Source organism: Thermobia domestica, chromosome 11 (genome assembly GCF_964235325.1).
Source record: "Thermobia domestica chromosome 11, izTheDome1.hap1.1, whole genome shotgun sequence".
In the NCBI taxonomy this organism is placed as follows: Eukaryota; Metazoa; Arthropoda; class Insecta; order Zygentoma; family Lepismatidae; genus Thermobia; species Thermobia domestica.
This window is the reverse complement of record NC_137464.1, coordinates 260,679,200-260,967,557: the sequence shown is the minus strand read 5'-3', so window position 1 is coordinate 260,967,557 and position 288,358 is coordinate 260,679,200. Positions and strand designations below refer to the sequence as shown.

At 36.1% G+C, this 288,358-nt stretch overlaps 5 protein-coding genes across 11 annotated transcripts; 2 read left to right on the top strand and 3 right to left on the bottom strand.

Annotated features, from left to right (window-relative positions):
* Positions 1-53,078: 53,078 nt before the first annotated feature.
* PSMG1 (Proteasome assembly chaperone 1) lies at positions 53,079-74,711 on the top strand. Its single transcript, XM_081732189.1, has 5 exons — positions 53,079-53,260; positions 61,114-61,193; positions 64,039-64,232; positions 68,198-68,387; positions 74,239-74,711. Exons 1-5 carry the CDS (start codon positions 53,169-53,171, stop codon positions 74,478-74,480), a joined length of 798 nt encoding a protein of 265 aa, XP_081588315.1. The 5' UTR covers positions 53,079-53,168; the 3' UTR covers positions 74,481-74,711.
* Positions 74,712-83,104: 8,393 nt separating this feature from the next.
* On the bottom strand, positions 83,105-111,936 carry LOC145665001 (uncharacterized). 3 transcript variants are annotated; one of them, XM_081732185.1, is made up of 8 exons: positions 111,809-111,936; positions 109,778-109,894; positions 106,361-106,474; positions 105,324-105,680; positions 101,354-101,779; positions 94,929-95,360; positions 90,115-90,471; positions 83,105-87,129 (listed from the first exon to the last, which is right to left on the bottom strand). In XM_081732185.1, the coding sequence occupies exons 1-8, from the start codon at positions 111,870-111,872 to the stop codon at positions 86,453-86,455; spliced, it is 2,544 nt and encodes an 847-aa protein (XP_081588311.1). In that variant the 5' UTR covers positions 111,873-111,936; the 3' UTR covers positions 83,105-86,452. The 3 variants fall into 3 exon arrangements, with proteins under 3 accessions (XP_081588311.1, XP_081588312.1, XP_081588314.1); XM_081732186.1 differs by having other exon boundaries at positions 83,105-87,126; XM_081732188.1 differs by lacking the exon at positions 94,929-95,360.
* Positions 111,937-119,440: 7,504 nt separating this feature from the next.
* LOC145664998 (uncharacterized) lies at positions 119,441-212,628 on the bottom strand. Of its 3 annotated transcripts, XM_081732182.1 has the most exons (20): positions 212,472-212,628; positions 200,981-201,094; positions 196,035-196,136; positions 189,129-189,494; positions 183,801-184,262; positions 181,204-181,644; positions 176,685-177,140; positions 173,422-173,826; positions 170,488-170,850; positions 165,127-165,237; positions 161,847-161,951; positions 159,223-159,330; positions 156,172-156,537; positions 150,302-150,760; positions 148,262-148,720; positions 142,436-142,831; positions 138,187-138,618; positions 133,903-134,274; positions 129,627-129,749; positions 119,441-122,315 (listed from the first exon to the last, which is right to left on the bottom strand). In XM_081732182.1, exons 1-20 carry the CDS (start codon positions 212,533-212,535, stop codon positions 121,687-121,689), a joined length of 6,333 nt encoding a protein of 2,110 aa, XP_081588308.1. In that variant the 5' UTR covers positions 212,536-212,628; the 3' UTR covers positions 119,441-121,686. The 3 variants fall into 3 exon arrangements, with proteins under 3 accessions (XP_081588308.1, XP_081588309.1, XP_081588310.1); XM_081732183.1 differs by lacking the exon at positions 133,903-134,274; XM_081732184.1 differs by lacking the exon at positions 150,302-150,760.
* Positions 212,629-220,483: 7,855 nt separating this feature from the next.
* On the top strand, positions 220,484-238,238 carry LOC145664997 (uncharacterized). Its single transcript, XM_081732181.1, has 3 exons — positions 220,484-220,742; positions 223,047-223,179; positions 232,208-238,238. Exons 1-3 carry the CDS (start codon positions 220,693-220,695, stop codon positions 232,532-232,534), a joined length of 510 nt encoding a protein of 169 aa, XP_081588307.1. The 5' UTR covers positions 220,484-220,692; the 3' UTR covers positions 232,535-238,238.
* A 6,686-nt stretch (positions 238,239-244,924) lies between these two features.
* Positions 244,925-284,638, bottom strand: LOC145664996 (uncharacterized). Of its 3 annotated transcripts, none has more exons than XM_081732179.1 (3): positions 284,523-284,638; positions 271,011-271,114; positions 244,925-262,802 (listed from the first exon to the last, which is right to left on the bottom strand). In XM_081732179.1, exon 3 carries the CDS (start codon positions 262,771-262,773, stop codon positions 260,881-260,883), a length of 1,893 nt encoding a protein of 630 aa, XP_081588305.1. In that variant the 5' UTR covers positions 262,774-262,802; positions 271,011-271,114; positions 284,523-284,638; the 3' UTR covers positions 244,925-260,880. The 3 variants fall into 3 exon arrangements, with proteins under 3 accessions (XP_081588305.1, XP_081588304.1, XP_081588306.1); XM_081732178.1 differs by having other exon boundaries at positions 284,449-284,579; XM_081732180.1 differs by lacking the exon at positions 284,523-284,638 and adding an exon at positions 284,155-284,420.
* Positions 284,639-288,358: the final 3,720 nt, after the last annotated feature.

The following is a 288,358-nucleotide window of genomic DNA, read 5'->3' as shown; positions in this document are numbered from 1 at the left end:
AGGGAGTTTAGAGTTGGTAGTTAAGGAAAGCGCAAGAGGTTATCAGTTCCGTAAACGATATTAGGATGCCAGGTTCATGACTTCAATAGAATCACCTTATAGTGTATTTGCTTTAATTGTTTTCTGTTGTAATGTTCGTATTGCTTCTGGTAAGTAATTTGTTTTTTACACCCGCTTCGGGACTTCTTTGGTGTAACCTCGTTGATATTTTATAAATCATCCTTCGAATTTAAGATTTTTATATACCGCATTATTTGTAGCTTAGTTTTGAATTAGCTTATGGGAGACTGTTATTTGTGAATGAGTTTTGTATTACTTGAAATAATTATAAATTTATTTGAGATAGAGAAGGATCCATACTATAAATATAACAAAGAGGATTACTTTGTGAAGTAGATTCTTTATTTGGCATGAAGTTAAAAACGGAAAAAAATAATAATGATAATAGCGAAACTTGATTACTTTATTGTAAGTACAAAGTCTTGAGAGTCAGTTTTACTGACTTTCTCAGATCCCTTATCTAACTTTATAACCTTCTATCAAAAACTACATATGCAGTGCCCTGCCGTAGAAAATCAGCGCCCGGGGCGACAATATACGACGGCGCCTCCATACATATAAGGGAGGTCGACAGACCAGCTGCAAAACGCTCCCATGGTTGGCACGGTACATAAGAAAATTTTCAAAAATAAGCCCTGCTTCTCCTTAATTTTGAGCACTTTTTATAACTTTTTCCCTTCCCTTTTAAATGTGTGCACATGCATTTTCCTAACATGAGTAACATTATAGGACCGCTTCCTAAAGCAGGAAGAGGATTGAAGTACATACTAGTTTGTACTGATATGTTGACAAAACTAGTTAAATGAATACCTTTATGTGAGACCACATGTAAGTCCATCGCTAATGCATTTGTCAAAAAATTACATACCTACGGGTGGGGCGGTTAGGCAAGTGTCTAGGAAAGCAAAAAAGTATAAATCTCTCCCTGGTCAAATTAAATATTTGATTGAAAAGTACTGCTGTTGATCTAAAATATTTCAAGTAATTTTTCCTCTCTTTTTTATTCCCGCCTTTTCTTTTTTTCTCTCCTGAATTTTGCGCTCCCTTCCCACGGCACGGCATTGTACATATGACATTAATTTTCTGACACTTTGCATAGGACATATGTTTGAATAATATTGAAACTTCATAATTTCCTGTTTATATTTTCAGTAGTATTTCATTAAAAATAGAGTAGATGCATGTGCAATCTATATATATAAAAGAGAACGTACAAAATCCTTTGTCCGCTCATCACGCTAATACGGCTGAACCAATTTCTTTCATTTTTGGGGGGTTATTAGGATTTGGACCCTAGATGGTTTTTATCATATCACTTTAATTTTTAATTACCAGTGTCTTGAGATAATTGACCATTCAAGTGTCCATAACGTACAAATCCTTTGTTATTAGTTCATCATAGGTAAAAATAAACGTATTTATATGCAACCCGCATGACCGTGTCACTCGGCGGGTTAACATAAATGACAGGCGATATACAGCGGAAAATAGCTTGAATCTTCTGTTTAAAATTTTTTAATTGATTTGCTTATTTTTACAGACACTTTTACAATATGCCAGCACCGGGATGACCGCAGCGAAGCGGGGCGGGTTAACATAAATGACAGGCGATATAATGTTAAGATTTACTGCAATCTTCTATGGTTTTTATCATATCACTTGAAAGCGAAAAAGTAAAAATTATCTAAGTAACAAAGTTTATTGCGTTCCGGGGTGACCGCAGCGAAGCGGGGTGAACGCTGCTAGTGTATTTTAAATTAAAAATAACTTGTCGATTAGTATTTTAACATTCATTGCTTGAAGCTACTTTTTTTTCTTCAAAAATTTCACTTTAAGTTCAGCATGTGATAAAATTTCAAAATGAGTAAGTGTATCGTCTAGATTCTTTTAAGTCTATGTGACTTGTTGTTACATCATCTGACCAAGCAATTATTTAAATTTGTGTTTATTGTAGTTCCAGTTGTCTGCTTTGTGAAAACAAAGTCAAATATTATAGAACTTTATTTTCTTGTTTGATATTAACATGGAAACATGTGTTAGGATTTAGTTTTGTACATATCGTGTTGAAATGCATGCTAATATTTTTTGCATGTGTTTGGGAATATTAAGCGTGTACAAACGCAAATGCGAAACTATATTAGTAGAAAAATGACTTACATATTAAGAATGGGTTGGAGAAATAATGTCTGAGATAGGTTTTTAGCCAATACGGAACTGTAAAGGGCTGCGAAAGCTCTTTCTCGTGGCTAAATGGTTAGCTTCTTGCCTTTGGTCCTGGAGAACAGGATTCGATTTCCATCAGGATTGTGTATTTTAAATATGATAATTGAGGCTCAGATCTATGTCTCTTGTAGCGTCGATGTTGAGGGAGAGAAAGCATATACATGACATGTTTATGTGATGTCTTGTTTTAAATCATGTTTCTCCAACCTCTTCTTAGCCGCAAAATGTAAAATAAAAATTATAAGATATTTTTATATAAAGTCTTTAAGTCACTGTGTTTGCTATAAGAATTTTGCCGTGTGGAAAAGACACAATGGTGCCATATACTGATGTAAACTGATTATAATTATATGTTATTTGTAGTGTAGAAATGTATAAGTTGCAAATGAGATTTTTTAGAATAATAATTCTAAATGTGTGAATGATTCAATATAGAAGTATTAGTAATATTTAGTGGGATTTTGTATCTAATGTAGAGTGTTGATTTTCTAGTGAATTATGAGAAACAATGAATCAGGTATAAAATACAAGGATTGATCTAGTGAGAATGTGACGAAAGTTCCTGATAATAACATACACATGATACTTTAGAACAGTGATCGTCAAACTTATGAACCGTTTTTAAATCTTACTGAGAGCTTAAAAAAAAAAAAAAAAAAAAAAAAGTTTATTGCCTATAAACTTACATTTCTAGTAAATGTAAATTAAAACTATCGAAGTTAGCAAATGTCTAATATAAACACGAAAAATATAACGTGCACAACCCCACGTATATATAATCAACTGTGAGATGACGCTCACAATGGCAATTGCGCGGGAGAAAAGCAGTTGTCAGCGCCCCCTGTCGTTAGCGTCAGCTCAGTGGAGGAATCAAGGTTAACCAACCGGAACGTTAACGCGATCTACCGAAAATGTTCCCGCGAGCTACTAGCTCGCGACCGACGGTTTGGTGATCACTGCTTTAAAAATACTTAAAACTTCAAGCATGGGTATAGCAATTCTATAGTTATAACAGCTGTTATATGCCTTGAGGGAAGGAGGTCGTGAGAGGGGCCAATTCTCTACAACGGTCCGCAGCTCCGCATGCTATTCAAAACGTCAATCTTTAATATGTTCCTTAAGGGAATTAAACAAGCATTACAAGGTAACAGGTCTGAATTTTATGTCAAATGTTCCGGTATTTCCCGGGAAAATTGGCACAGAAGAAGGATTGCTCTCTGTTTGAGCCATGAAGGAGGATCTTCTCCATACACAGTAACCGTCCTCCTCGGGATGGTGCTTTCTGCGGTTAGGAACCGTATCGTAATTCGTTAGTATTTGCCAGATAAATTGTTCAGTGAACAGTTTAAAGCGCCTTCAGAAATTCACTAGAATCTACCTCTTAACTTGCTTGCTGCATCCTCGTCGCATATTGCAGAAGCTGTTTCTTATCTTACTATGATTTGTTTACAGAGCTCGTCACATTTTCCTTGATAAATCCTTGTAGTGTATCTTAACAAAGGGAGCATAATGTAAGCTGTAAAAGAAGTTGAGCAGTATCAGAGACAAATTGTTACCATAACGTAACATTGCCATATATATTTTAAATAGCATTTCTGCATGATAGTATTCTATTGAATACTTTTAAAATTGAGGAGCAGTATTTCATAATTCTGTTTCAGCCAATTAGTTGGCACAAGTGAGCTTTAAGAGCCTGACCCACTAAAAATAATACAAAATTTGCCGTTTTTCTTTTGCTTGTTTATTTATAAGTGAAAGGAAATAATGAAATGCAACTTAACTCAATCATAGATAATGTTATTCTATAACAGAAAATATGAACCTGAAGAATTTTCAGTGTTGCCAGAATAAACCTTTCCCTCAAACATTATCATTTAGTTTTAATAACTGTATGTTAAAACTATCTTGTTTATTACAAAATACAACTGTTATTTAAAAAGTAGTTCACAAAATGCCAAAAGAACATGATACGTACTCAAATGTAGTTCGTTCCTCTAGTCGCTGCCTTAACTCAGATTTTGGGGGAAATGTTTATTCTGGAAACACTGAAATATCTATGGATGGCAACACTAAAAATTCTTCAGGTTCATATTTTCTGTTGTAGAATAACATTATCTATGATTGCGGTAAGTTGCATTTCATTATCTCCTTTCATTTATGAATAAACAAGCAAAAGGAAAATGATAAATTTTGTATTATTTTTAGTATGATAAGCTCTTAAAATACTGAATCGCCAATCACTATTCCTTCATTTCTATTTTCAATTAAATCCTGGCCTAAAATGAGATTTACATATCCAAACTCCAAGGGTATTATGAATATTGTTTCTTGTAGTTAGTTATCCGAATGATAGAGTAGAATAGGAAAATCGTTTTGTATTTCAGTATATGCATATTTTTGCGAGAAAATCACTTTACTGGTGTTGAAATGAGGTGTGCAGCTATTATTTATTTTGTGAATTGTTGTGAAGAATTTTCAAAGAGATCCGGAAAAATTCTGTATAAACACAATACCATTTACATCCACGTGTAAAGATTAATATCCTTTGATATTTTTTTCCCTCGATAAGTTCAAAATTGGTACATCGATTTATAGACAGTTTCCTATACTTTAGGGCAAATTTGGTTTAAAATAAAATGCCACTTGTAGTTAGTTAATTCATTCATAAGTTAATTTTAAACTGAGGGAATCAGCTTTTGAATGTAACCTTTATTATATCAGCAGTTCAGTCCAGTTTATTATAATGACACAAAAACGATCTTCGCAGATCTATCAGAATATACAGCATGCTAAATGGAATTACTAAGAAAATAGGTAGAGAGTGTATTATACTGATATCTCAACGTTAAAAAGGGCCAAACGTCAAAATGTACAAATTTCATTACAATGAATCTTGTATTAGATTAATAAATGATAGATTATGTGAAGTTTAATAACGTTGCTATGTTCAAAATTGTAGTTAAGGGTTACAGTTTCGACAACTTTCGCTTCTTTCGATAACGGAGGTGTTACTAAGGATTAGTTAGGAAGTTTCAGCTATTAGAAATGAGCTAATAAATAAGTATGAACAGCTGCAATCTTGATATACGGGGTGTTACAAAACTTTTGTCACAAAATTTTGGGAATTATTTCTTACATCAGAATAAGAAAAAAAAGTTCATATGGAACGGTGTGCATAGTTTCGGATGGAAGTGCATGGTTTCGTGCTTGTGGGGTGCCGAAAACATGAAAGAATGAACTTTAAAGGTCCATAGTTCCACTATTATAGAACCGATCATAGTCGGGTCAAGATATCACTGAGGAACTAGTATTTGAACTATCCAAATATCAATCTTTCATATCTCCGGTACTTGCACAATCATTTTTAGAGAGGCTGTTTGGGAGTACTTGGTCACTTTCCACCTACCTCTGTAAAAATTGGTGTGCAAGTACTGGAGCATTCTTAAACATGGATATTTGGATAGTTCACATAACAGTTCCTCAGTGATGTCTTGACCCGACTACAATAGGTCCCATAATACTGGAGCTATGAACTTTTTAAAGTTCACTTGTTTAACGTTTTCCACACCCTATAACTCCGAAACTATTTATTTTTGAACACAGATCCATATGAACTTTGTTTTTCTTTTCTTATCTTGATGCGAGAAATCTGTTCCCAAATTATTGTAACACATTTTTTTTTTGTAATAATAAAGAAAGAAATGCACCTATCGAACTACCAAAAGTTTGGTGTTGAATCTTAAGTATTTTCAGAAGATTTGCGTCAAGCTGAACTGTCCATATTAGAGCATTTATAGTACCTGAAACCACCAAATCCATTCTTAATAATAGCTCTGCAAAAGACAACAGCGAAAGGTGTCGAAATTTAAAAAGTACAGTTATAAATTTTAAACATACCACAGTTAAATAAAATTAAGTTCTAACCTTGTATCTCAAAATATCTTTTGGGATACTAGGTTAGTATTTAATTTTATTTAGAATATGTATCCTATAGCGTCCATTAGTAAATAACATTGTCTTCATTATGAATAGCATGCTTTCTGCATGTTTCAACGCATTTTTTCCATGCAGGAAACACTTGTGTCATTTCATTTCAGTGAAATGGAAGTTGTGTATTGTAATGCTAATTCTGTTTCCATGTAAACGTGTTATCTTTTGATCTATTGACGTGGTTCAAGGAAACGAAAGGCTCAGCGCCGCAGAAACAAATCCTGTTATTCATTCACTACTTTTCCAGTGAATTTGCTGTGATTTAATTCGTATTCTCCTTCATGAGACAATAATTTCTTAGTGATAGTAACATTCCGATAGTTGATTTATTCTTTCCAAAGTATTAGAAATAATAAGATTTTATGTAAAAAGAAAAATAATAAAATATAATAATATAGTGCGTTATTTGTTTTGCCCTTATTGATAATAATAGTGTAAAAATGTAGAAACTAATAAAATTCTTATACATACATGTTATGCATCTGCAAACCATGCTACATATCTAAAATAAAATGATATTATTTCTGTTTTATGTTCTGCGCGGCTCCACATGACGAACTTTAATTCTAGAAGGTATTGAGATAATTTTTTTATTAATTATTTACTAAATCGTGTATCTTTTACTTCTTATTTTCATATACCTGGCACTTCTTTGTTCTAACATCTATATCCGCGCTTAGAATATACAGCGCCATAAACAAAGTATGTATATATTAAGGAAGTTTTCATTGTTTATTAAGCTTACTGCTGTATCCTATATCGTAGAGAAAAATTTAGTTAATTTTATAATGTTAAAAATACATTTGTGTCATTATACAAACAAAACAGCTCAAAATGTTACATAATGTAGAATTCTAAAGCGTCATTAATAGATTTTGGCTTATTTTGTTACAACTGAAAGGCCATTGGTTTGCGTAAGTTACTGTTTACAATTCTAGATGGCTGCTTGGTAGAACGTATAATGTACTTCAGTGGGAAAACCACTGAAAAGGAAGAAAGACAAATTGGTTCAATAATTATTTTTTGAATATTCGCTATTCATATCTGATTTAGTAGTTTATTTGCAAAGTAATATTGCTATAAGCAATATCTTCACACGATAGAAAATATGAAAGAAAGTTAATAATATGTACATCTTGTAAGTTAATACAGTGCAATGTAATGATGAGGTATGTGATTCTGTTTGGAAATTTAAAACCGTATCGTAATTTTTCCCTTAAATTGTATAGGAATATGGTATAAATGCCTACGAACTTGTGTTTATATTACTGGTTGTTCTAAAAGCGGGGAGAGAAAAATATGTCTCGTTGCATTTGGAATATATATATATTGAGAGATGGTTAAAGATTTTTCGTTATATATTGGTGATGATTAATTGTATTATTCAAGTGGGACCATATGTATATTCGTTGATATGTATATATTGCTCAAAGATTATATGCTTTTTCGTTCTTGTTATGCTTTGTTGAAAACCAGATAAATTTTGTTCAAGTAAGAGGGTTTGTTACGTTTTCAAAGCTCTATGTTGACTTCATTTTGTAAAGTGAAAAGTGCTTGAGAAAAACTAAAGAGGGCAAATATTCAGCAGCAGTATATACAGTCTCGTAAATTGGTGGCTATAGCTCGATGAGACGTAACAATTGCTGAAGTTTATAGACTAGCATAACTACTTACAACAGTTGATTGATAATAAATCATTTCTAGCTTTTACCTTCTGTATTTCACAATGTAACGATTCGTTACTGCATATTTACCTAAATTTCCTACTCAGCCAGCGATTAAGTCATTTTTGTCGGGCTGTATATCGCAAATGGATGAGTATATTTATGTGTTCAAATCAAAGTTATTAGTAAGTACTTTGTTGTTATTTATTCGACAATTTAAGTTCAAAATTATTAAGTTGGCAAGAAGAGATATTAAGGTATTTTGTCCCATTATGGAAACTTCGCACGTAAACTAGTAATACAAAAGTCTCCTATGCATACACAGGGTGGTTTATGAAAATCCACACCACTCCTAAGGTGTTCATTTGTTTTCACATTGGGGTCAGAAAGAACGTATTTTACGCGTCATATCAGGTATCCCAAGAGCAGTTCAGGTAATAGATAAATCAGGGTGGTAGGGAAATGAATCTTAAATCCAGTCATGATAGGTTGGCTTTCCAGGGGCATGCTAATGTATACAGTCCTTCCCGACAGAAATGAATCTTATGTATTTAAATGTGCTGATCAATTCCGTCCCTTTTTTTCCAAAACACTGTAGAAATCAAATAATACTGAAACTTTTTTACGCAGTATTGTAGCAAGTAGACAATAGTACTCAGTAAACTAGTCAATTTCTTGAGATGGTCTTCGTCCTCACCGAGTCCGTCGTCTAATACTATGAGACGATATATACTAGAGAAATAACCTCGATTGTCTTTCTTTTTCTTTTTTTTTTTTCCTCAATTATTTCAATTGCTGGAACTGTATATTTCTTCAGGCGATGAGGTAAGAACGATTTAAAGACAAAATGAAGTGAAATTAAATTTGTAGTTTGTCCCACAGTTATGCCCTTTAGGCTAAACTGACAGATTGTTAATGAAAGTGACTGAACATAAAATATTTGGTGAAATGATAAAGTAGGAGGAAATAGGAGAGCCCGTAGAAAACCCACAGATACAGAGTTGTGCACCACAAACTCATATGGTTTGGCAGGGACGCTTCACACCAAAAGTAAGTGTTCTACCACAGAGTCAGCTTACCCTCCGCTTGAAAACTTCTTGTAGTTCCAGCAGTTCAGATAATCGTGAAGAATTTTAAAATTTGGGATACAAAAGTTAAGCATTTCTCTTTTGGATATGTATTCCGTGTTTTCGATTACAAATTACTAATTCATAATGGATTTGGAGATATATTATTGTTTCTTAACATCAATGGAGATTTTATATCTTCAGATGTAAACCTATATCATTTGAGTTTTATTGTAAATAATTGGTTTGTAGTAATTTTAATGTAAACATTTACGAAAATGATAGATGATGGACGATTGCGAATGAATCTCGAGACGTATTCTTTGATAGTGCAGAGTGGCAGCTATCGACAGCAATGTAATAAAAACGTAGGGATTAATAAGCACCTTTAATACAACTGATATATATATATATATATGAGGCGTTCCGGGTAGATGTTGAGTTCACTCGTAGTACCCGGAAAACCTCATACTAAAAATATATATTAATTATTTCTGCCTGCAAGTAATGTAGAACCACCTGTTACATAGGTATATTTAAAAATATACCTTGAACTTTGTTACCATTTATCATTTATACGTATATAATAGGGCAAGGAAAAAAGTTCAAAATTTCTGATGATTTTATTGCTCAACTTGTGATATTATGCTCAATTACCAACTGTTTTTAAATGTACAGATTAAGTCAATTCCATATATTTTTACAAACATGACACATTGCACAGAATGCTTTTTAAGTGTTAGTAATTCAATGCTGTTTGTACACTAATTGTATGTATTATTATGTTTTAGCACTTTGTGTTTTTGCTTTTTACGAGGGTTACTGCAAAGTCATGGCAGCTATTTATTTTACGAAAATGGGAACGAAGTAAGAAATTCTGAAATACTTTACCTATATAAGATCATCAATGGTAAAGTTGATTCTGAATTCTTAATAATAATAATAATAATAATACATTTTATTGCAGAAACATCTGAGGACATCAGATGTATTACAATCGTCAGAAATGGATAGTTAGAAATTGAAAATTTTAGGGTTACATATATAACATACCATAAAATAAACAAAGATCACTGTAAAACAGACGCAAATATTTTAACTATCAATTTTAAGTTCAAAAAATTCTTCAACACTATATATACAATTATTAATAAGTAATTTCTGTACTTGTTTTTTAAAAGCCAGAAATGGAAGTTGTTCTAAAAATATAGGAAGAAAATAATAAAATTTAACTGATATATAGTAAAAGTTTTTTTTTGCCTTACAATATTCTTCTAAATAATCCTAAACGGTTCCTGTTTCTAGTTTGATAAGTATGAGAGTACCCTAATTAATTGTAAATATGATTGTTTTCCTTGATGTAAAGGAAACATTGATATATGAAAATTGCAGTTACTGTCACACTTTCTAATTTAACGAAGCTTGACCTACAACGTGCACGACTAGGGAGACCGAGCATCAATCTTAAACATATCTTTTGTATTTTCAGTAGGCTTTTGATGGAGGACTGATGACCCAAAAGTATCGTACCATAATTTAAATGACTGTGAATTTGCGCATAAGAAACAGTTTTAAGTACCTATAAACTTACGCACAATCTTAATCTACGTATTATATAAACTCCTTTACTAGCTCTAGATTCCAGTTTAAGGATATGATCGTCCCAGTTCAAATGATTATCAATTAAAAACGTAGAAAAGGAGCGGAATATTTTTTAAGTTCTGCATTCGAATTTTTGTTATTGTAGGTAAGCACCAAGTTTTTGATCTTATCAGTTAATACAAAGTAAGTTGGAAGTACACCAGTCTTTAATAATATCTCAGGTGATGTTTAATATAGACTGAACTGAGTCTTTTTGTCGTGAGTTAACACAGATGTTGAGATCATCAGCAAATAAGTAACTATTAACGAAGGATGAAGCGACATTGTATGGGAGGTCATTAATATAAATAATAAAAAGAATCGGACCAAGAATAGATCCCTGAGGCACTCCGTGTCTAACAGGCAGCAGAATAGATTCTTTTCCTTCATAAAACTGATATCCTCCATTTAAATACGAAAGGAAAAGTGACAAAGCTGCATCGTCAAAACTATAGGATTCTAGTTTTTGTAACAAAATGTCATGAGACACAGTATCAAATGCTTTTGACAGATCATATAGTTTTACATGAACAAAGTTTTTACTGTCCAACCCAGAAATACAATTTACCAAAAATGAGATCGCAGCCTTGACTACCTAGTCCCGCTCTATAGCCAAATTGAGAATTACTAAATAAATTATTATGTTCAAAATAGTCAACAATCTGTTTATTCAAAACAATCTCAAAAACTTTAGATATAACTGGAACCAGTGAAATCGGTCTATAGTTATCAAGAGAAGACTTATTTCCTTTTTTCATTATAGGTACTACTTTCACTAATTTAAAGCATTCAGGAAAATAACAGTCTAATATACAAGAGTTTATATGAGTTAAAAGTTCCTTTATGGAATTTATCCCATATTTTAACATAATAGGACTCAGATTATAAATATCCTCACATCTACTGCTACTCATTTTAATAATCGCTTTCTCAATATCTTTTATTTCAACTGGATGGAAATTAAACGTAGTAGTAGGTTTGGATAATTTGTTTAAATAAAAACCTGACTCATTATAATGAGGGTATGATGAAACTTCTCTCAGTATCTCTTCAATTTTGTTAACAAAAAATTTATTAAATTCAGAGGCATTCAGTTGGTTATCAGTGTCTTTTGTTATTGTATATAGGATAACTTTCTTTTTTACAATTTTCCACATTGCTGTAGACTTATTGCCAGAGTTGTTGATGATGATATCATTAACCTTAATTCTAGTTTCTCTCACTAGTTTATATAACTTTTTCTTACTAATTCTATATAAATACTTTATGACACTTGAGCCAGTACTACTATAATAGTCATAATAAAATTCAGATTTTGCTTTGAGTCTAACAATTTCTTTACTCTTAACTCTAGTAGGTTTTGGTTTAGTTGGCTTGCTAGTAACGTATTTCACAGGAAACGCATTTTCAGTTTCCTGTGAAATACGTTATTGGCAAGCCAATTTCAGATTAATCTTCGTGTTCCTCCGCGGCGTACTCACTCTTTAAATTTACTAAAGATGTACCACATTGACTTGACACCTAGTCTTCCCTTCCAAGCGCTGCTGTCAGCTGAAGGAATTCCACTCCCTTTCGCAAAGACTCTCTCGCTTAGCAACAGCTGAACCCTTATTGGCTTAACGCATGGGTGTGTCGAAGGTGTGAGCTTTAGTTCGCATTTTTGCCACGGCTCAAGACATTTTAGCAGCACTATAACTTACATGACTCTAGGTTATCAATTGTTAAGCGCTACTTGTTTTATAGGCTAGCGGAAGATTATATCACAGTTTCAACAGATTTCAACATTTTTACTACTGAATAAGACTAGAAGTCAACTGAAGGAAATATTGTAAATTTAGAGCTAAACATTCTTTTATTTATATTTGTTTTTCTTTTTCATTTTATATTTGTGTTTTCAATGTTGTTGATGTTCAATTTCAGCCAAATGTCCTTGTGCTGTATGAAACTTATTTATTTATTCACTAAACAAATAAATATGCAAATGGAAGGTTCCTACGTATGTAAACGTTACATGTAGTGAGTTGGATGAACATAACGTATCCCTATCAAGATATAGCAAAATGAGTACAACGAATTATTCGCTTCACACATGTATTCCACGTAAAGGCTCCTTCAGTTTTGGTCGAAATCGCAAGGTGACAAGTGTTGCGAATATGGTTGATATTGAAGTACTTTCCAACCTCATCACGCGAGAAGATTCTGCACACACGCTCCCGTATGGGGTGCGACACGTGTACTTATTTTTCTTGTGCTATGTCCTGAGGGGGATATATATGTAACCTAACTCTCCATATGACGTTCTCCAACTTTTATACTTCATTTCTTTCTTCATTCGCATTTTTGTAAACAAACACACAAAAAAGAAAGCTGTCATGACTTTCAGGTAATCCGCCTTATGCATACTCTATATTTTTTGAATAAAGGCTTTCAGTAATACTGAAAATAATTTTTCTTTCTTTTGCACACGCCTTATTATATATAAAAGTCGAAAAACGAGTAGGAGATTCAATTATTTCACAGACTTCTAGGAACAAACAACCACTGTGAAAGTCAAAGTGACATCCAATATAAGAATATAATACCTCTTTCCAGAGGAATGAAAAGTATGAGAGGAATATAATAGTCAATCTTACGTGTCACAAGGAGCAGTGTAATCAACCCAAAATGTTTTCCACCAATACTCATTCGCTTAACAAATAAAAATATGTTTAATTGCAAACTGTATCTACACAAATCATATTGAGAAGAATCAAAGGAAACAAATATTTGTGGCTATAATACTTAATAAGCACATCATCATTTCAACAAGTAAATTAGGCTAATTGTAAAGAGTTTATCTGAAATACCAGAATAATTATTTAGAAATGCTTTTTTTCTTGCTTTAAATGTTAACTGTTCGTTAATAATGTCATTGGTAGCTATCAGACAGAATCGAAATAGCCAAGTATGAAAGCAAATAAACTTACGAAGTCTGTAGAGAGGAATATACAGCTCAATCGGATGAACAAGGTTTTTTAAAAAATAAATCTTGCAGTTAGCGAAATTACCACAGTAAACCTAGCAGGAAGGTTATTAAGATCTGAAGATAATAATACATTTTTGGGATGATAATAAGGAATCATTTATTAAAATATATACAGAGTGGATGGTAACTACGTGGGCAAGCTTCAACAGGTGATTCTGAACACCTGTACGAGCAAAAAGTCTAGAACAGATGCGAACCGATCAATAGTTTGGGCGCTAGTTCTGTACAGGGCGTCAGGGAATATTAACTTGAGAGCCCCATATCTCCACTATCCTGAATGGCAGAGCTAACGTGGCAAGGTCACGTCAAAGAAACTGCATCTGCTCTATCCAAAAATGTTTATGCTGCAAACATTTGTGCGCGAGGGAGTCCACAAAGGAAGTGGGGAATCCCTGGAAACTTTCTGCCGAAATGTGGGTCCCAATTTGCATGGTTTGATGGCTAGACGAACAGCAATGTTATTACATGTCGAAAATGTCATATCGCCAACATTGACATTATGGCGTAGGAATTTACATTTGCTACATGGGGTTACATAACTAACAGCAGGCAGGCGTTATGTAATGATAAGAATATGTTCTTGAGTGACTAGACCTGAAAGGGTGTCTTTTGAAATGAAAAAGTAGCACATTATGTAAACAGCTTCAATACGTAGACATGGGAGTTAGTTAGAATACAAATGAAAATAGGATGCAACAACTTGAAACTATGAAATGTAAAAGACTACTAAATAAGACAAACTTGCACGTGTATGCAACAGGTGGACCAAGTAAACGCAATTGGTAGGTCAGTCTTGTTTCATTGTCACGTCTCGGATTTGAAACGAGACGAGACAGGGCAAAGGTCTCGTTTCGTGGCAACACTAGCACGAACGCGAAAAGTTGTAGTTAATGGGGGACACCGAAACACTGCACTGGTAGGAATGGCCCATGTCATGGGAAAGAATGTAGAAATTGCGAATGGTATCTGTCCATTGCAGTATAGATACCATTCCCGCATAGTCCTGGTGGTACTGAGGAAAATCCTGACAACTGGCATGATGGCCGCACCGGAATGTAGCAATGTTTTTTTGTGTGGCATGTACGTCTCAACTAGCATAACGTCCGGGAAGAGTGGAGATACGGTAACGTCTTAGGCCTTGGGTAGGTACCATTATCACATTCGCGTGGTGTAACAGTTGGAACTGGTTAGAGGGAGACCAAGAGAGGGAAACCACAAAGCAATGCATAAGAATAAGACGAGAAGAACGATTTAGCAAATATTTGTAGTATTATTAGTACTATACGTAGTATGAGTATTAATATTATTATGAACATGTTTTTATTATGAATAATAATAATAATACGTATCATAACAGTAATTATAAGAAATGCGTGGAAAGCCGAGCCGAATGCACAGCAGCAAGACAGTACAGTGTTTCAAACCTGACACCTGCAATGCAGTGAACACAGAAGACAAAAAGGGGAATGGTGTAGACGTAGTAAAGTACATAGATGGCATATACATGTAGCAGCAGTTACGGCACATCCAGCATGTTTGTTGTACGAGTGTGCCTCGTGAGGGAATGTGTACTGTGTGGTGCTAGTAAAATGGTCCTTTATTCCTACCGAGAGCAGGCCGATATGTTGTTCGTGTATGGCCAAGCAGACAGCAGCAGCAGGGAATTTATGCGGAGAAGTATCCTCATCGACCAACCGAATCATCAAATATTTGCTGCAATATTTCGGCGTTGCGTGAAACAGGATTGTTTAGGGGAATGCGTGAACGTGGAGGCCGTGTAGAGTATGTTCATGCACCACACCTCGAAGAACGTGTGCTACGAGAGATTGCGAATAACCCCAGTGCAAGCTTTAGGCAAGTGACCTACCAGTATGATATAAGCCAAGTGACTGTGTTAAGTATTCTGCACGACAACTTCTATCCCTATCACATACAACATGTCCAGGCATTATCACCTGTGGATTTCCCTCCACGAGAAAGGTTTTGTTGGTGGTTATTACATAGGGTCACGATAATTGTCAATCCTCTTCTCAGATGAGGCGACTTTTGGTAGGACTCGCGTCATCAACCTACACAATAGCCATCTATGGGATACAGAGAACCACCATGACATAATTGAATCGTCCCATCATGAACGGTTCATTGTCAATGTTTGTATGGGGATTCTTGGGGACCACCTACTTGGGTTAGTATTTCTGCCACACCACCTCAATGGACAGGCTAATCTGGATTTTCTGCGGAACATTCTGCCTATTGAACTTGAAGATGTGTCACTCCACGTACGATGGGTCATGTGGATGATGCATGATGAAGCTCCAGCCCACTTCCGACGTCCCGTCCGCCAATATCTAAACACCATTTCCCCCGGCAGATGGAATGGAAGTCTACGTTCAATATAGCTATTTTAAATATCTATTCTTTTCTTACCATTGCGGGAATTAGTAGAATTATTACTACCTGTAAGAATAAGGAAATCAAAAAGATGGATTATATAATGAAAAGTTTATCAATTGCAACACACTGTTAGTCGAATGCTATCCAATTTTGTTAAACTCTTTCATCTTGGATGATCTGCTAGTGCAATGTAAAACACCACTATTATTTCAATTTATGAGAGTGAAGATAAATTCACATAACTATAGATTATTTACTAAGATTGGTTTCTAAAGTAATTGAAAAATTTGTACAATCATCTGCAAAAGTTAAGATTAATATTCTTTGCAGAAGTATCACACGGCGAAAACTGGGAACCAGTCATGTGTTGGTGAGAGGCGAAACTCCTGATAGTTAGAATGCACAGGGGCTTGAAAATCTGGAAATGTCCTATGTGGTATTAAAGACTTCGCAATTAAAAGAAAACGAAAAAAAATCAAATATAAAGGCAGTGGAACTATAAAAAAATATAAATTGTATTCCATTTTATTCAAAATTTTAATTCCAATAAATACAATTTTATTTTAAAGTTTATAATTTGAAACATATATATGAAGGAAACAAAGGGCTTAGATCCTTCTTCCCGGTGCCGAAACGCTTCGGTCAGTTCAGTAGCGAGCGTATCCGTATGATGATACAGATGAAGGCAGTATTACAACAAAGGGAGTAAACATGAGAGGCTGTACTCACACACTCTGCCGTTTCGTGTCTATAAGGACACGTTATTCACTCTGATGTACTGTAGAAGATGGTATATGACGGTATGAACGTTTTGAGCAATAAAAAAAAAAAAAAGAAAAAAAAAGAAACTGTAACGGGGCTGGTACATACGATGAAAATGATGAATCAGTGCCAGAAATATTGGTCGGTATGCGGTCGTCAAGTGGCACTGGAATAATTGATGTGATGTGGCCTTCTTCACCACAGTCTTAACACAGAAGTGTAGATCAATAACCTTGTTGATAGAGCCTATATGATATTTGAGCAGTAAACGAAAAACTAATCATAGATGCCTGCTGTACCAATCTGCTGAAGTGATCTATCTTTAAGTCGGTTAGAAAAAAAAAAAGTAGTTTTTACTCTTCCTTAAAAACAGCACCATAATCTATCATCTACTACACCTTCTACTCGATCATCTTGATTTGTGAGTCATCTACAGCGGACCCCGCTATCTTTACCTGCTCGTTATAGATCTCTCATCTGAGCTATCTTAGCCCTTGAACCAGGGGCGGATCCAGGACCGACTTCTGGGGGGGGGGCGGTGGGTTGTCATACTGCTACTTTTAAGGGCTCCAAATTTTGGGATGGGTTTTATTTATATATATAAAATAAGAAAGTTTCTTCTTCTGGGTAGGTGATCATCCTCATCTGGATTCGTCCCTGGCTTGAGCCGTCCCGTATATACCCTTTTTCTCTATACTACCCTTCTTCAAAGGCTTTTGCAGCCAAGATCATAAATGGGGGAGGGTTCCCTTCTCTCCCAGCAGTGAAGGGGAATGAATTAGTATATAAGGGTCTTAAGGCAGTTGCTACCTCTTCGCTGAGTCGACTTTTTCCCTATTCTAATAACATTGGAACTTGTTTTTGAGAATTTCTCAGTAAGCAATGAACATATCCTTACAAAAATTTGTATGGAGTCCGATCGATAATAAACGATTGATTGTATGGGCTTATAATTTTACTACAAGACTTCACTTAAGTTATACATTCTCCCCTTTTTTCATGTGAAGAATTGCAACAGCGCGATCTCTGTTTCTCGCTCCTTGTTTGTGTTAGCAGTGTGCGAGAAATTCGGGCTTGGCGGCTAGCCATTCAAAACAGGTTTTCAAACTCTGTCCATATCACATCTGTGGAATGAAAGTTTCTAACCCTCTCGTCTTTTTAAAGGATCGATTTATAGCACTGAGAAGGAGTGGGTGCTCTTTATTTTCTTTTGCTGAAACCTATTGCTTTTAGTATATTCTCTCAATCTCATTCGGAAGTTTGTGGTTACTTTCAAAACTAGCAAGGGCCTTTTCAATCTCGAGTATTTCAAACTTACGCTTGGTGATTGGTTATACAAATATAAATTAGCAGACAGTTGTGGTACCAGATGAATTTCTTGTGTATAATAATAATAATAATAATAATAATAATAATAATAATAATAATAATAATAATAATAATAATAATAATAATAATAATAATAATAATAATAGGAAATCCGTGGCACAAAAGCATGTAAGGAATAGGACCTATCATTGCGGCTTTGACACCCATAACTTAGGAAAAATGTGTGGTCACCACAATGGGTCCCTCTGCCGACACCAGCTGGGTTTTTACAATGAATCCACTAAGCGCTGTATGATTTCTGTAATCTCACAGAAACCAGTAAACCAGACAGGTAACATTTTAAAATAATAGTAATATTATATAATTTTCACTTTGACAACTTTGAGTGGTATTCTAGAATTTTAATGCTAAAATAGTGATAATAATTGATTTTGAAGGAAATTTAGAAATAAACTTTTTTTTGTTACAAACATGTGTTCCCAGTTAGTGTGCATACTGTCTGATTCTATTTCTAGTGATGGCAGATGTTTCGATATTGATCCAGTATCGTAAACCAATTGGAGAACTGAGGAAATGGCTAAACATTACCCTTCTAACAGCGCATTTGTAAACGGAAGTGAACTGTAGTATCGGGGATTATTTTATTACACAAAAAAGACACAGAATGGAAATAGGTACTTTTAGTGGAGATACAAATATCATTTTCTTATTATAACTTTTCGAACAAGTTTCAGTGGAAACCCTTTGATTAATTTACAGGGTTCAGTAATCAATGATAACTTTATTTTCATTATAATACTTTTTATCGCAAAAAAAAAAAAAACATTAAAAATGTGGTTAAAGATTAATAATTAGTTCGTCTGCACTAACGACCTGTAAAAGGACATTTTACTAACATAATTTTCAATAATAAAGTTTTTTTTTACGTATCAAAAAATCTGACAAGTTCGTAGCATTCTCCAGTTCCCTTTGAATATAGTTTTTAGTTTGATTTAGTTTAACGTCTGACGGTTATGCCTGCCAGGCTAAAGGAGACGCGAACCTACTGATTATAGTGTAATTCGAACCACTTTGGTCGATCAACTGTACCCCCACCGGGAATCGAACCCGGGACCACGCGAACCGAAATCAAGTGTTCTAGCCACTAGACCATCCGTTCTTATATAGTGACAAACTTTCCCTATAAGAACAGTATAAAGTTTCTAATATACGCGGCTATGAAAAGTGCCTAGAATGTCTAGGATGTGTGTTTTGAAATTTCATCATGAAAATTGCAAAATGTGTGCATTTCCTGTTTTTCTCGGTTGATGTTCCCTTTCCCACGATAACTTTAATACGAAAACAAATGCCACCTTTTTGGGGTTATTTTTCTGATCACTACCCTAAAATTATCCAAACATGGCTGCTTATGTCACCGTTGTACTACGTAGCAATATGCATGAGATGAGAATGTCTCGAGTCTAGTGTCATCCCGAAAACTAGACGATACTCAAGAAGCCCCTTTGTGGAATTCAATACATTCGTTCAGAAAAAGCTATCGGTCTTGAAACGAATATCAGCATTTACTACTTTAAAAGCGTAGAGAATGTCTAATGGTAATAGTTAACCTTTCGAAAACGTACGTTAACGTACTCCCATGCGCAAAAAAAATTGCGCGTATACTGTAAATCACGATTTTTCTCAATTATTTCATTTTCCTTATGTTTATGGGTAAAATTCAGTTATTAGTATGTGAAGATAATAGAAAGCAATCCATCTAAGGAGATATTTCCAAAAAATATAATAAAATAATAAAAAAATATAAGCAAAAAACAAAATTATGTTCGGTTTTGTGTATACTGGCAATAATGTTTTCGAGGGAATTTTTGGAGCAGCACAGCACGATTGTAGAGGGAATTACAGAGTTGGTAACAGAACAGGGGGATAGTTGAATCAAGGAACAGGAAAGTGGAGTAAAATATTGCATTTATTGGCCTAAATCTAGGGTGTAAATTGTCTGCCAAATATAAATTAGCTTTTGTAACCAAGATGTTGTACGGAAATATATAAACAAAGAGAAAAACTGTTGTCTTAAGTTTGGAAGTGACATGCTCTATAGCCATGAGCATTTATTTCTTAAGACAAAGATAGGCAACAAAAGAAAGTATGTGTGGTCAAGTGGGGAGTGGGTCGTTACAGACGGTTGAACGGAGCGGACGTGTGGAAGTACAGCTCCGACTACCTGTGTTACTAAGTTTGTTTAAGCAAGTGAATTTGTTTTTCTTACATTTAGTGTGTGCACTCTAATTCAGTGATTTTTGTTTTGTGTTTGAGAAGTACTGTAATCAAGTTCGATACCAGCAATGCAAGAACATAGGAAAAACTCAGTCAAATTTGTTTTTGACAAAACCACGCGCAGTAAACGACCTTCGCCAGCCGATTTATATTCCTGGTTATGTATACATTTCGAGAATATATTCCAGGATATTCAAGCCTTATAATTGCACAATGAGGACTACAGCATGTACATTCAATTCAAAACTAGTGCCTTACATAAACAATTTCTCGAACACGCACCGGACAAAATGTCTTTTACCCATTTCGATCAGACCACCAATGATGTCTACATTCTGGATGATCAAGTACATGTTACCCGTGTAAAGATCATGGACCTCCCTTTCGATTATCCCGATGAGAAAGTTTCGCAAGTGTTAAGTGACTATGGTGACATACTCAAAATTGAGCATGAAGTATGGAATACTATCTTTCCTACACGTATCTATAATGGCAATCGAGTGTTTTCCATGACCTTGAAAAAACACATTCCTACCAGACTCATTATTGATAATGTGAAATGCAGTGTCTCTTACGGAGGTCAACTTCAAACTTGCCATTTTTGTGGTTCCTTACAACATCTTATCTCTTTCTGCCCAAAGCGCCGGCGTCCAGCTCGTCTAATGAACCCAGACATTGAACCAGCAGTGATGACGGATCTTCGGAAAGTGTCCACGTTACATGAAACAAATTCGGGATCTGCCCGAAATCCCATTTCCCTAGTTACCAGTGTGGATGATACGCGGGATTCCGTCCCAGAACCTCCCGCTTTCACGACCACGGAATTTCCACCGCTAATGTTGACATCGCAAACTATGGCTAGTGTACTAAAACCTCGAACCATACTCACGGACGTTAACGACGAAAAGAACCAGAATATGCATAATACCAACAACGACGATCGCACCCACGACATTCGTGATAGAAGCCTATCTCCTACTCCTAACGTGCTTCCAGAACAGACGACCGTGGCACTAACGGATGAGCATGACGTTAACACGGATAAGTCGGCTCGTTCTCTCTCCCCTCCACCTTCTAGTGACACGAGTAGTGCCGTACATAGTGTTTCTCCAATATTATCCGTAAAACACGTTAAAAAACGAAAAACAAAAGAACGTGAGTTTCAAGGTGACCTTCAGGATGTTAACTGTGAGTCTATGGTGTACGGAAGTTGTGTCTAGATAAGCGCTCTACATAACCAGAAGGCATCCAAGGTGTTTGTGATTATAACGTGCTTTTGTTTCTTGTACTGTGGCAGTGTTATTATCATTATTATTATTGGGGTTAGTGTTATGATTGTTACATGGTCCACAGCCTGTACTCCCGAGCAATATTTCTTGCCTTGTTCACACACATAAACAGGTGAGTTACGATTGTGTTCTGTTTACTATTTATCGCCTCCAGTTACGGCGGTTGGACGTTTTGGTGCTATGTCTATACAAGGGTCACTGATTTGGATAGGCGTTTTAAAACATGTTTTTGTTTATATTTTATGTGTTTATAAGATGATAGCCAGTGTTAACGGACGTTCATATATGACCTTGAACATTAACTCTATTAGTAGCATGGCTAATAAACAGGTCTTAGCCCAGTTTTTATTCGAGCAAGATTGTGACATATATTGCCTTCAAGAACTGACCTTTAGTGATCTATCATTTGTTTACAATTATACAGCAATAACGAATGTGGCTCCCAACGTGTTAGGTACAGCAATTTTATTAAAACGAGGACTAGTAGCTTCACACATACAACTCTCCTCGTCTTGTAGAGCGATTAGTTGTGTCGTAGACAAGTTGTGTATCCTCTGTGTTTATGGGCCTTCTGGAACAGCTCAACGTGTGGCCCGCGAGCGCTTTTATGCGGAAGAGGTTGTCTCACTGTTACCCACCACACGTTACCCACTCCTTATTCTCGGGGACACAAACTGTATTATGTCCCCCCAGGACACAACTGGTATTTTTAATCCATGTTTAGCTTTCCAAAAGTTCGTCACTCAACTAGGTCTCGCTGATATTTGGTTACATACTCATCATACTCACCAAGCCACATATAAGTCGGCGCGAGTTCAGTCTCGATTAGATATAAAAGAATATCTTACTAGCGTGTTTGACATTCAAAATTTACCTTTGAGCTTTTCGGATCACTCATCATTAAAGCTCATATTGAGATTTCCTCAGAACATTCCCCGGTTGTATGGTCGTCCTTTTTGGAAATTAAATAGTCAGCTTTTAACTGATGACGTAATACAACAACTCTTTGCTGATAGATGGGAACAGTGGACACGTGCTCAGACAGTTTATCCGAATATAAATATGTGGTGGTGTCATTTTGTCAAACCCCAAATTCGTTTGTTTTTTTAAGGAATGGGCAAACAAAAACGTCAGAGATATAGAGAAACTTTTGAATTCTTATATGCCACTTTATGCGATCTCTGGAAACAACCAAGCAGTATTTCAAATATGGCCGCCATCATGCGAGTGAAACATCACTTAAAACAGCTACAGTTGGAACATTTTCTTAGTGTCTGCGTAAACGAAGGGACACCAGGCAGAATGGTTGCGGAACCTATCTCCTTATACCATTACATACATAAGTTACGACGCCAAAACTTACAATGTATCACAGAGGTGACGTCCACGACTGGCACAAACTTTACGACAGCTGATGGACTCTACGCCCATTTTCAGGAATTTTATACCCAACTGTACTCACTTCAGCAATGCGATACCTCGTTGTCAGATCCCTTTGTTGCCAGCATTCCACACAGCCTTTCCGATGAAGAACGCCAACTTATCACACCTGTCACGGTTCAAGAAATACATGACGTTCTCCGCACGGTCAAGCGACGCACGGCGCCTGGAAGAGATGGTTTGATCTACCAGCTTTATGTGTCATTTTTTCCTTTACTAGGTCCGACTCTATGCAATATATATAACTTTTTGTTGCAAGGTGGTCCAATGTATCAGCACGAAGGAATCATTATTTTAATACCCAAAGGAGGAAACCAAACTGGAGTTGCTGACTATCGACCTATCACTGCTCAATACAGACTATAAAATCTTCACTGCTCTCCTGACTCGACGTATCAAGAAGATTGTCCAACCTTACATCAGTTCAGCTCAAACGGCGCTTCATTCTGAACGAAACATCCATACAGCTCTTGCAACTATTCGAGATATTCTAGCCTATTTCAAATTTAAAAGACTCCCTGTAGGTTTATTAGCTTGCGATTTCCACAAAGCTTTCGACACCGTGTCACACGATTATTTATACAGGGTCTTGCAAGGATACAACTTTCCTGCCCAAATTATATCTGTAATACGTCACCTATACGCAGGAGCGACCTCGCAGCTACAAATAAATGGGCATCTTCTTCCACCTTTTGAAATCCTTCGAGGAGTTCGTCAAGTATGTTCGCTTTCAGGTCTTCTGTTTTGTCTTGCCCTTGAGCCTTTACTCCATCGATTGTCGACGCCTAATGCGGGCGACACTCATCCCTTTCGGCAATTAACAGCCATTGCCTTCATGGATGATCTAACTATTTCTTGCTCAACCTCTCAATAACTCATGTGTGCGTCACAGCAAGTGGAGCTGTTCTCCCGCGCAAGCGGCCTTCATCTCAACATGCGGAAAACCACCATCATTTCTGTAAACAACTTTCATACTTTGTTACCAGAACATTTGTCACAAGCATTTGATCACACAACTAATAAGATTATTTTAGGTGTTCCTTTCACAGCTGACCTGACTCCTTCCTATGATCACGTCTGGAGCCCATTAATTAGAACTTTGCGTATGCATCTGGCAGACACTCGCCTGCGCTCTCTTACGCTTGCTCAGAAAATGTGTATGTCAGCTCAAAGTTATGGTTCACTGCACGAATTTTTCCATTGCCAGAAAAATATGCGCGCCAAATTGGTTCACTTTATGGATGGTTCATTTGGAAAACTTACATGTTTCGTGTGAATAGGCAGGTGCTCTATCTTCAACGTAATCAAGGAGGTTTCGATCTTTTTAGTGTCCGACACAAATGCCTAGCATTATATATGGCCACAGCCAAGATGCATATGGACAATGAACTATTGGCACCACAGACAGCGCAGTGGCTTCATTGTTGGGTGCCTCATCTCTGGCCTAACAACAATACCGCATATGTTCGCTTTCCAAATGTGTGTCCTTCGTATATTTTAGTTAGCACTCGCATGGTCCACAGTGCCTTTTGAGGATATGTCGGAACATTGGACCCCAAAACTCCTCTATACTGTGTTACTTGCGCCGACTATTCAAAGTGTCATACCCCTATGCCAGCACCGAACACCAGATCGTAATTGGATGAGTATTTGGAAAACAATTCATGCACCATGCCTCAGAGACGAGCCACGGACGTTTGGTATGGCATTTTGAATAATCTAGTAGTTACCAACGTACGACTTGCTAAAATAGGCCGCAGTACATCCGAACTTTGTGACTTGTGTTCGCTCATAGATACTCTGGAGCATCGCTATACTTCTTGTGTTGACACTCAACCTGTGTGGCAGAGGCTATGCGGCTTTCTCGGACTTATTTGCCGCTGTCCAGCGGCCGCCTTTACATCTACTATTCTCTTCTTCCCTGACTTTCAGTGGTATCCTCCTATGAAACGACGGGCAGTAGTTTGGTTAATTGGTACTACTATTCTTTTTATAGACCAATACAGACTTTATTGTGATCCTCGCCTCTATGTAGAGTATCTTAACAGAGTAAGGAAAAAGACTTTCACTCAATCTCAAGAACAACAACTCTTCGCTCGCTTTTTACAGGTAATATTTGACAATTGATTTTTTTATTATTGTACCTTTCAATTTCTTTGTAAATTGACATTGTTCAGTGACAATTTCACGTCTACCAAGCATCAATGTGATATGCTAAATAGCTTGGTCATGTAACTTGTTTTCCGGAAATAAAAAAAAAAAAGGTGGGTAGAGTGACGGATTAGTAATTCTTATACTGTTTTGACCCCAGATCGAATCCCATCCGATCCTGTTCAATTTTTTTTCTTTACAAAACATTTTAGAAAGTGTATAATTTTTATGTTAATAAGAACCGAAACAATATAATAATGAAATAACTTTTTGTTTTTCTGATGACGTATTTATTCAGAATTAGCTTACTATTTATTACTAATAGCGATTGTTTTTAGTTTATGGTATGGTATGCTTAATCATTCTCTCTCCGTTTTTTTTAACACAGCAGAAGTAACTTCAAACTTCAACTCACTGTGAGTGTGTCTGTAAAAAACAAAACAAGCGCGACCTGCAGCTTTACACACAACGTGACGAACACAATCACAGCCATAGCTCGTTGTCTGTTCTAGGGTTTCTGTGTGTGTGTGTGTTCCTTTTTAGAGTATTGACTCTCTCTCTCTCTCTCTGTCTGTCTGTCTGTCTCTCTCTCTCTCTGTCTCTCTCTCCTTTTGTTTCATATCAACAAGTGCAACAAATGCAAGTCTGTGTAAAAAAAATCAAGAATGCTTGCTTTAAACGAAACTAAATTTTATAGCTCTCTTTGTGAATAACACGAATGCTTCCGACGAATTATACAGTAGCGTGAAAAACTGATAATAAAATGATCTAACATAGATAAGCTTCTTTTTCTAGCGTGACAACACATTAAACATAACAAATTAAATTTTGGGGATTACAAATTATCACATTACGTGTCGGTGTGGGCGTATTCGTTTTCACATTCGAGCGACGAAAGAAGAAAGTGTGGTTATAGTTAAAAAACCGAATACCAGATTTCAATGAATTCAAGCTACATGGCTCCTACATATCGAAAAAAATGATTTTTCGATGTCTGTCCATCTATTCGTCTCTCGGTTCGTCACGCTTTTACACGCACTCAAATAGAGGCCATACTGTTCAACGTATCTGGACCGAATTCTAGACATAACGTTTTAATAACATACTATCTTTCGAATTTTATGTCCTTCGACATCTAAAAGGGTAATTTTCTGAATTAAAATTTAAAACAATTCAATTTTCTCAAGTAAAAAAGCTGTGACGATTTTATTTACTTTTTACACCGTATAAATATATATTTTATTAACGAATCTCCACCGCATATGAATAATTTTTCTGAAAAAAATATATATGGTGTAATTTACTGTATGGTATGCGTTCTTTTTGCAGAATTTTCTGAACCACATTTCATAAATAAACGTATCATTAATAACCTAACAAACAACTCGTTCGAAGGAGTAGCTTAATCTTAGGGTGAGCTTTACCCCGACAGTTTTCCCATTAACGCCTCAGGCAATTTTGTTCATATTTCGTAAAGAAATGTTTCATTAATAAACTAACATACAGCATAAATCGTTTATTCCGATAACATACAGAAGAAGTGGTTTTCTCAAGGGTTGAATTTTTTTGGACAATTTTCTCAGTAATAACTGAGACAGATTTGTTCTAATTTCAGTAAAATATTTCCTGTAATAATCTTACAATATGGTATAACTCGCTTGTTCCGAAAAGAAAAATCCAAAAGAGATACTTTGACAGTGAATTTTTTCCCGACGATTTGCTTAAAAATTACTCGATATACTGTCAAAATTACAGATAGAAGAGTTTACCTTTGGGGGTAAGCTTTTCCCGATGACCTTCCTAAAAAACACTCAGGAGATGTTTGTTGTTCATATTTTATAAATACATGTGACAAATAACCTAGCTATATGGTATAATTCCCTCATCCGGAAAAACTAGAAATTATATATTACTTTCGACAGTAAGTTTTACCCTGCGATTTTCTCAAGAACGACTCAGGCGATTGTGTTCGTATTTCATAAATAAATGTTTTACGAAAACACTAACAATATAGCATAGCTCGTTTGTCCTGAAAAGATCCACAAGGGATAATTTATTCTTGGGGGTGACTTTTTTCATGATTTTCTCAGAAATTACTCAGACGCTTTTGCTTATAGTTCACATACAATTATATCCTTAATAATTCTAATATATGGATCGAGTTATTTCTAACGAAAATATGACCAATGGGTACTTTACTTTTGGGCCTGAAGTTTCTTCTAGCAAAGTTTTCCAAAACATTATTTTATTCGCAATTTACCAAATAAATGTTTCAATAATAGTTACAGCCTAACATAAGTCAGTGTAAAAAATTCAAGCGAGAAAGTACAGTGCGTTTGCTCCGTATCCTTTCTTAAATATATTTTTTAATGTTACACCTAATCACAATTTTCCGAACAAATTCGAAACTTCTTTTTAAATCTGCCTTGAGGTCAAATGGTTCAAGTGCATTGGTTCTGGATTTGATTTCCAGTGGGAGCTAGTGTATTTTCATCCAAGAGATGTGACGCGTCGGTGCAAAGAAAAAAGTGTTTAAATAAGCCTAACCAAGCTAATCAACAAAAGAAATAATACAATGTAACGAAATTATCGTAGAAACGTTGTTAATATTAGGTAGGTGCGACTGAAATGTCCAAACGATTATTGTCAATTCGAAAGGCCTTTGTTTTCGTCCGGCGGGAGCTCATGTGGTTCGAATTCTACGTTAATCAGTAGGTCCACGTCTCATATAGCCTCGCTGCTGAAAGGGACGTTAAACTCAAAATCACATCACACATCTTTGTTTTCGCCTTTGTTTTAAATGTCTCTGTTCATGAGCTCCTTAGTGGCTAAGCGGTTAGCGTACGCGCCTTTGGCGTGGAAGACCCGGCTTCGATTCCCGGCGAGAGCTCACGTGCTTCGGAGTCCACGTTAATCAGTAGGCCGACGTCTCATATAGCTTCGTTGCTGAGCGAGACGTTAAACTCAATGTCTTTGTGTATGGTTTTGCATATACGTGGCATGGACATTAAATTTTGATTTCTACGCCATATGTATCTAATTACATACACAGCTATAGAACGAACACAACAAACTTGGAATATCTACATTGTTTGCGTATGGAAAATAATTACGCTCTACTGCACAGGAGAGCCGTGTGTATGGAATTCCATACACATGGCAATCAACGTAATAAGAAATGTATAATAATAATTAATAATAATAATAACAAACAGAAAATGATACGATTACTTACATAATTTATAAATATAAGTTAACATTTAATAAGCATATAACTGCAATTGAATTAAGTTGTTTCTCTCTCTCGCTAAACGCAACAGCCCTTATTGTGCTAAGGCGTAGAAGGGAACTTGTGGCACTCACGATTTGGGGCGGTGTGTGGTCACAACTTCGGATCCCTTTGTTGTTAGTCCTAGCTTTCTAGACGGATGCAGTTATTCCTCCAAGAGATGTGACGTAGAATATACAAGCAAATATATTTTGTATTACTATTAAAGTAAATAATTATACTCATTCCCTCAATGTGATACTTGTGGTTGCTTAACCGTATACAGACAGCTGATCCATGGAAGTATCGTTGATAATAATAATAATAATAATAAATAACAGAAGCTCGACAAATATTCTTGCAACTAATAGGAAAAAGTTTGCGTCACACTGTTCCCTTTGCTGGACACACCAGTGTGCCGCGTTATACCGATTGTGGCACACTGGAATATAGGGTATGTTTTTTTTTTATTTTTTTCCAACTATTCCAACTGCTTCAATTGAAATGGATCTATAATAATAAGAGAGTGAATTTAGTCTTCTTACCCTTCGATTTAGAAATAAGGTTCGCGAGAATTTCATAAAAGAATAATATACTCAGAATTGTATATAGTAGTTTGTTTTATTCGAAATTACATACTTCCTGCAACTGTTTTTTGATTGAAATGATTTGAAATGAAATCTTTAAGTTTTACGTCCCACGATTATGCCGGATAGGCTAAAGGAGACAGTGATGATAAGAAATGAATGAAATGATCGAGTGAAGAAAGTGGGATAAAACGGGAGAACCTCGAGAAAACCCACGCACAATGTTTGTCCAGCACAAGGTTCACTTGGCGCGAGCATAGATTGAACCAAGGACTCCATGCACCAGAGGTGAACGCTCTACCACTGAAACACCGTGGGCTATGAAATTACTTAAAGGAGAAAGGGACTACTTTATGAAAACTTGATGACAAACACATTTGTTAAAAAATACCAGCTTTTCGTGAAATATTGCTTATAGACAGGGGCGGATTAAGGCTTTTGGGGACCTAGAACCGACTGTTTTAAGGGGGCCCTATGTTAAGAATAGTTCCAGTGCATAAATTTTCTTTTCTGCCTTCCACAGCCTCATAGGCTTATGGAACTACCGAGAACTATGCTGTAATATTTGAATGTGCTCCAAGTTTAGAATAATTAGTTGAGTTAAATTCATTATTAACAATTAAATAATTGCATTCATTATTAACAGGTAAATGCTACTGATAGAAAGACTTAAATCTAGCGATACCGCGAGCGTAACGAGCGGGAAAAAAATAGCATCGGTCTGAAGCCTATAATATAATAAGTTGATTACTATATTTTAATATTAAACAGAGGGATTTTAAAGGGCCCCCTGAGCTTGGGACCCCGAAGCCTGGGCTCCATTGGCTCCGCCCTTAATCCGCTAATGCCTATAGATTATAAATTAAAGGGGACCGGCCGGGTCCGTTCTAAAAATTCCGCCCCGTGCAGACCTCTAGCCCCTGTGTATATGCTATCTTTGAAAATACAGTAGAGTTTCGCTTATCCGACATGAAACAGGCAGGCAGAACACCGGATAATATGGATGTATTAAGGAAAGACCTATTAAAAGTCAAACTATGATATAATTTTACATATTACGCATCTAATTATCATGTTTTGCAAGAAACAAATACAATGCATTGACTCAGTGACGTATCCAGAGTGAGGTCCTGGAAGCTGTCCCTTACCAAACCTCAAGCACTTTTTAATAAACTTACTTTTTCCCTTTTGAGGTTCTTTTATGTCAGATTACTTTGAGTCAGTATCCAAACTGTGGACAATGCGTTGTTGTTATAATTCTAACAAGTAACACTTCCCAAGTGTAACACTCCGATTTTGATAAAATTTGGCAGGTAGATACTACACATAAAATAAACAAATAAGTGCTTCTTTGTTTTTTGCTGAAAAACGGTTTTAGGGGGCAAAAGCCCTCACCCAAAATTTTGAAAGTTGACGCCCGAAAGACAAAAACAAGTGGACCAAAGTGAATGAAATTGTGAACAGATATTGCGGGTATAAAATTAGGAAATACGTGTTTTGTATTTTCCTGGAAAAAAACGGTTAGGTGGGGCACAGACCCCTCCAAACCTTTGATCATGAAATATCAAAAGTGCTAATAACAGTATGCCAGAAGTGCCTAAATTTACAGGAAGAATTGGAACAAAACTTTGTGTTAGTACAATAAGCAAAAAATAAACAAATACGGCTTTTTTATTTCATGCGAAAAAACGGTTTTAGGGGGCAAAAGGTCCCACCCAGAATTTTGAAATTGGACGCAAGAAAGGCAAGAAGAAATGGACCGAACTGAATGAAATTGTTCACAAATGTTGTACAGGTAAGATGAGGGAATACGTGCTTCGTATTTTCCTGAAAAGAAAAAAAAAACTGTTGAGTGGACCGAGGCGTTGAGTGTCGGAAGGAGAGGACCGAAGCGAATGAAATTGTCTGTAGATATTGGATATGAAAAATAAAGCCTCTCGTGTTTCACAAGCGTCTCCATCAGATTTCTTCAAATTTGGCAGATCAACAACAAGCACAAACAGTTAGCGTATTTTGTAGTATATCACGAGGCAACTTTAACCCTTATAATGTTTTTCCGCATAAACAAAAACACGTGCCGATTAATTCCCTGTTTGTTGTTGATGTGCCAAAATTGATAGGGACATCTTAAAAACACGAAAGTCCTTATTTTACATACAGTTTATACAATATCTACACACATTTTCATTTGCTTCGGTCCATTCCTTCCTGCACTTTTACGGTAATATTTACTTTTTTTTTGGAGGGGCTCTAGGCCCCAACACTGTTTTGTCGTACAAATTAAAACGCATTTCATTTATTGTTTTGCAAATTGTCCCTATACGAAGTTTCGTTGCAATTCTCCATACTCTTTAGGAACTTCTGACGTATACTTATTTGCACTTTTAATATTTCGTAATCAACAGCTTAGAAGGTCCGTTCCCCACTCAACCGCTTTTTTTTTTCAGGAAAATACGAAACACAATTACCTCAATTTACGTCTAGAATATCTATGCACGATTTCAAAATTTTGGGTAGGGAATTCTGCCCCCTAAAACAATTTTTTCGCAGAAAATAAACCCGTATTCGTTTGTTTTTTGCGTATTGTCCCTACACAATGTGTCGTTCAAATTCTTCATGCCCTTTAAGCACTTTTGACATACTATTATTAGCACTTTTGATATTTCACGATCAAAGTTTTGGAGGGGTCTGTGTCCCACCCAAACGTTTTTTTTTTTTTTTTTTTTTTTTTGCAGGAAAATACGGAACCCGTATTCCCTCATTTTTCGTCTGCAATATCTTTGCACAATTTCATTCATTTCGGTTCACTTCTTCTTGCCTTTCGGGCGTCAACTTTCAAAATTTTGGATGGGGGCTTTTGTCCCCTAAAACCATTTTTCCGCTGAAAATAAAAAAAGCAGGTATTCGTTTAGTTTTTGCGTATTGTCCATACACAAAGTGTCGTTGGAATTCTTCGTCCTTTACACACATCAGACATATTGTTACTAGCACTTTTGATATTTCATGATCAAAGGTTTGGAGGGGTCTGTGCCCCACCTAACCATTTTTCCAGGAAAATACAAAACACGTATTCCTTCGTTTTACGTCTGCCATATCTGTGCACAATTTCGTTCACTTTGGTCCACTTTTTTTTGTCTTTCGGGCGTTAACTTTCAAAATTTTGGGTCGGGCTTTTGCCCCCTAAAACCGTTTTTCCGCAGAAAATAAAAAAAACATGTATTCGTTTATTTTATGTGTAGTATCTGCCTGTCAAATTTTATCAAAATCGGAGTGTTACACTTGGGAAGTTTACTTGTAAGAATATACCGTAATGCCATTGATACCAGGTGGAATTAAAGAACACTTATAACGAGATACTTTGTATCTCGTTTCATAATTGTCGGGCAGAAAGTGCTTTTACATAAGCACTATACATGTTATAACGTTAATTAAAATAATAGAAGAATTTTTTTTATAAGAAATATATATTATTGTTTTGTTGGTTGCTATGTCGTTGTTTATATATACTTAGCATGTTTGATTGCAAGACAATTTGTGTGAATATACGTTAAAAGGGTAATCCAAGAATAAATTATTTAATATTTATCATGAACTTGTAATTTCGTTAAAAAGGTGATCATCTTAGTGACTATAACATCAGAAGATATTTTAAGGTATAAAATGAGTATTGCCACTAGAGTTATACTTATATTAACTGGACCAGGGTTGACGGCTACCTTTGGTGAGTCGTCGTACACTTTTAAATGGGATTACAATTTCGTTTCCGTTCTGTTTATAACATTACTGTATTAGAACGATACACTCATTGCCATTTGCTATTTTTGTTATGTGATATACGTAGCAGACATTTTTCCTTACATGTCTCTAGAAAATATTTTTTTTGATTTCATTTGTGTTAGAATGCAGTTTGGCCGGTTCATAAATGAAAAGTAAGAAATGTTTAAGAGAAATACAGAACTGTTGCATTATTATTATTATTATTGACATTTTTGAAACATTAGAATTACGTGCTTACGAGCTTTCGTGTCGGACACCCTCCGAAAAGTAAAGCTGGATATGTGCCTGCACTGAATGATAGACGTATGAGTCAAGGTATAGACGGGCGTGCTAGGCGATCGAGTCCGGAGCATCAAAAACAGACTAAGACCACAACTTGCAGTTTTTCTTGCCGACTGATGCTGCTTTTTACCTGCTATGATATGTCGGATAATAATGTGAAATAAACGAAGGTCAAGACCATGGCGTATTGGTGTTTCATGCACCTAGACCTGGAAAATATTTGTGCCGAAAACATCTTTCATCCACTAGCTAAATTTGTGGGTATGATCGCACATCTTGCCTTGTATAGTCTTATAAAGAATATATATAGCATGCTAAAAACCTAAAGACCAAATTCAATGATTTTCTACAGTTTTCTTTTTTAATAACGGGAAACTTGTTTATTTAAACACGATAAATCACGTTTGATACTAAGATGTCTGTTTCTGTCTATATATATTTTTTATACTTTATTGGAGACAAATTTGTTTTTTTGTTTTTTTTTCAAGAAAAGAGGATGATAAAAGAAGCTATATAACAGCATAAACTGAAAGCAATGGCTATTACTAATAGTACACTAATTCTAAATAAATACGTCATCAGAAGAAACAAAGTTATTTCTTTATTGATTGTTTCAGTTTTTATTAACATTATACACTTCTATAATGTTTCGTAAAAAAAAAAAACTTGAACAGGATCGGATGAGATTTGATCTGGGGTCAAAACAGTATAAGAATTACTAGTCCGTCACTCTACCCACTTGACCACACAGACTTTCTTTGTGGCTTTTCTTTTTCTTAAGAAATAAATGATTATGGCTATAGAGCATGTCACTTCCAAACTTAAGACAACAGTTTTTCTCTTTGTTTATATATTTCCGTACAACATCTTGGTTACAAAAGCTAATTTATATTTGGCAGAGAATTTACACCCTAGATTTAAGCCAATAAAAGCAATATTTTACTTCACTTTCCTGTTCCTTGATTCAACTGTCCCCCGTTCTGTTACCAACTCTGTAATTCCCTCTACAATCGTGCTGTGCTGCTCCAAAAATTCCCTCGAAAACATTATTGCCAGTATACACAAAACCGAACATAATTTTGTTTTTTGCTTATATTTTTATTATTTTATTATATTTTTTGGAAATATCTCCTTAGATGGATTGCTTTCTATTATCTCCACATACTAATAACTGAATTTTACCCATAAACATAAGGAAAATGAAATAATTGAGAAAAATCGTGATTTACAGTATACGCGCAATTTTTTTTGCGCATGGGAGTACATTATACCAGATATTTGAATAATAATAATAATAATAATACACATTTAACTTATATTATTATTGTTTAAACTACAAGCGATATGACCGTGGGTGTTTGAACACACCCTTGGTAAAATCCTATTATGACACTTGTATACAGTATATTATAACAGTATGTGGTTCGTGTCCTGCGGTCGCAAGGTGGACTTGTACATTTACTATAGTCCGGAATTCGATCCTTTATCCTTTGGGTGTCTCCTGTAGACTGATAACAGGTTGGATCGTCCATCAAAGCTGACCATATAGCCGCTGGACAACACGGTTCAGAGTTCGGGTCAGAACGTGGTGGGAAATCGACACAAAAGCAGATTCCAACTGTATTCTGAATTCCGATGTAATTTAATTGTAATGCTACGTAAATTGTAATTTGGAAAACGCTTCGCAATATTCTGTTTTTGCGTTGTCTTTTATTATTTATAAACGTACTAGCCCAGACATAAAATACTACTTATATTTTTAGCATGGGTCGCCACTTCTTATATAAAAAAAGAAAAAACTTATCAAAGAACTAATTTTTACTTCACGTATTTAGGTTCGTTGCTTCAAGACTTGTGCTATTATAATTTCGTTGCCACATGACACTTTATATTAAATCTGAACCATAGTCATTGAAAAAAATACTAGCGGTCATTCCTGAAGGACAATAAAATATCAGTTATTTAACACTTACTGTACAGGTTATACTGTACGCCGAAAATCTTACCGTAATAAGTTTACACCTATAATACTTTGCAGCTGTGCTGCAATACTTAAAGAATGCAGATGAGTCTTTAGTATTTTCCGATTTTTTAAATAATACTATTATTTATAAGTGCAAAAACCACATGCTAGCAGCACTATAATGATATCAATACCCGTTTGCTCTTTTTCACTTTGATTTTCCGTTAGTTTTTATTCATAACTTTGAAGATTAAAATTCACAAGGAATGTTGTATTTTAAATGTTCTATTTCCTTTAAATTTATACTTATCCTGTTAATGCATTATGAGTTTTAAGACTAATTATTAGATAAGTAACACGCTCCAATCTCTCTGCCTTACTTGCCGCACAATTCTGGACGGTGAACAGTTTAACTTACCCTCTTTCTTTACGGAAATACTTTTCAAAAGCACAGTATACAAATTATAAAAACTAATTTTGACAATTGTAAAGACACTAGTTAAACAATCTCAAAAACACACCAAACCAAAAGGGTGAACAATAATAATTACATAAACAAATGAAAACATACAAAACCATTATGAACAGAATACTCAAAATATTGTCGGGGAAAAACTGAACGCTACATCCTCCCCTGCCACACAAAAAAATATGAGTAAAAAAATTAGCAGTTTTTAAATCGTCCTTTTTTTGCTTATATTATTTAACCTCACTTAAATATTTCACTAAAAATACTTAGTTTTCAATATATAAAAGTTTGTTGAAGAATAATGGAAAATAATTCACTATTTCAGTGTCCAGTAGATACACAAATGCTATCAAAGAATATCTATACAACGAAGACGAAAACAAACTATAAATTTACTAAATATTGATATATATAAAAAGTGCACAAAACAAACTAACTTCATGTAACTACAACATAGTCCTTTAACAGTTCTTCTCGTTTCTCTCGGGAACAATCAAATATTTTTAAATTTGAAAAATTCTGAATGCCAGCAGCATTTCCTTTAAGATCATGCAACATAGCACTATTCTTCATAAGTTTAGCCACTACATACGGTCCTGTGTAAGTACTCATGTATTTGTGTATTCTCTTCTTACAGGATGAGGAAAGCGCATGTGTTTTCACCAAAACCAAATCCCTTTCTTTGATTAGTACTTCCCTTCCTGATGACTTCACCGTCTTTTTGTCCTTTTTAGAATTTATTTCTGACACAACTTCTAGGAAACGATCCTTGATATCCACATTCTCCATTTCCTTAGGCCAGGGATAGTTAGATTTAAAACGTTCTGATGCTGAATACGGAAGAAATAGTTCAGATGGAGTATACCCTGTGCTGCTACAAAACGAATTATTTATTAGATCCTGTGCTCTTTTCAATACTTTACTCCAGTGTGTGTGATTATCATGACAATACACTCTGATGATAGTATTTAAGTCTCTATGTTTCCTTTCCACTAAACCATTACACTTTGGATTATAAGGGGATGTCATGATATGCCGCATTTTATATTTTGTACAAAATTCCTTCCACACTTTCGAATTGAACTGAGCTCCTTGATCAGTAATACAACATGCTGGAATAGGATAATGATGGAAATATCTCTTTTGTAATATTGCAACAATTTCTTTCGTTTTCGCTAATTTTAGTGGGTAAAAACAAATGAACCTTGAAAAAACATCCAAAACGGAAAGTATAAAATAGTATCCGGAACTGCCTGGAAGTTTACCAACAATATCAACACAAATCTTCTCGTGTGGTTTCTCACCAGTAATGTGATAGGTTTCTCTAGCTATTTTTGTATTAGCGAACTTAGACGTAGCACAATCAAGGCAGTCCTTTATGCATTTCGCGAAGGCAGACTTCATACCTTTACAATAAAACACTGATTTAGCGAACGCTAAACACTTTCTTAATCCCAAATGTCCGTTAACATGTATCTTTTGTGCCAAATCGGAAATCATCTTACTGGGGATCACTAACAACCAATTTTGAGTTTCAGGATTTCTTTGATAAATTACGCCATCCAAAATTTTAACTTTACCTTGAAACTGTAAATCTGTGGCCAAAGATCTTAGCTTTACACAATAATCATCTGAAGCTTGACCTTTTATTTCATCAAAATTTAGAAGTGAGTCATCTTCTTGAGACATGAAGTTTACTCGGTATATTTGAGGTTCCTTTTCTTTGACATCAGGTGGGTACCTGCTCAAAATGTCCGCAAATCTGTTTTCTACTCCTGGCAAATGTACAAACTCCAAGTCAAACCTCTGCAGTTTTAGAATCATGCGGGTCGTGCGCGGATCCAAGTTCTTTAGCCAACGTATGCTTTACACCGGCATTATCACAATGTATAATAGCTTTTCTTCCTAATAGATAATATGAAAACTGCTCGCACAAAAATAACACTGCCAGTAGTTCTAACTGAAATATTGATAATGACATCTCATGGGCTTTAACACGTCTGCTAGCGTAACCAATTACATTCATTTCTTCTTCTTCAGGATCTTGTGCTATATAACCAGCGAGATTTTGTGCAGTTGCATCTGTATAGATATGGAATGTTAGATTAAAATCTGGCTGAGATAACGCAGGAGGTGAACTCAATATGACTCTCAATTTATCGAAAGATTCTAAAGCTTCAGGTGTCCATTCAAATTTATTCACTTTCTTTAATAGGTCGTACAAAGGTGATGTTAACTCAGAAAAATTACTGACGAAACGTCTTCTCCATCCAACAAGCCCTAAAAATGCCTTCAAGTGCTTCTTGTTTTTGGGAATTGGAAAATTTCGAATGGACTCGTTATGTTTAGGATTCACCTGTATGGAATTTCCACTTATTACATGTCCTAAGAACAAAATTTCGGATTTCAAAAATTGACATTTCTTAAAGTTCAATGAAAAGTTTCCTGTTCGAAAAATTTCTAATACTCTTTCCAAGTGAGAAAAATGATCCTCGTACGAAGGTGGGAAGCACATCACATCATCTAAATAACATATGACAAAATCCTTAGTACTAATATCAAAATAATGATTCATAACACTTTGAAAAACTGATCCTGAAGATTTTAATCCCATTGGCATTCGTAAAAAGATGAACTGTCTTCCTAAATAAAGGAAACTAGTACAAAGAGATGACTCTGGGTGAAGTGCAATACCATAGTATGAATCCGTAGAATCCAATGAAGAAAAAATAGTAGACCCTGACATACGATTTAAAATGTCTGTTATTGGTTCCACCCGTACCCTTGGTGATATAACTTTAGTATTCAATTGTCTCAAATCTAATACAGGCCTCACGCTTCCTGATGACTTGCGAACCCAATGTATTGGATTTTTATAAGGACACATTCTTTCACTACACCAATACGTATCCATTTACTCAAGGTTTTCTCGAACTCGCCCTGCATGTGTTGAGGAATTGGGTAAGATTTACCTCTACGGGCTCGTTATCCTTTAACTGAATTTTATACGGCTCTGTCTTAATTTTTCTCGGATACTCACAAAACAACGTACGATATTTCAGCAACAATGATAATTTTGACTTCGTCTCGTTATCCAAGTCATTTCTTTCAGGAACGTAATTCTCGATTTCTTCTTTGGATATTACACCGTCTTCTTCTTCTTGGATCGGATTATGCACTTCTAACTTTGCCAAAAAGATATTATATTCATCTAAGTTTACAGTAACTTTTGTTTCATTAGAATCCTCGAAGGACAGGATTTTGTTTTTCCAATCTAACACAGCATTATATCTTTTAATGAATGGGACACCTAGTATCATATCAGTCTTCAGGTTTTTCACCACATACACTGGCGTCTCGAATATCTTGCCCTGGATATCTAGATTCAAAAGTTGGTAACCTTTCACTAAGTATTTCTCGTTTCCAGCAAAGCCACACAAAACAATATTAGGATCTGGGCGTAATTTGGCGGAAGGATATTTATTCTTTATTTTATTCCAAACAGATAAACTGAGTAAATTTAACTCTGAGCCACTATCAATTATGCACTTTATAGGAAGTCCAGCTACTTCGCAATCCACAGTAGGAGGATGACACTTTGTAATTTCTACCCTAGAATTACTTAACTCACTCTCTTCATCGATAACAAAACGTATTTGCAATGGCACGTTTCGGCTTCGCGGTACAAGTGGATAATTATCCTGCCAAGGTTTGAAAATCAATTCCGAGGACGATTCTGAAATTTTACTTGATGCACAACCGCTATCCACTGAAATTTTATTAACTCGAACTTCTTCACCCTCTTCTTGGATACTGTTAACACAAACAATAGATTTATCACCATGCAAAGTGTTCGTTAAATCGAAACGTCTATTACCAAAAGTATTTTCGGAATTTGAGTACTGCCGGGGACTCAAACTGCAGTCGAAATCGCCCCCTTCTAATGTCGACTGCACGGGAAGTTTTCCTCGCGCGAGTGATGAACAACAGCATCTGTCACTACCGTATTTCTGTTAGGATTTCTCTGAATGGAATCAGCTCCCATACGATAATTTACATTCCTTTCACCTTCGTCATTCTCTGATGAATATTGTACTCTTGGCGACTCATTAGGATACGAATTAAACTCGGGGTCGTCACGTCTCCAATTTGAATTATAATCCCTATTATTATCATTATTATACATCCTTTTCCTACCACGACCATTTCTTCTGAACTTATTATTCCGTTGGTAGCGGTATGGCTTGTAAGAATACTGATAACCTTCACGGTCAGAAGTTTCACTGTTTCTATTACCAAAAAACTGCTCTGTTTGCACCGAAGAATCAATTTTCGTCTTTTTACTCTCTTGAACATTAACATTTCTAACTAAAGCTCTTTTTGTTTGCTTCACACTAGAGGATGACACTCTGCAACGTCCGTCTGTGCTTCTAATTCCATCAAATGAGCAATTAGGGATTCCGTATCCTGACAACCTACTAGTCTTAACAATTTTGACTCCCCTTCTGGTAAACACTCGAGTATCAGATCTACTAGTTCTGTTTCATTTACCGTATCGCAAATACTGTAATACTGATTTACAATGTACCATACAAAATCTACCATTCGCGGGAACTTCACTTTGTCGTAACGAAGAGCTTGCAACTGTCTTTTCTGTGCACGTTCCAGGCGCGCTGAGAAATACTGCTTTCTAAACTGATATATAAAATCATTGAATGAATTTATTTCTCCTGAAACTGACTTTAGCCACGCTGACGCCGAATGTGTCAACAATCTCTGAACTACTAACAATTTCTCCCTTTCTGACATCTTATACAATTCCATGCACTGAACTAACTCTCTTAACCCTTTCCGGCCCAGTGGTTTCAGTGTGAAACCACAGTTTTAACTCTTTTCTCCGTGCAGCCTAGTGGATTTAGAATTAAACCATCTCTCAGTATGAACTTTGCAAGCCATCTAAGGACAGGGGCTTAAATTATTTCCAGGATTTTCATTCGCGATAAAACTGTACAGCCAATTGACGTTGAAAGTTAGTTGTTTTCTTTCTCTTCATAAATTCATTCTTTGGGAAACAAAGGGTTAAAAAGTTTCGAGCGGCACCTTGCGTAGGATTACCATCATATTTTGGAAACGCATTTAAATCTCTTAAGGAAAAGCTTGTATTGTTACCATTTTCTCGTTTACTAGACTCTTGAGTTGAATATGGGAACATACTTACGCTTCGACTCAACCCAGTATCACTTTGATTCATTGGTCGAAAGTAGAAAGGATTGTTAACACTATTAGCACTAAAAGTATTTGTATTTGGTTGAAAACAACTTAAACCAGACCATGCAACAGCAGTTGAACAACCTACGTGGCCTTTAGTAGTGTTAAAAGGATAAAAACTATTAGCGTTATTATGAGCGTTTGTCGCTTCAGTACCATATACTGTATTTGCCGTAAGTGGGTCAAGAGGCAAACTAAAAGGCGATGTAACATTAATTCGTTGATTGCACGGAGTAGTACTAGCTATTGTAGTAACAATACTTGTAGTAGTACAATCCCGGTAACTACTTGCGATTGGAATTCCTCGCACCTCAACAACAGAATTTCTAGAACCTACAGTATATTGCAGTTGTTTTCGATTATCAATGCAATTACTTTCTGATGTAGCTTTATTTTCACCTGAACTAAAGATTTCCACCTTCGTTTCTAATTCTCTCAAACGTTGGTCTAGGTGTTGACTCTTTAGGCTACACAAATGGACATTTCTTTCAATGCTTTTCTCTATTTCGTTATTGATAACACTATTTCCTTCTTCTAATGAACTTACACGTGCATTTAACTGACAAATACTAGATTCGTGTCTCTTCTTATCATTTTTTAAAGTCACTAAACGGTCATTCAGTTCTTCTACTTGTGAATCTACTTCTTCACACTTGTTCTTCAAAGTTTCAACATCGTCCTGTACAAGTTCTAAGTCCCTACGAATTTCAATGCAAGTCTCTAACTGAAAAGCCTTTAATTCACCCTGTAACCTGTAACGGATGAACGATACACATATAATCTTTAAATAGCCCCCACTACCCACAGTCCTGCGAGAACGGACGTCACCCCACTTCCCCCTTTAGAATACAAGAATTTTAAAACGAGAGAGAAAGGAGAATTCCACTCCCCCACGGCTGAGAATAATGACGACGCGAAGAGTGAGGTTCAATACTGGAAAAGGCTTATACTGTATGCAAAAGTATCACTATTAAGATAATCAGGAATTTGTCTACAACTACTTGAAAAATGTAAAAAGTTTTCTAACAAAATGGAAAATTTTATTATAACAAATCCGAAACGTGTTATATAAATAGTAATATGGAAAACATTCAACAATTTTAACAAGTAATAATATCATTAATCGAAATCGCCGTTAGCAAGTAACTTTTTTCCCAAAAGGATTTTTTTTTTCAAGTAACAAATTTTCTGAAGTATTATTATAACCAATCGTAAATCCAAAATATAGAATTTAGAAACCTATATAACAATATAATCAAAAATGTATGGAACTCGAAGTTACTGCAAAGTGGCTTTCTTTGGAATGAAAATGTGGGAGGAAAAGATTTCTTAAATATGGGTCAATATGCATGAATTACGAGCAACAGCTCAACTGTAATTCCATAGAATCCTTTTTTTTCTTTCCTTTTCAAAACGGACCTAAGACATAAATCATTCATTTGAAGTCTCCACTAGCCTTATTATTTTCCGTAATTTCAATATATTAAACTTCCTGACTAGCGACTTTAGTTTTGACAAAGAAAACAAGAATCAACATGTTTTAACTCAAGGCATAATTCTGCCTACACAAAACCAGTAACATGAACTATTCAATTAACTATTTTTACTTTCTTACTTTTCCTTTCGCAATATTTTTAGAAATATGTGCTTCCAAAATAAATTGAATAATAATAATAATGCTTCTAAATAATAACCATAGTCAGGAATTGTTATAAATTTCAAAAGAAAGTAACTAAACCATACGATTATACGGAAAGAATATTAATTTTTAACGACCCATTTTTTTCTTTCATTCAGAGGACCTATCACTCTTACCTCATTTTATACACTGCGAAGCGCTTCAGTCTTAAAGCCAGAACCTCGGCTGCAACGTGACGTCATCCCGATCGACGACTCACGCAATCTAACCGAAGGTTAAGCAGTGCTTCCAACTCCAAGAGAAATAACCGACTTAACAGTAAACTGGAGTTTCATCTCACAAAATTTTCCTTTTACAAAATTCCATTTTATTATGAAACTTGGGTAGGTTACATAATATCCGAGGGTCGGTCAAAAAAAAAATTCCTATCCATAACAAATCCCAAGTTGAATAATAAAATAATTTCAATACATTACCAAATCTTCCATAAATATTCAAATGCTAACGCCTTCTTTACAAACTTCTACAGTAATTTTCCAATTCCTTACACAACATACACAAAGGATGATGATGAGGTATTTACAAAATGAAAAGGGTTGACCTCTCACTTTCTCGGACGAGGCATTCCTGCAGGAATAAAAAAAAATATACAAAACACAAAATTTGTTCGAACAAACATCCTAAAATATATAAATATATATATAAGTACAATATTAATAATTTAGTTAACCTCAATTCTCACATCAAATCATTTTTTTTCCGTGTTACCTTATGGGTTAGGTTGATTAACTTGTCTCGATGGAAAATATTTCTTACAAAAACGAACATGGCGTTTTATATGTACATATGGTCTTTCAATATTTTCTAGCCAAACTGTATTTGGTGTAGGTTTAGAAATAAGGCGGTATGGGCCTTCCCACTGAGGGGCGATTTTTGGATTGAAATGTTTCTCTGCTGAAATTTTCATGAACCTTTTAACCAATACTAAATCATCAATATTTAAATTAACAGGACTATGTTTTTGAGTATAAACTTTCGCACTATGTTTCCAAGCGCGTTCAATATTATTATTTATATTAACTAATTTTTGCTCTTTATCCTGGTCATCGTCTAAAAGATCTAAATCCATCAACCATTTAATATCTAATGGATGGTAAAATTTCCGTCCCATATAAAGTTCACATGGACTGGTCCCAGTAGTTTCATTCATACTTATGTTAATAGTAAAAGCAATTTTAGATAGTAATTGGGCCCAATTCTGTTGAGACTTATCAACATAAATACGAATTAAATTTTTAACCGATCTCACCGTGCGTTCGGCTCTGTTCGATTGTGGGTTATATGGGGAGAATTTTACACTCTGTATACCATAGCTATACAAGAATTTCAAGAAGTAATCACTCACGAAATAAGAAGCGCCATCACTTAGGACTTTACCAGGAAAGCCGTATCGAAGAAATAATTCCTGTAACTTATTGCAGATGATTTTTGAGGTTAGTCGTCTTAAAGGTTCTAAAAAGACAAAGCGACTATAGGCGTCAGTGACAATTAAAATATATTCAAATCCAGAACTACTAGGCAATTTCCCCGCAATATCAATAAACCAAGTATAATTTGGGTGCAGTTCCTTTTTTGTAAAATATTGACCCATAGGTTTTCGATTGGAATCTTTACAGGTTTGGCACAAATGACAAGATTGTATAAAATTCTTAATGTCAGAATATAAAGTAGGCCAGGTATACTTTTCAGCGACCTTAGCAATGGTTTTTCGATATCCCATATGCCCACCATGAATTATTGGACAATGAGAATACTCAATAATCGACTGAATTAAAGAATTAGGTATTACAATTCTAAATCCATTATTCCCTTTACCTTTTGTCTTTTTAAACAAGATCTTATTTCTTAATACATACGGAGGAACTTCTTCCTTTCGCTCTAACCTATTGATAATCTCTCTTAATTCAGGATCCTTCCTCTGGTGATCTGTAAGAGGCACATTAAACACAGGATTTTGCCAAAAATTAATGAAAGACAAATTTACTGTTTTACTATGATCTTTTACGACTTCCATTGTATTATCGTCTTTTGTATAAAATTCTAGATGGTTTCCAACCCTTGAAAGGAAATCGGCTATACTATTTATTTTTGATCTTACATGGACTATACGAAATTTAAACCTCGAGATTTTCTCTAACATAGTTCCATATCTCCTTTGTCTTTTATGGTTATTAAGTAACCAAGTTAAACTTTTACTATCAGTATATACTACAAAGGGATTTGCCAAGTAATACTCGAATTTTTCCAAAGATAAAGAAAGAGCCTTAAGTTCTAATTCGTATATATTTTTACTCCAATCGGATTGTGGAATTGCCCGACTAAACATTGATACAGGTCTAAGATTCCCTTCCGAATCATATTGGCTGAGAACCCCAGAAAAATGACGCAAAGAGCTATCACAATGTATTACGAAGTTGGAATTCATATCTGGGACTCAAAATGACCTGACTACAAAAGGCATCTTTTAATTTTTGTAGGGCTTCATCATGAACTTTAGTCCATTTAAAAGGCTTTTTTACAGATCTTAATTCTTGAAGGGGAGCAATTAACTCTGAATACCCATAAATAAATTTTGAATAGAACGAGAAAAATGAACATATTCTGTTCACTCCTTTTCTGTTCTTTGGTTTTGGTATCTCCTGGATAGCTTTAATTCTCTCAGGGTCTATTGACATGTTGCCATTTTCAAAACGAAACCCTAAATATTTAATACTAGTTTGAAATAGACAGGACTTCTTTTCTGATATAGTAATTCCCCAATTTCTTAGTCGAGATAATACCTCCTCTAATAGAGCTTTATGACTCTCAATATCTTTGCTAAATAAAATTATGTCATCAAAATATATCTCTAAATTCTTACCAATTAACCCTTCAAAGACTTTTGACATCAAATTACTTAAAACAAAAGGTGATAACACTAATCCCATTGGTACCGATTTATATCGATAGATTTTATTTTTTGTCACAAAAGCAGTAATATTTCTACTCTCTTCAGACAGAGGAATTTGATGAAAACAGGATTTACAATCAAGTTTTGAAAAGATATTATTGTCCGAAATACTAGATATTACATTCTCCATGTTAGGAGAAGGATAGCTGTTTACCATAACCTTTTTGTTCACCTCTCCGTATGAAATTACAAGCCGCCTGCTTCCATCTGAATTTGTTACTAGAAAGCAGGGTGATGTGTAGGGAGAATAATCTATTTCCTCTATAATATCGTCTTTTAAAAGCTGGGCAATAAAAGAATCTAATTCCTTTTGCTTATGCGTTGGAAGTTGATAAGGTTGCAATCGAATGGGAGTTTTATCGGCAAGTTCAATTTTGTAAGTGAAATTTTTTACTCTACCAATTTTGTTTCCAATAACATCAGAATATGAAGTTAATAAGTTATTAACATATTCCTGTAAATTAGAATCACATTTTAATAATTGATCAGGAACCGTATAATTACCTTGAGATTCCTCCGGTTTAGTCTCCAGTGGATGCAATATGGACTGATCAAAAACGAATTCCACTCCTGGGTTAAACGTGGTATTAACTCCGCTGTCTCTGGTTACTGATGTCGATGGAGTCAAAATCTGATGAGAATTACCAAAAGATCTAGGTTGAGGTGTAGCTTTCGGACAACCAAGGTCGCATGGCGGCTGCTTTCCACTCACCCCTTTCCTAGAAGTATATGCAGAAGCGAGAGAAGTCTGGACACACAAAAGTTCATCAGCTCGGATCATAGGAACCACTAACTTCCGAGCTTTTATATTATATAAATTACCAGCAATGTCTATTATGGCGTCGTATTTTGTATGAAAGTCATTTCCAAGCAGAAGATCAAACTCATTAGAGTCCACGATAAAGAAAATTTCACTAAATTGATGTCTTCCAATTTTAAAATATAGTCTTACTCTCATATCCACTGTAACTTGTACATTTCCTAAGCCGATAGTCTGAACATTCACCTTTTCTGCCTTTATTTTACATTTTTTTCTAAGTTCATCATAAAGATGTCGAGCCAAATAACAGTTCGTACTCCCAGTATCAATTAAACACTTAAAACGCATACCCGTAATATAAACAGGAATCGCTAACAATTTTTTCAATTCACTATCATTTTGATTTACATCTGAGTTATTTTGAGTTAAGTACTGAGATTCTAAATTATGGTTATGAGAAAATTCCGCCTTATCAAGATTTTTATAGTTAGATGGTAAAGAATTCATAGCTGGAGAAACTAAATTTTTATGCAAATTTATTGGTTCACGAGATTGCAACACTACTTGCTGTTTTGTGTTCTTCGCTCCGATAAAGGAAGATGATTTACGGGATGGTACCAAGTCCCGTACGCTACTACCTTGATTACTTAATTTATAATAATCCTTCCTATACCTATGCAAAGCATCATAGTGTTCTGAAGCTAAATACAATTGATTTAAATCGATAGGCATACCTCTTTCAGCTAGAAATTGATGGGCAGAAGGCGTTACCATATTAGTGATTAAACTACAAATGGTGGCTTCATCAAAGGACATATCAAGTACGTGAATAATCGATAATTTATTATCTACGAACTCATATAATGAATGATCCTCCCGCATGGGAACGTAGAAAAATAATCGCATGAATTGTGTTCTACCAATAGTGGAAATAAATCGCACCACTAAATGTCTACAAACTGTTTGCCAAGGGGAAGCGTCCCCAATAAACGATTGTATAACTTCTTGCATTTCTCCTTTTGTACGAGAAAGACAAGCTACCAACACAAGATCTAAAGGCAAACCCTTACCTCTGACAATACTATCAAGTTTTAATAAAAACTGAAATGTAGACTCAGTATTGGTACCATCTATTATAGGTAGACTATTAATATCATGCAACAAAGATTTATAGATTCCTTCCGAAGCAAATTTCTCAAAATTTAAATTTAATGAAGCTGCCATATTAAATGGTCGATCTCTATATTTATTTTGAAAGCTCTGACTCCCTCCTGCTCTTAAATTAGGCGAGGAATTCGCAAACCGTGTACTGTGTCCCACATTACTTTGTGGATCCACGTTATAATTTTGATCCTGAAATGGTCTACTTTGACCACCAAGTAAAGGTTCGTGAGGATTCACTTGAATATGGGCTGAAGGCCTTAAATGTTCAAACATAGGATTACTAAATTCATAAGAATATCCAAGAAATTCATCCCCACTAGAACTTGAAGAATCCGAAAATCTAGACTTTACATGCGTCTCCTTTGACTGTGCCATCCTTACAAGCACACCACAAAATATTAAGCTCAAAGAAACCAAAAGGATAATTACTATTAATTTTACAACCTTATCAATAATTATTTGCTTATTACACAATGACCTACTAAACCATAAATTTTGTATCCGACCCCGGCAACACTGTATTAAGTATTTTACGTTAACATTCATATACAACATTTATATTACTCAACAAGAAAGGCATAGTATAATGAAAATATGTTATTTAATTTAGAGGTTAATTTCACCAAAGAAATACACATAAATTTTTTAAATATAAAGGGGAACACTTTTGCTGGACCTCCCCGAACCGGACCTCGACGCCAGCATAAATTTGCCTTTCCAGGGCAGTGTATAAAATTTTATTTTTATTTAAAAATTATATATGTAACGGATGAACGATACACATATAATCTTTAAATAGCCCCCACTACCCACAGTCCTGCGAGAACGGACGTCACCCCACTTCCCCCTTTAGAATACAAGAATTTTAAAAGGAGAGAGAAAGGAGAATTCCACTCCCCCACGGCTGAGAATAATGACGACGCGAAGAGTGAGGTTCAATACTGGAAAAGGCTTATACTGTATGCAAAAGTATCACTATTAAGATAATCAGGAATTTGTCTACAACTACTGAAAAATGTAAAAAGTTTTCTAACAAAATGGAAAATTTTATTATAACAAATCCGAAACGTGTTATATAAATAGTAATATGGAAAACATTCAACAATTTTAACAAGTAATAATATCATTAATCGAAATCGCCGTTAGCAAGTAACTTTTTTCCCAAAAGGATTTTTTTTTTCAAGTAACAAATTTTCTGAAGTATTATTATAACCAATCGTAAATCCAAAATATAGAATTTAGAAACCTATATAACAATATAATCAAAAATGTATGGAACTCGAAGTTACTGCAAAGTGGCTTTCTTTGGAATGAAAATGTGGGAGGAAAAGATTTCTTAAATATGGGTCAATATGCATGAATTACGAGCAACAGCTCAACTGTAATTCCATAGAATCCTTTTTTTTCTTTCCTTTTCAAAACGGACCTAAGACATAAATCATTCATTTGAAGTCTCCACTAGCCTTATTATTTTCCGTAATTTCAATATATTAAACTTCCTGACTAGCGACTTTAGTTTTGACAAAGAAAACAAGAATCAACATGTTTTAACTCAAGGCATAATTCTGCCTACACAAAACCAGTAACATGAACTATTCAATTAACTATTTTTACTTTCTTACTTTTCCTTTCGCAATATTTTTAGAAATATGTGCTTCCAAAATAAATTGAATAATAATAATAATGCTTCTAAATAATAACCATAGTCAGGAATTGTTATAAATTTCAAAAGAAAGTAACTAAACCATACGATTATACGGAAAGAATATTAATTTTTAACGACCCATTTTTTTCTTTCATTCAGAGGACCTATCACTCTTACCTCATTTTATACACTGCGAAGCGCTTCAGTCTTAAAGCCAGAACCTCGGCTGCAACGTGACGTCATCCCGATCGACGACTCACGCAATCTAACCGAAGGTTAAGCAGTGCTTCCAACTCCAAGAGAAATAACCGACTTAACAGTAAACTGGAGTTTCATCTCACAAAATTTTCCTTTTACAAAATTCCATTTTATTATGAAACTTGGGTAGGTTACAAACCCAATTATCTTTCTTTCAAAATTATCGCTTATTGCTTTAACCTGGTTTTCTAACCTTTCACTAAATTCCCTTGCCTAATAGTCTAATCTTTCAGTTAACACTTTTGACTGATTATCCTGCTTTATCGACATTTCGTTTAATTTCTCTAACAGCATTACAAACTCGACGTTTGAACTGGTTTGATTACTAGCGTTAACAAGATCTTCCGTTTCATTTACTAAGTCATTGCTTACTTTTTGTGTGGTAACGTTTAACCTTTATTTTCCCGACTTGTCAGTACACTGCCAGAATAGTAAATCCGTTCTTTCCCGCGTGTCACTGCACTGACACAGGCCAAAGGTCTACTTTGACCCGCGAGCACACCGGTTGAGAACCAGCGTTTTTCTTTCCTTTCACTATGGACTCTCTTCATACAATAAGGCACCTCATTTAAAAAAAAAATGTGTTACTTACTTACCGCACAATTCTGGACGGTGAACAGTTTAACTTACCCTCTTTCTTTACGGAAATACTTTTCAAAAGCACAGTATACAAATTATAAAAACTAATTTTGACAATTGTAAAGACACTAGTTAAACAATCTCAAAAACACACCAAACCAAAAGGGTGAACAATAATAATTACATAAACAAATGAAAACATACAAAACCATTATGAACAGAATACTCAAAATATTGTAGGGGAAAAACTGAACGCTACATAATAATGTGAAAATTATTACGTTACATAGGCATTAGTTGTTTATGCTGAAAGAAAAGTATATTAGCTTATTTCTTATAACTAGCAAATGTGAATTTAGATCATGATAATTATTTTGGTAAAGGATACTCAAGATTTCACTTTTCACTTTAATTAACAACACTAAAACTTCACGAACACATATTACGTTACAATTAGGCACTTTGATTTGAAAGAGTGAATAAGATAATAGAATTGTAACACTTGGCCCATTAATTGTTGTTGTAAGCACGGTAGACGCGGCTGATCGGTGTGTTTTGTTACATGGTTGGTTTCCACAATTTCACTATCACTGTTCATTCACTTTGGCGCTAAGGGAAACTCATTTTTGGTGATTCTAGGGGGAATCTCCTGAAGGTTGCGGGTTGATTCCCTTTCATCTTCTTTGCGATGAACAGGTTGCTTTTCACTGCTTTGCTGATCCTCGTCGTTAGGACGATTTTGAATTTAACAATCATGTATAAGTGATTTGAGACTTCGAGTTTTCTTCTTACAACAACATTTTTGATTTTATCGGAGCACCTTTGAAATGTACTATGGTATTGCACTTACAACGTACAAGATGTTGAATACTATATGCATTATTGCGTATTTACTTGTCTAGAACAGCCTCCATCGTAATTGTTAGCTGTTGTTATATTCGTTGCACCAGTCAGACTAACTTAACTTTTCTCTCCGTCTCCTCGCGTTGCTACGCAACGGATCGGCTCGCGATGCAGTCTGGTGATGTCAAAGTTAAAAATAGCTATGACAACTCATAGGCAGGAATTTTAGAGACAACGTTTTGCTTCCTGCGCTGAATTTTAGCACCTTATTTGGTGAGACGAGAGGATCACCGAGATCTTCGTCGCAGACGCGACGCACACACACATATACATATTCGTCTGTTAACTGAGAGAAAAATTCTTGAGAGCGCTTTTATAGAGGTTTATTTAAAAATTAATTTTTTCCTTCATTAATATTCACTGAGCTAAACCATATGGTTACAATATTAAGTCTGTAACATTTTCGTTTACATGGGGCAATTAAATGACGAGATCGATTAATTGGTAAGTTTGCAGTTTAACGTTTCTCTCAGCACTAATGTTTTATAAACGAGGAGTTGGCCTAAATCTTAACGGGGAATCCCCATAGTATGGTAAGCATATAGTCATGAGGTAGTTGTACGTCGACATCGAGTGTATATATGCCAGATGTATTGATTATGTGCATGGTAATACAAAAGACACCTAGTCGCGACATAATAAGTGTAGTCACATCCAACTTATTTCTAGAAAGCAGCCTTATATTAGCGTCTTAGTAGCAACCTACGGATTGTATATTCGAATCTTAGGTGTGAATCTCCACCTTCATTTTTTCCAAAATAGTTAAGAAATAGAAGGGAACGTTGCTGATTGGCTGCATGCTGTCTTTCGAAATCTTTTGTCTCGTTGAGTTTGAAGGAACCTTAGCTAATAATCCACTCGTTAAATGCTGAAAGCTGTTAAGACAGAATAAAATTTTGAGTTTCGGTAAGTCAGCTCATACAAACAAATGCAAACTGTTTTGTGCAATATAAATGGACGTTGCCGTTCATTACTGTGTTTGATCTAAATTTAAACTTTACTGCTAACAGCTTTTATTTTGAACTATTTTGAGCATCATTTGTTGTTATTATTATTAATACAAACTATTCCATTTGCAGTGGTGCCCACAAAGGGGGGCTATGGCACAAACTGCGTCATTGAAATATTTGGGGGGGTTAAAAATCTATATAAATATGTTTGAGGGGGTGTAAAAATTAATTGATCGAAAAGATTTTTTTTTCATGGAAGAATACCTATGGATAGACAATTTGGGGGGTGCGTCATGGACATAAGGGGTGGGTGGGCACCACTGCAATTTGTCTTGGATTGAATTTTAATAAATAAATAAAGAAAGAAAATTCCAATGATTTTTTTTAGCAAGATACATTTTCACAGAAGTAATTTTTCATTTAGAAGTTTAGAAGTTTACTAATAAATACCTCGTACATAGAATGGCCAAATTAGAAAATTTGAACTGGCTTTTTATTACTTGGAATCAAGGGAGTTATGTCTATTATGTTTCGAAAAAAATGCTTTTATAATAATCAGGTGACATTCGCTTTCATGGAAACTAATCGTATCTTTATTCAATACAGACATTTTCTTCTAATTGTTTACAACTGTACGCACCTGACAGGAGGAAGAAAGCTAATATAATAAAAGAAGAACGGATTTGTTCTCCCTGTTTTTATTTTTATTTTTTCTGCTTTCAGCAAAGAAAACGTACCCCAAAACGTCCTCAGAGAAAGTTATAAATATGTCATTGTTGAAAAGAGTCGACTCATGCTGTGGGCAAGGTTCAAAGTTAAATCCTAATCCGAACTTACTCACCGCAAACTGCTACAAGAGAGAGTAAGGTGTCGTCAATACGTTGTTGCAATTCTTCACATAAAAAAAGGGAGAGAATGAATAACTTAATTGAAGGCTTGTAGTAAAATTATAATCCCGTATAATCAATCCTTTATTATTGACTTGACTCCATGCAAATTTTCGTAGGGTACTGAGAAATTAAAAAAAAAAAGTTCTATGTTATTAGATAGAGGAAAACAATTCATAGAAGAGGTAGCAACCGCCTTATACCAGCTCTGGTGACTATTCCAAAAGTTTTGTATATTCAAACCGTTAGGATATGTTGATCTATGATTAAAACTGCTAACGAATGAAGCTGCTGTATCTTGAGTACCTGAAATGCATATCTATTATACCAGTCATACGAACTTGACAGATTTGCAATATTGGTGTTAAGGTCTGGTAACACTGAATAAACAAAACAAACAGCAGATATATTGACGGAATTTCGAACGTTTGAAAAAATATATAAAATAAAATGGTTTTTGGTGAATTAGAGATACCTTCTTCACGTGCATTCTTCTTTGATGACGATGAAGATCTCAGTGATGATGAAAATACAAATTCAAGGTAAGAATTCTACCAAGGAAAAGATGAAAGCATACTGGTTTACTTTTCGCACACTAATAGAAAGAATTGTTGAAAAATCAGAAATCTTTCACTATTTTCATTTTATTGTCACGTAAAAGATTTACGCCGGGCGACATGAAAATATCTTACTTGGTATAGATAAAATTCAATGGGGCCAAATCAAGTAATTGATGAAAATTTACAATTCTTTTACGATTTGTGTATAAATACGGTTTCCGGATATGTGGAATAAGAACTAAAGTGCAAAAACATGAGCCAAACTGTTAGGTGGCAATTAAAAAGCACCAATATTATTTAACCGAGTCAGAGGAGGTCGAAGCTGGCGAACCCGTGTTACTCTACCGAGTGTGGGTAGGCCCGAAGGGAGCAGGCGCATGAGCGATGGTGAGTAGGCACGTAATCGAGCGTAGTGCAAAGAAGTGGGCTTTGGCAATGATACGAGCTTCAGTAGCACTTGTCATGCTTTCATACTAATAGCGCTCCACTTGTAATCAAAAAATACAGGTTCTAAATACTGTGCAGAAATGTACCGCCGGTGAAAGATAGCATCTAATAGTCATCTTTGGCAAGGTTCTAGATTACTGGTCCCCCTTGCCATTGAGCAGTAATAAAGGCAGAAAACAACGTGCCCTGCGGGGCTCTAACCCGTCTTCACTCGCTAACGCTCGCTCGGCAATACTGTGGGGTTAAGTTCCAAAGTTGGGCGTCCGTTTTCAGCAAAATTTTTAAAATTTACAAGAAAGATATGGATAATTCGATCGTTTGTGTGCTTGATAATGTATAAGAGTCGAAAAATCTGTTTATTTGTTATATATAAGCGGTTATAAACATGGGACTATACGGCGAGCGGAGGGAACTACTTGGCGCAAGGTGACCGAACAGTTGCATTGTGGGAAAGAAACGAGCATTTATGTTATCAACATGTCGAATGTACAAGGGCAATGAACTAACAGTTTTAACATTTGTGAAGCAATACGTTGATAACGAGCAAAATCTTTTAAAAGTTTGTGAAGAGCACGGATTAATGAACCTAATAACAAATTCCAGAAAGTGTGGAAAGGAGATAACAGCGAAAAACCGTGGCGAAAGCGGACGCCCAACTTCGGAATAAATGCCATACTGTGTAAATTAAATGTATAAACTTTAGTACAGAAAGAAACCAACCCAGCTACTAACCTACATGAGGGACCAGTAACCTAGAACCTTCCCGTCATCTTTCATATGCACTGACTTATTTCATCCGTCGTAAAGCACTTGCAATGGTTTTGTACTAGTAACCCTACACTTGCAAACCTAAAATATAGCTGTATTACTTTGTATTTAATTCTGTCGCGTGCAGAAATTTGTTCCGTATAAACATGTCTTTTCATGTAAAGTAGTGAATTTTTTACCTGTAAATCTTCCAAAATGGGGTGCCCCAAAACTGCAACAGCACCGTCGAAGGTATTTATTTTCCAGGGAAAAAAAGTTAATTTTATTATGATAATAAATAATGAAATGGTACTCACTACCGGTACTCTAAGTTACAAAGTTTCATTGTCATTCAATACGGTGTTCTTTTATCTTGGCCCGCCAAGTGAACTTTGTTGTGGACAAACAGCGTGTGCGTGGGTTACCTCGGGGTTCTCCCGTTTCCTCCCACTTTCATTCCACCATTTCATTTGTTTCTCATCATCATCGTCTCCTCTAGCCTAGTCGGCTTAACCGTGGGACGTAAAACCCTAAAATTTCAATTTCTTTTATCTTGAGTACAGCACAAGGTGAAGATTTCAACTATAAATTCATTGCATATGTACTTTTTTTTTTCATTAAATCTATCTTTAGTACTGTTTAATTTTTTTTTCAAACTTATTTCTTTTATTTTATTATGAGTGGCGTTGGATTCCACGCTGTAGTTCAGCTTTAGGAACACTGCAACGTTTTTCACTAAAATTTGACGTAAATGATGAAATTTTAACAAGTAACCTTCCCGGTCGGGTATGGACTTTTAGGTTTCGGGTAGAAGAGCGATGAGTTTCGAAAACGAGAATTTATTATTACTACGCAAAAGTAGGTGAATATCCCAAAGGGTTCAAGGGTACCATGGGGTACCTAATTTATGCATTTTTATACTAAGTATATTTTGAAATATTCATTTCTAAATATTCATTTCATTTCCGGTTGTTTACCAAATACCGGAACTCTGGTTACCGAAATGGGGTAAAATAAAGAGCGACATCATAATGGTGTGCCGTTTGCTTACTAGATGGTACAGTTTCGAAAAATTAGCTACTGAGTCCTAATAACAAACTCTAAAGTTGTTTCAATCCAAAACAGATCAAGCAGTATGGGGGTTTGAGATTACTTTAAGGTTCGCAGAACTTCCATTTTTAAACATCTCCAAATATGTCTTAAGAAAGATCTAAAGAACATTAAGTGGCCCATACACGCAGACACATGCATGAAGAAACCTTCCAACTTGCATGAACAAGTATAAAACCACAGGCAAGTTGAACGTGTATGGCCTCGTTCATGCATGTTGAAAGTTTTCAAAATCTTCTGTAAATATGCATGATGGTTTTGCCGTTCTTCATGCATATTTACCGTGTATGTGTTCGTTCATGCAAGTTGGTTGTTTTATATTTAGGTCTGCCAATCACGACAGCGGAAGAATTCACATGACTCTCCCCCGTAATGCTAAGATCGTTAAGTTGGACAGCAAATTGTTACGTGAATGGGCAAATGAAACAAATCGTTGATGCATGTTGGTCATGCAAGTGTGTGCATCCATGAGTCCCTTTACAGGTGTGTGGTTACCGAAAATCACAAGTTGATACTTGTAACGTTTACCGAAATATGGTAAAATAAAGAGCTACACGATAGGTATGTGGTTTGCGTACTAGACGGTACAATTTCAAACAATTAACTCTGAGGCCTAACAACAACTTACAGAACAGTTCAAATCCAAAACAAATGTGGCCCCCTGTGGTGTTTTTATTATCAGATTCGTACAAATACTGATTAATACAATTTCCAAAATTTGTCTTAACAAAGTTTTGAAGAACTTTGTAGACATGTGTCCAACGAAAACTCGATCTCAATTTGTCTATTTGTTTATCAAGATATCAAATAAAAAGAGACACTCATACAGTTATGGGATTTTTGTGTTTGATGGTAAAATGGCAAGTTTTTACTTTGGTCATTTTATTGAATTAATCGATTCGTAAGGAACTGGTTCTTCAGAACAGTTCGGTAAATACACTTGCAACCAGTTCCTCGCGAATCGAATCGGATAGAAATTGTGATTTAGACTGTAATGTTTCTACAATTATTTTAAACATTGCCAGATTCAAATACTGATAGATTTAGAGCCGTGCTAACTTCTCATTGTAACGCAGTTCAAAATTTATCAAAACTTGAAATATGCAATGTATAAAATAATGAGAAAAAACTACAGCAAGAACCACATATTTCTCGTTTGCTGTAAAGGGCACACAACTGACAATAGAAGCCTGAAAGGTACATATTAGATTATTATATGAGGGGGCAAGTCTCCTAATCCCCCGAACAACAATTATAATATAAAAATACTTGAACTAATATAAACAAAATTATATACTTACAAGAAAACATGGCCTCGAACCCAACCGATCAGAACCAAGTATGTATATTAATAATAATAAAAAAGAAAAATAGAAATAAATACCTGAAATTTTAGTGTCGTAAATATAGTTCAGCTACTTGATTCGTAAATAAATATTTCTCCTCTCCCCAATAATAACAAGAACAAAATTTTCTGCTCCATAAATAATTCCATTGCCTGATTCAAATGCTGCATAAATAATAACCGAACTGCACCACCATTCCTTTTTAACCACGTGTACAACTTTAAACTCCTTTCGAAACGTTATTAATATTTTTTGTATATGCGCCACTAATAGTATTGACGAAATTAGAGGAGTGTTTTACAGTTAAATGTCTCCACTGAGCATTAACTACGAATAACCACTGAAAAGGAGTGTTCATTTCATTGACACATACTAATGTTGACATCCAATATAAAGGAACATCCACCACCCTAGACATGTGTCACCAGAAAAACAGTTTAACACTCACAAGAAAGTAGCACAACAACAGGCGCGAAATGTGCCTCTAACAACGAAGCAAAGCACACGGTCAAATCAAGTCGACATGAAGAAGAACGCTATCATGGCGTCAAGTATATTCACAGTACCGCACACAAACAGAAAACTGACAGTAAGTTACCACGTGACTCGATACCAGTAACCAACCTAGAAGAACAAATACGTTCTCAAAACCGGAGCCAAAAGATCCGAATCACTGAATCAAAGAATCGAATGAAATGACCAATGTAAAAACTTGCCGGTAAAATTTCCGAAACCGGTCATGGAAGAATAATAAGCACTAGAAGCAATTTCGGCCTAAAGTAATTAGGTATCTCCATGGGGTTCTAGAATATCGTGGGTTCTGCCAAGATTAAATTTTTAAAAGCTTTTGACATTTTAAAAGAGTGTACAAATATGTTTACCCAAAACTTCCAGTCGGTACATCTAACCGCAAGAGAAACACGTAAAATAAAAGCGTATTAGATGTTAGAATTTCGGAAACAATTATTAATACCCAACAAAAATTAAATATGATTGTACCCTTTGGGTTAAGTGAGTACCTTAATACAATTTCTATGGAAAGACTAGTTCAGTTCTACGTTTCCTTCAAGCAGTTTGAAGAGTACATCGAGTCGTGTAAAACAGGGAAAATTCTATGTCAATATCTAATATAGCAACCGAGATATGAGGAATTATATTTTTTTATGACGTCATAAATATAGAGACCCTTATGCGTGTGGGTTTTTGAGAATATGCTATTAAGAGGAGAAATTTCAGAAAATTAATATAGGGTAGGTAGCTTAATTGATAGTCTGGTAAGAGTTCTGCAGTGGATTATGATCGTACTCCTGTGGGTTAAGTGAGTATCCCAGTGTAATTTTTACAAAAAGGTTACTTCAGAATCGAATCTTCTTCATGACACTTTAAGGTTGGTTTAGAGGGGCAAGTTTTGCCGATAGATGACACTACAATCTTCGTATCTCTCCCATCTATTTTTTCCCTTTCACGAAAATTTACGATTTCTCTCATAAAAGAACTTCATAGTCTATTGAAGCCAATAATCCGTGCCGATATTTTTATTTAGAATTTTCTTCATTGTTGAAATAGATATCCAAACCTTTAACAATGGAACTGTTTCAACAATGAAGAAAGTTCTAAATGAAATATCGGCACAGATTGTTCCCTTGGATAGACTATGAAGTTCCTTTTTGGAAAACAAAATGGCCGCCGACACATTGTGGGTATCAATGACTTGTACGAAAATATTTACTCTGCATGAAGTTATAAAAAATAAAATTTCAAACAAGAAATAGTTGAACTTAAGACACTTTGACAGGTATATTTACAGTTTCAAATTTCTTAAAAGTATAGTAATTACCAGTAACTCAGATCTGCAAACTTCACAATGCTTGTTAGGATATTTGACGCTGCAATATCACTGATACTTGCATTATACTTAATTTGAAAGCTCACATAGAAAACACTTGATCCAACAAACAAACAAAATCCGACGCAAATAATTATTATCACACATATGAATACAAGGGTAAAAGTGAAATAAGATAGTAACTTCTGTATAATTACGTTAGTAATATAAGAACGTTTACTTCGAGGCAATTTTCCATGTCTCCAGTAGTTTCATAGTTATCCACCAAAAAGTAGTATAATGAAACAAACAAACAAAACTGAATTTTATAGATAACTGGCGCCATATTTAAAGTTGGCGACACTATATAAGATGTATACTAACTTAAAATACTTGCGGTATTCATTATTTTTTAATTTGACATCAGAGTAAAGTTTAATCTTAATTCTGTGACGAGCTATAATTGTTTAAGCATAAGTAGACGCGCGCGACCACTATATTGGTGACGTCATTTGTAGTGCAAGTAGACGTTTACAGGATGATAACATGCAAATTTAAAATTGTGGTGTTTTTTTCCTTTCCTTTTCTTTTTTTTTTCCATAAAAATCAGTCATAAAACCCAATTGACGAACAAGTGCAACCTATTCTTCTCTTGCCCTGAACAGGCATTTCAGCAGGTTGTTAATAATGTAAGTACGAAGAAAAATCTATAAAAGTGAAAGTGATTATGTTTGTAATTTATTAACTCTTGAACCACCCGACCGATCTCGATCAAACTTTTCAACATAGATGAGGTTCGGGACCTGAAATGGTTTTATCATTTCACTTTGACACTACAACGAAGGGGCGGGGCGGGGGAATGTATAAAAATGATCGAAAATGATTGATATTAGTGTCGAATCCATAGTTTTCGGGGTCGCTGAGACAAGCAGTGACACTTCCGATGCCGTTTAAATCCAAATTCAGCCCCCTAAGAGGGGATGGTGATATGTAAAAATAATTGAAAATGACTGATATTGGTGTCGAATTCATGGTTTCTGGGGTCTCTAAGTTGATTGGTGACAGTTTTGCGGCCCTTTATGTACAAAATGAAAATTATTCTATCTGTGCGAAAAACGGTCTGCTACTGAAAAATATTTGAAAAGAAAATGCCGTTCTTGGGTAGACATTTCTTACTACTAAAAGATTATACATGTTATGGTATTATTTTTATCATGCTGAGTGCAGATAACCTGAAATCAAACATTTATATTCATACAAAATTCATACTGATATGCGAGTTTGCCTTCAATAATTTAAAATTTAAAGCAGTTACTGATATTCGTTATGAGAAAGTTATGATTAAAAAAAAAAAAAAAAATCCGAAGAGGACTTGTGCAACGCACTTCTTGTTAATTGAAATCCCTTGTACTCGAACGACTCTTCTGTTGAATGATCTATTGCTGCAAATACTTTGAACTAGGAATCCTTTTGTGACTACCTATGTTATATAGAACTAGGTTTGTAGAACTGTGTCCACCATTGAAAATCATACGTAAAGTTACTGTTATGGTTATAAACTTACAAAATTACATGCTTTCTCAATTTACGACTCACTTTAAATTTCTGTTAAGTAATGGCTATGCACCGATATGTATTTTCTTAGGGTTTCTAGTTCGAAACCATGTTTTTTCAATAACATTTTGCTCTGCACTAGCATTAAGTGTTGTAGAAATTTCGAATAAACTGTTGTCTCGTAGTTAGCTATTATAGTGGTCCTTATTTTTGTGTCACCAAATCTCTGTATGCTTATTGAATGTTCGGTTAGTACAGATCTGGAGAATTTTTATTATTTTTTCGAGATTTTATTTCATTCTGCGGGCTATATTCTATTCTTAAATTGATCAGTAAAATTGATTTTGTTTAAGGTGAACGTGATTAATTAATTATGGAATAAATAAATAAATAAATAAAGGCTGATTTTTGATTCTTAAAGGTGTTACAAAATATGTAATCTCATTGCCTATCAAAGCTCCCTTTATCCAGATTGAAACTTAGTTTTGTTCTGATTAAAAATAACTCAAATACGTTTCTTCCAATGAAAGTCGTTGGTCTATGTAAAAAACCTTTTGAATAACAAAATGTTATTAACCGTAACATACCTCTTTTGACATCTGTGAACATAAGAAAATAGGTAGTTGTTTTCATTAATTAAAGAAATCTTACTATTTAAACGAAATGTAACATTCCAGTACATGAATTGATCGTATTCAGAAATAGTGACGTATTTTCCGCTGGCCTCAAGGAATTAAGTTCAAATCCATGAAGATTTTTTTTTTAAATCATGTAACACGTCTCTTCAACTGATTCGAATATTTCAGATGCAGCAAAGAATATTTAGCAGAAGGAACTCCAGGATCGTGTGATACGCTGATTGTGTGTTGTGGAGTTATACCCCTTGGTACGTATTGAATACCCTATTATTTAGAATAATGGAAAAAGATCTTATTAGATAATACTGTTCTTAACTTGCATCTTGGACACGGAATTCAGAACGAATTGTTTCAAGATTTTTTTTTTCTGGTCATTTAGAAAGAATGAATTGAACTAACTTACATTCAATTGTCAACCGTTTTCTTTTCAAGCATGGTTTTTTATGAATGGACAGAGCTTATAGGCATGTTTTAGTACGTATCGTACGGCAGGAAGATACATTGATAAAGGGGCCAGAGAAGTATTAAAACTGTATTAATTTTTGTGCGCAGGATGCGAGTTTTTTTAATATTAAATATACCAGTACATTCTACAGAATACAAAGTAAATATAACTCTTTGCTTATGGAAACTATTGGATGTATATTTACTTTTATTTATCTACTTTTTTTTTTCCTGGATTTTCCGGCCCGTTTTCCAATGTATCTTTTGCTGCTATACTGCCGACTGAAATATGGCTATAGGTTGTGTCCATCCGTAAAATCCATTCTTTAATATAAAACTTTTTAAAAAAGGGAGAAAAGTTAATGATCTGCTTTTTGACATTTCGATTTCATTATTGCAACTTCAGAAGAGAACACCTACTTCCAGATGTCAGCATTTTTTCCCTTATAACTTGCGTGTGATCCGGTTATAACTAAAAAATATTTACATCAGATCTGGATAGAACAACATTTTCCATAACGTACAAAGAGTGAATAAGTGACTGACTGGACTGATACTCGAACCCAGGACCTCCGGCATACCGTGCTGATGCGTTAAGCACTACGCCAGCCAGTTCGCTTCCCAGAACAGCCACTCACACTCACTCTCGAGGTCGGTGCTCTTCACTGGGAATCGGACTGTTTGGCGTAGTGGTTAACGCATCCGCATTATATGTTGGAGACCTCGGGTTCGAGTCTAGGTCCAGTCAGTCACTTTTTCTCTCTTTGTACGTTATTGAATTCCATCTATAGAGTACATGGTGTGTTAAAAGATCGGTTGTTTCCTTTCTCATTAATATCTATAACCTTTTCCATTTTTACCTCAGTCTCCACTAGTCCAAGAAAGTTTCAATCATATAAAAACAGATTCTTTGCTCTTTGTGAAGGCCACCTTCTGTTGTTCTCCAATTTATAGATGGAACGTGAAAAGGCAAATCCTTGTCAATTTTATACTCTTCACATATTTCATTTCATGGGTTTAAATTCTTAATTTCCTCTTCAACAGACAAACTAGTGAATTAATGCTATCAGGATAATTACACCAGGTTTTTTGTACGTACAGGAAGACTATATTCAACTCTCAAATAAAAGAAAGTTTATCAGTTTTGTAACGTATTTTGTCAAAAAGCCAAGTTCATCACAAAACTTTTTTCTATCAGAAGCGTTTCACAAGATGGGAGGAACTTAGCCATATGTTAAGAGTTTAGCAGTCAATAGATATCATTGATAAAGATGTCAGCAAGTATCGAAACTGTTTGAAAAGCAATTGTAATTCTCCGCATACAAGGAAAGCTCATTGTATATATTTGAGTTAAGGTAAAACGATTGTTCTCTGCATCTATCGTTTGCAAGAAAAGTGATGTATCTCAAAATTAAAATTTGTGAGCTATCGACAGAAACATTATAAGCTGTTTCTTTTAAATAATTAGAGCACATTTGTTCGCTTAAAACATAAATCAAATTGACAATCGAGGAAGATGAGAGAAGTCACCGAAGATAATCGAAAATTGGTTTTCACTTGGAGCAGAAAGATAAGGGATAATGTGCTTTGCATATCATATAAGTTATTTTTATATTGGAGTAATAAGATAATAGAGTGACATACTTTAGCTCATTTAGATTTTATTAAAAGATCTATAACTTGGATCAGAAAGGACTTGACAAGTTTGAAAACTGATATTAATTTATTCATTTATCTCACAGACATGATTTTGGTGTCATTTTGTAGCAAAATACATCGTTTTGACTCACGTAGTACGCTAGTTCAGAAACAAGCCACCGCAAGCGCTAGCGGCAGTTGGAGCAAAGATGGCTGCCTTTATTGGTCCCGAGCGTGCTAATTGTTTGTTTTGGTTTGAAGAATCCAAGTCTGCGACAACTGTGCAACATAATTTTCGTACAAAGTATGCTTAAGATCCTCCCAGTAGGCCTACTATTTTTCAGTGGCGTAAGTGTTTTATTGAAACTGGATGTTCTGTAAGACACAACAAGGTCTTCAGGTTGTCCCCGTAGTCTAAAGACGTTATACAGCAAGTGAAGGAATTCAGATTGGATGTGTGCTGCATGCAAGCCACAATGAACCTGTTTAGGTATAAGGTAAAAACATGATGTCTTTTGCTATAAAATGACAACAAAACCATGTCTGTAAGTCAAATAAATGAATCAATACGAGTTTTCAAAGATGTAAAGCCCTTTTTAGTACACCCTGTATTATTTCGATGTCTTGAAAATCACTGGCATCTTTGTCGAGACTAACAGTACCTTTGAAGTTATAAACTGAGTTACCAAATTTTACATATTAGGGCTGTGAATTTCTTTGTCAAAAGTTATGGACTTGACTCCGCTAATGCATGTTACTTTATTTTCGTATTATTTTACATAACTGTGTATTATAAGAGAAATGAAAGCCTTAAGTTATATATTGGATTGTTTTTGCGGAAAGGACGACATAATGTCGTTTTTAAAGATAACAGTTTAGAAGCCACCATGTATATTTTTTTTTCCATAAAATAAAAGTAAAATCCGCAAAAGTGCATTCATTTTTAAGATAACCTGTAATCGGTAATTTTGAGTTTTATATATATATATATATTTAATATTTCATGTTTAGGGCTGGCAACAAGATGTCTGTTGAAGGAAGCTAATCGTGTTGGTACGATTAAATGTGTCGAGTCAGAAGGACAAGAGTCAGAAAGAAGACGCAGTACAGAAGTTGGAATTATTTATCAGTTGCCTAATAATGTATTGCTATGTGCTTGCAGTCCTGATGTCACGATTCTTGATGCTTACTTTTTTGTGGAAGAGGTAAGATCAGTTTCAGTTTGATTTAAGTGTTGTTTTCAATCCATCTCAAATAGAGTGCTTCATAAAAATAAAATAACGTTTCGTTTTTTAATTATTTTTAATATCATGTCTAATATATATTTCAATTGATTGAGCTTTTCGTTCCTATCCATGGGTGAGTTGTAAAGGATGAACCCAGAGGCGTCTCTGTCTCAAAGTGTTTCAGCATAAACCATCTTCTTCATCCATCATAAACCCATCGGTGCCTCCTTTCTGAAACACACACATTTTGTCCCCTATCACCATTCCAGACAGTAGTTTTAATTTAATTTTTCTTCATTATACTTATCAAATCAGAAGGAAAGACCAATAAGGAAAGTAATGCAGTAATCATAATAAAATTAATGTTCAGTTTGTGGTCCACACTAATTGTTTATTATTTTGTGAATGAGTTATTACCTGCTTTTAAAAGATTTCCACAAGAAGCATTTTTTAAAGAAGTTAAATTATTAAATATTATTATTAAGCTCAGCATACAGTAAACCTTATGCTTTCTTAGTGCAGTTTTCAAATTCAGTATATTTATGTCTGGCGATTGTGTCGTACCCAAAGGAGACGGGCAATTAATAAACTAAATAATCATGCAAGAATTAGTGGGAATATAATGTGGAAGGAATAGGCCTATGTCTGTAGGCGTACTCTCATATAGCCTCGATGCTGAACGGGACGCAACTATCATGTAAATATCGTGTTCATTGCTGGCGATTCAATCTTCAGTTTTCCTGATTGCTTGTTCTTAAGTTCTCTTTGATTAGCTCCTTGACAGCAGTTTTTTGTTTGTTTGCGTTTGTTTGTTTGTTTGTTTTTGTTTGTTCGTGTGTTTGTTTGTTTGTTCAGGAGCTGCGTATGTTGCAGATCGTACACTTATAGATTCAACAGATAGTTTTTCTGTACGATTGAGATATTCTCTGGAACCCGGTTAGAGATGTAGATTCTTGGATTAGAATGTGAGAAATTGTTTCCAAATATTGACTGCGAAATTAACGGTTGCATAGTTTTCTGAAAGTACTGACTTATTTGAGCATACAACTGTAGATAGATTTAGCATTTTTTTTTGCGGGTTCTGTAAATAGCGGCATACCAAAAGCAGATAGGTGAATTGTGGCAATGGTATCATATGCAAAATCGTATTGTCTAGTTCACTACGTTTCGAATATTTTTGTTTTGATTACAGAAAAACTCCAAAATTAGCGGTAGTTTAATTTCTCTGTAGTGAAGACCCTTAACGATGTCAATTCTGAAAGCTTTTTGACATAACCCTCGTAATTGCTGCCAGCGACATAATTTCTTAACAAATACATGAACCATATCTCTGTTAACTCTGCAAGAGTGCATTCGCTTGGGAATCGTGTGTCGGTCCCCTCTGAGCTCAGCAATCAGTTTCTGTGTTAGATAATATTTTAGAAATATTTGTTCATTTCTCATCGATGGTGGGGTTTCGAAGACATTTGCAAGTAGTATGTTCATCAGTGTTGGGAGTCTCTCTTTTAAAAGGATATGTGTCGCCATGAGAAGGTAAACAACAACAGACTCAATCAGTTATTTAATATTGTATACATACATAAAATAAATAAGTAAATAAATGCAGTATTCCAGCGAGTGAAAATTATGTTATTGTCAACGAATAATATTCTTTTAGTGCCATAAAAATTCATTTTTGAAGTTTTTTCTCCAAAACTACGCATAAGAAGTTATCGTCATGGTTTTTAATTTTTTTTCGGCTCGATGTGACCCCTTTATCAATATATATATATATATATATATATATATATATATATATATATAGTATCCCTATACCTCAATTTCCTTTCTACAGTTCGTTTCGCCGATAACGGAGGATGGTAAAACATGAATATTTAGATAGTTCGCGTACTATTTCCTGTGTAATTCCTTAAACCGCTTGGGATAGGTCCTATAGTTTCTAAGACAGGGTGTTTCGGAACATGATTTTTCGAATTTTCGGCGGTTCATAACTGAAAGGAGACGTTTTTCGACCTATGTTTATACGAACTTTTTTCTTTTGTTTCATATAAGGAATCACCTCCCAAAGTTTGTCCGTGGAGTTATCTACCACCCTGTATATATATATATATATATATATATATATATATATATATATTTATAGATATATATATACGAGGGGCATTCAATAAGTAAAGAGACAAATTGCTATAGCTCAATAAAGATTTATTTCAATCTTTTAAAACTAAGGCTATTTTTCAATATAATCACCCTTTACAGTTATGCATTTATCCCATCTTTCTTGCAGCTTCCTAATTCCCTTGGCGAAGAAATCTTTCGATTTACCCCGAAGCCACCTTTGCACCGCTGTCTTAACTTCCTCATTGTCTGGGAACCCATCTGGCACACGTTTTTCTGTACTTTAAAATGTTCCTAATGACATTGTGAACAGTTCCAACACTTACTTGAACTTCCTCAGCTATCATTTCAACAGTAATTCTTCTGTTATCACGAATAAGTCCGTCAATCCTCGATTCCAGCGAAGAACCAGAAACTTCCACTGGACGTCCACATCGGGGTTCATCACCTACACTTGTTCGGCCACTTTTAAACCGATCAATCCACTTGTACACATTCGCACGGTTCATACAACTGTTATCGTACTGTCTCAACATTCGAGAAAAAATTTCACTTGGTTTTACACCTTCTGCGACTAAAAACCTAATGACTGAGCGCTGTTCTTCTAAGGTGCAATCTTCTAGAGGACTTGCCATGATGAATTGATATTTTTGAAGTTATGTTGACATAAAATTACGAAACAGCAGATCAGAGCATACCCCAAGGTTGCCAGCTAACAGCCCTAAAACAAAACAAAACAAAAAAAAAAAAAAAAAATGATTAGTGTTAAAAATATAGACTGTCTCTTTACTTATTGAATGATCCTCGTATATATATTGACAATATTCTACGAGGCGCCTTCGGAAAGTAAGCTCCGATTGGTCATTGTGTGTGAAATAGTGGAAGCAGCGTTACCATCTTTGAACAGACGTGCGCCGTAGACCCGTCTGCATCCAGCCGTGGTAGAGTGAAGGTTGTCTGATTACTAGTTCCACTTTTGTAGCGTCTCAAAACGTGTGCTGCAATAGAAAACCCCGCCAAGTGCGAGGTATTATAGTTTTCTTATGGCAAAACAATATTAGGAAGCAGCTATTCATCGGGAACTTTGTGCCGTGTATAACCAAGTGTGATGAGTGAAGGAGTTGTTCGTTCATTTAAAAGTGGACGAACAAACATTCATGACGAAGAGAGGAGTGGCAAGCCATCAATAGTCACTGGTGAACTCTTGAGAAAATTGATGAAAAAGTTCGTGAAAATTGACGTTTCACAAGCTCCGAGCTTTCCGATGAGTTTCCGCAATTTCCAGGTCTGTGTTATATGATCTCAGCGCTTTGGTGATGAGGAGCTGAAAGATGCGGTCACAGGTTGGCTCAAGGCACAGGCGGGACATTTTCATGCTGATGGAAGATGCGATAAGTGCTTGAATGTTTATTGAAACTATGTTGAAAAATAGAACAAAGAAGTTGCTTTCAGATATATATAATAAATTATTCTTATTTACTTTAGTGTTTCTTTTTTTAACCAATCGGAGTTTACTTTCCAAACGGCCCTCATAGTTAAACAAAAATAAGTGTAAGAAGTAGCTATAATTTTTGGCTCTGCTTCATTAACCACGCTGTGTCTTGCTATGCTCGATGAAAGTTTTTCTCGAAAAGTTTCTCGAGGATTATCACCCATATTATTGTGTTTAACTCGATAAGATGTATCAATTGGTATGTGTCTCATCTTTTCTGTTAAACGTTAATAATATTGTGGATTTCGTAACTCTTACGATTGTTGTGTGCGTATATGTAGAGACAAGTGTTGATTAATTGCAGAATTGTCATACTCTTTGTATTCCAATTTAGCTGTCGAAGTGGCTGGCCGGAAGTTCGGAAGTGATCGTGTTAACTTCGGAACCAATCAGCGAGTTCAAAGGAGACAGTCCTCCACCAGAAGAATCTCTAATATGCACCTTGAGAAATAAATATTTCCAGAAGGGTGGAACGTTTAGGAAGCTGGAGAAACCAAATATAGTCGTTGGAGTCCCTGCTGCTGGTAGGTATTTTATATGAAAAAGTGTTGTGAATTTCAGTGTTTAAGCTGCCTATAATTTATTTTTTCTCAAATGAGAAACATAATGTGGTCATATAGTAGGAAAATATGAGAGAGCGTTTCTAAAACTTTTCTCAAATAGGAACCCAGGGTGTCTGTCGGTCACGAATGTCACGAAATCAGAAAACGGTCATGAAAGTCAAAAAATTTAGCTTTTGAGCACGATTTTTTTTATCTGTACAAATGTAAACACAGATTGGAAAATTTTGTCCTATAAAACGTCAAAATTCACCACCAAAAAAGTCTATGGTCGACTTTAGACGCTATCAAATCGCAAGCAAACCACGTTTCTAACGAATGCATGAAAATTCGGCCTAATTCGCACCCAAATTCGCTCTTGCGAGAGTTATGAAATTTTATGATTTGGTAAAGAAAAGGTCACGAAAAAGTCATGAAATTTCATTAGTAGACACCCTGGAACCTTTTTAATTAATCATAATGTTCTGCAGACTACCCTTCTCTTCGTCCTCTTCGAAATTAAATTTGTCATCCTTTCCCTACGTTTCGAGCGTACGAGGTGTGATCAAAAATACGGTGAATAAGTTTATTAGAAACAAAGTAATAAGCTTATATGGAACTTGATTTAATATCCTTCAAAGTATTGTCCTTGGCTAACAATACACTTATCCCATCGTTGAATACACCATGATTGGAATTTTTTATTTATTTTATTTTGGAAAGGTGTTTAGCTACTCTGTCGTGGCCATTTCAATGTCAGAAACAGTGTTAAAACGTTTTTCTTTAAACACGGTTTTAATTTTTGGAAAGAGGCAGAAGTCGCATTTTGCTATATCTGGAGAGGACAGCGAATAAGGACAGACAGGAAAAGTTTTTCGGCCAAAAACTAACGGATCAAAAGCAGGGTGATTCACGGCGCGTTTTCGCGGTGAAGAAGAAAACCATTTAATCAGTGGTTAAAATGCTTTTTAGGGACCCATACGAGATGTTTAATCCTGCGGAAAGCTCTCGAATAGTCATTCTCCTGTTTGAACAAATCACTTATGTCACATTTTGCACTTTCCATCGGTTTTTCATGTCGAAGGACGTCTCGATCGTTGCTCGTTTTCAACAAACTCCTTGCCGCTTGATATCATGGTTTTCGTTGTGGTTAGAATTGACTGTGAGGTGTATGCCACACACACCCTTTAATTGACTCTCTCTCTCTCTACCTAATTTATTTTCCTCTCTCTTTCTTTCGTTTTTGTCCCAGCTGCACCTCGACAAACCACGAATTCACCTATATCTATACCCTCGCCAAACCCAGGGCTGAAAAGCGGTGGTCGGGGCTATAAGTACCGTAAAATAAAAATAAAAGTGTGTACTTGTAATTAAAGATAGACATGCACAACAAGTTAAAGATCAATCTTACGTGCAAATGATAAAACCTGGTTTAAAATGTATTATACATGTAATAACAATTAGCAATGATATGTATGTTACATTTAAAGTAACAATAAAATGTCAGACAAACGATTCTCTACCTTATGACGTTCATGGCCATTATTAATTTTAATTTGAAAAGTTCGTGGTGGCTTTGTAACAATAATTAATTCGAACCAAGTTCTACTCACAGTGGTCTTCGACCGGTCAATTAATCCAATGTGATCGGCGTCCTGGCGTCGAGTCCCGGCTGGATACCAAGGTTCAGGAAAGATTCCACAAATGGTAATTGGAGCTGGTTCGTGCTGATCCGCTTACAATCACACCGTGACTATTCTAGAGTTCCAATCGTGGGAAGTCCAAATACCACACAATCACTTAACACAGAGAAGCACAGACGACTCGCCAAGCCTACGAAACAGGCGTCACATAACGTACAATATTGCTAATTATAACACTGCCAACAAAAGACAAATATACTCTCTTTAATTTCGAGCTCCCTCCGTATATGGAGCGTAACTTGATTTGTAATTGTTGAGTTAATTTTGATGGTCGACCCGCCTGGGGAACCCGCGTGATACACTTCTTAAAGAAAAGCACTTTTTAAGAGCACGGACGTCAATAGTCCAGCGTTGAGCAATGCAGAGGCGCGAAACAACTTAACACGGCACACCCGACTTACGTTCAAGGGCGGCCTACAGAGCAACGATCAACACGGATCATGCGTCAACGTGAGCAGAAACCACTGGAGATTCCCTTAGCTGACTTTGGCTTTTTTTTTTTTTTTTAGATACAGCCAGCGTGGGTGGAAGGTGAGTCCCGAAAATCAAATATAGAGAGAATCATTGTTCAATCAACTCTTAACTATGACAGTGCGTGGGCGACAGATGAGAGTCCCGAAAATGAGACACAAAGAAACAGTCACCACAAATGCAGTGATCACGTACATGCATTTTTTAACCGTATATGCTCATAGGATTGGAGCTATGCACACTAACACATATACAAAAACATACCAAAGCGATGAGAGAAGCTTCAGGATCTTTCTTTCATATACGAGGCTTAGTCAATTAAGTTCAAAATTAACGTTGTCTCTTCCATTTTGCTCAAACGAGATAAATGGGCTTGGGGTCAGTGATACGCTTTTGAATCACTCATACCACTTGTAAACAGTCTTAAATGCCAACGCTTCATCGCCGTACACTGATTTTGACATTTCGTGAGCTTTTTTGGTACTTTTTTGCAGCTTAGAACAAAACTTAATGTTAGCGCGTGACAGATACTCTTAACACGACCTCACTCTTCTGCCTCTGGAAGCCAACTAACATGTCACAACTTGTTCAAACTCGACATTGACTGTATCAAAGACTTAGGCTACCAGGGTTACTAGTTGAAATGTATACAACTGCGATAGATGGCACTGTGCAACTACATTCACTGTACTTTTTGATCATACTTTGTGTACTAATATTGTTGTATGTTTAAGATGGTATTAACTAAAATTTCCTTAATTTTATAAGGGTATTAATAAAAGAAAATACTTATTAGTTTAAAAAAAACACTAACAGAAGGTTATCAAGAATATTTTGTAATAATCATCATAAGCAAATTTGTATAATGCGTACCTGTTTGAGATTCTTAATTTTAGTGTGTAAGCATTTCATTTGAATTTTATATTTTCTGTCTTTATTTTATATCTTCTCTTTTCTGCATTAATGTTCAATAAAAAAAAGTCATTTGTGAGCCTAAGCCTGCTCCAGCGCCATCTGTTAGTGACCGGTTGAACTATGCCCAGCCTAGCGGGAGTACGTTGTCAGGGCGCTGCGACGGTCTATCTCTAATAGGCGCATCAGAAGCTTTCTAGACCTAGTGCCTGTCACGCCTTGTTTTCACGTGACTCCCCAGTATGCTTCACGATGCTGGTTGGACGCCAAAAATTGGGAGCACCGGCTGGGAATCGAACCCGGGACCCATTGAAATGAGTCCAACGCTTTAACCACTAGACTACGGTGTTCCCCAATGTTCAGTGTAAGAGGATCACAAAGAGACTTCGATGGCCGCTTATTGTCTACGGACCATAGTTTGAGAAACGCTGTTCTAAGATACCAGAAAGTATGTCGTCTTTTACAAAAGCAAAATTACTAACACATAGCAAAGTACGTGAAAATACAAATAAAACTAATTCTTCAGTCAATGGTCCACGCGAGCTCCTTCGTAGCTAAACGGTTAGCGTACGCGCCTTTGGCGTGGGAGACCCGGGTTCGATTCTTGGCGGGAGCTCACGTGGTTCGGATTCCACGTTAATCAGTAGGTCCTGTCTCATATAGCCTCGCTGCTGAAAGGACGTTAAACTCAAAATCAATTCAACTCAATGATCCACGCGAAATATTTTTGATTTTTCCTCACAGTTGATATTGCACGAACGCTTTTGTAACGAGGATGAGCGAAGTCAATTGTTTCCCTTGTATATCTGTGAAAGAAAATGCTGAGTGGTGTTGATAAGTCAGCTGATAAATCTTGTGATTTATGTGCTTATGTAACACCCAGATTATGAAGAACAAGACCTGCAATTAACGTGGGCTCCGAACCACGACCGGGCTGCAGATCTGTTGCATGATCATCATGCAATATCAGGTTGTTCCTCACCACACTATTATCACCTCCAAGAGAGGATCACGCCAGCAGTCCGGGCATTGCTTTGCTAGATGTATCTGATGTTGTAGGTGCACATATTATAAGAGATTCAGAAATCTAGATGTCCTAAACTTCCAGTAAAACACTAAGTGAAGAGTGTGTGGAGGGCTTTTAAAGATTCATTGAAAAAAGAAAGCAATAGGATTAGGATTTAAGATCACTCGGCTTTCAGCATTTGTGGCCATATTAGCCCGTTACACATGTGAGGGAGAACGTCCATCGGCGATCACACTGCAGGGAAAATAGGAGAGAAGTGCCCTGGGACTATTATGTTACGTATCATTCCGGTATTTTCCTATTGTGAATGGGGGAAATCCAGGAAAAAATAACTCACTTTGGATGGCTGGCTTCAAAAAGCTGTTATTACACCTTTTCGATCGAGTGTCCCCACCGAGAGTTGAATCCGGGACCGCTCGCACCAAAGGCGAGAGCGTTAACGACTATGCTACGCGGGGCCACAAAACAGCAATGTAAATGCATTATTAATCGAAAAATAATCCAAAATACAGCAGCCTTCAAACCATTGGACCCTGATTTCCGATTATTTCTATCCTAGCTTGCGCCAGCGCCTTTGGCGTGGGAGTCCCAGGTTCGATTCCCGGCGGGAGCTCATATAGTTCGTATTCCACGTTAATCAGTAGGTTTCGTTTCATGTAGCCTCGCTGCTAAAAGCGACGTTAAATTCAAAATCAACTCAACCTAGTTTGCGTCAGATGGTCTTTGTAAATACCATGTGCAGGGTTTTCTCGAGGATCGTCCGTTTCCTCACACTTTCTTCACTCCACTACCTTGTTCGTTATCATCGTTCTTTTCATCTTAGCCTTGGAGTATAAACATAAGACTTTATCATCATAAGTCTTGTGCCATTATTGGAAGGTCATTTGCTGCAATTGAGAAACTTCCATGCTCCACGCTCTTCCGTTAACCTCAAGATACAGTTCCTTCTTATCCAATGTCCCAACCAGTTTCTCTTCCTCTTCTTAATAATATCTAAAATTGCCCCCCCCCCCACTATTTTTAACACCCTTTCATTAGTTTTCAGCTCGACCCAGCTAATTCGCTCCATTCTTCTCCACACCTACATTTCGAAAGCTTCAACTTCTTTTTCATCATTTTCGTATAATGTGCTTTTTTTTTCTACCCATACCGTACAATACTCTACACAAAACATTTTATGAGTCTTTTTCTTAACTCTTTATTCAAGGTCTCACAAAATAGTATTTTCTTTCTCGTAATGGCTTCTTTCGCCATTCCTAACCTTGCTTTTATTTCACGTTCACATTTCATATCATTACTACCTAAATATCGAAAACTAGTCACCTGTTGTATTTTCTCCCCTCCTACTTCTATATTTGACACCGATCCCTTCGTTCCAATCACCATGGCTTTTGTCTTTCTAACATTTATTTTCATCCCATATTCTTCACAGCCGTTCAAGTTTCCTAACATATGATTGATTTTTTCTTTAGATTCTGCAACAAGCGCTATATCATCTGGAAACCGTATACACCTAATCATTCTACTTCCTATTGAAATGTCGTCCTCATTTTGTAGGCTTTTTTTCACTATCTCTTCTAGATAGATATTAAATAGTGTAGGTGAGAGATAGCATCCTTGTCGCACTCTCCTCTGTCATTTTCTCCCCTATTCTAACACTTACTTGTTGATTTATATATATATGTAATAATTTCATATCATGTGATATGCTATCGTTTTCCAGTGGTCACGTGGTGTCAAATAAAAGAGAAGCCATGTTTTCTGTGCGTTTATTATGCATCTACAGCCACCATTGATTCATTGACTCTGAAGCCGTTGCTCGACCTCTTGGCCGGTTTGTCTTTGAAGGAAAAGATCAACATGGACTTGCTTAGCGGAACTCGACAGATAAAAAGTGACGCTTTGTTCCGTCAAGGAAGGAAAGACTTTGAGTCATGGAAAAATGATAACAATATTTACACATGAATCTCTTTGTTTCCAGCGAACATTAAATTTATTCAAATATCGTTCTACTCAAGTCATTCTCTAATTTCATTGTTTTTAGCCTTGCATTGGGGTTGCTGCTGGTGAGTTGTTAATATTTATGTTCTTTGATTGTGGTAACATCTTCGTTTAAAGACGTTAGTAAAAGTATACAATTAAGGCTGTGTAATGTTTATATAGTGACATATTTACAATAAATACAGTTGTTGTTCAGTTGTAGTATTTTTATTTATCAACTGTAACGTTAAGCCGAAGATTGAGTAGTGTGTGTATATTGCCCAAACTGTGTTAATGTCTTGATGGTATGTATGGAAATAAAGAAGTAGAGTTATTTGCGCAGAGAAGTCTCGTGAGTTCGAGTTCTTGCAGGAGCATGGTGCCTCGATAGTAGAGCGCTCAAACTATGATCTACAAAGCGTCCCTTTTTCGATCTCAGGCTATGTGAATCCAAGGATTTCTGCGGCTTTGGCCTATTGAAAAGGGGTCTCGAACATCAGCGTTCGCGCACCCTCGCTGGTCTATGGAAAGCTTGCAGGGAGGAGTAGAACCGAACTCCCTTGCCCAAGCTTTCCCTGAGTTTGCTCCAATGGAAACTTCGATGTCTGGCGATAGTCCACAGTGCTGGGGGTACAATAGAACACTAATCTTCTCACAGAAGCTTAAACGCCTTAGTGAGTGGTATAGAAAATTGACCTATTAGCCTTCTCCTCCTAGAACTGTGATAGTTCTCGGCCAGAATAGGGGGTGAGTAAAAGCTGATCTTCTCTGTCACTTGAGAAAGGAATGCAATGTATTAAATGTTTTGGCGAAGAAAAAAGTAGCGTGCAAGCTCAAATGGTTTGTGTTGTTTTGTTATTTAACGCTTTCAGCAGAAAAATCTTCCTTCCGTTGAGAAGGAATGAACCATATGCAGCCAGTTGGTCAGTGTGTTTCGGAGCATCTGCCTTTCGTTGGCGAGGGGGAAAAAGAGAGAAAAAAGCAAAGTGGGCTCCCAAACCCACATATGTAAGTCATTAATCACAGTTAAAAAAAAAAAAGGAGACCAAAATTATGGCACCGTCTGTGGACACACGTTCAGTTACGTCACTAGTAAGAGAATACAACTGTTCAGACAGTTCCGAATACCACCCATTGAGAGCCATCTAGTTGTTGCGAGAACTATATCAGTGGTAGCAGCGAAGTTTCTCGTAAATTAAGTACCTTTCAAAATCAGTCCGATATAAACCGAACAACCTTTTGTAGTTATATATGTAACTACTTACAGGTTCGTATGAATAGGACTAAGTTTTGTCCTCTGTAAAGTTGTAGTACAGCAAATTTGACGTACATCGGTTGAACTTTTTGAGCATTTCCTTACACCAATTGATATGATGCTATTTTTGAGCTTGGGTCAAGTTTTGTAGGATCCAACGGCTTCGCACAGAATTAACATTACTGGGACAACAGACGTGAATGGAGCATCTGCACGAAATTCATCACTGTCGAACTTGGAAAACCAATTGTACACAATCCTGTTGGATGCTGTTTTATCCCCAAAAGCTAAATGAAGTCGCTTGATGCATTGTTTTCGTGCTAGACTACATTTGAAATCAAACAAATGTTGCTCGAAAATGTTCACGAGAAATTTTCACTCCTCACACAAAACTACTTCAAACTGCTGTGAAAAGTAAAAGAATAGGCTTAAAAAACAATCGTTCAAAGAAAATTAAACATAGAAAAGTCTGTTCGCTCGTACAGATTATTATCAAGGAAGAAATAAAATATTTTCTTCATACACTACAATTTCAGAATTTATTACAATATAACGGTGTTTACGTAATTTTTTTCGCAAGGATTTAAGGAACGAATTAACATTTTTGTATTAAATATCAAATAACACTTTTAAGAAAGTCGGTACTTTCAAATATCTGGGATCAACATTAACAGACCAAAACTTTACTCCAAAGACATTAAATGTGAACTGAAACCAGAGAATTCATCAGCCCAAATTCTTTTATCCTCGTGAATTCTGTCGAAAAATGTGAAGCTTACAATTTATATAATCGTTCCTGTTGGTCTGTATGGTTGCGAAACATGGTTGTTTACTCTGAGGGACGAACGCAGACTGAAAGTATTTGAGAATAAAATCTTGAGATGAATATTCGAACCCAGAGGCGCACACACAAGAAATAGCGGGGATTTCATAACGAAGAACTGCATAATTTATATCGTTTACCAAACATTGTTGATGATTAAATCTAGAAGACTCAGGCATGCAAATCATGAAGCCACAATGGAAGAAAATAGGAACACTTTAAAAGTTTTAACTGCAAACCAATCAGAATAAGACATTAGGAAGACCTAGGCGCAGATGGGAGGACAATATTAAGATGGATCTCGCAGATACAGAAACTGAATCCAGTTGCCTGACAGAAGTCAGTGGAAAGGAGCTGTGAACGCTGGATTGAATTTTTGGGGACCTCATACGGTGAGTGAGTTAAGAATATTCTTGAACTACATTTTAAAATGATTTATCTAGGAACTGTTACTGTGAAAGTAAGCATGCTAAGTTTCAGATAAATATGTGAATGCTACACTTGTAGGTCTTATTCAAATAAATAAGTATTATTCAAATACATACATAATGAATAAATAATAATATTTAAATGAAAGTGATTACGTGACTTTATAACTCTTGAACCACCCGACCGATCTCAATCAAATTTTCAACATAGATGAAGTTCGGACCTGATATGGTTTTTATCGTATCACTTTGACGGTGCAACTTAGGGGAGGAGGCTGATAGAGAAAAACGATCGAAAATTACCGATTATTAGTGTCGAATCCATAGTTTTGGGGCTTGCTGAAATGAACAGTGACACTTTCGATATTGTTTAAATCCAAATTCATTTCCGCAACTTCGGGGAGATATATATGAAAATGACCGATATTAGCGTAGAATCCATAATTTTCGGGGTCGCTGAAACGAACAGTGACGTTTCCGATGCCATTTAAATCAAAATTCAGCCCTTTATGTCCAAAATGTGAAAAAACGGGTATTCTGATAGTATATAATACATATAATACAACAAAACTTGAATAAAATCATAGATTGGTGTGGTTGAAATAAACTACAATTGAACGTAAATAAGTGTAAAAGTGTAACCTTTAGTAGAAAAAACAAACTAGTTAAATATGTATACAAAATTAATAATATCCAAATAGAGAATGTTACATCGATTAGAGATCTTGGTGTAATTTTTGATTGTAAATTAACATTTGGCAATCATTTAGTTAGTGTTATTGACTCAGCAAATAGAGCTTTAGGTTTTGTTATCAGAAACGCAAAAATATTTTCACAACCATCAGTAATTATCAAGTTATATGCAACCCTAGTTAGAAGCAAATTGGAGTATGCGTCGGTAATCTGGAGTCCCCACTTTAAGAGAGACATCCAAGCAATTGAGGTGATTCAAAACAAATTTTTGAGATATTTATATTATAAAACATTTAAACCAGATTCAACAACTCACTTGTCAGTGTCATTTTTACGCTCGCTATTTAACCTAAGTAGTTTAAAGGATAGAAGAATTGTACATTCTCTTATTATTTTAAGAAATATATTGACAAATAAGTTAGAATTAATAGTTCAACACTGTTGCTACATATCCTTTTCTATGTACCAAGATATCGCTCCAGAAATCAAAATATCTTTTATATACCTATGTCGAAAAGTTCAACTCATGCGCACACACCTATTATACGAATGCTGGGAGTCTATAATAAATTAAATGATAGGATAGATCTATTTTCATATGGAAAAGTTAAATTTGTTAAACTTCTATATGAAATACTGCATAATGTCCATGTATGATCTATCATTATTTGTTAACGTACTGATATATATATATATATATATATATATATATATATATATATATATATATATATATATATATATATTATTGTTCTCGTGGCTGGATTGTACATTCTTTCCCTTTTATTTTTTAGTATTTTTTCTTTTCTTTCCATGTTTTATTTTTCTTCTTTGTAAGGTCATGTTACCATCAATTATGTAAGTCAAGAAGGTATGTTATGGGTGTATGCCTGTGTACTTTCATATAAATAAATAATTATTATAAGTTTGATGCCTAAACTCTGGAATGTGATTGCTTATATCAAATGAAGGAAAAAATTAATAAACGTGGGTCGAAAAACATCTCGTTTTAGAGTTACAAGCTGCCGAAAACGACGGAAAATAAACTTTAAAGCTATCTCAAGTAATTCCACACGAACTAGTATGCTGTATGTAAATATACAAGTTTTACAACCCTTTCATACAGACGTAACGAATTGTATAAAGGAAGTTGGGGTACGAGGGGACTTTTTTTTAAAGTATTAATTAACGATAAATTACAATATCCAAGTAAATGCCATTTTAAAATCGTTTCATTTCTCTAATAATGAAAAGTGACTATCATCACTTTTCCGTTTCATGTAGCAGCCAATAGTATTTTTCACGAGTTATGCAACCACATTAGACACGGCGCACAACAACTCTGCACTTGAGTGACGTAATGCTGTTCGCGATTTGGCTCCCATCTGACCGTGATTTAGGAGGCAGAAAAGTGAACTTATCAGCGTTGCCAACTGAAATAAATATTCGCCATGAATTTAGAAATGTAAGATATTATTCGTAACTCGTACGTTATGAAAGTCAAATATTTTTCATCTATGTGTATGCGTACATAAAGGAAACACTCACCTACATTTCTTCTATTCCGGATAAGTCACCGTCAGTGTCCTTTTCTGAATCACTGTTGCTATCACTATCGACACCACCCAGACTGATAACGACCCTCTCAGAAATTTTATCCATAATTCCTTCTGCTTCCCAATACTGAGTTTCAATTTGCTTCACGTGATTACAAACTGATATCCATTCGTTCCTCCCGATTTGCCCGAACCTAACTTCACAGAGTTTTTTTGAACATCATTAATTTTGAAAGTTGTGTTTCATGAAGCAACCCATCCTTGGGATCTTTTTGTGCTTCACTTTGGGGTTTATAACATTTATAGTCACGTTAAATTCACTACAACACACACCGAAGCACCTACAAACTATTACACTAGCCTCTCCACACTACACTGGACCGGAATACGATAGTAACAACAAACACCTTATTTTCAATCTACCAGCATCTACACGAAACCCAGCGAAAGAACAAAACCTCCACAAGCATCGGAAATATCTTATTTCGAGGGGTGAGTGAGCAATGTCTCTTGTTTTAGACCCTAAGCGAATGGAATGCTACGATTGCCAAAATGTACCATGTGTTCTGTTGACCAACAGATGTGTGGGAGGATTTCTTTTTCTTTTCTTTACTTTTTTTTTTTTTTTTTTTTTGGTAACCCAAAGGTCAAAATAAGAAGGGTGAAAGAATGTTTTCCACTCAGTATTACTTAGCATTGTGTTATAGTGGTGTATATAAATCTGAATTTTTGTGATTTGTAGAACTAAAATACTATGTGTATCTATTCTTTTGTGTGTTAATATCTGGGTTTGTGTGGATGTATTTGTATGAGTTCTTTACCCCTTTTTTTATGCCGGCACGTTCAGGCGTTCAGTTATTCTTAATTTTAATAATTGATTTCAAATTCTCTTATACATTGGTTAATTAACGCTATGATATGGAAGATGAAAGATCTTTTTTTAAAAAACTCGGGAGCAGTACTACGATCAGAAGTCTAAGTAGGGAATTGATATATAGTGTCAGAGCTTACTTCGAGAAAGAAAGAGCAAACGACGGTCTATTGTTGTCAATTGTACCAGTCCAGTTGCAAAAGCAGTGGAGAGGATGTGTGATGCTTTGCAAAGAGGCAAACATTCAGTAATAAACAAACTATTAAAAAAAAAAAAAAAAAAAAAAAAAAAATAGGATCTACTACTGAGAAGTTTGGATAATCGCGGTTGGCAACATATCTTGCGCATGCGTAGGATCAACCATTTCCTCTCATTTTCATCTCACTCGCTCGGGAAGCAAAGGTTTCAAAGTGCAAAGTTATCTTGCGCCGTGTCTAGCATGTTTTATCTTCAAAAAGAAGTTTCATAATAATTTGGAATCAAATGTCGATATTAAAATATACTGAGGTAACATTTGTTAAGGACGTATTTAGTAGTTTGCTGCTGTTCAGAGAAATTACAAAAAATGCATCCTAACTTAGAATTCGACAATCTTGAAATGAAATCTTTCAGTTTAACGTCCCACGATTATCTTCTTTAGGCTAAGGGAAACAGATGATTAAGGCAAGGGAAAGATATTGGAAGTATTGGTGGAATGACATGTGGGAGGAAACGGGAGTACCTCGAGAAACCTCAGACAGGATGATGTCCACCACAAGCTCACTTGGCCGGCTATCGAACCAGGGACCCCACACACCAGACATAAGCGCTCAATCACTGAGCTACCGTGCCCCCGGTCATTGGTGTCTGGAATTGTGTAATAAAAGAGAGGAATTTTAAAGATTGCTTCGTTAGAAAACACAAATGTGTTGCAAATAAAAATCTTGTCGTTTAACTGGCAGAGGATTGAATCTAGATTTCTCGTTTGAGGATAGTTTCTGTCACTTCGGTACCTGTAGCATCATATCACGAGAATAGGAAAACAATTAAAATTTGAATTAAAACGTTATTCTGTTTTATATAATCAGAATAGAAAAATAATTAAAATTTGAATTATTATTTTGCTATTCTGCTGCTGTAAAACTGTGACCATTGCCTGTTAAAAAAGAAAGGAAAAAAATATTGGAATAGACAGGATGGGAACTTCGATATCAGTTTATTTTACAGTTGCCTTTTTATTCGTTTAAAATCTTAACAAATTTGTTCTCTCTTAAAACAACTTTCAAAATTCATCTCGTCACATGATTTTTGCTTGAAAAATTGACGAAAGACTGTAAAATGCTGAACACAGAAATTAGGATTGTCACCATTCAAGCTATCAGTTTTTCTTTTGGTTTTACATTGCTATGGAAACGACTGTAGTATCCAGCTAGCTATTGATATATTCTCAATCTGGTTGAGTAACATAAAGTCATAAACAGAATTTTTGCATAAAATATGGAATCAAATGTATTTTTGAGGTTGCTGGAAGGTATTAATGAAATATATGTTCGGAGAGTAGACATCCAAGAATAGGTACACATTGATGATAAATGACTTAAAGAATAATAATTTAAGAAAATCAATCAATAAAAAAAAAAAAATTAAAAAAAAAAAATAGAAATACAAGATTACCCAAAACAAATTTATTTATTGATTTATTTACACCTTCATGCAACATCAAGCTTATGCATGGCAGGACTTAATACGAGGGTCATCAAGAAAATAAAGACCGTTTATTTATTTATACAAAATAAAAAAAATATTGGAAAAAACAATTGTGTTACATACCTGAAGCTCCCTTCACTCCTCTACATGTAAACATTTATTGCATCTGTTCACGAGCTTCATTCAGAATTCCCATGTTATACTCTTTGCCCCAATTCATTAAGGCAGGTGGTCACTGCACTAAACCGCCTTTGAAATAACGACAAATCCGTGTTTTTGTTTCTACACCTATTCCACCGTTTTAGATACATACGAGTGGCTATACACTTTGCAATAAAAATTGTATTGATATTTTGACCCACCGCTATTTTGCACAGGCTTATCGTAGAGAGTCGCGACTTGATTTAACACCACCTTTCATACGATATGCAAGTCTTTCCATTTAAAAATTTTGAGTTGGATCCCGTCTGGGACAATTTATTTTACTTTGATACCTTATACTTTTAAAATGATGAAAGACATGTTTTTGTGTTTTCATATTTGTCCCACCGTTTCAGATTTTTCGGGGTTGCAACGGACGTTAAGACACGCTTAAAGATGTTAATAAAAATGAGTAACGTGCTGCCCTCAAGCGAAATGCTCGAGACCTCCCCAATTTTGGTAACCGGTTTTGATCTTACCTTGACCCAAGTTTCCAGGAAATGTATGCATCACCCCTACTTTGTGGGTTCAGGTTCAAGTACATCCCGGGTAAGTATAATATAGAGTTCTGAAGCTCGTGACGTCACAACAAATATTTAAATGCAGGAATTACCTAGAGAAGTGAAGAAAACTTCAATTATGTTACTTTTTTTTTTTTTTTTTTAATTTTATATACTGGTCTTTATTTTCTGGATGAACCTCGTATTAACGTGGGCTCCAAATAACGGCGGTGTAGTTGTAGGATACACAGTCATGCGAATATCGACTCCGAATATCTTAGTATAGGCCGTCCTCTACCACATTACCTCGATTCCAAGACATCTGAATTGTAGGACCACGTTACTGTCTCCGGCTACATTCAATATTGTTTCATAGGCTCGTCAATAACTTCTATTTTAAGAGGTCTTCAACACATTCGATTCTCACCAGACTTGCAGAATTTCACCTATTTTTCAACTTCCTCGTTGATATATGGTTAGTTAACTACCTTCGGAATGGGGTACCAGAGTTTGTTTCCCCGTAGGAGTATGTGAGATTCAGATTCTACGTTAAAAAGTAGGTCTAGGTCTTGCAAATTGAAATGAATAAAATCACAGTTACTGAGTTTCAAATCTGACTTAATAAGTATGTATTTACTAGACATGTAACCGAATGAGTTTTACAGAATCGATTGAGAAATTCAACTTGAAGAAATAGGTTGAGCATTGTTTGCGACAAAAATTGCTGCCTATTCTTGAACAGTTTGAATTTTCTGCTGAATCAAGTACTTAAAATTAAGTTCAACAATTTTATATGTAATATATAAACTATGCATGTATAGTTATGCAATAGCAAATTAGTTTTTATTTTTCCTCTTATATTAAATCTCTGGACGCTTTAACCCTTTTGGGATTTTTGGTACGAATCTGTACCATTGTACAATCCGCGGCAAAAAACCTGCAACATGAGGATGTAAGTTTATTGTGAAACTACGCCTAACAGCACAGGGAATGAACATAACGTCTAAGTGGAACGAATCACGCCAGGATAAAGCTCGGCCTCCTCCCGTGTACACTTATTTTGGAGCAAAAGACTTCGTCATTTCAAAATAAACTTATATGCTCATGTTGCAGGTTTTTTGCCGCGGATTGTACCATGGAGTAGTGTTGTGTTTAAACACTTACTAAAGCTCACATAACACGTATTGAACTTTTTGTTAATTGGTCAAGTCCAGTATGGACCAAAGAACACTCCAGATGCGGTTTGGAACCGGATGGTCAGCTTGCGGCGTCAAGTGCGGGCGGAGGGGTATAACTTTTTTTTTTTTTAAAGGCAAATTTCAAAAATGTTTCCCGACCTTAATTTTCAAGATATCAGATTGAAATTTTGCATACGGATTGTGTACACCTTTGAGTATTTCTCAATCTTTCTTTTCAGATCCCTACGTGAATTTGGGTCCGAGGGGCGCAAATGTTCCGAGCGGGTGATTTAAAAAAAAACCGGGTTTTCCAAAATTTCCCGGTTCAGGTGTATGATACGGTCATGTGAGTGGTGTCGTTGGAAACGGCGTGTAATACTAAAGAAAATGGCGTTTGAACCATTTCCGGCCAAATAGTAATGACGCAGTAAATTTTTAGAATATGAATATTATATATATAAATAGATCACCTCTTTAAGTCTTTCAAACATTTTTTCCACCCTTTGTTTTCAAGATACGATATTGAAGTTTTCCACACGCATTGTGTACATGACTACGTATTCTTAAGATATTTTCAAATCCCTACGTGAACCCAGGCTCGGGCCAGAAAGGCGATTTTTTTCCCGAAAAAACTCCCAGGTTTTCCCGATTTTCCAGTTTCTGGTGTATAATACGGACAAGTGAGTAGTACCGTTGGACAAGATTCTCGATTCTGAAATTAAAAAGAAAAGAGAAGGTATGAATCATGATCCTACGATAAATGGTAAAGAAGCGGTAGCTGTTTGAGTGAAAGTCTAAAATTTACCTTAAAAAGTGGAAATCCCAAAAGAGTTAAGGCCGGACAGTAGAGCAGATTTCGCCGTTTGTGAACTCCCTCTTGTACGAAGTCTGGAGCTGCTATTGAACGTATACGAACCCTTGAATGAAAAAAATGTTTATATGGAACTTCACACTTGAAGAGTACCAAACAATTAATGTTCTTGCTCTTCTGTGCTATTTACGAAATTTGGACAATAGTGGCAGTTTCTCAGAGCAGTCACATTGAAAAAAAAAAAAGTACTACATACTAAGAAACTTAAGTTCCAAATTTTGTATACAAGGTTTGGAACATATTTTAAGTTATTCCCTCAAGAATCGCCACTGAATACGATACAGAAAAGCGCAAAACACACTTTTAAAATTAATCATCTTAATCAGACATAAATTAATGTTGGCTGTTTCTCTTTTCAAACCGCTTACTAAATGTGAGAACAATAGAAACAAGTTTATTATTCTCTTTTGGGGTTAACAGTCAAAATAAGTAACAGCTCCTCCTGTAATAATATATAAATAAATGAATAATTGCCAGAAACATTTTGTAAACTATACAAGAATGGTAGATCAAAACGAGAAAAGTAACACTGATTTATATTCTATTCAAAACAGTACAACTTTACTGGTCTCCATAGGTCATTTCCTACGGTACATTAAGGAACGATTGTAAATAAATAAGAATATGCAAAAAGGTACTTAACCCATGTCCCACGAAAGAAGTGAACTTAAAACGCATAAAACTTCTGTTGAACCGCCCCGTTGAACTACCACCTACTTACAAATAAAAATTAGAGTAAACCGTTTAATAGATTCCTTTATAGCATAGGGGGCGCGGTGGCTCAGTGGTAGAGCGTTCACCTCTGGTGCTTGGGGTCCCGGGTTCGATCCCAGCCTCCGCCAAGTGAACTTTGTGGTGGACAAACACCGTGCTCGTGGGTTTTTTCGGGGTTCTCCCGTTTCCTCCCACTTTCTTCATTCCACCATTTTCACTCATCTCTCATAATCACCGTCTCCTTTAGCCTAACCGGCATAACAGTGGGACGTAAAACTCAAAGATTTCATTTCATTTTTTCCTTTATAGCATATACGAGGGTTAATCAAAATGTTACCGAAATTTTGTTGTAACTATTTATTACCACAATATAGGTACACATTCACTTAATCGCCTTCAAAATAGGTTCTTTGAGAACATATACACTTGCTCCACCGCTCCTGTAATTGCTAAAAACAATTCCGCTGGTGCTAAAGCAGCGGATTTCTGGCTCTTTCCCACGATCAAAAAGCCGTTTTGCCACCATGGAAGACGTCCAAACTACGCGACGGCAGAACTTCGGAACATACCAAAACAGAACTTTCAGTGTTCGTTTCCATTAATGGCAGGAGCGGTGGAACAAGTGTATATGTTCTCAAAGAACCTATTTTGAAGGCGAGTAAGTGAATGTGTATCTATATTGTGGTAATAAATAGTTAAAACGAAATTCCGGGAACGTTTTGACTGCCCCTCGTACATAAGGATAACAGCAGAGAAATATTTTTTGGTTTATTTAAGAACAATACAAATGGGCCAGGCACAAGTTTTATGCTTTTCTGACTTCAATTCTTTCATAGTACTTAAGTTATGGTACAATCCGCAGCAAAAAACCTGCGACATGAGCATGTAAGTTTATTGTGAAACGACGAAGTCTTTTGTAGCAAAATAAGTGTGCAGGGGAGGACGCCGAAGTTTCTGCTGGCGTGATTCGTGCCACTTAGACGTTATAGTGAGTTCCTGGGCTGTTAGGCATAGTTACATGCTCATGTTGCAGGTTTTTTTTGCTGTGGGCTGTACATGTTTCCATACTTTTACTTAGCCAAGTTTATTTGTTTTATAATGTATCAGAAGATAGGTCCTGTCGAGGCTTAGCATATGGAATGCTGAGTACTTGCCTATTTTAATTAACACAAGTTACGCTATCAGTTACAGCAACTTAAATCGCTCTGGCGTTTCCGTTTCCGAGGTTTATGCTTTTTTTGTAGACAGGTTCTTAATACAGACAACAATTCGTCACGCTGTTTGTTCTGCATATCTATTAATTCGAATAACTTCACCACAAAGTTGTCCAACTTTTTACTTTCTTGTTGCAAAAACGATAATATCATTTTTGGGCCAATTTTATCTTTCGCGCAAAATCTCCCTCCAATTTCCGAAGTTGTTCGATCACTTTCGGACACTTCTTTACACACTACTGGTGTTTTAGAATGCTTTGACGATAACCCTAGAGTATCTAACACTGAACGTACGTTTGAATCGTCACTTTGATCAATGTTATCAAAAGATATTCTCTCACAACCACTCCAGTTATTATGTTTCAGTCTCATGTACGTCCTCCTCAGATACGACCACTTTTGGAGGCACTTGATCGCTGCATCTTGCTTCGATGGATAAGGCAATGCTGCACCCTCATTGGACATTTCATCAACAATCATTTGCCACACAGAGCTACGTGAAATAGTTTTGCTTTTCAATAGCTGCCGAAACTTCTCTTGTTGCACTATGTCTAAGAGTATTTGTGTAGGACAGGAACCATTCTTCACTGGTTGTCTCCAATATCCTTCTGTTACCAACTGCTCGGCTTTATTAGCACTGCCTACTGAAAAGAAAGAAAAAAAAAAAGTATGAATACATTAAAAGTAAACTGGGTCATTTACACAAAATATAAGTCTTCCTTCAATTATTCTAGGCTTACTTTATGTTAATCATGTAGGTTACAAGTATCTACCAAATGTAATTATAAGTCCTTCGAGTTTAATTTTTCTGCCATGTTCTAAAGAAGTCATTATAGACAATACCCGAATTACGTAAATTCATACTTACGTACGAAATTTCTGGTATGAACAAAATTTACGAACAGTGCTTATATGTGAAGTACGTAGTAATTGGAAATTATTTATTAGTAAGTACAAGGTTCTGTACTCTATATACTGTCAACTTGAAATGAAAATTAAAATGAAATCTGTAAGTTTTACATCCCACGGTGATGAAGAGAAATTAAGGAAATGGTGGAATGAAGAAAGAAAATGAATGAAATGAAATTTTGAGTTTTACGTCCCACGATTATGCCGGTTAGGCTAAAGGAGACGGTGATAATGAGTAATGAATGAAATGGTGGAATGAAGAAAGTGGGAGGAAACGGGAGAACCCCGAGAAAACCCACGCACACGGTGTTTGTCCACCACAAAGTTCACTTGGCGGGAGCATTCGTGTAGCGAATGTATGTTATATAATTATAAAGTGTTTGACAATTTTCAGGCTAACAGAGGATAGATTAGCTGGATCATACATGACGTAGATAATTATAAATGAAATGAAATCTAAGTTTTACGTCCCACGATTATACCGGTTAGGCTAAAGGAAACGGTGATGATGAGAGATGAGTAAAACGGCGGAATGAAGAAAATGGGAAAATTCCGAGACAACCCACGAGCACGGTGTTTGTCCACCACGAAGTCCACACGGTGCGAGCTGGGATCGAACCAGGGACCCCAAGCACCGGAGGTGAACGCTCTACCACTGAGCCACCGCGCCCTCGACGTAGATGATTGTCAACAAATAATAATAATCAGGAAGCCCATTAGTTGAGTGCAACGGCCTTTGTTGTATACAAAGTCAGTCTATCAAAATAGCAATGAATATTTAGTTCTCAACTGGAAAATTTTAACTATTACAATAACTCTTGAACAACTACTCCAATGCCTCCAATTCTGAGTGAATAAACCCAGATCAAGGCTCTAATTAAGACTAATCCAGACTGATGAAATAACTGAAGCATATACACAACAAAAACATGCTTACACTGCAGCATGTGGCTCCCAAAATTCGGACTGAAATCACTACACGTGCGTACGAAATTTCTCCGAAGAAATCTTAGGTAACCAATACTTCTTAAAGATTGAGCATCGTATCAACACTCAGAATTTTCCATAACTTTCATCACGCTATCCGATGCAATGTGCTATTTTGTTAACAACAAACATACAATACAAAATGCTTACATTAACAGAAAAACTGTCAGACAACTTAAAACATTAACAACATTTACAGACTGCATTTTATGAAACTGAAATGCCAAAATATTAAGACTCCTTCACAGTATAAAGCATACTATGTAATTGAGTTTTTACATTGGAGTATTACTGAACACTACTTTTTCCAATTGGTTTGCATTTTTTTCATACGTGTTTACGACAAATCTTATGGTAAAAATTCGAATTACGCAAGGAGATGTGGAACGATCTAGTTACGTAAATCAAAGACTGTCTATAATTGTCTTCTACGTTATCAACATATATGGGTTGAAGTTGGTGTAACTATTCTGTTCGTCCTTAAGCTAAATAATATTTGTACTCTGTAATCAAAACAAGCATTATTTTACTGAGACTTGTGATATTTACTACTTATTGTACAGTCTTCAAATTTAACATTATACTGATTGCTATTTTCTTTGTGTAAATTATTGTCAAAGCTGTAGAATTAGAGGAAAGTAACACACTTAATTGTACCTAGAAACGAAAATTACATAAGAATCTAAAAACAGAAAATGAGGACTAATTCAGGGTATCTACTAAAATTCCAAAATGAAATTTCGTGACCTTCTCTTTCCCAAAGTATAAAATTTAGTAACATTCTCAAGAGCGAATTTGTTTGTGAATTGGGCCGAATTTTCATGCATGCGATAGAACCAGGCTTTGCTTATGATTTATTAGCGTCTAATGCGGACCATAGACATTTTTGATGAATTTTGACGTTTTATAGAACAAATTTTTCCAGTCTATACTTATATTTGTACAGATAGAAAAAATCGTGACCGAAAAGCTAAATTTCTTCACTTTCATGACCGTTTTCTGATTTCATGACTTTCATGACCGATAGACACCCTGTAATTACATAAATGGTGGACGTCTTCATTTCCTCAAACAGAAGGCGTAACGAAGGAAAGAAGAGAAAGATACATACGAGGAAGACAGTATAGGGTTTGAAACGTTGAAATAAATTTAAATACGACAGAAAAGCCAATGTTGCAGCAAAGGCACAAGGAAACAATTTCAAAGTGAAAGAACATATGTTGCTATAGCCTAATCAATAACTGAAGACTGTAACCAGACCCGTATGTAAGCATTTTACGGCCCCCTTTCCTTTGTATTAGTTCGTATGAAGTTACGTGTAAGTACAACGCAAAAACTAACAAAATATTGCAGTATGTGTTTAGGATACAAGTTCAATAATATCTGCAATTCCACTACGAAAATTATCTTTTTCTTGGTTTGTTACTTGCAATCAAATTTTAAAAATCCAGCTTCAGCCACTTTCCATTGTCAGTAGAGCCAAATAATTCAAGCGCTCCTGATTTTGAGGAAATATGTTGCCCTGTGGTCCGTGCGTAAATACTGGCCTGACGGTAATCATAAAAGCTGCACAGTCCACGAATCTATAGTTTGATGTAATGGCCTGCTTTACGCTTGTGTGCAACACCAAGTAAGGACACAAATTAACTATTAAAGTGGACATTAACCAGAATTATAGTAGAGTATAGTATACGCACTAGGAATAGGAGAAAATTAACAAAAATGAAACTTACTTCTTTGTTTCACCATCATAACTTCTTCTATCTCCGGATAATATCTTGATATCCTTTCCACCTCCGACGAGCACTTCTTGTGTTTGGAATATTTCTGTAGCAAATAATACCACCGCTGCTGGCACTTGGATGCAGCTTCGACTTTGTTTGAATCAGGGACTGGTAACCCCAGCTTGGTCATTTCATCTGCAACGGTTTCCCACGCCTTAGTCTTGGGTACAGTCTTACTAATCATAATTTGCTGGATGTCTTCCTGCTTCAGAATGTCCAGTAACACATTAGTAAGTGTTTCGGCACTATTTATTGGTTTTTCCCAAAACCGCTCAGGAACTGCTGGACTAGTACTATGTTCAAATTCTGAAACAGATAACAACAAAACAACAAATTAATATTTAAAAAAAAAAAAAATGCATACTCATATCTGTCAATACAGGCATAACAAAATTTCTAACTGTACTTCATAATGCAGATATGCAAGAAATCAATGAATTTCACTATTTCTGGAGAATACCTTCCTATCTCTCAGGAGACAATAATTGAAACACAATAATTAAGTGCAAAGCATACTACAAAGACATTATGTTGAGACTGCGTAATCTAACACCCAACAGAAACAGCAGTCAGAAGTTTTACTTAAAGACAAAATTAAAATACTTTATATATGTATTTTTCTTGTTTAAAAGTTAAGTCCCTACTGCTGCAGCCTAAAAAAAATGAAATAAGTAAATCTTCCGATTTTACGTCCCACGCTTATACCTTGGCTAAAGGAGGTGATTGCCCTACCAATGAGTCACCGTGTCTCCCTTAAAAAAGTTCCAGTCTCTAATCTTTTAAATCAATTTTATCCAGATCATAGAGGGGTCCCAATAAAAATTATTTTGTGATAGGGAGCGCAAGTCGGAAACGCCTATTTCAAGTGTCATGCTTTTGCAGTAATGATTATGTTATCGTGTCCGCGCAACCTGCTTTATTCTGTATATCTTTATGGAAATTATTTATTATGGATTCATTACACCTGATTGCTCATTTTTTCATAACGACGTTTGCATGCGTAATTTTTCATACAAGAAACAACAGCTTCACAACGTTTGATGGTGATAGCAGGCGAAACAATACACGATCAAACTGTGTTTATATAGTGACAGTTGTTTAGCGTGTCAAGTGCGTGAATGAACAATAATATCTGCTGTTCCTTCGAGATGTATTATTCAAATTATTAAGAATGGTACCTCTGGAAGTCCACGATAGGATGTAATTGTGATATAACAGCGAACCTATCAACTTCAATGTTGCTGTTCCCATCATTTGGATATTAACTTCCCTAATCTGGATTGGAAGAAGAAGTCCCATCTGCTGGCCAGCAGGTTCGTCAGATCTCACTCCTTTGGACTTTTGTTTGACAAATCAAGTCATTAGTGTCTGAAATACCAGAAGTATCTAAGAAGAACCTACAGAGTCCTTGTTGTCTCCTTGATTATGCAACAAACACCGGGAATAGGTGACTTACTTTATACCTCCGTGTTTGTACCTTTAATTACATATGTATTTCTTTTCTCGCTGGGGAAGTCATTATTACTGGGTCACCGGATAAAACCTGTGCTGGCAACGTTCCCAGTGAGTAAAGAAATATACAATTAAAGCAACACACGGAGGAACAAGGTAAGTCACTTTTATTATGAATACGTGCCTATAGCTTTTAAATGTCGGGGATATTTGAGTGAAAGCGGCAAAATTTAACACGGCGTTGTGTTACATGCATGGAGGTTGGTGGTTTCTATTTTGAACAGTTATCGTGAGATGTTTGTACATATAGTGAAGCAGCAATTTGTAGTAAAAATGATGTAATGTTATGCAAAATAAAGAACGTTACATTGACACGTTAAACAACATAATTGCTGCCAACTTCTTACTTGTTCCAGATGGTATGGCGTTTGCAATAGGCGTTTCCGACCTTGTGTTCCCTAACTTCTATCGGTCTCTCTACCATCTGTATGAATTTGACCCTATATACATATATACAGGGTTGCAAAAATAGGTATACAGTTATAAAAGTTCTTGTTTTCTTATTAGTACTTATGTATTATGCAATGAGTTCTTGATTATGAAAAAAAAATCTAAATTTATAAGGTCACAATCAGGATGATATATTAATTACGATTAAGTACGTAAAATCACTGAGGTTCTCAGTGTCGGTCTTCAGAAGCATTTACACATTCCTGCAGTCTAGTTTCTACACTCAAGAAACTTTGGCACAGAGGGTTTTTTTTTTCTTTCTTTTAATTTCTTGGCAGGTTTCTCTTATGAAATTGATTATGTCGTCAATAGTGCGTGGTTTCCTCGAGAATAGTTTATCTTTGACAACACCCCAAAATAAAGTATGCTGGCGTGAGGTCTGGTGGTTGTGGTCATCATTCAACTGGGCCTCGTTGACCTATCCGACGATTGGGTAATTCGTTGGCACAGAACTGTTACAGGCAGGGACAGTGGGGAGAAGCTCCATCTTGCTGTAAATAGAAGTCGTCATTATCATGTTATTATGGAATAACAGTGTCTCGTAGCACGTTAAAATACAGGTCGTGGGTAATAGTTCCATTAAAAAAAAGAAAAATCCAATGACCCCTTTACATGTAAGGCTCGCCCGAACTGTAACCCCAGGTTGATTCAATTGTTGTTCAAGTGTTACAGGGGGGTTTCCTGTTGCATAATAGTCACAGTTATGCCTATTAACAGTGCCTGAAAGTTTAAAATTCGCTTCGTCTGATCAACACACTTTTCGAATGATATCATCTTGTCTTTCTGCATTCAACATCATTTCGCAGAATTGTAATTGACGATCCGGATCACCCTTTAATAATTCATAAAGCAATCCAGGCTAATACATTTTCAAACCCAAACGTTGCATCAGACGCCTTAAAGATCTACGGGAAGTATCTATGTCACGAGAAGCTTTTTTTGATTTTATTATTATTATTACTATTATTTTAAACCTTGTATAAATGCCTGTGCAACTAGCATTTCATTGTTCTCAGTAGGAACACTGACCGGTCGACCAATTGTTGGCGCATTACAGATAGCTCCAATTTCATCAAATTTATTGTGTAATATGTAAATTGTTAGTTTACTTGGTGGAGGTGTATCAAATTCTGTAGCGCACTTCCGTCTAAACTTTTCAGCATTTTCTGTTCTCCAGTATCGTTTGATTATCCGCTTCTGTTGCTCGAGGGTTAAATTAGCAGCCATGATTATCTGAAAAATAGTAAATAATAATACGCTGTATACTTACTTTCGCACCCCCTGAATATATTTCGAGGTGTGTTCAAAAAGTATCGAACCTTATTTTTTTCCTGCGTCAACCAATGAAGCGCGGGAGGAGACTTTCTTCAGTATAGGTGTAGAGGGGACACTCATGGCCAGTCGTGAATTTTTTCCGCCCGCAAAAAGCGTCAATCATTGGCGATTGGCCGACGGGTGAAGACGTGTAGTAAGAGGTTGTCGGATTTCAGTTTTTTGTAAAACAACAGAAAAATTCGAGCAGTCATACTGCATCAAATTTTGCCAAGTTTGGCGATACCCAAGCGGAAACCATTCAATCAGATCGGTACATTCAATTTTGAACGAGAATTTGGGCATGAGGAGTGTGTTCGCGAAATTTGATTGAGGATTTCATCGCCAAACACAACATTCTTGTGTATCGTTAGGCTCCCTACTCACCCGACATGGCTCCGTGTGACTTTTGGTTATTTCCCGAACCCAAAATGCCACTAAAACGGACCCGATTTGAGTCAAGAGAAGACATCGTGCGGAATGCGACGGCACGGGGTTGTTTACCATTTCAAAAACTGCTTTCCAGAAGTGTTTCTAACATGGCGGAAGCGCTAAGAGAAGTGTGTTGCATTACCAAGGAGACAACTTTGACGGGGATTAGTGTTTCGGATTTGCAAATCAATAAATGCATTTTTGCCAAATAAAGGTTCCATACTTTCTGAACACACCCCGTATATATAGAAATGATAGTATGAGTCATTCATTATAAGCAACAAAATCTATATGATTAATGTAAGCGAACGATTATTAAAAAATTGGTGGAATAATAATATAAGAAGAAACGGGAGAATCCCGAAAAACCCACAGACGCGATGTTGTCCACCACAAACTTTCCTGGCTAGAAGTCAATCCAGAGACCCCTCGCACCAGAAGTAAATGGTCTACGACGGCCACCGCACTTCCAAGTGCTCTATAATTCATTTCCTCTACTTTTTCCGAAACAAATATTGCAAAAAATTATGAACATTCTTGATTTTTTATTTTGTTCCAACAATCAATAAAAATACTGTTACAGAATATAAAATAATTCACAGAATGAGATACTGTGCAACTATGTGAAACAGAATAACTGGGATAAAATAATAATAATAATAACTAATTGCTCAACTTTAGCCAAAGGTGGATGAAAAAATGAAAAAAAAAATCGTGAACTACTGAACAAGATTTAATGAGCATGGGTGTACACATCAGGCATTTATAATTGTACCAGCAAAATTCATTTCTTGTTAGATATCATTCAACATTTTGAGTTGATTTTGAGTTTTACGTTCCGTTCAGCAGCTAGGGCTATATGAGACGTGGACCTACTGATTAACGTGGAATCCAAACCACATGAGCTCCCGCCGGGAATCGAACCCGGATCTCCCACGCCAAAGGCGCGTACGCTAACCGCTTAGCCACGAAGGAGCTCTCATTCAACATTTTGTTTGTAATACCCGGAAAAATATAGTTTGGTACATTCCGATAAATAATGTGTAATGACTTCTTACCTTGAAAATCTTCCGGAACTAAAGCATCACCTTGGGAAGACACAATTTCTGGAACTGTAGGTAGTGTTACATTCTTCTGGTGACCACTCAGTAGTTTCTCTATTTCATCAAAATACTTCGGACGTTTGTTTGCTTCCTTTGTTTTATATTTAATATATCTATAGTGAAGATTTCGCCATTTCTGATAGCATTTGCGACTGGCTGCTTTTCTGGATAGATTCTGTAGTGGTGCGCCCCTTTTTATCATTTCGTCCGCCACTATTTCAAACAATCTGACTTTTAGTGCACATCGGTCATTCAAAAATTTCTTAAATTTTTCTTGACTTAATGTATCTATCAGTAGTTGTGTAGCATCACGCCCTGTAGTACCAACTGTTCGTAACCAAAAATTATTTACGCCCAAAGCTTCCATCTCTTCAGGCGTAACTAAAGCTGCAAATTAAATTAATTAATTAAAAAAAAACAATAAACAGTGTAAAGTAACTGGTAAACAGATATGTACCAGTTTAATAATATATCCGAAAAAAATGCAGCTTACCAGATTAATATGGTGCTGCACCACTTCTGTCCTCCAAACAGATCGAATGCAAGTCATAGTCACAGAGAACGTGGAATATGACGTGGAACGTGGAATATATATTCATCGTGCAATGGATTACTCAATTCCATGAGAGATTGGAGGCGGAAATTGCGCCGGATTGATGTCTCCAAAACGGTCCACAGATGTTCAATTATATTCAGATCTGAGGATTGAGTGGACCAGGGGAGATGTTTTGCTTCATCCAGATGTTCGTCAAACCATGCCACAACAGCTCTAGTTGTGTGAATGGAAGCATTATGATCTTGGAATATCATTCTATCATATTGCGACAGAAATTATAGAGGATAAAGAACTTTTTAAGAGCCTAAATAAATAAACAGCAGAAATGCGTAAATACTACAAAACTTTACACCAATTGATAACGAGCACAAATTCGTTTTGCAACGCTGGACACAGCGTAAATACGAGGGCTATCCAGAAAGTAGATTACGTTTTGGAATAAAAAATCAACAAAGTATAGGAAACAAATTTTATTATATACAGATGAAAGCCACACACAAATACTACTTTTCGACATAGTCACCATTCAAATTAAGGCATTTATCGTAGCGATGTACGAGCTTGGAAATTCCTTCGTCGAAAAATTCGGCCGCCTGCGACTTCAACCACTTCGTTACCTCTTCTTGCAGCTGTTCGTCGTCATCAAAACGCTGCATAGCCAGCCACTTCTTCATTGCTGGGAATAGGTGGAAGTCGCTCGGTGCCAGGTCGGGACTGTACGGCGGATGAGGAAACAACTCCCACTGAAAAGATTCAAGAACTTCACGCGTGACATTTGCCGTGTGGGGCCGGGCGTTGTCGTGAATCAACAAGATCTTAGAGCTCAACATTCCTCTGCGCTTGTTTTGAATTGCTCTTCTGAAGTTTTGCAGAGTTTGGCAATACCTTTGAGCGTTTATTGTAGTGCCTCTTTCCAGGAAGTCCACAAAAATCACACCTTTTCTGTCCCAAAAAACAGTCGCCATCATCTTCCTTGCCGACATTGTTTGCATGCATTTCTTGGGTTTTTGGGGAGAACCTGTGTGCCCCCACTGCATTGATTGCAATTTCGTTTCACAGTTCACGTGTTTCACCCATGTTTCGTCACCAGTAACGATGCGATCGAGTAAAGAGTCACCATCCTTATTGTAGGCGTCCAAAAAGTGCAACGCTGCAGCCATTCGCTGATTTTTGTGGTCCTCTGTCAAGATTTTTGGAATCCATCTTGCACAAAACTTGTGGTAACCAAGCTTTTCGCTGATGATTTCGTGCAACAAACTTCGCGAAATTTGTGGAAAACTCAAAGAAAGTTCCGTTATTGTGAACTTTCGATTTTCACGGACTTTAACATCGACTTTTTCGACAAGTTCGGCAGTCACTTTGCTGGGTCTCCCACTTCGATCTTCGTCGTGAACATTGGTTCGGCCATTTTTAAATCTTATGACCCACTGTCGCACTCCACCTTCAGTGATAATGTTGTCCCCATACACTTCACACAGCTGCCGATAGATTTCTATCGGTTTACAGTTTTTTGCTGTCAGAAACCTTATTACTGCACGCACCTCGCAGCTCGCGGGATTTTCAATTAACGCAGACATTTCAAACCGTCACAGTATCTTAACGGAGCACAGCACGAACCTCTCACTAGCACGGCTAGATGCCGACTGAGCTGCGCAACGCTCTGACCCCAAGATGGCCGCGCTAGCCCCGCCCCTAGCGGACACAGACGAAAACGTAATCTACTTTCTGGATAGCCCTCGTATCAATTGAAAGTGAAGTGAGTGTAGAATGAATGCGCCGTGTGAGTCTTTAGGTAAAAAATAATGCGAAAACAATGAAAACAGAAAACGACAAAAGTACGTCATTTCTGGAAAGCTGACATAACAGGAAAAATTAAACAAAGGAAAATAGGTAAAGTGTGCTCGTGTCAAAACGATCATCCATTGAACGCAAATTCTGGAAGTTCGAAATAGCGCTGCATGGTTGAGGTCGTTTTATTCGTTACGAGAATGTGTGTTTCCTCCACCAAATAAAGTTAAAGAGCACACATACAGGTGAACTAGTTAATATTATACTTAGTAAATAGTGAAATGTGAAGTGAAGTCAGAACCTAAAATGTAAAGAATTTTTTAACGAACTAATACAGTTGAAAAAGTAAAAACAGAGGCGAAAACACCTGTGAACTGTGTCATCCAAATATTGAAGTTCTATAACAAAATTAAACACTTAACGGACCATATATGTGAAATAACCAAATCACAAAAGAAACCAACTTATATATATATATATATATATATATATATATATATATATATATATATATATATATATATATATATATATATATATCACTCAAGTATTTTTCTCATTTTTTTAAGTTCTTATTGTAAAACCTACTTGTGTTTTTGCATGTTACTGTCATAAAAGTTACTAATATTGTGGAGTGATTCCACAGTATTAAATATAAATAATGAACATATCAGGGCAGGGCTGAAAAAGGGATACCTGTCTATGACATGGACCTCATGAAACTGAAAAAACTGAACATGCTGTAATATGGTGTCATTCAAGGGCGCCCATATCTTTGTAACTTGAAGGGGAAGGGGGGAATATTCACATGTGTGGTTGCAGAAGGAATATATGAGGATTTTAACATGAATTAAATTCAAATTATGCCAAATATTGTATACTCATAAATACAATGCAGGGGCCCATATGAGCTTTGGGGGGTGGGAGGCCCCGCTAGGATCGGCGCCCTTGGTGTCACTGCCCGAAAGAATACCTACACAGGATGCACATGGTCTTCTAAAATGGCGTTGCACAGAAACAACATCTAGGTCCCCTAATGCACATTAAGGTTGGTGTAAAGGGAAAAGTTTTGCCAATAGATGTCACTACAGTCTTCGTATCTCTCTCATGTGTTTTTTATCCTTGACGAAAATTCACAATTTCTCTTACAAATTTCAACCTAGAGATTTAAATTTTTTAAAGAATGAACTTCATAACATATCAAAGGCAACAATCCGTGCCGATTTTTTATTCAGAATTTTATTCATTGTTGAAACAACGTGGATATTAAACGTGGAAACATTCATTGTTAAAGGTTTGGATATCCATTTCCACAATCAAGCCATTTCCACAATGAAGAAAATTCTAAATAAAAAATCGGCACGAATTGTTGCCTTTGATATGTTATGAAGTTCCTTCTCTAAATATTTGAAGTCTCTAGGTTGAAATTTCTAAGAGAAATCGTGAATTTTCGTCAACGGTAAAAAATACATGAGAGAGATACGAAGACTGTAGTGACATCTATCGGCAAAACTTGTCCCTTTAAACCAACCTTAACAATGACTCATCCGACCATATCAACAAGTTTCTAGTTATCAGCGTTCATGTTGCATGTTCGCAGCACCATTGGTACGAAACATTATGGTCTGAAGAAATGGAGATATGAAATGGAACACCTTATAGGGCTGCATGACACACTGGTTGGGATTCACTGCTCTACGCGGTTAGCAGTCAGTTGTATTAGCAATGATAAAGGTGGAAACTGTAACGGATTCACTCCGCTATAATTAACCCTAAATGTTCAAATTGGTAGACTGAGCGGGCCAGAAAAGGTGTCAGAATTCATCATGATGTTCTTCAACAACCTGAACAGGTCTGGCTGTATGCATTGGGACAGTGTCATGATGAAACACTGCGTCAGTGTTACGGAACAGTATTTGTGTCGTAGGACACCTGGTCACCTACAATGTCCATATTCATACCCAGTAATTTATCCTTTGGAAGCAATAACATCAACAGAATACCACGAAATTGCAGCCCGATCAGCTACCACATTTAACGATGGAAATTAGGCTGCCCGCCATAGATAATTATGGCCTGTTGTTGGAAACAAGACCAGTTCGATTGTTTGTTGTTGTTTAACTTTAGGCACCTTTTAAGCACACAGACTAAATGGGACGTGGGCTTACGGTTTCAGATGGAATTCGAACCACCGTAATGAATTCAAATTTTCAAGGCATCCACCAGCAATCGAACCTGGGTCCACATGCACCAAAGACGCGCACGCTCGTCACTAAACTAGCACTGAGGGCTAATACTAGTTCGAATAAAAAGTGTATCAGAATTTCACTCAATAACAAGGTGTTATAGCTTTTGTTTAAAAAAAAAAAAAAAAAAAAAAAAAAAACTTTCATTACTGCACATATAAGTAACTTCTGTAACTTGATTTGTATTCTGCTTATAATTTTCTTTAAATTTATGCATATGTCATTACGTTTATATGTATTTTACATAAGTATTTCTCTAGACACCTTATACAAATGAAAAATTACATGGTGTTGGTGCAACTAATTAACTGACATACATTTAATGGAAAAATTAATAGCAACACATGTAATTTTGAAGGTTTACATGACTTCTAGAAAAATATTATATGTACAAACAAGATGGTAGAAACGCATATAAGAGAACTGCGTATATATCGTCCAATTCAAATTACATTCTCAGTGCAATCTGATCTTAGTTTAAAACCCCCAGCACATCGGCCACATTGTGTTTAGATCACGACGATATCACTGAACTATTATGCATTTACATTCTAGCGTGACTATACAGTAGAACTGCAAGAGTCCGGGCACCGTCCCGCAGAATTACCGCCCGCATAAGTCGTGATACGTCAGTGGTTGAGTTCATTGATTGGTTGAGTTGAGTGAATTGATTTTGAGTTTAACGTCTCTTTCAGCAGCGACGCTATACGAGACGAGACACTGATTAACGTGGAATCCGAATCACATGAGCTACCGCCGGGAACGCGTCAGAGGTCCATTGGTGGTGTACATGATGGGAGACAGAGGGTTAGTAGAGAAAGTCCCCAGGTGGGACCGCGAAGGACATGGAAAAGCCTTGACAAAAGAAGCGTTGAAGTCTCTGCCATTAAGGTTGTAATGTGAGCGCAAGAACAATAGCTAATCGAGTGTTGGCGGCAGATCTACGTCCCTATCGCATAATTACATCCGGACGCTCCTCCTCGCTGAGAACGTTTTCGGTAGAGTCCAGAGACTGCAGTAGCGAAGAGAATGGAGTATGCGCATTTTACTCTGCCCTGCTAGGTCTCCGGACCTAAGCGCTATGAGGCTTATGTAGGATACGGAACGGCACCTGACCACCAGCACGGATTACGGAAACCAACATCGCCTAGCTATACCATCTACTGCTAGCGTCCGATACTATATCCTAAATGGAAATGAAAAAATGAAATGAAATTTTTGAGTTTTACGTCCCACGGTTATGCCGGTTAGGCTAAAGGAGGCGGTGAAGATGAGAAATGAATGAAATGGTGGAATGAAGAAAGTGGGAGGAAACGGGAGAACCCCGAGAAAACCCACGCACACGGTGTTTATCCACCACACTTGGCGGGGCTGGGATCGAACCCGGAACCCCAAGCACCAGAGGCGAACGTTCTAGCACTGAGCCACCGCGGACCCTATATCCTAGATGGATACTGAGCATTTATATGATCGGCTATCTGCCCGAATATCTTTTTATGAGGTCGCTCGGTCTGATATACGTGCTATGAAGATGAGTAATGTACGTTTATTGAACACCCTGTGTAACATGTTCCGGATGTCAAACGGACACCATGTTGGGATTACTATCACTCTTTTCAGGACCAACTTCGCCCCAGATGCGTGAATTTCTGCTGAGTGTTCTTTAATGCGTATCTATCAGTGTATATTGATATTAAGTAGTACGTCACAACCAGACAAATCATGATACCTATACTTTTTGCTGTTCCTTTGAACACTAAGATTATGCTACTTCTTTCTTAGTTTCATACCTGCATCTTCACAACTGGAATCTGCAACCGTAAATTCATTCGAATTGTTTACTACAGATACAATTGGTTCCTCTTTGGGACACACCACCTCATCAATCTCTTCAAAGTATTTGGGTTTTTTCCTGAGGTCTCCTGTTTGCTTGAATTGTGAATACTTGAACCGCAGATTTCTCCATTTATGGTGGCACTTTATCCCAGCTTCTTTTCTCGTCAAACAAGGTAATGGAGCTCCTACTTTGCTCATTTCATCCGCAACAACTTCCCACAGTTTCATCCTTGAAATGGACTTGTCCTGAAGAAGGCGTTGAAACTTCTTTTGCTTGATGATGCTAATTAAGATTTCCGTTGAAGTACGGCCATCACAAGCAATCTGTTTCCAAAATCTGTCCATTTCTCGAACTGATGTCTCATCCAATACATCATCATCTGCTCAGACAAAGAAACACAATTGTTAATAAAGAAATGAATGTTAATGATGGAAAATAAGCAGAATGATCTTAAATTCTAAAACGTTTAAAGCAATTTTAAAGTGTTACTTCGATATACACATAGTTGCCAGCCATCCTTTATGTTGAATTTGCAGAAGACACACGGACTTAATGATTTTTCCCTGAAACTAATACATAACTTCCTATCTTGAACACATTCATGCTTGCTCAAAATAAATTTGATTAAGGTGATTATATTTACCTCAACATATAACTTTAAAAGAGCTTCAAGTGGATACTCAGGGAAAGTACAGTCCGCTCTCTCTCTGCTCACAGAAAGTTTCATCGTTGTGTAGACAGACAACAAAAGATAATGTATAAAATACGAACATTGCTGTATACGTATGGACAAGTACTGAAACTGTCTGCTATGACTAACTTTACACCACCAATGTATTTATTCCTCCGAAAATATTTTCGAAAGTCGCTACCTCCTGTTTTTAACCTCCTTTGCTTCAAGTGCGAAAAACAATGGCATTACTGCTGTATCACCAGACCACATGAAAATCGAAAAAGAAGTATTATTTAGTTTCTCCCTCAAATCACTAGGCTGTGGTCCTGATTCACCTGGCAGTGATCATTGTTCGAAATACAGTGTGGACGTATGGCATAAAAGCTACAGTGCATGAAACACGAACCGACTTGTGCTAGTGACCGTAAAAAGCAGGAATGCTATGTAACCGAGTCAGAGCAGGAGCGCAGCATGGGGGCCCGAGCGGCAGCGAGGGGTTTGTCCGTAGAAAGAAGGAACGTCAGAAGGTGGTCGATAATCGCATATACGAGGAAAGTGGGAAAACACTTCATATGACATAAAATGCATGCCTTATGTGTTCCACAGCTTTGGGGGAGATACTAAATGTCATCCAAGAAAGTACCAAAATGTATTAAATTAGGTTAGATTAGATTATATATTCCTCCTCTTTTCTGTACTTTTAATTCGTTTCCAAACTTACGACAAACTGTTCGCCTGTTTACTAGACCATGTCTTTCACACAATTTCAACAACTGACGCTCGTTATTTTTGCATAAGTCGATGAAACTCGAACATGATATGTGACATACTGTAATTTACGTACCATTTCCACACTGCCTTTTCCAACAGTAAATGATAACAAGTGTATCTCTCCGCCAAATAGTTCCTTCCGTCTCCACATACAGTGCCACTTACATCAAAAGCAACCAACAACAACCAATTTGTTAACTTGAACTATTCCGTTCACCTGACTTTCATTTACCATTCCTCAAAAAGCATTAAATAAATTTTCCAATTCACCCGGTAAATTTCCTAAAATTGGTCCGGCGATATAGCACTTAACCCAAAGCAATAAATACAATAAACATACTACAATCACACATATTTATGGATTGTTCATTAAATGAAATGTAAATTATGATATGTAGGCCAACATACTGTAAAGATATCACAAAGCTAAATAACAGAAACACAACTTGTAATTTATATACTATTAAACCATCATTTCACAAAATATATCCCATGTACATTTTATCATAGAATATAGCAGTGTCTATATTTCATATTAAAACTGTTCTTGTCGACAAGACGACATTGTACAAAAGTAACATGAAAACTGTGATACGTGTGAGTCTTCATTCTAACAAACTCCTATTGTGTTTCAATTCGTGCAAAACTTGTCTATTCTTCAAGATGTAACTTTTGTTTTCTTTTTTATTTTATTTATTTATTTATTTTTTTTTGAAGTCCATTTGCGTTCGAAAGTATTGGTAACTGCTACCTTCGTTGGAGCACTTAGAAAGGCTAGAAATTTACGTTTACATAACTACAAGTCCCTTCCATTTTTTTTCTTTCTTTAAATATAAACTTCCTTCCCTCCTTTCTCTTTTGCGATATTTGTGAAGACACTGTAAAGCCTGTTTAACACGGAAGCATTTACCGTACGACTCAAGACTTTCCCCATCACCTTTTATTATAATATTTTTCTTATGTACAGTAATAATTATAGTTTCAAATACTAAATTTTTACGTTCTTTTAAATGTTTGATGGTTTTGTTGGTGAGATTGTAGGGAGCCAGAGACCGAGCGTGCTAAGGTGATAGGATCCAAGGCTCTTGTAAGGTACTTCTCAGATACCGAGAGTCCTAGAGAGGGGGACAAAACTCAAAGAAAGCGTTTTAGAGAATGGTGAGGTTACTGCGAGGACCAGGCGTCCAAGCGAAGGGAAGCTCTCAGAGACAGGCGCCTACAGAAAGGTAAGGTGACGGATTAATCGGTGCTGTGATTCCTTTTAACCTGAAATGTTGTTGACTTCAGTGATCTTCGTTATTTGATGACTGCTGACAATATATTTTTCATGGTTGTCATCTGAAGTTGTTTGTAGCCAGCACGTGTAGAACATTGCAATATTATTAGTATTGTATTGTTGTAATATCCTTAGCTACATCATATTTCAGTCTCGGAGCATGGATTGCCCTCTTCTCTATATCTTGTTTCTCATACGTCACGAAATATTAATTGAAATGCTACTGTGTAACAGCTCCGCTGTGTTTGGTGCTATACAAGGTATTTCAAAACAACAACCGACACTGTTTGGAAGCTGATTTCTGACACCAAGATAAGACAAAAAGTATAGACCAACCTGGGTGCACAAATGCTTAGTTTCGGAGTTATAGGCTGCCAAAACCATGAAAAAATGAAGTTTAAAGGTTCATACCTCCAAAACTATGGAACCTACCATAGTCGGGTCAAGACTTTACTCATGAACTAGTATGTGCTCTATCCAAATATTCATGTTTCAGAATCCTAAGATACTCACGCATCAATTTTTATAGAGGTAGTTGATAAGTACTTCAAATTTTATGCCCGTAGCCAAACTCTCTCTATGAAAACTGTTGCGGAAGTACCGCAGGATTCTGAAATATGGATATCTGGATAGGGCACACACTAGCTCCCAAGTGAAGTCTTGTCCCGATTACGGTAGGTTCCATAGTTTTGGAGCTATGGATTTTTAAAGTTCATTTTTTCATGTTTTCGGCAGCCTATACCTCTGAAAGGAAGCATTTGTGCACCCAGGTTAGTCTACACCTTTTGTTTTATCTTGGTGTCAGGAATCACCTTACATACGTTGTCGGTGTTGTTTTGAAACACCTTGTACAGTCCGCAGCAAAAAAATCTGCAACATGAGCATCTAAGTTTATTGTGAAACTACGTCTAACAGCACAGGGAATCAACATAACGTCTAAGTGGCACGAATCACGGCAGGCGAAACCTTGGCGTCATCCCCTCCACACTTATTTTGGAGCAAAAGACTTCGTAGGTAGAATATCATGCAGATTGTTTTGATAGATTATCTGCTACAGGAAATCGTACGATAAATGGTTCCGCACGAATAAGCCAACTTGTTTTCTCTCTCGCCCCCCCCCCCCCCCTCTTTAAGAGGGTGTTCGTTTAAACCGTGAGGACAAACGCGATGCTAGTGAACAGAATAGAACAGAGCATGTCTTACTTTTATTTTGGGCAGCAATGACCTTCTGCACATCATAGTAATACTTGGGTGGCTTCTTCCTCTTTGTTGACCTCAAGTAATCTCTGTGTGCTAAGTACTTCTGTTGCAACATCTCCCAGCGATATCGGCATCTCAAGGCAACTTCTTTTCTCCTTGCGTAGAACACTTGAACGCCCATCGCCATCATTTCATCCACCACCAAATCCCATGCAGCGTCCTCGTATCCTCCACCTAACAGCTTCTGGATTTCTTCCTCTTTCAGGATATCAAGTAGTAAATGGGTGTAATCACGACCATCGCCCACTGGTCGCTGCCAAAATGGCTTGTTTACAACGCTTTCGTCATGATCTTCAGTCTCTGGAAACAAAAGAAATATATATGAATAACAATGAAAAAGACTATGTTTGTGACTATCTCTTGAACCAACCGATCGACCTCCATCAAATTTTCAACGGAATGGATGAGGTTCCGGCCTGGAATGTTTTTTATCATATCACTCTGACGGTGCATCTTAGGGGACGGGGAGGAGATACTTAAAATTGGTCCAAAATTACCGATATTAGTGTCGAATCCATAGTTTTCGGGATCCCTGAAATGAACAGTGACACTTTCAATGCCATTTAAATACAAATCCAGCCCTGCAGCTTGGGGGAGGGGGAGTTATATAAAAGTGATTAAAAAAATTACCGATATTAGTGTCGAATCCATAGTTTTCTAGCTCGCTGAGATAAACAGTGATACATTCGATGCTGTTTAAATCTACGCCACTAAAAACAAAAACAGCATATTTCATGGATATCCAACACATGAGATAAGGAGTTATGCATTTGAAATTTTTATTTTGACCCAGTGAAGCAGATAATCGATGCTAATGCGATATAAATATTACGGTTGTTTTCACGCAAAGGATCATTAACGTTCATCAATGTGCACAATCATAAATCTTCACAAGACAAGAAAGAAAAAAGAAGGAAAAAAAAAAAAAAAGAAACTGAGTTCACATTTTAGAGCAAATGCTGATTGAAAGTAGGACTTACCCCTTTCCGCCAGTGAGTCAACAACAGGTTCTACATCATTCGAGGAATTCGATGGTTCACTGCCATTAAGAACGGTATCATCTGGTATAACAGCCAGTATCAGCACAGATTGCTCTGAAAATAAGCAAACCACACAAATAAGTTTTATTTTCGGATTAACTATGATGTTTAAAGAATATTGAGCACTTGGGAGACCAAAATTGAGAAATTTATTGTAATTTGAAACAAATCGTTAGCGCTGTTCGCTAAAACACACACTCCAACTAAACACATGCTTCAGTGAACAGTTTAGGTAATCCTTTCTGGATTTTTCCAAGAGAAATAAGTTATTCCTACGGCACGGTTGGTTAACCCTAGGCAATCACTGATACATACCTTATTCATATATTATTTTACGTACAACGAGAATTGCACCCAGCATTCGTAAATTGTTAACTGAAAAGCACATTTACAAATTCAATAGTATTATTAAGTCTTCATCTTAGCAGTTCATTACGGTTTTCTTCCAATAAAGCTTCATTATAATAGCACAGTTAATTTTTCATAGTAATCATAACTTTATGGGAATAATGATTAAAACTATTGATGTAAAATATATATATGGGTTTCAATACGTTACTAAAGTAAAGTGTTTGGGAGAGGTATGTTGGGATACCTCTAAATATTTTGTAAACCTTTAATGAGAGAAAGGAAGTAATTTTAAAGGTTTTCTTATTAATGACACTTTTGCTGCATCTAATTTCTCTAATTCAAATGTAATAAAAGGTACAAGCCACTGTACTAAACTTTCTTGGTTCATAGTGCTGCTATTATTAATGGTACATTTTCTTATGAAATGGAAACTAAATTCTAAGGCGTTTTCCCAAAACTTCACAGAAAGAAAGCTCTCATTTCCCCAAAAAAGTAAACTCCCCTTTATAAATTTTTCTATAAGAAATAGTTTATGTCAAATGTTCGGGTTAATAATGAAGTATTTCTTTATAAGATAATAGAGCCATTCCATGTGAAATCAACCAACTTTTCAGAAAAAAACTCGTCTCAGAATTTGATGAAACTTGATGTACATGTAGGTCCGTATAAGAGATGATCATGCACCAAATTGTAGCTCTATACCCAATGTAGTTTCAGAGCACAGCGTGGTAAAAAACTGACACATTTGATATTTTTTGTAGAACCTTGTTAGCTTCAATTGATCATATCTCCCGTAAATATTGAGCTAGACAAAAATAATATACTATTTTGAAGAGGAAAGAATAGGCTACAAGATATGTCAGGAACATTTCGTTAAAAATCAAGTGTCATTTTCCGAGAAAATTTTGGATCAGTGGATATCTCAAAAACTGCCCATTTGATTTCCTTGAAATTGGGTACCAAGATAGCCCCATATGTCCGGTATAAGTGTGCCAAATATCAACTTGGGCCAAGAATGGGCCTGGAGGCTACAATGATTTTCGTTGGCAACCTTGGTACCCAATTTCAAGGAAATCAAATGGGCACTTTCTGAGATATTACTAATTCAAAATTTTCTCAGATTTCCCGGAAAATCATATTCGATTTTCAAATAAATATTCTTGACTTATCTTGTAGCCTATTCTTTTCTCTTCAAAATGGTATATTAATTTTCTCTCTAGCTCAATATTTACGGGAGATATGACCAATTGAATCTAACAAAATTCTACAAAAATAAATAAATAAATAAAATAAAATAAAATTTGTCCATATTTTTTTACCATCCTGTGCTCTGAAACTACATTGGGTACAGGGCTAGAATTTGGTGCATGATCATGTCATAGGGGCCTACATGTACACCAAGTTTGATCGAAACTGATACCATGAGGTTTTGGGCTTGGTTGATTTCCTATGGAATGACCCAATAACTAAACTGCATGAGTAGTATTTTACAAAATTCTTATTTAAAAAAGCTCACTTCAAGAGTGTGGATATTTTCATAGAAGTGATTTATGCAACATTATAAGAATAATGAAATACTATTTATGAAATACGACCAAAATCGTCCGTGTCGTTTTTGAGGAGTAAACTTTTTTTTTTTTTTTTTTTTTTGTAAGGAATAATTTACACTATATTTTAGAGTTACTCATGAAATACGAACAAAATGGCATGACTCGTTATTCAGAAAATTGTCCGAAAAATAAACTATCCCTCGTACATTTTTTTTCAGAACAAATGAGTTAATGCCATATTGTCATTATGGGATAGCAAAATGTCGAAAACATGCAATGGCTTGGTTGTCCCCGTGTCAATGAAGAATACGTGAACATTATTATCACACTACTGGACATTCGTGACCTGGCCCAAGAGACAGGATTAGCACATATGACTGTTCTGCACATTCTGACGGTTCCTTTCGGCATGATAAAAATTGGAACACAAGTACCGCATGAGTTGACGGAAATGCAGAAACGGCTAATACGATCCCCCTTATACGCATTTGGAACGCTAGAAAAGGGAAAGAGAGGCTTTCTTATGTCGTATTATAACGCTGGATGAAACATGAGTCAAGTCGTACGAGCCACAATTGAAACGCCAATCAAACGAATGGCGCCATTATCTGGGGGCGGCTTTAGGATTTTAATTTGGGGTAGGTCCGCTCTCTCGCTTATGGATCATATACACACTTGATTGATTAATAACAGTAGGAAATTACTTTTACAGTAGTGGTTGATGCTATTTGGTAAATACCTACTATTAATGCAATTAATGAAAAATATATTTACTCTTTATTGTATCTTTCTGCGTTTATATATTTTTCAAAATTTTTGGGGCCTACCCGCTGAAGCCGCCACTGTCTTATTATGGCTTACCACGAAATTCAAAGTTCATCAGAGTACCAGGAATGTGAAAGTTATGGTGCTTCTCGTGTACTACTAGGACGGTGTAATCCTAGCTCAATATCCTTGTTCCTTCCTGAAACACAACTTGCGACCAGCCTTCGGAAAGAAGCAGCGACACTTTTTGCTGAATCCATTCATCATTTTGCTGACCAACACTCGTGTGCATACAGCGAAAGGTGTGATCGATTTCTTTGATCGACGGAATGAGAAATACCATCCACCTACTCCCCGGACTTAAGGCGGCCTCATGACTTTGACTTGATTCCTAAGAAGAAGGAACCTCTTCGTGGCATTTGTTCCAGAACTGTTCAAGAGATCCTTCAGGCAGTACACTGGTCCATTAGAATTATCAACACAATAGGTGCTGTTACTGGTATCCAACGACTTCCATATCGCTGGCAACGGATTATACACAATGCTGGTGACTACATTGAAGGACTGTAAAACTTTGGAACATATATCTACTTTGTATCAGTTGTAAATAAATAGTTGCCACCATTAAAGTTCCAACCCTCGTATATATACTGTGTGTATATATACACACAAAACCAAACTTCATGCTTACCTATCGGTGTGGCTTCTATCTCCTCGCTATTAGCAGGAATCTCCACATTGTATTGCGTACATGGTTGTAAAATATTTACATACACCAGATTATTTATCACAGTTTTCAAGGTTTCATCTAGAAAATGTACAAAGAAAAAAAATCTGCATCAGTTACAAAATTGTGAAATTTTACAGCAAAGATTGTAAACTTTAACAACAACAACGAAGAAATAAATAAATAAATAAATAAAATAAAGTATAACTTTTAATTCTAGGTTAAATGGAAAATCTGATGACTATTAATAGGCTTATGAACACCTATTAATGAACGCATTAAGATACATATTACATAAATGCTCAAAAGTAGTAAACTCTGTATCCTGCTGAAAACTGGGTTATATCCAGGATCCGGATCATCTCTGATCTTTCGACTTCGGACCTCTCTGGGTGCGTGCCTGGCAGAATACTAAGTATTAGTAATAGTATTATTAATAATAATATTACTTATAATGATACGATTAATAATAATACTTTGCATGAAAAGACATATTTATAGACACCACATTTCTGTAGGCGATAGAATTAAATACAAAGTAATACATTTGCATTTTAGATTTACAAGTGTAAAATCATTACAAGTGATTTATGATGGCTATATTAGATACCATTTTCCACTGGCGGTGTATTTCTGCAGTGCACAGTTGTATTTTATGTTTAAAAGTGAAATACTATTAGTATGAAACCATCACAAGTGCTATTGAAATTCGCATCATGCCTGCTCCCTTCAGACGCACCCTCAACAGCTTCGCCCTACCCTTACTCAGAGAGAATTCCTGCTTTTTGGTGGCCACCTAGCACAAGTTGGCGCCTTTCTTGCATTGTAGTTTTTATATCACATAGCCGGGTGCCGTATTTATACGGAAATCGTAAAAGAATTGTAATTTCTTAAGAATTACTTCTGACTGCCCCCTTGAATTCTATGCCAAGTGAAATATTTTCATATCGCCCAGCCCAAACCATTTAGGAAAAAATGAAAAGGAAATTAGTGAAAAAATATAATTTTCCAACAATTATTTTGAGTGGTATGCAGAAAGTAAACTTGCACGGAAAATAGTAACAATTTGTACCAAAAAATGCTGGTTTCCCCAAAGCCGACATATGTCATTACTTACACAAGACTATTAAAATATTATTGCAAATGTGTCCTATAAATTTTACAAATGTATGGATTCGTAGAGTAAATCTGCACCTATTAAATTTCTAGGGGTCCCGTATTGTAAATCTAAACCTAAATATCACTCATCTCAGCGCCTTAACGTTCAGTGGCGCTTGCATAGATCCTATCTTTCCAGTAAGTCTACTCATGGCCCAATTTCACTCTTGCTTTCTTTTTATTTTTATTTATTTATTTATTTATTTTTATGTGTTCAACAGCAAAATTTAATGAAGAAAACACTTTTCAAGTCATTACTTTTCTAGTCAACTGAATCTGCATGACGTAATATAATTTGTTCACATGTATATACAGGTTCTCCTAATCTAAACCTTTTTAACCGTAATAGTTCCAATTTTCAACTAATTTCCACCCATCAACATTGTAATTCAAGTGTAATCCAATTAAACGTTTGGGTTGCATACCGCCAATTTTATTAATATGAATAGCAAAGTTTATTCAACTATTAAGTGCAACCAATAATCGACATCGACCAATCAGCAACATGTTTCAGCTGTTTGCCCGTGTTTCAGATCTAACACGGTCGCAGTAATATGGATCGTATTCCAATTTTGTCGTGGGGTGTTGACTAAACCTTTTGACTACCTACTAAATTTCTTAAACTTTTTAGTCTAGAAGCCAATAGCAATATTACTACCCCTTGTTTTTTTTAAACCTTTATTCTTTATTATTTGTTACAAGCATTACACCGCACGTAGTGTGTGTATAGTCATGTGCAGTCATGTTTCATTCATATAATACAAAAAAAGAGTAGCGTGGAACAGACATTGTTAATTAAAATTTAACTACCAAGACGAAATGTAGAATCAGACTTACCATTAATATCCTCTCTGCGGAGATTTTCTATTTCAACGCAAAAACCATTAATTTTCAATTTCATGTTATACACCAACTAACGAAACAGAACAAACAACAAAACAAAGTGATCAGCAGAGTTGCCAGATTTAAAGATTTAAAAATAGCGAGGTTGTGCTCCAAAAGTAGCGGTTCTGAACTATTTGTAGCCAAATAGAAAAATAAATAATTTTGCAACTAGATATTTTCTCAATCTTGATTACTGAGCATTTGAGATTAAAAATTAAACGTTTATACCATGTTCTGAGAGATCATTTGTTTAACCCTGTAGCTGTAAGAGGTTCTAAAAACAAAGATAGTTAAACAAAAATGCACTGTTTCTAGGTATAACTGGGTAATATTTACTGTTGTCTGGGTTTAACAAACGGTTTTGCGAACTGAAAATATTTTAACAACCGGTTCTAGCGATCTGTCTGAATAGCACCACCAGACCTCGGAGAATTCCCTCGTAATAGTTAGAGTGCTAATCTTCGGCACGGGAGACCCGGGATCGATTCCTGGTGGTAGCTTATGTGGTTCAGATTCCACGTTAAGATATAGGTCCACGTCTTAAATTTCCTCGGCGCTGAACAGAATACTAAACTCCAAATCAATCCACTATCCAACCAATCGACGTCGGAATGGGGGGCGCCTTTACGTCTCAATTAGAGTATAGTGGCTCAATGATGGAGTGCTCACTTTTGGTTTCACGATCATATTCTCGATTCCAGGCTATACTATGTAAGTTTGGTTGAACAGCATTGTGTCCATTTGTTTCTTAGAGTTCTTTATTGCTTTTTGCACTTCATTCCTCAGTTCCTTTCATTAATCATTTTGTTCGCTCATCATCTGTTTCTTTTGGCCTCCAGGACATTTTCGAAATCACTTTACATTGTTCATTCCTCAATTACCTGTGAGTAGATCATGAGTATTTAGATATATAAATTAATTATAAGAGGTAACCTGTCACTTGTAAACTACTATGCATGAATTATTTGTTTTCCTCGAAAACAAATTCAAGTATTATTTTTCTTCTCGGTTTAAAAGCACTAAGCTTAGTATCGAAAAGAACATTGTTTTACAGCAGACACTGGATTTGTTTGCAAGAGTTGCTTACAGACCTCACGTGAAAGCAGCAAGTCTCTCGGAGAAGTTAACTCACTTGAACAGGGTTGGGAATATTTTCTCCTCTTGCCCGGCTGACATATTTCTTTCGTGACTGTACCAAACTGAAGATGAGTACGTTTTATTGTATTGAAATATGCCATTAGCAAATTGTAGCCGTTCTCTAAATTACCGTTGTGCATTTATTACAGCAATATTTTTTTAAAGTCTATTTTGATGAGTTTCGCTTTTTTCTTGTGTTAAGGTCGTGTCAAGAAGACAAAGGATGTGGAAAGAACAAGTAGCGGGATATTCTGCTGGATTATTTCTCTTCCTCCCTTCTCCCCTTCCTTCCTTCTGAATGAAAGCTTAGTTTAAGGAAAGTTTGTTTCCAAGCAAATGATATTGGCGGCCAAGGAAGCAGATTGATGCATTGTTCATCATCGTTGGAAGATGTGGAATTGAGTTCCAGTACTGTCCTGCACACTGGCGCAAATCCCAGGGTGGATGAGGGAGACATGTCCCCGACAATAATCCGATTTGAAATGTGTTTTTAGGGGAGAAATGTGATGATTTGTGTCCGACTGCCACAAAGGAAAGGGAGATGAAATTAATGATCCTTGCTGTATAATATAGGTCTACAACACGTTCATCTCAGAAATTAGACTCATCTACCGTATTATGAGTCTCATCTCCCTTCCCCCTCCGCCAAGAATAAGCCTCAAATACGCCCGTTTCAAAATGTTGAAGACAACTCTGCTCCCCTGATTCTCCAAAGCATTGGTTTTCAACTTCATAAATATTTTGAACATCGCTTTAAAAAAGAAAAAAAATATGGGAACGGTCTTACTCGCCCCCCCCCCCCCATGTTGAAGACAGAATTCCGTCTCTGGTCGTGCATATGAAAGAAAAAGAAAGAAAACGATGGAAGTAGCTCACTCGGTTAACGGGTTGTACAGCTATGGATTTGGAAGGATTGGTGTTCAGGTTTGAGAGTTCAAATTCCACTCGGACCAGGCCACCCTGACTCTTTTCCGTAGTTCCACCAGGAGAATGAAGTGAGGGTGGTCTGTCCGCAAGCTAGAGTAAGCAATTGACGAATGGATGACCCTATAAAAAAGTATACGAGAAACAAAAAAATGCGGCTTTTTTATCATCATATTCTAAAAATTCAACATACACCAAGCTAGAGGTCCTGATTGATGACTTTCCACGGTTTCAGTCAATTTCATCAGGCAAGCGTGGGATGGTAGCTGAGTAATAATACCACGGCGCTTCCGTGCTTTTCCTGTCCATGAGCCATAGTTGCCAGTGATGAAAAGTCAACTAAACAAATTTTCTTGAGACCATAGGTGTCCATACGGTTTTTCCTCGTAGAATGTAAAGCTTTACATGAATCGCAATAAGAAACTCCTGTACACAGAACTTGAGTAGTTATTTAATTGCTCAGGTGGAACCTACAGCATTTACATTTTATAAATAGGCCTGAAGGAAATGTTTCTTGTTTCACATTTATTTAATTTCTAGGTGAAATGCCACTTCTTAAAACGGGGCAATAGGTTTGTGAAATTTATTGAACTCCTTAGAATACATATTACAATGCAAGTGTAATGATAAATCCGTAATGTCGCCCTTTTTCACCCCGTCAACCTCTTATGTCGATGAGGGATGAATTTGGACTAAAACGGGACTGAAAGTCAAGGGCGCCAATTTCTCTGTAACTTTCGGAGGGGGCATTCATAAAAATACATATAACATGAGAAAATACATATTCATAAAAATACAGGGAGGCCCACATTTGCTTTGGGGGGGGGGGTCCGGGCCCCCCAGGATCGGCGCCCTTGCTGAAAGTACACGCCAAAAACAAAACATTTTCGAGTCTCGTGGCCAACACTAGTTAATCCAAATCTTAGCTCTTAAACACTGCTTTAGATGTCACTTATGGATAAGTGATTAGCATAATCACTTTTGGCGTGGGAGAGACTCGGGTTCAATTTCCGTTTCCGGCGGGAGTAGTTCATGTAGCTTGGGTTCCTCGATAAGCTATAAGTCCATGTCTCGTTTCGCTTTGCTGCTGAAAGGGACGCTAAACTCAAAATTAAATCAAATCAAACATAGCTTTAGCGTTATATGCAGGAGTGGATTACGGGCGGAGCCAATGGAGCCCAGGCTCCGGGGACCCCAAAACTCCCTCCTTTTAATACTAAAATATAGCAATCAACTTATTATATATAAGCTCAGGCCCATGCTATTTTTTTTTTCCACTCGCGGTATCGCTATAGTTAAATCTTCTTCCACCAGCGTCTTCACATACTTATTTTGTGAGGGAGTGAGCTATTTTGGGGCTCTAATACAAACCAAATTATTAGCTTGTGGTGAAAATTCCTTTGAAATATCTCTGCTATTACTTAGAGCAAATCTGGGGGATTTGCCAAATCTCCTTTACTCCATTAGTGTTTTTACAGTGACTGTTGATCATTTGGCTTGTATTTGGCATTTGTGTGTTACACTGCAGTATATGAGCATTTACACTAACTGTCAATATTGAATGTAATTAAATTATTGTAAACTTGGAGCACATTAAAATATTACAGCATAGTTCTCGGTGTTTCGATATACCTATGAGGCTGTGGAAGGCAGCAAAGAAAATCTATGCGCTGAAATTATTCGTAACATAGGGGCCCCTTGAATCAGTCTGCTCCAGGGCCCCAAAAGCCTTAATCCGCCCCTGGTTATATGGATCATAGTATAAACACTATAAATAAACAAAGGGATTGAATAAACACAGTGAAGAGCATTTATCAACGTTTAAAGATGCGCAAGTTATTAACACATTACACTTCAATTATACATTTAGTTTATATGTTGTTATGTAACTCCCTTCGTGACGCCGAGGGGTTCTTATAACTTCTAGATGTAATTAAGAATAAAATTAACCCATACATTTACAGAACAGGACGAAACATGCTTTTTCCAAGAATTGAGACGAGGCAAGAAATAATAATTCGAGAATCGAGGTGAGATTTCTACAAAATTTACGAGACGAGACAACCTTATTTCTCGTCTCGTTTCGTGGTCAACACTATTCAGTTGTGTCACTAGTCACCTCACATTTTGTTATTCCGGAGACTATAGATTGGACACTAATATTGGTCGTTTTCGATTTTTACATGTCACCCCTTTTTACTCTCACTTCTGACTTCCATGACGATAAGGGATGAATTTGGACTTAAACGTATCGGGACGATGCCGAAAAGAATGGATTCGACATTAATATCGGCCATTTTTCATTATTTTTATGTTACCACTCCATTTTTCACAGTATATATATTTATACATAATGACATCCCACTGTTCACTTAGGATATGCATTTTAATCAATTTAATATCGAAAGATCCGAAGATTGATAATCATGCAAAACATCATTTTAATGGTTTCAATAGTTGCGTGATCAATGAGACAAACTCACATTCAATTTTAGGTGATATATCTATTTATGTATTGATTAAAGTCCTTTTCAGCAGCGACGCTATATGATACGGGACCTACTCATTAACGTGGAATCCGAACCACTTGAGTTCCCGCCGGTGCACTTCGAATGTCAAAAAAGGAAAGAAAATCATTTTTCGGATGTGAAAAGAGGGAAAATGGTTAAAACAGAAACAAAGGACATATAAAGAAATAATAAATAAACAAGGGAAGAAAAGTCTTCCTTTTCGTTTCATCTACAGTAGCTTTTTTTTTTTTTTTTTTTTTTAATGGAGTGTAATACACTGACCGTGGTTGGCAACACGTGTCGAACTAGGGGTTGCGGTTTCCCTTTGCACATGGTAAGAAATGTCACAAACCATCTCTTACTGGAAGAGCTATAGATGAGATTGTACATATGCATAATAGATATATTTTTTAAGATTCGGCGATAATATATTTCTAAATCTACTAGCAGCGTTCACCCCGCTTCGCTGCGGTCACCCCGGAACGCAATAAACTTTGTTACTTAGATAATTTTTACTTTTTCGCTTTCAAGTGATATGATAAAAACCATAGAACATTGCAGTAAATCTTAACATTATATCGCCTGTCATTTATGTTAACCCGCCCCGCTTCGCTGCGGTCATCCCGGTGCTGGCATATTGTAAAAGTGTCTGTAAAAATAAGCAAATCGATTAAAAAATTTTAAACAGAAGATTCAAGCTATTTTCCGCTGTATATCGCCTGTCATTTATGTTAACCCGCCGAGTGACACGGTCATGCGGGTTGCATATAAATACGTTTATTTTTACCTATGATGAACTAATAACAAAGGATTTGTGGACACCTGAATGGTCAATTATCTCAAGACACTGGTAATTAAAAATTAAAGTGATATGATAAAAACCATCTAGGGTCCAAATCCTAATAACCCCCCAAAAATGAAAGAAATTGGTTCAGCCGTATTAGCGTGATGAGCGGACAAAAAATTGTACGTTCTCTTTTATATATATAGATTAAGTACCCCTATTATTGGCAAGATTTTTTTTTTTTTACACAAAAAAGCTATGTGTGGTTCCCATTCAAGATGCTGATTATTATCCCTAGGTATTTAGTTTCAGTAACTCTTATTTGCTGACCTTGCAAATAAATATTTATATTATGGTCTACGTGGATATTGTTTTCTTATGGAAACTTAAAGTTTTTTTTCTACATTTAGTGAAAATTTATTGCAATTTAACCAATCCTGCAGTAGATTTAGATCTTGCTATATTTTCTAATGTATTTTTATTATCTGCTGTATGTGATATATACATATCGTCTGCAAATAATAATAACGTACCATTTAGTTTGATGTTTGCTACATCATTTATATATATATATATATATATATATATATATATATATATATATATATATATATATATATATATATATATATATATATATATATATATATATATATATATATATATATATATATATATATATAGGAGAGGTCGCAAACAGGAACCTTGGGGCACCCCATATGTAATTGTCTGTCTACCGTTGTGACAAAAAACGAAAAAGGTGATTACACCAATGGCGAGTGCCCTCTATTTTAAGATGTGTTCATCTTCCACCTACGTCTCACACGTAAGTCTATGTAACTTTTTTTTTTTTTTCGGTCAGCCCTTGAATTTACATTTGTAACTAATATATTTATACTGGATACCATTATCAAATGAGTTGGGAGTAACCTAAATTTGTGTCACTTCTCTGTAACAGACGCATGTCATTTGCGGACAAGTAATCATGCCCCATTGGTGACTGTTACTCAGAGATTTTACTGTACTAAAATCTATCTGGGTAATTATGTGATAGTGTATTTACAAATACGAATACTAACTTATTTAGTGAAATAATTTGTTGTTGTTGATATGTTCTCCATTCTCAAAGAATGTCTTTAAATCAAACAAGACGACGTATATTTAGACAAAAGAAAGAGCAAGAAGGACGATTGTCTCAGACATTGGCCAATTTTTATTTACTCAGTAGCATTTTGTACTTGTTACACAAATTTTACTAATATTCTTCGATCTTTGTAAAATCGAAAAGTGGGTACCCGTTGCTGCTTTTGAACAATTGGGAAAAAGAAACTTAATAATCAATCGAAATCTACGAGCGTAAATCCGCAATTTTGACATAATTCGTCTTACATTGTCTATACTGACCTCTGTCCTCGTTTATTTTATTGTTATGCTGTTGTGGTCATGCTATTAAAGTTTGATCCTAATTCCTCTATTTGTCTTCCTTTGGTTGTAGATAGATCACTGCTGCCCCATTAGAAGTTTGCACCACATAGGAAGGTGTATCAGGAACCATAGACAATGCTCCCGTATTATGCCGAAAGTGTTTGATGAATTGCGGCCCCTGATACACCTTCCGATCACAAAAACCGGATCACTGCTCGTTGTTCCTGATTAGTACAAACTTCTAATCAAGGATGTTATAAAATAGAGGATCTGCTCATACGTATCTTCATCATATGAACTCAATAAAGCCAAAAAGACAACCGTGCATCGTCTGAGGCATCACGTCTGATTGGCTACTCTCGTTTCCGAAATGATTGTTAGCTCGAAACATGCCGATCTTAGTGGCTCGGAGTGGGCAGAGTAGGTGTGGCGAAGCTGTGACGTATAGCTTCACGATTTTGTTGTATGGGCAGGTCCTCTATTTTATAATATCCTTGCTTCTAATAGAGCGGCCATGATTTATCTGCAACAAAAGGAAGACAAATGGAGGAATTAGGATCAAACTTTCATAGCATGACCACAACAGCATAACAATAAAATATGCGAGGACATGAAGGAATGTCAAAATTGCGGATAATTTTTTATTTACCCTCGCACTGTTTGAATGACTTGTTTTAATATCAAGAGGATGCATAGGGGAAGAGGAAGTTCATACTTAAATCGTAATCATATGTCATGTTTTTGGTGAGCATCATTTTCTCTACTTTGTTAAAACATAAAATAATAGTAAATAAAACACAATCATCAAAGGATCAGAATTCTTTCTCGATAATTACAATAACAAATCAGTAATAATGTACAATACAAAAAATGATTTACATATACATTATGTTACACATATATATTTACACAAATATTATGTACAGTAGTCGTTAATATATCTAAAGAAAGAAAAAGCAAAACCACAATCGAGAAAACAAGAAACAAATGTCTTTGCAACTGTTTTCCTATTTAAGTCTTTATCACAACCAAGCCTACCAATGAGAAAAGACTAATAGGTGGTAGGCCAGTGAACAATAGTACATAGGGCATGCTGCATACATTTGTAGCTTTGCGCCTTCTCTTGTTTGACGCCTCATATCTCAATAGAAATAGGATTAAATTTCTAAAGTTTAGAATAATCTTTAATGATTATTGACTGTATTTGAACCAACAAACCATTGTTTTTGTGTATGGTTTCAAACTAAGAATTAAATTATGTAATAACATTTATTTTATAAAAGCAACAGAATATACTGAATGGGTTTACTCGTAAAGTATCTGGATGGGTTAGTATTTAGAAACATATCACAGGCTTTCAAATTACTCAGTCTTAATGATGATCTATTGGAGATTATGTGAGCCATTAATCTCACTTAGGATAAGAAGAGTTCCGACTTACTGACCATATACTTATCGCCTCTGTTGATTTGTTTTCTGCTTACTATCTACAAGTTATGAATAATAAATAAATAAATAAATAAATAAATAAAAAAAAATGAAGATCAAGGTTTCTCAAAAATATATTCGTATGTGTGTGTGTAGGGGTACGGATAGGAGATAACATGAATAGTGTCCGGATTTTAGACAAAAACTTCGTCCGGTGATTTTATGGCATGCTAATATTAACGAAAACAGTCAAAACAGACGGATGGGGTCGATCAAGTTTAGAATTTAGTGTTATGTCATTATGCTGAAATCATATCTCTGGTTGATTCATATGGTTTTCAAGCACGCTGTTGGGAGAAGAGTCTATGGAATAGAAACCACAATCACCCAGACCTGAACCGCATGTGCTTTGCCATATAGAAAACATTGAAATCTAAAGCGACAGTTGTGAAAGTATGGAATGTGAGTCGCCTCTAGGAAAGGAAAATGGCTGCTCCCAAGATGCGAAGAACATAGGAGGAATATTTACATTAATAAAAGGTAGGGATCACCGCACTAAACTTTCTCGGTATAATTTCTTAAAACTAAATCATGTTGTGCACCAGTCACTCCCGAAACATTTATTTGTGAAATACAAACAAACTTATAAAGCGTTTCCGGGTATCTTCGTCTAAAGAAGCTCATGTTTATATAAAATCTATCCTTTTTCGCTACAATCTTCTGGAAAACATTCGGTTTTAAGACAAAATCTTGCAATGTATTGAAACAACATGACCTTTGTTAGATATTAAGACTGGCTCGTCTATATAGGCGAACTAGCGAGCCGCCTACTGCGGCAAATTTTAGGTACGACGCGGCAGGTGAGTTTTTCCTTTGCCTTGTGGAGTTTGTAACATTAATAGGAGGAAAATTATCACAATCTACAAGCAAGCTGTCCCGGATTCGATTCCCAGTGCGAACAGTTGGTCATACAAGTGTAAAAGATTTTTTAGCCCTGCCAACTTCAGTGAGGTTTCTCTCATTCACACCAGAGGAATGCCGAGATGGTACCTACCAAAACCGTCTCAGGCGGCTTCCTTCCTTCCACATTCCTTTTTACCTCCTCAATTCCCCGAGTAGTGTGATTGTCGAAGGACGTCATCCTTCACACATGACAGGCTAACATGACCACAGATGCCAAAAGCCCATACATCTAATTCCTAATCCTAATCCAACAAGCTATCTAAGAGTATTAATGCTAGCTACCATTATGGTATCTATGATATGGCATGGTAGCAAGCTTCACCGTGTACTTGATCGAAATCAAAATGACATTATCTTATGTTCAGATTAGGAACGCAATGCATGGGTAGGTAAAGGCCCTTTACCTTTAAACAAAATCTTTGAATTAGTTAGGCAACTTTGCATTCCTTTCCCATTTTACCAGCCCGCCTTATCTCTTAGAGGCAACACGCCCAGGGTGTCAAAATACCTAGAGCCGACCCTGTTAGATGTTAGATATCGTCTTCACTCACTTCATTTTTCTATCTTTACATTTCGTTGTTTTCTCAAAACGCATGTTTGTGTATAATTAATGACAAATAACTATTGAATTTACGAACAATTGTTTTTACATGAATTAACTACGCGTCGCTATTTTCAATTTGTGATTGACCTGCTCTTGGATTCTCTGTGAGACATGTTTGCAATAATCTTAGGAGATCTTCACGCAGTTTGTTTTGTTCTTCTAACACGTTAAATAATCTATAAACGAAATCGTCCACTTTTTCAGCCTCTTGTTCTAAGAATTCCATTATCATTTTAGGATCCACGTTCCACTTTAAACAAAACTCCTCTACGGAAGAGGATCTAACATTATCAGTATCTGGGAGACTATTGTTTCCAGATTCATTGGACGTATCTTCAGTAACAGATGACTGCGACGCCAACAAAGTCGATGCTTCTAGAGTATCGAGTGGATTCAATTCATTATCAGAAGACGACGACTCTTCATCTAAATATTCTGGATCAAGTTTTATCGTTTTGGGTTCACTACAGTCCTCTCTTTGAGTTTCCTCCTCTTCAGGCGATGAGAGTTCTACTTCTTCTAACTCGGCCATTTCGTTAGCAATCAACTCCCAAATATCACTAAAATCTTCAGCCTCCTCTTTCTCCGATGTGCTTCCACCTGGCTCTTCTTTTGCATTGTTTAGTACCAGCATCTCTGACGATGGCCCTTCTTCTGGAGGTTCAGCTTTAATATGTACACGACCTGGAAATAAAAACCAAATAATAATAAGTATCGCTAATAAAAGATAATATTTATTGCAGGAATAGGGCAATTGAAAAGCTGCGAAACCCTCTAACGCTTTAAGGGAATACTTACAGTTCTTTCTCTCTACACGAGATATTAATAGTGATTTGAAAGACATACGTTGATGCTCAAAGCACTGCTTATTCGAAGCCGCGATAACGAGTTATTTACTATGGAAACGTGATACATTACTCTGAGCTCCTAACAAAGCCTCGGTTATTATTTGATTCTTTTAAAAGAAAAAAGTGGGACGAGACGCACTTAGTTCCATGTTGATCAGTTTAGAATGCCGTTTCCAAAGTGATTAACAGGCGTGGTTGATGCTTTCTTAAATCCCCTTTCCCGGAAAGCTCGTCAACATACATAATGACAAGTCAGCTACTGAAGTACTTTGAAACGAAGTGATAAGATTTTTAACAATTCAATCAGATATTAGCAAGAATCGCCAGATATTGACTGAGATCTTTTGTGTCCACACTGTTCTGTTCCTTAAAGCTTAACATGTGTACAAAAGGAGAAATTGATATAAATATTGGGGAGAGTTGATCGAGAAAGCTGACAGTGAACAATCCTTTTTAGGGGAGATAATCACAGGTGATGAAGTGTAATGATACTACTTGCTTCATATTCAATCCAAGCGTGAAAGTCATCACCGTCCTCATGATCTCGAATAAAATACAATAGGATCTAAGTAAAGGGAAAGCCATGCTCTATTTTTCTTTGATTCTTAAGAAATTGTGTTGAAGGCAGAACAGTAAAGAACGAGCTGTACGCGTATAAGAATATTTTCTACCTTTGAAGGAGGCCGAAGATCTGGCGAAGTGGGCAATAGTATCTTTTTCATGATAATACTCCTGTCCACCGATTCGTGCTTGTCATCGAGTTCCTCGCCAAATATAGAATGTCCGCACTTCAACATCCAACCTATTTACCCGATTTAACCCACTACGAGTTTTAACTATTTCCTTGGATAAAACAACAGAAACTTTACCAACGCTAGTAAACGTATACCACCACTCAAGAGGATTATTTTGAAGGTGGTTGTGCACCGTGCTTTAAAATATTCATAGAGCCTGTCGATCTCAGGTGTGCGCTCGGAAAATATGTGAAACATACTTCAGTCCCATCCCCGCCGCCGTCTTACGGAGGAAACCCTCCCTTTGTTTAGGTAAAAGAAGTGAATTACCTCAGCTGTGTTGCTAATTTGCCATTCAGTCGTTTGGTCTTGACGAGTGAAGATCGTAGGCTACTTAGAATGGCTAACAACGACAGCGCACAGCGAAGTTCGTTTGAAATAATTCATTTTGGCAACGCTTCCGCATCCAACAATTGAAAGATCTCGGCCACAGCAACTTGTCCCTCCTCTTTTGAGGGAGGTACGGGAAAACACACATTGACAGCAGCGCAGAAAGGGGCACAGTTCAAATAGAAAGACTTTGGTAATGGAAATATGAGCCGAGTTTCCGAACTTTGAATGATTATTCGAAGCTTGAATTAATACTACCATGAAATGGAATTAAAACTTATTACTTTAGTTGCGTTAAACTCTATTTGGATCAATACTTGAACCAGTATTTCCTCCGACTACTTTGATAAACATCGTCGAGCTTCAGCTTCCGCAGGCAAGAACGATTCTTCTTACATCTTTTTTGTTACTATCTTCTTAAAATTAAGTAACTAAATATTTTGTATTATATATTTCTGAGCAAACACTTAAAATATTTTATAATCGTTACAATATACATGCCATTTTATTTGTGTTGACCGTTACTAGATACCGATTTACTTGGAACAAACTTACTCTGTAATAATGATACAGATCTTACCTAAGAAATTCCAAGATATGTTGTTTGTAATATAAGGGCATTCAAATGAAACCCGGTCACTTGTGTAAAGTAACGGTAACAATTGTATTAACTCAAAAATGTAGTTATACACAGTACACATACTCACACTTGTAATGATACACAGTACACATACTTAAAAATAGTCGCCAAAACTGTTGGCACATTTATCCCATTGCGACACTAGCCGGTCGATTCCATCTTTGAAGAAGCTAGTAGGCTGCTGTTGGATCCTGGCCTGGACCCAGTCACACACTTCGTCGTCCGTTGCGAATCGATGTCCGTGAATAGCTTGTTTGAGAGGTCCAATCACATGAAAATCACACGGTGAAAGGTCGGGACTGTACGGTGGATGTTCCAGCGTTTCCCACCGAAACTGCTGCAATGTCGTCTTCACCGCATTGGCCGTGTGTGGGCGAGCGTTATCATGCAGGAGGATAACGCCATTAGACAACATGCCTGGGCGTTTCGACTTGATGGCTCGTCTAAGGTTCTGTAAAGTGGCTTGATAACGCTGGGCATTGATGGTGGTACCCCGTTCCAGGAACTCGACAAGCAGTGGGCCCTTGTGGTCAAAAAAGAAGAACATCATGATCTTACCATAACTGGTGTGCGCGGACTTTGATTTGTTTGGAAGTGGTGAAGTCGCATGTTTCCAGTGCTTGTTCTGACGCTTGCTTTCCGGTTCAAAATTGTGACACCATGTTTCGTCCCCTGTGACAATACGCGACAGAAAGCCGTATTCCTTCTCATGATAACGTTGCAGATGACTCAAAGACAGCGCCATTCGAGTATTGCGCTGTTCGGCGGTCAGTTGGTGGGGAACCCACTGCGCACAAATTTTTCGAAAGTTCATGTGTTGATGCATTATGGTGTGGGCGGGTGCCCAGTAACCGATGGATCTCGTCCACGGTGATTCTGCGGTTGTCCAAGACTAAAGCATTCACTTCTGCAATCTCGGTGTGATGACACGATGAGCCTGTTCAGGACGAGCATAGTCTTCCAGTGATTCCCGGCCCTCAAGGAATCTTTTGCGCCATTCAACAACACTTGCACGACTCAGACTGTACTCACCGTACACAGCCTTCATCCGTCGATACATTTCACGGCCTCCAACTCCCTCCGCCGCCAAAAATCGAATCACTCCTCGTTGTTCCTGCTTACTCGCCTGTATGTTCGGTAGTGGACGATAACTTGTGTGACCACCTTCTCTTCGGCGTGAAACCACACTGGTTCTATGCAACGTCAAACGGTGCGCACGCGTCAGTCTCTCTACCAATCGATGGTGCCACCATACCCACAGTTACGTGGTGCCACCTTACATGTAAGGCAAAGTTAGACGCACTGACCAGGTTTCATTTGAATGTTCCTCATATAACAACACAATTTCTTTCGGATAACAAAATATATACCAATGGATTGTATGCAATATTTAGCTTATTGTAACCCTTTTAGACAAGATCCGAATCAACTGAAGATTTACACATCACCCCACATTATTTGAAACCTCGAGGCTTAGGATTTATTTTATAAATATGTAATGTAATCCCATTCTTTATCAAGATTACCCTTGTCCTTTTCGGTAATCAATTTTAAAAAAAGACCAAACAAATTAGTAATATTTCCTCCTCCACAAAGTCTTAGCTAATCTTTATTATAAGAACCAACTGCATTTACTTAACATTTGACATATTTGTTACGCCCAACCCCAAAATTTGATGATCTGTAACTCGGAAACCAAAGGTTTCCACTTGACCAAATTAGAGATGGTACACCGTCATGAACTCAGTAAGCACGGAAAATATTATGGTGTCCAGAGCTCTGGTTCCCGATTTATTGTACATCAAAATTGGGATTTTAACTCTCTCAAAAATAAGTCCAAATCCTCATTTTTGGTGGCTAATAACCTGAGAACCAAAGACCTGCATACCATAAGGTTTTACATGTGAACTAAACTCCTCAAGACTTATCACCATTGGTCAAGTTTGGTGAAGATTGGATAAGTTCTATCTTCATGACTAAACAACAGTTAAGTGATTATCCCCCCCCCCCGCACACACACAAAAATGGACTATGTAAAAACTCCAACTTTGATGGCCTTGATGGCCTAAGAGTCATGCGTCTCCACTTGATTAAATTTGAAATAGTGGTGGACATTGACGAGTTCAATATGAAATATGTTATCCAGATTTTTGGTTTCCGGGTTATTGGTCATTAAATTTGGAGTTTAAAGTTTTTTAAAAAATAAGTCCCAATCCTAATTTTGACCCAATCCTAATTTTGAGGACCCATAGCTCGAGAACTAAATATTCCATATGCTTACTAAAGCCTGTGAATGTCTACCATCATTCCTATTTGGTCAAGATCGAATTATTTTCATGAACTATGTACAATACATATTATCCTTGGGATTGAGTTTTTTCAAAAATAAATAATTAAAATAAAATAAAAAAATAAAGAAAGGACAAGATGTAAGAAAAATCATACCACCAAGGCAATGGATGCAGGAATTTATGCAGACGAAATATCGGTTCAAGCATTGATCCGAACAGGATTTAACGCAACCAAGATAAAAAGTGTTGTTTTTATTTCATAATAATGTAAAGTAGCGTAAAAAATTAAATCAATAACATTTAACACCAGCAGTTATGAGTTAGATGCTGAGTGGGCTTTGGAGCAATGCCTATATTGTATAGGGAACCGTAGCACTTGAAACAAATGAAATAACAAAACATGCGTATCAATTTGATTCGTAGTTCACACAAAGCTGACAACTTTGTCCTTGAAAATTATGCCTGCGTCCTGACCAAGTCTTTCAGTCTTCACTTAAGTCATACTCAACGAATACATTGAATTTAATAGTCTCTTAAAAGATATTTCAGGAGATTACACTTACCAGTAATCAACACACTAAATAGACAACACAAGACTGATAATGCAACCCGAAACATCAATTTGGTCTCATTCTAGTAGGACAAAAACATCTCTCACCTGAGAAATGATATTTAACCTGTTAAAATGTTTCATTGATTTTATTTCTATTAAAACAGCATTTTGTAATCCTGTATTTTTATTTTTAGCTGTGTTATTATGTATTCAGAGAACTACAACGTGTAACATATATTGTAACACTTTTATCAAGATGTCCCGCCAAGTGAACTTTGTGGTGGACAAACACCGTGTGCGTGGGTTTTCTCGGGGTTCTCCCGTTTTCTCCCACTTTCTTCATTCCACCATTTTCATTCATTACTCATCATCACCGTCTCCTTTAGCCTAACCGGCATAACCGTGGGACGTAAAACTCAAAGATTTCATTTCATTTTTTCATCAAGATGTCTACATATTCATTTTGTTTTGAATCATAAAATCATTAATACACAAAAAATAATCTACACGTTCTTGAATTGAGAACTGCTATACATAATACAAAGGGTGTTTACGGTATACTGAAAGTAATATAAAAATAACGTTACTGGTGCAACCAGAATATTATTCTATGGGTGGGAAGTGAAACAAAAATCCTTCGCAAATATGGAAAAAGAAAGTAAATATCTTGATGAAAATGAAATGAAATGTTTCAGTTTTACGTCCCACACTTATACCGGCTAAGCTAACGGAGACGGTGATGATGAGAAATGAATGCAATGATGGAATGAATGAAGTGGGAGGAAAAGAGAGAACCCCGAGAAAACACACGCATACAGTGTTTGTCCACAAAGTTTACTTGGCGCGAGCTTGGATCGAACCAGGGACCCCACGCACCAGAAGTGAACGCTCTACCATTGAGCCACCGTGCGTTAATATCTTGATATCTGTTCAGGAAACCCCGTTCAGTTAACTAGTTCAGGCAACTCCGTAGGTGCTGTTTAGTCAAATGTACTGGAACTGTAAATGCTGCCACGTAGGTGGGCTAAAGTTGATAAATAGGTATGTAGGTGAGTGATGATAAAATTATATGCCCTCTGAAAGCTCTGAGTTAAATTAAGAACGCTGCATACTTTTCTACAGTGTTAACAGTGTAGTGTAAAAAACTAAAAGAAACCTGGTTATCTACAACCCTTGAATAGATGGAACCTCCAATAGAATTAAATTATTTTATTTTATTTTTTAAAGTGTTTCCGTTTGACCATTCTAGGAGTCATATTACAGCCATCCAAATTTGTTGAAGTGGTTGTATTGATTTGTGATTTAAATATACGGTAAAAATCTAGATGTATGTGTAGATTTTGTACTGATAATCTTCACTAAAATACAGCAGAATTTTGAAAACTAACTTAAATGTTTTGCCTATTTCATTCATTTCCCTGAAAAATATTCCTGCAATTTCAATTAATCCATAAGCAACAGGTATACAAAGTGTGATTTTTTTTAAGCAGCAATTGCTGAAACTACAACCATTCGATGTAATTTATCCGATAGCCTGATCCATTGAGACAGGCAGCGTCTAGTTGGAACACGTTATGACTTGTCAATCAGTGTCCAGAGCCGCTAAAGTGAGGTTGTGTTTATCGTGTCTGTAGCACCTGATGGATTTCGAACAACGCGTCAACATTAAGTTCTGTTTTAAGTTCCAAAAAAAAGTTCCAAAGAAACTGCATGAAGCGATAATGTTGTAACTCTGATGACTATTACAAATGCAATGAGTGATTTAAAAGCGGAAATGAGTCAGTAGAAGACGAGCAACGTTCGGAAGTCCACTAATCTCAAAAAACAAAGGAAAGTGGCAAATATTGTTCGTTCAAAAAGGTGAATAACTATTCGAGAGCCTTTAAAAGAATTAAACATCTGGTACGGATCCGTACAAAATATTTTAACCACCGATTTGGAAATCAGAAGAGTGAGTGCGAAATTCGTTCTCCAAGTTTTGACTGACAAACAGGAGTTTTTCGCCAAAACAATATTCCTGTCTGTCCACATCCACCGTACTCTCCAGATATAACATGACTCGAATTCTAGCTCTACCCAAAACTTGAAACAGTGCTTAAAGGAAAATGTTCTGACACCATTCCTGACATTGAGAGGGCCACGATAGAGCACTTGAACGCCCTTCTAAAAGAAGCCTTCCACAAATACTTCCAGTCATGGATTCAACGTTGGGATAAGTGCATTGTTAGCCAAGGACAGTACACTGAAGGAGATTAAATCAAATTCCATGTAAGGTTATTACTTTGTTGCTAATAAAATTATTCATCGCATTTTTTTTTATTACACCTCGTAGATACGTTCATAACGGTACGATTTTTAACAAATAAGTAAGTATAAACCCGCATTTCTACGTAAACTTAGTTTGTGTATAATCAGAACGATACTTATGTACACTTGGAAGCATGTACCACATATTGAAGCATGGAAGCTACCCACATATTGAAAGTAGTTATGAGTATGAAAGCCATGAGAAATACATTGTACATTGGAACATAATTACCTCTACGTTTGGCGGCGACTTTCTTACGAAAACTATTTCCACTTCTAGGTAGTCGTCTTCGTCGTTTCTTCGCTCTCTCTATATACTTTTTGAGCCTTAGATATTGCTCTGGCAGGCCGTCATCTGTAAGTACAAACCAAGTAAGTATCACTACATGCAATGTTACGTAAGAAAACTGATTTCCATCATTTCATATAGTTAGAAATGTTAAGAAAAGCTTTGCTAATTACTTATAAAACATTCTGAAACCAAGTTGAAGGCTTACTTGATTAGCTTTCCACGACATGAAAAAACTAAACCCATCAATCATCGGTATATTACAAATGAATGCCAGATCGATATCAATTATGAAAATTGGGTCAAGCCTTTAATAAAATAAAATAAAATAATAATGTTTCAAACTTATCATTGGCTTTTTTTACTAGGCATATAAAGGAACGGGAAGAGAAAGGAATAAAAAGAAAGGAAAAACCAACATTGATCAGTCTCACGAATACAGAAATTTAAAATCAATCTTTCCCTAGATACCTCGCCAAATTGACTTCTTAAGTGGCCATACTACATAGTATCAGGGTTGCTAGGTTCTGGACCACTAGGATACCTTGCACATTTAGGAACTACTGAGTACGAGGCATGCTACTTCGGAACGTGGTAACCCTGATACCGTATATTAGTTCCAAGAGGCGGAATGCAATTGTTAAACATATCTATATATAGGGTCCGGAGAAAAATGACAAAGTTGGGATAAAAACTGCTCATATCTACAAACATATTGATCACACCGAAGAAATTCCTCTGCAAAATTACCTAATAATATACGAAGACTCAGTTTTAATAAACTTCCCGTTCTTTACTAAGATAATTATCTTTTCTTAAAAAAAAAAAAAAAGAAAAAGTTTTAAGATGAAAGAGTTTTAACGACGAGTGATCAAAAAGTAAGGTTACATAACATACAGTAAAACGTGTATATATTATTTTATACAACCAATACAGCCAACAGATAGCACATACATGAGGTTATTTTTCGACATAGTCTGTATATCGGTTGAGACACTTGCCGCATCGTGGGATAAGTTTGAAGATTCACTCCTGGTAAAAATGTCCTCGCGTGTTCAGCCACATTGTCACGAAGTGTTTTACCTCCTCGTGTGAAGTGAAGCAACGACTTCCGAGGTACTCCTTCAAGTACGGGAACAGGCAGGTGAAAGTCGCTTGGAGCGAGGTACAGGTTGTAGCGAGGACCTCAATCAGTTCCTTAACGCAAGCTCTGTTCAAGTCTGTTGATGCCGTGCTGGGTCGGCCACTGCGCTTCTCGCCGGTGACGTTTACTCTACCAGCCCAAACTTTAGACACCATTCTGCGACATGCTGGCGAGACATTACAGTCTCTCCGTAAACCTCTACCAGCTGCCGGTAAATTTTAGCCGCGGTTTCATGTTTCGCCCACAGAAATCGAATAACTGAACGGACTTCTTCGCGAGATCAGTTCTCCAAACGAGTCGCCATTTATGTTTACCTACAACTAGCGCCGCAAGTAGCGGGTGGCTGAAACTCTGCACAGTTGCCAACTCTATGTATTAAAATAATCGCACACTCCTCATTCCTCTATAACAGACGAAACTTCAGAAATATTGGCCTTGTAACCTTAGTTTCTGATCCTCCCTCGTAATTAAAAGACAGGGAAAGCAACTACCTCTCATGCCAAAGGTAAAAGTCCCAGCGCTAGGATAAATTTGTAATGACGCTTGTTAAAACTAATTCAAGAATGCGGAATCCAATTCTTTAACATATTTATCCATTGGGCCGGGAGAAAAATGACCTCAAAGTTGAGATAAAAATTTGCTCATATCTATAATTATATTGATCAGAAAGAATAATTTCCTCTACAAACATATATAATCATATACGAAGAATCAGTTTTAATAAACTTCCCGTTCTTCTTTACTAAGGTAACTTATTATTATTATTATTATTATTATTATTATTATTATTATTATTATTATTATTATTATTATTATTATTTTATTATTATTTTAGTTTTAAAATGAAAGAGAAGTTATTACATAAATACAATAAAAGGCGTGATCTGTCATTGGGTACACAAAAATTATATAATAAAACTGAATGTGAATTTCTGTCTGATCACATTACGTAAAAACAATAACCACTAAAACAATTAATACGATATATGGCATAATTATCAACCAAGGATTATTTGATATTAAATTTATGAAAATACCTTTCCTAAGTGGGGAGAGCAGGGTCATAATTTATGCAATAATTAAGTATCATACCCGTCAAGTTAGAAAGATAAAATTTTGCATATACACTTTTCAGTGAAACTGAACGGACCCGTGTAATGTGTTTTCCAAAATTATCGTGTTAAAGGTAAAAGAAGTGCGGGTCCTAATTAATGCGAAAAAAAAATTGAGTATGATATGTAAAAAGAATCGAAATTAGTGTCCAATCCATAGTTTTCGGGATTGCTGAGATGAATGATAAAACTCCGAATGCCGTTTAAGTCCAAATTGATTCCCCATTCGCATGAAAGTTGAGGGGTAGAGTGGAAGGGATGACATGTAAAAATAATAGAAATCGAACGCTATTAGTGACCAATCCATAGTATTCTGAGTCGTTGAGATGAATAGTGACATTCCTAATGCCGTTTAAGTCCAAAATCATCCCCATCGGCTTGGGCGGTGACAGGTGAGGATGGAAAAGAGGTGACATGTAAAATAATCGAAAACGATCAATATTAGGGTCCAATCCATAGTTTCCGGGGTTCCTGAGTTGAATAGTGCCACAACCAATACCGTTTACGTCCAAATTCATCCCCATCAACATGGAGTGTGGATGGGGTGGAAAGGGGGTGAGATTACGGATTTTTCTTATTACACTTTCATTGTAATGCGTATTTAAAGGGGGAACAGGATTCAATACTTTCCACAAACATATTCTCATTTGAAGAAGGTATGATGCAGCTATTCTTTCCTCCCTCGAACTTCCAAGAAGGGATAACTTTATATTTCGTAATACATCTATCTATTAGAGTAAAAAACCATAAAAGAGTAAATCCACTATCTTCCTCATTGATTTACACAACAGATCTCTGAAACTATTAGGCATAGAACCTTGGATTTATATATATCCATAGGGTGAACCTGAAAGATGTGCACAAACTCCGGAAGGTGATTCATGACATCAATAGCTCGTGGATATGCTAACGTTTAAAACGCCAAAAAAACACCATACTTTGAAAAGTGCTTACAATGGTTTCGTATGCTCCATTGTTGCTCGTAACGACAAGCATTACAAATATGCTTCCACTGAGCGACAATTGAGCAGAGAAGGATGTATATTGACTACCGTAATCATTTTTCAAAGAATGGCGTTTTTAACTTTTTTTTAAAACTAGCATAACTATAAGGTATAGATACCGCCAAAATTTAAAAAACTATTTTCGCTTTCAAATTTATGCCACTGCATTGACCCTCTATGTCTGCACTTTCCAAACAAAACAAATATCTTGCCACATCTTCCACACTTTTTTGTTATTATTACGCAATATCTATATCAAATTGTCTTTTTTGGTTTCAATTTTAAGAATTATGATTTGATATATCATCTGCAGTATCTCTCAGACCTCGATTCAACTATCGTTAAATTTGATGCTATAGGCAGGACTATCTCTCTTGTAGGGCGGTAAAGTTCTCGTGCCAAAATAATAGGATCACAGTAAATGCTTATACAAATCGGGTGTGTTCAGAAACTTTCGAGCGGTAATATATATCTATATATAGTATAAAATTCAAGGTAAGTATGCAGTTTTAAAGCTATAGGAATGAAAAAAAGCATAATTAGACGCATATGAACACATTTGGACGGATAAATTTAACAACAGTCCATTGGATTCTGCGTTCCTAAATTAGTAAAAAGAGAAAAAAAAAAGTAAGCAGAAATTTATCAAGCGTGGGGACTTTTACCATTGGCATAGGCAATAGTTTTTACAAGGACAGATAACCCTATGAGTTTCTCCTTGAGTAGTGGTCTGATCAGTATTTCTTCCAGACATCTATTTTTTTTGGGGGGGCACAACCCCCGGAGCTCTGAGAGTGCACCCGGAGGAAACCAAAATAATACGACTATAATATAATAATAAATAGAATAGTACCGTTTGAAAATAATGTGTACTCCTCAGAATACTGTGTGCCTCCCCCCCCCCAGAACATTTTTTCTGAAAGAAACACTGGGTCTGATTGGTAGAAATTTCAACTTACATTTAAATTTTGCGAACATCATAAATTTGATTTTATTAAAATATCTCGGTGGCCTTTTGCTTCTGTCTTTGGCTATCTCTACGTGTTTCATATAATTGAGGAACATTCGCTGGAGATTTCTCCATTTTTGGTGGCATTTGACGCCAGCCACTTCCCTCGTTACATTTGGCAACGGAGATCCTAAGGCATGCATTTCATCCGCTATCATCTCCCACACTTTACTCCTCTTCAACGACCGACGTTGCAGTAAGTCTTGAAAGCGTTTTTGCTTTATGATATCGATTAACAAATATGTATTATTACAAGCGTTGTAGGCTGGTTGCTGCCAGAAGTTTCCAGATGATGTTTTTAGTCCCTCAACGGATTCGTCACCTGTTGTTAAAAGAAAAGAAAGAAGAGAATAAATATGAAAAATTAAGCAATTCTAATTATTACTAATAGTGACAAATCATGGTCGCTTACTCTGAGGGAAGAACATAGACTGAAAGTATTTGAGAACAAGATCCTTAAACGAATATTCGGACCCAAGAGGAACGGGAATGGGGAATGGCTGAAACTTCGTAACGAGAAACTACATAATTTATATGGTTTACCCAACATTGTTAGGGTCATCAAGTCTAGGAGGCTTAGGTGAGCAGGTCATGTAGCTAGAATGGAAGAAAGTAGAAACGCTTTCAAAGTCTTGACTGAAAGACCGGAAAACGACCAATAGGAAAACCTAGGCGCAGATGGGAGGACAATATTAAGATGGATCTCGCAGAGATAGGAATACAAAGTAGAAGCTGGATCGAATTGGCTAAGGATAGAAGTCAGTGGAGAGCTTTTGTGAACGCGGCATTGAACCTCCGGGTTTCATAGGCCATAGAGTTAGTTAGTTAGTTAGTGACAAAAGAAGTATCAAGACGTTCGTAATCATCTGCAAGGGAACAACTTTGCAGAAGTATGACGCCATGGCGAAATTAGATCTTTTCTGTCGTCATATTTAATTAATTATTTATTTTCTACTTGTGCAAACCGTTCTTATAAAACACTACACTTTGGATTTAAAATCATTATGCCATAGCAGAAATTACCTCATCCCTAGAGTTAACGTGGTGTCGTTTCAGTGGGCGCTTCATTTCTATTAAGAGAAGTCACTCGCTGCCTGATCTATAGAATATTGAGGATGAAGCAACTTCAGATGCTTTCAAACGACTTCATATAAAACAGCTTTCGAAATGGATGTACTTACAGAAATAAAGTCTTATAGTTTAACGTCCCATGATTATGCCCTTGAGGCTAAGGGAGACGCATTATTAAAGCAAGTGAATGATGATGGAAGAATCGGTAGAATGGGAATGTACAAGGAAACGAGAATACCCCGAGAAAATCCACGGACACGATGTTGTCCACCGCAATATTACTTGGCCACGGATCGAACTAGGGACCCCGCGCAACCTAGGGTAAGCGCTCTATCACTGAGCCACCGTTCCTCCTCCTCCTCCAATGCACTTACAGAATGAGCTGGTGTGTTGTAAGCTAAAATAAGTAATCCTTTTTTAACTTTAACTTTACTCTAACTGGAGTAAATTGAAATAACAGTCACATCATAACTATTTGATCCTGTTTCAGAGACGCTCCGGAAAAAAGGTAACTTAATCTTAGCGACTGACCTTTGCCTTTATTAGATTGATTCATTAATTCGAACCGTTCATTTTCTTAAATTTTTTGCCAGACATCAGTAATAATAACAGTGCTGTGAAACACACAAAATTGTAGCTACGCTATCAGTAATATGTAGCGCTATTTGTAGTGTTGCTGGGGCTAACCAGTTTTTGTTTTTCAGGCTCTCTTGAGAATAGAATGTCAAGTTGAAAAAAATGATCATCCCCGACATGTTCCATTGTAAAAGCTCAACGATGGTTCTCGTGCCGTGTAATCTGTGCAGTATATGAAGAGGACGCTATTGTTGAAAGGACTATCCTAGCACGATTTGACAGGTTCTAAAGTCGAAATTTTGATCTGAGCCATGCCCCCGTTCTGGTCGTTCATCCCACTTTGATAAAAATCATTTGAACGACTTGATCCACCGTGATCCAGTGAAAGTAACCGGAAATTGTCCTCGCAGATGAGAATGTGCGAGACCTTCAACATACGGAAATACTTCAAAAACTGGGTTCGTGGGTGCCTCATTCACTCAGTGCAGACACTAAAAACCAGCGTGTTGCCATATATGGTTCTTTGCTTATCCGCCATCGTAAATCCTGTCGTCCACATCAGCCCTTTATCTCATGTATTGTTACCGGAGAAGAGGTACCTGTAGGTGAGTTTTAAGCTGAGGATGGAAAGGGATGGGAACACCACTCCCACACATCCCAAGAAGACTGTTCACACAATACTTCAAGAAAGACAAAAAAAAATGAATAAACAGTATGGTATTATCATCCATATTGACAACGATAGAGCACATGTGATACACATCACAACCGTTATCATTCAGCAGCTTCAATGAGAGGTCCTTTCTGATCTGCTGTATTCCACAAATATGGTTTCTACAGATTACTATCTTTTCCGGTTTCTGTCGAACGGATTTCATTGCACATCGAAAATGAGCAGTTGCAAAACTTCATTCATGACTTCTAAGCATCCAACAACTGCCAGAACGTTGGAAACAGACTGTAAACAATGCGGAGGAATACATCAGTAATCCATTGTCTGATTAGTTCAACCCTTAAACAATAAATATATCCATTTGTTTCAAACAGCAAGAACTAATGAATGAACTGAAAGATGGCAAAGAGCTGTGTTTGCACTGATTGCTCATCTTTCTTGTTGCTGGGTCTTAAACGTACAACCACACCAGTCAGCTATAAATAAAATAAAATACTCTTCACTAAGCTCATAGCAGCCAAACATAGCTAGTAAAGTTAAATTTCAAATCCTTTTGAAAGAAGTAAGCAAACATGGTAACACTTTATATAGGTGCAGCTGGTGATATATGATCTTCCAAAACAACTCCCAACCCAACTAATACCAATTTTCATCTATAATATTTCCATTTGCTGCTTCTTCTTCATCTCTACCCCCTCTGTCAGAGAAGCATCTTCTTGTTCTAGAAACATTCGAAATTGCCATGTGATCAGTTTGGTATTGCTACTTTTACCTGGATACCTTTTTATACACCTTTTATTCCCCATGTCATGAATTTGCTTCGCCGATTTCTCCTAGAGATGCAGCAGGCATTTAATAACGCTCTATATTTCAATTTTGTCAACCGTAACATACTCCTTTATTCTATGTTAAAATAATAATAATAATAATAATAATAATAATAATAATAATAATAATAATAATAATAATAATAATAATAATAATAATAATAATAATAATAATAGTAATAAAGAAAATACAAAACTATGTATGCTATTACCATTACACAATCCGAGCTACTTTGTTGTTAGTTTCTTTTACGACAATTGCACGAAGTTTTTAAATGCTTTCTGATATTTACAACAGCACATTATTACAGTACCTTCAATACGAATCTATCTTGAACCTGTTAGTGTCCTTACATGTACAGTAAAACTTCTTAAGTTGACCACATTTCTAGCCTGGTCATCTGCTTACTTTGGTCACAAATAAATAGATATAACTGCATGTTACCACTACTCATTGGTTAATGAAGAGTGCCCAAAGTCGACAGATATATAAATTTCCAACAATATTGAAATATACTGTATACATTTCCAATAATGTTTAATATTATCACATCAAACAACTTTCGAGTCATATATCTATCTATCTATCTGCCTTTGATAAATATGATTTCTTGAACCATATAGCAGTTTAAATATTATGAAGGAGCGTGATATATATTTTAGGCATTATACAGGGCTAGCATAAACGAATCATTCATTTTAAAAAGGTCATATTTTCAAAAGTATTAGGATGTACATACATGAAAGATATACGAAAAGAACCAAAAACTCATCAAGTTTACATATCCTCTACAAATGTTCCCTTTGGTGACACGACACACGTCCAGACGTCTTTTTTCTTGCTTTCCCTCCATTTTCGACAGGTACTAACCTCGTACTGGCACACTGTCACACCCGATTAAGAAAGATAATGAACTCGTGCTGCCACCTGGAATACACAACACAAACTTGGTGAGTTTGTGGTTCTTTTCATATATTTTTCATGTGTTTACGGATAATATTTTTAAAATATAGTATTTTCAAAACAAATGAATCATTTATGCTAGCCCTGCATTAGGTCACAATATGTCTTTTCTAATAATGCTACCTGAAGTGTCTTCAAAGACTGATAATCCGCTGTTTGTAAGGTCGGATGTTGATGGATACTTCGAAGAAGAGTTTAAACCTTCTAAATCCAGGGATTCAGTTGTATTCATATCATCAGATTCCATTCCTGGCCTCATCCGCTCTTTAAATTTCTCGTATCTTTGAAGGTTTCTCCATTTCTGGTAACACTGCATACCAGCTTCATTCCTTGTGGCATTAGGTATGGAGGCGCCTCTCCTGCTCATCTCATCCGCGACCATCGTCCATACTTCAAGCTTCGTCTTCATCTTCATTTTGAGCAGGTCTTGGAACTTCTTCTCCCTCATAATGTCTTTTAGCACATCAGTGTACGTTGTGTACGTTTGGCCCTTGATAATTGGTCGGTGCCAAAATCTATCAGAAACCAAGCTTCTTACATCAGTGATTGTTAGACCTGCAAACAGACAAAATATAAGCACAATGAACGCTCAAATATTAGAATTGTGTTCGAATTAATAAACAGAATATACTTGTAGTAAAGTAGCAATGCTAACATTTACCTTGTTTAGATATTGATATTTTGATTTCTTTTCCGCCCTTATAATTTAGGAATCAACACTGTATGTAAATATGGAATGGCGGAAGGTGTGTGACATAACTTGCATCTTTGGATTATCAGTGTTGTCAAGCCAATACTAAGTAATATTTTATTTAAATCACTCAATCAATAAAAATATGAATATGTTATTGAATATTTTAAATGTACCTAAGAAAAATTTACAAGATTACACTTGTCAGAGTTGAAGGCAAAACCATTACAGTGTTACAAACATCCAAAATACCAAGTATGGTAAGCTGTAAGTACTTGTGAAACAGTGAGAACGCAAAGGAACGAGATTCAGAAACGCGCATGTAAAACACTGCATAATGGTTCACGAAGTAGATTGACGAACTGTTGTACTGTATTTGTATTTGTCGTTGATAACTGTAGGACATACTCTAACTTACATTCATTCAGTAATATCAACCTGGAATTTTTGTCTCCTAACACCACTTCCATAATGAAATCAATGGATATTATTATTATTATTATTATTATTATTAGTAGTAGTAGTAGTAGTAGTAGTAGTAGTAGTAGTAGTAGTAGTAGTAGTAGTAGTAGTAGTAGTAGTAGTAGTAGTAGTAGTAGTAGTAGTAGTAGTAGTAGTAGTAGTAGTAGTAGTAGTAGTAGTAGTAGTAGTAGTAGTAGTAGTAGTAGTAGTAGTAGTAGTAGTAGTAGTAGTAGTAGTAGTAGTAGTAGTAGTAGTAGTAGTAGTAGTAGTAGTAGTAGTAGTAGTAGTAGTAGTAGTAGTAGTAGTAGTAGTAGTAGTAGTAGTAGTAGTAGTAGTAGTAGTAGTAGTAGTAGTAGTAGTAGTAGTAGTAGTAGTAATAATAATAATAATAATAATAATAATAATAATAATAATAATAATGACAATCACCGCGCAAATTGGAAAATTACTCACTAAGTACTGTTACGGATAATATTGTGAGGTTGTCAACAATAGCAAGAGATCTTAATGCAAGTTGGAGTGAATATTGATCCTAAATCAAGTGACATCTACTCTAGTTATGTTGTCTGATACAACAGGTTACGAACGCACACGACTTGTTGATCATAGATAATAAAAGTCATGATTAAACAACACAATACTTTAATAATGATGATAATGATACTGCTGCTTATGACGATGCCTGAACCATCAGTATAATAATTGAGAGGGTTAGTGCAACAGTGGTCTAATCCACATTTTTTTTTTTTAATGGAGAAAAATCAAGTTAAAATTAAACTTGATCATGTCACGTGGTTTTTTGTACAATATACCAAAAACAAGCACAAGTGGTTGAAAAAATGAAATTAAAATCTTTAAATTTTACGTCCCACGGTTATGCCGGTTAGGCTAAAGGAGACGGTGATGGTGAGAGATGAATGAAATGGTGAAATGAAAAAAGTGGGAGGAAACGGGAGAACCCCGGGAAGACCCACGAGCACGGTGTTTGTCCACCACAAAGTCCACACGGCGCGAGCTGGGATTGAACTAGGGATCCCAAGAACCGGAGGTGAACGCTCTACCACTGAGCCACCGCGCCCCCTAGCACAAGTGGTTGAATGTGTCATACATACATTGCACAAAAAAACACGTATGTTTAACTTGATTTTTCTCCATTTTTAAAAAATATTGGTTAAACCACTGTTGCGCTGATCCCCTTAATTGCATTTAGACGAAAATGCATTGAAGACTCATGATTATTTCTGGTATTTTTGGAAGATTATAATGTTCACACTGAATCTGTGTTCTGACATTCTAAGCTTAATAATAGATAAAACCTTTCTTATATTTATTGTATAAAAACAAGTAGGACTGCGGGTGGATGAAGTAAACCAGCCCTCCTTGATCTATCAGCGACTTTTTAAATTTTCTGACTAGCCATGACTCAATGTACACAGCACTGTATAGTGCCTGAGAAAAACAACATTTATTGCACTGTTTGTTGAACAAAAAATTCAATAACAAAAGAAGGTATTTGCATTCCTTTATTATGAGTAATAACATTTTTGAATCCAATAACATAAATACTCTATTTCTTACCTATTTGTTTAATTTCACTGATTATGTTTATTCTTTTTTTCAGATCCAAACGATTACTCAGGTCTGTATTCAAAGCAAGGATCCCCACTCAGAATCAAACCCCGGATTACTTGCACAAAAAGCACGCGCGTTTGCAACTCGAACTCCAGACAGGGCAATGTGGGTTGTGGGCGATCTCTAAATTTTCACAGAGGGAGTGATGTGGTCAGCCACCATGCTCCGAGCAACCACCAGATTTTTCCACGTACATTCGTCAGAGGCTGGACTGACTCCTGGAATGGGTAGGAGAAGACTACATCCCATCCCAACCGGGAACTAAACCCGAGCCGTGTGATTGGTAAGTACATGCCTTACAGACTACGCCATTATAGGTCTCATGCATGTAGGTAGATACAGACAGTGACGCTAAACAAAACCAAAATATGCACCGAAATCGTGTCACTGACGCGTATCAGCCTTTCATATCTTCCTTTGACACTTTTTTCTCTTCTCTGTGTAGCTGCAGTATATATTAATATGTACATATGCAAACTTAAAATTAATACAAGGGAAACATAGTCGATGAACCGAACTCAGAAAGCTCCCGGCGGACAAAGCTGTGGAACACAACTTTTGTTGTCGAGTCCAGCCGGTCCCTCGTAGCTCGACCATCAAATATAGCAATCTTTATTTTTCGGACTCATCTACCAAATTTGATTCAGATTTGCCAGTAGTTCCCGACAAATAAAGTACTCCCCTACACACACATTTGAAGTGAAATTATAAGCTCTTGTATACTTGCGCTGGGAGCAAATAACAGACTATTTTAAACTGTGGTGATAATATACATACTAAGTTAATTTTGTGTGAAATATGGAAGCTACAAATTACGTAATCATTCTCGCTAAATTGTTCAATTAGGTAGCTGCAAAACATTAATCACTTATATGACGTACATTTCAAGTATCTGGGAAATATTTTGACGAGAGATGCTTACTGCACCAAAGGGATCAGGTAACGAATTGTCATAGCCGAAGAAGCATTCAACACTTTTCTGATCACTCTTAGTTAGCACGCTTAATATTGAACTAAGGAAAATGTTGGTCAAGTGTTATATATGGAGCATTGAAATGCATGGTTCAGAGACGAACATTACCGAAGTTAAAGAAATATTAAGAGAGCTTTGAAATGTGGTGTTGGAGGAAGATGGAGAAGATAAAATGGACAGAAACAAGTAACAAATGAAGATGTTTTAAAACGAATAGGAGGGAAGAGGATGCTTTTAGAACGGCCAATTGGGTTGGACATATCTTGCGAAGAAATTGTCTTTTTCATACTGCCATAGAAGGAAAGATGGAAAGAAAACGAGGAATAGGAAGAAGAAAAATACAACTAATCGATGATTTGAAAAACAGAAGAAAATACTGGCAGCAAAGAAGGAAGCTGAAGATCGTGAAACGTAGAAGAAACCTTTTTAGATCTAAACATAAAATTCAAAACTCTCTAGTATCAGGATCTTTCAATAATAATAATACTAATACTAATACTAATACTAATACTAATAATAATAATAATAATAATAATAATAATAATAATAATAATAATAATAATAATAATAATAATAATAATAAACTACTAATTAAGAAAACAAAGAACGCATACCTAGTCCTTCTTCGTGCGTCGTAGATGCACCTGCAAGTGTAGAAGGTGCAAGCAGGTCATCTAAATACTTCGGTGGTTTTACATCTCTCCCTTCTTCCATGCTTTTCTGAAACGACGAATATTTTTTTAAAAGGTTTCTCCATTTCTGGTGGCATTTAGTTCCAGCCTCTTTCCTTGATGCATATGGAAGCTCTGCACCTCTATTGGTCATTTCGTCGGCGATCATTTCCCAAACTTTATACTTCGTGTTAAACTTACAATTAGCTAGTAAATCTTGAAACTTTTTTTCCTTCACAACTTCTATTAATAACTGGGTGGCATCCTGAGTTGCGGTAACAGGTCGTTGCCAAAATCTATCCGAGATTAGATCCTCCAGTTCCTCAGGCGTTTCGAAATCTGTCAAAACATGTTTTAAATATGAGTATGTGATGAGATGAAGGAATGTTGAAGCAAGCATGGAAAACGCCACAAAAGTAAGCTATCGGATCTTTCGCTAAGTCCTTCATCAGATACAGACAGGTTAAAAAATATTTAGAAAACATAACTGTAAAGAGTAAGCTGAGCCTTAATTTTGGAGACAAAGCTATGTCCATTGAATGAATTTGTTTAAGTGTTTATATATATATATATATATGTGTGTGTGTGTGTGTGTGTGTGTACACACATATATATATAGAAGGTGTGTCATTTATAAGGTCCAACACTGATAACGAAAAAAAAAAAAAAAACAGCAAGAAAAGCGAAACTTTGCACAAAGCTACTATAAGAAGGTGGACATCTTTGCACATATTACACAGAAACACCCAATAAACAGTGTTGCCAACCAATTTTTTTTTTAATAGCACTACTTCAGATTATTACATATTTCAAATCAACATGTCAAACGAAAACTTAAAATTCCACATTTATTATTCAGTGTTGCACACTAAGCATGTTATAGTATCACAAACATCCAAAGTTTGGAAACCTATCAGACATACAACACAACGCAGATAGACAGGATGATACACATCGAAAGTGCCTTAGCGTTGGATATCATAGTCATGGTATGACTTGTTTCGAACAAATAGGAAAAAGTTACAAGAGCTTGAAAGTTTGAGTTTTTTTAAAGGGTTTATTTCGCAAAAATGGTTAGATAAGTATAATATCTAGTTACTCCTATGGTTTGCCGTTTACAGCACCTCCATATCTCAAACCATTCTGGAGATATGATAAACATCTATAAAGTTCGCAACACTGCTTAAAATGACATATTTGTGGAAAATATTTAAAATGATTGTTGTTTTCCTTCTCTTTAATAACATTACAGCAATAACTTTTAGCAACTGTAACTATAGCAAGTTCTCGCAATTTCATGATTTAAGCAGTGTTTCAAACTTCAGCAATATTTTCATATCTTCGGAACGGTTTGAGATATCCAAGTGCTGGGTTGTAAAAGTTTCACGGCAAAAGGGGCCGCGATGGCTCAGTGGTAGAGCTTTCACTTCTGGTGCATAGTGTCCTTGATTCGATCCCAACTCGTGCCAAGTGAATTTTGTTGTGGACAAACATTGTGTGTGGGGGAAGGGGGTTCTTGTCTTGTTTCTTCCACTTTCTTCATTCTACCATTTCACTCATTTCTCATCATCACTCCTTTAGCCTAGCCGGCATAACCGTGGCACGTAAAACTTAATGATTTCATTTTATTTTATTTTTTCACGGTGAAATTAATATCATTCCTTTTCATATATAGTTTCTAAATATTTGCAGGCGTAATGAAGTCCCCCCCCCCCCAAATTATGCAAAATACTGGTGAAATCTAGAAAATGATAAAAATCATTTGAGATTAGACATAAAGAAAGAAAGAAAAAATAATAATCTGAAAAATTCAAATAGGTCAACAATTTAAACAAAATGACATTCAATTTATGATCAACACTAGCATATGACGTCTCAATTATAATACAAGAACGCACAATATCATGCACATACCACAGAGAACATCTAAATAGTACACTTAATAGCAAGCAATATTTAAGATTTATGACGCCCTTGGGCCATTAAAAAAATTGCCCGTCACTCAATATAAATAAATACCGGTATATAAAATTTGAGACACTGAAGTGAATAATTCATATTTAAATGATTTGATAAGTGTTAAAAAATTGTAGATCATTCTAAAAGTTCAATTATGGAAGAAGAGAAATAATGAATACAAATTCCTAACCACGAAGGCTGTCTAGAAAGTCCCAGACGTTTTGGCCTATCGCGACAGTTGGCGGGGCTAGTGTCACCATCTTGGTGTCAGAACGTTGCTACACTCAGTACGCATCCAGCTGTGGTAGCGTGAGGATTGTGACGCTCTTAGTGTGCTTTCTGTGACATGTTACAATGTGCGCTATAATAGAAAATTTCGCCTCTTGTGAGATGCGTTCTGTGATTAGGTTTCTGTTGAAAAAAAAAGGGGAAATTGAAATCCATCGAAAATTTAGCGCGAAGGTGTTGTTTTTTCACCACAACGCGTCCACACACGAGTAGTAAGGGTACCCGAGAGCTCTTGGATGGGAGGTGTCCGATCACCCACCATACAGCCCGGATTGGGCGCCCAGCGGCTACAATCTCTTCCCAGCGATGAAGATACGGCTCACTACACAACCCTTTGATATTGACGCCGAACTACACGCCGGTGCACAATGGTCGGAAACAGGAAAAAGGCGAAGAAAAATAGTTTATTCCGAAACAATGAAAGCTGACGGATGTTTGTGTATCGTTCTATATGTAATTGTCCTTTCTAAATCGATTTCAACTCCTGTGAAAGTGATTCGATGAAACCCTGCTGCAATACGTGCAGCTATACATACAGGGTGGTCCAAAAGTGTAGAAACCCTCGCATAAATTTCAAATACTGCAAAATATAACCAAAGGAACAATGTAGGGGAGTAATAGAGCTGAGGAGAAATTGGGGAGGGCACAGAATAATGAAAGCCGCCATCTTGAAATCCACCCTCGTGAATCATACATACAGTTTGTAAATTGAAAACATAACATGGCATACCATTTTCTGAAATCAAGCCGATATGAAACGTGAAGAATATACTCCATGAATCCATGAAGGTTGGACATTCCATACTCTACTGCCGATTCATTAATTTGTCTTTTGAGAACAACATCTACTTTGTTCATTTCGCATGGTTACGCTCCACAAATATTGCACGAAGCAGACGGAGTGTTAGTTACAGCCTGCAGAACTTTGCCGTCAATTATGATGAGAAGTAGATTATGAGTCACTGTAAACTGGAATTGTTTAATAACCGAAGTTGCTTATAAATGTTGAATTTCTGCTTGAATAGTTTGAATTTCATTAACAATTTTATCGGGTGTTTCTTTGGCAAATTCAAACTTCAATGATCGAAACAGCCTAGTAAAGGAAGAATAAGGGGTGTTTCAGCACGAAGTTTTCTATAGTTGAAGTAGACGCAGTGCGCGCAGAAAGCTGTAAGGAGACCAATGACACCATAAACACACTTTCATCAGATACCTCTTCCACCGTAAATTTTTCTTGTGTCTGAAGACCCATCACATCCCTATTTACAGTCAAGCGTTAATATCGTATCAGAAGGCAAATTGTTTTGTGTTCAGAAATTCAAATAACCTAACAGTGGTAAAACCAACTAAATCCTACAACTTCATTGTGGCTCCGATTCCTGACACTGAAATCCGGGTGTAGCCATCTTTCTTTCCCTCCAACACTTTATCATACGATGGCAGCACAGAAGAGCCTGTCCTTGACAGAATGTTTCGTATCAGCTTGTACTGATGTTTTGCCAAATGTACAACAGTGTACAATGATGGCTAGCGCTTCCTCTTTAGACAACGTTGTAGAGGTCTGTGCATTCATTTCCATGTCTTCAGGTATCAACTGATTTATCTGTTGCAGTCAAAAGTGTATTAATGGCATCTGCCATTGATTTCTTGCCTGATACACGCAGATTATATTCTAGAGTGTATTGTAGTTCACTGACTGAATATTTTTCGGTAAGCAAATGAGCTTTTAGTTGTTTGCAGCATTCAGAAAGGAACATAAACTCCTTTCCTGGCCGACCATGTCTTGAACTTGTTCGTTCATCTACAAAAGAAGAGATGTCTTCTTCTGGAGGTGACCATTCAAAATGGCAATCACTTAGCAAACGCTCATTGTTCTTCAAAAACCTCGATTTTATACGATGATATTTCGTCCACTCTTTATTGAATTGTGACAGTACCGTTTTTCTTAAACCCTCACCCAACGATGCTTCCTACTTTTCGGACAATTTAAATTTTGTTAAAACGTAGTTAACCAAAACACTTACATTACGAATTTTGGATACAATTAACACTTCTCCAAGTTCGCGGTATGCATTCGCACTAACACCATCTTCGAAGAAACACTAATACTTACTGGAATGTAATTTAGTTTGGGATGACAATGTTTCGGTAAGATTAAAAGATTGAGTATAGAATCTTCCTATATACAACCGCACTGACGTGTAATATACAGCAGCTCCACATGACTGATAGTCTTATCATTGCACTACATATGAGGCTTTCACTACAACTTTTATTCAGGGACGAAAGATAATCCAAATTACGTACAAGACAATATACCTTTTCCCTCTGTAAGGCTCAGATAGCAGATCTCGATTGCGATCACAACAATTACTCATCACGCATTTGCAGTTAGATAGGGCTGAGAGCTCCAGCTGCACTTGGCTGCAGCTACTTCCAATGATCAACCTTTGTATTACTCATGGTCAACTCAATAAACCCTATTTTGCAGATAACCAAGGATAAGGTTAGACTGCAGAGCTACGAACATCAGTGTATATATAACTTTTCAGTAACACTAACAAATCTATCATACAAATGATATGACAATAAATAATAAATAAAACTCTTCACTAAACACACATTATTTGAGTCCAATGTAATATCTAACCGCTTTCATCGACCTCAGAAACGATATAAATGGTTCCAACATATCAAATTGTTTTCAAGGTTCATTTTTTACTGATTTTTCGGCACTGTTATTTCTTCATGTTTACATGCATTTTATGGACAGCGAAAATATTCCTATGTCCTGAAACTCCGGGTTTCGAAGTAGGAGAACTACTTATAATCATGCATCAATACCGATTTCATAGGCGACGAAGTTGACAAAATCGATTTTTGACCGCTTTTTACAAGTTTCCGACCACTGTACGGTAGTGTAAGCCAGTGGTTAAAATCGTAGACGGCAGATTTCTACCGCGATGATATTGAGAAACTTGTGCCACGGTATGATCAGTGCCTTAATTTGCATGGTGATTATGTGGAAAGACAGCTTAAGAGTGTACCTTTCAAATGTATATAATACAGTTTGGTTTGTTCATTCTGTTTCTTTTTGATTTTTGATTTTTATTACTTTCTGGACAGTCTTCATAAAATGTTAAATAACCTTTTCTAGTCAAAAAGGTATTTGTTACAAAATGTAAAAATCTCGTGTCATAGCATGACATATTTCTAAAATTTCCAGAATTGGAGTATGAAAAAAAAAAAAAAAAAAAAAAAAGATCCGAGAAAGTCTGTCGCCTCCGAAAACTTGTCGCCCTGGACTCATAAAAAAATACAGCTCTGGTTAATAATACATTAAATATTAGACGCGAAAAATAAAATAGAGTATATTTACAAACATTTCTTTAAATAATTAAACTCTTCCTACGTTTGTTCGTGATTTATTTATTATCTTGTCTTTATTCTTACCATGATTTCCTACGTATGCAGTTCACACTTACAACGCCATTTAACTAGCAAAAGACTAACTATGCCTACCTGTCAAATCATCAGGAGCTGAAAAATCACCATAAGACAGTTCAGCATCAGCTTCTGAGTGCGACTGACTCAACTGCTGTTCCACCAACATCACCGCTTCTACATCATCGAAATATTTCGGTTTTCTTCTCCTCTCGCCTGTTTCGTCCATTTGAGCCTTGTATTTCCGATAGATATAATTTAGGCCTTTCCATTTATGATAACAATTTACGCCCGCTTCTTTCCTGTTAGCACTGGGAATTGGTGCACCCATTTTAGCCATTTCATCTGCAATCATCTCCCACAGTTTATGCTTCACAACTTTTCTGTTCTTCATTAATTTCAGAATTCTCTTTTGTTTGATTATGTCGAGCAACAGTTGCGTTGCATCTCGACCGTTGTCCGTTTGCTGTTGCCAAAAAATACCAGAAAATAGACCTTCAATTTTCAGCACATCTTCTTCCTCTGGTTCCTCGGTATCTACAACCACACAAAAATTAAAGCTATACAACTTATACCAGAACTCTATGCATAATTAAACTACTTATGTGGGTTCTGAGAAAAGGTCACCTGAGACAGATGGCCAACTGATGCAAAACTGCTTAAAACAAGAATAAATAAACTGATGCGATCTATCAGAAGATAAACCGAACTTACACAAAAACTACCAACAAAATGCATGAAAAGACACGAAAAATAACAATTTTAACCACAAAATTCAGAAATTGCTAAATTAATACTTTTCTTCCAGTTCTTATGAATATTTAAATTTGTGTTCATTAAAGTAAATTAATAATTGAAGTACACATTGGAGTTATTCAGATATATTTTTATTTATTTCACGTATAAACTACCAAATTAATATTCACTCATTAGTAAAGCTTTTCTATCTTGAAAATGTTGTTGTTTATCTCTTAATGTATTTCAGTGTACAAAATTGAAGGGACAAATCAATCTTCGTTGCGAATACTTCAAGCACCGCATGCCAAATAGTACAAAATGAAAGAAACTTATTGTTACCAAGATTGCTAGCCACTTCATTTGAGCAATATCATCACTGGGAACGAAGTTGTCGAAGAGAGCAGCTCTGTGTGGACGAGCATTATTGAACTGATTACTGTCATAGTACTGTTCTAAGGTCTAATATCTGTGTCTCCGATCGATTTGAGAAATAGTTTCAATGGTGTAGAGGTCGATGGGGGAATTATCATCGTGTTATCCCACACCAGCAAACCACCACCGCCACTATGATTCTTTTCTTTATGTTCCTTGGATGGTATCTTGTATTCATCTCTTAACTAGATGAGTTCACGCAAAGAATCGCAAATGAATATGACTACATACTGACTCATAATAGATACATATGTTTACACCTTTACAGTGTCCCTGTGGCACTGCGATCAATGGAACACAGACTGCAGATCTTCATGCAAAAAGATATCTTTCGTGAAACCTCTGAGACAACGGAGACGTTGACACAGCTTCGCAGCGACCTGTGAAAACAGTTATGAGGAAAAAAGAGGGGTTGGATTGTGGATAAATAGTTCAGGCTGGATTGCTGTCATCTTCTGGGTGTCTGATCCTTGAACGTATTTTGCCAGATGTCCGCGGCACATCACATACCTGCTTAAATTAATTGCGCAAGAGTGGCTCAACAATTCTAGGGATAATTTTGAAGCTAAATACTTCTGACTAAGTCTGCGCTCGGCAGATTTCAGAGAATAGTTCGAATGCTATCTTTGCGTCATGACAACGGCATGCGAGCACTACTAGCACGGATAACACAACCAACTTTTCCAAACAACTACCACTTGAACTTTCCATGCAAATGAAGAGGAACTTTGACACATCACGTCATCATTGTGACCCAGTTACTCCCTTTCAGGTGTTGCGAATTTTCCAAAACATGCATAGAAATTTTGTCCCTTTAAATTTGCACACGTAATTATGTTTTTCCTTCATGAAACCACATCACTCTCAATTTGATCACTTACGTTAAAATTAACATATTTAAGAATTCTTAGTCAGACTGACAGGAGCTAGGTACGCAAATTTGCTTACCTATTTCAATACACACTGAAGGCTCGTTCACTGATTCTGGCAATGCGGAAGAATCTATTGTATTAACATATACAATATCATTGGAAACCTCCTTGGGGCACATCACCTCCTCAAGATCCCAGAAGTATTTAGGAGGCCTGGCGTCGTCTCCTGTTGTATCCACATGGTGCTTAAATTGCTGATAAGTACTTCTTAGGTGTCTCCACTTCTCGTAACATCTCATTCCAGACTCCTTTTTAGTGGAGCAAGGCAATGGAAAACCAACTTTGGACATTTCATCTGCTACCACTTCCCACAGCTTATTCTTTATAACGCTTTTATTATGCAAGAGCTTTTTAAACCTATCTTGCTTCATTATACTAATTAGGATCTCTGTTACACTGCGACCATCGATTTTCTGTTTCCAAAAGTTTTCCATTCCTGTGCTCAACGCTTCATCTAAAACTTCCAAATCTAAAGCTACGAAACAACACAAACAAGATCAAAATTCTGAATATGTCAAACATAAAAGAAATAGTGTTATAGCCTCGTGTTATATAACACTAGTTTTATATGTGTTATATAACAAAGAGGATAGGGAATTGTCTACAGCCAATTTTTCATGATGTCTACAAATTTATCTTAAAACTTGAAATAATTTTACTCTAAACAAACAAAGTTTTGTTTGTGTGTGTGTGTGTGTGTGTGTGTGTGTGTGTGTGTGTGTGTGTGTGTGTGTGTGTGTGTGTGTGTGTGTGTGTGTGTGTGTGTGTGTGTGTGTGTGTGTGTGTGTGTGTGTGTGTGTGTGTGTGTGTGTGTGTGTGTGTGTGTGTGTGTGTGTGTGTGTGTGTGTGTGTGTGTGTGTGTGTGTGTGTGTGTGTGTGTGTGTGTGTGTGTGTGTGTGTGTGTGTGTGTGAATTCTGTCAGAGAATTTGTAAGATTTTAGCCAATTTTTTTTGCGCATCAACTTTAAATTTACGGATACGGAATTATACTATCCGCTATACCTATAGACATCACTGTTAACTTATTTGTATTAATCACGAAGCAAAGGAGGTGGGCTGATAAGGGCCATTTTTCGCTCATCAGGCCCGAGATGTGAAATGCATGGTTTCCAATAGTATACCTCATAAAAATAAGAAATCAAATATATTTTGACGGAAAGCGCTGTAAGTGAGAGGTAAAATAAATAAATAAATAAATAAACAAAGACGTAAGCCGTGTGTTAATGAAGGAACGTAAACACTAATGTCATGAGTTGGAATCCGAGAAAGCAATAGTAAATAGAACACTAACGGCAAGAATAAGAAGAATGAAGTCTACTACGACTATGAGATCATATGAGATCAATATATTACATCGGAAATAATCAGGCATAGATAATAATCAGATAGCTAGAGACACTTGTAGCTAGTTTGCAGATTAGGCATCGTCCTTGCTGTCGTCATCCGAATCGCCACTGGACCATCGTGCAGCTGCGGCATCTTGTAGTGTATGAGTATATTCTAGACTTGGTTTCTTAACTGCGGTGGAATTGTGGCGCCAGTAAGCCAGAAACCATAGTACGGAAGCAACATGCCCACAACATCCGACGACCCGTGCGCCTACTTTACATTGACAGTACCAGTGAACTCGGAGAACAGAAGCATCGTCATGATGTATGTACAGAGAGTACATACCTTTGTCACTTAAGTGCTCGTGAGTGTAAGGATCGGATACATCAGGATAAGGATCGGAGGATCGGCTATTGTTGGTCGTTGTTTTTAATCTTTCCCTCAGTATTGCAATATAACGTATCAATGACTTCCCATCGGTACTTCATTGACGCGTGGTATGTATGATTCTTCGATATGTATATCTATTACAGAATGTTATGCCATTCTGCGACTGGTTTTCCTGCTCGCACTTTTACTCATATCATACTTTCAGAAATGAAACGCCTTCTCAATACTCCATAACGTGCTGTCTCTATTTTTGCTGCCCTACACACATATCCGCGCAAACAATACATTTTTTATATATTTTATTGACATGCTGAGCATGTATTTTTAGTCACAATCGGTAACTAACATCAGAGCTGGAGTCTCCAGTTGAACTCGTACATTACAGCGTATAAACGGTATTCATCGCTCTATACTCTCGCGCAATACATTTTGATCTCTAATAGGTAGAAGGACACACTGAACCAAAATCAGTTAGTACTCATATCAAAAGTTACACAGCGTTATATTATGACGAGTCAGATTTATTTTGGTTCATCGACTCCTTCTTCCTATAAGCCTCCATCAAAGACAGCAAACATTACCAAAATGTCGCAAAACGCTGAAACGAACTCTTTTTGGGCTCTCATTTCTATGACTTACTATTTTCTTTATCACGTATCTATTATTTTTACATATGCAACAGATCTTCTAGTATACAAATACATTGCAAACTTGTCGGAATCGGACACTTCATTTTTCCGTTGTCTGATGGGCGAAAAATGGCCCTTATCCGCCCACCTCCTTTCTGTTTTATCCGAATGTTTCTTGTCAATCTCGTAAAGTGTTATGTTAAACCATTTTGCTAACACATACAGTTGTTTCTTCACTTCGTATAGCATAAGTTTTACAAAAAGTTCACAAAAATGATGTTCCCTTAAGACTAGTCGCTTCAAGAAAAAAATCACCCAGATTACTTGCAAGGAAGATTATTATTATTATTATTATAACGGGTTGAGATTTGTTTCATACACGTATTAGGTGAAATTAGAACCATATCTTTGCACTTCCCAAGCAAACTCATTAAAGAAGCCGAGTATTAAGGAATCTGAATATTTAAAGTATTAATTAACTTAAGGCACTACTTAATAATTCACTACGCTCTAAAGACCGATTTTTTAGTACATCAGAACTATAATTTTTAAAAAAGAAAGAAACGTATTAACCAAATAACTGGATTTTAATGAAAGACTACATGTCATCTATAGCAGTGTTATTCAACCGGGGGTACGCGAAGATGTTTCTGGGTGTACGCAATCCTAAAATAAGCATATTTCCAATACTTATTGAATGATCATAGTTGGTTTTTTTTTTCTTTCCAGTGAACGATTTTCGAGATGACGTCACGAGCGTCTAATATTTCCAAGTAATTGGATAACATTTATGTTAATTTTTCGTATGTTCACTTTATCCTCCTGTAAATAGTCTTTTGATTGGCACACTGATTGTGCTTTTGTTGGGTCCCTATTGGTCCCCTTTTTAAAAATGAACAGAGAATGTATATTAAGTTTAATTAGTTAATTTCAATTAAATTTCTTTTAAACAGCTTCAGGGGTACACAATTTGATGGTGAACTGTGTCTACGGGTATGCGAGAAAAAAAATGTTGAATAGCACTGATCTATAGTACAAAGGACAATATAATTACATGATGTTCATGGTAGTAAAGATACTTATTACGAGTCAAGTATTTCTTTTGAAAATATACAGACTGCTTTTTATCTCAAATCCTATATAAACGTAGCATATTTACGTCCAAAAACTGAATCTCTACATGTAAAAGAAAAATATTCCCTCGCCACTCTTTCTTGCGTAATATAATGCAGCACCCAAAAATATGTAAGCAATTGAACGGTTCTTTTTGGAGCTAGACCACAGTTTCATTCAAGTCTAGTTGAATTTGAAACGAATGATCACACTCGTCCTACCACCAAACCAAGGTTACAGCAATTAACAAAGAAATATGCGACCATCGAAACAGAGCAGAAAACTCAATTCGCTTTTTAACAACGAATCTTCTTGTCCTCAACGTCTATTGTACCTCTACAGGAAAACCCTTCTACTATCCTCACATATAAGTGCAAGATTAAAGCACAAAATCATGTACCCAAACAGTTCCCTATTTTTATTTGAGAGATTTGAAAGTTGATTGGGTATTCTATTTCTAGTTTTATGCTTTTGTTAATGTTGCAATTCTCTCTACTCTAAAGAACATTTCGTTCGCGAACTGAGCATAAGAAATGAACTAAACGTTTGAACAACTCCTTTTTTTTAATGACTAAACTATAATCAGGGCTGGATTAACCCATGTGGAGGCCCGAGGCTAAAAAAATAAAAAAAAAATAAAAAAATATGTGGGCCGTGCTGACTTCACCTAATGCATTTCTGTGAAAGTATAATAGGAAAGTTATATAGGAATAGCTTTCCTATTTTTGGTCATATTTTATTTTCTGATGATGATTGTATCTTTATGATTCTTGTTAGATAGCCAGTTGAGATTTTGATCAGATTGAAGGTCCCTGACCACCTGGAGGCCCGGGGATATAGCCCCCCCCCCCAGCTTCCCCTTATCCCGGCCCTGAATATAATGATGTAAATTCCCCCCCTAAGCTTCCCCTTAATCCGGCCCTGACTATAATGATGTAAATTCCCCCCCTAAGCTTCCCCTTAATCCGGGCCTGACTATAATGATGTAAATTTTCCTCCCCCCCTAAGCTTCCCCTTATTCCGGCCCTGACTATAATGATGTAAATTTTCCTCCCCCCCTAAGCTTCCCCTTATTCCGGCCCTGACTATAATGATGTAAATTTTCCTCCCCCCTAAGCTTCCCTTAATCCGGCCCTGACTATAATGATGTAAATTTTCCTCCCCCTAAGCTTCCCCTTATTCCGGCCCTGACTATGATGATGTAAATTTTCCTCCCCCCCCAAGCTTCCCCTTATTCCGGCCCTGACTATGATGATGTAAATTTTCCTCCCCCCAAGCTTCCCCTTATTCCGGCCCTGACTATAATGATGTAAATTTTCCTCCCCTCTAAGCTTCCCCTTATTCCGGCCCTGACTATGATAATGTAAATCCCCCCCCAATCTCCCCCTTAATCCGGCCCTGACTATAATGATGTAAATTTCCCCTCCCCCTAAGCTTCCCCTTAATCCGGCCCTAACTATAATGATGTAAATTTTCCTCCCCCTTAAGCTCCCCCTTAATCCGGCCCTGACTATGATAATGTAAATTCCTCCCCCAATCTCCCTCTTAATCCGGCCCTGACTATGATGATGTAAATTTTCCTCCCCCCCTAAGCTTCCCCTTATTCCGGCCCTGACTATAATGATGTAAATTTTCCTCCCCCCTAAGCTTCCCTTAATCCGGCCCTGACTATAATGATGTAAATTTTCCTCCCCCTAAGCTTCCCCTTATTCCGGCCCTGACTATGATGATGTAAATTTTCCTCCCCCCCAAGCTTCCCCTTATTCCGGCCCTGACTATGATGATGTAAATTTTCCTCCCCCCAAGCTTCCCCTTATTCCGGCCCTGACTATAATGATGTAAATTTTCCTCCCCTCTAAGCTTCCCCTTATTCCGGCCCTGACTATGATAATGTAAATTCCCCCCCCCCAATCTCCCCCTTAATCCGGCCCTGACTATAATGATGTAAATTTCCCCTCCCCCTAAGCTTCCCCTTAATCCGGCCCTAACTATAATGATGTAAATTTTCCTCCCCCCTAAGCTCCCCCTTAATCCGGCCCTGACTATGATAATGTAAATTCCCCCCCAATCTCCCCCTTAATCCGGCCCTGACTATGATGATGTAAATTTCCCCTCCCCCTAAGCTTCCCCTTAATCCGGCCCTAACTATAATGATGTAAATTTTCCTCCCCCCTAAGCTTCCCCTTATTCCGGCCCTGACTATGATAATGTAAATTCCCCCCCCCAATCTCCCCCTTAATCCGGCCCTGACTATAATGATGTAAATTTCCCCTCCCCCTAAGCTTCCCCTTAATCCGGCCCTAACTATAATGATGTAAATTTTCCTCCCCCCCTAAGCTCCCCCTTAATCCGGCCCTGACTACAATGATGTAAAATTTCCTATCTCGAGTTGCAATACAAAACACTGTAATATTTGGTAATTTACCTTCAAGTTTTGAGCCCATTACTTCATCCACGTCATGGAAATATTTCGATGGCTTTATCCATCCTCCTCCGTTCTTCGCATTCAGATGATATTTTACATATTTCTTTTGAACAAAGTTCCACCTGCGCTTACACTTAACAGCAGCTTCCGCTATCGTTGAACGAGGAATAGCAGCACCTCTTCTGGCCATCTCCTCTGCTACTTGTTTCCATAAGTTGCTTTCCGTGTTACCATTCCATAACTCCTGGAACTCCTCCTGCTTCATAATGTCTATTAACACTTGTGTGGAATCTCTACCATTGGTAATTGTTCGTTGCCAAAAAGCTTTCTTAGTTATGGCCGATGACTCATCAGAACTTCCAGCATCTGCAACCAAAATGAAAAATGCAATTACCGAGATATCTAAAGTTTATTCAAGGAACGTTCAGTACCTCATGTAAACAAATACACGTGGTGATTGTTTGATTTTATTGGTTAGATAGCCTTAGAACACCCATGCGTCAGAAGAAAATAGTCCTTGCTTATAAGGCTCATTACCAGAATTCCTTAGAATTAGATCACAGAAACAACACTTTATCTAAGAACTAAATTGAATTAATGCAATAAAAGAGAATACGCATGCATTGAAAGTGGTTTTGACTCAACTTTAGCGCGAATCACAGTTAACAATATGGCCACATGCGGGGCATAAGTAAAACATCGACAGGGTATAAGCACGTGCTTCTCGAAAGAAGCGCTGACCGATAGCCAATCATCCGATGACTGGCGGAGTAATACAATTCTGCAATGTTTACATCAGGATCAGAAGGTTCGTTGAATGAACTTTAGGACGCGGGCAGAAACCTAACATTGTAAATTAGGTATGATAACAGAAGAGCAGATTACCAGCAATGATAATAGTCACAATAGTAAACAAAGGAAAATGGTTCATACTCATCGCTTTTTTTTTTTTTTTTTTTAACTAAGGAAAGTTCTTGATCATCGTAGCCTTCATTATCAGCCCCACTAAGTCTTAAAAAAGTTAAAAGTTTAAAACTTAAACGGTAAAAACGTGTGCAAAAGTAAAGAAATAAAAGGTAATTCGAAGTAACTGCACAACTTCAAGCCACAAACCACAGGAATAAAAGTTTGTTGATCACTGTAATGTTATGGGTTAATTTCAACCTTTGTCAAGATTAAGTGTAGCGTTCAATATGTGAATGTAACAAAGACTCATTAATTTTGCGTTCAGTCATAGTGTTTGCTTTCTCTAGTAGGCACACATCAGCAACATTCCGCCTTATGCAGAGTCGATTTCACGTTAGATTAGCGTCATACTAAAGGCCTGACTACTGCATGAAACATGTTAGTTGAACTCTTTAGTATGGCACTAATCACGCGTCAGAACGACTCTGCATAAGGCCCATTATGTTTATTTTCCCTAAGGTGTAATGACAATTAAGATAATCGTTGAGGATTAAGAATCCTTGGAGCTCCAATATGTTCAGCTATTCTGATACGAACATTCCTTTTGGTCTGACCTCTATACAAGTTATCACCCTGGCAAGTGACTGTAAACACCATTGGATTGCTGGCACTCGGTAAAGTAAGATTTGTAGTTAGTTAAGTATTTTCCATTTGATTTTGGAGGAAGTTCTGAAGTGTTAAGTTCTGTGACGTGAAGCTATGCAATTACTTCGAATTACCTCTTATTCTTTACTCTTTTCACATGTTTTTACCGTTGAACTCTTAAGATGCGCGCCTACTTGACTTACGTTAGGATTCGCCTGGATTTTGCCTACTAATTACCAAGGACTAAAATACCTTTTCTAACATTGTTGTCATTATTATTATTATTATTATTATTATTATTATTATTATTATTATTATTATTATTATTATTATTATTATTATTATTATTATTATTGAAAATAGACCTTCAAATAAACTATTCGGTCTATTTCTGTGATGATAGACGCATACACTATTTTGTATGATATAAAAATTACCACTTCTATATTGATTTAGAAATGATATTTCAAGACTTCAGTTGTTTAAATGTTTTTATATCGACACATTGTAACATATTTAGAGTACTATTGCCTGCAAATATAGTTTCGTAAGTGATGGATTTATAAACATCGAACGGTCGTCAAATCCTTTTATATCGCAGCATATTCATATTCATATTCATATTCATATTCATATTATTATTATTATTAGCAGCACCATCAGCAGCATTAGCATCATCATCATCCTCACAGGTATTCTGCCATTATTGACAGGTCTTTTGCTGCAACTGAGAAGCTTCCATGCTCCACTGTCTTCCGCTAACCTCTTCGTCTTCACGCACGATTTTTCTGTTTTGATATCGTCCATTAATTGTAGTCTCCTTCGCCCTTTCCCTCTCTTTCCTGCCACCATACCCTCTAGCATGTCACTCATGATACAGTTCCTTCTTAGCCAATGTCCCAACCAGTTTCTCTTTCTCTTCTTAATAATATCTAGAAGTGTCCTTTTCTCCCTCACCATTTTTAACACCCTCTCATTCGTTTTCCGCTCAACCCAACCAGTTGAGCTAACGTGTTAATGACCAGCCCTTATTTCAAACAGTAATTTTATTTACTTATGTTGTGGGTCCAGGTAGATTACAACGTTGCATTTTCATTAAACATTGGGTACATAAAGAGGGTACAGCCCAAACGGTTCGTCCGATTTAAAAAATTCCTTCACTTTAGATTGAAAATATCATATTTGGAGACGGTTTCCCCTTTTATATTTTGTTGTAACTCTGATAATAACAGAGTTACCCTATGTCAGGGGGATTTTGAGACACCCTGTATAACGTGTAGCGGCGCAAAACCTTGATTTTGATAATACCTTTTTCTTCACTCATTTTCTAGTCATTCTTCCAAATCACGATTCCTGCCGCCGAAAATAAGACACTTACCCGTGGAACTCGCAGAAGGACAGAATCATGAGATACGACATCCAAATTACGGCATTGGTGGACAAACACATTTTGGTTGCGAGTTACATAAATTAAAAGAGTACTGATTGTTTAGAACTTACCTATGTTTTCCATTTCTTGATCATCGGAGAAAACCTCATCGTTATTCACGGAACTAGATGCACCTGCTTCATCGTAAACGACTTCTATAAAATTGTTTGCAAGCTCATCTGAAACAAGAAAGAAATCAAGCTTCTCTTCGGTTATCTCAGATTTTATTTACTGTTTAATAAATTAAAGCCAACATCTTGAGTACTGTATATTCAATCAATAAATACCCCCTCTGTATTTTAAGCACAAAAACTAAGATAATGTAAAGAATTCCTGGACATATTGAGATGTATTAACGGGAAGGTTTACACTTCCGCCTAACTATTATTTCCATTAGTAACGTCACTGTGTTGTTATTCTTTAAATAACACTATTGGTCCCAATTTATTATTCTTTCACCTTAATTAGTTTCATTTCAACCTGAACTACGAGGAAGGACCAGAAACTAAGGTTACAAGGCCGATGTTTCTGAAGTTTCGTCTGTTATAGAGATATGAGGAGTGGGTGGTAATTTTAATACATGGAGTTGGCAACTGTACAGAGCTTCAGCTACCTGCTACCTATGGCGCTAGTTGCAGGTAAACACAAATGGCCACTCGTCTGGAAAATTGGTCTCGCGAGGGAAATCCCTTTAGATATTCGATTTCTGTGGGCGGAACACGTAGCTGTGGCTGAAATTCACCAGCAGCTGGTAGAGGTTTACGGAGATACTGTAATGTCTCGTCAGCATATCGCAGAATGGTGTCCAAAGTTTACGGCTGGTAGAGAAAACGTCACCGGCGAGAAGTGCAGTGGCCGATCCAGCACGGCATCAACAGATTTGAACACAGCTTGCGTGGAAGAACTGATTCAGGACTTTCACCTATTTTTGCACTTAAAGGAGTACCTAGGAGGTCGTCGCTTCGCTTTAGACGAGGAGGTGAAACACTTCGTGACAACATGGCTGAATACGCAAGGACAGGATTTTGACAAGGAGGGACTCTTTAAGCTCATCCCACGATGCGACAAATGCATCAATCGATATGGACATTATGTCCAAAAATAACCTAATGTATGTACTACCTGTTGACTGTATTCGTTGTATGAAATAATATATACATGTTTCAATGCAGGCTTTGTAACCTTACTTTTTGATCACCCCTTGCACATTTTTTCTTTCTTTCTTTGCAGAGAGTGTTTTTAACTTACAAAAGAAAGCGTTACTGATTATATTGAGTATTGACAAGTAATTTTCGAAAGAAAAAATAATTCTCCTCTCCTCCCTATCACTATTCCTTCTTGAAGACTTCTTCTTAGTAATGGTTATGGCCTTCTTAAATCTGTAGATCCTGTGGAAAACGCGTTAAATCCAAAATAGTACTTTTGAGAAAAATAGGACTGAAAAATGGTTGTATTGCATTCTATTTAACATACCCCAAATTTTACTCCTTCACAACTAGGTTCAGGAGGGAGGACTCACGTTTCTGTACCCTTCAGCAGCTCTTTATTTTTCTAACAGGTCTGGGATGATAACTTATTTTAACCCATTTAGGTCTTAAAACCCTTTACGTATCAACAAAGATTTGGCAACATTGTAAGCTTCAACTTAATTTTTTCCCCACTTCAAGTGGAATAACCCTCCACTATAAATGGAGATATAGTTCTTTACAAATATTATTAATTGCCTTAAATTTCTGAGATAACTATTTTTTTTTAAAAAAATCATTATTCTAAACCTAACCTTCGTCCCGTTTGCCATGAAAGAAGATTCTAATCAACTGTTTCAAACACATTGGTGGGGAAAAACAATACACTTCAATAACAAACGGGTAAGAAAAAAATCTCTGTTTATATAGTGAAATGTACGCTCTTTTTTGTCTATAGGAGAAAATGACGGTACGTCAAACTAAAAACTTCATTTCATTTCATAATTATCTCTACTTGTTGTAGCTCAAAGTAATATACTTTTAAACTGATTTATTTTTGGTTGAAAAACCATCTAGAGTAGATATACAGGGTGTTTCAAAACACCACCGACAACGTTTGGGAGGTGATTCCTTACACCATGATAAGACAAAAAGTATAGACCAATCTGGGTGCACAAATGCTTCCTTTCGGATTTATACGCTCCCCAAAACATGAAAAAATGAACTTTAAAGGTGCATAGCTCCAAAACTATGGGACCTACCATAATCGGGTTAAGGCTTTCCTTAGGAACTAATATGTGCCCTATCCAAAAATATGTTTCAGAATCCTAAAGTACTCACGCAACAATTTTTATAAAGGGAGCTTGGCTAAGGGCATATAATTTGAAGTACTCACCAGCTACCTCTGTAAAAACTGTTGCAGAAGTACCGCAGGATTCTGAAACATGGTATTTGGATAGGGCACATACTAGTTCTTAAGTAAAGTCTTGACCCGACTAGGGTAGGTCCCACAGTATTGAAGCTATGGACCTTTAAAGTTCAGTTTTTCATGTTTTCGGCAGCCTATTAACTCCGAAAGGAAGCATTTGTACACTCAGGTTGGTCTATACTTTTTCCTTATCTTGGTGTCAGGAATCACCTCCCCAACGTTGTCGGTGTTGTTTTGAAACACCCTGTATATAGGTCATTTGATCATTCTTTTGGTTTTATGCGAGATCATTTAAACTTACCAATGGTTCTCATTTCTTCTTGGTTTGAGGCCTCCTCATTGTTAGGGGAATCAAGTGGGACATCATCATCAAAATAAACTTCTACTATATCTTCCGAAGTGTTATCTGAAACACACAAACAATTTTTAAGGCTTCATTTAGAAAACGTAGTTTAGACGTATTAACATATTATTGGTTCCTTAATAGAGCTTCCTCGTGGCTAAGTGGTTAGCACACGCGCCATTGGCGTAAGAGACCCGGGTTTAATTCCCGGCGGGAGTTCATATGGTTCGGATCCCACGTTATGCTCTAGGCCCATGTCTCTCATAGCCTCGCTGTTGCAAGGGAAGCTAAACTTTATCTCATAGTCTCAATCAGTTCCTTGATCCCGCTTGTTTCTGTGTTTGTTCATTCAAGTTTAGCGTCCCTTCCCAAACGTGGACCTTCAGTTTAGGGTGCAATCCAAACCACCGGAATGCGCTCAAATTTCAATGTTTCCACACAGGGAATCGAAATTGCCCCGCCTCTTTCTAATCATGAACAGTACACCTCTTCTACACCTTATCATTCGTATGACTGCAAGGGATTATTTTTATCGTGTAACGTTTTCTTTAAATTTATTTTTATTATTTTTCTTTTAAAATTTTTACTAATGTTTCGTTCTGAAAACTGATCTTCAAGTGTGGACGAAAGAATAAACTGCTAGATTCTTGTGATTCTAGAACTACTTGTTTATTATGAGAATTCATTGTTTGTGAAAATATGAAAAAGACGTAAGTCACTTTAGATAATGAACAGTAATTAAAGACTTTAATGTTTTTAAAATTTAATTAACATTTCCTGAAGGAAGATCCCAACATAATAATGAACAAAACAGACACATAAGTATAATGAGTATAAAAAGCGAGTGTTGGATTTCTTTGTGGTCGGTTCCAGAGACAATGTAAGACGAGGTGAGCTGTGAGTTGGATCTGGTCTCTGCTTTACAGATGTTTTGCAGCCACTCATTTTGTTTAATCATTATTTCGGAATTTAAAAGAGCGGTCTACCATTCAAACAGACTAATTTCCAGGATTATAATGACATCCGATCATACAGTATGGTGTAAGCTGAATTCAATCTTTACTGTGATTTGATAGACACAATGATGTTTCTAGTGGTGTTATTCCAGTTTTTTTTAACAACCACTTATATATCTATATCTATATATCTATCTATCAATCTATCTATCTATAGCCCTTCACGTTTTTGAAGGATGACGTCCCTCGGCGAGCACACAATCCGGGGAAAGGGAAGAAAGAAAGGATTGGGGAAGGAAGGAAGCGGCCTGGGACCTCTAAGTTAGGTACCACCACGGCATTTGCCTGGTGTGAATGAGGAAAACCCAGGAAAACCTCATTCAGGGTGGCTGGCCTGAAAAAGCCCGAGCAGCCCCACTGGGAATCGAACCCGGGACCGCTCGCACCGAAGGCGAGAGCGTTAGCGATTACGCTACGCGGGGCCACTACGCTCATGTGATCCCAGTTCTCATTTTTGTTGTCTGAGCATTTGAGATTAAGAAATAAACGCTTATACCGTGTTATGAGAAATCATATGTTTAACACTGTAACTGTAAGAACTTCTAAAAACAAAGATAGTTAAACTAAAATTTAGTGTTCCTGGGTATAACTGGGTAAAATTTACTGTTATGTCTGGGTATAACAAACGGTTCTGCGAATTCGAAATATTTTAACAACCGGTTCTAGAGAACCGGCTGAACAGCACCACTGGATGTTTCCTTTTCTGGTTACTGATTGTAACAGTCGTTATCTTAGAAATAACACAAATTACAATTCAAATTATGTTAAGGTTAATGTACTCTAAAACACTTCTTCAAACTGTAAAAGGAACTATCCGTATTTCAGCTATATTATCTTTATTATTCAGCTTACAACACACTATCGTAACTCCCATGAATTACTACAGCTGAAATACAATTACCGCAACAAACCGTCCATAGAATAATCTCAGATTAACCACACGGTTCCTGACAAACTACCTACCGTAACATAATTCTGTGAATATCAAACTAACATAAACAATAACAGAACAGATTCTGTCACTTCTTTCTTTTGCTTTACATACTTTGTCCGATAATTTCCACAATATTTCTTTAATATCCAATTCTAATGTAACACTTTAATCAACTAAACGTTGTAGCAGGAGACCGTTTATGAGTAACATCTCTTAATTGTAATAAAGTATTCACCGGGTTGAGGAAGTTTTGTTTCCTTTTTGCATTTTATGTACTTTATGAATTATGTTTCAATGTTGCAATCTAAACTTAGCATGCAATTAAAATTACGTAACTACTCCATCTAGATAATATTTAATTACCATTATAATTGGTTCCTTATGCTTTCTCATAAATATCGACTTATTTTTCTTAATCGGTTTATGGCAAAAAATATTCCTGAACTTATAAGACTAAAGATAGCAATTACAATTATGGAAGTATATTAAGTATTATCTATTTGAATTAAGGTTGGTTTAAAGGGCCAAGTTTTGCCGATAGATGACACTACAGTCTTCGTGTCTCTCCCATGTATTTTTTATCTTTCACGAAAATTCACGATTTCTCTTACAAATTTCAACCTACAGACTTCAAATTTTTAGAAAAGGAACTTCATAATTTATCGAAGGCAATAATCCGTGCCGATTTTTTATTTAGAATTTTCTTCATTGTTGAAATGGCTTGATTGTTGAAATGGATGTCCAAATCTTTAACAATGAAGAAAATTCTAAATAAAAAATCGGCACGGATTGTTCTCTTTAATAGGTTATGAAATTCCTTCTCTAAAACTTTGAAGTCTCTAGGTTGAAACTTATAAAAAATATTGTAAATTTTCGTAAAAGGTAAAAAATACATGGGAGAGATAGGAAGACTGTAGTGACATCTATCGGCAAAACTTGTCCCTTTACACTAACCTTAATATTCTTTCCTTCACGGAAGACCACTGTTTTCGGCATAAGAACTATGATACAAAAACTGATATTGCACCAAGGTGTACACATACATATATACAAAGAACACCGAAAGAAAAAAATACTTCTTTCTATCTTTTATGCTATGGAGTTACAGCGTGATAATAGGTAGACTATAACCACCCAGGAGAAATGTTCGAACCAATAATAAAAGAATAATTTGAATACATTCATCAGTTTCGGAGATTACCTCGATCAAGCACACAAATACACAAACTTACAAACATTCTCTCTTTATAATGCAAAAATACAACAAGATAGTAATAAAAGCATTTACCTTCATCTTCTGTATCCATAGTATTATCCCGATCTAGAACTCGTCCCTTTTTTAAACAGGCATTTTTTATGTAGTTCCTTAGTTGCATGTACTGTTCTTCAATCCCATCGTCTAGCAACGAATAATAATAATAATAATAAACTATTATTATGGTGTTATACATACATACGGGGTGTCCTTACAAGAACTAGTACACTTGCGAACACTACACACGTAACCAAACCTACCGCTACCTACCAACCTGTAATACTTATAGAAGTATTGAGATGCCTATCCATCGACGATCAGACATCGCTGCATCCGTGTGATCATGTTCTTAGTAAGTTAAGTGAAGGTCCGAGAGTTGTTAGCATAAATCTTGCTTTTCACAGCCCCTATAAATAAAGCTTACAGGATAAGTTTGGTGATCGAGGAGGCCACAGGCCTTCGCTTACAACCCTGTCGTCGGAAAACACTGGTTGATACGAGTCATATCTTGACTGGACGTTTGAGCGTCTCACCATCTTTTTACTTTCAGTTAACTGTAGTAGAACTCAAATATCTCTAGGTATCGTGTGCTGTTGATTGTCTGGGGCTTCTGCTTATGTCATTGCAAGTTCTATGAATTATCTTTGTTTTTTTCATATTCGGAGCCTTCCTTTTCTTTGTATTCTGTTATTCTCCATTTCCTACAAGAATATTGAATTCTACTGGTTACCTAGTTCTAGATATTTTGCCCCAAACGTGTCCACATCTTTAAGTAAAATTTCAGTGTCAATATGTTCTTCACATGAAAACTACATTATTTTTCACTAAACAACTTCTAACACATACAATTATGTAAACCTTTGCTAGATTGCATTAAAGTTCTGTTTGCTACGTGGCCAATATCTCATGGTAATTACACCCTCTCTGTGCTGTGCACCAATGTCATATGGGACACTACAATATAAAGACAGCTTCATATCATGCCTTTTGAGGGAGAAGAACAAAAAGTACAAAATACGTAGCGAAAAATCCTACGCTTCGTAGGAAGAGGAAACAGTACTTTTATATCGTATGAATAGCGTCCAGAGAAGCCAACAATAGTTTGATCATTGGTCATCCAGTCACAACGTTACAGGATTTCATAAATGGAGACTTTTGTACTTTTCCTATAAAGGGTTAAATACTTTGATTGGATGAGGTTAATGAGATGGTCAACAACTATGAGGTTATATGCTGGGTCACTTCAATCATTCACATCATATAAGACGTACAGAGGCTGCCAAGTTATATAATTTGTAAAAAATTTCAACAAATCCTATTCTGAATCCTTAAGTACGAAGGGGAGTCCGAAAATAAGTTTCCCCAGGCGACTGTAGACAGAGGTGCAAGATCAAAAATAACGTATGACATTAAAGATCAGACGTACCTCTATTTTTCCACGTAAGTGTGACGTACATTCAGATATTTGTCATACCGGTCTATAAGCTTCAAAAACCCTTCCAGGAAAAAATCAGGACTCTTTATACGGAATGAAGCGTCGAACAGCTTCTGAGACTTCAGCATTGCTTACAAAGTGCCTTCTGCCGCCAAGAGTCTTTTTCAAAGCCGAAAACAGGTGGAAGTCACTGGATGCGACACCAAGACTGTGGCGGATGGGCAAGGTACTCCCACCCAAGTGTTGCAATATATTTTGCGTTAACGTCACTGAGAGTGGTCTCGCATTGTCATCCAACAACAGAACACCAGATGTTATGGATTTCTGCTCCCGATACGCAATGTGCCCATTCATAGCGGACAACCGCTCGCACTTCTTCCTTTGACCATGATCTCGAAATGCACCCTCTCTCCATAGCTACCAGACTCAGACTGAGAAAGCACTCGTCTCCGCTTTGCACAGGCGCTGCGTCGGCGCCATCTGCAGGATCGCGGGCAAACGATACCCATTTGTGTCTGAGTGCGTTGCGCGTGCAACCGTTGTCTTGTTTCCTCAATTGCTGTTCGCTTTCCTGCGGAAAACTTATTTTAGGACTCCCCCTCGTATATACTTTGTAACGTGAGTTTGTACTTTTTTCTTGTACTAAGGATTATTGCCCAATATATCATTTTATTTCAGAAAACTAATAAATTATCACATTATATTCTTCTTTAGCACATCTATCTGCTTGTGTGGTGTTTTTCAAAGTAAACTGTTCCTTTATGTCTTTTCCAGGATATCTAACACTTGATGTGCTTATTCGGGATTTCTACCACTGTGCGTTATTTTATATGACAACTACAATTTTGTGCTCTATTTGAGGATATCTAATGCTTCATGTTCTTTAAGAATATCTATTGCTTCATATTCTTCCTCAGGACTCCCGCCGCTTTGCGCTTTTTTATATACTGATAACTACAACCTGATATTCTCTCTCTTGTTAGCTACTTCTTCGCTTTCTTCTTCACAGCACCTTCTATTAAACAATATACAATGAGCTCTCCTCACTAATCTAATGGCTAGCGCGTGCGACCTTGGTGCACGTGGTCTCGGGTTCGATTCTCGGTGGAAGAGCATCAAAAAAAAAAATAATTTCAGAATCATTTACTTTTTATTAATTATCCATCATCTTTAGCCTAAATCGCATAAACATGAGATGTTAAAATTAAAATTTCATTTCATTTTTTACTCTTAAAAGTACACCGGTTGTTTCACTAAAAGCTGTTCGTTCAAAGTCGCTTAATAAGGAATGACACTTTTTCCTTCTTTTCTAAACAAGAATTAAAAAAAAAAAAAAAAAAAAAAAAAAAAAAAACAGTATATCAATAAGAACGTGAGCAGGGTTCTCCTATCGGAAGACAAGGTTCAAACTCAATTTTCTTTTACTCCCTTATAACTTACACTACCGTCAAATGGGGCTACTATGAACATGGGGGCTTCTTTGAACAAAACTGGGAAAATGTTTCAATCAAAATTTTCATGGCCTGGAAAGTCATTTGCGGCTCATTTGAATATTGCTAGTAGTAGTTTGGAATGTTCTGAATTCAACCATGATAAATCTATAAACTTTACTAACAATGATGTACGAGAAAAAAAATTAAATATGAAGCGATGTTTTTTTCTAATTTTTCGTCGACCAGAAAATTGTGTCTCTGGAACTCTGGTTTAAAGCAGTAACTGCCTAAACCAGTGTTACTGATGAAATCTCAGCCATTATCTACCGATTCCAATAGGTTCTATTGTTGTCTATCCTATATTCAAATTTTGGTGAATTTTTGAAAACCACATGCCATTTTAGGTAAGAAATGGGGCTACTATGAACAGCTGATTTTGGTGGGTCTAAAAATCAGTTCGTGGGTAATAGTACGGTATATTCTAAAGAAAGGTAAATGGCATTATACTGGGCAAGTCATAGACAAAGAGAGTTGCAATTGGAAAGTCAAGTTTACGCGCATTAATAAAACAGGTACCAGTATGACATTCTACTGACCCGAAAATGTAGACAGTGATATGGTTTGTGCAAAACACATTGTTCCGATGTTACCAGAGACCATTCTTAGCAATCGAGGGCTTCTTAAGTTTGGTGGCATCTCTTTTGAAGGTCTCAATTTGCAATAAGGTCAAGCATGTTCCAATCGTATACAAATAGTTTCTTACCATCCTGTATAGTGTAAATAGTGCTTATCCATCGTACCGAAAAAAATATTTGCGTATCTTTAAAAACGTCTCTGTTAGATTCATATGAACATACGGACCTCTTACTACAAGAGAGACCTTTTAAAGTTTTAAATATTCAAGTTGCAATAGTGATACGATGGACATCAACCTTTAAGAAATATTGGGTAAGTACATTTTAAAAATATTTTCTGTAGACCGTTAGGAAAATCGCACAACTATGTAATATATACCAAAATGTTCATAAAACTCGCTTCTTTTAAACTCAATATGAAAGAATACCATAGAGCTTATAGGCAGAATTTTATAATAACAATTAACATTATGTTCAAAGTAGCCCCATTTATGGGGCTACTTTGAACACTCATATTTCATTTTTTTTTCTAGATGAAGACATTATCTGACAACAATGGTTATCAACAGAGTGATAGTACTCTTTTGTGCCATGGTTTTAAAAATATAACATTGGGCTTACAGTATGTTGTTTACAAAATATTTAAGAACATGTGTTTTTTTTTTTTTTTTTCTTGTATCAAAGTAGCCCCATTTGACGGTAACCTTTGTTTTTCACTACCTGGAATTAAGTTTACAGCAGTTCCTAATCAACAAAGGATAAGAGCGTTAACTGAGAAATTTACGGAGACTCGATCGGTAAACAGAATTGATCACCAGAAACACTTTACATGAATAACGTGTGAGTCTTCGAGAACAAAAAGAAACGTGTACAGCTATGTCTGATGTTCAAAGAGACCATTTCCAACGACTACTGTAAGAATAAATTGATGTTATTTATCGCTGTGCTATTGCATCACATTTAAATAGTTTTTGAACGACTTGCACTCTATTAGCCAGTGGCGTATTTAGGATTTTGTTTCGGTGGGGACTACGCACAACACGGGGAAGCAGGGGGCAATTGCCCACCTGAGTTGAAGAATTAAATATATTTTAATTTATGTATAAGTTGAAAAAAATGAAATGAAATCTTTGAGTTTTACGACCCACGGTTATGCCAGTTAGGCTAAAGGAGACGGTGATTATGAGAAATGAATAAAATGGTGGAATGGAGAAAGTGAGAGGAAACGGGAGAACCCCGAGAAAACCCACGCACACGGTGTTTGTACACCACAAAGTTCACTTGACGGGAACAGGGATGTATAAGTTGAATTCTTAATGGATAGAATTGCAAACTTGTGAATCTTATGTGATATGATACCACAAGTTGGTGTGGAACACCATTTTCGCTTATCAGCTCCTCTTAGTTTTATTGTTACTGACGACAGCCGCCTTGAATCCTAACTAACAACAGTCGAGAGTATGATAGGAGAAACGAAAGAAAGTAACAACTAAGAAAAAGAAACAGGAGAGTAGAATGGATGAAAGAAAGAAAAAAAAAGAACGCAGTTCTACATGGAATGAAATTTGACAAATACAGTATTATTTCTGAACAAAGAGCATAAGAAAGTGAAAAGTCAATGAAATTCTTAGAAATGATAAGAAGGATTATTGTTGTACGTGGAATGCGAAAAACTAACGAATTTATTTCGGGTAGTGCTTGAGCCCGATAGCCCTTCCCTAAATACGCCATTGCTATTAGGATAACTAGATCTCAGATCGAATCTCAGTGTCTCGCAACATTCAAGAAGGTATATAATATTAATCTATTGCACTTGACTCTTTAAAGAAAACCTACTGCCACAAACATAAATATTGACGTACTAAAGTAAGAAATAAAATATCTTAGGTACCTTTAAATTTGGCAAGCATTAGGTCCTTAACTTCAGTAAAATATTTAGAAGGGGCCCGGCACTTCTCTTTCCTTACACTCACATGCCTAAGATAATTGAGGAACATCCTCTGAAGATTTCTCCACTTTTGATGACACTTCACACCAGCTTCTTTTTTTGTTGCATTTGGGATTGGCGAACCCATTTTACGCATTTCTTCTGCAACCATTTCCCAAATTTTTGATACTGTTTGACCTCGGCTGTTTAGTAACTTTTGAAATCGTCGCTGTTTTACGATGTGTATTAACAACTGTGTATAGTCCCATCCGGTATTGCCAGCAGGTTGAAACCAGAAATTATCAGAAACTAAGCCTTGCATATCATCTATAGAAAAGAATAAAAAACAATATAGAGCAATAGCATTATTCTTTCTTTGTACTGTTGCCTACAATCTGTGTGTGAAAAGAAACCGACTATTCGATCAGCTTTTACACTCATCTCATACACCAGAATTCATTCTATTGCAACTAATATATAAAAAATACAGCACACAAAATATGTATATGAGGGAAAATATACAGTTGCATAAAGAAATATCAGGGAAATACAGAGCTACCAACAGCTAAAGCCTCATATTACGCTACCTTTTATGCAGGATTAAAATATGGCATCATATTTTGGAGTAATAGCAGTAAGAGTGACATCGTTTTCAAAAATCAGAAAAATTGGTCAGGATTTTATACCAGAAAAATAAGATAACTTTCTACAGACAGCCGTTTACAGATCTTCGTATTTTTTATCATTACAAAATTTATGTGTGTATCAAGTAATGGCATATACGAAGTTTAACTGTGAAGATTTTGAACTAAATAAAGATGTATATATATAAGGTGTGTTCAAAGAGTATCGGACCTTATATTTTTCCCGCGCAAACCAATGAAGCGCGGGAGACTTTTTCAGTCTAGATGTAGGGGGAGACACTCATGCGTAGTCGTGAAATTTTTTCCCGCCCACAGAAAGCGGCAGCCGGCCAACAAGTGAAGACGTGTAGTTAGCGGTCGTCGGATTTTAATACTTTCTAAAATGACAGAGAAACTTGAGCAGCGATATTGCATTAAATTATGCCAAAAGCTTGGCGATATCCAGGCGGAAACCATTCGTAGGATTCAACAGGCCCTCAACAAGCTAGAATGACAATGCCATTGAGCAAGTGCGAGCTATGGTCTTGTAGAACGTTTAGCTAGGCCCTCAACAAGCCAAAATGACAATGCCATTGAGCAAGTGCGAACTATGGTCTTGTAGGACCGACGTATCCTAGTCCGAGAAATTGCGAACAATATAAGGGATTGGTACATTCAATTCTGAACGAGAATTTGAGCATGAGTGTGTCCGCAAAATTTGTACCGAAGCTGATAACAATGGAGCCCATTCTGCGAATTTGACTGAGGATTTCATAGCCAAACCAACTTTCTGTGTGTCGTCTGGCTCCCTACTCACCCGACATGGTCCCGTGTGACTTTTGGTTATTTCCCAAGCTGAAAATGCCCTAAAAAGGACCCTGATTTGAGTCAAGAGAAGACATCATGCGGAATACAACGGTATGGTTGCTCACCATTCTAAAAACTGAGTTCCAGAAGTGTTTACAACAATGACGAGAACGCTGGGAGATGTATGCATTACCAAGGAGACTACTATGACGTATAGGTGCCAATTTTTGAAGTTGTGTTAACACGTCAAAAAGTACATGTTGGTGCTTTCTTGAAGTCTTGGAATTCGCCGGAGTATTTTTTTTTTTTTTTGGGGGGGGGGGGTTCGTTACAAGTCTAAAATGTCAATTTATTTATGTTGGTTGTGCAATATTTTATGATCCTTTTCATCTTCGAGGATTATGTGGGGTACACTCTTATCTTTATAACAATTGTAATACTCACGAATATTATCTCCTTTACAAGAGTAAAAACTTTAATACACCGTGTTTCAAAAAGAATGGCCTGATCTTGAACGTTAATAATTACGAACATGGAACGTGCCGGCGAGAAAATGAGAGTTCTTTGAATGGGCGTGGCCTAGAGTTTCAGAAAAATTGCCGTTAGATGTCAGTCAATGCGTCTTCTTAGTTTGCAGTCAGTCAGAAATAAGATGGCGTCCGCTCAACAGAAGGCGTTGTGTGTGCTGCAGTTTGCAAAGACTGAGTCAGTGATTTCGGTCAAGTGTGCTTTTCGTCGGCGTTTTGGCATTGATCCACCTCCACCCATAAACATTTGTCGTTGGTATCGCCAATTTGAAAAGACAGGATAGTTGTGCAAAGGTAAGAGTCCAGTTCGGCCTCGCACTTTCGAGGTTTATGACGAAATTTAGCTATCGTCTAGATGTTGTTCGTGCTGCTGCTGGTGGACATACAGAGCATTTGTAATAGCATAGTTAAAATTTGAAGATTTTTTTAAGTATTTTGCAATTTATCCCATTTTTGCAACACTTTTCATCGAATCGAAGTCACCGTTGCGGATCGAATTGAAACCCTTACACGAGAGGCTAGAACGCTAGTTATTTATTTATAAAGAAACTCTTGAGACTGATGTCTTCTTAAGACATGTTAATACATCACACCCATTTCGTAAGAACGATCTGTAAGCAGCCTAAATCTTTCATTCTGTTTTTGCATCTACTTCATATTTATCTTAAATTTCCAGATACAGCCTCCAAAGCCAATTTATACTAGAATCTATAACAATAATAAGGAGGACGAGAGTAGAAGAAAGTGAGGCAGAGCTTATTTTTAAAAGTGTATCCCAGTATTCACCTGGTGGAACTGAGGAAAAAATTATCAGGACGGTCTACCACAGACATCGACTCCGGGATCTCCAGAATGTGAAAGAAAAACACTAACAACTAGCCTACTTCTATTCGGTAATTTGATTTTATTTTAAATGTTTAACAACAATTAATTTAACCTACCTAATTCTAAAATAAGATCCAAATTCGAATTCTTTGCGTCTTGTGATGAGAGAGCGGCATCCATATCGCTGTAATATTTTTGCGTCTTTTTAGTTTCTCCATTTTCCTCAATATACGCCTTGAACTCCATGTACCTTCGGTGAAGGTTTCTCCATTTCTGATAACACTTCAATCCAGCCTCTTCCTTGGTAGAGAAAGGCAGCGGCGCTCCTCTTCTAGTCATTTCCTCCGCCACAGCCTCCCACACTTTATATTTCTTTGTATAATAACTATTCAAAAGGGGAAGAAATCCATTCTGCTTTACGACATCTATCAAGATCTGAGTGTAGTCCTGCTTATCATTAACTGGTTGCTGCCAAAATCTGTCAGCAATCAGTCCTTCCAATTCATCAGCTGACATGGTATCTGTTAAGAAAAGATTAAGATTAGTTACAGACTGCAAGGAACACATATTCACATTTCAAAGCTTATCACTATGTTCCCTGAATCCAGAATCGTGTGTATCAGCTGCTGGAATATTTTAAGAAAGAATACAGTTCCTCTTCCTCAGTCAGTACTGCATGTAACTTTACATACTCCTATTTCATCTTACATTGTACTTCCATAACTGTATCTCTCTTACATTATGGATCCATAAATATATCTATTATCTTGTTCATTTACAATTCAAACTGGTGAAATTCGTATTTACTGATTATTGTCCTTGTTAATTTTTGAGTGCTTTATTATTCTTGTATCAGAAATATGCATATATACTTATACAGGAATGTCATATAACAATTGACCAAAACTTGTCTACAGTCAATGCATTATTAGGGGTTGCTATAGGTCACCTTCTGTGCACGATGTTGGACAAAGTCGACACTGAAATTCCGAGACCTGGTATAGTCACCTTCTGTGCAGAATGTTGGATAAAGTCGACACTGGAGAATCGAGGCCTAATACAGGTCATCTTCTGTGCTAGATGTTTAACACAGTTGACAGTGGAATATTGAGGCCTGGTATAGACCATATTCTGTGCAGGATATTGGACACAGTTGACACTGGAGCATAAGGTTAATAGTCTATCTTTTCCACAATCGCATTTGGTATTATCCTTTAGCGTAGGTCATCGTTCCCAGTTTAACGTTGGATCTGCACACTTTCAATCTCTCCCTATTTTCAAAGACTTCAATATTAGCTATCCCTTGTCATGATCAGGTGGTAAAGTTTCAGGTATCTTTTTTTCTTTTAGCTCGAAGGGAGGGGGTTTTAGCTTCTCATTAGTGTTACCTGGCTTTTCCAACAGTGACTGTAAATTCCTTTAATGTATTTAGGAATCTCTTCCTGGATTTCAGTCTGTGTGTGTGTGCGGTGCTGAATCTACTGTAATTTTGAGTGTTGAATCTTGATACTATCGAAACTTTTATCTGTAATAATTTTGTACATGTAACACTGGTTTTGTTTAACTGACTTCTAATATTATCAGTGCACCGAAAAAAAAAGCTTGTGTTATGTAACCTTGCTTGTCAATTATCATTCACTATGTAAGAACTCCATTTCTCAAGTATATTCATTTTCTCAAGTTCAACATGAAGACAGATATGTTTATGGTTCTAGAATGTAAGAAGAAACATTGTTATGTAATTTTTTAATCAGCATTGGTTGAGGAAAGGTAACGTTTCTTCCCCGAAATAATGCAGCATATAATACACACGAATAAGGTTTTAGGGAAGCTTTGAAAATTAGATATTAAAATATTAATTAGCTAAAGAGTTGTGCTAGTAGACTTCCTGAACTCTCTGGCAGAAAACCCGAAGGGCTTAGCTGATTTGAAATTGCGCTAATCTTATCGACATTCTTGCTGAAGTTCACCACCTTTCTTTCAGGAAGTTCTACAACGTCGTCACGACACTGATTGAATGCTTCACTGTCAACACAATCCAATTTTCTCCACTGGTTACCCATTCAAGTACTGCTTGTTTTCAATGAGCTCAGGAATTGGCTGAGCACAAGCATTCTGGCTGCGGCGTTGGTTCAGAAAACACATAAATAAAAATATATAGTTATCAAAATAATGAAAACATTCACATATTGGAACACTTAAGCTTTGTAAATTTGTATAACTGGATATTTAAGCACTTTGACTGTCTTGTGTTAGTTCTGTATTGAGCGAAAGTGAATAACACGCGAAGGTGTATAGTACGGATTCGTGTGTATTAATAGCACAGATGTTCGAGGTGCAAAATGGAAAGATTTTCTGTTCATAAAGTAGGTATCCGGTTAACTGAACACAGTCTGCTAGGTGTACTGAAAGCAACAGTATACAAGATATTGACGTCATACAGAACTCGTGGCAAGATATCGTTAGAAAAGTGGGTGGAAATAAAGTCTAAGTTAAGAAGAATCGTCGCACATTGAAGAGGGTTGTGACAAAGAACCGTACAGCTAAACCGGAACAACCAACCGCAGCGCTCATCAGCATTTGGGAAACTTACTTCTACAATCAATTGTCTGACGAAAGTCGGATAACATCAAGATCTGCAGTCTGGTTATGATTGCAACCTCAAATTACCGCTGCCAAATTACCACACTCTACCGAAAACATGGATTGATGATGATTGAAAGACAGTAATAATGTGCGATGAGTCGTTTTTTCCCTTGTTCGCAACAATAGGCCATGTTTATGTACGTGGGCGCCCAAAGAAACATATGTTTCGGACTGCATACTTTCTACAGCCAAAATGCCGACGGGTCTTTGCTAAATTGGCTGCGATTTCGTGATGATCTTTCGGTTCTATTACTGCTCTTAAAGGGCAAATTATTGTAATTATGTGGACATTTTAAGAGATTAGGTAGAAATACTATTCCATGTAACAGTTCGAAAATATACATAGTCAGACCTGTTAATGCGTCGGTTAGGGAACATAATGGCGAATTTCAACACCTGCCATAGCCCACTTGATTCCCCGACCTTAACATTATTCAACATCTATGATCAGACACGTATTTCTTACTCCGCCATCCCTACGCAACTAAGTGCTGTACTTTGTTAAGAATAGCCCTATTCCTTTGGAAAAGATTTAAGAGTTATATACAAGCGGAGACTAACTAGCTTGGATTCCGAGACTAACACAATCCGTGGAACAGTTTAAAGATGTCCCAATGCCGCATTAATCACTTAACTTGTATTTTGTAATGGAGTTTCCATTATTTACATATATATCGATCTCTACCCATATTTGGATGTATAAAATCTATTGAATAAAAATACATACTGATACCTGGAATATCTTCATTTGAAGTGGGACGATTCACATACTGTTCAGATGTTAAAGTTTCATTCGCAAGCGAAAATAGGTGTTCATCATGTTCGGGTTTACCCTCTCCTTCTATCTCATTGAAGTATTTTGGAGGTTTTGCTTCTTTCCCTTCCAACAGCTTTTTCTTGTAAATCGTATTCTTGCCCAGAAGATTCCTCCATTTCTGGTAACACTCCATACCAGCTTCCTTTCTAGATGCTTTGGGGATGGGAACGCCTCTTTTGGCCATCTCATCCGAAATCATTTCCCAAATTTCCACTTTAACTTTCGCTTTACTATTCAGCAAGCTCTGATACTTCTTTTCCTTTACAATACTGATGAGTACTTGGGTAGCATTCTCCTCACTGGTGACTGGTTGTAGCCAAAATCGATCCGAAAGTACGTCATCCAGATCATTAGATACAGGAGCTCCACAATCTTAAGAACAATAAAACACAATTAATTAAGTGGATGCGTATACATAGGAATTACTTACTGGAAAATAATAAAAATACACAGTATGTCGGAAAAGTAACGGAACTTCTTTTGTTTTTACAGATAACTACTAGCGCTATCTATTGAAGCAATATATAATCGGAAAGCTAAATATCTGCTCAACAAAACGAGACCACAATCATGAGAACCGATTAACGGAGTGTCAAGTTATAGCAAGAAACATAAGTGTATCTGGTGTCATTTCGTCACAAAAACACGATGGAGCAAAGAGCCAATATCGAATTTTGTTTCAAGCTAGGTAAAACATTCAGACAAACATTGGAAATGTTGAAGCAAGTGAAAGGTGATGAATGCGTATCTCGTACAAGTTTGTTCGGGTGGTATACGCGATTCCGGAACGGTCCGGAGTTCTTGGAAGATGGCCCAAAGCCAGGCAGACCGAAAAACAAAAATCGCGATGAGCTGGTGGAACAAGAGCGAGAAATGATCGCCCACGATACGAATTCGACTGTAAGATGCATAGCGGAGGAATCAAATACGACTAAAGACATACGTAATTCACGAAATTTTGACAAAGGACTAAAAGAAACGGAATGCACCACGCCACAGTTCGTGACTTCTTGGCTAAAAAAAAAAAACTCTGTGCTTTCACATCCCCCGTTTTCACATTACCGTGTGACTATTTCCTATTCCCAAAATTAAAATTGGCCATGAAAGGGAACATCTTATGTCAATGTTACACACGTCCAGTCTGCCGTGACGAGGGTCATTGAAGCGATTCCGAAAAAGGACATTAAAAACTCTACGCTAGCATTAGTTGAATGTGCCCAGCGGTGTATTGATGTAGAAGGGGTGTATTTTGAATAAAAAGAGCTACGGTTGGTAAAATACCTAATTCTTTGTTTTTTAAATTTAAAAAGTTCCATTATTTTTCCAACATACTGTGTATTACTTAAAGAGACTACAGAATGTATATTAAATTCTACAATATCATTAGGTCTTAAAGCAAAAACAAAAGAAAAAAAATCCAACATGAGACATTTATCAATCAACGGATCTTACTGACAAGAAACGTACATGAACCTGTCATCCGGACCAAACCTAGTCCATTCAATAAACATAACAAAGATATGTTCATGCACAAAAAATTAGGTGCCAAGGATACCAGAGTAAGTCGTTGGGGCCCATTAACCCTGTTAGTATACAGAAAATCGTAGACTCGCAGTGAAATAGCTATTGCATCAACACTGTGCATTGAAAAGTCGTGGTTTATAGTTCATTCTCTTCAGCATGAAAAAAGTTTTCCAGAGGTGCTAGGTGTTGGAGCCCATAACGCACTTGAACAGGGAAAATTGGGAGAATGTCGGGAAAATTCACTTCAGAAATCCCTCCCATCAACTTTGGACGCCTTGTGAGTGGCCCTGAGTAAAAGCACAAAATCCAAATCTATCTCAAGAAATACTATAGGGGATAAGAAATGTGTGTACCAAGTTTTGTATTGTGTTAGCCTGGTCTACTCTAGTTCGAAATGAATGTGGAGATTGTAGCTTGAAGAAGACCAAACTAAACTTAGAGAAATATCTGAAATTTCTCTGATAAACATGCCCCTAAAAGTTAGGCAAAATTGTGTGCAATGAAAACCATAACTAATTCAAGTTATAATTAATGAAGCTGGTGTTTAATTTAGATAAATGCTTAGCGTTTGTCTTAAATCAGTTTATTGGACATAGAATTTAGTGTTCACAGATTTGGCGTGTTTAAAATGTCTGAAAGATTGTATGGAACAAGAGAAAGGAAATCTGGCCAAAAGAAATGTCATACCTTGAGTATTTCTGGGTCCATGTTGTCAAGAATCCTCCTCTGCATCTCTGCTTTTGATGTTACGAAATGTCCTTGGAAGGTTGAAACTTGGTAATTGTAAAACACTCTCGAGTTAAAACTGTGCACGAGCTTTTCAAACGCATTAAACTGAAATGATTAATTCTATCTCGTTACTTCGAGTATAATTTCGTATCACAAAGTGACATGTTTGACTTGTTTATAATTTACGACTCATCCCGTTTATTAGTTCGTCGCGTCTCTTTCTATGGTCCGTGCTCTCTCGGTTCAGATCTCTTACTAACTGGTCTCGATCTCTTGCTCACTGGTTCCGATCTCTTACTAACTACTCTATTTCCAAGGAAACAGTTTTATGTAATCAAAAACATGAGATTGCAGATTTCAGAGATGTTTCAGGACAACAATGACTCCAGCCAGCACGTGGAACTCTTGAGAAAACTCAGTTGAGAAAGAACATTCTGCTGACCAAAAATCCTTAAAATCTCCAGATGCAATCTTCCGGATAATTTAAATTTCGTCAGTCTAAGAAATTTCTGGAAAAGATGAATACAAAATTCTTACAGTGTTACAAACACTTCCGTAATCAATTCTGAAAATAAAATGCTGATTTAATAGTGATTATTTAACTGTTATATAATAACCTCATTATGTAAATTCTCTTTAACGTAATCTTACTAAGTTGCAGTTTTGCTTTTCGTAACAGAGATAACAATTCATGAACAATGTAAATAATTTTCATAACGCTATTTCCTTCTTTCTTTGTCGAGTAACATGATTTTAATGAACACAAGTGATTATGCAAATAAATTAAGTCAAATTACTTTCAATAACATAATGTATCGTGGCGTTACCAAGAATTGAACCAAGTACCATAAAATCTAATAACATCCCATAACAATTGATAGATGGAATTGATATGAGGGAAAAACTTGTATACCAATAGCTATTCACTGCGAGTCTACGATTTTCTATATACTTACAGGGTTGTGGGCCCCAGAGACTTACTCCATTGTCCATGGCACCTAATTTTTTGTGCATGAACATATCTTTGTTATGTTTATCGAATGGAATAGGTTTGATTCGGATGTCCGGATGACAGGTTCATGTTCGTTTTTTGTAAGGTGAACAAATGAATGATACGCGTGTGTGTTAAATCTCATGCGTAGTTTATATAAGAAAATGGAGGAAAGGAATCTATATGAACCTGAAAATTGATTCAGTACAAGATCATAACATTTATTGAGGTGAAACTTATAATGAAATATACCATCATTAAGTTCTTCATTATGACACTACATAGAATGATTGACAAGATATATAGCAAAATTATCATTCTCTTCTTAATATTCAAATTTCAGAGTCTTTATTCAGAAAATGCCAATGTGAGGATTCGCTTAAGTCAAAGGTGTGAAGTTCGGTGTAAAAACATCAAAAATAAATGTTTGAAATTTTTCTAACACTCCGCTCCTGAAGAAAAAAGAGAAAGGATCTATAATATTCATTTTCTTTAATTCTTTATTCAGAAAATACCTAATGTGAGGATTCGCTTTATTCCGAGATGTGAAACTCGAAATTTAAACTATTCATTAAAAATGAGGGATCTTGTGTAGCAGCGTTTTTGAAAATTACGTTTCTAAAGGGACAAACGGGAACAATTTCTACAATATGCAAATTTCAGGTTTTATATTAATTAAACCTTAAACTTCATTTTTTCCAGGTCAACGTTCCATGATTATGCACCGAGTCTAAGGGACACGGTGATGATGGAATGACAGAAGTGGAAGAAAACGGAAGAATTCAGAGAAAACCTACGTACATGGTGTTCATTCACCACAAAATTTACTTGGCGGTAACTGGAGTCGAACCAGCTACCTCACGCGCCAGGTCAGCGCTGTATCACTGGGCCATCACAACTCTCTATTTTTTATCTTGCTAAAAACTACTGCTAGTATATATAAAGTATTGCGTATATTAGTTGTAAAAAGCTAACGAGATATCCTGATCTACACAATCAAAAGCCTCTGAAAGATCACAAGATACGCCTACAGGTTTGATATTTCGAAAAAAATGAAAATAAAATGAAACATTGTAGTTTAACGTCCCACGCTTCTTCCTAATAGACTAAGGGAGACAAATGATTGCAGAATGAACCAAACTTTACTATTATTATTCTGCACACTGAATATATATATAATCTTTTTATTACCTAGTATTTCATCCTGAAGTAATGGTCCGCTTTGCAAAGTTTCAGACACTGAAACATCTGTTTCTAGAGCTTCCTGGGCTTCCAAAACTGCTTCGATATCTTTATAATACTTAGGTAACTTTCTTTTCTCGTTCGATTGTTTCATTTGTTCATTAAATCTCTTGTGGTAATGACGAAGCTGTTTCCATTTCTTATTGCATTTGAGACCAGCTTCTTTTCTAGTTGCACCAGGGATTGATGCACCCAGTTGTGCCATTTCGTCTCCGATCTTCTCCCAGACTTTGTACTTTACTGCATTTTTATTCTTCATCAGTTTTAGAAATCTCTCCTGTTTAAGAATATCCAACATCAATTGTGTGGCATCTCGTCCATCAGCCATTTGTTTCTGCCAAAATATGTCAGAAAACACGCCTTCCACTTCATCGTCTTCAACTTCCTCATCTGAAAACAAGTACATAATTCTCTAAATAATAAAGTAATTACCTTGTACTTTAATTAACCTTGTATCCACATAGAAAGTAAATCTTCTCTTTAAATAATTGCAGTAGTCTCTGCTACTTTCATTTACTGTATTTTACGGACTACAAGACGCACTTTTTTTCTTCGAAAAATTGCCTCCAAAATTCAGGTGTGTCTTATACTCGAAATTAATATAAAAATTTTCAGTGTTTGATTTAAAATTCCCGCCTGTCTTAAAAATGGCCATCTCATTGATGTCGCGGGAAACCTGTCTCTACTTGGCAACATTGGATTCAACTGGCAGCAGCAGTGCACCGATGCGACGAACATGAGTTGCGGGGATTCACAAGCTTGCTAACACTGTCTCTCTCTCGTCCCGCCATCACAAACCCAGAACCACAGACTAGAGTATACAGACCATAAACTCTGCGAAAAACTAAAAAAATGTTACGATATATATTAAAAAAAAAAAAAAAAGCTTAAAAATTAAAGTGCGTCGTACACTTCATAGCGTCTCATAGTCCGTAAAATACGGTTAAATAATTTTAACAGTTTGCTATTTTCATTAACACTAAATTTTTCTTATACTTATTGATGCTGTTACACGACGATTTAATATTTGAAGAGCAAAAATATTCTACAACCTTGCAATAAACTATAACACACAACAGTGGTTTTATGTCCAAGAAAATTGGTTGCTTTGCAAGAGTCATCAAATGTATTTTATTTTGAGGTTTCTTTAAATTATACATAGTAATGTTCCAATATAGTGTGACAACGCTAAATTTAAGCAGTAGCAATTTGGTGGTTGTATATGAAAGAAAACTGGTCACTTTTTAGAGGTGGTTGTAAGTACATAAGAAAATTGATTATTTTACCAAAAGTCATTAAGTGTATTTTATTTTGGGTCTGTGGCTACATGTGCAACAAAACCAGTTAATTTGCACGAGTCATCAGATGTATTAAAATTCTGTAGAATGTTTGGGAAATGGCATTTTGTCGAATGGTGAAAAGCATTACGTGAAGTCATCTATTCGATTTTGACGCTCAAGCATGAGAGGTTTTATGGGAACATCGAAATGTATGTGTACCTGCTTTATATGTTATCTCTACTATTTATTACTGTATTTTAAAGTATGACGAAATCATTGTGCATAACACAGATTAAGGCGAATAAAATCAATTACTAACTAAAATGTTTACATATTGCAATTTCACTAATATCAACAGTCATTTCCCATTATCTGCTTTATCCTAAAGAGCGCAGCCATGAACAGTGACATAACTAAGGGGGATGGCAAACGGGGATTGTGTCCCGGGCGCCGGATTGCAGGGGACGCAAAACTGGACAAATATTTATTTTCACTATAAGGGAAAGAAAGGAGATTCAGCAAACTAAAGATCGTAAAAAAATACCTCAGAAACTTAAAGAGGACAACAAGGACTCACCAACCTTAGGAACATATCCACAGAGCACAAGTTAGCTTCAAAACTACCCTTTGAACACACTGTTAAAATCTCTGCAGTCAAAAGAGCCCGCAAAGTTAAATTTTAGTTTCAGGTTTTTGTGCTTTCATTTAATTAACATCGATTTAGGAGATTTGCTAAATGCCGACCATAATACTCGAGGCAACAGCTTGACTGTTTGTCATAGTTAAATATTCTAAAGCAACAGACTGTTTATTCATTCTACAAATATGCACATCCAGATGTAATTTCAAAGACATTGTGATTTGCAGTTATTATATGATAAGACTATAAGAATATGTCAAGCATGCTACTCTGGATTATTTGGCAAGCAAATACTAATTAGTATGCTGTTTTATCTTGTACTAAAAATTAAATTATGTATTGCAATTTTGAAATCAAGCTTTACCACTTGAAGAAAAAATGAAACAGGTGAATTACTGTGTGTTGCCAATATGAGGTGTAGTCGGGAAGCGTTTTGGTTTGGTTGGTCAGAGGAATGAAGGGGGGGGAGGGAGGGCGCTACGGTGAGTTCTTGTCCCGGGCGACAACTAGCCTAATTGCGTCGCTGGCCATGGGTTATAAAACTGAAAAATAAATAAATTCCTATCCAAACAATATACTAAATTTTCAAACATTATACATTTATGATACTGATCAGAACCTCGTACCTGGTACTTTAGTTGTGGGTAATGATTGTCCAATCGCAGAATCTGACAGAGAGGATGTATCTATGTTCTCTGTAAGTGATCCAAATTTTCCCCTTTCTTTATACGAAAGTATTTCCTGAACATCTTCAAAGAACTTGGGTGGCTTCGACCAATCCCCAGTCCTCTGCACTTGCTTCATGAATTTTTCATACGAACAACGAAGATATCGCCACTTTTCATGACATCTCATTGCGGCCTCTTTCTTTGTTGGACAAGGCAATGGAACACCTGCTTTCGTCATTTCATCAGAAATTACTTCCCAAAACTTGTTTTTAATCACGCTCTTATTATGCAGTAGTTTCTTAAATTTTTCTTGCTTCATGATGTCTAATAGGATCTGAACAGAATTGCGACCATTACTCATTGCAGATTTCCAAAATGATTCCATCCCTGGAGTTAGAACATCCTCTAGAACATCTGAGTCTACAAATAAAAATAACACAACAAAGTTAATAGGATTATCTAAACACAGGCGGCGAAACGAAATATTATAACATTAAGAATTTTTAAAAGATAACTTTCACAGACTTTACAAAGATTTCTAATTCAAAGTATGTATTCTTACATTGCAGTTCAAGTATTGATTCAAGCTCTACACAAAAGTTTCATATCTTAGACTACGCACACGGAACATATGTTACATTTTTGCATCTTGTATTCATCTCTCTGCGTACCAATCTCTATGTTAAGAATTGTACAAGGTGTGGAGAAGTCTTCTTATAAGAGAAAAAAAGCTTTTTATCTTATTATTTTAAGGAACTGCACAACAATGAGAAAATAAACTAATCTTTTCATGTTTGAGGATTGGTCATATTGGATTACTAAGTTAAACACTATAGTGGTTGTAGGCTGTATAAACCTATGAAAATTAGTTTTTTACCCCCTTTCTCTTGACTTTCGAAAATAATTTTGGTCAAGTATTCGCAGAAACCACCGTAAGTAAATGACATATCGTCACTGCACCTCGAAGAACCGCTGTGTGTTAAAACCACAACTTTTCAGAAGTGAAAAACATTCCACTCTTAAGCATTTGCCAAATATTCACGGAAACACTTGAAAATATAATAAAATTGGTTACGCGTATATTATGCACTGAACATTGTTGTAGCTTGCTCCAACAGTATTATATTACTATTTTTGTGTTTACGTAGTACATGTCGGTTTATCTTTTGTGCTTTTATAAGCACATAGAGAATCAATACGTACGCGATTAGAAACTTGAAGCCTTTCTATTATTTTTTTCATTGTTCTGGCGAAACAATTGAATATTCACTTATCATATTATAAGGGACGCTGTCTGGCAGCTTTAACGTTTATTTGCACGGCGTAACTAATTTTCGACAAAAATGTCATATAGCGGTTCTTCGAGGTGCAGCGACGACATATATATATATATATATATATATATATATATATATATATATCAATGTTTAAATGAGAATAAATAGCTACTTCTTACATTAACTTTTATGAAAGTAGTGCTGTTTCATTCCTTTGTTTCAATTTACCCAATTTTCGTTGAGGTTGTTTTTACGGTGGTGTATACACAGGGTGATCCACTATTATGTCCTTATTTTTAGTACACAATAGACCTATCATTGATGAAGTTCTATGATTGCTTTCAATTAGATGATGTACTATGGTGCTTGTCATTTCATATTTCAACGTGGGCACCACCACTAGTAACACACCGTTGCAGGCGGAGTCCAATCTTCGTAATAGACCGTTGCAACATATCGCGTGTCACGAAGGCACAGTACCTTCAACAGCTTCTAAAGGATTCAAAATCACGCGATTTTCTGGCATATGTTTTACCTTTCAAGTGCCTCCAGAGAAAGAAATGCAATGAGACAAGTCTAGCCTTCACAGTGGCTACTCAACATTTCTGCGATGTCTGATAACGCGGCTTGTTTCAGGATTGCTGCCACAGATATGTGGAAGTGGATAACTGAAATAGGAAAAAGAATTTATTGACTAATTGTTTGTGCTGAAAAGTGTGAAATGATTGTGAGCAGTGTCACTGTTTCATAACACATTTGATACAAATATTGTGAAAGGGAGGAAAATATATCCCTCTCTTTCATAATATGTTCTGTAATAGCAATCCTGAAACAAAGGAATGAAAATAACATATATCAATGTAGCCAATATAAATTTAGAAACATCCATACTGACTAACAAGAATAATGGCCTGTACTGAGTGCTGTCCGGAAACGTAATTTCCTCTCTAAATAACTCAAAAGGTGGATAATTATGTAAATTCTAATAAATACATCAAGAAACAAATGAAATTGAGTATAAATTCCTTTGATGCTGCAGGTAAATAGTTCCAGGCAAATGGTTATCGATCTGAACCCATATATTCACATGGTCAATATCGTGCAATGCTTGGTTATGTTGAATTTTGAATCGGATCCCATTGAATGCCCAAATGCAACTTTGTGGTGTTTTAGTACACATATGAGACTACAATCTGGACAATTTTGAACAAATTCAGAGGGACATTTCTATGCGAAATTCAAAATTCGAATCTTAATTTGAATTTTTGAAGTGTTACTTTTTATTTTACAGGTTTTTTTCAATATAGTACAACTTGTAGAGCAATCTTTAAGCTTTCCAATGGTGTTTGTTTCACGTCTCTAGTGCACATATTAACCATTTTATGACAATTTTTAATAGTCACTGTAACTGTAAAAATGCCGGTTTTGAACACCCTGTATGGGGACACTTTCAGGAAGAGAGAGGTAATATTTGGGATTTTTTCATCTCCCACTATAATAAAGCTGTGCACCAATTTTTACAAAAATCTAAGATTGTCAGGTCAGATTTTGTAATTTCATTGGTTGATTTCACATGGAATGTCTCAGGCTCAAATCTTGAAAACGGTGCAAGATATTGAAAAAATATTCGAGAAAATCTACTCTTTATGGTACCTCTTGCCGATTTTTATCAAGACATTTTTCACTTGTGTCTGCAAATGGACAAGTACAGATGTGAGGAATGACAAGGAGATTCATGCCCATATGTGAATGATGCTCTGTGTGTAGAGCACAGGTTCAGTTAGTATGCTATAAAAACTTACAAATAGAATAATACATACATAACTATGATTTTTATAAGCTTACATATTCATAACATAAATAGCAAAAGACATTTATATACTGTCTTCAAAAAACTCATTTACCGAATAGTATCACTTATCTACTAAGAACTTGTGAAGATCAGATTTAAACATAGAATATGATTTCTTTTGCTTTAGAAAGTCAGGTAACTTATTGAAAATTCTTATACAGTTAATATATTCGCATTTTAAATTTTTTTTTAAAAGAAGAAGAAGAAGAAGAGAAATTTTGAGGGATAACATGCAAATTATTAACGAATCGAGTATTGTATTTATGGACGTTACTCTTTTTAATTAATAAGTGTTTATTACTTACGGTAAACAAGATAATTTTATATAGATACGCACAAGGTAATGGTAATATTTTTGTCCTCGAAAGATGGGCTTGCGAAAAGACTTTGGTGACAATCCAAACACAACCCTTAGTGCTTTCTTTTGTAAGCAAAACCTGCTAATACATTCAGTAGAATAACCCCCAAAAATAATACCGTAAGTTATTGAAGAAAGGAATTTTGCATAGTCCACCGAAACTAAGGCCTCAATTGTGACATTACCTCTTAACCTACGGAGGCTGAAACAAATACTACTTAATTTTTTGTTGAGTTGAGAAATATGCTCATTCCAAGTTTGTTTCGAACTAATGGTGACACCAAGAAATTTAGTTGAAATAGAGAAGTCGACTTTTTTTGTTATTTACCATTACATAAGGAATAAATTTATTTTGAAGAGGAAAATAAAAATTTAGCAAGGAAGTTTTATCATTATTTAAAACTAATTTATTGCTACTTAACCAGTTACTTAATCGTGAAAATGTAGTATTTAGATTATATTCAATATCATGTCGTGAGTTACCTGTAATAAGATTGGTGTCATAAGCAAATAAAACACATTTATTAGGCAACATTTCTTGTGTCAAATCATTATGTATTTAAGAAAGAGCAATGGACCAAGCACTGATCCTTGAGGTACACCAGTTAGTATATTACCTTTATAACTACTAAATTTACGAACTTGGCTCTTATTTTCGTTAGTAATTTGAATTATCTGATACCTATATTTCAAGTAAGACTCGATCCATTTATTGGCAATTTCTCTTATACCATAAAAGCATATTTTTTAAAAAGTAAGAGATCATTATTTACAGTGTCAAATGCCTTAGTAAGATCAACAAAGAGTCCTGCGAAATCAACCCAAAATGGGGGAGGGGCACATCTTGTTTAAAGTACATATTGCCCAATCTTGTACTATCTGAAATGGCAAGGCATTATACAACTGAAAGCAACATGTAACTTCATTAATGACAGATCTAAAGTGTACTAGAAAAGGACACAACAGTGGATCAAATTATATATATACGACTGTTCAGAAACCGCACAAAAAAATCCTGGGAAATGAATTCTTCCTCACACAAAAACATCACCAAAATTATAGACCAACATTGGTCCACATACGCGTTATTTGTGTTACAACCCGTCGAAAACTGATTGGAACAATATAAAAAAAAGGCCATAACTCGAGAACGAAATGTCGGATGAAGGACGGGTAAAAGAAACATCGTAGTTATTTTGTGCCTAGATTCCATTAATGTGTCAGTGATACACACTGTATGTCGTGATCTATCATTTTGCGTTTCCAGACTATCTCATGAATCTCCTATGCTTCGAGGCTAACCCCACCTTCATCCGACATTTCATTTCCGAGTTAAGACTTTCATTTTATCGTCCCTCGCACTTTTCGGTGGGCTACAGTAAGAAAATGACGCATTTGTGAACCCACGTTGGTCTATAATTTTTTCCTTCCAACTTTCGGTGGACTATAGCTAGAAAATGACGCATTTGTGCACTCGCGTTGGTTTATATTTCTTTCCTCTCAACTTTCAGCGGGCTATAGGCAGAAAATGACGCACTTGTGCACCCACATTAGTCTATAATGTTTTTTTCCCAATTTTAGGCAGGTTATGGCTAGGAAATGGCGCATTTGTTCACCTATGTTGGTCCACAATCTTTTTTTCATGTTTCCGTGTGAGGATTTATGTCCCAATGTTATTTGGTGTTATTTTCAAGTACCTTATACATAGCATCTGAATAAATAAACATTTGTAGATAGTAGATAGAGTTAAGATAATAAGGAACCAATGTTCAACCTGCAAGAAAGCAAAGTAGTTTTACCTAGACCTTTCGAGGCCAAAACTTCATGCACATCATGGTAGTATTTGGAGGGCTTCATCCAGCCTCCTCGGTTCTTCGCATTTAGCTGATACTTGAAGTATTTCTTTCGAACAAATCCCCATCTGCGATGACACTTCACGGCGGCTTCTTTTCGTGAGGAACGAGGAACGGCGGCGCCTCTTGCAGCCATTTTATCCGCAATCTCTTCCCATACATCACTCACGGTTTCACTGTTCAACAGATCCACAGACTGATACTGCTTTATTATGTCTATTAATATCTGGGTAGCATCCCGGCCGTTGCTAATTATTCGCTGCCAAAACTGAGTTGCATTCTTACGCTGCACTTCAGCAGGTGGCGCATCCCCTAAAATGAAGAAAAATAATACAACTGAATTCTTGTGCTCAACAGAATATTAATTTTTACAATACTACTCTGTAGAATGTTAATCTTTACTTTCACTACAAGATCTTTGTTAACCAAATACATTCCTTGGTGTTAGAATATTGAGTAGTATTATTACGTACGAAAACATTGACAAACACGAACGAAAGCCTCTCTTCGAAGAAGCTTTATTCGTAAATAGTATTGTAGCAAAATGTATCTATTGAAGAATTTCTTTCACCTCTATCTATCGAAACATATCGCAGGGCTCATAGTGGTCTGGTCTCTTGTAAATAGTTGAAAAGTGACCAAAAAGACACGAAAAAGTTACGAAAAAGTGACCAAAATCTCATCACGCCCCTTTTTTTCTTTTGTCAATTTCTCAATCACCTCTCTCTTTGTTTGTTATTTTGTTTCATCTTTTCTTCTTTGAGCTTCCTCCTTTCTTAGGTTTTCTAAGTATGCTTTGTAGTTACGGTAAGCAGACTTCGCAGATGTAAGAAGCTTCTGAGTAAGTGGAACAAGTTCTGGCATATTTCCGAATTTCTTCATCCCAGACAATATATTTAACTTAGCATTGAGAGTTCTCAAAGCCATGAAATATTCAAATTCATCACCTACTCTTAAGAACATACAAGAAGCATAACACATGACGAACATGATGAACCACACACACACACACACACACAACGTTGAGCGGAGCCTTAACTATTACGAGAGAAAAATAAAAGATTATGATAGAAGAAAGAATAGACACAGAAGGGTTCTCAACCCCACCTTGAGAGCTTAAGCATCCACCAACCATCCACTGTGCTTTAGAAAGAATAAAAGCTGAAGTGAGAATAAAGCTGACTGTTTCACATATGGCAGCAAGTACTGAAGCTTTCAGAAGAGTAATGAGTAACAAGTTTCTGCCTTTTTTATTTATTGTTAGATTTTTCTTAGAAAACTGCCAATGCAAAACATAAATCACACGAAAAGTTACTTTACCTCCTAAAAAAGTAACTTTTAGTGACAAATTTGAAAAAAAGTAACGTTTAGTGACCAACTTGAAAAAAAGTAACTTTTAGTTTAAAAAAAAAAAAGTCACCCACTATGAGCCCTGATATCGCGAAAATATAGAGCTTTCGGATAAAAAAAAAAGGGGGGGGGTTTCATTGTTTTGTATATGACTGTATATGCATATTAATTCTTGTATCACACTTGTATTTGTACACACAAAATAGTTACTTGACTCACTGGAATTCCGAACTACGGCAGTATAACTTTTCTCTCTCTCTCTCTTCACAGTAGAATTATGGAAAGTTGCCTCCTTACTACGGTTGCATTAGTATCTAGAATTCCACATCACATGCAAAAATTATATCTTCCAGTTACTTTAAAAATAACATCAGATCGATCACAGTCAACTTAATAACGCAAATTAAATTTGGCATCGCCGACTTTAATCGGTTTAATGGTTTATACTTAAAATTGGCAAGTCGTCCTTGGCCGATTTGATAATTCACTCTGAAAATAGGCAGCATCAACCATATTCAGAATTAGGAATTAGATTTCTGGGCTCTCGGCATTTATGGCCATTTTAGCTCGTCACGTATGAGGGATGATCTCCATCCGCGATCACATTACTTAGGGAAGTTTAAAGGGAAAATGCAGGTTGGGACCATTCCGGCATTTGTCTGGTGTGAATGAAGAAAACTCAGGAAAAAACCTCATTCAGGATGGCTAGCTTAAAAAGGCTTTTCATATTTCCAACAGAGTGTCCCGACACGAATCGAAGCCAGGATGTCGACCTTATTTGATTCAGACTTAAAATTAGCTGATCGAACTTGGTAAATTTAATAATTCACACTTCAAGTCGATAGTGTTGACCTTATTTGATTTAGTACCGATAGTTCCACTGTATCAGGTTTGCCGATGATATTGCAATAGTAGCAAACTTAAAAAACAAGCTAAATACAGGGTGGCCTAAAAGAAGGTATACAGTCCTGTGCTGATCAGCTCATTGCATTCTATAGCATCCATCAGGTAGATTTAGTTTCTTTATTATTTCTTCTTAATGTGTTTTTATTTACACCTTAAACTCGGAAGAGCCGAAGAGAGAATGAAGCTCAAGCTAAAAATCAAAAGCAAGAAGACCAAAATTATGATTATAAATAAGAAGAGAGGTGAAATAGTGTCTTAGTGAAATAATGAGAAGAATAGCACTAATCAAGACCGCCTTTCAGAACAGGAACAGCCTTCTCCTGAATAATTACATTAACATCCACGATAAGAAGAAATTTATAAAAACCTTTGTGTAGAGTGCTTTGACATATATATGCTAAACTCATTGGTCATTTATTTAGACATGATGCTTTTTTCCAAAACATTTTCGAAGGCAAGATATTAGTGAAGAAGACGAGAGGACGACCGAGAACATCGATGATCGTACCTTAAAAATATTATCAATGAGATGAGATGTACTTCCTACAAGAAGATGAAAAAGACTAATGAAAATAGGAAGTTGTACCTGGAAAGACAAGGTTTAGCCTTTTGAAAGAAGAAGAGTTTACAATTAAACTTGGTAGAATGTTCTTAGTCGATTTAGTAGTTCCTTAAAAATAACTAACAGCTTTCGAAGTCTTGTAATCTGTAGATAGATATGTACCATGAATTTATAGAATAAATACATTCGATACCCAAAAAGTTCTGTAGGGTTTTGCAAAAAGTGCATTCTACTATTAAAAAAAAAAAAAATCATCTACCTTGGTGGATGCAAATTTAATTTCATGTAGAACTAACATGATCTACAATTTCGTAAAACATTTATTTTGATTTTGAAAGCTGAAGCTACGCTTAATCGTACAGTACAGTAAACAAGGAAGCCATATAAACTTCAATCCAAAATCACTCCGTCGATACCCGGCAAACATCCGAAAACTCGATGAATCATTATCTAATCAAGAATATTTATTAATATATAAGTATTTCATACCTTTTCACTTTTCATTTTTATAAGTATTTTTCATTTATTTATTTTGAATTCGAAAGACAATCTATGGTAAAATGGACAAATGACCGTTAAAATTCGCGTTGTTGGCCAAATCCTGCTGAATAAAAATCAACTTATGTAGGCCAAGTTGGGCTTTTACAATAAACGTTTTGTAAATTTATTATAAAAATTAAATTTACAGAAGTAAAATCAGAATAAATTATTTCAATATATTCTATTTTTAAAATATTTCTTTTCTTGAGTCTTCATATTCATAAGAAAAAAAAAAAACTTTTCTCACGGGTCATTTCAAAAATATTCTCTTTTAGATTGGAATATTCTTTTTTTTACACTTGTGAGTACAGAACAGTGAATCTTCCTTGAGCAACTAGGTATAATGGTTGTTTATTTGCATAAAGTAACTTTTTTTTATCCTCACCCATTTCGAAATTTTAAAAAAATCCGTATATAAGCAACTAAACTAAAAATTAATTTTGTCACAAAATAATGACCTTGATCTCTATGGGTACATAAAGATGTGATTACGGGGATTTGAAATTTTACTCGTGTTCGTTTCGATACAAATCAAAATTATATATATATATATATATATATATATATATATATATATATATATATATATATATATATATATATACGAGATATGTTCAAAAAGTATCGACCCATTTTTTTCACGTAAACCAATGAAGCGCAGGAGACTTTTCAATGTAGATGTAGAGAGAGCACTCATGCGCAGTCGTAAATTTATTTTACCGCCCGCAGAAAAGCTTTAGTCTCTGGCAGTCAGCCAACGAGTGAAGACGTGTACTTTGCGGTCTTCGGACTTCAGTTTTTTGTAAAATGACACAAAAACTTGAGCAGCGATATTGCATCAAATTTTGCCCAAAGGTTGGCTATACCCAAGCGGAAACCATTCAATCGGATCGCTACATTCAATTTTGAACAAGAATTTGAGCACGAGGAGAGTGTCCACGAAATTTGATTCAGGCTTGCATCACCAAACACAAACATTCCTGTATGTCGTCAGGTTTCTTACTCACCCGACATATCTCCGTGTGACTTTTGGTTATTTCCCAAACTGAATATACCACTAAAAGGGACCTGATTTGAGTCAAGAAAAGACATCATGCAGAATGCGACGACACGGTTGCTCACCATTCGAAAAACTAAAATCCAGAAGTGTGTCCAACAATAGCGAGAACGCTAGAAGAAGTGTGTGCATCACCAAGGAGACTACTTTGAAGGGAATTAGTGTTTCGGATTTAAAAATCAATAAATGTAATTTTGCCAACCAAAAGTTTGATACTTTTTGAACACAACTCAAATATATATATAAATAAAATTTTGTAACTGACGAAACGCTCTATCAAATGATGAAAAAAATCTACAGCTTTCACTTATATATTAGCGGAAGTATGATGAATAGTTACTGTATTTTCCACTGTATTATTAGTGAAAACACTATCCCAATAATTTAAGAACGGGTCAAAATAACAATAACGTAATTCAAACAGTATTATTAGGAAAGTTAGAATCTCTCAGAACTTTCTAACATATTTCCAAATGGAATATATATATATATACATTCTTTTCATGATATATCTCAATTTTGACAAGTAGTTACCTACTGAATTATTATGCTCAAGTCAATTCGACAAAGAACGCAAAGAGCAAGATGTTAAAATGTTTATATATAAGTTACTTGGAGTAAAGGAGTTAAGAAAGAAAAGTAAGTAACATGTTAAAAATAAAAATCTTACAGACTTACATTTAGACCTAATGAATGCTCGACAATCGATGAATATGTACAGACTATTTTCACCACGAAGAATTTTCAAAATTTAATAAATTGCACTGGAAAATTGAGGGATAATAAAATAAATAAGCAGACAAATAATATGCTACACTGCATAACGTCTCACAAGGTACATTTGCAAAGTGTCCCCTCGGGCCTTCATATATCCAAAATTCAATCTACACTACTATAACGCTCGGACACAAATTAGCTTTTACTTTCTTTAGATGTAACGGGATTTGAATGTAAGTATATGTAAAACAAACTGGATCAAGTACTGCTTCTCCGACACATGTTACCCACTCTGGCCACCATCTTGGATTCAATTTTCGGTTTTTAAATGGAAATAGCTGCAGGTGATACATCAAATTCATGTACAATTTTCTCGGAAATTCATTGGTCTAGTAAGTTTTACCGTAGCTTGTACCGTTTGGAAGGTATTGCATGTTAAATGTTAGGCATTTGACGAATATTAAACCAAATAGAAAGTTGTACAGGGCTCCGTAATGTAATCTTTTACGTGATTTATTGTTGACGAAATATTCTCTGAACGTACATACATACAGACACAGACGTCAACACGAAAATGGTAAGTCTTTACACAAATCTGATCGTATCTGGATTTACATTAGGCATTTTCACAGTAACACAATATTTCCTTGTTATAGTATAACATGGAGGTTATAACAATCACTCACAGAAACGTAATAACATTATGACACCAATGTTGTAAAGAGTATGTTTATACCTATAGTATTTTTCCAGTGAGAAATTGCTTTGATTTGTACATATCAAAAACGTAAGCGTAACTAATGTTACTCTGCAATGTCTATTCGCGAAGTGCCTGGAGGGATTTAACATGCAATACCTTCCACACGGTAGAAGCTACGGTAAAATTTACTATACCAGTGAATTTTTGACAAAATTGTATATGAATCTGATGTATCACTTGCACCTATTCCCATTTGAAAAACCGAAAATTGAATCCAATATGGCGGCCGAGGTGGATAACATGCGTCAAAGAAGCAGTACTTGATCCAATTTGTTTTGCATATGCCCACATTCATATCCAGTTACATCTAAAGGAACTAAAAGCAATTTTGTGTCCGAGCGTTATAGTAGTGTATGATTGAATTCCGGATATATGAAGGCCCATAAATATGCAAATTACCAGTATGGACCGCTGAAGTTAGTACAATACACTTTGGGCCGCGGAGAACTTTGCATCTGAATCAATTTTACACGAATTCCGAGGGGACATTTCGTGAATGTACACTCATGTTCAAAATTATTGTCGTATGTCTATAAATATGTTGTTGTAGGAATATAATTTGATAACGAATTCGCTCAGTATAATGTATTCTTATAATGTTAGTATGTGTATAATCGGCAAAGACATGTATGTGGCAAATTTAATGTCAAAAGGGCAGTAAATAAGAATAATAAAACGAAAATAAAATTTTCTTGTCCATTTAGCAACATTTTATTTTACTAATTATATTTTTCGTATTTATAATTCTTTTCCTATGAAATTTACCACATATATACATTTCCCGATTATACTCATAGTATCAGTATTAAAAGTACCCTGCAAAATCATTATCGATTTACATTCTTACAAGAAGACTGTTATTGATATGCGACAATAATTTTGGACATGAGTGTACCTTGTCAGTTAGATCTACAGTACAAGCAAAATATGCTACAGGCAATATATATACACATATCTCACCTGTTTTTAACTCTTCCTCTTCTGAAAGAAGTACACATTCGGCCAAAGGTAATACAGCGTTATCATCATTTCTCTCCTTCTCTATTACCTCAATAATTAAATCTGAAACACAGATAAAAATAAGTACATCATAGCCCAAAGCGGAAATAGATATTAATCTTACTTTAAAAAAAGTAAATACAATTAAACAAAAATGTACGCAGTGAAATATTCCGCTAAAAAACTCTTCATTAAATAGAGAGGGGAAGAACTAGGATAGAAAAAGCTGGAAAGCGTCGCTGAATTGGAATATAGTGCCCACCTAGATGCTTCCGAACTTATATACAACGAATTACTTATCAGCACTGCCTGGATTTATATGCACTTAAGAACAGCTTATTCCTTTTAGATTCACGTGTTTACAATGTTTACCGTGAAAAGAATGAATTTCTACACTGCACTACTTGGAATTTTTCAAGGTCACTTGAAATGAAATGAAATCTTTAAATTTTACGTCCCACGGTTATGCGGGCTAGACTAAAAGACACGGTGATGATGAGAAATGAATGAAATGGTGGAATGAAGAAAGTGAGAGGAAACGGAAGAACGTCGAGAAAATCCATGCACACGGTGTTTATCCACCACAAACCTCACTTGGCACGAAGCAAGGACCCTATGCATTAGCGGCGATTAGACGTTAGAAGTGGGGGGCAAGACATGATCTGAATATTTGTATATCAACGTTAATATACAAATTTCCCTGGTTGAAACTATATACATTAATAGGCCATTTCAGAAAAGTGGGGGAGGGCAACTGCCCCCCTTAATCGCCGCCCATGATCCTATGCATCATAAGTGAACGCTCTACCACTGAACCACCGCGGCTCCATTCAAAGTCATTTATTGTCTGTTAAAATGAATTTATACGCCGACAATGACCTTTCAACATTAACTGAAATGCTTCAACAATATTTGTACAATAGCACAGGGAATTCGGAACATTCAGCTGGCAAATATTTACTGATCCTACACATGTACTAGTTAGGATTCGATTCGATCGATCGATCCTTCTTAATCCTCGATCTTTCTTAATCCTCGATTTGACCTAAACACCTTATCCAGTTTCTCTTTAATCTTTTTTCAGTTTGTTTTCTACATAAGTTCGAGTGACTTGTAGAAGGATGCTCCTTGAGTTTCCAAACGCCTACTTATTTAAACTATTGTCAAAAAAATGTGCAATGGGAAGATTTGTTTTGTTTCAAAGGCAAGCTAGAAAAGAGTATTCGAATTACTCCAAGAGTAGGGAAATGGATATCGAATGCATATGAAGCTACCGACAAAGTACGTTAAGAGTATTAAAATCATTCGTAATTTCAAATATATACAAACAATCCTATAATATGCACTAACCTTCAAAATATTAATTTCGATATGTGCATACGCATTAAAAAAAAATCCCGGTCGTACTTATCAGAAAATAATGAAAACATGATTCACACACTAGACAAAAATTATACTGTCAACTTTTGTGAGTGTGTAGCCCCCCTCACTCCCATTCCATTTTAAAATTCCCCAGTTACTGTTGGCTGAATTGGAATGAGGCTCCATGTTCTGTTCGTTGATGCAAATTGTGCTCTAGTTTTATCTTTTTGTAAGTTGGCAATCCTGTGAGTGATGATTCGTGCTTCCTGTTCACTGAACAAAGGAGGTGTAATCCGGTTAAAATGATGTAAAACATAGTTCGTCGAATTCAAACATCATCGAGACTTACTTTTACTGTTTTTAACATTTCAATTATTTTGTTTTAATGGTGAACTTATTTAACGCCCTTTAATATGCGTATTTCTGATGAAGAATATTTACTGTGAACATTTGTAAAATCTTTTCTGGTGTGCTCGGCGCAACTATACTGACGCTGAGGTAAAAAAGCCGCGAAGGTGTGCTAAGTAGTGATGGAGGTCTAGATTGCTTTATTTCTGTGGTGACTGTGAATAATATCCAACTTTTTCTTCGCAATCGATCACGATTTTGTAAATTCGACTATGAAAGAAAAACAAGATAAACCTACGCAAATGTTAAACATAAAATTAACATAAAAATCAACGTTTGCGTGCTAAAATAGCGTATAATATGTAAATGTATAAAATCCACGAGGGATGAGTAAGAAACCAACACAGGTAAAAGGACGAATTGCACTCATAACTAAAGAGTGATAACTATCATGGAACCTAAATAATAACTGTTCGACGATCAACAAGAAGCACCAAGGAATTCTTCTTTTTTTGAAGAATAGCTACATGATCCCCCCCCCCCCCAAATCCATCAACCTATGGTGTAGTCAAGTGTGATACGAAAATAGCGTGTGTTTAATGCTAGTGCATCGTGTAATGCAAATTTCAGCCGGCATTCCTAGTGCATCATTTTTTTTTTAAGAAAATATATAATAATTTCATCGCATAAATTCCACATTAATAAGATTTTGGGCTCATGGTATTTTGGTACATGTTAAATGAAAATCACTAACAATAATTGTAATGTCATAAAAGTAAGTATTATACATAACTTGTGTTAATTGAATAAAATTTACATACAATTTATTTCTTTATGTGCAATTATCTTTACAGCATCTCTGCACAATCACTACCCAAAATGGTGGATGTTATGTTTAGTAACTTATATTCATTGTGCTATCGCCAGCGGGCGTGGCAATGACTGTGGGCGCTCGTAGTCGCAACCTCAATGAAATAGTATTTTGGTTCGTGATCCAACTTGGAGGTTTGCGCATTCTCTATAGTAGTATTATCATTTTTGTTGCGAATGCCTTCTCCATGCCAATTACTAAAATCCACCACAGGTAAGCTGTATTGAACGGGAGTTGTTTCCAGCAGAGTTATAAGATTTGGTTATCCCGAATGGGATCAGGTAAGGATCAGACTCTGCCAGTCACAAAAGAGGTTAGCTCAAACAAGAATTAGACCCTGCAGGCCATAAAAACGGCTGCCCCGAACTGGAACCGAACCCAACACGATCCAATCGTGTTACAAAAATGGCTTATCCCGAACAGTGACCAACGGGAATCGAACCAATCGTGTTACACTTTATCGCTAAACACTTGATCTGATGGGGAAGCGAAAGAAAGAGCCACGAGAATGTGGGCATCATGCTAAGAAGTAGGGTCCAAAAGTCTCATCTGACAAAGGCTTTACCGAAAGTACTTATATATATATATATATATATATATATATATATATATATATATATATATGACCTATTCAATATCCAAACGGGTTTTTTTTTCTTTCTTGTTGTTGTCAAACTACTGCATACACCCCTGCATTGATCAAGTATAACATTCTAGCTTATCGGTTTATTTGCTTCGGCTGTTCCGAGCTTAAGATATAAATAAAAAAACATTAAGAACAAATAAAACAAATAATAAAGAAACTAAGTGTACCTGATGGATAACAATAAGAAATGATATAGAAAGCAATGAGTTGGTCAGTACGGGACTGTATACCTACTTTTGGGCCACAAAATGATCACAATATTTCTTGAATGTAATTTTGTTCCATTTTACATATATATAATGTTTTGTTCCATCTATCTATCTTCCTCAGACAATGTATTTGACGCATGCTGTAAAATTCAGAATGAAATGGGGTTCCTAGTTTTATGTCTAGCAGTTATGCTCTTTAGGCTAAAGGAGACGGATGAGTTAAAGTGAATGACTATGAAATAATTAGTAGAATGAGAATATGAAAGGAAACGGGAAAACCCCGAGAAAACTCACAAGAACATGTTGTCAACTACGAAGTCACGTGGCCTGGAATCGAACCAATGACTCTTTGCATCACGGATGAGCACTACCACTGAACTACCATGTCTCCTTGTTGTTATATTAATAAAATGGAAACTTACGAAAAAAAAAAAAAAAAGAAGTCTTGATGTATTAAAATCCAATACGGTTTCAAAAAAAATTAAATGAAATCTTTGAGTTTTACATCCCACGGTTTTGATGGCTAAGCTAAAGGAGACGGTGATGACGAGAGATGAATGAAAATGGTGGAATGAAGAAAGTGGGAGGAAACGGGAGAATCCCGAGAAAACCTACGCATACGGCGTTTATCCACCACAAAGTTCACTTGGTGAGAGCAGGGTTTGAACCCGGGACTCCAAGCACCAGAGGTGAACGCTCTACTACTGAGATATGTAACGAATATATTTAATGTTATTGAAATTACGTATTTTTATGTAAGCTTACAAAATGCTGAAGTTAGTTTAGTCTAATCAAAATACAATTGTGTATGTTTGTATGTAAATGGCAGGCATATGCATTTTTTCGTTACCACTGGACGAGTCTTATTTATACGCACGAATTGGTGCAATAGCATGATTATGAAGACGAAATAAATTGAATTGAATCGGAAAGCAAAAAAATAAAAACTACATTAAATGGTGCATTTAATTCTGTCGATGGGTTTCTTCATGAAGAATACAAACAATTCCTCGACGACAAAAACTACGATTATTATTATTTCGTTACACTTAATGTCATTAATGTAAATAGTATTTTATACGCAGTGCTGTTGGGAGAGCGAGTGGGGCGACTAAGAAAGGGGGTGAAAATTCGGGGAGAAAAAAGAAAAGATTTATATAAAATATCAAGGAAAAGCAGGGTTTATTTTCGATTTTTTTTTTAATGCTTCATGCCAACCATGGTGCCGCTTTCCGGCTGGTCTGTCAACCTCACTCATATGTATGGATCGCCGTCGTATACCCTCGACACGAGCGCTCATTTTCCACGGCTGTTTATACGCTTATATTGTAATAAAAAAAAATACATGTAAATATAATACGTAATAACCTGGTTAATATTTTCTGACATGTTCTCTATATCAATGTGCAATTTGCTCATGTATTTGGTACACTACATGCTATACAATAAATTGATTTGATTAAGAGCTTACCCTGATTGTTTCCTTCTTCTTGATGCTCCTCCACCACCTCCACATTGTACACGGAACTTTCAGGAATAATTTGAACATTAACAAGGGTGTTAATTACTTCCTTCAAAGTGTCATCTGGAAGACAGAAACAATATAACTGGTAAAACAAAAACATTATTCAGCTTTACTAGAGCAACATATATATACAATGACGTATTTAGGATTTTGTTTCGGGGGAACGGGGATATTTAGGATTTAGATCTCTGGGCTTTGAGCATTTATGGCCATTTAGCCCGTCACATATGAGGGATAACGTCCCTCTACGAGCACATTATTCGGGCAAAGGAAAGGAAGAAAGAATTGGGGAAGGAAGGAAGCGGCCTGGGACCTATAAGTTAGGTACCACTCCGGTATTTGCCTGATATGAATGAGGAAAACTCAGGAAAACCTTATTCAGGAGGGATGGACTGAAAAAGGTTTTAACATTTTTTTCGACCGTTTGATCTATCTTTGTTGCAAAAGTACTACAGAGGCGTTCTGTATTAATTTCTATTCTCTGTTGCCAGCCCAACGAGTGGCACCGCATATAACCATGCACAGGTATTTGATCACCTTATCCACCAGCGCAAGCACAGGAATTCGTGAGTAATAAGTCATTTCACTTTGCCAATTTCAGTTTAAGACGTCGTAAAAAAATAAAGCCTGTAATATTTGGTAACTAAAGATAAAAATACAGCATATTAAAAAGGTTACCAAGCGTATAAACTGAGCTCAAATGATTATAAAAAGGACAATTTATTTTCTATTATAATTCCATTTAAGTCGGCCGCATTATAAAAACTAAAAGTTTTTTTAAAGGTTAAATCAATATTCAATGAAAATCTTATTTTTAGTTTTTGAGGTCTTTCCCATCACCTCTTCTGTATATAAGTAATGTTACCTTCATGTAAAAGAATTTTTCAGAAAGATTACAATAATAAGTTTTGGTTTTATACTAATTTTGTTGTTTTATATACATGATCGTTGCCTACGCCTATGGTTAGTTTGTTTACGTCTTGTTTACAGGGTGCGGTATGTACTGAGACATTTCTATCGTAAGTTCAGAAAAAGAACTTGAAAACTCTCGATCAGCTGATTAGTTAAATAAACTTGTATATGGAAACATTGGCTCTGTAGGTCAATGTCAGGGTTTGATATTCGTTTGTTCGAATTGATTAAAACGCTATCTATCTTTTGTAATCTACCCGTACCTATTGCGTTTCCTTTAGATTGGAACATGAGGTAAGAAGGGGTAGGAGCTTAGAAATTGTGTCCGTTAAATTGATAAATCGTTAAATGTGATTTCGGTATAGTGTTTGGATATAAGTGCTCCTACACAGAAAGTAGCCGGAATAATATTGTCAAATTCATGTAAGTGCCATTGATATGCAGCTCGTCAGGAAATTGTAAGTACAAAATTTTAATCTATTTTTTTTCTTTCTATTTCGGCCCAACTGTTACAACTTTTTGGTGAGTGGTATGTCTTTGGTCACTAGATTAAACTATAAATTGTTATATTTGGGGATTAAATTCAATTTGTGTAAATATTTGATATATGAAACCTTTCAAAAGTACAACCAGTAAATTTAATTTGGAATATAAAATTAGTGGAATGCGAATGTATGAAAATTCCGGACTACCATTCAAAAAGGGAAAGGGTACTATTGAGAAATGTTGTTTTGTGTTAGCACAGTTATATTGTTATCGTTGAATTTACTTTTATGTTGAAGAAATTATACAATAAATTGTTCCGAGTTGAAGTATATTTATAATTTCCAAGAAAAGGATTACTTGCCCAATTTATTCCGCATTAAGGGGAATCCTAAAATACCCTTTCATAGGTAGTGGATTACTTGGTAACAAGACTGCCGCTACAGTACCACCTATGAAGGGTAGTAGCATGCTAACTCATGATATGTTAATACAATGTATCTTCTCGACATGTTACTCGTAAAACAGATAAATTTCTTCTTTTCATTTTAGTTTATTTTTATTTCGAAAGTTCGGCTAAGTGTGCCGATCACACGGCGTGCTGTGGGTGCGTAATGCTATTTGTTTCTCAACATTCGTTGGGCATTCATGAGGGTGAACCCACTTCATGTAGAGAACCGTCATCTTCGGGAAAGGGATGAGTTGAGAGAGTGGCTTCATTTTTTTTTATGTCTGCAACACTCTTCATTCGCATGTTCTCGCATGCCCTCTCAGCCGGGAATACCGCACGCTACAGAAGTCGCGGGTAGTTGGTAGGAGTCTTAGAAAGTGGCTGGTATGTGGTCTTCCTCCATCTGGGGTGGATGTGCAAACATCAAGACCTGCTATTGTGTGCGTCCAAGCTTTTGTGTTGTCTGGTATTCCCAGTCTTGGAAAATATTTAAAAAATCAAAACATAGAAAAGCTAAAAGAAGCAATAAAAGCTCAAAACGATAAAAAAAAAAAAAAAAAAAACGCACATTTTGTCCTCTTGTAAGCAGGTGGGGTTCTTGAATACGCGACAAAACGTACCACTTACCCTGAGGGCTGCTTGTGAAGGGTTTTCTAAAAACACTTTAAACAATGACAAGCGACAAAACGCACCACTTGCCTGGAGGGCTACTTGCGAAGTGTCTTCCAATCAGCCATCAAATAATGTCAGGCGACAAAACGTACCACTTGATAGGGCGGTATATAAGTATATATATATCGGCCAAAATAAGGTTAAAAGTTGAACAGATTGGTGGTGAGAAAAGTACCGATGCAAGACTAGGACTAAGGCTAAGACTAAGACCATGCCTGCAAGATTCTCGCCAGACCAAGACCAGCAAGAATCTTGCATATGCAATATTTGAATATTTGCTGATTTTCATCACACTTTATCCAGGTTTTGGACCAGAGACGGATAGGCATTATTAGAGGGGCGCGGGCGCTTTCTCCCACAAGAGCCACCACCATCTCAATGTCACAAATCAATTGCATAGTTTTCTTTCTACAGGAAGTCAATAGTATTAACAATTGACAATTGAAACCTGATATTCTTTGAACAATATATTATTCTGAATCGTTCAAAATATTATATGAAGTTCAAGGAGAACGTATACTATATTACAAAATTTTTTTAGTGTACTAGTTTTTGATGCTACTGTATCTATCACTTTTGCATTCGAAATATTTTTTTTAAATAAATCTTTTTCAATAGACATCAACAAAATGTTTTCAAATGTTCCTGAGACATAGTACTCGTCAGCCTATTTTTAATGTATTTCAGTTTATTTCAATTTTGAAAAATTTCTTTCACATGTTACCTGAGTTATGGGCAAAGTCAATAAAAATTTGTATGTTGGAAACCTGGATAAGTATTACTGCACAAATTACAATTCTTCAAAATTAAAAAGCAGCACATTGGACAATTTTGCAACACGTTTTGCCTTCGCTTTCCTTGTAAACAAATGTATTTTCTCCTAATTCTGAATCATTTGCACCATCAGCACAGCCATTTTTCCTCGGTTGTGTTCGTCATCAAGACTGACTTTCAAGGATATCCACGTCCCTCAAAAGTCCAAGATAATACATTTATAGTATCCTTGGAAACTTCTTAACTGAAGGTTTTCAGAAAATATGTAAGTTTATCGAAAGGCACGTCTGGAAGTTCTGTTACTTGGTTGAAGTGGCTAGGGTCCAAATAATCCATAAAGTACATTGCTTCTTGAATCTTGAAGAAATACTCAAAACTACCATGTCCAATATTGTGTTGAATGCTTCGATGCAGTACCTGGTCATTGGATAGAAGCAGCTTCATCTTCATATTCACAGGAAAAATCTTTGTCCATCTCTGAATTGTCGACAGGTCAATAGAAAAAAAGAAATCACGTTCTAAGTCTTCAAATTTGTTATTGGCCCATTCTGCAAAGCTTAATGCTGCATTCTTAACGGATTCAAAATCATCTCTCTACTCTTTCAGTTGGAACAGAGTAGTCTGCACCATCCGATAGTACTACACTATTTTAGCAACACCCTCTATTTGGAGATAGTTTGACAGAGAGGTCGTCACTTGAAATATTTTAAGGAACTTTTCTGCTGTCCGAATTGTTTTAAACTTGAGAAGATCTTTTATATATCCTTTCGCTTTACACCTAGCTTTTGGTTTGATATTTTCTGTAGAAGAAATTTTCCTAACTGTTATGTTCAACTCTATACAAAGCACTTTTTGGGTTCGAAAAATGACCAAACTTTTTCTGAACAACAGTGTTTTATACCATCTTGTCTCCGCAATAACTCTAAGACGCCTTTGTTAACATTTGATCTTCCAAATGTACATTCGCTGATAAGACTCACGCATAAATATCGCACAGTCATTCTGCAGAACAATGACACAGAATCAATGCAATTTTTTGTCAGATCACATATGACATGATTGAGTATATGAGCGTAACACCACACATGTAACTGAGTTTCTTAATAGTTAAGCAGTTAGCGTATGCGCCTTTGTGGTGGGAGACCTGGGTTCGATTCCCGGCGGGAGCTCATGTGCTTCGGATTTTCCGTAAATCAGTATGCCCTGTCTCATATGGCCTCGCTGCTAAAAGGGCCGTTAAACTCAAAATCAACTGAATCACACGTGTAACTGATCATAGGTGAATTGAAAAAAAATCCGAATATTGTCTTTGCATGTTACTTGAGCCATCGGTTGCAGAATTTCCAGCAGTAAACCGCAAAGACACTGGCCTGTGGTAGATATGCATTTTACAATGACAACAATACTTTGTTTAACAACCATTTTAACAACATGCCGTAAAACAACAGAGCACTGGCCTGAAACGACTATATCTTGAGTAGTGTCTAATAGAACAGAAAATATTGAAGCTTGAGAGACTTCTTTCGAAATATCTTCTCTGATAAGTGTGCTGATAGCATTCAAAACATAATTCACCGTGTTTAGTAAAAGTTATACGACCACAATCCTGCTTACTTCCTCGTATATGACTCTTCTCGGTGACCTTATCTAAATTACTTTTAAGCAGAAGATCAAATTTACTTAAGAGAGGAATAATATCCAAAAAGTTTCCATGATCTATAGCCGTATCTTTCAGTTTATAGGCTGCTACATTTCCTCTGTAAATGAGCCCTCTTTTACCAATGAGTTTCTGCACTTTGACAACTCGATACATTATCTGTCTGTTCTTCTCAACCTTATACTGCCGTTGTTTTACCTGTTCATGAGGAAGTGGTTTCTTAACATGAAGTGGTACGTTTTGTCGCGGATTAAATATCCGAAATGTTTTAATTAGTCCATGACAGGTTGTAATTTATATAAGTGGTACGTTTTGTCGTGGAATAAATATCAGAAATGCTTTAATTAATCCATGATAGGTTGTCATTTATGACAGGTCGTCAAAAGTGGTACGTTTTGTCGCGAAAATTCAAGTGGTACGTTTTGTCGGGACACCGGGGTTCTTTCTCGTTCGACATTTTTTTTCAATTCTTCTTTATCTGGAGCTACGCGTTTGTCGATGGGATTGGTTTCTTGCATTTCCATTTCGCTTGACTATGTCAACCCCACGTTGATCCTACGGTGAGAGCGTGCTTATGGCATAGCCAGAAGACTAGCGTAAGTTTTCCTCGCAAGCGCCCCGGTGTGAATTTGCAGAGTTCACACACATCTTCTATTAGTAAATGTGTATATAATAATTTTTTATGGGAACTAAAAAAATCTTTAATACGGGTCCGGGCCAGGGCCCGCTCTACCATTGTGTGTAACACATGCATTTGCACAGGGTGGTAAGTTCCGAGGGACGGCAAAATCTGTCATAACTATATTATCTAAAATAAATATTTCTTGTTAGAAACAGGCTTCTTGTTAATTATGTTTAGGTTGCAATGATTTAAAATCACATGTACAGTGCTAAAGCACAATGGTCAAACAAATCCCAGCATAATTCCTTGATTGTTGTCAAATACAAGAACTTAATTCTGGAACAGTAGCGAATATCTGTTCCATTTAGTTAGTTATCACAGTTTTGATATGAAAACTAGTCTTGTCTTTGTTACAAACTAGTTCCTTATCATTAAAGTTGGAAACTTTTTTTTTTAATTTAACAGATGTAGAAGGAAAATCAAGAAATCAAGATAAAAGAGCTAGTTGTACTGGAATTGCAAACTGATTTATTGAAATTGAAGGTGTGTTTGCTTTATCTTTCAGTAACATAATAGATTACTATTTACAAAACAAACTCTCAAGTTGTAGATAGTGTAGAAAAGACAACTATCGCAGCACCTGTAGTCCGATATCTTATTATTAAAGATAAAGAAGCCGTTAGTGTCAATGCTGAAGCAAATCGTCCAAGTGCTATTAAAGTCCAGAAGGCATAAGGTCGTTGGCTTCCCGCGCTTGAACCTGCTCGTCACTGGGGGTGTGGTAAGAAGGTAGCCAATCAACACCAACCGTCTACTGCGCTCAGCGAGCCACGAGAATCCAAGCTGGCCACTCCCCATAAACGTCACTACAACTTTTCGCGGGAAGGCAACGACGTTATACCTTCGATATTATAAATGCTTCTCCCCCTTCCTTATTAACAAAGTTATTACTTATAAAGCCGGACAGGTTAAAGATATCAAGAAGTTACGGAATGACACTTTATTTACGGAAACAGTCGACGAGAAACAAACAGCGAAATTACTCAAATTAGCCTCCACTGGACCAGTAAACGGTCGGAAGAATCCCATCGTCTACTGAAGGTCTCTCGCGATGTGATATCATGTTGGGACCTCCTAAATGTCACCGAGGAGGAGATTAAATCGGAGTTGGCTGACCAAAATGCTATAGAGGTAGCTCGCCTCAAAAGTAAGAAGTCAGGTGAATTCGATGCTATTCAGTCACTGATTCTTATTTTTAGTTTGTCTACACTTCCAGACTATGTGAAGGCTGCTTGTTATTGACTTAAGGTTCGTCCCTATATTCCCAGTCCCCTGTGCTGTTTCAAATGTCAACACTTCGGGCACACTATGTACAAATTGTGCTCTTTGTACAAATTGTGGCCATAATAGTCAGGGCGAAAACCTGTACAGCGACCAAGTCCTTTTGTGTCAACTGCAACGGCGAGCATTCTGCTTGGTCTCGACACTGTCCAGCCTTTCAACGTAAGAAACGCATCCAAGAGCTAATGGTTGTTGTGAAAATCTCGGCTGCTGATGCTAAGCGTCTCTTCCTTGCTCTCTATGCCCTTTGCTACTGTTGTAGCTACCTCTTGTAAATTTATGGCGACTCACATGTCCGACGTTTCCACCCAAACTGATCTTGTTTCTGACAAAAGTCCAGAAATTCAGACCCCAGTCGCATCAACTAGGGAACTCCATGTGTTTCTGTCAGTGTTTATCTTCGGCAAACTCTAACTCTTCGCCGCTCACCTTATATGGTCGGCCTAAAACTTAGCCTTCCCCGAAAAAAACAAAATCTCCACCTGTTTGTAAGCTAGCTTCAATTTCTTTGATATCTGGTATGGTGGAAGACTGATGGATTCTGAGTGGATGGTACTTGGCCCACGTCGAAAGATTCGCCTCAAATGTTTATTTCTGACATTTTGTTATTTTATTATCATTATTACAGCTCTATATTTTCTTTATTTTACAATTATTAGTATTTATTGTTATTTTTATATATTTGTTATTCTCATATTATTATTATTTTATCTCTTCTTCTAGATTTTTACTTCTCTTTTGCAGCAGTGTTTTGTTATATTTTAATATGTTGGGTTTTAACTTTTATTTAGGGGCCGCGGTGGCTCAGTGGTAAAGCGGTTAACTCTGGTGCTTGGGGTCCCGGGTTCGATCCCAGCCGCCGCCAAGTGAACTTTATAGTAGACAAACACCGTGTGCGTGGGTTTCCTCGGGGTTCTCCCGTTTCCTCCCACTTCATTCCTTCCACCATTTCATTCATTACTCATCATCACCGTCTCCTTTAGCCTCACCAGCATAATCGTGGGACGTAAAACTCAAAGATTTCATTTCTTTTCACTTTTTTTAAACTTTTATTTACGGCAGTCCGTGTTGATCGTGACGGGAACAAATAACCTCGATGCTGACGTCCTCATTAAACCTCAATCAATCAATCAATCAATGAGGTTGAAGGAAGAGGCGACAAAAATTATTGCCTTTTAAACTGAATTAATTAGTGGAACTTCAGAGGGGCTAAGTGCTGTTTCGTCGGACCAATTTTAGGAAATTTACCGGATCAATTCAGAATTTATTTAAGTTTGTGAGGAAGAATGGGTGAAAGTCAGGTAAGGGGAATAGTAAAATTTAGGAAAGTGGTTGAATTTGTTGGTTGTTTTTGATGTTCGACACTGCATGTGGAGGCGCATGGACTATTTCGCGGAGAGGAGCACTTGTTTTACTATACGGATGCATAGATTGTAAATAAAATGTAAGGAAAAATTTGGGCAAATCTTTAAATTTGCCCGTTTCATGTCAAGAACAGAACCCAACAAAGTTCCTACTACTCCTACTATTACTACTCCTACTCCTACTTATACTACGGATCCGCATAGTAATACTGCACACCTAATATAACGTAATTTAAAGTAACTTAATGTAATCCAAACAAATATAACCGAATGCAGTACATATTCGTAATTTCTTTCGATTTTCAAATTGGTCCGGCGATACAGTACTAATGCTCTCCAGTGCACTGTCTTATTTCGTCCATCAACTACGTTTAATAGAGAACCGAAATGAAAGATGATGAAAATAGCGGGACTTAAAACACATATTACATTAATTACCAACCGCTACTTTTATATGGAATCGGATCTTAGTGCATAGAAAAACAAAGATACAAAGGTTATGTTGTTGAAATAGTACAGGAACATGAGATATGATATACAGAACAAGGTAATCAACAGGATGTAGATATACAAGCAACGTCTTTTCCAAGCGGATTCGATTCAATAAATTTTAATAATTTCAATAATTTTACGTAAGTAGTTTTAATTAGGGATGGGCAAAACCGGTTTCTAGAAAAACTGAAATACCGACATTTCGGTTTTCTCCAAAACTGGTTCGGTTTTCACCGAACACATAAAACTATTTCTGTGGAAACGGAATCGATTTCCGGGGAACAACGAAACACTATTCTGGTCAGAAATAGAAGCAGTTTTCAGGTTGAGTTGAGTTGATTTTAGTTTAGCGTCCCTTTCAGCAGCGAGGCTATATGAGACTTGGACCTACTGATTAACGTGGAATCCGAACCATATGAGATCCCGCCGGGAATCGAACCAGGGTCTCCCACGCTAAGAAGCAGTTTTCGAAAACTGTACCGGGTACAGCGAAAAACCGTACCGGTTTTGGAGAAAAATGATAACAGGTTTCGGTTTTTCTAAAAACCGGAAACCGACTTTTGTATCCACCACTAGTTTTAATACACTAAAAGAATTATTCATAGAAACAGGGCTAACGTATGATTCATCACTATTCCATTTTAACGCAAAATTAGGTACTACTATTCATCTACCACAGCTTAATGCGTGTTTTCTTGCATGCCATCCTTTCTACACGCCGCCACTCACACACCTGCTTCGTACAGATACATTTAGTGTTAACCCCTCAGCTTCACCCTAAACCAGAATAGGTCCAATGCTATCTTGTGGTGACCACTTAGCACAAATTGGTGCATCTTAATCGTTTTAATAGCATATATTTGCGACAATATATAAAACCTGTACGCAGCTGGTACACAGGCATCAAAAAATAAAAACCCCATAAGGCATTAGAATGGTAATTACTGAAGGAATTATAATATTTGAACAATTATTACTGGTAGTGTCCCTAACTTGATCTACACAAGGTACGGTTTCGGAATGTGTTAATATGAGTGTAAAAGACATATTTGCATGAAAAAATGGTAGAAAAATTCAACGCCGTATCCTTTATCTGTACGGGATTTATACCATTCATTTATTATCTTTTAAATATGTCGCCTACATGAACAATTTACATTTTATTTACCCAATTCAATGAGTTGGCAGGTTCACTCGAACAGACTGGAAAATTTATAAGTTTATAATTTATAATCCTACGATGTGAAACATTTTTCGTAAAGGAATGAGAGTGTGAAATAATTACTGCCAGTGTACACCATATTAAATGTATTTTGAATGACAGTGTGAGTGTTTTCTTCCACTATTCCCGCTTATGCGTATAACCCCCATCACTGGCGCGCTTGCTTTCTACGGACGCACTCCTTCGCTGCTGCGTTTCTGCCCTGACTCGGTTAGATAGCATTCGTGGCCACATAGCACAATTTGGTTCGTGTTATTATGCACTGTAGTTTTTATGCCATACGTCCACACTGTACTTATACTGAGCCCTCCTGAAGTCCATCTGCAGGTAGTAATGGACCTGTTCATTTTGTGTATGCTCTGCTAAAAGAAATGCAAAGCTCTAACATAACCTAAATATTTAATAGATGTGACAAAATTTGATAGAACCGCCTACTCCAGTAATATCAACTTCGCTCCTTCCAAAGTTATCCAATGATGACATTTTAACATAACCAAACCTAACCTATCCTTACTGTATATTATCTCGTATTAACAGTCAAAGGTCAATGTTCCGTTAAGGGGGTCCACTGTCTTTGACACCACTTCTTTCTATTGATTTTCGTTTGATTACATAATATAACGTTATATTAGGTAAGGTTAGGTTAAAGGGGGTCCAGTGTAGTTTTGGACCCCCTTAACGGAACATGGACCCAAAGGAACATTAGTGATCTACAATAAAAGTGTATTACGGATGATGGGTTATGATTAGCAGACGAGGTCCAGAAGCCCGTAAAAACCACAAATTTTACAGGAGAAATGGGTGATACAAGTACTTAGACTAACATAATGTAACCAAATCTAACTCAAACTAACCTGAACTAACCTAATGCGAACAAAAATTACCGAAATTTAACATTTCTTAGAAAACTGCTGGACCCCTTCTGCTAAACATTACCCAAGATTATATATAATAATAATTCGATCTATAAAAACCACACATAGAAAACCCAACAAATTTCGACAATGTTCCATATTCTCATTTAAGTGAATCTACAACGACGAGAACATTTAAATATAGGATTTATTTTATTAACAATTAAACAAATATCTCATTACGAAACTAAGGGACCATAGTTCGTACAAAAAGCATAACAAACTTATCAAAAGAGTAATGGTCACTCAATTTCCTGATAGTAACCAAAATGGGTCAGGTTTGTAATTTTGCTTTGCCCGAATCGTTTTGATTCATTTTATTTTTTATTTTCACACAAAGCCTTCAGCTGTAAATGTGTTATATTCTACTAGTTCTGTGTTGTTCATTTTTTTAAAGTATACATTACATAATAATTATTAATTTAAGGACCAAATTTTGTAACGTTCAGTTTATACAGTACATAAAGATGGCGCTTGTCATATGATACTTCTGAGTTTCAATAAAATATACAATAAACAGGCGGAACACTTACCGTCCAAGTCCTCTTTAGTGAGGTTTTCAACATCAACACAAAGATTATTAATACTTAACTTCATTGTGGATTTACATTAAGTAAATATATACATTTTCATACGAACAAATTGCGTATGGTACTTATTTTTGGAAGTAAGGAACTGCTGTACGCTAAGTTCCGCAGATGCTTACCTTCCTTCTCTTCGGAAGAAATATTTACGTGATTAATACACTACATCAACTTCCTTCAATGGAACGCAATCTTTGCGACTGAACTTAAAATTGTAGTTTTTTTTTTTTTTTTTTTTTTTTTTTTGCGTCAACTGAGAATCACATCTGAATTTTCATCCATAGTACGCTACTCATCTCTCTTTTATCTTACGATTGCAATACTTTTAAATATATGCACAATTTATGACTTCCTGTTCAGTCTCCTGCAGTGTTGATTAAGGCACCTTCGAGAGGGGGTAAAATTCCTTACATTTCTCCACAATCCTCTACATTTCTAGTCTAGTGATGAATGTAGATACTGCTAGAGACATTGAGATCTATTCAAATATTCTATATTCTAAGGAGAGGAAATTAACTGACAAATGAACAACTATACACTTGCTTGGTAGATTATCTTCATTCTGAAACTAGTTTGTTCATAAGAAAAAAATCTGTGTATCGCAAAGTTGTATGATACCATAACTGGCACTAACAAATATTCGATGTTGTAATACACTAACTGAAAAAAACAAACGATAATTTGTCATAGTTGCCCACAGATTCGATGGTTTGATACCTCGCAACATGGAGTCATCATGTTACGGAATTTTCGTACACCCTGTATAATATAGTATAACAATGTCAGATAAGATGTAGAAGTTGAAGAAAGTGGTAAATCTTTCTAAATAAACTGAAATAGCAGGATGTTGTCTGAGTAATTGGTGGATCCTGGGAACTTCATGAAAGTTTGCAAGAGAGAAATATAATAAAAATTTGCTAAGCCAGCCAGGATGATATTTGGCGGTGGAACTTGTAATGTTTCGTTTATGTCATTCTCAGTGAAGAATGGTCGGAAAAAAAAAAAGAGGTTGAAAGTTGAAGAATAGCTCGCAACCAGAGATGCACTTACTCGCTCCATAGTCATGGGAGAAAGAATCGGAACTCAGAAGACCTGCCCTACAAGTGTAATATCTGAATGAATTTTTTTCTTTTTCGTTGCGCAAAAACTTCATTCAGATAGTACACTTGTAGGGCAGGTCTTCTGAGTTCCGATTCTTTCTCCCATGACTATGAAGCGAGTGAGTGCATCTCTGGTTGCGAGCTATTCTTCTGTGATGGCCACAGAGACTTGTAGCTGGTTAAACTGGTGATATACTCAAACGCACCTCGGTCCCGAGAAAGCGAATATATGAGAACAACAGTAGACACAATCACATACAATACAATAAATAAATGAAGTTACAGGTTTTCAAGTACCTTAGATCAGGCACGTATAGAGAAATTTATTTCGGGAGGAGTCCAATGCTTGCGGATTCCGAACTCAATATGAGATTAAATTCTATTTAAATTTGTGAAACCATCTCTAAGATTAGAAAAAAAAATGCAGAAAAGTTGGAAGTTTGATGGGTTTGAACCCTCACGACCCATTATCTGAGTACATCCCTGCCTAAATCTATGCAGCAAAAATTAAAGACGGAACCCAAATAAGTCACGTTTATAATACCAGACAGCAAAATGAAAGAAGACAATATTTTACAAAACTAACATTAGTGCAGGAAGGCCCAAGCCATATGGGAGTAAAAATTTACAATAAACTGTCCAGAGAAAGAAAAAATGAAGAAAATATAAGTGTTTTTAAAAAGAAACTCAGGAGATTCCTGGTGGATAAAGTATATTACAGCGTAGCAGATTATCTTTGCAATAATGTGTATTAAATAGTGTAACATGTTTCCTTTTTTAAAGTGTATTAGAAAGAAGAAGGAAGACTGTCTGAACTCTCCAAATACCAAATGTATCTTGGTTTCAAATGGAGTAAATACAATATAATACAATACAATACAATAAATGGAATTATAACCTCTAAGAGCTACGCCCCAACAGAAGGGATTTTATTTGAGTGAAGCGAGGATAGCTCACCAGCTCCGATCACCGTATGTTCTTTATTTCTTAGCCATGAGTTTTTACGATACGTTATTATTATTATTATTATTATTATTATTATTATTATTATTATTATTATTATTATTATTATTATTATTATTATTATTATTATTATTATTATTTACGTAAAAGTACTTAGTAAAAGGAATTCTAAAGCCAAAACTGGAAAGTGTAATATGGAAAATATTAACAGTAAAAGTTGTTTTATTAAGAATTTATTGATTTTTCATTTTAGAATGATTAGGCCAAATGTCCTTAGAATGATGCCCTTAGAATTAAGGAAAAATATATGATTTATTTTACACTCACTTTATAAATTTGATACTCTTAATTTTTTAACTTTGTGCTCTTTTTCCTTCTGAGAAAAATGACAATTGATATTAATTTTCGTGAGTGTCAACTTTGTGAACAACAAAATCCCTTAAATCTTCTTAGCAGACTCTTGAAAGAAGGCATGAATTCAACATTGATCTATTGCTTGCTTCTATTATGTTAATCATTGCTCCTCTAAAGACAAGCAATTTTTCTTTTTCCTTTTTGCTAGATCTTAAGCATTGAGCTGAAAATACATGAGATAGGGCTCCGGTGGGTGGAGAATACATGGACACATTACAAAGAAGAAGAATGATAGTAGAAAAAAAAGATAGCTTTATGTCCGTGTCTTGGAGACAAGTAATGAGATATAAATATCATGAAGGACCTCATTACTTATCCTCCTCTTCATAGCAACTATGGCAGAGGACGTCACTTCAACAGCAGTGGTACCAAAAATAATGGTCTATACCAGTGGTTCTCAACCTCTCTGAGTGACGACACACTTGTCTGATATTTTTATTACAAATAAAATAATAATAATATCTATTATAATAGTGAAACCTATTAATTTTTATAATGACTCTATACAGCACTGAGCATTATTGCTGTCGCTGGAGGTGTTGATTGGCACAGTGTCTCTCTGTTTTAACTAATTATTACGCTGCTGAACGGGACGTTAAACTCAAAACCAACCAACCAAATTCTTTACGATTTTTATATACTAAAATTTCGCGACACACCTTAGGGGACTGCGTGACACTCCAGTGTGTCAGGACACATCGGTTGAGAACCACCGGTTTATACATGTATGATTAGCTCCCAATATTGTTTTGAACAAGATTTTAGTCTGTATCATTTACTTTGCAATGCCAATTTTAGTAAAAGAAAACTATAGTCAGTTGAGCACTGAGAAAATTTGCAGGGTTAAAGTAGCCAAAATTCAGTTGCCAGTAACCGAATTGCTTTATCAATACATAACACACCGCACTCTCGGTTATTGTAGCTGAGTATTACTCGGTTAGTAATGTTCACTTCTTTAGCCGACTAATTCGACCGAGGGTACAGTTACCTAAGTACACATAAGTCATTAAGAAAAATAAGAAAGAATTTTGAACGCAATTGAGATTATTCGAACCACTGATCAATAGGACAACACTTTAAAAAGCCTTTTTTTTCTTGTTGTTGTTGACCTAGCTATATTTTGCTTGCTTCACATGCTTTACTCGTTTTACTGCCTTTTCCAATCACCTAGAACGACAGGGACACGAACACAGAAACATCGAGGACACTTAAAATCACAAGAACTTTCCCACTGGAATCGAGCCCGGGACCTCGTGCATATGCGCGGCCACCAATGAGGTTGTTTTAATGTTCTGCAGATAATCATGTAATTTCTTTCGTTTCTACTAAGAACCAAACAATGGAAACACTTCAATTATTTCAACACTGCTAAATGGACCAAGTTGGTTGAAACTTTGTACGTAGGTTTAGAATATTTCATGTTGCTTTGGCTTTTTTACACCTTAGATCCAAGACACATCGGGCCTTCCTTATGCAGAGTCGTTTTGACATATCATTAGTATTATACTAAAGGTCTGTCTACTGCAAGGAATATAAGCACCCCGGACAAAAAATTAGTCACTCCCTTGGTACTTACGTTAATACCGTGTAGCGTCGCCCCTGACTTGGATAAACGCCTGGATGCACTCGAGAAGGAAGTCCACAAGGGTTTGCAAGGTCGTCACATCCAGTTGAACCCACTCACGGAGGATAAGATCACGCAATTCCACCAAACGTCGTGGATGCTGATGTCGACGTTTCACCCACTGTTCCAACAGGTCCCGCAGCCGCAAATGCTCAATTGGGTTGAGTTCTGGCGATTTTGTGCGCCATTCGAGGTGTGGTAGGGTACCTGAGTGTTCCTCAAACCAGACACATATGGGTCCAGCACTGTGAACCCTGTTTTTGTCATCTTGAAAAATGGGCGTGTCTATAGCAGTCATCGCGAAGAAAGTGACTAAAGGGCAACACCTTCTCGTCCTGGATGTTCAAATAAACGTGCTGGTTCATGTTCGTAGACACCTCAATGAGTGAGCCCACCCCATAGTACGAAAAGCACCCCTAGAACATGACAGACCCTTCCCCGGCCTGCACCTCACCTTCCATACACTGCGAGTGAAATGCTTCATGTGGCCGTCGGTGGACACGACGTCGGGCGTCATTCGCATACAGGCAAAATCATGATTCGTCAGACCATATGACAGGGCGCCAGTCTGCTACTGTCCATGTTTGATTATTATTGGCCCACTGCAGACGAGCAAATTTATGTGTATGTGTGAGCAGTGGCCTTTTTGAGGTACCCGACTCCATATGTTCATTGCATGCAGTTCCCGTCGCAATATTCTCTCGCTGACAGGTTGGACTAGACGGACTGCAGTAATTCCTGACGGGTTTGGAAGCGATTTCGATTCACAAGCCTGGACACCCGTCTTCGGGCCCAATCTGTGAGGATCTTATTCCGACAACAATTCTGGTGTCGTGTTTCATGGCCACGTGTGTTACACCACTGCTTGTAGACACGTTGAACAGTTCGCCTCGAAACACAAACAAATCGGGCAACTTCCATCACTGTGTGGCCATGGGCACGGCCAAACACGATTGCCCCTTTTTGCCACTTCGTCACGTCCGGGCTCTTCCCCATCTTGCCGCACACACACTGCTTCGATCGGTTCTGTGTCACTCCACAGTAATGCCCTCTGATCGCCTCGAGGCAGTGTATCCATGTCTGGCCATGTGATTTGACCAATACGCCATCTGTACCTGTTTGCCGACACAGCCTTGCTCTCGCACGGTGGTGACTAATTTTTTGTCCGGGGAGCTTATGTTAGCTGAACTCTTTAGTATGACACTAATCACGCGTCAGAACAACTCTGCATAAGGCCCATCGTTTCTAATGGTTTTAATTAACCAAGTGAATTGGTTAAAAATAAGTTTGTAGTATCTAATAGTGCAAACTAAATCGTAAATTTTGTAGTTCGTTCATACAAACTGCTTCGAAATAGAATCAGGGAATTGGATTCTTTGCTATGAAATTTTATTTTATATACAGGGGAAGACAAAAAATCTAAAATCACTTCATTCAGGACACGTAAGTTTGGCCCTAAACTGTACAACACGTGTTACGGTTGCCGATCGTTTTTTGTTTACAATGAGTCATGTGGAACTTAATCTTCCGTCAGCAGTAACCAGTTTACCTGTGAGTGTCGTGGTGTAAAAGTGGTGCGGTAAAATGGGCGACCTGACAGACTTCCAAAGAGACATGATCGTTTGTGCCCGTCTGGTTGGAGCTTCAGTGGCAACATTAACGAACATTGTGAGAGTATCGAAAGTCACTGTGTCCAATGTCACGAGGGCATACACAATTCATGAGCAAACGACGTCTGTAAAGCACAACAGTGGTCGAAAGACAATCCTGTCAGATAGGGACCGGAGGGCATTAAAACGGATTGTAGTAGCTAAAAAGAAGACCACTGCAATGAAAATTACGTCTGATCTCAATTCCGGCCTACAGAATCCGGTTTCATCGAAAATAGTGTGATGGGAACTTCATAAAATGAAAATTCATGGCAGGGCCGCTATCGCCAAATCCCTGGTCGCAGCAGTAAATGCGAAGAGGGGCATCCAGTGGTGCAAGAACAACAAGGTGTGGACTCAAGAGCAGTGGAAACACGTAGTGTGGTCCGATGAATCGACCTTCACCTTGTTTCCAACAACTGGTCGTGTTTACGTATGGAGAACACCGTCGCAGGCCTATAATACAGACTGTCTGCTCCCAACTGTAAAGCATGGGAGTGGTTCTGTTACAGTATGGACAGTGATATCGTGGTTCTCTGCAAGTCCCATCATAGCTCTGCATGGAATGATGAATGTTAAGGCGTATGAGGCCATTTTGGGAGGCCAGGTTCTACCCATGGCCCTGATAGCGATGGAATCTACCAAGATGATTTGGCACCCTGTCACGCTGCAAAAACGGTGAAATTATGGTTGGAAGAGCATGAGCAGGAGCTATCACACCTCCCCTGGGTCCCACAATCACCAGATCTGAACATCATTGAGCCAATTTGGTCTGAGCTAGAAAGGCGTGTTCGGTCTCATTACCCTCCAGCAGCATCCCTTACGGAACTGGAGCATGTTTTGGAGGAACATTGGTACAAAATTCCACACACCACGATTCAGGAGCTGTATACGTCCATTCCACGTCGGATCCAAGCTGTTTTGGACGCAAAAGGAGGCCCCACATCATACTAGGTATGATTTTCACACTTTTCCAAGGACTAGCTCAGGAGAGTGATGCTCCCGGAAGTAGGAACGAAGAATGCAGTTTTGATTGGTTAACGTTATCCATTTCTTGCCACATTGCATCCAAATAGCAGAAACCAAGCGATTGTTGTTGTCGGTCTTCGTGGCCGAGTGGGCTAGCGCTATACGCTAGTAACGAAAATTGTTTTGGCGTGAGTTCAAACCCGGCCCGAGAAGAGTTTTTTACATTTTTATAACACTTTTTAAATTAAAATAATATGAAAATAATACTCAAAACGTGATTTACTTATTTTTGTGCAGATAAGTAGTAGTAGTAGTAGTAGGAACGGGTTAGAAGCCCCGCAGGGCTGGTTTTGTTCCCCTTGTACTCCATGATATAAATTTTGTAACCAACTTAAAACAACTGGCTAGGATAGCGCGTAAAACAGCTGGCTAGAGTAGCGCGCGAAAAAAACACTTCCTGGAGCATTACTCTCCCGCGCGGGTCGTCCTTTCCAAACGTTTTAGATTTTTTGTCGAACCTTGTATATTCATGCCATGTTCGCATTTAAGGGAAACAAACTGGGCACGTGCTTCGAAAGCGTGGCTGGAAGGGCTCCTTCAAAAGGTCAATATAGATATAAATTTGAGGCAGTGGCGGACCCAGGGAGCGATCGCCCCCCAGAAGAGGAAACTTTCTCCTTTTATATATAAATAAACCCATCCATAAAAAAATGTTTGAAGTTTTTAAAAGTAGCTCTAAGTAGCAGTATTACTACCGACCGCCTCTCTAAGAAGTCCATCCTGGATCCGCCCCTGCTTAAAAGTAGCTCTAAGTAGCAGTATTACAACACACCACTCCCCAAAAGTCCGTCCTTGATGCGCCCCTGATTTGGGGTCCTGCAATTTTCATTTGCGCCGGGTAACACAAAGCATTGTTGCAAGACTGATTCGTGCTAAGTTCTTTTTCACAGTTAGAATTCTTAAAAACATTACTATGGTACGGTAGCTAAACTTCAATTGTGCAGTCTTCTTTGAACAATATCCCCTCAGACCCCCATACAAACTTTTGGGGAACCTGGGCCAAAAAATCCGCCTATAGGCTCTTCTGTTTCGCGTTTCGGACATGTACTTCAAAATTTATAAGAATGCCCATATTTTAAAAATAAATATTTCAGGAATAATATTGTATCATGAAACACCAAGTTCTTTGGTGACTTAGGTCAAGTTGGTTATCGACGGTACGGCTCGGTTTTATTTATTGAGCCTTGTTGAGTTGAACCAGCTGGCCAGCCAAAACAAGTTTGCTGGGCTGGGCCGAGTGGGCAGGAATATGTAGGTCTAGAGTTGGATACGGTTTGATTGGCAACTTTCGAAGAATTCCAACAGTCACGTTATTTAAAGAAAATGTCTTGTTACTTGTGTCAGGAAATGTGTATTGTTTATTAGCCAATGCCAAGCTTGTGGTGCAAAAAATGGATTTAAAAATTTTGACCAGCATGACACAATCAGTTCCAGGCACCAGGTATGACGTGTATTGAGAATGAATTTAATACGAATAACGTAATGTAATTGTATGTTTGATAGATAATTAATAGGTTACTTACGTTTCCCATCTCCAGGTAATGTAGTTTCATCTTAGCACATGGTAATTGATAATTAATGTTACTAGTTATGCATCTTAGTATAGTTGCCAAACGTCTTGTGTATATACAAGATTGTCCTGTATTTTAAAGCTTATTTTTCTGGCCTGGATGAAAGTTATACAGAACTTATTTACTCCAGTTATACATGTCCATTTACCCCTTATTGGGGAGGTTCTAGATCACAGGTCCCCCGATATAAGTTAGTACGGTAATAGTATATGCCTACATGAGAATCCCCTGATCTGCGTTTCTTCTGTTATTGTACCACTTCTACATGAAATACCATAAATTTTCTACGTAGTGCAATAGTAAGAAGTATCCATGTGCATGCGATATGCGTTAAATTCTTCACCCCCCTTCCACACAAACACACAGTCATAGATAAAGTACAAGGGCACTTCACATGCAGATATAAAGTACAGGTACGTTCTTTTTTTATTTTCGTATCAGTCGATAATTAAATAAAAGTTGCTTTGTTACCCCCTTTGTAAGTTCGTACATACTCAATGAATAATCCCTAAAAGTATGAGCGTCCTGCTCCTTCGGGAACTGCTGCAGCTTCATGTATACTATATCCGTTAGTACGTAGGTTGGTTCCTTTCTGTACCAAAGTTTAATATTTAATTCAAATAATATTGCTGAGCGAGCGTTGGCGAGTTAGAGCCCCGCAGGGCACGTTGTTTCGGTCTTTATTCAGCTAAATGGAAAGGGGGACCTGTGTTCTAAAACCTTGCCTTCCTTATTTACTTATTAGGGGTAAACTTTGCAATGCGTGCTCCAGCTGGTGTATTCACACAAAAGCAAGTAATTACACACTAATAATTTTATGAAAATGGATCAAAACTTACTTAACCTTAAGCTAACCCGTTCCTAACCCCTACCCTACTCTACTATACTTTTTAAAAGGGCCCTACTTATCAATGCGCAGCTGGAGCGTGTCTTGTAAAGTTCCTCACAGTTTTTGAGAAATGCCTGATCAGTAGGTAACTACACTTGTGAAGATTATTTTTAAATATTAGTTGGTGTTAGAAAGGTCCTGAATTGTGATAAAGGTGGAAAACAACGAGCTCTGCGAAGCTTCTGACCTTCGCACGCTATCACTCGCTCAGCTTTATTTTATAGAATAAGTAACACTGGAGATCTCATATGTGCAATATTGAGGGCGGTACTAAATAGCCAAAATGGTCAAGGGTGCTATACCATTTTATGGTATATAAATTTGTAAAATCTACGGAAGAATTACATTACTTGATTTCACAATAGGATTGTATGAATAATCATTTGTTGGAATCTGGATCGTACATCTCACATGTAGAATAAGGTAGAAATGTGAAATACAAAGTGTGCTCTTTAATGCATAATTTTCCTAAAGAAAACACGATATTTGATCTGCTATGTGCAGGCAGAGTACAAAGTGCTCAAAGAAGGCAAGACATGTGTTTTTATACCATATGAAGTGTTTTTGCACATTTTTTTTTTTTTTTGTGCATATACTCACTGTCGCTGACGCGCCTGCTCCCAACGGACACGCGGGCTGTCCTGTCCTAGCATGGTTAGTGTGGGTTCGTGCTTTTGACCAATGTTTAGTTGAAGGGACTAGCCTTTCCTGTGTATAACTACTTTTCTCAATATATAAAGAAATGTATTTGAAGCACATTTCATACGAACAGAGTATCCAAATCTGAACATTGGTAAGAAAAATATTGGTAAGGATTGGAACATTATTATTATTAATTGTGTCAACAAAACAACATTAAAAAGATTAGCAAAAAAAAAATCTTTATTACATATTTATCAGTTAGATACACATAAAAATCAAATCATACACATCAAATGAGTAGTACATTACGTTGTACTATAGCACTCCCACATTTCCTTATTGCGATATGTTCTAGATTGTTTCTGCTCTGTCAAATGAAAGTTTCACTTTACCACTGTAAATGTACATTCTGAAAAGATGAGCAACTATAGGGTCAAATTCCACGTATTTCGAGCTGTTGAGTTTCACAGAAGAATGTAATGATTATCTAGACTTTTATATTATAAATATAATTTCAGGTAATACTTACGTACTATATTCAGATTTTGTGTGTGTGTGTGTTACAAAATATGTACTGTGCATACGATTTCAAAAATGTAATCAACTTAAGTTTGTTTATACACATTGTATTTCATTTTTGCAGGAAGCGGTTACGCAGTAGCTGTGAAGAAGAGAGTTGTGATTTTATGCCATTATTTAAAAGAATTAACAATCTTCATATAAATTCAGGATGCTATAGTAATTTAGGACACGCAAAGCTTCAACAGCCAAAGCAGGTAATTGAAGTTTAGAGCAGTGATCTCTGTATTTCTTTTCCACTTGAGATTCCGCTATCAAGTAGACTTTATAATTGCCTGGCATTGATCTATCGATTAATTCTAGTGATTGCCGCCCAGCAGTGATGAAGTTGTTGAATATTTGGTTGTTCTATGTAAAATTATCATCATCATAGGTATTGTGCCACTGTTGGCAGGTCACTTGCTGCAACTGAGAAGCTTCCATGCTCCACGGTCTTCCGCTAATCTCTTCGTCTTCACGTACGATATTTCTGTTTTGATATCGTTCATTAACTGTAGCTTCCTTCGCCCCTCCCTCTCTTTCCTGCCACCATGCCCTCTAGCACGTTCTTCATGGCACAGGTCCTTCTCAGCCAATGTCCTAATTATTTTCTCTTCCTCTTCTCAGTAATATCTAAGATTTTTCATTTCTTCCCCACATTTCTAACACCCTCTTAATCGTTTTCCGTTTGACCCAAAATTCTGTCCATTTTTCTCCACACCCACATTTCGAAAGTTTTCAGTCCTTTTTCATCGCTTATGCGTAGTGTTAATATTTCTGACCCATACTCCACAATACTAACACAGTACTCCACACAAAGCATTTTATGGGTCTTTTTCTCAACTCTTTATTCAAGTTCCACAAAAATATAATTTCCTTCCTCCTAAAGGCTTCTTTTACCATTCCAATCTTTGCTTTTATTTGATGTTCACATTTCATATCATTACTAATAATACTACTCAGGTATCGAAAACTAGTCACGTGTTTTTTCTTCCCTCCCACTTGTATATTAGGGTGCATCGAATTTCCACTTTTTTTGAAATCAGCTTACCCTTAGTGATATTTTTTTGCGAAATGGCCTCCATATAACGTGTAAAAAATTGCAAGTCGATTGGTCAATATCTTTAGGTGCCACCAACGGCCAAAAGTTTTAAAATTTTGTTAAAAATTAAATGTTATTTTTTAAAATGTAAAATATCTAGTTTTATGAAATATGGTTATCCTATGTGGTTTTGTTTCTGTAAAAGGTCAATATTTTACGTGAAAAAAAAAAAAATTCAGCTTGATGAGTCAAGTCATTCAGGTGCCACATGTGGCTTAAAATATGGACGAATGTGTCCCTACTTTTTCATTTTTTAAATTAAGTTGCATTGTTTGTGATTCATCTGGATCGTTAATTAGATAAGAAAGATTTTGTTTTACATCTGCAGCTATTTGCTTATTTCCAAACGTTAATGATGGAAATAACCCAGAACTCACCAAGAGGAGGTGGTTGTAGTTCGAGTTCCGCCCAATCGTATATACTAATGTTGCATATGGTAGTGCAAGTCATATTGTTACTCTTTTACCTCAAACTGTTTTTCTTTTCTTTTTTGTATTACATTCTGGTATGTATTTTCTTGATTGTAGTGTTGATAGGACAAATCTATGTTGTGCTTCTTGCCCACATACCGTTGATGCCGCTTCTGTCCCCAACTTCACCATTCTTTCTACCGCGCGAGTGTGAAAGGGTAAGGATGTAATATATTCATTAGCCATTGGAGCCGTCTTTACATTTTCTCTTAGTTTCTGCACGCTCAAGTGTTTTGTCAGTGGTGGCTCCGTCAGCGTCATGTTGACCAATTAATCATATCACCAATTAATCATCATACGCACGAATGAGCTCCCATTTCGACATTTGATTGAATTTATAGACGGCAAATCTACTGGATCAAATACATTTAAAGGACCGATAGGATCAGCACTTCCAATCTGCGAAGAGTTGTCACTCCAGATTTTTCAGCCCGTTCCAGTAGACTGGGATCTTAACTTCACTGAGGATTCATTAAACACGGATCAAAAATATATGCTGAATATCTGCCAAGCGGTTTCTTCAGGAGAATGGCCCATTGAGTTAGCTCACATGAAGCCTGGTAAAATTCATCAAGCTAGATGGGTAATTACAGCAAATAGAGTCTTACGTTTGTGCGTAGGAACAAAAGAACCCACGAATGAACCTAAAACCATCGTCCAGTACATCATGTTGGTCTACGCGCCACTCTGGTTTGCTGTGATCCGTAATACATCGTCTGCAGAAGAAGCTCGTCATTTGTGGCAACTCATCACGACTTCTCGCCACATGGAAGCGAAATACAGGAAAATAATTGATCCAGTGTCCGTAGAAATGCGTGGTACGGTCATCCTGAGAACCTACTTCTATCAGTGTTGACTGACCAAGATGCTAACGTCGAGAGCTCGGCTGGGGGCGAGTCCTAAAAGCAAGACAAACGACTCAGTCTGGTGATCGCGTACCGGTACGAGAATTCGTCATCCATGAAATTAACTATGTTGATATGATTAATTGGTCAACATGACGCTGACGGAGCCACCACTGACAAAACACTTGAGTGTGCAGAAGCTAAGAGAAAATGTAAAGACGGTTCCAATGGCTAATGAATATATTACATCCTTACCCTTTCACACTCGCGCGGTAGAAAGAATGGTGAAGTTGGGGACAGAAGCGGCATCAACGGTATGTGGGCAAGAAGCACAACATAGATTTGTCCTATCAACACTACAATCAAGAAAATACATACCAGAATGTAATACAAAAAAGAAAAGAAAAACAGTTTGAGGTAAAAGAGTAACAATATGACTTGCACTACCATATGCAACATTAGTATATACGGGTGGGCGGAACTCGAACTACAACCACCTCCTCTTGGTGAGTTCTGGGTTATTTCCATCATTAACGTTTGAAAATAAACAAATAGCTGCAGATGTAAAACAAAATCTTTCTTATCTAATTAACGATCCAGATGAATCACAAACAATGCAACTTAATTTTAAAAAATGAAAAAGTAGCTACACATTTGTCCATATTTTAAGCCACATGTGGCACCTGAATGACTTGACTCATCAAGCTGAAATTTTTTTTCACGTAAATTGACCTTTTACAGAAACAAAACCACATAGGATAACCATATTTCATAAAGCTAGATATTTTACATTTTAAAAAATAACATTTAATTTTTAACAAAATTTTAAAACTTTTGGCCGTTGGTGGCACCTAAAGATATTGACCAATCGACTTGCAATTTTTTACACGTTATATATAGGCTATTTCGCAAAAAAATATCACTAAGGGTAAGTTGATTTCAAAAAAAGTGGAAATTCGATGCACCCTATTGTATATTTGACATCGACTCCTTCGTTCCACTCACTATGGCTTTGTCTTTGTAACACTTATTTTCATCCCATATTCTTCACATCCCTTCCTCAAGGTTTCTAATATCTTATTGTTTTTCTCTTTAGATTCTGCAACAAGAGCCAAAAATCCTTGTTTTGACAGAAAAGGTTCACGTTGACGTTTGTACGACACTCAATGTGTGTTGCGATGGAACCTAGGTTCTCTCGGGAGACCATGTGAATGCGTGGTTTGCCACATAGTACCCACTTCAAATTTTGCACACTCTAAATACTGTAAATCCTAGTCACGTGTCATCTTTAGCCCACAGGTCGTAATCGCGAAACGTTAAGGATATTTTGTACATTGTGGCATATAAAGTAAATTTAAACAACAATATTACCCTGCATGTTGATTCCAAGGATGAGCTTGAAATTCAAAACTAGCTGGCGCTAGTAGTAAGCTTAAAAGTAGTGTTAAATTGTTTCACCCTATATAATTTTGTATCCTTTCTTTGCCTTTGGAAATTCTAATTAACGAACTCAAATTTTAAACAGTTTTGTACCATTTTCATAGAGCTAATGTATAAAGACAAGACAAAGTAATAAATATTTAATCTGTATTGGTGTAAAATCGTTGAGAGTAGAATTGTAATGAAGAGCAGACATATTAACTTTGTTCTGTATTTTGTATTTTAAATCTTGGTTTGTTATTGATTATCGCATTTTTGCTGCCATACTCTTAGCATCTTTCAAGTCTTTAAGGTAAGGAGAAAGTTGCTTGGAGTATGGCAATTAAAATATGCTAAATTTGAAATCAATGAATAATTGAAGCCTAAGACCATACATAGAAGAGCAAGATTAGTATTATTGTCCTTATTTTCTTCCATCGGATATAGTCAAATCAGTATTTTAAAACACTCACAATAATATATCCAGTTTAGATAAATCTATTGATACAAACTTCACGCTATCATATGTACCCAAGAGAAGGTGGCAAAACATGACATAGTATACGGTATATCGGTTTGAAATCACAATGTTTAACCACTCTTCGTTTCACGAAAATAGCATAACCGTTGTGGGTCTGCATAAGGTAGGTAAGGCCGCCAGTGAAATATTTAACCTCCCGCAGTCACTTGGGATTACCCAAGTGTTTGTCTACCGGACCATAAAAAGATAGATGCCAGCAGACTTCCAGTCATGGATCGTCCACGTAAGGACTCCAAATTTCATCAGAAATGTGCACAGCTGACTGTAGCTAAATCCCGTGTCAATCAAAGTGTCATGGCGAAAGAAATGAAATATCATGTGCGGAGCATATCCCGGATACTGCGTGAGGATCTACAGATTTGGATCTACAAACGCTACAAAGGAGATGCCCTAACTCCGTACCTACGGTGGAACAGAGTCAGAAGATCACAATAGCTTCGTCAGCGATTCATGGATGATTCACACATCTTATTTATAGACGAAAAGATCTTCATCATTGAGGAGTCCTTGAACACTCAAAATGGCTGGATGTATGAATCATCGTCCAAGAAAACAGCTAAGATTTTTATACACCTATAGTGCAACAAGCGCTACATCCCCCTAGGTTATGGTATGGTGAGTCTTATATCATGGAGTCATGAAACTCCATTTCTGGGGTTGAGAATGAAAATGTGTGCTGTGAACTACCAGTCTAGTATTCTGTTGTTGCACTATACTTTGCCAATATCCAGTGGGTCCTCCAACAGGATTCAGTTTCAGCCCATAAAACAAAGTCGATTCAGACATGGGTTACAACATATTCCCAATTTTGTCACGGTAGATCAGCGTTTCCCAACCTTTTTCAACATGCGGCACACTACAGATGTAACTTGAATTCTCGCGGCACACCCATATATATTATTATTATTATTATTATTATTATTATTATTATTATTATTATTATTATTATTATTATTATTATTATTTGTAAATATAAAATACCGTGGTATTTTTTTCTGTAATTACTGATATCCTTTTCACAGAGAAGAAAGCTCCATCACTTGTTTTCCTCCGTGGTAAATCATTGTGGTTATTTTTCATTCTAATTTAAAAATAGAAAACAATTACAATGAAGTATAGCACTCAGATTTTTAAAAATACGCTTTGTTTTTCGAAAACTGTATCCAAACTTTCATTAAGAAGGAACATCATTAAAGAACAAAGAAACAAATCTCTTGTACTTTTAAAACACAAATGTAGGTAACTTGTATCCATGTTTGCTTTGTCGAATGGATTGAATGATATTTTAAAATTTCAAGTTACAAAATAATCTGCAACAATAAAGAAGAAATAATGGTGATAACAATGATAACAAATACTTTTCTAACATTAAAAATGTACAGAATATTAACAGTTTGAAACTTAAAATTGTAGATTCATAGTAGAGGTTCATAGTAATGTGACACACAGATATACATTTTTCCCTCATGAATATAACGTAAGACTCAATGTCTGCAATTTGATTGTAATAGAATTAATAATTTTGTTTCGATTTCCTCGCGGCACACCAGCGGCCCATTCGCGGCACACCGGTTGGGAAACGCTGCGGTAGATGAATGGCCGGTTGGCACCCCGATCTCAACCTTGTGATCTAAATTAAAGGCAAAGGTCTACTGAAGGTATCTTCCTGATATTGCGTCCCTGAAATATGATCTTGAGAACAGTAGCAGCATTTCCTTTGAAAATGGTTCATGCTGTCATTGACGCCTGGCCAACACATTTACGGGCTTATGTGACTGCCCGTGGCGGGCATTTTCAATAACCTGTATCTGTTGTTTCTGCACTGAACTATAGCCAGTAAATCTGTGATAGAACATATCCATGCTCACACTTGTTTGCGTGTAACACCTAACGATGTTTCAAAACTGTCTATACTAGGAAGTTGCGATAGACATAAATGATACGTATTACAAATTACAGTAGCTGCGCCTTTCCAGTCCGCTGAGCAAAAGTGAAGTTTTTACTTACAAATTACAGTAGCTGCGCCTTTCCAGTCCGCTGGGCAAAAGTGAAGTTTTTACTTAACTTTTTGTCCTCCTACAATTCGTAATGTCTTGTATCTTGTGATAATTCTCCCTCCTTCCACGACCCGGATTGTTCTCCTCCTGTCTTGTGATAATTCTCACTGCAAATGAAATCCAACTGAAAACTGTAGCCGCTTGAAAGCGATGATAAGACTACTGGAATGGAGTCATAGACGGAGACTATAGATTTCTTCTGTCTTATTCAGCGCTGAAGTTATATGAAACATGGACCTGTGGTTGGAGGTAGAATCCGAACCATCGTATACGTTAATTTTTTTTATTGCTCTCCCACCGATAATATAATCCATGCACGAAAGACGCGCTAGCCGCTAGACTAGCGGGAGCGACATTAGTAAATACGTATCATCTATTTATTAAATGCTTGTTACTATATAATTTAACGCATGTTTTATAATAATTTGTAAGTAAAAGTGGCACTTAGCATATATTGTACTGCGCCGGAAGTTTTCTGTAATAATCGCTACTCCCTATTGTTTTGTCCGTTAGCTCTGGGTAACGTACATGTAGTAATCTGAGGTGGAAAATTTTCCGTTCTAAACTTATATCAGTGATCAAGTAACAATTCCTCATTAGCCATAAAATTGATTGGCTTGATGTATAGAAATGTTGAAAAGTGGAAGATCGTTTAAAGAATCTGAAAATTTTCATGGCTTACAAATTTTCCGGTACTATGTAGGAACAAGTGAAACAATTTTTCATGAATCGAAAAATTTTCTGTTGTGTATGGAAAAATTGTAAGTAGGAAAGTTTTCATCGTTTTGAAGCAAAACGTAAAACAACTTTTTATGAATCGGAAAGTTTTATGTCTCTATAGAAACAAGTGAAAGGAGTTTTCATTGATTGGAAAATGTTCATAATGATGTAGAAACTAGTGGAAAAACTTTTCATAACCCGTACAATTTTGAATATTATCTGTAGTGATGTTGGGTAGAAAATTTTCCACTATATTTAACTGCACATTGCGTTATAAAATTGGATTCCTGTAGAGGAAAGAGAGACAGCAGCAAATTATAATTTTCCAAAAAGCTTTCGGGAAGCGGAAAATTTTCTAATATTTGAAGTTCGGAAGTAAAAATTTGCATAGTGTTTGTTTCTCTCTCTCTCTGAGAGAGAGAGAGTGTGTGTGTGTGTGTGTGTGTGTGTATGCGTGTGTGCGTAAAGTGCAGGGAACATAAATCTAGTTTTTAGAGTACAATAATCCCATCCCATTGTTTAATCATTTGACTACCAATGGGACACATGTGTCCCATGCGAATAATTTGTTTATAGAAAATTCTAGAAAAATGCATATTGTTCTCCCATCGGGTCAGATGTGACCAGGAGACTGTGCTTAGTTTCCAAAACTGTATACATATGTCAGGAATATCCCACATTAAAGAAGTCATACATATAAAAGAATGTTCACATAAAAAAAGAAATGGTAGTCAAAGGGTTAAGATGTAACGAGAAAGCGAAAAGAAACCTTTGTGAATTTATCAGTTATTTCAAAAACAGAAAATGCCACTATTTCTTCACATATACGGGAAATAACTACATAAAAGTTCTAGTTCCTTATGAAGATTATTTTTGAAACAGAAATAAGAAGAAATACTGTGATTTTATGATTAAAGCTACGAGAAAACTTGGTCTTACGCGTATTAAACTGACGAACTATGATTTTGTGAGATTAAAGGTGAATTTTGAGGGAAGAAGATATTTGAGTTTGTGAAACATTTTTGCAGAAATGAAGAATCGTTAGATTTTCACATCATGAAACTTTTTTCGGACAATATTTATTACAAATAAATTTTATGGCTGAACAACGATGTAGGAATAAGTGGAGTATGTTTTTATGAATCGGAAAATTTTCCGTTTCAAAATTTTATGGAAAATTTACATCACTGCGTACATGCAATACCTGTTACTTGTCGGAATGTCGTCTTGCACTTTGTGTATGATCAGCTCAAAATTTGAGAACAAAACTGTTGACAATGTAAAATCCTTTTATTAGAATAGTGTAAATTATCATTATGCAGCACCGAGGTTATAAAGGATGAAGGGATTCGAATCTCAACTGAGACGTGAATCCGATCCAGTTGGCGGGAGCACGGATATCCTGGAAGATCAACCCTGTTGGCGTCAGGCGGCGCACGTAGCGACAACTATTAGGGCGACTGTTAACTATTAGGAATTACTGTTACACAGATTAAGACGTTCTTCAACTATATTAAGGATTATTATGAGATTAAAAAGTTAATCTTAACAATAAGATCATAGACCATGTTAGTAGATACATGAATCCCTGGCAAATAGTTCAACATATCTGAGCCTTTGGCGTGGGAGACCCGGGTTCGATTCCCGGCGGAAACTCATGTGGTTCGGATTCAACGTTAATAAGTAGGTCCACGTCTCATATAGCCTCGCTGCTGAAAGGGACGCTAAACTAAAATCAACTAAACATATCTGATATAGGATTATACAGGTGAAAAGAATAGACACATTCATACAAATAAAATAAAAGCATGTGTGTGTATATATACGCAGAGAAACTTTTAAGGGTTATTAATACCAGGTATATGCTTATTTTAGCAATTTCTCTCGTAAACAATACAGTAGATCTTTGACACCATATAGAGCTAGTAGTAATGTTTGTTTGTTTATTTTCAATTTACTTTTTTCGCCTTTTTATCGCTCTTCCATTGAATTGTCCTTTTGTGATTGTTGAACAAAGAAACTAGAAGCTTTTACAGCAATTTCTAAAATAAGCTCTCAACAAAGCACAGGAGTAATTTGCCTTTACTTGCAGGGCGTTGGTTCCAATGATGTGGATGCATCTCAGAACTGTGTAGCTGGTCCCTCGTGGGCACTAGAAGCAGCGTTCGTGGCGAATGGATCCGATGGCTACAGCAGCAGTGAGCAGTGCTCGCCAACGTCTATTCCCAATTCAACCAGTCCACCGTACTCGGGTCCTGTGGGTCACAACCACACTCATCCGTGGATGACAGAAGAAGTTCTCTCACTCTATTCACCAGATCTGAGTCCCAATGACAACCCTTATTATTATGAAAACAATAAACTGCTCTTTGCATTGTATATGGAGCGAATGAGTAGAATGGGACATGAGTTTTACTAAAAATGAGCAGCTCACAGTGGAAAATGTGGAATGTGCCAAGAAAGTACTGTCGCCTGTGTAGATACAATAAGCTGGTGCTAGTGATTTTCTTGTAATAAATACCAGTATTTTTTTAGTCTGAATCTGGTAGAATAGATTTATGTCCTTATCCTTGAGAAAACAATCCAATGTAACGTGCATGTGCATACAATTATCAGGTGTAAAGTTAAAAACTTTTTTAGTTATGTCTAGGAAAAATGGTAATGTTGTTTGAGTGTTATTTATTTTTAGTTCTTGCTCCACTACTTTATGTAGGATACGTTATTTGATTCATAAAGTAGGATGTGATTACTTAATATTGAGAAACTTTTAAAAAATGTTGAACCTAAATACAAAAACGTATAAATTCCACATTACTTTGTTTCCTATAATTTTGTTTTCTTATATTTAATATAGAAGGTCTAAGGACGATTACTTTTCCCCAATAAAATGCAATGGGATTAAAAAATGGACACCCTTGATAAAATTTTGTATTCAAACATCTCTGTAGAGGCTTTATCCCTTTTAATTTCAGTTTACGTTAGTACAGTGAAAAAACATTATTTTCAAGTACAGATACACATAGATATATATTTTATCAGGAACATAGTTTTCTATATTCTTAATGGAAGCTGGTTATATAGATTATTTACACCCTCTTGAATTAAATTTAAAAGAATTCGTAGTTAATTACGTTCGGTTTGCATGCTTGAATCGCTGTGCTATTCGAGAGATCATAACTGTACAAGCTTGAGAAGCCCTGAAAGTTCATTGTTGTAGGAACGAGAAGACACCAGTGGGTCCTAAATGTTTTTTAGAATTTCTATCTAACATTTAATGTAGCCCACCCATTTCTTTCCCACTAGCGACTTTTTTCACCTACATTAGAGATATCGATTAAATTATCCGCATTACATATGGTGATAAGCACTGTAGAGTTCTGGTTACGTCATTCACCCTTTGTCTCTTTTCGCACTCTGTATGTTCTTCGATACTACTTACCAAGGCTATCAACTTAGAGTTAGTACCCAATTTTCGTATGACAAATTCTTTCTTTTATAGCTCTTCAGATATAAATTATTTTGCCATCAAATTTTGCAATATTACGTTTCCGAAATGTATTGAGATAATCCCTATTCTTTACAATAAGGCCACTCTCTAAAAGAGAGTTTACTCTTTTGGTTAGTGTGTTGAACTACATCGATTTCTAGGTTGTGGATGATTCTTAGAGAAATTGCACTCTTGCTACATGTAGCTGTAGCCCAGCAAGGATGACGTAATTGATAGGTGAATTAGACTTGTAGCTAAATATACCGTTACATACCCAAATGGGAAGCCATTAGCTAGAAATGATCCATTAGCGACCAACTGTTGTGAATCTATATAAATAAAGCATTGTGTTTAAAGGCTTCCTGCAGTTTCAACACCTCAGACATCGTCATTGTTATCAAGTTATCACTGTAATACACAAAAATCGAAAAAAAAAGTACTCTATTGGACAGTGACTCGAACCCAGATCTTCGGCGTTATCATGCCGATTCGTATAATTATTACGCTACTCAGTCCGCTCCGTAACCTGTCACATTTCCTTACTCTTGAAGTCGGTGTTGTCGATGTATGGTTGTTCAGGTATCGGACCGGGTAGCACAGTGGTTAACGCATCGGCACTGTACGCCGAAAATCTCGAGTTTGAGTCTCGGTCCAGTCGTGATTTTTTTCATTCTTTGTGTATTATTGAATTCGCACCTTTAGAGAAGTTGGTGTGTTAAAACTCGGTTGTTTCCTCCATTTATAAATATAACAAATTTCACTGTGTGGCAGTACGACCTTTCTCGATATGGAATACATAGACCGTACCGAAAAGGAAATAAGAATGCAAACTCTTGGCTGACATACCGTGTTCACCCGTGTAATATTCGCACTTTTTGTACCAATTTTCTAATGCGGAAATTCAACTGCGACTATTAGGCGAGAGAAACTACCATTCAATTGTCGCCACGATCAAGACAATTTCGAATTTTGATACATACAGCATTGTGTCAACATAAAAAATAAAATATAGCCTACGTACGGTAAAATATTGAATCTTCTAAAAATTAAACTCGTAACTTATCGATTCGTGGGAGACCAAAAAAAAAAAGTTTTCATGGCATTCGCACAGAAGAACTATATATTTACATAATCGGGATTATTTATGATTTACAAATATGTAACACTAGAAAAAGAAATACATACGCACAAGAAGTGTCAGAGCTGTCTATAAATGCCAAGTTCTTTTGCTCGGACTCTTGCAACAATTTCGAAGAAAGTTTTATTCGCCAAGACAAAAGTCGCGTATACTGCGAGTTTTATGCGGGGAATTTTTTGGGGAGTATTTTTACTTCAAGGTTAAGGTGCGACTATTATGCGAGTAAACACGGTAACTTCATTTGGCTTACAAAATCGTTTAAACCTTTGTAAATAGAGTGTAATAAATATCCTCTTATTGAGATATAAAACTGTCAAATACAAATATTGCAGTTCTAGCCATCCTTGAACTACACTAAGTGATTCGGTAATGTACTCTCAGTCTAAGTCGGTTTCATATCGGTGTATTTCTCGCTACGTTGTAGCCACTAACTTCCTTCTCGATAGGACACTTCATACAAATTAACTTAGAGCAAAATCCTCCGTGGTCAGTACCACAACTTTTCGATCGGATTTGCCGACCTAGGACCATCTTAGTCCTCAATACAAATTACTTTTCGCTACTCAAGAAATTGACAAGCCATTTTCGAAACAAACGAAAACATATACAACTCGAGAATAACAGAAAATACTTCCTTTGACGTCAAGGTATGTGATGATTTATGACACACTCTTTTCCCAACATTGCAAAATTAGTTACAGGTTTCTTGCGCTGAGCTCTATTTTATAGTTCATACCAAAATATAAGAATGAAAGGTAATTCATTTATTCTTACAGCTTTTACACTTCTTACATTTATTCTTTACATGTATTCTTTTACGCTTCTTACATTTATTTTCATACGTTAATTGCTTTCTCATGATTCACACATATATAGTTAGCAGCAAAGGTGTTCTTATTGCCACGAATGATCTTACTTTTTTATCCACTAGTTTTGATATGTTTCCTTTCTCCTGTTTTAGAGAGAGTACAAAAAGAAAAATAAACTATACGCACGCTCATAAGAAATGAACAGTTAGTTTATTCTGAATGTGTTTGTACAATTTCGAACATAACTGCATGCCTTCCGCTTTTATATTCTGTTCGTAAACGCTCTGAAATGGGCAAATTTAGGTACAGTAGGATTGCCAAAATTAAGCTTCGAAGATGGAAAGCGTTTTTAAATAAGATAAGAATCATCTTTTGTTTATTTTAGATGTGTAATATGTAGTTAATGATTTCTTCCATTTAATATAACTGTTCCCCAATACACACAATAACTACGATAAATCCCGTAATATTATACAGAGACGTCAAAAACATATGCACACTTTAACGAAAATATTAGTGCTGAACTGAATTATGAATCACAAGTTTAATACATACTACAATACAGCTGTACAGTTAAAGTTCCGCACGTAAATCAAGGACTAAAATTGTTATTGATACCTACAAGTCCTTTAATTTTTTTGTTCTGTACTTTCCTGAAGGTAAGGAAAAGTAGAAGTTACTTTTGTAAAACTATAACCGAAAAAGCAGGACTTCGGTTGTGCACATCGCGACCAGAGCTTTGCGCCTCAATTTTGTGACTAATTAGAGGAATTGTCAAACATGTGGGAGGTTCTGTTTCAAACTTAAGCTTCAACTGACGTTCAACTTCAGCGTCACTTTTAAACTTAAAATATCACTTTGCAATAGACTTTCAATTCTTAAATATCAGGTGTGCATGGACCATTTTGTTTCACTGTCATAAGTCAAGTATTAGTCACGACAGGAGTGACATATGTTGAGGAAACGCCATACTACATAATGTGATGATAATTCAATTCAACTTCGAATCAAAACGCATATCCAATCTATTAAATTGTACATTTTTAGATTTGTAAATGTCTGTGGATAAAATACTGCGCGTCTAAAATATCACCGGTACCTGTCAATTTTCATAACTCCTCTTGTTAGGAGTGCGGTTTTATCACTTCCTCTCGTTTCCATTTCATCAGTACTTTACACATTAGCACGTGAAACCTGGTAATTGCGGAAGATCTCACTATTGAAATGGCTGAGCCGGTATCTTCCAAATAACCATGTCCCTTTCAGCTGCATTTAACTCTCACCGTCCTCTCATTTCGACTGCAAGTGCTTGTGTGGCCCTGGTGCTATGACACTCTGACCGCCATATGATACGTGTTTTAGACACCAGAACGAGTATACCTGCTGTTGAGGGGGTATCCTTGTTAACCTATTACAAGTTCATTTTTTTTTTAATCATGTTGGTTTTTGAGAAAAGATTTTTTTAGTAGCAAAAGAATATAATCGATCTGCTAAATGGATTGTATGCCTATCCATCATAATGAGTATAAGATGAAACAATGCTGACCGAATACAATAAATAGTTTACTTTTACCTTCAAGTCAATTCGAGTTATTTTTTTCGTGTGTCCACTGAAGGTGAGAAAACAATGTGGAAGATGGTACATAGTACGTCATCTATTCTGGATTTTCTAAATCTAAGTAAAGCTGCCAAAACAGGAATCTAACCTACAGTTCTTCCAAAATAGTAAAGCACCTCCTTTTTCTGGACATATCATAAATCGTAGTTCGAAAATATCTGTTGGTAACTTACCTGTATTTATATTGATTATTTTATGATGGGCGTAATTAATTATATAGTGCATATAAAGGAGATACCAGTAGTGCATTATTAAAGTATTTTTACTCCTTTGTACAGTAAGCGACAAAACTTCTTTCCGTTTGAGGAAATTAGTTTCATAACTTCAGAATGGAAGGACAATTTGAGTACAGTAAATTAAAAAAAAAATCTGTACGTTCCAGCCATACCACCGTTATACCCAAAGTAAATGTTACCAGACAGAAAGAACTTTTGTCACTGACTGTACAATATGTATAACAGAAGTTAACACCTGTAAAACAAATTTCGTTTAGTTATGATTTACATGTTTGCTTGACTTTTTTTCCTCTAAGTATTACATTGTTTTAAAGACAAAATTATATTTGTGGCAGATAATTAGTATGTACGTGGAAACTGATTTCTATCTTTGAGTGTACATACTTGATCGGATAAAAATTAATTCTATTGGAAAGGTAATATTTTCCTGAAGTATGCGTGTACAGTTGGCGGCAAATGTTGGTACTCATATGTTGTTTTAGCAAGAACTTCAGAACTAATTAATAATAATTTTTTAAAAAAAAGTTTGCTGCAATATGTAAGAGCTTCATTCAAATGTGTCCATTCGTTCCGAAGTTCTCGACCAAACAACATGAGTGGGATGGAAATGTTTAACTAGAGACTCAGTTTATAGTAACATAAATTTGAAGTAGACCAAATGTAATACATTCAATGAACAAGCTTTTACATTGTCATAATAAAGGTAATTGTAAATCGTAGCTAACTTCCAGGTTGGAATACTCATCATGTTAATTATGATAACTTGTTCTGTGATATGTTAAAAACCTTTTAACGTAAATCAGTGCTGTACAAAATATAACTTCTTGAAATTATTTTTTTACTGTCTTTATTTCTTGTCACCCAAATACGATGTGCACTCTACATACATACTTATCTTAAGAAGTAATCTCAAGGTCACTGTGTAGCTGCCCTTAGACGTCCCTTATCCCACCCTTTCACGTCCTAGTCGCGCGCTTTCTTACATGTCTTATTGGTGTAAATGGGGTTGCTAACCCTAATAAAGTTATTTAATTGCGCATTTACATACTGTCAGTGTTAATCTGAGTTCTCTCGATTAGGTCAGGTACGGTATCTTATATACATAAATGAATAGGTTATGTATACAAATCCACATCGTTGATTTGGCATATTTTTAAGATACTGTATCGAAGAGACCGTAGGCTATTTAGATTTTTTATGTATATCCTACGGCAAATTATGGAGGCGTTAAAATATCAAATAATACTTGTGATAAAATGGATACTTTTAAATATCTAGGATCAATAATAACAGATGAAAACCATATTCACGAAGAAATTAAAAATCGAGTAAAAACAAGGAATTCGTGATGTTATTCACTTCAAAATCTTTTGTCGTTGCGAATTCTGTCGAGGAATTTGAAGCTTAAAATATATAAAACGATAATCATGCCTGTTCTGTATGGTTGCGAAACATGGTCGCTTACTCTGAGGGAGGAACGTAGACTGAAAGTATATGAGAACAAGATCATGAGATGAATATTCGGACCCAAGAGGAACGGGAATGGCGGAAACTTCATAACGAGGAACTACATAATTTATACTGTTTACCTAAGTGTCATCAAATCTAGGAGGTTCAGATGGGCAAGTCATGTAGGTAGAATGTAAGAAAAGTGTTAACCTGAAATCCAATCGGAAAACGACCATTAGGAAGACCTAGGCGCAGATGGCAAGACAATATTAAGATGGACCTCGCAAAAATAGGAATACAAAATAGAACCTGGATCCAGTTGGCTGAGGGCCAAGAGCTCCACAGAGTTAATTATGTATCTCCTAAGAGGGGAGTTCAAAGAGGAAGAGGTGGTTGTGGACAAACATCGTTTTTTTTTTTTAAGGGATCTCTAGTTTCCTCCAACTTTCGTCATGCCACCATTATCCATCTCATCGTCACCGTCTCCCATAGCTTCGGTGAATAATGGTATCACCAAACTTTAAAAAAAAAAAAAAAAAAAAAAAGTCTCATAAGGGAATCCGCGAAGGAAATAAACTATTTTGTAGAGTAACAAAGAGATAGGTAATTCTATATAATATAGAATAGGAATAAAACCTTCTCTTATAATCAGGATTCATATTCCTGAGCCACTCGTCCTGATTAAAGATCCTTTAGTTTCTCTCAAAATACACCAAATACTGGGCTTAGTATTTTTTTTTCTTTTTTTGAAGAACTTTTTTGTTTTAATTCTCATTTCCAGTTGGCAATTTGCTATCTTACAATAGATTTTACGATTAAAGAGTCTTTGTAACACGTGATAATTCTACTATACGCCGTATACTTCGCCAGATACGCAAGGACTCGGGATTTTCAAGATCTGATTCCGTTAGTGTTAAGAAAATAGAGGTATATCTTTAGTTTTTTTTTTAACAAGCATTTTCGACTAAGTAACTGACACATGGATTAAGACATTATTTGTTTGTACTAAGACACAAGTATGTACTACTACAAACACAAAGGGAAAGGAGTCACATTGCTTTTTCTTCCAGACTGTCTGAAATGCCTGTTCCTTTCACGGGGAGAATTAAGTCATGGAAACTATTTGAACCTTCTCTCCCCATTAGGATACACATTTCAATGAAAGTGCAACCATAAAAACTCCTTAAGACATTCTATTTTTAGGAAAATTTTGAATCATCATCTCCCTTAGGATACTCCCTTTAAGTAAAATTATATGATAAAACCCCAGCTTAAGCTAAGTACTATATATGTTTCAAAAACTCATTTCAAGCTCTTCAATTTTTTCCCCACGACGCGATCACAAATAGGCAACGTCGATTTAAAAAGAAAGAAATTATTGAAAATGCCACCCTTCTCCCTTTAAAATGGACTGGGAGAAACGTGTCCCTTTATTTTTAGTAAGGAATTTATATAGAGAGTTTCATCTTTCTAAATTGATGTGTTCATGAGATATTGTATTTCTGCGTGAAATTCTAAACCCCTTCTGCTTCCATTAGGACACTCTCTTTGATCAACCTAACATTTTTAAAAAAATCCAGCTCAAGATGTGTACTATCCAGCTTTCAAAATTCATTTTAAACTATGTATGTTTCAAACACTCGTTTCAAGCTCTTCAATCGTTTCCCCATGATGCAATCACGAACAGGGAACATCGCTTTCAATGTGAAGAAAAAATTATAGGAAATGTCCTCTGCCAGCCTTGAAACAGTAATTCTAGTTTATATATCAGGATTCATCTTCCTAATTAGACAAGATCGAAGATACTCAATTTTTGGCATAAAATTTTGAACTTTCCCCCTCTTAGAATAAAAGTAACATGATAAAAACCCGTTCGAGGAACAAATCTACATCCAAAAATTTATTCCAAACAGTTTAGCCATTTCTGTAGGGATAGATTACAGTTGAACACTTACAGCGAATTTGATCGAACGGTAACAAAACTCGTTATTTCCCAAACATTTTTTTCGATGGTATTCTGTTCTGATGATACCTCGGTAAATAAATATTTTAAGCCAATTCTGAAACTAGGCGTGTATTAAGAAACACAATTGAAGAAAGTAATTATAAATACATTAAGGTCATTATTTCAATGCTATTTGGAAGTATATTTGGGGGGATTGTGTGGATTTCATCCCCCTCCCCCCCCAAAAAAAACGCAAAAATTTCAACAACCCTGGTCTCTATAGATCTAATGGAAATACAAAGTCATAAGCGATAGGACGCACACCTAATCGGCCGTCCTTCTTAACAACTTCCTCCACTTGCGCAATCATGTCCATTCGGCTTGCCCGTGGTCGAGGTAGTTTCGGTTCATTATCAAACGACTTTCGAACTTCTTTAAACTTCCGTACCCACTAATTGAACATTTTCCACACATATCTCACTGAGTTATAAAGTATAAGACAAATTTTGACCAAAGCATATACTATATGCTAGATTAAATAGTATATGCTTTGGTCAGAATTTGTCTTTTATTTTATACAAGAAGTTCAAAAGCTAGAATGAGTGGTGCTCACTGAGTTGTCGATTAATATCAATAGGTGTCACACCACACAAATGGAGAAAACGGATGAACACATGCTCTTCTTGCACACTGAACGTCGCATTTGTATCAAAAACGATATCACTCTAGCGGTGGCTGTAGGAACTACGAGCGCTGCACGAAGCTGCCTTCTATACTAGAGCTTGCCTATTTCAGGTGTGTCCTCGGAAAATATGCGAAACATACTTCAACCCCACACCCGCCGCTCTCTTACGGAGAAAATCTTTCCTTTGCTAAGGGAAAAGAACTGAATGACTTCGGCTGTGTTGCCAATTTGTCATTCAGTCGTTTGGTCTTGACGAGTGAAGATCGCAGGCTACTTAGAATGGTTAACAAGACAGAGCATAGCAAAGTCTGTGAAATAATTCATTGTGGCAACACTTCTGCAACCAACAATTGAAAGATCTTGGCTGCAGCAACTTGTCCCTTCCCTTTCGAGGGAGGAACGGGAAAACACACATCGACAGGAGCGCTAGAAGGGGCACACCTAAAATAGAAAGACTAAAAATGTTTGTGTATTTTAAGATGAACCATATCCTTCTATCTGTTCACAGTACCGGAAAAAATTCTAAGAGACCTTGAAATTTGAATTACTTACGTACAAGTAACTTGTAATTAGTAGATACATTGCAAATACAGTTCGTCTCAGTGCTATATATATATATATATATCAAAATATAGCATATAAATAGACTAAAGTGAAATATTTCAGTTTAACGTCCCACGTTTATGCCTTTTCGGCTAAGGGAGACGATTAACCCTTTAACTGGTTATGACGTAGTACTACGTCATGGCCTATGTGCAGTGGAAATGGCTACGACGTAGTGCTACGTCTTGATTAAAAAGTAATTAATGTTCAATGACAATGACGAAGGTCTCTCTTGAAAATTTTTCTTCTTACATTTAAATGGGAAATAAATTAATAGATGCCCATGTCTTAGATTAATAAATGTCTTTGAATGCTCATAATGTGCAAACAACATTGGCTTTTGGAATAACAGATAGCACATTGCTGCTGCAATATAAGAAGCAGAAACTGCCTCTCAAAACAGTAGTAAACGTCTTGGTGAGGCGGATACGTCTTTGTAACGTATTTTGTTTATTCGTGTGTTGTTGTTGTTGTTGTTTGTGTGAAATATACATAATTTTCATAGTTCTACAAAGTAAGAATGGCGTCCACAAGCAGAAAGAAGAGGTGTGTGATGAAGAGACAATACATGGACCGCTTGAAGATGTTGATTCAGATGACAATATGGATGACTGGTTCAATACAGATGATAAAAGTGAGCCAGAGACGTCAGAAAATAAATATAGTGATGATGGTAATAACAATTCGAACAGTATGACTTGGAGTTCCAAGCCTTTTGGTTACGACGTATTACTACGTCTGCCACCTGAGTGTACGGATTTTCATTAAAAAAAAAAAAAAATACCAGTTAAAGGGTTAAAGCAAGTGAGTGATGATGGAAGAATTGGTGGAATGAAAAATGGGAGTACCCGAGAAAACCCACGGAGACGATGTTGTTCACTACAAACTTACTTGGACGGGGATTGAACCAGCGACCACACGCACCAGAAATAGAAATAATTACTGTATGATTACGATTATCCTATACAAACTGCGGTAAACATGAATAAATTTTCAGGATACACCACAGACACATTAATCAGAAACTAAAACTGGGAATAATAATAATAAAAGCTAATTTAAAATAACTTGAAAAGGGGAAAAAAATTGTGATGATTTATTTTTGATACATTTGTAAACTATATATACACATGCCCTTCCATGTGTAAATGTACCCCTCCTCACCTCTCCACACAATCCTTATTGAGATTCAGGCATCTATCTCACTGTTGCACCAATTTGTCCAAACCCTTTGCAAAAAAATCAGGTCACTGCCTATTTAGAACTCTCCTTATACTCAGTTTCACTTCTTTATTATCAGCTGATGGAAGTCGCTTAGGTCGAACCTGAATTCTTCAGCAAAACGCAATTCGACATAAGTGATCTGGTCTTTTGTTGACGATAACGTCCACCTCCGCTCAGCACGCAAACAAGACACAAAATTGAAGAATTAGGCTGTCCCAGTCTCCATACAGCCTCAATTTAGAGCCGAGTTACTTCCATCTTTTTCCGGAGTTAAAGTCTGCATTGAACGTTTCAAAACAGATGAAGTACTGAAGCAGAATGTGAGGACAGTGATAAATAGCCAAGGCCCTGATTTTTCGCAACGGGTCACTTTTGTAAACTGTTTGTAGCAGTGCATGTGCATGATCCAATCCATAAAGCTGATGGAATTAAAAGCAAGCGAAGTAGCTCAAGTGGTAGAGAGTTGGCTTCGCATTCGGGAGGTCGCGGGTTCGATTCCCGCTGCCGACCATCCTGATTGGGGTTTTTCAGAGTTTCCCTCAATCCTACCAGGCAAATGCCGGGATGGTACCTACTAAGACAGGCCCTGGCCGATACCTTCCCAAATCCTTTCCATTGTTGTTGTTGCCTCTGAGCTGTATCTGGTGATTGTCAAATAAATAAATAAATAAATAAATTCAAAGCACAAAAGAGTAACTGTGAGGTCTTGTCGGCTGAAAATTGAGGCGACCCGCAGAAAGTACATGTGCGGGTTAGGGGGTTAAGAGATTTATAAGTCATTTATTTTCCCTGAGGTATCCGCAGAAATTCTGTCACATCACTGAACAACCAACTGTTGAGAGGCAGATCAGAAATCAGTTTCCCGACAGTTAGGTAACGTCCAAAATAAGATAAATCTAGAGTTCTGCGAATTAAAAAGAAGGAAAGAAAAGACTAAATATATTCATAACGCCCAGTTTATTTTGCAATCATTATTGGGCAAAAAAGACTTGGCACTTTTACTGGAGTAACAATTGCACTCCCAATTCACTTATTTATATTTTTACATTATATGTCATTATAGATCAAGTCAAATTTATTTTGTGAGGCTTACATCAGCCAAGAAGTCACAAAATAAGGAAAACCTCTTAATAATAAACGATTTAACACTATTTACAATAAAGATAATACTGTCTTTCGTTATACTCAATGTCTGTAAAATACAGCGTATTTTCTGTCTACTTGTAGCTTTGTACAAACTCAGTCTGACCACCATTTTTTAATCCTCTCTTTTTACAACAGACTTCATAAAGAAGTTCTGTGAACATAAGTTTTTTGTCTTTCATGCAAGAATAAGCGAGTTCTCTTATGTAACATACTTATAACACTACAAAAATCTTATATAATATTCAGTGAATCAAACAATACTGTATATAATATTTTAATTCTTCTTCTACACTCTTAAGAAGTAACAGGATTCTTGTTCGTTTGTAGAGAATACCACTTACATAAAATATACTTCACTTTTTCTTTTATATTTTAAAAATATATATATATTAATATATACATACACACATTCGCAATGACAACAAACACACAGCGTCATTTGTTCTGAATTAAAACCTTTTCTCTACTGATTCTACAATTATTATGTCTTTTAGGACGTTTTAAATCCTCCTGGCCTTGGTTTAAGATATCAAGTTTGTCTGCAGGTCTTTTCTTTGTATTTTCCCGAAAATTTTAGAAATTAAGTCTGGAATTAACTGCCGAATTGTGTTCTAATTACACGCGAAAATGATTTTAATCATCTTAAATAATCTGAAAATGTAAGAGGTGAAGGGCGAGTTAATTAAATTTGTAAAGCGTTTCTACATTTCAGAAACGATGTAAAAGTTAAAGAACAGTAATTAAATTTTACACTGCTGCATTCCTAAAAATATTAACACATAAAATACATAGTATTCTCAAAAGTTACTCATTGTTGCGTTGTTGAGTAAAAGTCAACTGTCTATAGGCTGCTCAACAATAAGTAACACTTGTGAAAATTATTTTAGATTATACCACTTTACAAGATTTTAAAAGGTCTATAGTAAAATGTTAATAACCTTAAACTTTTCTAGTATTTTGAAGTGAAAATATACTGAAAAATTCAACCATTACAAGGTGGCACCAAAATGAAGAAATTTAAGTTAATACACACTTTCATAATGCTAATAGTAATAAAAAAAATATGTAGAATTTAATCATCTTTTCCGATATACTATTTAATACTGTTATCTAGCACCTGTTCTAGTTTCAAAGTATAAAAATAAATCAAAATTGAATACATGGGAATAAAATGGCAGAAACATAATACAATTATAACTTACTTTAATGTGTACTACAAGGAAACCTATGTTCGCCGCTATTTATTGCACTGAAAAGTAGTCAACTTGGACAGATAGCCAATTGACAGAAAATATATATATATTTAGCAAATACTATTATAAACTGTAATATGAGCATTTCTAATGAAATAACTATTCATTACCTTAGTTCCAGAAATTACTGTAAACATTGCCTGTCAACTGCTTGTCTCCTTCCTCTATGGAAATACTAAAACCGGCCCTTAATTTAGTTCTCCATTGACTGGCAAACAACTACACTCACTGTGCTAATGAGTTTAATCATCAAGCACTGGAGAGCTATTTTTTTCTTTTTAACACTTTGTAACATTAATCCGATCGTCATTTGTTTTAAACTTCCTACAAATTCTCCAAAAGAAAAGCACGTGAGAGAACTCAAGAACATCCATAGTCCAATAAATTCGTGTGCACTGAAGAAACAAATATCTTGCAGTATTGAACACAAATGGAAGAACTTAACGGTGACCATACTTCGCCAATAACAGAACCCACTGCGTCCTGTAGATTGATTCTTTCCCTTGGGTTCACTACCCTTTCAAAATATAACAAAATAGTTCAAAGATATTTTGAACAGGTTTATAAGAAATAAAGAAGATTGCGTAGATTGCCGAATGTTTATATGCCTAACATACAGAGGTGAATTTAACATCATAACCGGTAGCATGGGAATAACTTCCTTTAGTGTGGTAAAATTCCAAGACAGACAAGGTGACCAACTTCCAGAATGAGTAATATGTATCGTACGCGAAAATACAGGTTCTATAAAAATGAAACCAAGTTACGCAGGAGGTCAAGTTACAGAACAAGAAGAGGTTTTTCTGCATCAATCATTCCATACGATAATTTCGACATGCCATCCTACAGCAGACCCTTTATTTATTTATTTATGCTGCTTAATACCAGGGATGTAAGAAGGTTTTAGTATCAACCGGCATCTGCGAAACAGGCCCGCTGCAGGATTGCAAGCTGAAATTATCATCTCAAATAATTTATACTACGAATTAAGATAAGAAGTTATACTTTTTATCGAGTCTTGCGTAAAATGCGTACATTAACGCATTATGGATGAAATATTTTAAAATACTTTTAAAAAATGCATTTGAGTCTCAACCTAAATTATTTTTTTTCATTGAAATCAAGGTAAATACAACACAGAACGGACAGTAGTTTCTAAACACATCACTCTGATAAATAATTCTTACGACAAATGCGCGAACGCACTACTGAGTTCGTGAGATTGTGGATACAGGCGTGTGTATATATTCGTACCTCGAAAATCTTTCGTGAGTCGAAGGAAAAATGTTCACAAAACTTGCAAATGAACAGATTTGTTCGCGTAGAGAGAGATTCGTGAAACGCGGCTCCACTATAAGTAAATTCTATTTATTGTTAAGCCTGTCCTTATGCATTTGAATGCTCATTACTACATATTCGAAATACAATCACTAGAACCACTTGATATTCTCAATGACCATTAACATTTCTTGGATAGGAGGAAGAACTATATATACATTACAATGTCCTTAATTTTCTTGAGACCTTAATATCAAGCTATACAAGTTTTTAATGAAAGTTAAAATTATTTATACCTAATATGTACACACTAAGTAATGTAAAGTCAGAAAAGTTAAATAGAAGGAACTGTTGTAGATATTAAGACTAGTTTTCTTTTGATTTAAATGTGTAAGCCCTCAAGCTTTAATTTATTACAAGTTTGAGCAATTGCGTTATATTGAAACCTCAAACCCTTTTACGAAGAAATGTATGAACGTAAGTAATTTGTCTAGTACTTATATTCGAAATACTACCAATGTGTTTACTTAGACAAGGAAAAATGAAATTTTACCACCGAAATACCTAACCTAAACAACAATTAAATTAACTGATATCTTCACTGTTCAAAATCAGTGTCCATCATGTATTAGACAGTGTCCATCATTCTGAACAGTGTGAAGAAATGAAGCAACCAGTTTGATTTTCGTTCTGAGTACCAAAAGATACTGAAATATTTCTGAGCCACTTGGTTGCTTAGAAAATTTACTTATAACTTTACTCCTCCCCCCCTTTTTTTTAAGTACGAGTGGTGATCGGAAAAAAATTACAAAGCCTATTATGACTTGTGTGAGAAAGATAACTGGAAGATCAACACACCTGATGATAGAAGACACTCAACAACAGTCCTCGTTTTGTTCAACCGCTTATCACAACGGCAGAAAAGTTTTCTCTTTCATTTGCATAGAAGAACGCGTAAAGTTCTCATAGCCACCGTGAGGCAGTATTTTTTACATAATCGTATGCTAGATATTAATGGCCAGACATTTTTTTTTTTCTTTAGAACAGGGAAAAGGTGAAAGTCAGTGGGACTAGCTCAGGCTTGTAGAAGGGGTGCTCTAGTCGTTCCAAACGAACGTCAGTGGTGAAGAACTGAGTTTACCGCTGCGTCCAGGGTTGTCATTAACAATATTAGTCTGTCTTTCGTTGAAGGTACGACACCACTTCCCTACATGTTTCTTTGAGATTTAGCCTTCTCATACACCTCCACCATCTGCCTATGAATGTCAGCAGGTATAATGTTTTTCGCTCACAGGAACCGCACTAATGAATGTAACCTCTCTTCTACTCTTGGCCAATTTTCCAGACGAGTCATCATTTTCAATGTCCGCTTCTCGGGTATACATGATCAGAATTCGAAGTCTGCAAACGTGCACCAAGACAGACATATTATTGATCTACAAACAAATTTTCGTTAAGTTACAGTGAATAACAAAACTTTTATGCTTTGTAAACTTTTTCTCGATTATTCCTCGTATATAACTTAATAACAACGAATAACTTCTAACATTTAGACCCTATTGCATGAATTAATAAATAAATGTTTTTCAAGACCTTAGTATAATGTATATATTTACGTATCTGAGAATTACGACGTCTACAACAAAAGATTTGGAAGCAGTTATTACTTTGTTTTATATGCGCCGGCTACGTGGGTACTCCAGGGCTCAAGAACCTGTTGGAGGTGCACTATTGAATTTTTGCGTTGGAGTTAACTTCAAAACTACACTTCCATGCGGTGAATAATAAAAAGAAACCATAGTGTATGTGATTCCCAGGTTAAATTTTAGATCACGATGCATATGTGTTGAATAATCATTAATACCAATTTTAGATTCTTAAGGTTTATGGAATATCGAGGATCGAGCGATATAACATTACACACGATAATAATAATCTGTGTGAGTATAATTTTGTATAATTACTTCTTTAAAGAACTTGGTGTTTGTTTGATGTACCAATTTACACCGCAATAATAATTTGTTCTACTTGCCGCGACGGGACCGCAACCAGTAGGGCACCTCCACCATCTAGTTATAATATACTAACTATTACATAATAGCAGTAAGGTCATTCTGAGCAGAGTTGCGCTACATAGTGTGTCTAATGTTCGTTGACAGCATTAGATATATTAACCAAATTTTGTAGCAGTTACCATTGCTGCAATTTAATACCAACAAAGTTTCGTGTTTAAATTACTGCATGACTTCGAAGAAAAACATTTTTACAACATTCAATCAGGTTCCAATACACTTCATTCACACGTTTCCTATTGTAATAAAGCTAGAATTGGGAGAATATTTGAACTGTGATTCTTGTAGCTTTGCATTCGTTGAAGAATTGAATTCTTTAGAAAATCAGTCGTTATCCACGTGAGCCGACGTCAAGCACCTGAGCATCGTTCTTTGTCGTTTATAAAAGAATTTAGATGTAATTTCAATAAACGCTATTCTGGTTAGGCATCACGCACTCAAGACACTGTAACACAATGAACTATAGCAAAACTTACTTTAAAAAGTGTTCTGCTACAAGTGTGTGAATTTCAAACTGATATTTCGATTATCTTCAGAAATAATCTAATTTCTTCTTGGAAAGTAAATAAGTGAGCATATAACACATAAAATGTACATTAATGCTAAAGCATACTTGCATTAGATATAGATAAATACATAGATAGATAGAACGAAATTAAATGAAATCTTTAAGTTTTGCGTCCCACGGTTATGCCGGCTAGGCTAAAGGAGACGACAATGATGAGAAATGAATGGAATGAAGAACGTGGGAGGAAACAAGAGAACCCCGAGAAAATCCACGCACACGGTGTTTGTCCACCACAAAGCCCACTTGGCACGAGCTGGGATCGAACCAGGGACCCTATGCACCAGAGGTGAATGCTCTACCACTGAGCCACCGCGGCCCAGATAGATATAAATATATAGCCATGCCGATATGGTTTATACTAGCCTGTTTACAAGGCGAACTCATTTTTGTAATTATTTACACATTGTGAATAATGCGGATGAATCACACGAATCAACAATAGCACCAAATTCGTAGAAACATATGCTCATTCATGGAAGGTAATTTTGAAGGAAAGCAACCCCTTTTCATAATTACTTTTCCAACTACCTCCCCTCCCAATCTTATCCCGAATCTTCGGCTTGCTGTACACCACAGGTTAAAACGGTGGCTAATTAAAAGCTTTGATTTATTTATTTTTAGTTTGATCGCCAACCAGTATATTTATACAGTATTCTAAGACTTCGTTATATGTATATGATATAAGGCAAGCGTATATGATAATAAGCTACCATGGTTTATTACTAAGCTTGTTTAATTAGTGTAGTTTATCCAAAACATTCAAAATGTGTAAATTTTTATCACAAAATTGAGTGTATTTACACGTTTTATGTATTATTCGCTCAAACTTTCCTTTCCAAAGAAGAACTAAAAACTACTTCTAAAAGGTGTAGAAATCAAAAAGATCCTTTTAGCACACCCATTCACAATAAACCCCGTTGCAGACCAGCGACGCATTGGAAATATCAGTTTAAAATTTAACACATCACTTGCAAAACACTTCCAAGAGATATTTCCACTAATTACACGTTCATAGTTAACATTCCTTTGGAACCCACTTTTTTACTAGGTGATTTTTGGTATTCATTCATTGCGATATATACATGTATAAGGAATTCTAGGATTGAATGTTATATTATGTCATGTTCTACAATCAGATTAGCACCTAAGTGGAACATTACCGTTCAATATTAGCGACATAGCAAGATGAACCCGAATTAATCAATAAATAAAACCCACATCTGCCTAGAAATTTAGGCTTTTCTACATTATTGGAATTAAGGTCTTATCAATATACTGCCCACGGGAATTATTCATATCGATGTCACACGTTATAAAATACTTGGATATCTATGCAACCGCTAGGCATTATTATTCAAGCTCGAGGTTTATTTTGTATCTATTATCATGTGAAAATGTTAGTGTCACTTTGCTTAAAACAACATTTATCATAAATTGGCAAAATTCCACTTACGTTTAGTAATGTAATTAAAAAACAAAAAAATCGAAGATTTTTCCAAATTCCCTTCTGAAGATCGATTATACCAGCAATTATATGCTCTAGAACTGATTTTCGTTTCCATTACAAATACACTAAAATGTCTAGAAATGATTAAAAGTTATACGACATGAATAGTTCTCTCAAACACAAATTAGTTTTACAGAAAAGGTTTTCATTCAGAACAATATTGAATAAACACCCGTATATCATAACCACAGTTGCAATCATTGGCTTTACATTCATATAGCTTGTAGAAGTCATTACACAATAATAAGAACAAAAAATGTCTATTCAAATACAACTCACTCAATTTAAAGACGAGAGAGAGAGAGAGAGAAAGAAATAGCTGTAAATGCATGCATATTTCAAGATCGTAATTAATATTTTAACGTGTTTTTCAAATAAGAAAAGAAATGCACAAAATTCACATAAATAATGAGAGCTTTAAAAGAACATATATATATGCCTAACGTACAAAATTTATCTTCATTGAGTTATACATATGAATTACATACTAAGTCAAACTATACATATATCACTATAGAAAATCGTCAGTGGAAATGGATACCTGCCTATACGAATTATTTTTTCAACAACTTGGAAGTAAGTGGGCCGATATCAGTGAAATTTGTTGTGACTTGAAGCAGATGGTGTCTTACTTAATATATATATACACACCCAATTAGTTACATCCAAATACGAAGTAGTTGACAAAAGAATCTGTATAGGCTGGGATCTACATTTGCTGACGAATGCACAACCAAAGTATTACTTGCTGGCAACCACAAATTTAATTAAAAATTTGTAAGAAAGTTTTATTATACCTTTATGATCAATAAAAGTAGGATTGAAAAATTAAGTTATTCTCGCTGCAAGATGAAACGAGAGGCACTTTTTGAATATTGTGTCACCGAATAATTCTGCCCTTTTTAGTTATAATTTGTATACTGTATTACTCAAATATGAACAGAATCAGATAATAATGTGCCAGACGTTTTCCTTATTACATTATAATAAAAACCTAAATTAATTGAATCTTTACATTAATAGTTATATAATTCACGCTTGCACTCAAAAGTAACGTTAGAACGATTTCTCGACAATTAAAATTATATTGTATGTACGAGGGGCGCCCAATAGGTTATTTACCTAGACAGGAAGGGAGGGACGCCTGACACACACGCCATAGGCATTGTAGGAAACTCCGCTGCGCAATTTGAGGTCAGTCGGAGCAATCAGTGGACGTGAGCAGAGTGTTTGTGTTACGCCACGTAGCGAATGTTCGTGCGGACTTGGACTTCTTTATACACGGCCTGGAAGGTTCAGTCTGCCATTGCTGACTGTAGTTTCCAAGTGTTGAATCATCCTCCCTACAGTCCGAACATGGCCCCTAGTCACTATTTCCTATAATAATAATAATAATAATAATAATAATAATAATAATAATAATAATAATAATAATAATAATAATAATAATAATAATAATAATAATAGTAATAAAAACCTGCAGGGACAACGAGGTCCAATAGGCTGTTTCCCAGTGGTTTGCAGGCCATAACAAAGACTATTTTTCTCTGGGATTTCTTCGCTGCACACAAAGTGGCGACGGTGCATAGACTTCAATGGGGACTACATGGAAAAACACTGATGACAGCCTCGGTGCTAAACGGGACGTTAAATTCAAACACAACTCGACAGAGTATCCCAGCAGGAAACCGCATTCTTTTAGGAGGTGATTCTAAGAAAGAAAGAAAGAAAGAAAAAAACTTCCTATGACAATGTGGCCTATTCTCAACGGTTTGCGTGCTACGGGTTGTTTACTATTTTTGAATGAAAGTATTTATTGTTCATCCAGTAGCTATTCTACATAGGCGAGAGGTAGCGTATTTGTATGGTGACGACATCCAATTTATGACATTACTGTGTATCAATGGAAGGCAATGGAGATTCTTTTACAAAAATCTAAAAGATCTCTTATTTCTGACGTTGAATAGATTTTCCATTGTATTCACAATGCCACACGCTACATATTCATTAAAAATGACATCTCATCACCATTCAAATGGGTTATGTCTCACATCTGTACTATAACTACAGGATCAGCAATAAATACTTTCATTAAAAAATAGTTAACAACTTGTAGCTCGCAAACCGTTGACAACAGAACACACTGTGATAGGATTTTTTTTGGTTAGAATGACCTCCCTATCATATCCCAACGGGACGTGATTTCCCTCTGGAACATTGTATAGTTGAAACAAAGAAATATCTTTTTTTTTTTTTTTCTTTATTGTTTCTTCACTCTTTCTCGCGCCTACCATCCCATTAGTTATGTCTTCCTCCAACTAAACTCTATTTCTATCACGTGACACTGCATTCCAAAACGTCCTCCACCTGGTCGATTATAAGCTCTTTCTGTGTTCTTTGATTTTTCTTTTCTCCCTTCTTCCCCTTTCAATCTGATGAAGCTTTTTAACGAAAGTATCAGAGTGTATATTTGCTGAGCTCCCTTGTGACTGTATAGTTAGCGCACGTGTCTTCGGCGCTGGAAACCTCGGTTCGAATCCTGCTGGAAGTTCACGTGCTTCGGATCCCACTTTAGGCTGTAGATCCATGTCTCATATAGCCTTAATACTGAATTCTAATCCATCCGCCTATCTATATATACTTTTTTGCTAATTGAAGGTATACGACAGATACTGAATAAATTCACTTTGTGGATAAGGAACACATCTACATGTTACCACTTCCGCAGCGCATCGGAACACATTGACAAAGATGCGAGAGAGCATGGAAATAAAAATGAAATCTTTCAGTTTTAGATCCCACGATTATGCAGTGTAGACTAAAGGAGATGGTGATGAAATTCAAATGAAATTGTGGAATGAAGACGGTGGGGAAACCTCGAGAAAATGCACGAACATGATGTTAGGCCACCTGGCGTGAGTTAGGGTCGAACCAGGGACCCCACGCACCGGAGGTGAACGCTCTACCACTGATCCATCGCGGCCCCCTACTAGGTAGCATCGAAACTGCATGGAAACAGTCCCCCCCCCGGATATAATGTAAGGACCTCATCTAAGTTTCCCTTAGTGCATATTATAGTGTGTATGAATATATTTTCGCTGTTTTTTGGTAAGTACTTCATTTTCTATTTCCGCTTCGGATTTTCTTTGTCCCATATACAACTGACGCAAAGAAATCTCGAAACGAAAACAGAAAATACTTACCAGAAAATAGTGAAAACATAACCACATACTTAAAAAAAAATTAATTAATTAAAGAAAGTAGTTGTGCAGCGTACAAGTATGCGCTGTAAAACAATGCAAAACAACTTGCTTAACGCATAGTTACATGTATGGTTATATTACAATTAACAAAATATCCTACTTCTATTGATCACATCTCATTTGCTTCCTTCAAACAAAACATTCGCATGCATGGCATGCTGTAAAGACAAAAAGGAAAAAAACAGGAAGTTATCACCATAATTCTGTCTGTCAATATCTCATCGATTACATAAGAAAAAAATATTTAGTGCCTCGAAATTATGATATTCAGATACCCCGAATTGTATGCATAAAATTAATATGTTACACATGAAATAAAGATATGATGTCACCCGCCATTTTTGGATCGTCAGCATTTATTCAATCATACATATATATATTCTTAAGGGGCGAAATCCCTTTATTTTTGACCTTACAGCTAACAATTTTAGAAATGAATAATTCCAGAACTGCATTTGAATAAAATTAGTATTGAAAACTTCCAGAAATAACGTACCAAACGGAATCACTGGATTATTCCGATCTATTATATCCACTACAATAATAATTAAAGAATACATAATAATAATAATAATAAAAATCATAAAAAAATTTTTCATTATGAATCCGTATGAAATACTGAGACTGCAATTATCTATTATCGGGATAGCTTTCTTTTGATTTTTCGATTTGCACACACTTTTGCTCACCTTTCAACAATTAAAAAATAAATTTGGAAAAGGTGAGACTTTGGAAGAAATAAAACTTCACTCATGAATATAGTCTCAGGACATCTTGGCTCTACTTGTTATTATTGTTATTATTATTATTAATATTAACAATAACAATAATAATAATAATTACTATTTTAATTTTGACCAGTGGCAGTTCTTGAGGGAATCACATCAGTCAATATTCCCGGATTCTCATTCGAATTAAATAATCGAATTCACGGCCTCCTCACGGTTATTACGATCTAAAATTTTTCAAAGTTTATAAAAAACTATCAGAAAGTTTATAAAAATAGCCTTTACTAACCGCACAATGACAATAAAAACCGCCTGGTGCGGGACCCAAGGCATGAGCGACGATCGATACTTTATAATGGAATAATTAACCTTGCTCTCGTTGAAACCTACGACGTCAATTGTACATACATTAAAAAACATGGAAAACACTCAAAAATTAAAATTTTTCTAGATTTTCAAGATTTGTTTTCGAAATTCACGGCTTATTCCATTTTTTTTTTTTCCATGGTATACAGAATCCATGGCTTATTCACGGTTTTCACGATTGGTGAGCATCCTGAAATTACAATATCATGCTCCAAGCTAAGGAAAGTACAGAGAAAAGTACAGAATATTATATACGTTTCTTCCCAAACTTTGTAGTAATAAAACTGTAATTTTGACTAATGCGACTTCCCTCTAAGAACCGCCACTAATTTCGATGTATTTAAGTTTTCAGTTCAATCTTTTGTAGTATGTTAAAAGCTCACTCAGACACAAAGTGAGAATTATGTTCCCCAACTTGCGATTACCAAAATAGGAAAATGCACACATTTTAACACAAAGAAAGGAAACAGAAGTCACATTCATTATCTTGCATTGCTTTTATACAAGAAATACACTCACAATATATTCTCACAGAAACATAAACACACACACATCTTAATCCCTTTGTTCAGATCATTGTTTCATATGTTTTCTCATAATTTTACTTAATAACACACACTTAATATATCTAATTAGAAATTTTCAATTTTTGTAAGGCTGGACTGCTATAACATAAAATTGAAAATAGATTCGGAGTTTAAAAAATTCAATATTACCACTGATTAACACATAATTTGTTCAATATTTCTTTAAATATATAATATATACATACATAACGCTTTGTTCATTATGGTACAAGGAATACATTGTTAATAAAAATTGCACATAATTTTATTATTTTGCTGATCATTGCTCTGTTAACTGAAACACTCATATTATTTACTTTTTAAAAAAATCAAGAGAAATGGATGAAAAATAAGAGGACTGGTTTCCATTCAGTACATACTTTATCTTTGTCTTTTCAATTTTAAACCTGACTTGTTCATTGTTTAATAAACGCATTGCATACCTATGTTCACACAATACATATTCTTGTTCGACAAAAAAGATAATAATCCCCGTAAAAAAACAACTTTAATTTACACCAAGGGAGAATATTCTAAAAAGAACATTTGAATTAAAAGACTTGAAAAACAGACAAAAGAATTACATATTTTGTTCGCTACAATCCTACCCATGGATGGCGGTCCAAGTTCATTATTTAACGTGATATTACATTGCTTTGGATAATTTCTATTTTAATGGGCATGCTGTATTTTAAATCAGACATTTTCATAACATTTCTTGTTTAGAAATCCAAGTAGTTCTTAAACATAGCAACGGAAAATCTATTCTACAAAAATTAACCCTTAAAGGAGCACACTAAGTTACAGAGTAGCATCCTGGTGGCCAAGAAAACTATTCAAGAGAAATGGATGAAAAATAGAAGAACTGGTTCCGAAGATCCCGGGTTCGAGTCCGACTCCAGTCATTCACTTTTTGTGTGTTATTGAATTGGCACCTACAGAGAATCTTGTGTGTAAAAATAAGTTTAAATTGGTTGTTTTCTCCTTTAAGCATTTTTATGTATTGCTAGAGTTACCAAGCAACTTTTCCTTATTTGTTATTCACAAGAACATCTTGAGTAGAAGAAGTTAAAATGTCAAAATTACGAAACCAAAAATAACACTTCAAAAATTTTAGAAAATGCGTTTATTCTATAAAATTGATCTTACAGGCTCAAGGGCGCCCAAGTTGTGGTTTTCAGAGGGGGGGGAGTATAAGCGACATTTCAAATATAGTTTCAAATTTTGCGGTAACTATTCTAAAAATTCTATTGAGTTTTCGATCTTCTGAAGTCCAATTTCCGCTCGCCCCCCCCCCCCCCTGCTCCCCTAATGGGCGCCCTTGTACAGACTTCACTACGCTTACCCCTCATCTTTCTTGAATTTTAGAGAAAAATCTGAGACACGAATGAATACTAAAAATTTTATCAAGTGACCCACATAGTATCCGCAAAGTGCTATCAAATCAATTAAATAACTCTACCCCCCCCCCCCCCAACCTTTTCTTATAGGCCCCAAATCTTAGGTCATAGATTATAAATGTCCGACAATAAAATTTCAGCACTATATGAAAGGCCTTTAAAGCAACTAATAGTTCACTGAATAGCATTCTCCAGCTATTATCTGACTCATTGGTTTCTTTAAGTTATTTGCTAATAATACTCAAAGAAAAGTGGAGATGAATGTAAGAAGATTAAAAAAAAAGTAAGTCTATAGATATACAGTTTCTTGTTCAATCAGTTATATATTTTGAGGATCAAACAACTGTCTAAAACGCATGATCAGCACCATTTGCGTATGACCAAAATATACAAATACACAGATATAACACAACGGACTATTCACAAATATTACTTAATGACTAGAAATGTATGAAAAGTTATATCAGACAATACATGCCTGTCCATTCAGTATACTCGTAATCTAAGAATATTTTACTTCAAGAATTCAATGAAGAAAAAAAACGAGCAGCCCAGCCTTATACAATACAATGGCTTACATCTACTAATATAATTGCTCCTTTCAAATCCTGTCTTGATTCAAATGTTTCACTAACAATTTCTACTATATACAGGGTGTTTCAAAACAACACCGACAACATTTGGAAGATTCCTACTCACGCAACAATTTTTATAAAAGGGGTTTGGCTATGGGCATATAATATGAAGTACTCACGAATTACCTCTATAAAAATTGTTACGGAAGTGGATAGGGCACATACTAGTTCCTAAGTAAAGTGCTTGACCCGACTACGGTAGGTCAAATAGTATTCGAGCTATAGACCTTTAAAGTTCATTTTTTTCATATTTTCGGCAGGCTGTCACTCCGAAATGATGGATTTTTGCACCTAGGTTGGTCTATATTTTTTGTCTTACCTTGGTTGTCAGGAATAACCTCCCAAACGTTGTCAGTGTTGTTTTGAAACAGCTTGTATATAAAATGATAACAGAGTGTACTGTGATGGCTAAAACGACTATTTTACGTTCATTTATTATTAGCACTGTTCAGCTTCAATAGTTGTCACGTAGATTAACGGGGACTGAGGTACTAGCATGAATCATACCGGTAGCAAAGAAAATCACGTCAACCCATTCCGTTTCGTGGTACAATATCTGTAGACACAAGGATTGTTTTTTCTGCATACAAATTTTTATTCCGACGAGCACAGACTGATACCAATGGAAAACTAAAAATCATTAGTTTACTGACCTACTCAGACTAATGTAGATGGATGACAGTGGAATAAAGAAAAAGGACACCGAGGAACCTCAACGAAATCCACATACAGAATTCGGTCCATCGTACAGCTTGCTTCCCTTTCCTAACGTTCTGTTTACCAGCAAGAGTTATAGAGATACGTTCAAAATTAAAGAAAAGGTGTGTATTTTTTTAAAACAGATGTATATTAGGTCTTTGCGAAAGATTGTTTCACGGAAAGTGTACTAAATTCCAGTTTATGCTGTAAATAGTTTGCACTGTTAACAAGAAATTCTTTCAAAATAATCGGGTGAAAATATCTGACAATAGAAGACTTATATATTGCACTGATTGTGCAGGCCCTTCTTTTAAAAACATACCTATACAAATGCACTAAATTATACGCCACTAGAGCTTATAAAAGTAAATTCCAAATCCGAAAATTGTAACTTCATTTACTTAATGTTAGCATCAATTTAACACGAACTTTTCAGCATGCAGGAAGACATAACGAGAATTTCTGACATTCTTGAAAAGAGCAAGTTGCGTCTTGATTTCACTTTATACCGCGAGGGAAAAGTCTGAACCGTAGCTTCTTTGTTTTCGTAAGTAGAGAATTTGAATACGGAAAGTTTGGACCTTATTGGCTGGATACCAGCTACAAGGTGGCCCATAATTATTTCTTTGATATTTAACTGACTGTAGTTACTTGTAATTCTGGACAAAAAGTTTCGATATGGCAACACTGTGTAACCTGAGGGTGAGAATATAACAGTTACTGGACTTCGAACCGTTAGTGTATGCCAGACAGGATGGTCGGGTTGAACCAAGCATTCCCGAATCGCTGGGTCGGTCGACGTGGATCTATGGAATGGCCAGCTCGACCTCCCGATTTGAATCACCTGACCTTTTCTTATGGAGTGTTTTAAAGGACAAAGTGTATCAACATCATAGATGCAATTAGGCCAAACTACAAGAAGCTATCACAGAAGAGTTCCACAAGATACCAGCACGTGTCTGTCAATCTGCTTATGACAGCCTTGCTCTTCGTCTCCAGGCATACACTGAATTTCGATGGTGCATTGGTGGCCTATGCCATGGAGAACAGAGATTAAAATTCTTTTAAGAAAAGGTCTGAGAGTAATGAGTTTGTGTTCAATTTTATGTTGCTAGTTTCTTTACCGCAGTTGAAACATAATATACACAATTATGGACCACCCTGTAGATCATTATTTTAAAATACATTTCTCTGTAGAAAACATTCTCTTGTTTTTTTCCTTTCTTTTACGAAGGAGTGAAAATGAGTGTATGCAGTCACAATATATGAATTCTCCGTCTTAAAATAAACCATTTTTTTATTATGCATTAATTATTGAAACCATTCATTTGGAAGTTACTGGAAGAAATTAATACGAGGGTAAATCAAATGAACGCCTCTAGTGGTAGGGATGGTTTAAAGATTAACTGAGACTTCAGTCTGTATCACAACCCCTGAAATAACAAAAGGCAATTTCTTTTCGTTTATGTAAAATAGTAACATAATGCTTGAAACTTCAATATTGTAAAAATATTGAAACAAACATTAGCTAAGTCTGAAGAGACAAACAAAGTCTGAATAAAAGATCACCTCAATGTACACTTCAATTACAAAATGTGTCCCTCGTTACGTATAATATACTCCGAAAAAAAGTCTCAAGACAGGATAGAGAACAGAGAACAATACTTTGAAGAAATTACATTTGAAAATAAAGCCTGATGGCACTACCATGAAACATGGTAATATTATGACTACTTTAAAAACTACAGCTACATATAGCTATTATTATATATCGTATATGGCAATATCTACAATTAACATAGGTAAACATTGTAGGCGGTATTGTAAAAAAGAAGTACAAAAATAATCCAGTCAACATCTCAACTGACCGTTCTTTCGTTAACCTCTGCACTAGAATTAGAATAGAATATATATAGTTCTATCTACATACTCGAGCATTGCAGTAGTAAGGCTTCGCCTATGGTCTCAACAAGATCCAAGGCACACCACTCTTTTCTAGCGTACACATGAACACAACTTGTAGGCAAACAATCACACACACTGAAAATATAGGAGATGTATAAAAACAATTAAAAAAAAAAAAAAACAGCTCATGTAATAATTGGCACTGTGGCTCCATCTGGCATTAACGCCACCGCAGTCACTGGAGTCATGGTGCCGACAGACACCATGGATGCCATCGATGCTATAGATGCCATAGATGCGACTGATGCCATTGACGCCACTGAAGCAACAGGCATTACAGTGCCTGCTGGGATCACTTGGTCTACAGAGCCTATGGACACCCCTTGTTGTTGAAGCTCGGCTTTCACTCGCTTCGCGATATGAGTTTGTGTATGTTTTCGCAAATGATCTTTCCGATAAAAAGCCTTCCCACACTCCGAACACACATGGTTCTTCTCACCAGAATGAATAATGAAATGCCGAGTGAGATGTTCGTTTCTCTTAAATCCTTTGAGACAAATAGTGCAGACGTATGGGCGTTCAGGGTTATGCCCTTGTTTATGTCGGTCCAAATGCTCTTTTCGTTTTAATCCCGCGCCACAAATATTGCACACAAACCGCCGCTCAAGCTTGTGACCCATCATGTGCTGTTCTAACAACTCCCGCTCCGGATATGCCATGTGGCATTCCGGACAACAATACAGGGTCGAACCGTCCAAAGCGGTTGTTAATCGGATCTCCCCCGGTTTGGGTCGCGGCTTTTTTTCCCTTGGCTTCTTTTTCTTTTTGGGTTTCTTCCCGACAGTGGCTCCAGGCTCCTTTTTGATGCTGTCCGCAGAGAATTTGAGGAAGTGGTGAAGAGTCAACGGGAGCGTGGAAGCGGGAAGACGAGATAGATACTCGGCAACCGCTGAACCAGGAGTTGCTATGCTCTGCCACGGCGTGGGAACCTGCTGAGAATAAGATGACCGAATATTGTCAAAATCGTTCGCAAGTTTAGAATCTGACTCAGCTTTCTCTCCATCAATGTTGTCATCATCTTTTGTGGATACCCCTTTGGAAGCTTGGATTACCTTCTCGGCTTCGGCAATAGCAGCGGCGTTCTCCCGAAGCATTGCAGCACACAACTCCTGCGGCTGCATTTCAATCACTTCATATTGTTTGTCCAGAACTAATGCTTGAATTGGTCTCGACTCTATGTTCTCCGTAGCTGAATCTGGCATGCTAGTTTGTATATTTATACTTGACGTATGAGATGCAGGGGAGGAAGTCTGAACACTTTGCACACTAACGTTCGGAGTCTGAGGGGAAGGAAGCGTTTGTTGTGATGAAGGAGTCGTTGGCTGTTGAGTGTGAACAGGAGTCGGGGGTTGATTCGTTGTTTGTTGCTGCAAGGAACTTTGTAACGAAGTCTGTGGATTAGGGATCTGCAAGTGCACTGGTGTTGGCTGGGAAGATGGCGGCGTCGCTTGGTGATGTGGAAGTGGTGGTTGTTGTATCATATTTGGTGGTGCATTGATGGAATGTGCGTTCGCTGTTGACACATGAACAGCAGCCACTTCTGCAGGGGATGTAGCCGTAGGAGCCTGACACGATATAGCAACCTGAGCGGTAGCGTTCGAAACGGGCACTTGCTGCACAACCATTGCTTGACTATAAGGTACAGCCACGACATTTGCAGCTGCTGGGTGAAAGTGATGAATAGGCATGGCCGCCATGTGATATTTGGCGGCATTAGGGTTGATCATGGCCACTGGTTGAGCTGCTTGTTGATGTGATGTCATGTCTCCAGGTCGCACGAACTTCCCCATATTGACAGGCATGGTGAGTGCAGCTTGGTTACCGAAGTGAGCAGCAGCTGGGTTCGTATGTTCTGCCGTGCGCAGGTATCGGACGCCATCATTAGCAGCGAGCACAACAGTTCCAGAGCCCATCATTTGTGGTTGCAGTGCAGCTGAGCCATCGTGTGCAAATTTCGCTGCGAACTGATGGATGGGAATGGAGGCAGGGAAATGGCCTCCGAATGGTGTGAAATTCATTGTTGTAGATGGAATTCTCTTAACATCACCTGTCAAGATAATAAGGAAATTACATTCACGCATATTCGAAGATATCTTAAAAATATAAATAAAATAAAATAAAATAAAAACTACGTATACAGGGTGTCTACTACAATTCCAAAATGTAAGTTCATTACTTTTTTGTGAGCTTTTCTTTACCAAACCATAAAATTTCCTACATTCAAAAACTCTATAACAGTATCTATATTCTGTAGCACTTATCTTTATCTTATCTCTACTTTCAACGCCTATTCCCTGGAGCGATAAAAACTTAGTGTCTTTTCACATCACTTTCAGTATATATAGTGTTTTGTTCGGTAACTAACCAACAGCGAACACTCACAAATCCACTAATCTTAAAATTACATATCTAAATACACATGATGAACATATATTGACAAATCCTTAGTAATCCTTTAAAAATATCACACTGATTGTAAACAGTTGTACTGATGGATTCTCTCTAAGTTGGCTAATATTGTTTTACCCTTTCTTAAGCTTTCTCAATCTTCTTTTTGCGGCAGTTGAATAAACTGGTTAGATGTCTAGGTGCTTTCGACGATGCAATTTGTATCGCCACTGCTCGATGATGCCAGCTGAAGGACAATCTCAAGGGTAAATTAGGTCAAATTTTCATGCATGCGATAGAAGCGTGTTTTGCTTGCGATTTGGTACCATCTACAGCCGACCATAGACATTTTTGGCGGTGAACTTTGACGTTTTATACAACAACATTTTCCAATCTCTATTTATACTTGTACAAATAAATAAAATTAAAAAAAAAAAAAAAAAATCGTGACCCAAAAGCTAAACTCCGTGACCTTCGTGACCAATAGAGACCCTGGTATATTTAGGTTTCTACTGAAGCCATTATGTGATTTGATTTGATATGGCTCAGATGTCAAAACTAGACATATGAATTAATTCTAAGCTAAATAGGGGGCTACAAGAACAACAAGAATGGCAAATGGTCCATACCCGCTATCGCTGGATTGAAAAAAAGAAATAAAAAAACTTCCATCATATGAACATGGTTTAGCGCTAAAGAGCAGAGAAGAGTCATACTAACATATATGTACCTATATTGTAAAGATAACTTTCTTACTTCCATCCTATTCGAGTTACCTTCTAATTTTTCACCTTTTTATAGTCTTAACAGCGTGTAATTAAATAACAGTAGAACTAAAATAAAAATCCCATTTAATCTCCTGTCTTTGAACTTTTGCGCTAAGCTTTCAATAAGAATAAGTTGATTTTATGACAAATATTTTATTATGAAATGAACCTGACACATTTACAAACATTGGAGCTATAAAATGGTGATTAAACGAAACTTCTGCAAATACGTAACAAAACTGGGGTCAACTGGAGAGACCGACGACTCATTCGCAACCTGTACATAGGACAACGAATCAAGTTGCGCTTGAAGGAAGAAGAAACCAATAGTGTGGAGATTGAAAAGAGAAGTCAGACAAGGATGTAGTATGTCGTCCCAATTATTCAACATTTACAGTGAATGTTTAATGAAGGAAGCATTAATGGGAACTGGAGATTTCAAGATTGGAGGGCAGATCATCAAGAAGGTCAGGTATGCAGATGATATGGTTATTATAGTTAGAACCGAAGAAAGATTACAGGAGATGATTCACGAAATAGTTGACACAGGAAAACTATATGGAATGGAAATCAACATCGAAAAATCGTAAGGCACGAGAATATCGCGTGGAAATGCGCCCTTGCGGGTCAGAGTAGAGCAAACAGAACTTAAAGTCATGCGTGTTATTTGCAGAATGAATTCTGGTGATTCAACTTTCAAGGTCAATTTCGATCAAAAAATTCCTCAGATAATCAGGTTGTTCCTTATGGTTTGCTTCTCTTCTCCAGGCCAGCACCGTAGCCGTAATTCCAAGTTCATCACCCTTCCCCTCCCCTCTCTCTCTTAAGACCATGTTTTGAAAATTTAATTTGTATGTCTAGACTTGAAGAGAACTACTTGAAAAGTATAGATTTATGCCTGTGATATTAGAGCATTAAGAAAAGAAATACTTTTTTATAACGTGTCCGATGTTAAGGGAAGGATAAATTTGCTTTATTTTTTTCTTTTCAAGATATCACTACTGAAAATAAGCTTATTGGCATGATTCCTACTGAACAGTGAAAAAGAAAGTCAATAATTCAGAAAGTTTCAATAATTTGATAATTGTATCAAAACACACTATTTGGCATTCCGAACATCGTAGAATATGTTAAAAGAATTTTAAGGTTGATACAAACAATGTGGAGATTGGAACAGAAGTCAAATAAAGATGTAGTATGTCGCCCCAATTATTCAACATTTACAGTGAATGTTTAATGAAGGAAACATTAATAGGAACTGGAGATTTCAAGATTGGAGGACAGATCATTAACAAGGTCAGGTATGCGGATGATACGGTTATTATAGCTAGAACTGAAGAAATACTACAAGAGATGATTGACAAAATAGCTGACACTGGGAAACTATATGGAATGGAAATTAACATCGAAAAATAGGAAGTCATCGGAATATCCCGTGGAAATGCGTCCTTACGGGTCAGAATAGCACAAAGAGTATTTGAAGAGGTCGATCATTTCAAATATCTGGGAAGTATTTTGACGAACGACATGCACTGAACCAAAGAGATCATGTCGAGAATTGCCATAGCCAAATAAACAATCAACAAGAAAAGGTCACTCTTAACTAGCAGCCTTAATATTGGGCTAAGGAAGAAACTGGTCAAGCGCTATACGTATATGGAGTATGGGACTGTATGGTTCAAAGACTTGGACATTACGGAAGTTAGAGAAGAAATATTTACAGAGCTTCGAAATGAGGTGTTAGGGGAAGATGGAGAAGATAAAATGGACAGAGAGAGAAACAAACGAAGATGTATTAAAACGGATAGGAGAGAAAAGGACACTTTTCCCAGCATCCTTCGTAGACAGGCCAATGGAACTAGACACATCTTGCGAAGAAACTGTTTTCTTCATATTGCCGTAGCAGAAAATATGGAAGGAAAGCGAGGAATAGGAAGACGAAGAAAATGATCGATGATTTGAGAAATAGAAGAAAATATTGGGAGTTAAAAGAGGAAGTGAAAACCGAGAAACATGGAAGAAACATTTGTAGGCCCAAACTGAAAATTAACAAAAAAGAAAAATAAACCTCATTAGTTCCAGGACCTGCTAAAAGGCAAAATACTTAATAATAATAGCAACGATAAGTAATGCCTATCATCTAAATGCCAAGAGTATTGCTGTGCGTTATTGCAATAAGATAAAACCCAACAAAACCTAATCAATGTTACAGGCAGAATTTACACTATCAAACAGACATCATATTAGTTCTAGAACTCAGTTCTCTCTAACTTGATTTGATTCATATGTTAACTTCTCACAACAGCATCAGATACTATGATATCTAACTTAACTTTGTATCACTTCTCATTTTATATAAATTATTATTACTACTAGTCAAAAGTTTACTTTTACAATGGCCGCCTATTCCACATTATAACAGAAACAAACATTTCATACTAACTTAGTTGTACAGAAACTGTTAATGAAAGGATTTTCGCATAAGATGCCACGAAACCATATCGTTTGTCAGCAAATGCACATTTCCTTTGTACCCAGCCTATTTCTGGGTTTCTTATCAATGCACAAGAATAACACACGAGGTTCGGTTGTATTTTAAAGTTTTGCATTTCTCTTAGAAACTGTTACGACAGTCGAATGCTTAGACTGAGATGCCGTCTGAACGACGCAACATCATGATAAAATAAACGGAGACTCGTTGCATAATCAACTTGCTGCACCCGCAGGAGAAAACACGCAACAAAATTCATGAAGAGGTGTTTGTTATTTATGTAGATGTTTGACATTCATATGACACTGTAAAGTGTTGGAAAACTCACATAAATTTTAGATTTTAGAAAGACAAGGGCCTGATTATTTGACTGGAAACGTGGTTCAGGACCCAAATAACGAATGAGAAAGTGAAGAGCGAATACGTAGAGATAGATTGAAATTCACAGTAATTTTCAGGTACGCACCTTGTGTTCTCCATATAAGAGTGCAACCGATGCTGTAATGACTAACAGCAATAACAACAAAATTAAATGAAATTTTCAAGTTCTACGTCCCACGTTATACCAGCTAGACTAAAGGAAACGGTGATGATAAGAAATTAATGAAATGGCGGAATGAAGAAAGTGGGAGGAAACGGGAGAACCCCAAGAAAACCCACGCACATTGTGTTCGTCCATCACAAAATTCACCTGGCACGAGCTGGGATCGAACCAAGGACCCCATGCACTAGAGGTGAAGGATCTACCACTGATTCACCGCAGTAATAACAATAATTATTTCAATTTTCTTATGAAATATAATGTTAACTTACGCGTCTTTCCATTTTTCATATGCTGAAAGGCACAATTCTTTAAATATCGCATTCGAAAATTAGACAGTGTTAGCAAGTGCTTTCACCGAGAGGAAGGATGCAAAGACAGGCAACTTTTTTCCCACATCTACGTATTTTCCATTGTTCACACTGTATCTATATTCCAGCATATATATTTTATTTCATGTAGGACTGTATGAACATCGTAACAGTTCTGGGGTTTTATCTCATTTACTTTATTCTATCAACTCTCTTCAATGTTATTTACTTACATTATCACCCGACTGCTTTAGCCTACACAAGTTAAACTAAATAGCTTCTTTCATTTTATTTAAATTCATCTCGTTTCAACTTCTCCTTGCCTAAACTGTTCAATTTCATTTTCCTCTTAGAATCGTCCCGCATTATCTATTCAACCATGTTCCCACATAGTTAATAGTTTCGTTACAATATATGTAGATACATACATATACAGTAGACTACGAGTATCCGGCCTGATGTGGCGGAAGGGCAGGCTGGATAAAAAAAAAAAGAAAGAAAAAGAAAAGAAAAAAGAAAGAAAGAAAAAGAAAAATAAAAGTTCTATGAACTCATTAAGCATACCCCAAGAACAATTTACGAAAACAGTATGTATTGAACTGTTATAACAGGAACAGCGGCAAGCGTACTGTATTGAAGTCCGTTACACACTGACGAAACAATGAACAAGAGCAGAACGCTGGTCTTTTCCTGTCACAACTCGTATTTTGTACGCGACACGTAGGAGGATCGTAGCAGATGCCTGCTTCCGGCAATGTTGCCAATGCAACGACTTGCCTTCCTTATTTAATTACAATAACAGAATTCCTACTGATCTGGAGAAATGTATTTCCCTGAGTTTCATGACAGGTGTCAGACGATGTTGACATATAAATAAGGAATAAATAACGTTGAATATTTATATATGAGAACATATATTCTGTACAGACAAATAATAATCAATTGTTCATACGTACATTCCACTTACCTCCCATAAAAATCTGAGCAACGTTCCATACTGTGATTGGTTGGCCAAGCTCAAATTGATGTACTATTAATGTTAGAAAAAAATATATTTTATAAAATTCCCTGACTTTCCCTGATTTCCAGTCTTTCTCCCTGACTTTCATGACCAGTAGAAACTCTGAATAAGAGAAAACTAGGCAGGATAGTCACGAGCCGGATACTCGTGAGTCTACCGTATTTCCAAATTTGATTAAGCAATTTGTGACTAGCTGGTTGCTTTGGAGTTTAGCTTTCCTTTTTATTATATTTTATATTAAGTATTTCATATTTTGATTTATTTAAAAAATATGAATGAAAAATCAAAGTTTTCTTTCTATTGATTCGTATTATTATTATTTTTAATAGCGTATCGGGAAAAACTTAAATAAATATACAAACTTATTACGTCTCACGTCCTCCAGAAATATTGATACATTATCAAACACCAATACACCAATAATTTCGTACGATGAACGGATCTGCTTCCTTCAGGTGAAAGGATAGAAGTTTCAGAAGATACGATCTCTCTCTCTCTCTTTTTTCTTTTCTTTTCTTTTTTCTTTTTTTTTTTCATTTCATGCAACTTGAAAAAATTATTAGGTCTCCACTTATTGAAGTAGATGAAATTTCTGTTAGAATTAAAGGATCACACTTATTTTAAAGTATTTATTTCAGTAGTCATTGTTGTTTAGTCCCCTTTATCAACAAGGAACAATTTCATAGTTTTCCTTATAAGTACACTACGCAACTGATATGTAACTGTCCTTTATTGTGAAAGGACATAACAACGAAGAAATTTTATTTATGCACAAAGAAATTCACTTAATTACAAGCTCACAATACACAAGCATTTGATTTCTTTCCTTCGAGCGCATCCAAAACCAACTGAAAGGAAAATCTGATATGAATAAACAGACTAATCGGTCAGAGAACATTTTGTGCTAAAGGAAAGAAATATCTTATCAAACTGTGTATAAGTATGCATGTGACTCATTACTAATAAAGTCTGTTACTAAGAATTTCATTCTTTGTCAATTATTATGTATGTTCAACTTAGGATTTTTGGTCTAGTAAATAATAATAATAATATATAATTCTCCCTACCATGAAGACTATTTATGAACATTTTAATATATTTGATTATGTGCTCATGCCAGACACAGAGGTATTACCCTCTTTAAGGATCTCTATAGTCTTGATCTTTAGTCCTGAATGACTATAAATAAACCGAATATATTTTTTTTCTGTCCACGGATTAAATTCTAATGTCATCGGTGGTGATAGCTCGACCAGATCTTGACGCGTGAAGGCAGTATAGTTCATGCAGCATTATCCGAATAATTGCCTTTTAATAGTAAATACAAAATAAATATAATGAATTAGGATCATACGAAGGGGAAAAGACAAAAGTGAAAGCAAACAATACAAAATAAATGGCTCAACTCAAAGTAGGATGCATTTACAACTATTACTACAGGTGGCCCCGCTAACGCTCTCGTCTTTGGTGCGAGCGGTCCTGGGTTCGATTCCCGGTGGGGACACGAGGTCGAAAACTGTATAAGTTTTTTTTTTCAGGTCAGCCATCCTGATTAAAGTTTATCTGGGTTTCCTCATTCACACCAATGAGATCAACAGCCTACCTAACATAATGGACCTAGGTCGCTTCCTTCTTTCCCCATTTCGTTCTTCCTTTCCAATTCCCCGGGCACTGTGATCGCTGAGGGATGTCATCCTTCATATCTGTGACGGACTAACATGGCCATAGATGCCGAAAGCCCAGAAATCTAATTCCTAACAACTATTACTACAAAATACGTATACGCATTTTTATTTATGAATATTTAGGACTCATGGCATTATATAGACAGATAGATAAATACTTGAAATAACAGAATTGTGAGCTTGAACGTCCTGCCACACACATATACACCATGAACTTCTGCGTACGCAACTGGTTTTAACTAACCGTGGGGGCGCAACTCTCCTATATAATTGGTGGGCGAGCTCAACCCTTTGGGATTCCCTGACTTTAATGCTTGTTTCTCCCAAGAGTCTCGGTAACGTAATACATAGTATAGTTTAACAATGCTCACTCTTTCTACAACAACAGTATAGATTCTAATAATTTTATTTATTTATTTTTCAACGGAAGTGTAATTTATTACGCACTCCTCGAAATATTTCCAGAGTTTACTTTAATTTATTCTTTCTGCATCAGGCATATAGTACCAGTATTTCGTTTTCATGAAAGTATTTAAACTCGTAAGCTCAAACATACGAGTTACGCTTAGAAAATATTTTATATAACCTGTAAATTCTTTTTCTTGGTTTGTTGGCGGTTTTACGCTTGTATTACAATTTATTTTTTTTATTTATTTAATTTAGATGTTTTCATTAATTCGTATGAATTCAATCTAATAAAGGAAAAGGAATTCATTTGGAATCCTCATTGGTAAATAAAACTCCTTCATTTAAATCTACAACAGTGGAAACTAATCTGTAAGCCCTCTGAATGATTTTTCTTTTCTTTAAGAATACATTGATTTGTTATGGATATGTGTATTACTAACTGTAGGTTTTCTATAAATTGTAGAAGCTACTTTTTACCATTGAGGGTGTATCAGCATTTTTAAGCACTTGAAGAGTAGTGTATATTATATATATATATATATATATATATATATATACAAATTTTAAAAAGAATTTAAAAATGATTCTTCTGGGTTCTGTTTTTAAATAAATAAAAGTTTAAATTTCAAACACTAATTCTTACCTCAAAATTATCGGATGTAGTCTTCCAGTTTTCATTCTGTTACGTGTTGTCATTTTGTATTTAATAAATTCCGACACTTTTCGTTTTCTGTCATTTTATGGCCTCTGAAAAAATAAGAAAAATAGCCAGTAATAAGTAACAAATAATTTTACAATAAAAACTCATACTAAAATACTCATGGATTATGATAAAAATTGAAATAAAATTCCACACCTTATATAAAGCCTACATTTAACGTACAGAATTATTTACATAATTTGATATAAACTACAAAGAACACCTATTAAACTAATTTAGAACTTACTTGAATATTCGAGTATTCAAATGTTGAAACATATGATTGATTTATTTATTTAATGTGTTCTGAGGCTAAGGAAGACGGTGATCATGATAATGAACGAATGGTAAATGAAGAAACTGGGAAAAGTCAGAGATAAACTATGCGCATGTTGTCTGCCCACCACAAAGTCTACTTGCCGCAAACTGAGATCGAACCACGAATCCCAAGCACCAGAGCTGATTTAACTGAGCCACCGCAGGCCTTAATGGGTGATGCTCTTCCTCAGGTCAAGAGATATACGCAAACTTTCATAATTTTATTTATTGTACATCTTGAAAAACATTTATATTCATACAATGTAACCAGGGCTTGGAAAATTTACTCGCCAGTGGCGAGTACCTTTTTACATTTGGCAAGTAAAGTCCGATCAATCAAAAACGCGAATTCAACAATATATAGCAGATGTCTCTTTTTTTTTATTTGAAGAGATATGCCAATAAACTACATGAAGAATGTACTGATATTTAGTATGTCGCAAAGTGATTTTTGTTTATTTGTATAAATATATAAACATTGTAACTGCAAAATGGTCTGGCTAGCAGGGTGGAAAAAAATCATGATTTTTTTAAAAAAAAATCATTTTTGTTGATTTTTTTGATTTAAATCGATTTTTTTGATTTAAATCAAATCTTCCTCCTCGTATAATACAAGTCGCGAACTGAAGAAAAAGCATTAGGAATTAGTATTAAATGCTAATTATGCCATTTAAGTGAAAGTATTGGGGTTGAATTTTGAATTATCCCCAATCGTTAACCTATATCAATCGCAAACAATGTTTCTTAACCCTTTTAAATTATGGCTCTTTTTAAAGGTAAATTATAGACTTTCAATCAAGCAACTACAGCATCATCCCTATTTATCCTAGAATCATAGTACATATATCACTCACTCTCTTTAGAATAGAACAGCTTTTGAAACGGTAACATTCACATTTCCCTATCATGTCCCTGAAGCGGGAAATTTTGAGAGTAATCGGCATTTTTTAAACTTTTTTTTTTTGTTTTAAAATTTTGATCCCCTCTGGACTCTCCTGTGTTAATGCACAGATCTCAAAATCAACTGGGAAATACTAAGGGGTGTACTAAATGTGTGTACAAAATTTCAAGTTATCTTGAAAGCTAGCTTGAATACTAAGGGCGAGGAAAATATTTAACAATGAGCTAAGAACATCCCCACAATGCCCCAGATGACCCGGATGTAATTGAGCTGAGCGAAGCGAAGCTCTTATACTCGGGTTAGCCGTTTGGTTGTCCGCGAACTCCTCCTAGACCGTTTGGCCGATCTCAACCAAACTTAGCACGCTGATAGAGTATGTCGTGCTGAGTGACAACATAGGTCTAAATCAAAAATCCGATGTACCATCGAGGAATAATGACCGAAAAACGCTTCCTCCTAGACAGTTTGGCCGATCTCAAGAAAACTTAGCACGCTGATAGAGTATGTCGTGCTGAGTGACAACATAGGTCGAAATCAAAAATCCGATGTACCATCGAGGAATAATGACCGAAAAACGCTTCCTCCTAGACCGTTTGGCCGATCTCAAGAAAACTTAGCACGCTGATAGAGTATGTCGTGCTGAGTGACAACATAGGTCGAAATCAAAAATCCGATGTACCATCGAGGAATAATCACCGAAAAACGCTTGCATAGACTTAACATGGGGAAAGTCTTCACGCGATTTTTTTGTCAACAATTAAAAATGGCATTTATTATTGCATAATGGCCAGGAATGATTACGTAGTTTAAGCTCGCTCAGCTCATTTCATTGCAATCGGGTACATCCATTGCATTCCTAGTATAACAATTTCCTCAGACATCCCTATTTATCCTAGGATCAGGGTTGGCAAAAACCATGATTTTTATTGAAAAAAAGAAAAAAACAAAAAGTTTTTTTTGTTTAAATCTTTTTTTTTTTTTTTTTTTAAATAATTTGCTTTACGTACTTATACCACATATGGACAGAAACAAGTTTTTTTCGCCTTGGTATTATTATGCAACAACCGGGTTATGCTAGAAGGGGTCACATAAGCCCAAAGTGAAATTCAAACAGCTTCTCGGCTTACATCCGAGAGAAATTATCGTCCGTTTGAACTCGGAACCGGGACTAATTGGTTACAAATGCGATACGTCTGCCGACTCACTCACAAAGGACTCCTGATTTAAAAACGTTGTACTAATCTTTACATACTTGTTAATATAATTGTCAAGAGTCATTTCAGAAGGAAAAAAGATAGTCAGTTGCACAAGTGAAACCATTATACAGAATTACATTTGGATATTTCAAAGTAGTGCAGAGTACAGAAGAACTAATTTAATCCAAGTTAGTTAACAACGACTTTTATTAGTCCAAGTTAAAGAAATACAACGGCGTAATTTGCATATCAGTAAGAAAAGTGAATAAAGATACGAATTATTTGAGTCCACTTTGGCTCTGACCCATTTATACATAAAAGTTACAAAAGATACTTCTGATTTCAATAAATGCCTTTCGTGGGTTTTGTATACCCCCACCTCCCAAGTACGGAATTTCAATGTATTTTATCAGTAGTAAACATTATTAAAACGAAACAATATTTAGAATTTCTTCGTTTGCAATTGCATAACAATAATAACAAACTATAAAAAATCACAAAAGAAACATTCATAAACTTATATATTTTTTTTTAAAAAAAAAGATGCTTTTCCAGTATAATCTCTTTGAGTAATGAATGGGGAATTTAGGTCTGAATATAATACGAATAATATACGGGAGTGAAACGTGATAACCCACAAATGTGTGTTCATCAAGCTTTTACGAACTCACTTTTACGAACATTTTTCGTTTTTTGGTTTAAACCAGCCAACCTTGCCTATGATAATGATTTGTACATTATTCACATCATAATAAAACAAATTTTCAAACGGTACCCTTCAAATGTCTCCGTCATGTATTTGGGGCGGGTTAATCACGAAAAAGGAATTTTTTGTTAAAAATATAATTAAAAAAAAATACCTCTGTGGATCCTTCCCCCTGTTTTAAGGCAGAGATCTGAAAAATATTGAGGGGTACATTGAGTAAATGTGCAAAATTTCAATCTTGTAGGTGCAAAAGTAAGCCAGCGAAAAATAATATTCCCCAAATATCCCAGATTTCCGTATAAAACAGGATCTCAGGTAACAGTTTCCTGAGACATCCCTATCTATCCTAGGAGCATAGTACGTACATAATTTTCTTCAGAATAGAACAGCCTTTCAAACGGTACCATTCATATGTCTCTATCTGAGGCGGAAAAATCACGAAAAAATCTATTTTTGTTAAAAAATATCCTTTTTAAAAACATTTTTGCCCTTCTGGACCCCGCTGTTTCCACACAGAGATCTGAAAATTATTAAGGGGTGCACTGAACGAGTGTGCACAATTTGTCTTCTGAATGCAAAATGTAACCCGCCAAAAAATAATACGCATAACAAAATATACCTTTTTAAATTTATGATGTCATCACACACTATGCCTCAACGCAGAAAGGCGTGAAAGCGTATGTAACGTGTTCTAAAATGCCTCCAGTCTTGAAGAAAACGAAGTAAAAAGCCTTATTGGTACTTTTTTAATCGAATAATGAAGATTCTACCCTATTACCTAAAAATAGGTGATATAGTTTAAAAGATTAAGCATTAAGGAAAAAAGTACAGCAATGTTTATCAAAATGACACTTTTTTTCCACAGAAGTTACTGATATTTGGCAGGGGCCTATTTTTAAAAACTCAGAACTAGCTTGCGGCATGAAATACATAAATTTCGCCTAAAGTTATAAAATTAAAAAAAAAAAAAAAAAAAATGGAGAGAGGATAGGCCCCTCTAAATACACCTTATTATCTGGGAACAAACAAACAGACACGCACAAAAAAGAATTTTCGTCTTAAAAGTTGATGGTGATTTCCCCGTTGGAATAGTTAACGATTTTAAAACCCAAACACAATGTTACGAAAAGAAGAAAGCAGGATTGCTCCGTTCCCTGTTCAAAACGGGATTTTCCCTAATCATCCTCTGCATGACACTTGTTTTCATACTATACTGTACCTTTGAGTCTCATTGTATTATGATTATTAACTTCCATAATCAAAAGAACAGAACAGAAACTGGATTTTACTTATTTTCACTTTAAATTAATTTATTTCGAAATTCGATTTAAATCAACGATTTTTATTTAAAAAATCAAGTGATTTAAATCTTGATTTAAATCAGACTAATTTAAATCAATCCACCCTGCTGGCTAGTAGATTGTTTTGGCTGGCGAGTACCTGCAACGAAGATTTTTCAATCCCTGAATATAACAATATGCTAAATATCGTCTGTAACTTTTGTATTTTGCTGGAAGTTACTTTTGCTTCAAGACATATATATATATATATAAAAAAAAAAAAATGTACGTGAAGTACAGAGTATGCATAAAGTGTTTTATTTCCAGGAATTGTGGAAGTCTTTTAAAAATTTTTCCCTAGGCCTCGCGAAACGTGATAGAGATTTCTATTCCCTACTTGCTGAAGATCAATGTTGCCTGAATTCTTCCCCCTCTAACCTTCTCTTTCTTTTTTTCTTTATAAAAAATACTAGGTTCAAGTTAGTTTTCCTCGTAAGAAAACATACTCACTACATTATGTGTGAACAGAAGAACACCACCACAGAGGAGGAAAAATGACATGAAATCTGTAAGTTTTAAGTCCCATGATTATGCCGGTTAGGCTAAAGGAGACGGTGATTATGAGAAATGAATGAAACGGTGGAATGAAGAAAGTGGGAGGAAACGGAAGAACACCGAGAAAAACCACGAGCACGGTGTTTCTCCACCACAAAGTCCACACGGCGCCAGCTGGGATCGATCGGTGTTAGGGACCCCGAACGCCGGAGGTGAACGCTGTACCACTGAGCCACCGCGCTTCCACCACTGAGGAGGAAACAAGCTCATATGCTTCCGAGGACCAGCGAAGGATTGTAGGAGCGAATATGAGTAATGGGTGCGGAAAAGGCCTGCAACTCCGTCCAGAAGTTGGTAGGCTTGAGGAAGGAAATGCCTCATTTTGGAAATATAGTCATGGATTTCAACATTGGAGTATTTTGTTTTATGGCAAAAATGATAAGTTGTAGCGAAAAAAGTTTTTTATTTATTTATATCTATTCAGGTTTCATTCTTCTGTTAACCTTCTATTTAATTGGAAATGGCAGACAAACAATTTTCGATTTCAACGTTGATTGCCATAAAATAAATACAGTTATATACAGCGAAATTTTTTTTTTTTCGTAATCGATCCAGCGACGCAATAATAGGTTCCGTCATCTCCAGAATTCTCTATTCAAGCCCATTTTGGAAAAAAATCAGCCTTTGCGATTTCAACGTTACATACGGCAATAAACAGTGAGAAGCTGTATTTTGAATCAATTCTGCTTCCCAAGAATAAATTTCACTTTTACCCCTATTTTTCTGGATTCAGTGTCCGAGGAACCAAAGAGGTTTTACCTTTGATACTATCCCTCCATTTCAACCAAAAGTATCAGATGCATTATTTCGAGTTCCAATATTAAATTTGCATAGTTCGGAAGTCACTGTAGTTTCCTACTGTGAGACGTAAGTCACTTGTCATTCATAAATACACAGTACAAGGAAAATCGGGAGATTCCTCCCATTTCATCATTCGCGTACAATTACCCAATCCAACTAGTATTGGCGTTCATTAACCCTTGAAAATCACAGCAACACCACATACAGAAGAAAACCTTTAAGTATTGGACTGTTTTCTTCTTAGTTACACTGCAACTGCGTGTTTACTATGCAACCCTTCTTACATATCAGGGTCGGCAAAAACCATGGTTTTTATTGAAAAAAACAAAAAACCCGGCTTTTTGGTTTAAACCAGTTTTTTTGGTTTAAACCAGGTTTCTTTGGTTTAAATAATTTGCACTATGTATTTATATCACATATCGACAGAAATAAGTTCGTTCCGCTTTGTGTTATTGTGCAACAACCGGGTTATGCTGGAAAAGGTCACATAAGCTTAAAGCGGAATCCAAATCGCTTCTCGGCTTACATCCGGGAGAAATCGTCCTCCATTTGAACTCGAAACCGGGACTATTTGGCCACAAATGCTATACGTCTGCTGACGAGACTTAGACTCTGTAGCGATTTCCAATACGCTACATTATTTTTATGATATATATATATATATTAAATTGTGGTGTTGTGAAGTAAATTTACTGTTTAAAAAGGGCAGAGAAAGAAATTGATTAAAGTATTTTTTTAAAAAAAAAGAATTGTAATATGTAGGAAGGAATTCGTTTTGTTTTTCTTTCTTTCGCTCTTATTTCTGTAAAAGCTTGAAGTTGTAAGCGAAACACCTTTTCTTTTCGTTAGCTGTGTGTTTGAATGACGTAGCACGGGAAGACGAGATAGTGAGTGACACGCCCCCTTTTGTGGCTTCGGTTGCCTCGTGCTAGCTATGCCTCGTCACTTGGTTTGAAGGCGATACGGGGAACAAGTGGAAGATTACGTACATGCAGCAGTGTTTGGTTAAAGTCGGGAAATTCGTATTACATTTTCTCTTTCCTTGTCAGTGCAAAAATATAAAATATAAAATACCGTGAACTAATGTAGTGATTGTGGAGTGTTTTTTTCTTTTTTAAAAAATGTATGAAGAAGTAACTTAACGTCAGTTTGCTTCAGTTTGATACTGCAAAATTGTTAGGCTATGTAGGCTGTCTCAATTTAATCAAAGTTAAGTTAGGACTCCTCTTATACCGTCTTGTTGCTAGAAATTAACAAAGTTAACAATTAATAGTGAGATTAATTTCTAAAAGTGAGATTAAAAAGAAAGAAAAAAATTATTTTTAAAAAAAAGTGAGCTTGTAAAGAATAAGTAATTTCTAAATGATATTTCTACTTACTTCTAAGTTTTAAAAATTGGAATTAAACTACGTAGTGGAATGGTAATGCTAATACGTAAAAGAGTGCCTAAACACGTTAGTGGGTGTAAATTGAATTAGGTAATTTTTCGCTAGGAGTAGTGGTTAAAGAGGTCAAAACTAATTTAATAAATGGTAAATTCTAATTGAATAAATTTAACGAGACTACATAGGGTGCTTCAAGAGGAGTAGGGGAATAAATTACAGTACCAGTTTGATCGAATTGAGGTAGAAATTACGTTAAATTTAGACTTATTAAAGGAAATTACTTAACTGTAAAATTTACATAGTAAGATTATACAGAGCGTTTTAAAATTAATAAGCACTGAAATAATTAAATTTATTGCTAAATCGTGTTGCACTATAGTAGAAGAAAGACAAGGTCTTAGACTGTGGAACCAGCAGATGATTGGAGCCTTTGGGGTAAAAAATAATCTCTCCTTTTCTGTTTCTAATTTTCCAAATGTGAAGTGGTAAGTACTTAATTTATTTTTTTTATTACTTAGAAACAGTAGAAATAGTCACTGGGTGTTGAATGCACACGTTAAAAAAGAAATCTTAAAGTATACACTGAATCTTTTGAGCCAAATTTCTCCACATCGATTACATTTAAATTTAATAAATTTGTAACAAAGAAAAGGTGTTCGCAATTCAAGCTTATAACTTCTCTATTGGTCATTAAATGTTTGGTTTTATAGTCCAAATTAAACTGATTTAAATACAATGATTTTCACTCCTGATACTATATATATCGTTGAAAGATTAGTAATTGTTAGCTATTGTTATTGTTTGGCTACATTTAATTGTATATTGTAACTTAAATCTAAAAATTTTTGAAGCTAATTAAAACTGTCCCAAAAATTTAATTTATCTGTTTAATTACTATGTTTTTTGCATTCACCAACCAGTTTTTTTTATTGTATGAACGAGAGAGAGTGGAGTGCTATAATATTAACTATTTGCCTTTCATTTTTTTATTTTTGGGAGGTTTTCAGGTACGCTGCTGCTGTAAATTTTTCACTGGTTCAGAGTCACTCGCGATTACTTTTTGGTTTTTGTTTTTTTTTTAATTAATTTTCTCAAGCCATATAGTAATTGCGATACCGAAAAGTGACGCTTCGAATAAACCAAGTCAATATATTTTTTTTAAATTCTTTTGATGAAGTTCAGGTTGATTACCTAGATTTTTTTTTTAAATTGAGATGCTATTTCAATTCCGAACCAGCGGGTATATGGTATTATAAATTGGATCAGTCGAGATATTTATTAATGTTTCACTAATGTACTAAATGCTACAACTCCTGATAAAAATACATTGTACTGATCTTTACATACTTGTTAATATAATTGTCAAGAGTCATTTCAGAAGGACAAAAAGAGAAACAGTTGCACAATTGAAACCATTATACAGAATTACATATGGACAATTTCAAATTGCCGAGTACAGAAGAACAAATTTAGTTCAAGTTAGTCCATAACGACTTCTATTAGTCCAAGTAAAGAAACACAACGAATAATTTGCATATCAGTAAGAAAAGTGAATAAAAAAACGAATTATGTAAGTCCACTTTGGGTTACCCATTTATACATAGATACCAAATATGCTTCTAATTTCAACAAATGTCTCTCGTGGGGTTTGTATGACCTGCCCCAAAAAGTATGGTATTTCGATATATGTTATCACTAGTAATCATCATTAAAATGAAACAATTTAATGATTAATTAATTAGAATTTTTCTTTGATTACAATTGCACAACAATAATAATAAACTATAAAAAAAAAAAATCACAAAAGAAACGTTCATAAACTTATAAAAATACAAAAGTTGCTTTTGTAGTATAATCCTTTTGAGTAATGAATGGGGAATTTAGGTCTGAGTATAATACGAATTATATACGGAAATGAAACGTGATAACCACAAACGTGTGTTCATCAAGATTTTAAGAACACTTACACTTTTATGAACATTTTTCGTTTTTTTGGTTTAAACCAGCCAACCCTGTTACATATGCAGTTACGCTAACACATACACATGAAAACACACCATCTCTCCCCTCAAAAGTCATATTTGCTACAAACAATGCTCCTCTTATTTCTTTATGCCTATTAACCGTACATCAATGAAGCTTGACAAATAAATTAGAGAATTTATGGCATTACTTATACGTCATAATTTATAAAATATATAAATAATGCCATGGATAGCCTGTATTTATGTATTGTATGTTGTATGCATATAACAGAAACAAAGGATTATAATTAAGTTGTTAATATTAAGTACTGCTGCTACTACGCATATACTACAATTTAAAAGTGCGGGGTCTGTAGCCTGCTTTAAAAATAAGAAAAGAAGTCTGCACTCTCAAGTAATTGGGAAAAACTGACCCAGGCAATATTTTTCAGGGTACCTTTCGTGCAAATACCTGATTCTGGGGATCCAATAGAGGTGCCTAAATTAAAAAAAAAAAGTTTGTAAATTTTCCCCGACTTTCTGGATCTTGAAAGAAATATGTTGTCATCCGAATGCGGGTTTCATTCTGGAAACAATGATGCACAAACCATGAACTTACCTTAATTAAGTATAGTAGAAGTTTTTTGTAATATTTTTTTTTTTTTTTTTTAGTTTGGTTTTTCAAAATGGCGGGACATGGATGAAGTTCATAGCTTCTAAAAAAGTTGAATGAAGAAATGAAATGAACTTGCTAGTTTACCGCCCACGCATATTCCCTTTAGGTTAAATAAAACGGATGATTAAAGAAAGCTAATGATAATGAAAGAATTGATGAATGACAATCTGGGATAGAGATGCGCACGAGACGAGTCGAGACAGGATTTTCCTGACAAAATTCGAGTCGAGACACGGCCCTTCCAATAGTGAAATATACATTTTTCGAGTCGAGACGTCACTTTTACAGCACATTTTCGAGACGAGACAGCCACAAATCTTGTATCGTGCGCATCCCTAATCTGGGAGGAAACGGGAGAAAATCCACGAATATGATTCTGAATATTTCAATGAAACTTAACACAGAGCATGTACTACTTTTCGTGATACGTTTTGTGCAAGTATCTGAAAGTTGGGCCTCGATAGGGACACCGAAATTTTCATCTAAAAAATAATAAAAAAATAAAATCATGAACTTATGGAACGTGACGTACGCGTAGCGTCCTTTTCAAAAACTGCTTCATTCTTAAGGCAATCACGTTCGAACCATGAACCTATGATAATTACACTTCATTTGATACAAGTTATGATTTCTGACAGTTGCTTTCCTCTGTTTATTCCTTCCTGCACGCGGTCATAACAGGCAGGCAACAACTGTTCGTATGGCACCAGCACGTTAAGCCAATTATAGTGCTTTATTTCTCTCGCTCTCCAATGGTAAACATTCCATCATTTCCGCACGTTACCAAGTTGAACATAAACAAGTGCACATTGTGTTAGTCGAATGTCAACTTGAGTAGTGAACCTGCTGGTTATTGACATCGTGTGCGCAGCGAGCTGTCAGAAGGGCAAATATTATCAATTGCAATACAGGATTTATATATATATATATATATATATATATATATATATATATATATATATATATATATATATATATATATATATATATATATATATATATATATATATATATTTCAGAACGTTTAAATATTTATCGAAAAAGTCTTTGCGGCCGTATGTCAACGAAACTTCCCAACATATGGCATTGGACAGGTAGTGGTGCTTTAGGAATCTTCTGCAAGTGTCACTGGGGTCCCGATAAGAGCGACCACGAAGAAAGAAGAAGAAGAAAAAAAACATATCTTTCGGGAAAATCTTCCCGAATTCTGCATCCGTACGGAATGTATATGATATCTGAAAGGCTGATTCACCTGAGATCAATTACGTACGAGTAATGAATTTAAGATAGTAGTAAAAGTCTTTTAAAAAAATGATTTTAAAGGGTTAGTACTGCCACCGGCTTGTCCAATCACAATTGTAATCCGAAAGAATCAATACCGATCCCACGGAAAAGAATGGTGTGCGGTTACTCAGAGAGCAGACTATAGAGCGTAATAGTTAACGGACCTGCACGGTAAGCAGGTAACCCGAGCTCGATTTCCGGATCAGAGTTGCATCTTTCACTCTGACTTTTCATTGAATTTCCACCACAGCAGATACGGTGTACGGAATATATGCTGATTCCTCACATTTTCTTCTGTACCAACTCAATCTAGTTCATTTGAGCAATGTAGAAGTGTATCCTTATGAATTATAGATAGACTACGTATTTCATTTTATGCTGGATCGCTAGCTTACTTGAGAAATCCACATGCGTCTTTCAAGAGAAATGTCAGAAGTCATAAACTGAAGTCTGTACTAAACGTTTCACAATTATGCCCTGTAGGCTAAAGGAGCCAGATGATTAATGCAAGTGAATGATTATGAAAAAAAGGTAATGAAATGATAATGTAGGAGAAAACGGAAAACTCCCGTGAAAACCCATGAAGACGTTGTCTACCACGAACTTCAACGGTCTGGGAGTGAACCAGGTACCTTTCGCAATAGCAATAAGTGCTGAACTACTAACTGTATTCAGTAGTATTACATAACTAGTTGCATTTTTTGAAGAAAGAAAAAAAAACATAAGCGGTGATATCTTCCCCATACTTTTTCTGCATTGTTTGAATACTCTTGTTTTGGGTTAATTGATGTATCGCCGGACCAATTTCAGGAAATTTACCGGGTCAATTGGGAAATTTATTTAAGTTTGTGAGGAAGAATGAGTGAAAGTCTGGTAAGGAGAATAGTAAAAGTTAAAAAAAAATGGTTGTTTTTGATGTTATAAGCAGCACTGTATGTGGAGGCGGATGGACTATTTCGCGGAGAGGTACACTTGTTTTACTATACGGATCCATAGATTATAAAAGGGGCACGAAAAATTTGGGCGTCTTTAATTTGCCCATTTCATGTCGAGAACAGAACCCAACTAACCCTGCGGGGCTTCTAACCCGTTCCTACTACTACTATTTATATTATGGATCCATATAGTAAAACTACACGCCTAATAACGTAATGTAATGCAACCAAATATAATTGAATGCAGTACATTTTGGTGCTTTTTTCGATTTTCAAATTGGTCCGGCAATACAGCAGTAATGCCCTTGTTTTTCGCGCCAAAGCCCTAACAAAATAATGATATTGAATTTTTTTTTTATTTTTTTTTTTTTGGTCAAACTTCTACTGCGACACTGATAAACATCATCATTACGCTTTATTTTTCTAAATCCATAATTCATTAACATTAATTGCTGCCTGGACCTAAACAATTCAAGGCTGATATTTAGTATCTCCCCCAATCTTGCACATATAAGATTTACAGACTGTTACTTACTTTACAAAATATAGCTGAGCTTGGGACAGCTGGCGAAGGGAGTTAGAAGCCCCCAGGGCCCTTGTACTTCTATCTTTATCACAATTTACACAAAAACAAGGTACTCGGTTCTTGAACAATGGAACGAGTTGGGGGAGATACTAAATGTCATCCCAATTCAATATCGCGTGAAGATAAGCCTTGTACTATAAAAATGTAAAGTTCTAGATTAAAGCTATATTTTTTGCTTTCTACCCCGTTTTAATATATTGTACATCTCACTGATGTACTCACACAAAAAGTGTTAAAAATATACACTGCACACGTTCAGAACTGCAATTTATCTCTTTGTGAAGTTCTGTTTATACCATGCCAACTGAGTAAAAGTATATACCTTATAGTTTTGTTTAATTTACAATACTATACATTCAAGACGGAAGTCATTCTGATACAAAACACTAGAACAACTTAATTTTTACGAAATAACAACGCAATGCAATGCAATGCTGTACCATTCTTAGCTGAAAATCTACCGTACACACATTCGATAATATTAAACATCGGTACTTCTACCAAATGTCTCTCCTTTTGATAACTGTTTTGATGACGGAAAACCATCTCAATAATAATACTGTTACTTCTGGATTGAAACTTCCAATTATTGTTTATTTTCAAATGTGGGACACAATAATAGGAATTCGATGAGATCTTTTACAGACATCTCATCTGACATCTCGTACCAGAGTTAACAAGACCACACATGTGTGTTTTGAACGTACACAAGCTATTACACACTGGACACTTACTGTTTCCTAATATTACATTAAATCAACCAATTTACGCATTTCCCTCCTTTCACATTACAGCTATATAAACTTACACTTTCTCAAGCCATACTATATGAAAACACCTGCTGTGCTGAGTGATGCGCAATTGTTCCTTAACTACGTTACAAGGCGTGACCTCTTTAGGTGAAATCCATAATGAACAGCAGTGCTTACGCATTTTACTGTTCCAAATAACTTTCATTTACATTAAGTTGAATCCATACCGGCACGTAATTTAATGTCAAATTCTTTATAAGATATTAGCAATTAAACATATTTTCAAAAATGTTATCACATTAATAAGTTGAAGATCAATTTTTGTAAAATATTTTGACGCACTTCAACGTGTGCATGGAAGGACTTTATTCTTTTTAATGCATAAACAAATACAATGAGAAAGCGAGAAAGCAGTAAAACCTAACTGGCTAAAGTTTTCTTAATACTTTCATCTCAAAACATTTATTTTATAAAAGATACCATTAATTCATATATTTTACAACATTTTTTTAAAGATGCACATTAACACGGTATCCAGATGCATTGTGAAAAAAAAAACAGTACGAAGAGGTAAAATTTATTTACATAATTTAAAATGTTATATTCCAATAAGCATGAAACACCATAATAGATTAGCACAAAACAAACTAATTGTTGCCTCAAAATTTTACTTGTTAAAAGATTTTTTTTTTTTAATCGAGAAAGCTCTAAACCAGAGCCTATAAGAACCCACGAGTTTTCAGTATAAATTTTTACTATTTTCTGTATTACATCTGTGTATTGAGGAGTAGTACGAATTAAGTTAGTGATATTGGAGGGGGTACTGATATTGATAGGGTTGCCAGATGTCCCGTTGTGCAGTGAAAGAATTGCCTGTCCCGAAAAAGGCTTTCAAGACGTACCTAGAGGAAAGGGGGGCAAAGTGGATATATGAGGCAAAGCGAATAACGCAATTTACAGTCAACTGAAAACAGAGGATAGGAAATGTTTGCCTCAGTTTATGACGTCACTAGTGAAAGAAGAGAAGGACATTACTGTTTTGTGCTTACGTGTTGTTCTTTAGACGAGAGAGGAGAAAAAAAGAAAATGCGCATTTTGCTAAAAAAATTCAAGACGTAAGGATTTTGAAATATTTTCTTACTGTTGCGTTGAATGTTTGCGAGCACACTATGCATGGACAGGGTGGGATCTTACCTTTGTTATCATGTTTGAGAATTATCGTAAATACGTCGTCCATATGCTGTAGACAGTCTTTTGTCTCGTGGTAGTGTGGGGCAAAGAGAATAATTTTAGAAGGGGCAAAGCGAATAGCGATTCACTTTGCCCCAAGTATACGTTGCAACACAGCTAATTTGAATATTGAAATTCATATTGAATTTGTTCAGTTAACTTTCAAAATCACCAGAAGGAGACGGTAGTTACCAATGCAAGTTCTGTCATGAATATTATTCAGATCCACTTAATGAAGACTCGATTCAGTGTTCTATTTGTCTGTCATGGTTTCACGAAAACTGTACCGATTATTATAAGGGACAAGACATTTACATTTGTGATCTGTGTAAACCAAGCGTGTGATGTGATATTATTTTCAGCCTTAAGCCTTATTATTGTTTTTTTTTTTTTTTCAATCTGTTTGCTGCTACGTAGACTGTAGTCATTAGGGTTACTATAGATTGAAAGAAACTAAATACTAGATGCCTACTTGATAAGAAAAAAGACTTCTATGGACTTGGGCTTTTTAAACATATTTAGGGATCATGTATATGCAAGCTTTGTCTAGACTTAATTCTATATTTAAATGTGTTAGGCTAATACTCACAAAATATTAAACATTTTGATCTTCTGGTAGGTAAAGCAGTTCATTTAGGTGTCATTCTTTTACGATCTTAAACTGTGTACATATATATTGTTCTTCTATACAATTTCTATTTTGCATATCTGTATTAAACCTGACTTTCAATGGATGAGTTTTTGCTTATTCACTTTGCCCCACTATCATGATCCGCTTTGCCCTAACGGTGGGGCAAAGTGAATAAATTGCAGTAGTTCAGTAATTAAGCAATATCATTTATGTATATGCAATTCTAGTTACTATTGTATTGTTATTTGAAAGTTTAATAATCATAAAATATTTCCTCAAAATTTTGGTTTCCTAGTCTTAATTTTAGTTGCCATTTGAGGCCCTTGAAGTTAAGTGATCCTCTTTGCCCTCCTTTCCTATATTTGTCCCGGTTTTCGTTCTTCAGATTTCAAACTGCAAGAACTACTATACCCTCAAGAATAGTATATCTCATCTGAGAATGGGCGGTTTTTCGAAAGATTTGTGTAGTCAATTAATATTACTAAGCAAACAACAAGGAGTTGGAAAAACACGTCCATTTTTTCGTTCTATGGGTTATTTAACTTCCAGAGGGAGAAAAAAGGATTTTAAAAATAGTCAAGACGGGGTATATGTTAATTTATTGAACATCACTTTCACTAGGAAAGAACGTGGTGTATAATATGTTTTCATCCTGCCCGAGCGCAAGTGTTCTTTTGAGGAGAAATATTCAGTGGAATGGTCGTTTATAAAACTGGGAAGAAATGACTATGAAGTGGAGTGTAAAATGTGTAAATGCTACATTAATATAGCACATGGGGAAGAATGGATATCAAAGATCACATAGCATGAAAAGTATAAATCAAACATGTATACTGCTAGCACTTCGAAAAGACTACACAGTTTTGTTCCCAAATCTTCCGAACAGAAAAAAAAGTGGTACAAGCGGCTGAATTAACAATGTGCTTCCATACAATGAATTATAATGTGTCATTTAAACCGATGGATTATACTAGTAAGTTAAATTGTAAAATTTTTAGTGACTTCAAAACAGCAATAAATATTGCTTTAGGGAGAACTAAAGCAACAGCGTTGTGAATTTAACTTAAATTCATTTATTTGTCTTGCCAAATTTTAAATTAGTATTTCTTTCAGGATAGTGTTTCTGACTCAAGTCATGACGCAACAAAGAAAAAAGCATCCCTTCAATCACAAATTGAGGGTGTGTCGTAGTAGGCGCAATATTGAAGACCTGTTACACAACAAATAGAAGTTCGGAATAAGGAAAACCAGGCAGCTCTTCTTATGTTACCTTTTCACATTCTTACTTTGTGGTGGACAAACATCATGTGCGTGGGTTTTCTCGGGGTTCTCCCGTTTCCTCCCACTTTCTTCATTCCACCATTTCATTCATCACTCATCTTCACCGTCTTTAGCCTAACCGGCATAACCGTGGGACGTAAAACTCAAAGATTTTCTTTTCACATTCTTTATAAATCCTTTGTAGGTCTTCATTTGTGTTAAATGTGTATAGAAAAAAACTGGAAAATTGTGAGTAGTAACAGGGAGAACACAGTTAAGTAATTGATTCTGACCAAATGAGTAGGAACCCTTATCTTATATCAGTGGCGCAACTAAAGGCTTGGGGGCCTCCCCGGAGACAGCGTGGAGTGGACCCCCTTCTCCATATCCAACTTCACGATTTAGGGCCCCTGATGGCTTGAGACCCACCACAATGCGGGGTCTGCGGGGCCTTTATTTACACCCCTGTCTTATATATACCCTGAGATCGGTGTCCCGGGTTTCGTTTACGTGATCTGGCAACCCTAGATATTGATATTCAATCTGAAAGCGCGTTAATTCAAACTGAGATTATGACGCCCTCTCCCTCAACAACTTCTGGCATCATGATCCTCTAACAACCGTTAACAAAAAAAAAAAAAAAAAAAATCCCGGGCCTTAACTAGTAGGGAGCAAGCAGGGCACGGGCCCAGGTCGCTTGGTTGGAGGGATGTCTAAAAGGGTTGTATATATAAATCTGCTACCAGTACTTAATATTTTTCAGCGTGAGGT

Coding starts and splice junctions, on each gene's coding strand:
- LOC145664997 (XM_081732181.1), top strand. CDS start 220,693: ATGGATTTAAAAATTTTGACCAGCATGACACAATCAGTTCCAGGCACC. Junction 220,743..223,046: donor CAATCAGTTCCAGGCACCAG/GTATGACGTGTA, acceptor TCATTTTTGCAG/GAAGCGGTTACGCAGTAGCT. Junction 223,180..232,207: donor AGCTTCAACAGCCAAAGCAG/GTAATTGAAGTT, acceptor CTTTACTTGCAG/GGCGTTGGTTCCAATGATGT.
- LOC145664996 (XM_081732179.1), bottom strand. CDS start 262,773: ATGAATTTCACACCATTCGGAGGCCATTTCCCTGCCTCCATTCCCATC.
- PSMG1 (XM_081732189.1), top strand. CDS start 53,169: ATGGTTTTTGGTGAATTAGAGATACCTTCTTCACGTGCATTCTTCTTT. Junction 64,233..68,197: donor CTTACTTTTTTGTGGAAGAG/GTAAGATCAGTT, acceptor ATTCCAATTTAG/CTGTCGAAGTGGCTGGCCGG. Junction 68,388..74,238: donor CGTTGGAGTCCCTGCTGCTG/GTAGGTATTTTA, acceptor ATCGTTTTCCAG/TGGTCACGTGGTGTCAAATA.
- LOC145664998 (XM_081732182.1), bottom strand. CDS start 212,535: ATGAAGTTAAGTATTAATAATCTTTGTGTTGATGTTGAAAACCTCACT. Junction 201,095..212,471: donor CACTAAAGAGGACTTGGACG/GTAAGTGTTCCG, acceptor TCTGTCTTCCAG/ATGACACTTTGAAGGAAGTA. Junction 196,137..200,980: donor AGAAGAAGGAAACAATCAGG/GTAAGCTCTTAA, acceptor TCTGTGTTTCAG/ATTTAATTATTGAGGTAATA.
- LOC145665001 (XM_081732185.1), bottom strand. CDS start 111,872: ATGAAATTGAAAATTAATGGTTTTTGCGTTGAAATAGAAAATCTCCGC. Junction 106,475..109,777: donor GATAGAAGCCACACCGATAG/GTAAGCATGAAG, acceptor GCTTATTTTCAG/AGCAATCTGTGCTGATACTG. Junction 87,130..90,114: donor TATGATGGTGAAACAAAGAA/GTAAGTTTCATT, acceptor CTTTCTTTTCAG/TAGGCAGTGCTAATAAAGCC.